The sequence below is a fragment of the Anabrus simplex genome, chromosome 3 (genome assembly GCF_040414725.1).
Source record: "Anabrus simplex isolate iqAnaSimp1 chromosome 3, ASM4041472v1, whole genome shotgun sequence".
NCBI lineage: Eukaryota > Metazoa > Arthropoda > Insecta > Orthoptera > Tettigoniidae > Anabrus > Anabrus simplex.
Genome location: NC_090267.1, coordinates 60,315,623 through 60,603,980, shown reverse-complemented (window position 1 = coordinate 60,603,980; position 288,358 = coordinate 60,315,623). Strand labels below are relative to the sequence as shown.

The 288,358-nt window shown below is 40.9% G+C and overlaps 1 protein-coding gene across 2 annotated transcripts; it reads left to right on the top strand.

Annotated features, from left to right (window-relative positions):
* Positions 1-53,369: 53,369 nt before the first annotated feature.
* Positions 53,370-284,453, top strand: LOC136867003 (organic cation transporter protein). 2 transcript variants are annotated; one of them, XM_068226994.1, is made up of 12 exons: positions 53,370-53,423; positions 141,539-141,641; positions 153,915-154,108; positions 171,733-171,825; positions 173,919-174,022; positions 175,980-176,134; positions 201,175-201,343; positions 205,910-206,235; positions 238,185-238,310; positions 241,119-241,309; positions 249,493-249,620; positions 284,252-284,453. In XM_068226994.1, exons 3-12 carry the CDS (start codon positions 153,920-153,922, stop codon positions 284,319-284,321), a joined length of 1,551 nt encoding a protein of 516 aa, XP_068083095.1. In that variant the 5' UTR covers positions 53,370-53,423; positions 141,539-141,641; positions 153,915-153,919; the 3' UTR covers positions 284,322-284,453. The 2 variants fall into 2 exon arrangements, with proteins under 2 accessions (XP_068083095.1, XP_067000202.2); XM_067144101.2 differs by lacking the exon at positions 141,539-141,641 and having other exon boundaries at positions 53,390-53,423.
* The last annotated feature ends 3,905 nt before the right edge of the window (positions 284,454-288,358 follow it).

The following is a 288,358-nucleotide window of genomic DNA, read 5'->3' as shown; positions in this document are numbered from 1 at the left end:
CGTCAGAACGGCGGTTTGTGTGCGTCATTTCGTAATTCAATGATTATTTTCTTTTTAAAATGCCTTAAAATGATGCCGATATATCAAACTTTGATCAATGCGAGTATATATAACAGCATATGAAAGATACTCCCTCCCCTCATTCATCAAGCGGAGCTCTCTCGCTTACATCAAGTTCAGCTTTTCTCAAGGTAAGTAGGTGTATACGAAAGAATATATATATTCATATTAAAAGCAAAATGAAATATAACATTTTATGATATTTTCTTTTTCTCAATATCATTATTATCAACATCATCATAATCAACAACAGTGTATTTATCTGCCGACCAGTCTCAACTGCAAACCTTGTGACTTGATTTCTGCATTTATCTGAATAGTAAGATAATGATAAATTTTGTATTAATGTTATTAATATTTTATTATGTTTTTGTTTTATTTTAGGTAAAAAGAAGACAGACATACATGAAGTCACAACGCTGTACGAGAACGCCAACAACAACATTATTAGTGAATCTGCCGTCCAATCTCATCTTTTTCAAATCTTGTGACATGATTTGATAGTTCTGTGTCCTCAACACATGAGTCGGTGACACACATTTTAATTATCTTTTTAAGGTATGTATTAATCTTTTTCTAAAAAAGACATATTGTTATTTCAATACGTTAATTATAGTAAATATTATTTTAGAATGGATACAATTAACAATCTCGGTCGATTCTCAGGAAACCGACAAGAAGACTTTCCGAGCTTCCTGTTAATCAACAGTTTAGTGTTATTTCAATTCAAAGAATATCTACAAGATTTGTTGAGAGAATTTTATGAATATGTGAAGATTTTAAAGTCTTCTTACCAAATAGATTCAATAAACTTTCCAATTCCGAACTTGAAAATGTAAACCAAATAACAATTTCAATGACATATCATGGTTTAAATAATAATACATGTATTATTAGTTTTATCGATATGGAATTGATTAATATAACACGTAAACTACATAACACACATATCTTGATTTGATTATGACTTAATTGCAATATTACATATCTTAAAATTTTATGAACTAACAGAAAGACTTTTTTATGACATGTCTTCTAATTACGAAACTATTAATACATGTTTTCCATTACGTATAACAAGTGGTATTATGAAAAATTCAATGAATATTTTAGATCCAAATTCGTTTTTAATATCGTGCTATGATGTGTTTAATGATAAAGTATCTTCTTTGCTATCTCCACATTCTGCACTTAAGCTAAATGCAGCATTAGCATGTTCATTTATTCTTTTTAAAGGTAATGATGAAATTCATGAAACTTTTTGAATAACATCGAAAATGACAAAACTCTTATGTTCTGATAACATTTCAGAATAGTTTCGTGAATACATTGTAGATGAATTGCTTACTAAATTTCAACATTTTGAAGAGGGTGTGAGCAGTAAAGCACTAAAAAGCATTTCTCATCTTCAGCTTAATGTCTGTAAGTTTGGGCAATTAATTTCAGGAAGACAATACATCCCACTTCCAAAAGCCATTGCAGATAAAAAAGCCGTTATCAATATACGGAATAGTGATGACTATTTTTAGGCGTGTTGCAATGGCATTGAAACCATTAGCACGTAATGCTTTAGCACAGGATAGAGGTGCGTGGAGAGCTACATCAAACCTGTCTGTGGGCTGATGACTCAAGTAACGACAATAATAAGAAGAAAAATAAGCTTCCGCCGATCTTCTCACACCCTTGTGTGGTTGCGGGTGTGAATTCTCTCACACTGGTGCACGTGGCCTAATTTTACGACCGGATGCCCTTTCTGACGCAACCGTACGTTGAGGTATGTATTCACAATTCTTTGTTTGGTTGCTAGTGACGTAACAATAATTATGTTACTGGTTTCAGCCGGCCCCGTGGTGTACGGGGTAGCGCGCCTGTCTCTAACCCGGAGACCTCGGGTTCAATTCCCGGACAGGTCAGGGATTTTTACCTGACTTGAGGGCTGGTTCGATGTCCACTCAGCCTACGTGATTAGAATTGAGGAGCTATCTGACGGTGAGATATCGGCCCCGGTCTAGGAAGCCAAGAATAACGGCCAAGAGAGTGTGCGTGCTGACCACACTACACCTCGTAATCTGCAGTCCTTCAGGCTGAGCAGCGGTCGCTTGGTAGGCAAGGCCTGTGAAGGGCTGTAGTACCATGGGTGGAGGGGTGTATAAGTTTCAAGCCCCACTAACAATTTTTGTTTTCAGAGACGCCGAGGTGCAGGAATTTTATCCCGCAGGAGTTCTTCTTTGAGCAGATTCTAATACCACCGGACTGAGTCACAATGGAACCTGCAAACTTGAATTCAGAAAGACAACGATCCACCACCTGCGTTAGTCACCCCTACATTTGATACCGTGATATGTTTTGTTTACATGGAAAGTTGTGTATTAAGACAATCACTTAGCCCCCCTGTCAGAGCAATCAACGGGACGTTACTTAAATCTCTGACCTGGCTTGCAATCAAACGCGGGACCTTCTGTACTGAAGACCGCTATCCTTACCATTCAGGCAAGGATTAGGACAAGAATAAGATGCATTATAAAGTGTTATTAATAAGAAGCAGAGGAATAAGGAATGAAACATTACAAAATAGTTGTCCTTAATTTCGGATCCTTCTAAAATTGCAGCTATTGAAAAACAAGAACGTAAAATCCTTAGGAAAATTTGAGGCCCCACACAAAGAAATGGATTTTGGATCAAAAGTCGAACTGCCGATCTCTGAAGTAACACAAACAGTTTCGTCATACTGTACTGTACGGAGGAGACGTTTGAATATTTTTGAACACATGATTAGGATGAAAAATAATAGGCACACAGCGAGGTTATTCAGTGCAATACGTTCTCAAAACAGGAGAAAATAAGAGAGGACATGACTGAATTGAACATCAGGGAAGACATCAGAAATAAACACACAGGACTGGTAGAAAATGGTCAGAAGGACGGAAGAGGCAACACAGTGAGTTCATGAAGAGATTTCGGAAGAATAGGAAGGCGAAAGTCATCAAGGCTCCCTAGGCCATCAGGGAAACGGGATGGCCTAGGGAGCGGTGATAAGGGAACAGGGAACTGGAAATCAAGTATGAATGACATAAAATTGTTAGTGTTGAACTGTAGAAGTATTGTAAGGAAAGGAATAGAATTAAGTAATTTAATAGATATATATTTACCAGATATTGTAATAGGAGTTGAATCATGGCTGAGAAATGATATAATGGATGCAGAAATTTTCTCACGGCACTGGAGTGTGTATCGTAGAGATAGGTTAGGAAGGGTGGGAGGGGGAGTGTTCATTCTGGTGAAAGAAGAATTTGTAAGCTACGAAAAAGTTAAAGATGAGACACATGAAATTCTAGGTGTAAGGCTCATTTCTAAAGATAATAGGCAACTTGATATATTTGGAGTGTACAGATCGGGCAAGGGTAGCACTGACGCGGATTCGGAATTATTTGATAGGATAGTCAGCTATGTGGGAAACGACATGGAAAGAAATGTGATTGTAGCGGGAGATCTGAATTTGCCAGATGTCAATTGGGAAGGAAATGCGAACGACAGGAAGCATGACCAACAAATTGCAAATAAGTTAATATGGGAAGGACAGCTGATTCAGAAAGTGATGGAACCAACCAGAGGGAAAAATATCCTGGATGTGGTGCTGATAAAACCAGATGAGCTCTATAGAAAAACTGAAGTAATAGATGGTATTAGTGATCATGAAGCTGTTTTTGTGGTAGTTAAAAATAAATGTGATAGAAAGGAAGGTCTTAAAAGTAGGACTGTTAGGCAGTACCATATGGCTGATAAAGCAAGCATGAGGCAGTTTCTAAAAAGTAGCTATGGTCGGTGGAAAACGGTAAATAAAAATGTAAACTGACTCTGGGATGGGTTTAAAGAAATTGTTGAGGAATGCGAAAACAGGTTTGTACCATTAAGGGTGCTAAGGAATGGTAAAGACCCACCTTATTATAATTGAGAAATAAAGAGACTAAGAAGGAGGTGCAGACTGGAAAGAAATAGAGTTAGAAACGGCTGTGGAAGTAAGGAGAAATTGAAGGAACTTACTAGAAAATTGAATCTAGCAAAGAAGGCAGCTAAGGATAGCATGATGGCAAACATAATTGGCAGTCATACGAATTTTAGTGAAAAATGGAAGGGTATGTATAGGTATTTTAAGTCAGAAACAGGTTCCAAGAAGGACATTCCAGGAATAATTAATGAACAAGGGGAGTGTGTATGTGATGATTTTCAAAAGGCAGAAGTATTCAGTCAGCAGTATGTAAAGATTGTTGGTTACAAGGATGATGTCGAGATAGAGGAGGAGACTAAGGCCAAAGAAGTAATAAAATTTACGTATGATAACAATGACATTTACAATAAGATACAAAAGTTGAAAACTAGAAAAGCGGCTGGAATTGATCAGATTTCTGGGGATATACTAAAGACAATGGGTTGGGATATAGTGTCATATCCGAAGTACTTATTTGATTATTGTTTGGACGGAGGAGCTATACCAGATGAATGGAGAGTTGCTATAGTAGCCCCAGTGTATAAAGGAAATGGTGATAGACATAAAGCTGAAAATTTCAGGCCAGTAAGTTTGACATGCATTGTATGTAAGCTTTGGGAAGGCATTCTTTCTGATTATATTAGACATGTTTGTGAAATTTATAACTGGCTCGATAGAAGGCAATTCGGTTTTAGGAAGGGTTATTCCACTGAAGTTCAACTTGTAGGATTCCAGCTAGATATAGCAGATATCTTGGATTCTGGAGGTCAAATGGTCTGTATCGCGATTGACCTGTCTAAAGCATTTGATAGGGTGGATCATGGGAGACTACTGGCAAAAATGAGTGCAATTGGACTAGACAAAAGAGTGACTGAATGGGTTGCTATATTTCTAGAAAATAGATCTCAGAGAATTAGAGTAGACAAAGCTTTATCTGACCCTGTAATAATTAAGAGGGGAATTCCTCAAGGCAGTATTATTGGACCTTTATGTTTTCTTATATATATAAATTATATGAGTAAAGGAGTGTAATCGGAGGTAAGGCTTTTTGCGGATGATGTTATTCTGTATAGAGTGATAAATAAGTTACAAGATTTTGAGCAACTGCAACGTGACCTCGAAAATGTTGTGAGATGGACAGCAGGCAATGGTATGTTGATAAACGTCTTTAAAAGTCAGGTTGTGAGTTTCACAAATAGGAAAAGTCCTCTCAGTTTTAATTACTGCGTTGATGGGGTGAAAGTTCCTTTTGGGGATCATTGTAAGTATCTAGGTGTTAATATAAGGAAAGATCTTCATTGGGGTAATCACATAAATGAGATTCTAAATAAAGGGTACCGATCTCTGCACATGGTTATGAGGGTGTTTAGGGGTTGTAGTAAGGATGTAAAGGAGAGGGCATATAAGTCTCTGGTAAGACCCCAACTAGAGTATGGTTCCAGTGTATGGGACCCTCACCAGGATTACCTGATTCAAGAACTGGACAAACTCCAAAGAAAAGCAGCTCGATTTGTTCTGGACGATTTCCGACAAAAGAGTAGCGTTACAAAAATGTTGCAATGTTTGGGTTGGGAAGAATTGAGAGAAAGAAGAAGAGCTGCTCGACTAAGTGGTATGTTCCGAGCTGTCAGCGGAGAGATGGCGTGGAATGACATTAGTAGACGAATAAGTTTGAATGGCGTTTATACAAGTAGGAAAGATCACAATATGAAGATAAAGTTGGAATTCAAGAGGACAAACTGGGGCAAATATTCATTTATAGGAAGGGGAGTTAGGGATTGGAATAACTTACCAAGGGAGATGTTCAATAAATTTCCAATTTCTTTGAAATCATTTAGGAAAAGGCTAGGAAAGCAACAGATAGGGAATCTGCCACCTGGGCGGCTGCCCTAAATGCAGATCAGTATTGATTAATTGAAGGCAATGAACAAGTTCCAACGCGCTCTATGAATGGGCATAACAGAAACAAGAATAATGATCAAAATAATAATAATATTAAGTTCGATTTTGGCCACTATTGACCACGGAGTAACAACTACGGTAACCTCGATCACCTTTTCCCTCCATTGGCTTTCATCTTCTGCCAATACAGCTTCATTCCTTGGCTTATCTCCTTCTTTCTTTGCTCTGAATAAATACTTTTCAACATATTTCCACATCTCTTCGAAAGCCTTTGAAGTCTGAAACTAACTGTCCGAAATAATCCTTGCTTTGAATGTCTGCCTGACTAATGCGCATTCTCTCCATTTCATTATGTATATACATAAACCAAAAAAGCAAAGCAAACCAATGTCATCTCCGTACAGGTCATGAAGGCCCTGGAAGTGGTGGAAGGTAAAGGCTTCCACTATTCGTAACCTCGGCACTTGATGGGAAAGAGTGGTTAGCTCTACGTCCGACCGCCTTTGCCCCCAGGAATTAACCTGGTACTCATTTCTGGTGTAGGATGAGTGAACCTCAGGGCCATATGCACCTCCGGAAGTGGAAATCTCATTTATTAAATTTTACGAATTCCTGATGGGGATTAGAACCTATCTACATAAATCAGCTGGTAATAACTTTTCCCTTCGAAATATGTAAGGAGTTTCCGAGTCAAACCTTGTCGATTCATACGTAGTAGATGATCATAAAACTGTCATAATAATAATAATAATAATAATAATAATAATAATAATAATAATAGTAATGCTTTCGCTGGCGATTTTTTTCACTTTCTGTCATAGTCTCATCCTTGGTTTTGACAATGTGTAAAAGTGAGTAAGGTATGAGCAATACTATTATAGCCATTTCTCATGTATCCCGTCCCTGCCCTGAATGGTGTGAAAATGTTGCTTATAATTCGGTTGGTGCATGCATTTCAGTAGGCTTGGCAGAATTATATCTAATAGCGGCTTCTAGCTCAGTGAGGAAAGCAATGGGAAAATACATAACTCCTCATTTCCCTAGTATGCCCCTTCAGTGATGTTGATGTTGGAGCCAGCCCGCGGGCTGAGGACTGAAAATAATTAGTATTATAATAAGTGAGGAAAGAAAATGACAATGACAACAGGCACTATGGCTCAGTGACAGTGTGCTTAGTTATGGTTAATGAGATACTGGATTGGACTGAAGACACATTTGTAGGGCATTTAATACCGGAAGTCAGTTTTTATGATTCCTTTTATCCTACAAAATACTTCACGTCGTACTTACACAGATAGATCTTATGGCGTATATGGGACAGGGAAAGGCTTGGAGTGGGAAAGAAGCGGTCGTGAAAATGGGTGTAAAAATGGGAAACCACGGGTAACCATCTCTCGGGCTTACGACAGTAGGTATCGAACTAACTATCTCCCGAATACTCGATACTGGCCGCAATTAAGCGACTGCAGCTTCAAGTTCGGTGTATATGACTCCTACGTTACCAGAAGATGAAGTTTCTATACATTTGTGCGTTAATTATACGTTCCTTTAATGCTCAAACATTCTGCACCGAATACAGCAGATGCAGTTCATCCTAGGAATGGCTGTTCACCGGTTTCAATAGCCACATTAGTTTTATCAAAACTAATCCCTTAATACCACACAGAATATTAGAAGATAAATTCATGGTTTTCTAATCTTCTTTTTCTCAGCCGCGTAACTCATGCGTGAGTATCGGGATCCCATGGTGATGTGCTATCACTCGCTGACGTGTTTCTGTGGGTTTTCTGATGGCTGTATAAGCCAATTTTGGAGCCGCAGATTCTGCCAAATTGTTGACATATGTCTGGTCGTCTGGGGGCTGGCTGTGTAGTGTGCCATTCCACTATTCCAGCAATCAAGCTCAATCGAATTAAGAAGAACGCGATTACTAGAAATGAAGTTAGACACAATGAATAAATTATATAAAATGTCTAGGAAATGAATATGATTGCGGTTGCAGTGACCAAGGCAAAATAGGTTTTCGAACTGTTAAGACAAACACCGTTTATAAAACACAAATGAAAGGCTAACTCAAGGGAGCAGACGTGTTCCGATCAAGAAGATCTATAAATAGCATAACATTCCTAAAACGGGAGAAGGAATTAAGAATGGAAAGCTATTTTTAGCGTATAAATGAGCATACAAGAGAAGAAGATATAAAATATTAATCAAATACGCGTGAAATAATAAAATACGCAACTTATAAATTGATTCGCAGCGGCATATGAAAAGTGCAACGACAAGGCCATGGCTGCAAGAGAGAATATTCAATAAATCGCAGTATAAACAATTAACAACTAGTAAAGCGGATCTGTACGAGAACAAACTGACATATTTGCAGACATATTGGAGATCTAATAGCAAATGATATTATACAAAGCAATATTAAGCGGAATCAAGAAGATAAATCATGTTAGAAGGCTTTGAAAATATGATTGTGTTACTGGTGATTTCATCATTGTATTTTGTATTTTCAATCGAGTTTCTGAAGGAAACCATGGCTTGCTAGAAGATTTGAAGTCGACTATCTGGATGATCCCGAGCTGGACCGACATGGCAGAGATGAGCCCTGGTTCCTGATGACATTACGATGACCGGCCAAGCAGAATGATCAGAATCCAGAGCTGCAGAGGATGACCAAATGATAGATATCATTAAGGAAATCGACGGAAAAAGATAGGTTTCTGTAGTAAATATATATAAATCGCTAAATACTAACAAGGCCAGCACGTTTGTAGTTGAAGCCTATATTAATAGACATGTGTTTAGAGTCTTCTGAATGACTTATATTTTATTAGATTCTCGCGAGATGATTTATGCTAATGATATAAGAGAATAGGCAGTCTTCATAAAAAATAAGACAAAACCCAACTAGGGAATGTAATAAAGTGATAATAATGTTCTAATGAAAGTAAGGAATCTCAATTAGCCATGTTATACCGTACCATATGGGAAGTGTTTATAAAAGGGATAATTTTAGGATCTTCGATACGCAATGCCAAATGATATTATGATATGTAGACGTACCGTAATAAATTAGGATACGTGTTAGATATGGACATAATGGCAGGCTGGAAACATGTTAATGTTATTTGAGGAGATATTGATCTGATACTACGAATATTTTGAAATAAGGTTATTTTAGCGTCAGATGAGATATATAGGTGAAATGTATGAAAGAATATGAAGAGAGCTAAGGTAAAATGAGTTATGATGAAATATGAGATATAAAAAAATTATTTTAAGAGTAAGGAAAGGAATGTTTTCGCACAGTAGGATCATATATGTTCATTAGGCAGTGACAGTGTATTGTGCGAGTATCCTTATTCTATGTTAATAGTGACGTCGTTATGCATACGTGAAATGTTGTAGATTAATAAAATCATAAAAATGAATTCTTATAAGTTTTATTGGTTATGTACTTGGATATTTTAACTTGATCCTTCTATTCTAAAATCGCATTTTTCCCAAATAATAATGCCATACGTAGGTTAACATGGATAATTATTACCATACTGTATAATAAATATAAATGAGAGTAGATATTACATAGTGTCTTCAGGAAATGATTTTCCCTAGGCAAGATACTTAGAATAACTCGCACATTAGGTCATTTATTGACATATTTGGCATATTTGAGAATCTTATTACGTTGTTATATATACCCAATGATGATTTGCGTTAAAATGAATTAACAAAAAATATGATGATGGTTAATATAATAATTTTAATTTAAATAGAAGCAGACTTGTGCTGTCGAGTGAGAAACTTATCTTTACAGAAGCTTATATTGAAATGCTACGAACCAAAATATGATCAGTGCAGAATTCAACCAGCCGACTTCCTCTTTCGTTCCTTTGTCCCAATCCAAATTCTCCTACTGTACTACCTTCTCTTCCTTGGCCTACCACTGCATTCCATTCTCCCATCACAATTAGATTCTCGTCACCTTTTACATATTGTATTAAATCATCTATTTCCTCATATATTCTTTCAATTTCTTCATCATCCGCTGAACTAGTAGGCATATAGACCTGCACTATTGTGGTGGGTATTGGTTTGGTGTCTATCTTGACGGCAATAATTGTTTCACTATGCTGGTCGTAGTAGCTTATCCGCTGCCCTATTTTCTTATTCATTATTAAACCAACTCCTGCATTTCCCCTGTTTGATTTCGTGTTGATAATTCGGTAGTCGCCTGACCAAAAACCCTGTTCTTCCTGCCAACGTACTTCACTTATACCAACTACATCTAACTTTAGCCTATCCATCTCCCTTTTCAGATTCTCTAACCTACCACAACGATTCAAACTTCTAACATTCCACGCTCCGACTCGCAGAATGTCAGTATCCATCTTCCTGATGATCGCCCCCTCTCGTGTAGTCCCCACCCGGAGATCCGAATGGGGGACTAGTTTACCTCCGGAATATTTTACCCGGGAAGAAGTCATCATCAGTACATCATTCATACAGAGAGAGCTGCATGTCCTCGGGAGGTAATTACGGCTGTAGATTCCCGTTGCTTTCAGCCGTGTAGCAGTATCAACACAGCTAAACCATGTTGAGTATTATTACAAGGCCGTATCAGTCAGTTATCTAGACTGCCGCCCTTGCAACTACCGAAAGGCTGCTACCCCCCTTTCGATGAACCATTCGTTAGTGTGGTCTCTCAACAGATACCCATCCGATATGGTTGCACCTGCGGTTCGGCTATCTGCATCATTGGGACACGCAAGCCTCCCCACCGCGGCAAGGTCACACGGTTCGCAGAGGAGGTTATATAACTTACATAACTTATAATGGATTATATCATTTACTACCCTTTACATTGTTACAGAATACATCACAGAAGGTAGGAAATCTCCGAAAGAGTACGATGGTAATAAATATAAGTAATGAGAATGGTAGTAACGGAAATACAAAATAATTTATAACATTATATAATCAGTCCAAGTATTCGCTGGTTAAAATATTAATATCTCGCCTCTTCAGTACCCTTACCAGGTTACTGTCTTCTTTAAACTCTTATTAGGATATTGTTCGGTCATGAAGCCAGCTAGTGTTTAGAAATAAATAGTGGAGATGGAATATGAGAGTATCCTGTCTTCGGAGTAAATGGATTGTTTTAATTTCGGCTCTTCAGCCGGCGCAACCCTCCTCCGCACGAACATCGTTTGTACTTTTAAAAACAAGTAGAAATCCGCTTGAGTAAGATCCGGACAACGCGGAGGACAAGGAAGGACAGGTATGTCACCGAGGGTGACTGATGTCCGGGGCGTGGAGGTTATGAAGTACCCAATTCTGTCCTTACTACAAATGAAGCTTCTTTCACCAGCATTGCAAGTATTCCGTTGAATACCAACATATGTCTCTTTACTGGCAGTTTGACTTTCAGGAATGAATTCGTAATGCACAAGTCACTGAATATCGAATAACACTTCAAGTGGTCAGCATAAAATCGTCCTGTCGTGATTTTCAACTCGATAACCGCCGATTGGATTGTTGATTGCATAAGAAACACCTGTTGTCACCCTGTGAAGACCTGGAAACTCGGTCATCTTGTAAATCCGTTCTCTGCTAAGATGTTACTACAAAAATGCAGCGGGAAAAACAGTTTTCAAACCATACCCTCCAAACTCACCTTAGTTCTCCAAATGGAATGACTGTCGCCGTTACGTCACTTCTATAATTCGAATCAGGTTCACTCACGGAAGTGTTTCAAGCCATCTCTACCGGCTAGGTTTCTTGAACTCGCCTTACTATTCCTCTGATCGCCAAGCAATCGCTGATCTAAACCACATCTTCTTCTCGTTTCAACTTTATTATGTGCAATCGATCAAGTTTCAAACTCCCACTTAACATACCGTGCTTTTCACCCTCTCCGCAACAGGAGGTGTATGAAGCAATTTGCAATTTTATAAAAGACACAGATTTAAGGTCTGCAATACTAAAATATCGGTAAAAAGTAACTTAATAGACATCAGTTGCAATGTTTTTATTTTTAACTTTATTTATCCTTCAGTGTACGTGTTAGTTCAGTATACCGTAAGAACCCAGAAACATTAAAACTATGAAATCCAAGTAATTTTCTTGGATATTTCATACGTGTGTATGAATTTCAAGTGTACATTTACTGTTTATCTTTTCTTTTGATTCAAATGTATTTGTAGCTGCCTGGTTGGTTTGTTACCTAAAGCCAATAAATTAATTAACAGCCTGTTGCAACTCTTCCCGTTGTTCATCGAATAGTGTTCTCGCAAGAACATTCTCGCACACGTTTTTACCTCTTCGAATCATTGTGGAGGATTGACAGTACAAAAGCACATTAACTCAAAACACGTTTCCAATATCATTGAAAGTCTGCGGTCTCATCCGAACTCTTGGCCAACTCTGGAGATTATTCCTTCCATTCTTTCTGAAGTAGGTTTCATACACGTGGATCATCGTCGATCAAAGTTGACCGTCAGTAAAATGCTTGTGCCAGTCATGTACTTGTGATCATGGCATTGTGTCTTCTCCATACGCTTGGCCTAATAGAATCAATGTCTCAGCAAATGTTATATCCAGTTTCAGACAGAATGTGAATGTTTACTCTCTGCACCTTCAGAAGCAGTTTACCTCGTACCCTCGAACCTACACTGGTACTACTTCACTGTACGAAGCAATCAGCAACACTCCGACTTTCTGCAATGGTAGTCACGCACAGTGTTGCCAACTTAGCGGATTTTCCGCTAAATTTGGCGGAATCAGAATACTGTCGGCGGAGAAATATATCATTTAGCGGGCAGCGGATTTTTTGGCGGAATTCTAGGTTTGTTATAGCGAAATTTAGTGTTTTATCCATTTTACGTTTTTAAAAAGTTTGTATTCCAGTCTGTGTCCAAGCTGTTCCGTATTTCTTATCAGGAGCTAGTAGTCACATGAGGAAAATATGTTATTTGGATTTGATGTTATGAGATCATGGTATCATAAATTTGTAATGCGTGAGGAAAGGGTACTTTTCTCTTAGTTGACGAATGACGACAGATAATGAAACTGTGAGAGAGTAGCATTTATATTTATGCTTTGAAGGAAGAACTGGCCTGTTTTGTCTGTGGCCCTTGAGGTAGGGTATTCACCTAGTTTGCACCCGGCACTAAAACGCCTACAAGTTTTAGCTCGCCGGCTCGCAGGCAGGGGGTTAATCCCATTAAAACTCACAGATCACGTGTGTGCAGATATTTATTATTATTATTATTATTATTATTATTATTATTATTATTATTATTATTATTATTATTATTATTATTATTATTATTATTATTATTATTATTATTATTATTATTATTATTATTATTATTGCTCATTAATTGAGATCACCGGGAGAGTTGGCCGTGCGCGTAGAGGCGCGCGGCTGTGAGCTTGCATCCGGGAGATAGTAGGTTCGAATCCCACTATCGGCAGCCCTGAAGATGGTTTTCCGTGGTTTCCCATTTTTACACCAGGCAAATGCTGGGGCTGTACCTTAATTAAGGCCACGGCCGCTTCCTTCCAACTCCTAGGCCTTTCGTATCCCATCGTCGCCATAAGACCGATCTGTGTCGGTGCGACGTAAAGCCAGAAGCAAAAAAAAAAATTAATTGAGATCGGATTTCTTGGCGGAATTTTAGCGGATTTTTTGTAGTATTTAGCGGATCTTGAAAATATAAGTTGGCAACACTGGTCACGCACCTACTCATGAGCAGCCAGTCTGTCATATGTCCTACGCCTGTGATCTCAGGCTATACTCCACGGAGGCAAGGCAAAGAACTTGCCTATATTGTAAGGCGGAGCCAGCTGAAGTTCGGTACTGGTCAAGGATCTGTAGTGAGTATATTCGCCCTCAAGCCGCTGTAAATATAATCATCAGTAACTCGCAAGAAATGCTGTCTTGTTGTATTTTACTGGAAATACTGGATCACCAAATTCTTGTTGCGAATACAGCCAGTTCTGTGGTGAGTTTAAAGTACGCGATAGTATTTAAGGTCAATAACTTATCGTGTGATGGAATTAAAGGGATAAATATTGTCCATTCACACGTTGTAATAATCCAATTATTACGTCTGTTGAACACATTACTCCTCTTCTTGAAGGCCACTAGATCGACAAGTAGAAGGACGACAACTAAGCTGTCAGTCAAGCAACTGCTGTGGCGGAACTCTTCGTACTAAGGGTTTTTCTATTAGTGGAAGGGAATTCAGGCGGCCCCGCGGTCTAAGGTTACTGTGCCTGCCTCTCACGCAGATGCCTCGAGTACCACTCCTGGTTTCTTCCTGGAACTGAGGCCTGGTTCAAGGTCCACTCAGCTCACGTGAGAATAACTGGAGAGTTATCTAACTGGAAGATAGCAGTTCCGATGTGGAAAGCTAAGAATAACGGCGGAGGGGATTCGTCCCACTAACCGCTTATCATCTCGTAACCGTCCGTCTCATTGGCTGAATGGTCAGCGTACTGGCCTTCGGTTCAGAAGGTCCCGGGTTCGATTCCCGGCCGGGTCGGATATTCTAACCTTCATTGTTTAATTCCAATGGCCCGTAGGTTGGGTGTTTGTGCTGTCCCAAAAATCCATGCAACTCACACATCACACATAACACTATCCTCCACCACAATAACATGCAGTTACCTACGCATGGCAAATGCCGCCCACCCTCATCGGAGGGTCTGCCTTACAAGGGCTGCACTCGGCTAGACATAGCCACACGAGATTATTATCTCGTAACCTACAGACTTTCTGGATGAGCAGCAGTTGTTTAGTAGACCAAGGCCTGTCGGGCAGTAGTGCCGTGGCGTTTCATTTTGTGGATTATTTCAATTATTTCTTTTCTTCTTTCTTTCTTTCTTTCTTTCTTTCTTTCTTTCTTTCTTAATCTGTTTACCGTCCAGGGTTAGATTCCCCTCGGACTCAGCGAGGGTTCCCACCTCTAACCTCTTAATGGCAGTGTCCTAGAGCGCGAGACTTTGGGTCGGGGGATACAATTGGGGAGGAGTACCAGTACCTCGCCGAGGCTGCCTCAGCTGCTATGTTGAATAGGGGCATTATGGGGTATGGAAAGATTGGAAGGAAGAGACAAGGATGAGGGAAGGAGACTGCCATGGACTTAATTTGTTACCATCGCGGCATTTGCCAGGAGGAGAAGTGGGACAACCACGGAAAAAGAATTCGAGGATGGCTGAGAGGGGAATCGAAGCCTCCTCTACTCATTTGACCCCCCGAGGCTGAGTGAACCACCTTCTAGTACCACGTTTAAAATTTCGTGGCAGAGCCGAGAATCGGACCCGGGCTTCTAGGTTTATCATCTAATGACAATACACCACAGAGGCGGACTATTTCAAATTATCCAGTGTTATAAATAAATAAATAAATAAATAAATAAATAAATAAATAAATAAATAAATAAATAAATAAATAAATAAATAAATAAATAAATACTGATGATCTTGCTAAGCAATTATGACAATGTCGTAGATTTCAAGTCGTTTGGGGACCTGAGCGGGTGTTGTTTTTAGTGTCGTTTTAATTACTTAATGACTTTCTAACACAGATTGATGGGCATGCCATTGTTATATTAACTAATTTATGATGATATAGTTCCATTCATAATGAAAATTAAGAGGCGAATACAATTTTTTAGTCATCTTCTAGGTAAGAATCAAGAAAAGTTGACATGAAAGCTTCTTACACACTTGATTATGGAGATATATGCCTATATAGAGAAAATGGGCGTTGTTCGGGAAGAAATTCAAGAAAGGATCCCCTCCCTATAATTTCTTTCAGACTTCATAGGCTTCAGAGGTGAAATAGAAAAGAAATCTTCAAAAGTGGAAAGAAAAAGAAAGAAATAAGCGATCGAATGAAGCTGTACTGGTAACCGATCAAAGCCAGTGGAGGGAAAGAATAGTCTAGGATACCATATTTGTTACTTCGTTGTACAAAGTGGCCAAAATCGAACAGAACAAGAACAACTCCTCTCTGTGGTGTAGTGTTTAGTGTGATTAGCTGCCACCCTCCGAGGGCCGGATCCGATTCCCGGCTTTTCCACGAAATTTGGAAAATGGTACACCGGGCGAGCTGCCCGTGCGCGTAGAGGCGCGCGGCTGTGAGTTTGCATCCGGGAGATAGTAGGTTTGAATCCCACTATCGGCAGCCCTGAATATGGTTTTCCGTGGTTTCTCATTTTCACACAAGCAAATGCTGGGGCTGTACCTTAATTAAGGCCACGACCGCTTCCTTCCCATTCCTAGGCCTTTCCTGTCCTATCGTAGCCATACGACTTATCTGTGTCGGTGCGACATTAGCAAAAAAAAAAATGGTGCGAGGGCTGTAACGGGATCCACTCAGTCTCTGGAGGACAGCTGAGTAGAGGGGTTTCCTATTCCCTCCTCAGCCATCCTCGAAGTGGTTTTCCACGGTTTCCCACTTCTCATCCTGACAAATGTCGGGTTGGTACCTAACTTGAAGCCACGCTTCATTCCCTCCCCTTTCCTTGTCTATCCCTTCCAATCTTCACCTCCCTCCCCCCCTACAAGGCCCGTGTTTTGCATAAGCAGGTGAGGCCGTTTGAGCAAGGTACTGATCCTCGTCCGTAGCACTTTCTCGCGACCCAAAGCTTCACGCTCGTGCACACTTCCCTTGAGGTGGTAGAGGCGGGATCCCTCGATGAGTTCGAATGGAGAAACCAAGTCTGGCCGGGAAACGGATCAAGGAAGAAAGAAAGAAAGAAAGAAACGAACAACACAAAAACGCATACATTTTGGGGATGCAGGCATTCGCAATGAATGACGCAAACATACGTATTAGCCAATGACGAAAGGTAACAAGTAACAATTTATACCCTGTAAATATAAAACGGCTGCTTGTAGCCCAATAATGAGGTTTCTTACTTTTCGTTTGTTTTACAATTTCCCTTCCATCGCACTGACACAGATAGGTCTTAGCAACGATGGCTTAGGAAAGGGCTAAGAGTGGGAAGGAATTGGTCGTGACCTTAATTAACTTTCCTCGTTTGAAAATGGGAAAACGCGGGAAAACACCTTGAGGACTGCCGATAGTGGGGGTCTAAACCACTCCCGAATGAAGGCTCATAGCAGGGCGACTCTAACCGCACGGCCAATTCACTCGGTAGTAAGGAAATAGGTTATGTACGTATATTATCATAGACCACATATTTTTCATGACTTTTCTTCACAATTCATGTTAAATGATCCCCATTCGCTGCACCATCGTACGATATGTTCTTCTTGTCATATCATTATTTCATACAGTTTTGTGTCATCTCAAGTGTAAAATTAGAAAACGCACGAGGAAGGAGATGACTCCAATATCTCTGCAGTTGAGGGAAGGTGAGAAATACTATCATAAAGAAAATTTCATAAATTTTACCCAGCCTTTCATTCAACGAGGCTATTGTTGAATTACGAACATCTGAATAGCATCGCGTTCTGATTGGCTGATTTCTTACGTTTCACATAAACTTAAGTACAGAAGCCTGAACCTTGAAGGGTTCTATGTTAACGTTTCATTTTTTATGTTCACTTGATGAACTGTGAACGGTTCTATTATATTACACAGTTTTTAGTTATTATGTGTATGTTAGGTATGCGTTTCGTTTTCGTTGAGAGTGAGGCCTATTTCACTTTGCGGTCAAGGCAATCGTTCGACATTTGACTTTCACACACCCTCTTCTGCCACCCCCATCGTCCAAGTGGCTTCGCGGTTTGGGTCACATAGCTATCAGCTTGCATTCGGATTCGAAACTCACTGTCGGCAGCCCTGAAGATAGTTTCCCATTTTTACGTCAGGTAAATGCTGAGGCTGTTACTTAATTAAGGTCAATGTTGCTTTATTACCACTGCTAGCCCTTTGCTGTCCCGTGGCAGCCATAAGACATAGCCTAGTACCTGGGTCGGTGAGACGTACAGCAAATTGTAAAAACAAAAACAACGGACAAAAAACACGACGAAATATCCTTTCCCCGCAAAGTACACAGAACCAATTTCTTGTTGTCATGCACAAAGTACCAATGCTACGGAAATTGGTTTCTATGCCATCTTCACTGAACACGGGAAATCTGGTTCAGTGATTGTGAGAAAGATGAGGAGAAGTATACCATTTCATGTAAACTTCGAAATATGTAAAAGCACAAAGAAAAATCAACAGTCTTTTAGGCAAGCAGCTCAATGTTGGAAATATCATAGGGATATGAGATACCAATTTTAGGTAAATAACGTATAATAAAATACGAAAATATATCCTTTATTTCTTCCTAAAAATTACAATCCTTTTCTGAATCATCTTTATCCCGTCGATTAAATTAGCAGTTTAACTATTTCTACCACTACAAGCACTAATGTGGGTCAATGCAGAGTTTCACTTAAGCCCTTATAACTGCATTCGGTGTGGGCATTTTTCAAAAAATCAGAAAACACCTGAGGGTATTGAACCAGAGAAAGCATTAAAGAACGTGTTACGTAAATAAGTTAATTTCGCTGGGGTTTGAATAAAAAGGAAAACGAGTAAAAACAAGCGATTTTAGGCTGATGTTGTGGAACTGCATTTAGGCAGGAAGTGATTTGCTTTGTTTAATTAAATAGAGCCATCCAAGACTCAAAATTTGAGACCTTCCCGGGAACTTTGGCCCTTCAACTTTCGGCACAGTTGAGGAAAGTGCTTAATTTTAAGTGTTTCGTTGTATGGGGACCCCCACTTTGTCTGCTAAGAAATGTTTTCAACATTGAAATGGGTACATCACTTTGCTTGTATCCTTTTTTTTAATTAAAAATGCTACTTTTTAGGGGAGTCGACCTATAGAGATCTTTTGCCCCTACTTGCACCATGTGAAATGAACTTGCGTGTAATTAGAATGGAGGAAGTGTTGAATGTTGAGGAGAGGAACGTTAAGGACGACACAAACACCCAGTCCCCAGGCCATGGATACTAATCATTTACAATTAAAACCCGCTACCCAGGCGGGAATCGAGCTCGGGGCCGTCGGGTGACAGGCGGACGCGTTGCCCCTACACCGCGGGACCGGACTTAATTGTACCTTAGAGTGAGGCTGTACTAATTCGCCGTCCAACAAAAAGTTTTGTGGCAATGATTGCAAATCAAAAATACATAACTTTTCTAAAAGTATGGATATTGTTAGTCGTTCGCTAATATTTTGAATGTTTAACTCCTGAAGAATACTTCTGGTTTCTTAGCTGAAAAGTCAGCGTATTTTTTTCTTTTTTTTCGATTCAAACGGTCTTGGATTCGATTCCTGGTCATGATTTTAACCACGTTTGATTAATTACTCTCACTCGAGATCTGGTTATCTATGATCACCTTAAAACACATTAATTTTCATTCAACATTCCGCAGTACTGACCACCTTGGAAACACATGATAGTGAACACATTTCTATGCATAGGGTGTGCGTTAGGAAATAAATCTGACCGTAATGCTAGATTAATCCACATTAGTGGAAAACTTACTCTGAAGATGTCACAAAACCTATATGATAAAAACAAATTGTATGCCAAGTAAAACATATCCTACAACGATGCAGTGAAAGGGCATGAACTTCCCATGGATTGAACGTAAAATACAATGATGTCAAAATTCCTTTCGAGAATATCAAATGATCATAAATGAGTCATTCGCACAGACACCTATCTCCTGAGCCTTGCTTCTGATAGCTGAGTCCATGTTCCGAATGAAACTAATGAACTAGTCATTTTCGAGATACATCTGTATGAAATACTAAGAAACAAGGAAAAAGATTACTCCTAAAATGCATGGCATTACTTAGAGAAATCCGGTTAATACAAAAAAAAATGCTTAGAGAAATTCATTGAAATTCTCGGGGGCAATGGTTTAGATTCTAGACCCCTCCTGTGGGTGTCTGCAGTAGAGTAATAACCACGATATCACCTGCCTGTCCTAAGAGGCGACTGAAAGGAGAGCCAGAGACTTTCAACCTGGGAGCGTGGGTTGGTCATCTTGGGGCCCTTAACTAAGTCCTGGCATTGCTTCCACTTACTTGTGCCAGGGTCCTATCGTATCCGACCTCCCTTGGTGAACTCTTGTTATTTTCTGACGCCCACGGTATTAGAGCACTCGAACCAAGGGAAACTTTCATTTCCACGCCCTTCGTGGCCCTTGCCTGCCTTTGGCCTGTACCTTTATTTTTCGGATTGTCGGATCCCTTGCATTTATTCTCTCTGATCAGTCTTATATAGAGGATGTGTGCTTAGTTGTATCTCCTTTAAAACAACAATCATCACCACCTCCACATTACGTTCCAGATAACATTTTAATGATTCTTAAGTGCGGTCTTGTGAGCCTCCGTGGCTGAGGCGGCAGCGCGCTGGCCTCTCACCGCTGGGTTCCGTGGTTCAAATCCCGGTCATTCCATGTGAGGTTTGTGCTGAACAAAGCGTAGGTGGACAGGTTTTTCTCCGGGTACTGCGGTTTTCCCTGTCATCTTTCAATCCAGAAACACTCTCCTATATCATTTCGTTTCCCCTGTCGGTCATTAATCATTGTCTCAGAGGGGAGCGACAGACTTCGGTAGCCTGCATAATTGTCATCCTCACCACTAGATGGGGCTTCATTCGTTCCACTCCTAATCTGGTTGAATGACTGGAAACGGACTGAGGATTTTTATTTTGTTTAAAGTGTGGTCTTAATTGGTACGATAGCACATAAGAATTGTCGTTAAAGCGATATGCGTTATGTTGCGACTACCCTGTGTTTATGTGTATTGTACCATTACGTTACATTAGCGGCCGTAAATGTCATGGAAACAGTGGACAAATATGGCGTACAATAGCTTCAGGCAATGTGCAAATGCACAGAGTAGAGATATAGTATATCGATATCGACCGGTCGCAAAGAAAAGAGTCTCAAGATTAAATAATGATGGACCATAAAATTTTTTTGAATGGAACCAATTCTTGACTACCTTGAGAAAAAGTTACGAGTTGAAGAGGATCAGCACAACCTACTGAAGGAGAAGAAAAATATTAGCGCAACGTTAAATATTAAAGTATTAATATGCAGACATCGTTGAGACTTCATCTGCAAAATATCGGCAGGAAAAGCGAAGATTTGAAGGAGAATATTTATTATTGCAACAGCCAAATTCAGAAGCAAAAAGAGACTACAGCCGAGTCGAACATTGCCGAAATCAATATTATAGCGGCAAAATTTATGCTAAGGAAGGCATAATTTATTGTTTCCAAGTGGGAAACAATATCTCTTTAGGCTAAAGAATTAACAAAAAGTAGGCCGAGTTAAAGAAATTATCAAATTAAGAAAGATATTTACGAACAATACAAGAATCACAAGGCAATTAATACATATTGAGTAACCTACCATTCACCAGTGAAATATGCATTCTACCATGTATTTGTTGTTTTATCATTTCATGAGAACTGGTGACAAGATGGAGTCAGCTTAAACAGATGGAATTGATCGCTCAAGATGAAATAGCTCAAGCCAAGATTCCCAGCCGGAGCCGCAGATGACGTAATCTTCGGACTGCAAGAGCTGCCTGTTCCAAGATGTCCTAGACCAGGAGAAATCCAGCAGCAAAATCCCGTTACGAGATAAGTATTATGAGTTGCATCGTATTGAATTTGAAATTAGTTGATGAAAAATATTTCGTATGAGTGCAGGAGTGCTAGAAGTAAGAGATTTAGTGCCAATGAACGGATACTAGAGTATAAATGCCAATTATTAACCGATGATATGTGCCAATTTCTGCAGTATAACTATGGTGCTTATGAGATAATTTTAGGTTAATGGAAACAAGATCAGATTGAGCACATGTGCATGTGTAGTGCTAATCTATACGAGCAGACCGTGAAACGTTAAACCAGTTGTGGTTGTAGAAAATGCATGCGAGATACGAGACGTAACCTAATATTTGAGGTCAATATGAGTTGCAGTCATGGCCAGTACGATAATTGTATTGTAAGGAAATGTTGAAATATTACGGAGTTGCAGTGTGTGAAAGAATATTCAGGCTATTAAGTATTTCTACCATAACACAGAGGTTATTTAAATGGAGTTAAATCAATATGTTTTTTTAAATATGGAGGTATATATAAAGGAAATGGAATATTAATGTGGCAAGATGTAGTTAGAATGAGGAGATATGTTTTCTGTTCGTGGCATGAATAAGGGATAGCTGATTGAATTGCGAATTCCTGTGTTACATATAATATTTATATTAGGATTAGCACTGCAAGTGAAGGATTCAGGCCATGTTAAGTTGAGTGTATGACTTGAGCCAAACATAATATGTTTCGTAGTGACTTTCAAGCTGAAGGTATTGATAGGTTACTTGTTTGTTATACGTTACGTAATATAAATATACAAGAATAAAATGGAGTCTCGCATATATAAATATTTGAAGTTCAGCGCGTCAACGCTAATATGAAGAACGGTTTTCTTTGACAAAATCTTGGCACAGCGAAGAGATATTTGAGAATAAGTAAATACATTGGCATATGATTAGGAATTCGTGGCACGATTTCCGCAGGTTAGACTGATTTACTATTATATCTATGGCACTCTGTAGTAAGGATATTTGGTTTATTATGTACATATGATGGTGTACAGTTTTAATTTACTCCATTTTTGGCTATGATAGGAATGTTAATAACTGCATTGGTGTTTTTGAACCCAGATTTAAACAACGTAATGCTTATCTCGTGACGTGATGAGTCAGAAGTGAGAATCCAAACAAGTATCCAATTAAATTCAGACAAATAGACCGAAAAGAAAGATGAAAACCCAAATAATGCCCCAAAGACAATCCCAAACAGTAATAACAGGAAGATATTCCACTCCCCCTTGATGAATAAAGTTTTGGTCCCTACCTTTTCCCATAAATCAACTTGAATACTGAAAATATGATATATTATTGAAGGTTAACGTAAATGTAAACAAATATAATGGTAATTTAAAGATTTTCAACTATGTTTATCTCAGAAGTCAAAAATTTAAGAATGATCTTTGTAATTTCATACGATTTTCTTTTCTTTATTGCTGATAGATGCATTGATATTCCATTTTATAATATATTAGCATGCTAATAAACTAGATATAGTATTAATATTGCGTTTCTATTCCTAAAGTAACTTATAGTACGTAGTAATAAGATAATATATGGATCAATTGAATTTGTTTATGCCGAATACTAAGCGTTGATCAGGCAATTTCCTAAATGTATGGAGACTGAATGACTGGTTGAGCATATAGCTACTCTTCAACGGAACCTACGACTTATCTAGAGTATATGGGAATATAATGAAAGTAATTTACCCTGAGAAACGAATATGCACCTTATTGTTAATGCTCGTGTTCATACATGATATCCCAGTTTTCATGTAAATTATCCGTAAATGATATAATACAGAGTCTAGGTATGATTCTTGACCCGAGGTTGTGAATTTCGTAGCCGGAGCAATGTTTAAACAGGTGTATATTGAATTAATGCTCCAACGCGGCGAAATAGAGGAAGTCACCGCGGGAACATTAATAAACCAAACGGTGCATTATATTTTATTCTCTCTTATGCTAAAACATCAGTTTCATAACGCAGTCGATATTGTGCCAGACAATTCCATTCATTACTTTCACGAGAGCCGTTTCATTTGGAGCATGGCCTCAGCTGTCAGAACCAAGGTTTAGGAGATGGGTGCCTGTGGGAGTGACTCATTTTTAAACAAATGTAATAAGAAAGACGATGACGAAGTAGAACTGTGAACTCACTTAAGGTGTAACTGAAAGACGGCCTTCAACAACATTTTGTGTCTCATAAGTATTGATCAGTTCAGGTTTGCCATTCAATCAACATTAATGTGTTCATCAACCACAGATGTTCAATGCATTCTTTGATTTTCAGTGCTCATTGTTCTGACTCACATGGATGAAGAATTCTTGGAAAGTTTAAGTACATAAATTAAATGATAGTCCCGTACGGAGTCATTACCACTTTCATCCACTGATGTGTCACACCGCAGATTCTCCAGCCTGGGCAGGAGGCGATGCAGGCGTGGACGCTGCAGAGGCTGCTGCTGTGTCGGCCATGGTCTCGATTAGTCTTCAGATTGCAGCCCGACTCTCCATCAAGGTAAAGAACTACCTCCCAGGGGAGAACAGTTCCCGGCAGGGCATTGGCGCGCCACTTAGGGCACATTACGTGAATTGTTTTCATCAAAGATAGCTTTTTGGATTTTTGTATATTATTATTCTTTGAAGTTTGCTCTTTCAGAATATATATGGTTTAAATACGTTAGCAATTTTTCTTTTTGCTCGAAATGTTAGTTTTAAAATGTCTGCACTAAGTATCCACGCCCCCTTTAAATATCAAACCCCTCGTGTGGGTACCAAAGAGCAAAGACTGAAGGTGAAGATTACTCTCCTAAACATTCATTGCCTTATGCTGTTATTAAAGTCATAAAAGCTGTTTATCGATACATTAGCGACAAAAAAATCTTGGAAAATGCATACATTAGCAAACACAGAATCCCAATGAGAGTTTCCATCACTGTATTTAGTAACGTGTGACAAAAGGGATATTTGTAGGTCTTACTTCACTAAATTTTTCTGTTTTGGATGCAGTTATCTGTTTCAATGAATGTGCAGCATCCAGGTGTTAAGTTTTAGATTCCTTAGGAATGTCTTCGTGGGAAAATGTGGTTTCAGCACTAACTGAAGGTCATCGTCGCAGGATAAGTAAGACTCATAAGAAGAAGATTGAAAGCTATAAAGAAACCAGAACAAAGAAGAGAAATAGGAAATGACAGCAGGAAGAGGAATGTGTAATGAGGAATGTTGTGTTGGAGTCATTGAGACTCTACAGGTTGGTGATGAACTTACATTTTTACTTTGAAGTGCTCTCCTGTAAAATTGTATTCTTTAGAATATTAATTCTACTATCTCTGTAACCGTTAATTATAGGCCAATAAAATTAGGCACACAGCTGTAATGTGCAGTTGTTTCAAAATTAGACTACAATCATGAGCGAAGCTCTTTTTATGTTAAGAATAGGCTATAAAATATGCAACAAGAATTATTAAAATTTTAATAAAATTTAGAACTTCCCCAACAAAATAACATTTCATCAAATCTCCTGATCGTAGTCTACTTTGTAGATACATGCTCTGAGTACATATTGTAAAAAGATAATTCATGTCACATGAGTAGTTTCTGCGTTTACCCTTCGGACAGCTTGAAGTATATTTGCAGTCTTAAAATTCATCGCAAGAATTAAACTTTCATAAACAACTAAGCATGAGGTGTAACCAGTGACTAAACATCTAACAGCAAACTACAATGTTCATTCATTGAACGTGATAATTTGTGTGCACCTAGAATAAGTTTATCTGTCAAAATCATGATGGTAAACATAGTTATTTTCACTACTTTACTATGGTCTTTACATATATGTGCCCTAGTAGGCGAATTACAGGTACTGTCTTGTGATATGAACTCAGGGTTAAAGTCTCTGGTCTTGATGGCACTATCTCACGCCGAGATCTACGGCCAGTTTCCCTGGGAAGAACATACATGGCACCACATCCTCCACCAGGGAAGATGGTTGCTATGGGAACAGTCAATCTTTACTAGCTATTAGAAGGCCTTGAATGAACACCATTTCTTTCAATTAAAAGTGGACTTCTGGGCTGCGTATCCCAAGTGGAAGAGCGCAGTTCTTCTATGTTCATCTTGTGAGTCTTAGACTAAACTAAAAAATCGAAAGTTACTTCCGGCCTAAATGCAGATCCGGAAAAGCGGCCTAATATCGCTTGTTTCTTTACTCGCTTTCTTTTTTTTCAAATGTTTTCCAAATTAACTTTCTTACATAAATCTCTCTGTAATGTGTTCCTTGGGTCAATACCCTCAGGTTTTTTGATTCTTTTGAAAAATGTCTACCCCGAATATAGTTATAAAGGCTTAAGTGAAACTCTGCATTGACTCACATAAGCGCTCGTAGTGGTGCTTAAGTGAAACAATGCATTTAGTCACATTAGCGCTCGTAGTGGTGCTTAAGTAAAACTCTGCATTGACTCACATTAGCGCTCGTAGTGCTGCTTAAGTGAAACTCTGCATTGACTCACATTAGCGCTCGTGGTGGTGCTTAAGTGAAACTCTGCATTGACTCACATTAGCGTTCGTAGTGGTGCTTAAGAGAAACAATGCATTGAGTCACATTAGCGCTCGTAGTGGTGCTTAAGTGAAACAATGCATTGAGTCACATTAGCGCTCGTAGTGGTGCTTAAGTAAAACTCTGCATTGACTCACATTAGCGCTCGTAGTGGTGCTTAAGTGAAACTCTGCATTGACTCACATTAGCGCTCGTGGTGGTGCTTAAGTGAAACTCTGCATTGACTCACATTAGCGCTCGCAGTGGTGCTTAAGTGAAACAATGCATTGAGTCACATTAGCGCTCGTAGTGGAGCTTAAGTAAAACTCTGCATTGACTCACATTAGCGCTCGTGGTGGTGCTTAAGTGAAACTCTGCATTGACTCACATTAGCGCTCGTAGTGGTGCTTAAGTGCAACAATGCATTGAGTCACATTAGCGCTCGTAGTGGTGCTTAAGTAAAACTCTGCATTGACTCACATTAGCGCTCGTAGTGGTGCTTAAGTGAAACAATGCATTGACTCACGTCAGCGCTCGTAGTGGTGCTTAAGTGAAACAATGCATTGACTCACGTCAGCGCTCGTAGTGCTAGAAAAAGTCAAACTGCTAATCTAAACGACCGTATAAGGGTGATGAAGGAAAGGATTGATATTTTGAGGAATAAAGAAAGTTTATACTATACTCTCATAGTTTGTTGTATTTTATTTGCCTAAAATTCGTAGCTCATATCAATAGGATGTTTTCAACATTGAGGTGCTTACCGGAAGGGCTGGAAATGTGGATTTTTCGTGAGTGTGTTTAGATTAATTTGTTTTCACCACACACTAATACAAGAGGAAAGCTATTTTCCTTCCAATTGACTCCATCTTGTTTATTTTCTGTTTTACTCCTTGGCCCCTATGCTTTACGTCCATGACATTACATACGTCGTTTTCCTCTTAGGGCAAGGGATACATTCTTTTATCTTGGAGCTATGGTATCGTTGTGTGGGCGGAATGCTTATTGTTGACGAATGCAACGAAATTATTTGAAGGATAGATGACCTCTGTTCTTTGAGGTTTTCGAAATTACGATTATAACACGTTGTGTATCACAAGAAAGGGCTTCTGCTGTGCAAGTTTTGACCTACGAGACGTTGTAAAAGAAGGAATTGATTTTCGTGACATAAAATCAAGGATCAGTGTATCATTTAGTGATGTTTCTGTTTTTATTATTGGCTCTGGTGAACTTTTGCTCCTGTCATCACATAATACACCACGTGACCCGTCACCGCTGTACTTTCTACGTGTAAGTGTCCCGCATACACTAGTGATGAATGGGAAGTCTAATAACTGATTTTCACAGGGGTAAGTGATGTCAGAATACAAAGAGATAACAAACGGACGGCCGCTCGTTGCATGTTCCTCAGCGCTACACGTCAAATGCACCCCCTTGCGTCAGTACACCTCGTTTATCGAACGCTAGGTAGTAGGCTAGTATTTGGTACAGTAGCACAACATTTGATGTCAACATATCGACAATGGCTGGAGTGTTCAGCAATCGACGAATACTCCGGCGTAATTATAATCTACGAAGGATCTGGTGGGAATGCAACCAAGCTCGCTGACCGTATGCACAGGAGTTTTCAAGTGGCCACGTGCCTTCTATACACGTATTTTGACGAACAGAATTGCATAGAGGCTAATGGATCTTTCAGGACACATACATGCAATTTTTTGGTGGAGTGGAATGTCTTTAAGTGTATACATTAATAAGTTGTTATACTTTATTTTGTGCATCTTTGGTGGGTTTCCAAATGCACCCTGTTACAAAAGGTGTGCAGTAAAATGACTGCTATTTTTTCATATCCAAAGTATAGCACGTTGTAGCGCTCCTTCGTAAATAGGAGACTAGGCATGCCGTTCATCATTAGTGCATGCGTCAGACTTATAAGTAGAAAGTACGGTGCTATGGGGTCACCTGGTATACATCACTTTTCACCCTACCATACTATTTTAAAAGATACTCTTTGTCTCCAATCTTGCTTTCAGTTTCATTAAACGACTCTATGTTCACTCTACTGTAACAAGCGCACTGAGGTACAAACAATCATTCTTGCGGCGGAGAGCTAACAGAATTACAGCACAGCTCTCTACTTCGCGCCTGGAACGTTAGGCAACAGCTGGGGCTTAATATCGGCTTGCGCTCTAGTTATGAATAGGAGGCAGAAATGCAAGAAATTAGCATCTAAAAATGAACAGCGTTTAGTACGAGTATAATAAATACTGACAGCTCAGTTATAGTCTACATCAGGGATGGCGAACCTTTTCCAACTAGCGTGCTATTTTAAGTCAGGTTTATTTTTCTCAACTGTATACTGTGCCACTTGCTGTTTTCTTTTGGAATGACTACAACCCCCGCCAACCCACCACCGATTTCCATCCCTAATTCCAAATTATGTTTCATAATACGTTATTACATATACACTTTGCCTTTGCTGGCAGGACTTAGTCTTTACAGTGCACTATGTCGTCTGGTGTGGGCTAGAGTAATTTTGTTACTTTCATTGATCTGTCTCTATCGTATACTTGGCTTTGACAAAATGAAAGTGACTGAGGTATGAGTGATGCTAGTAATGCCATTCCTTCTGCAGCCAGTCCCTGCTATGAATGGTGTGAAATGTTGCTCATATGGTCGGTTGGTGCATGCATTTCAGTGGGCTTGGGAGACTGATATGTAATAGCAACATCTGGTTCGGTGAGGAAAGCAACGGGAAACTACCTCACTCCTCATTTCCCTAGTATGCCTCTTCAGTGATGCCTAGGCAATCTATAACAGCTCATGGAGGAGCTGTTGAGGATCCAAACAGCCTTAGCGCTGTAGACTGAACATACACACACATATACACTGTAAAATAATACATTTTTTGCATGTTCCTTGGTGGTATTTTGCCAATACCGCAAAAATCCATTTCTAATATGTAAGTTTTAGAAAACCTAAGATTATTTTTTTAAAATATAGTAATCTTCTATTATAACACACTTCGTCAAAAATCAAATCAAAAATACTAATATTGCCAAAAAACTTTAAGTGAAATGTCGTTCTCAACTTTAGTGTGAAACTTGTTGCTGAATCTTAGTCGCCATGTAATTATTGTTAGGTTCTTACTTGTAGACTTTGATAACACGCATAAATCACTTAGGACTTAACTAACACGGTGAATACGTGTATACCGAGCGAGTTGACTGAACGGTTTGCGTCACGTAGTCGTGAGCTTCAATTTCGAAAACGTGGTTACCAACCCCATCGTTAGTAGCCCTATGATGTTTCTACTTTCTTTCCTATTTTCACCCCAGACAAATGTTGGGTCTGTACATTATTTAAAGCCACGGCCACTGTCTTCCCAACATTATCCCTTTCCCAGCCTAGCATCGCGGAAAATCGTAAGTGTTAGTGCAACCGTGAACCACCGAAAAGTACAACCACACGTACATACAGGATGTTCGGAAACAACGTAAACCGGATGTATCAGCATTAGAGAGTTGGTCATACTGATTAATAATTTGAAAAATATAATTCGATCTGTCACGTCGATGTCATAACACCTGCTCAAATTAGCCAATCAGGTCGCTTCACTAGCTAAATGGGCCATGCGAGGCGGTGTTGCAAAATCCCCACGTGACTAAATACTGACTTGAGAGCCGTGCCTGTTGCAATCTCAAAAGCAACATTGGGTGTGATCAGTACCCGGATGGGTAACCGACCAAGTCTTTTCGTTTTTGCTACGGGCTTTGCGTCGCACAGACACAGATAGGTCTTATGGCGACCAGGGGATAGGAAAGGCCTAGGAGTTGGAAGGAGCGGCCGTGGCCTTAATTAACATACAGCCCCAGCATTTGCCTGGTGTGAAAATAGGAAACCTCGGAAAACCATCTTCAGGGCTGCCGACAGTGGGATTCGAACCCACTATCTCCCGGATGCAAGCTCACAGCCGCGTGCCTCTACGCGCACGGCCAACTCGCCCACACCGACCAAGTCTACCACGTATCACATCACCTAAACCATGGCACGTGAGGAAAAGATCGAGGTCCTTGCCAGACTACATTAACTTTTTTTTTGCTAGGGGCTTTACGTCGCACCGACACAGATAGGTCTTATGGCGACGATCTACATTAACATTAAGCACTTAACAAAACTCTAAAATTTACACACCCCCCTCTCTCTCTCTTAGACTCTATTATTATCCAAACTTCTAAGACAAGCTTTATCCGTCAAACTCAACCCACAAACCGGCAGTGGAGCGCCACGAGCGCACCGGTATCGCTACTTCAAAAATCACTCATAAGAATAACCAGGGCGCCACAAAATCAGCGTCAAACACAAATACAACATGTGTTTCAGTCTGTCTCACCATACCGTACTTGCTAGGGCGCTATCCTGTCAGCTCGGAGGTCCGTATTCAAATCCCTCCACTGGCAATGATCCTTCCCTTAGTGTGAACAAGAAGGTCTTAAGCCACGTGCATATTAAGCAACACCGGCTCGCAAAGCAAATTTGACTTCACCGGCGGCTGGGATCTGATTGGCTAAATTCATCATCTAATAAAATGACAACGCTTTGTGATATCGAATTTTATGATTTATCAGCATTACCAACCGTTGTTACCGACCATCCTGTATAAACTGAACTGACGGTACCGAGGAATTGGCTGCGTGGTTTGTGTCACGTAGCTTGCATTCGGGAGATTGTGGGTTCTATCCCCACTGTCAATCAATCAATCAATCAATCAATCAATCAATCAATCAATCAATCAATCAATCAATCAATCAATCAATCAATCAATCAATCAATCAATCAATCAATCAATCAATCAATCAATCAATCAATCAATCAATCAATCAATCAATCAATCAATCAATCAATCAATCAATCAATCAATTCTGATCTGCATTTAGGGCAGTCGCCCAGCTGGAAGATTCCTGAACTGTTGTTTTCCAAGCCTTTTCTTAAATGACTGCAAAGAAATTTGAAATTTATTGAACATCTTCCTTGGTAAGTTATTCCAATCTCTAACTCCCCTTCCTCTAAACGAATATTTGCCCAATTTTGCCCTCTTTTATTCCAGATTTAACTTCATATTGTGATCTTTCGTACTTTTAAAAACACCACTCAAATTTATTCGTCTACTAATGTCATTCCACGCCATCTCTCCACCGACAGCTCGGAACATACCACTTAGTCGAGCAGCTCGTCTCCTTTCTCCCAAGTCTTCCCAACCCAAACTTTGCAACATGTTTGTAACGCTACTCTTTTGTCGGAAGTCACCCAGAAGAAATCAAGCTGATTTTCTTTGGATTTTTTCAGTTCCCTGAACATGGCTTCCCGTGGTTTCTCACTTTAAAACAAGGCAAATGCTGGGGTGTGTTCTTATTAATACCACGGTCGTATTCTTCCTACTCCTAGGCTTTTTCTCTCCTATCGTCGCCATAAGGCCTATTTGTATCGGTGCGACGTAAGGCAAACTGAAAAGGAAAATAGAACTGATGGTCTCTGAACTCTTTATACGGTATGGGGAGATTTATTAGTGAAATCAAATTATTATTTTCATAACGTGCAAATAACACTGAAAATTTATTTTATTTATAGAGTTGTAAGTGTATGTTTATTTCAACAATGTATCTATCATTATTATTTTCATTTAGAATTTCACGACCAGTGTAACTATTCATAATGTAATATTTTTGGGATTAAGCCGTGTAATCCCAAAAATATTGCATCATGAATAACTAACATTACTATCTGCTGCATGCGAAATACCACATATAAATCACTCATCCTGTGAAAAAAACAAGTAAATTAAGTCATTTTTTCGTTTTATTTCTTACTTTTTCAGTAACCCACTAAAGTCAATGCTTTCTATCCTTTGACACTAAGAAGCCAAATCATTTCATCCTAATTAAAAAATAGCGCAATTTACCTCCATATTATTCAAGAATTCAAAACAGTCCTCGGCAAGAACCAGATAAGTTGACTTATTTTTTTAATATCCTGAATATTGTTAATAAATGTAGAACCAGATAAGTCAGTTGTGTGTGGTATATTTTCTGTTGTTATTGTGGACGTGGATATTATTACCCTGTAAATTATTTATTGGTAGTGAGTTTACGCATATGACTTTGTTAAAGGGAACTGTTAAATCTTACTAGCTCATAACACACAAATGTGACTTACACGTTTTAGTATTGGTCCACATGAGGAAATACAGTGGAACTTGCATAATTCGGACCTCAAAGGAAAATTAAAAGTTTCGAATTATTCACGAATTGGAATTAAACAAGAAGTTATTAAAACACCTCCAGCATTAATTTTACAAAAAACTACGTCATAGACATTATTGGCGTATACAAAAATATTTTACAATCTACTTTATCTGTTTATCGATACAGTGCAGTATTTAGTCTGAACACATTAGGTAGGTAGTAAAAATACCGTACGTATGAGTCTTAACGCAGTTAGAAATCACATTTGCTGTTTGTTAAAAAGTAAGAGATCATACCTTGCTTTCTTGATTAAATTATCTCGCCCGCACCAAGAACAGATTTAGAAGAAATTTTGGGCCGTTCCTTGAAACCATCCAGCCATCCTGTGCTAGCTTTGAAATAATGTTTCCTTAATACAAGATCAAACTCTTCAGTCTTTCCTCGTAAAATAGTGCCACTGATCGGAATTTTCTTGTCTCGCGCTTTCTTGAACCATTTAAAAACACAGTTGTATACAACTGGGTTGTCCAGTTCTCTTGTCCTTTCCCGGACGTTACCACTGACAGTGCCACTGCTCAAAATATTGTCTTTATTTGGCAAATAAGTCGATATGTATTAGGTGGGATTGCGAACTCCTTAGCAAATTCAGATTTCTTCTTTAGACCCCTTTTTCATTTCCCTTATCACTCTACCTTTTAGACTAAAGTTAATGATCTATACGTCTTAACTTTTGACAAAAACATTGTCGTACGATCCACACACAACAAAATATCCAGCAGAGACCTCAAACAATACAGTCCCTCGTAACGGCGCCGTAATCACTAAGCATACTCGACCGCTTGACTCTGTGACGCAACCTTTTGCCCATTTCAACACAGTTTAGGCTACTGTTGAGAAAATACGAGCTGTGAAATGTGTTGTATCGTTGAGGTAAAAAATTCGAATTATCAAAATAAAATTCGAATTACCCATGACTTTTAACATTGTTTGCATACAAAAATGCTACGGACGAAGCAAGATATTCGAACTGAAGATGATTTCGAATTGTAGAAGCTCGTATTATCCAATTTCCACTGTAGTGCATGATCAATATAGCACAAGTCGCTTTCATTCACAAAGATAATTCATTGATATTTTGAATTGAACAAAATTCAACCAAAATCATTGTAAAAAATCTGTCTCATATAAATCAGAATGGTTTGATAAAATTTGGTGAATCGGTGATTTCCTGTCGTTTAAAAAATGCTACTCGTGAGTCTTTTTTTTACTGTCTTGTGAGTGAAATATTGGTTGCAAAAAGAATTCAGTATTGTGTGGCTAAGTGAAGGCTGGGGCAGTTTTCTTAGAATATGACTTAACACAATGTAAACTACTTTTGTAAAAGTACAACTTTGTTCGGAACACTCGTGTACGTATAATTTGTTCAGGTGTACTTCACTCGGCTTACTTGTACAATAACATTACTATTCTTCGTCAGCGCTCATGAACTCATTAGCACTAAGCTACCTCAAGGCGTAATCCTTGAAATGTCCTGCCTAGCTTGAATTTCACTTAATGATAAATAGCACTATGAAACAGTTTCCCGTTCTCCTCCCATATATGGTACAGAAAGCAACTGCAATGATATTGCACTAATAGACCGGCGTTAATTATAACCGTTATCCCAGAGTAATTGCTCTTTACGACTGTTGTTTTCGCAGAATAATTTTATTTTACAGTCAGTTGTAAGCATTCCCAAACTTTGAAAACTTCACGGATTTTTTCTTCGAAATTGTAGGAATAAATAATCTTTCTTTTCCTTACACAAAATTTTGCTCATTCTAGTAGGATCGCGGACACAGCATCACTGCCGAATACCCTTCCTGATTCCAAACCTACATGAGGGAATGCATTGATGTATGCAATCACTATTGCAAGATTCTACGGTGGTTGACAGTGTGAGCCGGGCGGAGTGGCTCAGGCGGTAGAGCACTGGCCTTCTCAGCCCAACTTGGCAGGTTCGATCCTGGCAAACGAGACGCGCAAATGTCAGTGTATTTGAAGGGGCACCGACTGCCAGTATAGAAGCCATGATTTTCAGACTGGGCATGTAACACTCACGCCCGATAATAACATTACAAAGCAAGTGTTTTACTCTGAGTTAACGGTGTTTGAGAGGTCAGAGGAAGTGATTTAAGGTTGTAATTAAGGCTAGTAGGAAGATGTACCACATTGATGTTAACAACGAGAAGACCTTAGCCCTCTACCGTTCATCCTGGATATCATTAATTCATCAAGGTACACTACTTTTTGAATAAAACCGTAGATGAATAGCGAACAATAAGAGGCAACGTAGGAAGGAAAAAGAGCGAAATAGGAGAACAGTGACTGCTCCACCAGCGATTACCTTCCAACTCTGCGGCAAATGTTATGCCTCTCATATTGGGCTGTAGAGTCATCTACGGGCTCACAGATGAAGAGGAGTTATGTTCGGAAGACCAAACTACTCCTTTTTGAGTGTTTGCTATTGTATCTGAAGGTGCTCAAATATGTCAGCCTCACGTCGGTAGGTTTACTGGCACATGAAGGAACTCCCGCGCGACAACATTCCAGGACCTCGGCGTCTCCAAAAACCGGCAGAAGTGGAACGTAAAATTGCTATATTATTAATAGTTTAGTGTATTATGTGCAGATGAAGAGTTCTATATTGAGACATACAAATCCACATTCCGAGTCGTAGGAACCAAAAATGTCCGATGTGTACAGAATTCGGACAGGAGACCCTCTGAAATGAGGGCCACGATGCTGTGTATCATCACGTGTGGCACTTGCTCATAACGTTTCTAAACATTATTGAACATATTGAGTAACATAGGACACACAAATGATGTAGGTGGGCCATCTGTGTTAAAAACTGATTCTTTTAACAAGCCCTAGATGTAGGCACCAAGGGCCCTTAGATCCAAAACGGGAATAGAGTGTCACGAATGATTAAGTAATCTCCAAAGTGACCTTGCAGACAAGCAAGAGACTGGCCCGCGCTGTGAGTGTTATAGCTCCGTCTTGATGCATCCGTTCTCGTTGGAGTTGGAGTTTTTCGAGCTTCTATTCCGGCGCAAATCCCGCACGAATGTCGTAATAATGAGGTATGTGTAGACCTTCTGGTGCACTCGTTGTGGACTCTGCGCGGCATCCTCGAAGAAAGAAGGACCCAGTACTCCATGACCGGACATGGCGCACCATATCGTAACCCATAAACTGTGTAATGGTTTCTGGTTTCTTTCCAATTTGTTTAGTCACATCATCATAGGCAGGCTTTATGGCGACGATGGGATAGGAAAGGGCTAAGAGTTAGAAGGAAGCTTTATATGATGTACAGCACCAGCAGTTTCCTGGTGTGAACACGGGAAGCAACGGGAACCATCTTCAGGGTTGCTGACAGTGGGGTTCGAATCAACTATCTCCAGAAAGCAAGCTGAGTTGCTTCCGTATAGCGGCACACTTAGACACGATCTGTTTGAGGGTGGATGTTGGTATCACGGTGAATATGACTTTCATCTAAAAATCATCATTCGTCATGATTCGTCATGGACAACACTCGGCTGCAATACTGTAATAAGGCTCATTATTCCCTTTCTATTAGACGTTGATCAACTTCAATGTGGTATGGAAATCCAGGCGGCTCTTTAAAACAAATGGCGCTAGGCTATCACTATTGTTACGGCCGAAGGGTTTTCAGGATTTCTTTTGCACTTTTTGCCGAATCCTTATCAAATCCTTCTTTTCAATTATCAATTTTCTTATTCTACACAACTGACCACGATGTATTCACAACGACACCTAATCCCAATTAAGCGCGCTATTCAACACAGCGCCATCTTGTAACAAAGTATGCGTGTGACGTCACATATTTAGCACAAATTTTGCCTTACTTTGAAGCGCTATTTCATGAAAAATATATTTCAGATTTTCATTTTTCTTTTTGCAACAGGTAGCCTTCTCTTCTATCTGTAAATTTCGACATTAAACATAATCGTACGTTAAATACTATCGGCGCTATACGCGTTTCTTTTTTTTTGCTAGTTGCTTTACGTCGCACCGACACAGATAGGTCTTATGGCGACGATGGGACAGGGAAGGGCTAGGAGTGGGAAGGAAGCGGCCGTGGCCTTAATTAATGTACAGCTCCAGCTTTTGCCTGGTGTGAAAATGGGAAACCACGGAAAACCATCTTCAGGGCTGTCGAGGAAAGTCTCCGTTAACATTGTGAAAGAGGTCTATCGTTCAACCGGTTCCTAGTAGACTACGCTTTGGTGGACTGTAACACTAGTTGGAGAAATCATCCCTCATTCTTGTTTGTTGTGACATTTATTTGGCGCCTTGTTGTCCTCTTTCGTTGAATTGATTCCGTATCGTGGAACTTCTCAACGACAGCTGACATTGTTCTTTTATTTGGTGCCTCCTTATTAATTCGCTCCCCGTACTGAAGCAAACTCGGCCCATTCTGACGCTCCAGGCTGTGTGACCGGAAATAATGTTCCACGATATACATCGTTGTGAGAACCATTATTGCAGAAATCGCCATAACACTGAATTCACAATATTTCAAACTGCTATATAATGGTGCGCAAAATGAAACTGGCCGTGAAAATATTTACAACGAGACTGACGCTGGATTGGCATCACCGAAGATGCTGAAAATGCCCACCGTTCATGTCGATGTAGCACTGTGATCGATTTATTAAACTGTGAAACACGCGTAGCAGCCTTTGCTCGAGGGAAGGGATAACAAGAATAGCGTTCTCAGTGTTCTGCTGTAGCTCTTACAGTGTATGAGGGTGATTGTAGTACATCTGACACTTTAATTTGTCCCTCATGTAAAAATCAGAGGGATAGAAATCAAGCGATCGAGGTGACCTCTGCTGATTGTCCTCTCCTCAGCGAACACCTCATGCACTCGTTACGAGATTGCCAAGGTGCTGTGTGCAGTTGCTCCGTCTTGCTGAAAATATCTATACCTTCGTTGATCCTCTACGAGTTCTGGACATACCAGCTAGCATTAAGAGTTTGGTATAAGAATCGTGTTATGACGCGGGTACCAGACATTGCACACCACACAGCAATGTTGAGATTATGTAAAGATTTTTGAGGTACCCATGGGCATTCCCTGGTGCATAATTGGGCGTGTTCTGTGAGTTCACATACCCTGTCAGGCTGAACCTGGCCTGATTTGAAGAGATGAACAACTGAGCATCCAAAAGTCCTGACTCCAATTCACTAAGAAACCACCAGCAGGACACAACACCCGAAGGTTCGTCTGGAAGTTGTAACTCATGCACAACAGTAAATTTGTAAGGGTACAGATCTTTTCTGATAACATTTCGACACGACGACCTCTTCATTCCCAGTTGCACAAATAAAAGACGTTATTTTATCGGACATTGTTCCAGGCTTTCCTTCACTCGAGCATTGTTTTCTGGTGTACGAACTGTTTTCAGATAGTAAAGGTTTTTATTCGCTGCAGAGCCCGTTTCGCGCAATGTTGCAGCTAACTTTTGCATTGCAAACTTTGATGGAAGTTTTGTCGAAACATTCCCAGTCTTAAACTCTTGCGTGAACAGTTCTGCACACGTTTTCCACGAATCGTGCTTCACATAACACTCAACAATGAGCACCCGCTGTTTCTCTGTGATTACTATTTAATGTTGCATTCAATCGGCCATTAAACACGCCTGTTCCTTTCACTCTCTCATGCGTAATGACACAGCGACGTACATTGGAGATGCGCAGGCGCAGACAGGTGCCAGCAACCGATTGGAGCATCGAAATCACGGTTTCCAGCATTTCCTGTGAAGGGTAATTCTCCTGTTCAATAACAAGGTTCAATTCTACGTCAGTCTTAAAATATATTCGGGGCCAGTTTAATTTTACCCACCCGGTCGGTAACATAACGTCATACAATTTGTATCTCTAATTTTGTGACGCAGATTTTCAGATGGCCTCCAGTCACGGGATATATTTATGTGAAAATGATTTTAGGAACATTTTGTAGGAAAAGATAATTAGTGAAAGTAAATATTAGGAATTAGTATCTACAGAAAATGAATTTAGCACATTAATTTCTAGTGGTTGAACATCGTACTAACACATCGGAGATTTTTCTTTGACGTAATGATAGGAAAGTGCTAGAATTTGGATGTTAGCGGCCGTGGCCTTAATTAATTTACAGCCACCGTAATTACATTTACTTCATGCTCATTGCGGGGTTCGAGGTCAAATGTATTACTGAAGATGTTTCAGAGCGCTATTGTGATGAATTTGTTTAATAACTAGAAAATGTTCCGGTGCTTCGCCACGGTATTCAACCTTGTATACGGAGTTCTACGTACAAGTTACTGCACACACAGTGAATAAGATTATATTTATACTTTCCTAGAAATAAAACGGGGAGGACTCCATGCGTTTTTTCCAATGTAGAGTGCACGTTGGGGAAATTTTTATGATAATGGCAGACCACATTTCCAACTGCCATTCGCAATCGAGTTCGGGAGTTTCTACAATAACGGCAGGCTCAATTGACATCTGCCATTCACAATAGAGATGGATAGTTTACGTTATAATGGCAGGCCCCCTTTCCTAATGCCAATCACAATTGAGTTATAATTATGATTACAATCGACAAATGGTGCGCTATCTAATGTATAAAGAACCGAGATACGACAATAAGGCATAGGACCAAAGTTGTAGATCTCTACAAATTGAGCAGCGATTCTATAATCTACTTGGTGAAATGACTTACCGTTTAGAAAGCAGTTGCAACGAAATGAAAGCCTGCATCGTCATTAAAATTGCCTCCATATTTCGATATACCCCGGCGTCTAAAAGTAATACATTTCAACAGTGGGGAATATTTCCTCAAAGGAAAGAGTGTCCAGTGACCAAGCGAAATTTTGTGCATAACGAAAGTTGTTTAATATGAAGCGAATTTTCATACATAGCTCACGGATTTTACAGAAAATCAATAGTATAAGAGAAAGTGGAAGAAGACTTTTGTGGTTTCTTTACAAATCCACATTCTATTCAGTAATTTTTAAATCATATGCATATCTAAACCTTCTCCTGCATGAGTATACTCTATATATGAAGTTTGCTCGAGATCTATTGTAGTCGAAATGGTCACATGTATGAATCCATCCCGATATTTCCCGAGCACATGTGTGTCGTCTTCACGATATGTTCTTTGGACCGCACGGTAATAGTGGGAAGTGATACATTTTTCCGCCCGACCTCTTTGGACAACATGCAGGGGACTAAAACGGACGCAGAGAAGAACTTGGTTCACTTTACATTCTGGAACACCGTCTTTACAACAGCGAAGTGTCCGTACCTTGTCAGTAGTTCTAAATCTTGAGAAAGTTAGAAATTAGGTAAGATTTAAATATGATTTCATGAACTTTACTTTGTTCGAAGCAGTAGTTTCTAACACGTCGAATTGGGTGCTTGGATTTTGAAAATTAACCCACACTAATGCGAGGATGCTAGCGCTATAGTGTATAAATGTGTTGGAGCATTTGCTAAATTGTCAAATTGAACAGTAATCTTGAAGTATGAGAGTAGATGCTCACGCCTATTTTTGGATAGAGAATCTTGGTATATTAATGAGAGTTATTTTGAAACGAACTGCCAAACGCAGAGAAAAAACATAAAATTAGTGAAAATAACCAGTCATTTTGTTAACAAAAATGTTCTTGTGTTTTACAAACTGTTACATGTGCACGTCAATCCTTGACATAGGGTCAGGCTACATTTTATTTTATGTTGTTCATCATGTTGAATGAGTGTGTTTTTAATGTTTATAATGCAAAGTGGAAAGCAGATATACATTATTATTTCAACGAAGAGGTTATCTTGTGAAAGTACAAAGTTTAGTTACAATCACCTTATGTTACCCATGGAGTTAGATATCGAACCAGTTCGATGTGATCGTTTCACAGAAGTGAAGTGCAAGTTCATTTCATCGTGGCACGAGTTCATCAGGGATAAGGCATCATATTATTATGACATGCAAGACCTCACAAAGACGTCCACATCCGTTTACACACGGATTCGGCATGTATAGGATTTCGATGACGACCAAACAAGCAGTAACCCTTTTCAATCCCAAGATGGAACCTCTAGTCATGGAGGAGAGCAAAAGAGCACACACATGTCGTAAAGGACTTCCGAAGTGGACAGCCATGAGGTACGAATCGTGGAGACCGCAGAAGATCTAATGTGAGTTGTTTATCCTACTTATTGTTTTCCTTTAAGTGAAATCACGCCGTAGCAAATTGCCGCAATTCCAGGATAGCATTTGTTTACATGATGACAGGGATGAGGTTATTTTTGTATGAGTATTTTGGATTCAAATGGAGATGTTGATCAAATTTATAATTTCAAGTTCAAGCGAGAACCAAACCATGTTTCAACCTTTATCATTTATTTATTTATTTATTTATTTATTATGCCTTTGTAGATGGCGAAGTTAGGGCTCTTGGCCCTCTCTTACACTTAACCACTGTAGTGATACAGTTTGAGTACATCATATTATACAGTAAATAATAACCTACACAAAAATACATTACACTTTTCTAACTCACATTCATTCGATCTTCCAGTCATACAAGTTAGTCAGCTGCATTTAGCAGGTAGTCTCGGCAAGCAGACTTGAATTTAGGTAATGAGGTGGAATTTCTGACACTGACTGGCAGGGAATTCCAAAGTCTAGAACCCGCCACAAAAAAGGAATTGTTGTACATAGAGGATCGGTGAACAGGAATAGAAAGGGAGGAACCAGAGCGGGTATTACTGCTGTGAAAGGAGGACAAATACTTAAGCTGGGAAGAAATGTATAGTGGTCTGTCTTCAGAGAGCAGTTTGTATATCTGTATCAGTATGTGATACGTTCGTCGTTTGTCAGGTTTCAGCCATGAAATAGCGTGATAGTATGGGGTGACATGCGTATCATAACTCAGTCTGTATATAAATCTAAGGCAACAATTAAGCGCTCGCTGAAGTTTCAAAGTCTGCTCTTTTGTTGCGTCTACCAGAATGACGTCACAGTAGTCGAGGACGGGAAGCACTAGCGTTTGCATGAGTTTGACTCTCACATTACAAGGTAGAATATCGCTGTTTCTTTTAACCGAATGGAGTATCGAAAATATTTTTTTACACACATTCTTAATATATTCAGTCCAATTTAATGTTTCGTTCATTGTCACTCCAAGATTTCTCACGGTTTGGCTGAATGGAATAACTCTACCATTCAGTATAACTGGAGGAGTAGTTTCGTACCGTAGTGTGGCCAACAATTTTTGAGAGCCAATAATGATTGCTTGTGTCTTGGAGGGGTTAAGAAGGAGGGAATTTTTCAAGGAGTATGAGTGTGAAGTATAGATTCAGAATTTTTCTAAAATTAATATGCACAGTTCTCAATGGGTGCACTTTGCTAAGAGTACATGTGAATTAATGCAAGCTTATTTTATTAGCATTTAAATATTTACTAATTACCTGGATGAGCGTGATATCTGTAATTTAAATACCTTTAACGTAATTTTCATAAGATGTCTAAGGAGTACTAAAAATGTGGTTTGAAGATATTTAAATCAAACAATAAAGTACATTCACGTGACTATGAGTGCTAATAAAGTGAAGAATTTAATAGTTTAATTATACCAGAAATGAAATGAAATGTCGTATGGCTTTTAGTGCCGGGATATCCCAGGACGGGTTCGGCTCGTCAGGTGCAGGTCTTTCTATTTGACTCCTGTAGGCGACCTGCGCGTCATTATGAGGATGAAATGATGATGAGGACAACACATACACCCAGCCCCCGTGCCATTGGAATTAACCAATTAAGGTTAAAATCGTCGACCCGGCCGGGAATCGAACCCGGGACCCTCTGAACCGAAGGCCAGTACGCTGACCGTTCAGCCAACTAGTCGGACATTATAACAGAAAAGGAAGTAAAGCCAAAGCTGATTATAAAGCTCATGTTCTGTTGTTCAGTTGACATACAATGTCAAGGGAAATTCTTAATCATTGATGATTATGCCATAGCACAATTTTTGTTTATCAGTAGTGTATATTGCAAACAAGAGAAGAGAGGGAAAAGTACAATGTGGAAGAGATGTCATTCTGTTTCAAATTTCTTAGTTTTATTTTTATTTTTGATGGACGTTTGCCTGAATTTGTCAGTTCTCTTATGACAGGCTGATATGCTATGTTTCGTATCAAGCTGGATGTGAGATATAATGTTATTTTCCAAATTTAGTCTTTCGTGATATGCATATATTCTTGGATGTTTTTTTTTTAATTCAACTATAACCTTCAATTTGTGAGTCTAGCCATTCCACAGCACGTTCTGTTCCATACTGACCCTTGTCGACCCGAGATTTCCATGCTCACCTATATCCCTAATTCCTTTTAGGGCACGCTATAAAGCCGTTTCGCCGTGATGGTGGAGCAGAGGGACAATCAGATAGACAGATAGACAAACAGACACGAAAGCCAAAAACCATTGATAAGGTCTTGAGTTGTCCGACTCGTTGGCTGAATGGTCAGCGTACTGGCCTTCACTTCAGAAGGTCCCGGGTTCGATTCCCGGCCGGGTCGGGGATTTTAACCTTCATTGGTTACTTCCAATGGCTCGGGGGCTGGGTGTTTGTGCTGTCCCCAACATCCCTGCAACTCACACACCACACATTACACTATCCTCCACCACAATAACACGCAGTTACCTACACATGGCAGATGCCGCCCACCCTCATCGGAGGGTCTGTCTTACAAGGGCTGCACTTGGCTAGAAATAGTCAAACGAAATTATATATTAGGTCTTGAGTTGATCTAAATCGAATAAATATCTGGAAAATTGGTAAAACGAATGAAATTACAGAGGGAGGACCCCCTAAAACCTCATTTAGATAGATAAGTGCATGTAGGTGCGATCAAATGGAAGTGATTGTACGAAAACAATAAAACTGTGCTGACATACAAAGCTTTATTGCTCCCTGATATCATTGCACTAGAGCAGACACAGGAATATCAGCTAAATAGTCAGTTGAAATAATTTCAAATCTGCCACAGGGTGAAGTGTGTTATAGTTTACAATTATTATATTATATTAGTTTTATTGCAGCCAAATGGCCATGTAAGTAAGTACATTAATTCTAACATTTCCAATCCACATAGGTCTCATTCTTCTGAACAGAATTTAGTCAATGATTTCCCTCTATTTGGACATGTTAAGACGTGGTATATATCACATTCACGATCGCACAATTTACACATGCATCCGAATTCAGGTTCATGAAATGTTTTGGTTTTGCAGAGCTTAAAGTGAAAGCCTTGAACAGCCAATCTAATTACAATATGTCTTAATTCGTAGTTCGCTTCCATCCATCCCCGCGTTGTCATAGCATCTGTTGCATAGAAATCTAACCAAATGTCTTCTCTTTTCTGCTTCAGTTCCGTAAGTAGTCGATCGTAATTTGTCGTGGATGGTAGTGACATCTTGAAGCGTAGCTCTTCGATCAGGAAAGATTCCCTCGTCAGAACATACACAAGTCGAGATAGTGTATACTTCGAAAGCCCCAGAGCTCTCTTTAAGTATGCGGCTTTGACTTTCTCTATTCGTCGTAGACTATTAATATTTAGGTATTCCCAGACGAGTTGTAGACCATAGGTGATTATAGGCACAACTTTAATATTGAAGAGCTATATCGCTGCTTTAACTGACATCTTACATAAATCTTTGATTTCATTCACTGCTTTAAATGCCAAGATTGTCCTATTTTCTATGTGTTTTGTGAAAACATCACCTCTGGTTTGGAATATGACTCCCAGATATTTGAAGTGACTAACCCTTGTTAGTTCTTTACCATTGTAATGGACTCTGTCAGTCACTGCTGGTCTTCCCCCTTTTCTGAAAATCATGTGAACAGTCTTTTGGTCATTTATGCTGAGATCAATTTCATGTGCCCATGCTGCCAGAAGATCAAAGGACTCTTGCAGGTCCTCCAGCCGTTCTGCAGTGAGAACCATATCATCTGCATATACATACAACTTTACACCATCTTTGATGCATCGCGTCACATCCGAAGTGATTATTGAGAACAGAAGAGGACTTAGAGGATCTCCTTGTAGTACACCATTGGTCTGTGCTATTGCATCTGATATTGATATGTTATCCTGTATAAATACTGTATTGTTGGAGATAATGTCTTTTATTATGACCTTCAGGTAGTGACTCTTACCAATTAATTGTTCCACCTTTGTTAGGAGTATGTTCCTATTGAGCATATCGAAGGCTTTAGAGAAGTCAACAAAGATTGCGTGGAGCTTTCCACCTGGTACTCTTAGTGCTTCCTCGATATCTTGTTTTAAACACTTCACCGCTTGCAGGGTCTGAAACCAGAAACTTTTGGCGAAACTTTTCATTATATTACCATTTTCACACTAAATTACTTCTTTTTACATTTTTTGTTAACGGCATCAAATGCGCCTTGAAATTCTATACATAACACGACATTCACCCATTTTAACCGATAACATTCTGATTTACGGATATTTGGCAAACCCGCTGTATTACAGTAGGACAGCGCTATGCGCAAAACATGTGAAAAGGAAAGAGACGGAATTATCCCATTACTGCTGTACTGCAATTTAAGGTTAGAACGCTCTATAGGTGCGAAAAAAAGGTTTAAGTTACAGAATTTAGAAGACAGAAAATGTTACAAAATCATTGTCACCTCGCAATCAAGTTGAGAGGAAACACAAGAGGGTATATCACTCCCTATTGCCTGATTTTGGTTAAATTCTTTCGGCTTGGATTAAACTTAGATTTAGAGTTTGAAATTAAAATTTTCAGAAATTAAGTTACATTACTGAAGATCTGAAACCTTCCCCTCCAGCTAGCTCTCAAAGACTATCAGATTTTAATCAGGATCTGCATTACCTTGGGATGGTGGACCTCTCGAAGATGGACGAGGCGCCCGATCTCCTTTATAAACACACTCTAGCTGGAGCGATCAATGAGACAAATTGATCAAAAAGTGCCAGCTTTTACAGTAGAGGGGAAAGTTCCAGAAAACTCTGTGCTAAGGCCCGACACACCCCAATTCTTATTGGATAATCAAATAAATACCAGTTAATTTTGGATGGGTGGAAAAATAAATGTACAACATTTTTCATTGGCCAACATCCTAAGTTGGTGGGAAGAGTAAATGTTAAAATTTTGAAAATGAAAAAAATTAAAACGAACTTTCTAGTTTAGGAAACTTTACATACAAAATGTATCTACAATGTTAATAGTTCATCTTCACACCAGAGGGCACAACATGAGTTTATAGTAGAGGCATATATTGAAAAATGTTCAAAATTTTGTAATAGTCGTCTTAAATTTGACTTTAAAGAGGGCCTTATCAAAGGCGCTTAATTTAAATAAACGGGGCATGTCTACCTCTGGGACAGACCTCCCATACTAAAAAGGCCTTCCTCTGGTGACATAGTTTAAAAAAATTGCTTTTTAGAAAAATTTGAAGTTGGAGTACGTAGTCGGAAAATTTCCTGATGATAGCTCATTTGTAAGTAATTATGTCGAAAACATGTCTTGAACTTTTCCTGAACCCGTAGAAGACCGTAAGGCACAGTTAAAGATTGACAGCAGGAGCAGCCACCACTCCCGATATCTGTATGGGGTCCCCCAGACACCCCAAGTAACTTAAGATACATCTCTCTTGCTACCTTGAGAAGGTTAGCCATTGTGATGGTCCCACCAGGTCATGATGATGTAGGTGGTAGTGTTACCGCACCTCAGCCCTTGAAGGTAAGGATGGTGCTCAAGTATGCCGTCATGAAGGAGACTGGGCCAGAGCGCGGTGGGCCCTTACCCCACGGCACCGTTACTCACCAGATGTTATAATTCGGACACAGATGGTAGAGAGAGAAATAAAACAGTAATTTACTTGGCGACAGAGACTGTTTTTATGGAAAACGAGAGTTTGTTTATTTTTAACCTGCAGTTTTACATGAGGCGGGCGGCATTGAGGATGAGTGGGTGGAAAGCAAACTAGGTTTTGGAGGTGGGGGAGATGTAATGGTAGACTGGCAACGGAGGAAAAGCGGAGGCAGAAGGCCTCCACTTTTCAACTATCAATTTTAAGATTGTGAGCTGTTAAGGAAAGAAATATAACTACTTCCTCACTGTCCTATACTGCAAACCCAGAGAATTATACAGGTTATATTTAAGAGAAATGGACTCTAAAAATATTTCAGTGGCTGGATTGCTTACCGATAGAGTGACCAGAGTTAAGAAATCCAAAATAATGCATAGCCCATGAAATCTGGGGGCAAGCTTGGCTGACGGTAAAAAATTCTTAACCATTACCCGATCTCAAAACTTTAGATTGGTGGGTCTCCAACCACGATTTCATCTCTCTCTAACATTCTAATGCGAAGATTTAAGGATACTTTTAGCTTTCTTCCGCAGGCCCCTAATGTTATCAGGATCTATTGTCTCTGACAATATCTCATTGATGGACCAACGATTTGACAATGGTTTGTTAGGTACAAACTTAAACATGAGAGATACAGGCGTAAACTTATGTGACTCGTGAACAGCTGAATTTAGTGCAAAAGCTAACCAATGCAAGGAAGCATGCCACCTAGAATGATCTTCATGGTGAAAGGCCATCAAAGCAGATCGAAGAATACGATTCAACTGCTCAGCTAGAGACGGTTGAGGGTCATAAGCAGGAGTAGTTACATGTGATAGGGACAAAGCAATACAGAAGTTCTGGAATAAGTTAAATGTGAAAGCGCTTGCATTATCGGAAACTATACATTGATAAGGGTCAGCCCCGTGGTGTAGGGGTAGCGTACCTGCATCACACCCGGAGGCACCGGGTTCGATTCCCGGCCAGGTCAGGGATGTTTACCTGGACCTGGGGGATGGTATGAGGTCCACTCAACCTACGTGATTAGAATTTAGGAGCTACCTGACGGTGAGATAGCGGCTCCGGTCTAGAGCACAAAGTATAACGGCCGAGAGGATTCGTCGTGCTGACCACACAACACCTCGTAATCTGCAGGTCTTCGGACAGAGCAGCGGTCGCTTGGTAAGCAAAATCCCTTCAAGGGCTGTAGTGCCATTGGGTTTGGTTTGGATTAATATATTGATAAGGACCAAAAAAGCAAAGATAGTATTAAGGCAAGTAATGGTCGACTGAGTGGTAGCCAGCTTAGTCGGAAATAACCATGAAAATCTAGCGAAGCCATCTACACAAACAAGGACGATCTTAATCTCTTCTGAAACCAAACTGTTGCTCTGGTATATATTGATCCACAAGTGTTGTTAGCCTGTCAGTGAGAATTTTGGTCATTACCTTAAAAAGAGTGCATTCGAGTGCGATACCTCTGTACGAGTCTGCATCTCTCATGTCCCCTTTACCCTTGTATAACATTTTGATGTAGGATCTCCTCCAGCTATCTGGTATTCTACCTCTCCTAAGACATTCGTTCATCAAATAAGACCACGTTTCATTCAAAATTGGAGTCACCGTCTTTAAATGTTCGTAGTAAATCTGATCAGGTCCGCAAGCCTTTCCATTTCCCATGTTGTGTATAGCGTCCTCGATATTCATTACTGTTATAGGCAAAAACTCAGTTACATCTTCTAATTGTGTCTGTAGCGGTCGAGTATCTTTAACCTGAAGCACTTGACACATATGTTTTTCCCAGGTTTCTATTGGTATGTCCCTAGGGAATTTTGGTTTCCTTGGGTTCGGTATTTTATAAGGATGTTGTTCAGCAACTTCTATCTTCTTTATATCTAGCATTTCTTGGTACTCTTTCTTCTTTTGTTTTATTAGTTGCTTATAGAGCCTGCGAGAGAGTGTGTATATTTCAAGGTTTTCTGGAGACGGAGAATTCAAGGTAATGTGTAATTTATTCAGCGTTTCTTTCCTAGCAACATAGCTGTCTGAGTCGAACCAGGGCTTTGCTTTCCGTTTGTATGGATCTGTATACTGTATAGCCTCCTGCATCTGGCGGTCTAATTCTAGAACAGCCTCGTCCAACATACCGTCCCTGATCAGTTCCTGTACTATTTCAAAATTTGATTCTTGTATTTTGGCAAAGTCAAGTGTCCTTGTGGGGTAGAGTGCTGGCATTTTCTTTTTTCCATCTTGCAATAAAATATTAAAGTTTGTTACTACTGTTAAATGTTTTCTAATAGCAATAGGGATGACCTGTTGGTGCGTTGGGTGGATGTTTTGCAAGTTCGTAAATACAAGATCTATTGTACTCCTCCCGTTATATGCTACGTATGTAAATTGATTTCTCTGGTTGATTAATTTTAAGCCTTCTTCTTCCAAATATTCCATCACACACGTAGTTTTAAAATCTGGCTTATCAATTCTACAATTCATATCACCAGCAAGTAATAATGGTTCATCTGGGTCCAACTTGTTTAAGATAGTACCTAATCCTTCTATTATATCATTCACTGGAGAGTGTGGTTGGTAGTATAGGCATGCTATGGAACATAATTTGGTTCTTATAAACAAGATGTGCTCTGAAGAGTGTATTACTTGAAAAGGCGAGAAATCGCATTTTAATAGGCACGTGATTCCACCTTTTGGTCTGCCTACATGCTCCTGGGAGGCGAAATTATGGATTGTATACATGCCTTTTGTGGACCATTCATATGTCAGCATTGTCTCAGTTAAGATAGCAATATCGTAAGTCATGAAGAAGTTATCAGGGAGCATATTGCTTGTATTTGTCAGGCCTTCTATATTCCAAAGTAATGTCCTAATTTGTATTTGTGTGGTGCATCTTGTGCATTCGCTTCCACTATTTGCAACATAATTACTGCTAGTCAAGTTTGATTCCCTCAGTTCTCCTACTCCGAAACCGATACTTTCTTACGAGCACACCTTTAGGCCAGAATGCGGGTGAGCTTGTTCGTTCTAGTTCATCGAACCGTATTCCAATTTTAAAAGCTTTAAAGTAGCCTTTACTTTGCAGCTCGGCACACTGTATTTCACCTGTTATACCTTGTTTCTGCATATGCCTTTTAAGTTTATCAGTTGTGGTATCCCGATGTAACTTTCCCACGTAAAGCCAGGCTCGTCTTTCTCCTGCTTGTAATTCTGTACTTGAAGGGTCCATGGTGCCCACAACGGCAATACTGTCCTTTCTGACTCCTTGTTGCCTTCTAGTTACCTCTTGGTATCCCTCTCTAAATTCCACTTTATATTTGTCATGAACTTGCTCTGTTGACGGATTTACACTACATTCTTCAATCTCATATTTTCCTGGATTGTTCTGCTCCTTGCCTAACGTATTTTCCCGCCTTTCTCTAATGATTGAGGAGTGAGAATTGTTGTGAGCTTCAAGACTTCTCTGCTCTAGGATTACGGATTCATTCGCAGTTTCCTTCACTGTCATCAGTAGCTCTGTTTGTTGTAACTGAGCTTCTAGAATAAGGGACATTTTCTGCATGAAAGTCTCAGCGACATCATTCATTTTTTCTTTCAGCTCCTTACAGGACTTTATGCTTTGTGTGATGGCTTCGGCATTTTCCGGAGATGTTTTACACAGCCCATAGTTGTGTAGTCTGTATCTGCAAGTGTCACACCTCCAGAGTAGATTGCCTTTTTTGGAATTGAATGCCTTGGCTTCTGTTACTCCCAATGGGGTACAGGTACTATGAAACCAAAGGGGGCATCCATCACAGCCCACAGTGTTGTCGTCCTTTGTGAAAGGGACGTTACATTTTGAACATTTTGCCGCTTCCATGCTATAACTGTTTAGTGTAATCAATCAATCAATACTGATCTGCATTTAGGGCAGTCGCCCAGGTGGCAGATTCCCTATTTGTTGTTTTCCTAGCCTTTTCCTAAATGATTTCAAAGAAATTGGAAATTTATTGAACATCTCTCTTGGTAAGTTATTCCAATCCCTAACTCCCCTTCCTATAAATGAATATTTGCCCCAGTTTGTCCTCTTGAATTCCAACTTTATCTCCATATTGTGATCTTTCCTACTTTTATGAACGCCATTCAAACTTATTCGTCTACTAATTTCATTCCACGCCATCTCTCCGCTGACAGCCCGGAACATACCACTTAGTCGAGCAGCTCTTCTTCTTTCTCTCAATTCTTCCCAACCCAAACATTACAAGTAAAATTGTATCTTGTTTAAACTTTCATTGTCGGTGCTGTGATGTAGTGGGAGCGTGCCTGCCACCTACTCCGAAGCCCCGGGTTTGATTCCCGAGCAGGTCAGAGATTTTTACCTGGATCTGAGGGCAGGTTCGACACCCACTCAGTCTGTGTGAGCCGGGCTGAGTGGTCAGACGATTGAGGCGCTGGCGTACTGACCCCAACTTGGCAGGCTCGATCCTGGCTCAGTCCAGTGGTATATGAAGGTGCTCAAATACGTCAGCCTCGTGTCGGTAGATTTAATAGCACGTAAAAGAACTCCTGCGGGACCAAATTCCGGCACCTCGGGGTCTCCGAAAACTGTAAAAGTAGTTAGTGGTACGTAAAGCAAATAACATAATTACAGTCTGCGTGATAACAATTGAGGAACTATCTGTCGGTGAGATGGTAGCCCCGGTCTAAGAACCCAAAAATATACGGCCAAGAGGAATCGTTGTGCTGAACACACGACACCTCATTATCTGCAGGCATCTGGCTGAGCAGCGGTCGCCATGGCCCTTCAGGGCTGTTACGCCATATTTATTTTAACATTCCGTTTTCTGGAGTATTGGAACAACGGTCTTCGAACGGCATAAAAATGGATTAAGTTACCCTTCTCATTACATTAGGAACCATTGCTATGCGTAGCGCGATCGTAGAAGGAAAGCATTAACTCAATGACTTGCCACCTTTCAGCGCCGAATTCCTTACTTAATGTTCGCCCCACTGCAAGATTTCCTAATGCTTATTTTTTTTCGCAGCATTTCCTGGTAGGACGTTGTTTACTGCAGAGTACTTCATTATTTGGAACGCGTGTTACTACGGTATTATGTCTCCCAAAAGAAAAAGACAAAGAAAAACATCATAAAAGACGCTAAGGGTAAAGTTTTACCTCACCCAAACTACTATAGGAGAAACATCAATGAGAAAGAAACAAGCGAAGATTGCAGTATTTTAAAGATAGACTAAGTGACCATAAGTGGTCAAATATGTTAAATGAAAGGGAGTCTTTGTAACGTCCCATGCCATGAGTGGTGTTGTAAAATATTAGTACAGGATTTAGGTGCTTTTCTTCTTCTTTGCGATGAGGCGTGCTAGGGACCACATGACAATTTCAATTCATCCTTCCTTGTTGTTCCTCTTCCGTTCTTTCTAGTATCCTTTATCATTCACTATGCTTTATTCTTCTCTCGTCAGACCACTTCGGACCGGGTTTCCTTTTCATTTTTCTTTCAAGTCCTTCCAGTTTCAAAACTTTCTTTTTAAAATCTACTCGTTCTAAAATTTTCTTTTCTCTCATTTTTCTAAATCCTTCTTCACCACTTGTGCCCAGCCCGTTGTCAACTTAATCTCCCACAAGTATTTGAATATCTGTTTTGTTAATATCTTATAATCCATTCTATAGATATATCCAAAAAATACCAATCTCATTTTTCTTATTGTTTCTCTTGATTAATTAGTCCAACTTCCCCCATGAGTAGGCTGCCATGGAGACAAAGTGTATCGACTACACAGTATTTTGTCATCTAAGTTATTGATCAGTTTGCTAGTGTGCCAGGTAGAAATAACAATCAGAAGGCTCAAGAATAAATTTGGAATGTGGAATGATGTACGGTTCTTCAAGTGTTGTATAGATGATTGCGGAGTATATTTATTGAACCTCGTATTGCGGCGAAGTCGTGTCCGGTTGAAACCGAGAAAATCCCATAGCTGTACAAGAAATTTAGGGATTATGCCTCGAGCTCCGATCATGAGACCATGGACGGAGATGTTGTTATTTGTCTTTTTAGTAGTTTACGGTTTTCTGGGAAATTGACTTCTTCTCGGCGTCTACCTCTTGGGCCTGCCCAATGTGCGACTCAAAGCGTATTGTGGGATCTAAGATTAGTCCTTGCTTGCTGGCTGGTTGAAAGGCTATTATGTCCATATGCCTGTTACTCCCATCGGTAGCTAGGTCAGAAACTTCGTGCACCGTGAAACCTTAATCCCTCAAGGAGTTCGCGATCATGTGTCGTATTGAATGATGGCAGAAATTTCTCAATACGTCCCCGTGAGGACAGTGTCGTGCTCTTTGTGGCACTCTATGTTCTCGTATATTTCCTTATTACTTCTTATTTTCCGCTGTTCTGTTGTTATCATTGGCCCTAAGATTTTTCGCATGATTCTTGTCTGTAATGTTACAAATAGTTTTACGAAAAATTTCATGTGAAATATTAATTATGGATGGCTTTATGCCATATTCAACTGACTAAGGAGCTGAACGACAGTCACCTTTCCAAAAATAATTCTGGAAATTGTTTATTGGTCTTCCACTAACTCAAATATAACCTGGGCAGCTGACCTGAAATGCAGGACATTAATGTCGTGATTTTATTCTGTTTGGGTAATAACATTCTTTCTCTCTCCTAGAAAGTAGTGAAAATTTACTTATTGCTTTTCAGTTCCAGCCGATGGAAATAATTTGTGAAAGAGGAAACCTCGGAAATAGTGGGGTTCGAACCCGGCACCTGTCTAGGGCAAACTCAAGGAATTACCTTGTGACGTTTAAGTGTCAAGTCTGTCGCGATAATGTAATGACGATAAGTTCTGCTGGTGGGAAATAAAGTTTTCTTGATCTGTGATTTTCAGTACTTTCCCCCTGAACAGAGCATTGTACACCCCTGAGTTTCAGTGCAGCCAACCTGATGAGAGGCGGAAGAAAGCGAAAGCAGTGAGTGTGGCGCGATAGAGGACCAACTTTCACCGGCCGCTGGGATGTGCTGAGTGTATCAGTGACTGCTGAAGAGAGCACCTCGGAGCAGCGCGCAGCCAGGTAAGGCCAGTGTCATGGAACAAGGTCATACTTCCCGTTCATCCATTATCTCTTAGTTAGACAGACCTCAATGGAACATGGGTCAATTATTAATTTGCATATCCTAAGTTTGATGATGATAATCATTTAGCCGTTTTTATCTGGAGGGATATATCCAAGTGTCAAACAGGGAGAAACCTGTCTTTGTACATTTGAGGAGCATTTTCTTCAAAACTCGGAATTTGCAGCAAACATCATTTTCCAGGTTTTTTTTTTATTTTCACTTCGAAGCATATACATGAAACATTTCAAATTTTCGTAGATATTAGTTCCAATGGAGACAAGCACGGTACTTGAATAGAACTTGTTAAAACTTATGGTGGATGAGGTAAGATTAGAAGATAATTTTCTCAAGTTTTTTCAAAAGTCGATATATGCAAATATTCTGGTAAATGAAATGTTGTATGGCTTTTAGTGCCGGGATATCCCAGGACGGGTTCGGCTAGCCAGGTGCAGGTCTTTCTATTTGACTCCCGTAGGCGACCTGCGTGTCGTGATGAGGATGAAATGATGATGAATACAACACATACACCCAGCCCCCGTGCCATAGGAATTAACCAATTAAGGTTAAAATCCCCGACCCGGCCGGGAATCGAACCCGGGACCCTCTGCACCGAAGGCCAGTACGATGACCGTTCAGCCAACGAGTCGGACAATATTATGGTAAAATGGAACTTCACATTAATACTCTAACTGAATGATACACATTTGTTTATGGAATTATTTATTTATTTTTATTTTTCTTATTTTGTGAATAATATTTTTTGAATTTTGAGCTCCATTGTCTGAAACAAAATAAGGTATGAACCTATATTATAAGTCCTATTGTAATGAATGAACACATTAATATCAAACAGGTTAAATTAAACTTAAGTCTTACAAAATAAAGTCCACTCAATTAATGTTTAAGAACTCATCAAAACAAACACATAGCCATAAGAAGCCTGTTACTTGTCTTCTAACACGACCGTGTGTAAGTCCACAACATCATCCGGTATTTTTTTTTAATTCAGCAGAGTTTGAACATCCTTCTCCTTTTCTTTGCTCACAATATTTTCTTTGATAAAGCAGAGGATTTTAGTTCGAAGACTATATCCTTTCAATAGCAGACTCCGGCGTTCCATTGTTCCACAGAGTAACACTTCCGATTATCTATGAGAATGCCAAGTGTTTAACAGTTAACTGCATTTATCGAGTTTTGCTTTAACATTGCTAGAGCATATATCGACTTGTGCAAAACCCTAGTGACTTCAACCACTTCTATACAAGGCAAATGTCGACTTATGCAAACAATGATTGCACAGGATGGTGAGAAAGGTCAAACAGATAACATTAGTATGCATAACTTAATTTGGAAAATTTTTGCATTTTTCGAGTTTTGATAAAACGCTCCTCATTTGTGAACAGTAGGAACAGTTCAACCATTTCACCCTATTTTGTCTAATGTAGTTTCCGTTGACTGTTTGAAAGTGTAATGCCTTGTTTACCTTTTTTAATTGTATGTATATTTTCTGCTATTATTTACGCATTAAAATTAATCAGTGGAAATAAAATTAAAATATAATTCCAATATGCTGTATTAGTAGTAAGGAGAACAATTTAATAGATGAAAGATGACATCTGAACTAAAGAAATTTTCGTATTACACAAAATCATTCTGGAAGTTTAGATAGGATTTCCGGGTCCCGTACTTGTTGTGTAGGAATAAATACTATAATGTGATGCAGATGTGTATTAAAAGCCTTATTTTAGAGGCAATTTTCGTCATTTTTAAATGTCTATCTTCATTACACTACTGCCTCTTTACTGAATTTGAAGTGCTTATTCGCTTGCCTATTTTAGCCAAAATAAATGCATGAACTTCTGGGCTCTACTGATGAGGATGTATGCACAGTAGAAATACACTGACAGTGCAGTAATTGTTATAGGTTGCTTTGCATCGCACCCACACAGATAGGTCTTATGGAAACGATGGGACAGAAAGAGCTAGGAGTGGGAAGGAAGCAAACGTGGCATTATTTAAGGTACAGCCCCAGAATTTGCCTGCTGTGGAAACGGGAAACCACGGAAAAACACATGCAGAGCTGCCGACAGTGAGCTCGAACCTACTATCTCCCGAATACTTGATACTGGCCGCACTTAAGCGACTGCAGCTATCGAGCTCGGTATATAGTGCAGTATTAAAGTTATAAGTCCGCCTCTGTGGTGTAGTGGTTAGCGTGATTAGCTGCCACCCCCGGAGGCCCGGATTCGATTCCCGGCTCTGCCACGAAATTTGAAAAGTGGTACGAGGGCTGGAACGGGGTCCACTCAGCCTCGGGAGGTCAACTGAGTAGAGGTAGGTTCGATTCCCACCTCAGCCATCCTGGAAGTGGTTTTCCGTGGTTTCCCAATTCTCCTCCAGGCGAATGCCGGGATGGTACCTAACTTAAGGCCACGGCCGCTTCCTTCCCTCTTCCTTGCCTATCCCTTCCAATCTTCCCATCCCTCCACAAGGCCCCTGTTCAGCATAGCAGGTGAGGCCGCCTGGGCGAGGTACTGGTCATACTCCCCAGTTGTATCCCCGACCAAGAGTCTGAAGCTCCAGGATACTGCCCTTGAGGCGGTAGAGGTGGGATCCCTCGCTGAGTCCGAGGGAAAAACCGAACCTGGAGGGTAAACAGACGATGATGATGATGATGATGATGATTTAAGTTATATAAAGCACTTATACTTTGTGTGATGAACGAAATTTCAAACTCTACGAACTCAATTTACTAACACGTACAATATATTAACGTTGTTGTTTGGTTCATCAGTCAATAGACTGATTTGATGCAGCCCACCATTCCGCCCTATCCTGTGCTAACCTTTTCATTACTTCGCAACTACTACATGCTACATCTATTCTAATCTGTTTGATATATTCATACATTGGCCTAACCCAACCCTTTTTACCGCCTACTCTTCCATCGAAAATTAACTGAACAAGACCTTGGTGTCTTAAGACGTGCCCTATCATCTCTTCTTCTGCTCCAATTTCGCCAATTCTATTCATTCGTAATTCGATCTATCCATCTCACCTTAAGTATTCTTCTATAATAAGACACTTAAAAAGCTTCTATTCTCTTTCTTTGTGAGCTGGTTATCATCCATATTTCACTTCCGTACAATGCCACGCTGCAGACGAAAGTCTTCAAAACTCTTTTTATAATTCCTATATCATCATCATCATCATCATCTGTTTACCCTCCAGGTTCGGTTTTCCCTCGGACTTAGCGAGGGATTCCACCTCTACCGGCTCAAGGGCAGTGTCCTGGAGCTTCACACTCTTGGTCGGGGGATACAACTGGGGAGTATGACCAGTACCTCGCCCAGGCTGCCTCACCTGCTATGCTGAACAGGGGCCTTGTGGACGGAGAGGAAGATTGGAAGGGATAGACAAGGAAGAGGGAAGGAAGCGGCCGTGGCCTTAAGTTAGGTACCATCCCGGCATTCGCCTGGAGGAGAAGTGGGAAACCACGGAAAACCACTTCCAGGATGGCTGAGGTGGGAATCGAACCCACCTCTACTCAGTTGACCTCCCGAGGCTGCGTGGACCCCATTCCAGCCCTCGTACCACTTTTTAAATTTCGTGGCAGAGCCAGGAATCGAACCCGGGCCTCCGGGGGTGGCAGCTAATCACGCTAACCACTACACCACAGAGGCGGACATCCATATTTCACTTCCGCACGAAAGTCTTCAAAACCATCTTTATAATTCCTTTATCAAAGTGAGCAAATTTCTTTTCTTAAGGAAGGCCTTCCTTGCCTGTGCAAGTCTGCATTTTATGTCCTCCTTACTTCTGCCATAATTAGTTATCCTACTACCCAAGTAACAATATTCATCTACTTCCTTTAAGACTTCACTTCCTAATGCAATCTTTCGTGCATCATCTCACTTCGTACGAGTGCACTCCTTTACTTTTGTTTTCGATTTCTTTATCTTCAGCTCGTACTCATTCTCCAAGACTGTACCCATACCATTCAGCAAGTTCTCCACATCTTCGGCAGACTTGGATAAAATATCATCGGAAAATCTCAGTTTTGATCTCCTCTCCGTGGACAGTGTTTACCTTTCCAAGTACAAATATATCAAAGTATTAATTTTACTAAGTCCGCCTCTGTGGTGTAGTTGTTAGCGTGATTAGCTGCCACCCCCGGAGGCCCGGGTTTGATTCCCGGCTCTGCCACGAAATTTGAAAAGTGGTACGAGGGCTGGAACGGGGTCCACTCAGCCTCGGGAGGTCAACTGAGTAGAGGTGGGTTCGATTCCCACCTCAGCCATCCTGGAAGTGGTTTTCCGTTGTTTCCCATTTCTCCTCCAGGCGAATGCCGGGATGATACCTAACTTAAGGCCACGGCCGCTTCCTTTCCAATCCCTTCCAATCTTCCCATCCCTCCACAAGGCCCCTGTTCAGCATAGCAGGTAAGGCCGCCTGGGCGAGGTACTGGTCATACTCCCCAGTTTTATCCCCCGACCAAGAGTCTGAAGCTCCAGGACACTGCCCTTGAGGCGGTAGAGGTGGGATCCCTCACTAAGTCCGAGGGAAAAACCTAACCTGGAGGGTAAACAGATGATGATGATGATGATGATGATGATTAATTTTACTATACAATAAAACTTGATTAACACGAACACTCGGTTAACAAGAAAAAACTGTGCTACCAGCAGGGTATATATTATTTAATATGGAAGGTTACCTTGGCTATTGTCCGACTCGTTGGCTGAATGATAAGCGTACTGGCCTTCGCATCATAGGGTCCGGGGTTCGATTCCCGGAAGGGTCGGGGATTTTAATCGCTTCTGATTAATTCTCCTGGCTCGGGGACTGGATGTTTTGTGTGTCTCTTTTCTTCATGTTCAGCCAACCTACCACACTACCAACCACCACAGAAACACGCAATAGTGATTACATCACTCCATATAGGGTGAGGACGCAGTTCACACCCAACGACCCCATTGGTGTGGGAAAAGCGGTAGAAGAAGAAGTTAAGAATGCAAGTTAATTTGATTTTTCAGGAAGTGTTGGCTAACCAGCACTTGCACACTCTAGCGACAGTAACATAAATTCTAGAGTTTCTGATAGGCCGTACAAAAAGCAAAAAGCAAAGTCATCTCCGTACAGGCCGTGAAGGCCCTTGGAGGTTTGGAAGGTAAAGGCTTCCATTATCCGTAACCCGGGAACTTGATGGGGTTGAGTGGTTAGCTCTACGCTCTACGCCCGGCCGCCTTTGCCCCCAGGAATTAACCTGGTACACATGTTTCCTGGGAGCGAGTTCGAGGCGATCGTTTCGCAAAAGTGAAGTGGGAATCTCGTTTCTCAAAATTTACGACTTCTTGACAGGGATTCGAACCCACGTCCTTCCGGGCGAACCGCAATAAGCTGATGTTTATGCAATACTCATAGCATCAACCCTGTGTTGGCTAAAGTATTCTTGTTATTTGCTTCACTAAATTTCCATTCTAACGTCTTACTGGCTAAAATTCCAGACTCTAGACATTATGTCTCACTTAAGGCGAAGCTGAAATAAAATCATAGTTTGTTTGGATGTTATGCTAAGTGTAAATGGGTTAACACTGACGTTTCTAGGGCTATATTATTTTACACAATATTATGGAGGCGATTGAAATACGTAAACATCCATATAATTTCAACCGCGATACAGGCTACAACCTCGGTGAACCATGGCTACCTGTTATCAGAACCATTAGAGAATGATGCTATGCTTTATTGTTCCCATCGATGTCCCTAGCATGGGGCTAAAATTGCGTCCTCTCTACATCTTAGGGCGATTGAAATACGTAAACACCCATATAATTTCAACCGCGATACAGGCTACAACCTCGGTGAACCAGGGCTATCTGTTATCAGAACCATTAGAGAATGATGCTATGCTTTATTGTTCCCATCGTTGTCCCTAGCATGGGGCTAAAATTGCGTCCGCTCTACATCTTAGGCCACGATTTTAAGATTCTTGCTGCTTTCTCCTAGCAACCTTTGATGCGTCATGTTTCATTTATCTGTTTCATTTCTCTGAAGAAAGGCAAGGTTCCGAGTGTTTATATAGTTCATTACACCGCATAAACCCAAAATATACATCATGAATAGTTATACGGGCCGTGAAAGTCTAAATGATAATAATAACAACAACAACAATAATAATAGCCATCTGCAAGTATAGTAGAAAGAACCGACTGGATGTCTTACACAGGTGCGCAAGGATCTAGCAGAAGTGGGTGTCGAGGAGAAAGAGATACAGGACACAACAACATTTAGGAAAAAGGCCGCGGGAGTGAAGTATCAATTACACCCAGAAAGCGACTGGCGAAGCCAAGGAACATTTAAGCGAAATAGCGAGGAAGGATAAGCTAAGGACTTAGGATCTTTGGTTAGAGTTCAAGGACAAGGGCATTAGTCTGCGTGACAGGACAGGTATGCCATGTAAACGTTGCCAACAGATGGCCGTATTTATAAAACGGTGAACTCGTGTCCTCATCCCGAGGTATGCAGCTCTTTTCAGACACACCCCTAATGGAGGTAAGCTTCATGTGCCACATACCAGCCCTCCTGGCATTCTTAAATTTCTGGCAGTACCCAGAATCGAACCCGGGCCCCCTAGGACGGCAGCTAATAACACCAACCGTTACGTCAGAAGTTAATGAACAAAAGAATTACGAAATATAGGCTACTGTACAAGGAAATATGCACTAAAAGTTACCTAAATGTGGCTTAAGCAACTTAGGGATATGTAGCAAGTATTATAGTATTACTAACATCAAACGTCTCAAAAAGTGATTAGTGATAAAACAGCAGACACTTTTAACCATGCAAATTAACAGAGTTATAGTAGGATCGTTAAAACTTCATAAATTCATTAAAACATTCATTAATTGTCCGACTCGTCGGCTGAATGGTCAGCGTACTGGCCTTCGGTTCAGAGGGTCCCGGGTTCGATTCCGGGCCTGGTCGAGGATTTTAACCTTCATTGGTTATTTCCAGTGGCTCGGGGCTGGGTGTTTGTGCTGTCCCCAACATTCCTGCAACTCACACACCACACATAACACTAACCTCCACCACAATAACACGCAGTTACCTAAACATGGCAGATACCGCCCACCCTCATCGGAGGTTCTGCTTTACAAGGGCTGTACTCGGCTATAAATAGCCACACAAAATTATTATTATTATTATTATTATTCATTAATTCATTCACTCATTTATTCATTCAGTATCATAGCCCTGAAATGCTGATCTCAGTCAGTTTCCCTAAAAACAAACTAAAGAAACCGAAGTATTAGCATGCTTCTTGTCGTATCTGTTGGCATAATGCACCCATATCCCGAAGTGAAAACGGTGCAATATATCCCTACCAGTATCTCTTTTATTTCGTTATCATATCTTCTTAATCTGCTACCCATCTGTTTCCGGAAAAGGAAGAAAATTCCACTACAGTATTTAGAAAATCATGTTTGAAACTCGACGCAGATAACGTACCTTGTTAAAAACAACGCCTCACTTGAAACAAATATATTCAACACATAACCAAATATGAGCATGTATCATTAAAATGAACAACGCAATAAAAATGGCCTGAATATGCATGTATATGCAGTATAAAATTCTTTTGAATGGGGTCAGGAACCCATCATTCATGTTGTTTTTCAGATATCTGGTAAAATGTGCTCAGGAAAGAAATATGATTTTCCTCAACATCCGAACATTAGTAATAATAATATGATCAGTTTGATGTTGTTATGCACAGGTAAATCCCCTTATCCGCAATTTCGCATATACGAGATTTTGGTTTTGAGTCTAGTGCTACCATTTGTTAACAGCGCGTGGAAGCTGCAATGGCTTAATGCGGGAACAGATCTGCCTGCCGAATCCTGTAACGTAGGTACACTACTTCGCGCACCAATGTTTTTTTTTTTTTTGCCAGTTGCTTTACGTCGCACCGACACAGATAGGTCTTATGGCGACGATATGACAGAGAAGGCCTAGGAATGGGAAGGAAGCGGCCGTGGCCTCAATTAAGGTACAGCCCCAGCATTTGCCTGGTGTGAAAATGGGAAACCACGGAAAACCATTTTCAGGGCTGCCGACAGTGGGGTTCGAACCTACTATCTCCCGAATACTGGATAATGGCCGCACTTAAGCGACTGCAGCTATCGAGCTCGGTTGCACCAATGTTAAACGGGGCAAACGTATCTCTCTACGCGCATCTTCTGCCGTGTTTGTCAAGACGTGAATCGTCAGGTCGTCCTGGTAGAGGTGTGAGGTTGCACTTGACAGGTTTCATATTTAAAACGCCGGGTAAGTGGAAAGGAAGTGTGCCTGTCGAAGGAAAGAAGCGTGTACCAAAGTCGTATTCGTTAGAAGCAAAGATTTTGGACCGCTATGAGAAAGGTGAGCGTATTGTTGACATTCAGCGTGCCCTAGGACTTAATGAATCCACTGTGGGAACTATTCGTGACAATGCGGGGTCAATTTAAAACACTCCTCAAACTTCTACTAACATAAAGTGTGCCTAGAGTGACCAAATCTCGTTGGAAAGAGATGGAAGGAATGGATTGAATTGTGCATCACAACCAAAAATACATACCTCTCTCTGGAGTTGATGTTCAAAGTAAAGCCAAGAATTTGTATGCAGATTTTATATTATTATTGTGCGTTTCAATGTTAAACTTTACATATCAAATGATTCCCGATTTACGCGAATTCGGAACGTATAACCAAGTCTACCTGTACATGTAACCAGTCGAGGTTATTTCCAAATAGTTGACAGGTGTCAACTAAGAGACAGGTATGGATCATAGCCTCATTGTCTGGCTCCATGGCTAAATGGTTAGCGTGCTGGCCTTTGGTCACAGGGGTCCCGGGTTCAATTCCTGGCAGGGTTGTGAATTTTAACTTTAATTTGTTAATTTCTCTGGCACGGGGACTAGGTGTGTGTGTGTGTGTGCGTGTGCGTGTGTGTGTCGTCTTCATCATCACTTCATCCTCATCACGACACGCAGGTCGCCTACGGAGATCATATCAAAAGACCTGCACCTGGCGAGCCGAACATTACCTCGGACTCTCCCGGCACTAAAAGCCATACGCCATTTCATTTCTTCGACTCATTTTAACGAGAAGTGACTGTACCGCATATTGCGCAATTGGATGGAGAGAAAGAAGATGCTGACGTTTTAAGTACCGTACTACAATAATGTGTGTCAGGGGAACGATGTTCTGTCCCGACCACAACTCTACAGGATCCTGCTGGGTTATTCTGACAGCAATGGTTTGTTGCACCACATTTCGCAGTTATTTCAATTAAGTGATTCACTATTACAAACTAGAATTTACTCTATGAATGGAATCTCCTTCTACTCCCATTATAAAGGAGAGTGAAAGTCTGTCTGTAGAAAATGATGTGGTGAGACACGCGATGTGAACTTAGAAAGTAGTGCCCTGCTCGCGCGCTTACGAAGCTATATTTTTTACGATTATTATCTGTATTTCAACGTATCCGTTAAAAATCTGATTTAATAAACTTCACTCTACAGAGCTCGATAGCTGCAGTCGCTTAAGTGCGGCCAGTATCCAGTAATCAGGAGATAATGGGTTCGAACCCCACTGTCGGCAGCCCTGAAGGTGGTTGTCCGTGGTTTCCCATTTTCACACCAGGAAAATGCTGGGGGTGTACCTTAATTAAGGCCACGGCCGCTTCCTTCCACTTCCTAGGCCAGGGATGGCGAACCTTTTCCAATTGGTGTGCCATTTTAAGTCTGATTTATTATTCTCAACTGTCTACTGTGCCACTTGTTATTTTCCTTTCGAATGGTTACAACCCGCGACCACCCATTCCCCGACTTCCATCCCTAATTCCAAGTTATGTTCCATAATATGTTTTTACATATGGATTTCTAGCTCAGTAAATTACATTGTAAAATACTACATTTGATTGCATGTTCCGTGGTCGTATTTTACCAATACCACAAATATACATGTTTAAATGTGTACGATTTAAGAATACCTAACATTATTTTAAAAAGTATATATTAAGTGTCCATTGTAACACACTTCGTCATCAAGTATTGTTATATATAGAAATCAAGATGACTAGTATTGCCAAAGCACTTTCAGTGAAATATCATTCTCAAATTTAGCGTGAAACTTGTTGCTGAATCTTAGTAGCGATGACATTTATGTTAGGTTCATAACTTCTTGTCTTCAATAACAAGCAAGAAGCACTTAGGTCTGAACCAAGATAGTTTCTAACTGTTCACAACGTTCATCGTAGAAAATAGTAGCTCGCAGGTGTATGGGTAAGTAGCGCTCAAGTTTCTTCATGGACGAGGCTGTTCCACTGTTCAAGTATTAAGTTCTCCGGTTTCTGGAGAGAGTATTCACCATCAAAAGCACACTCGATTTTCACCAATGCTTTACTAAGCTGTAAGAATTTGTTCACCCTTGACTGGTATCTTGAAATTCAGTCAGGTCCATTTCTAAACTGCCACTCAAAAAAAAACCTTAATATCACTCAAGTGTGCAATATCAGGCTTTGAAATAAAGTGCGATAGATTTTCCTAATCTCAAAATAGGGATAATCTCTTAGCAACTATTGGTCTTACGGAATTCAAAACGATAAACACTTATGCTAACACAAGCCAAACTTCAGTAATTGACTGATGTGGGTGAGCGAATTCATCTGACATTTATCTCTATCAGTGTTGCCATAATGCACGTCTGAATGGAACTTGAAATTAGATTTTCGGTACTTATTTTTTAAACCTGAAACATTATGAATATATGATGCATGAGGTATGTATAGTCTGTAGAACAAGACGTGCATACAAACGTTAATATGCGTGTGGTGTGCCACCGAAATCGTGTTCGCGTGTCACCTAGTGACACGCGTGGCATAGGTTCGCCATCCCTGTCCTAGGCCTTTCCTATCCCATCGTCGCCATAAGACATATCTTTGTGTCGGTGCGACGTAAAGCAAATAGCAAAAGAAAAATGGTTTTCCGTGGTTTCCTCATTTTCACACCAGGCAAATGCTAGGGCTGTACCTAATTAAGGCCACGGCCGCTTTCTTCCCACTCCTAGTCCTATCCTGTCCCATCGTCGCCATAAGACCTGTCTGGATCGGTGCGACCTAAAGAAACTTGCAAAAACAAAAATCACTCTCGGAACCTGCAGGCTTTCGGTCTGAGTAGCTGTCACGTGGGTACGCCAAGGCCCATCAGATCTGTACCGCCATGAGGTTTGTTTGTTTTGTGTATTCAACAGGAGACGAAAATAATGTAAAAAAGTTTGTTAAGAAACTCGTTCTATCCTACCAACCTTCCGGCTGAGTACTCAACAAAGATATAATACAAACTTACCCGCGGTGCTTTTTACATTTCTTACCGTATGGCTTTTAGTTGCAGGAGTGTCCGTGGACATTTTCAGCTTACTGTTGTGCACATCTTTCTATTTGACGCCCATTAGTTACTTGCACGACTGGATAAGAGGTCATAATGATGATGATGATAATGCAGTGGGGAGAGCGTGAAACCTTGCGCATTCTAATAAAGCTAATGCTTAACGTCTCCATCCGACGAACAAATTACAGTCAACAGGATTACACACTCCCTCCCTCCATATGAACACTGAAGAAGCGATCTATATTATTGCTCAGTATTTTCTGATCAATTGGTTATGGTAAACTACACAAATTCTAAATATTTGATTCAATTTCCCGCATTTGGTATTAGAGATGATGACTTTTTGGAGGATATTTAATAAAAATTACTGTTATTAAATTCAACTATTATTCCGAGGCTGCGCAGCTCTTTTCCGGCACAAAGCAACAGAGGTAAGCTGCATGTAACATTTTTAACCACATACCAACCCTCATGCCTTTGCTGGCGTGATCTAGTGTTTACAGTGCTCTACGTCTTCTGGTGTGGACTAGAACGATTTTGTTCTTTTCATTGATCTGTCTTAGTTTTATCCTTGGCTCTGACAATATGAAAGTGATTGAGGTATGAGTGATGCTAATAATACCATTCCTTATGCAGCCAGTTCCTGCTATGAATGGTGTGAAAATGTTGCTCATAGAGTCGGTTGGTGCATGCATTTCAGTGGGGTAATATCAAATATTGGGTTAGCGAGGAAAGCAACGGGAAACTGCATCACTCCTCATTTCCCTAGTACGCCTATTCAGTGATGTCTAGGCCTTCTATGACAGCTAATGGTGGCTAATGGAAGAGCTGTTGAGGATCTATTCCAGCTTTCGGGCTGAAGAATGGAGTGAAGTTAACCAGCCCTCCTGACAATATTACAGTCCTGGCGTTAGACGGGAACGGAACCCAGTTCTTCGCGGACGGCAACTACCAGTGCTAAAACTTATAGTACGGAGGTGAACATTGTGGGATAGGCCATAACATAATAATTAAACTGGGTAACAGAAATTGGTCAGTAAATCTAGATCTCGATTAATCTGTATAACTGTTCGTGAGTATGACCCGCAAAGAAATAGTCTTTCTGAATGCTGCCAATGTTTCTTTGCAAAAATCCTCAAACAAAGGTGAAGGAATTTTACTAATTACGTCACGTATGAGTATCTAAGAGACCTTTAGACTGTAACTTTGTTGCTGTATGTCTAGTACTTAACATAACCATAGATCTTCACAGTATTTGAAGAAGAATACCGTATCATGTTATCACTTATACCATTACGAGAATGCGGCACGTGCGTGACCTTGCTGTTACTCATAATCACTTGCAGTGGTGGTGGTGGTGGTAATTATTGTTTTAAGAGGAAGTGCAACTAGGCAACCAACCTCTGTATAACACTAATCAGAGAGAAACATGGAAGGAATCCGACACTTCGAAAAATGAAGGCATCGGCCAAAAAAAACAAGGGCTACGAAGGGCGTGAAAATGAATGACTCCCTAGCCCTCGGAAACATAATAGCTTCGGGGTCGGAAAAGAACACGAGTTGACCAAGAGGGGTCGGATAGGATGGATGAAAGTGAGGAGCAATTCCAGAACTCAGCTGAGAGCCCCGTGGTTGCCAACCCACGATCCCAAGTTAAGAGCCCCTAGTGCCCATTTTAGTCCCCTCTTACGATAGCAGGGGATACCGTGGTTGTTATTCTACCGCCCCACCGACAGGAGAGACTGAGCTAAGGGCCCCGTGGTTGCCAACCCACGCTCCAAACTTCAGAGCCCCTGGAGCCCCCTTTAGTCGCCTCACACGACAGGCAAGGCATACCGTGAGGGTTATTCTACTGCCCCCACTCACAGGGTATAATCAGTTGGAATCGGTTAAGATATTCCAGAAGAACTGATGACTTCCTTGTTTTGTCCGGTTAAAGAGCGCTCCCTACTAGCGTCCTCTAACGTTCTTGGATGCTTTTCTAGAATTAGATGCTCATTTCTGAAAGGTACGTCGTAGAATGACTTGCACTTTTAAGTATTTCACCTTCTGCATTGTGTTGATGCCATGGTCTATAAACAGTACTCGCACAAAGCCCACCTGAAGACACTGCACAAGCTCCCTGATTTATGACGGCAATACGACTTTCATTCTCTGTCATTAACCCAGGAAGAATATATGCAGTCTTAGTTAGTGTATAAATGAAATAATGGGTGAAGGGACTGTATTTAAGATAAAAGTGTAATGACCGACTGCTGCCCTCCTTGAAAATACGCTGGATGTCACATGGACAACCTACTCCCATCACGTCATAACCAAAGTGTCCATAAAGGCCACGCCAGATTGTTTTGTAATATCTGAGCCATTTCCTCATTTTTAAGTTTCTTTTTCTTTCGTAATCTGTTTACCCTACAGGGTTGATTTTTCCCTCGGACTCAGCGAGGGATCCCACCTCTACCGCCTCAAGGGCAGTGTCCTGGTGCTTCAGACTCTGGGTCGGGGGATACAACTAGGGAGGATGACCAGGACCTCGCCCAGCCGGCCTCACCTGCTATGCTGGACAGGGGCCTTGCGGGGGGATGGGATGATTGGAAGGGATATACCAGGAAGAGGGAAGGAAGCGGCCGTGACCTTAAGTTAGGTACCATCCCGGCATATTTGCCTGGAGGAGAAGTGGGAAACCACGTCCAGGATGGCTGAGGTGGGAATCGAACCCACCTCTACTGACCTCGCGAGGCTGGGTGGACCCCGTTCCAGCCCTCGTACCACTTTTCAAATTTCGTGGCAGAGCCGGGAATCGAACCCCGACCTCCGGGGGTGGCAGCTAATCACACTAACCACTACATCACAGAGTCGGATATTTTTAAGTTTCTGCTCAGTTAATTTATAACTGTTATGTTCTTTCGTCTGTCGAAACGAACTTAGAGTGATTACCTTTATGAGAAAACATATGGCAAGAGATTTACACCCGAGAAAGGAACAACTTAATTATAAAATGACTGTTTCGTTCTTGGAAGAATAACATCAGATTCTATCTGATTACACTCAAATAGTTATGTTTATTTAACCCTACGACTGGAATATTCGACACATTGGTCCCTGCTGTAGTGGCACAGTCGAATATTCTACAAGTTCGTATTTCTTCCAGTAATTTTCTCATGTCTTCAATAAATGTCATGACAGTCTACATCTTGTCGTTCTCGATGTCCACAGCAGCCGTGCGTTCAGTTTCATTCATATTTACAACCTCTTTGGGTGCAATTTCACAGAAAGAACTCAGCGCAGTTTTCCGACGATCTGTTTGAGCACCTTTTGTGTAGCGTTTTTAAACAGACCTTTACGGCTATGCTTTGCTATTCCATTTCATTTTATTTCATATTGTCCCATTCAGTGCTAGTTATTTCGTTCGTTCGTAATCTGTTTACCCTCCAGGGTCGGTTTTTCCCTCGGACACAGCGAGGGATACCACATCTACCGCTTCAAGGGCAGTGTCCTGGAGCTTCAGACTTGCGGGGGATGGGAAATTTGGAAGGGAAAAACAAGGAAGAGGGAAGGAAGCGGCCATGGCATTAAGTTAGGTACCATCCCGGCATTTGCATGGAGGAGAAGTGGAAAACAACGGAAAATCACTTCCAGGATGGCTGAGGAGGGAATCGAACCCCCCTCTACTCAGTTGACCTCCCGAGTCTGAGTGGACCCCGTTCCAGCCCTCGTACCACTTTTCAAATTTCGTGGCAGAGCCGAGAATCGAACCCGGGCCTTCGGGGATGGCAGCTAATCACGCTACTTATTTATTTCTGTATATATATCGTTATTTGATTGATCATATACATTTTAGTACAGTGTGTTTATATGGTATCTTCACTTTATTACGGAAAATTATTGATGAAGTATGGCGAAATATGTTGGAAGATGAAGGTAACACATCTGAGTGTGAGGTTGTTGAGAATGAACCGACAGATTCAGAGTCAGATTTGGAAGGTTTATCAGCCATTTCTTCGCATCATTGTCGGTAAATGAAAGCGATGACGAAACTCACATAACGCAACCTATCTTAACAACGTGTTTTAAGGTCACGCCTCGTAATGAATACACACCAATAAATTTTCCCTACTATTTTCAAGAATATACCTCTCAGAGTGATGAAACGTTTGCTAGTGCATCAAACACTATTGACAATCCGTATATCTCTCTTTGCTTGTGACATATTCCACATTTCTGTACATGTGATCGAAAATGTTATTACTATTATTTGGAATCTATATTCCTCCGTGGCTCAGGCGGTAGCGTGCCCGCCTCTCACAGCTGGATACCGTGGTTCAAATCTCGGTCAATCCACGTGAGGTTTTTGCTGGACAAAGCGGAGACAGGACAGGTTTTTCTCCGGGTACTCCGGTTTTACCTGCCGTCTTTTATTCCAGGAACACTCTCCAATAAAATTTTATTTCATCTGTCAGTCATTAATCATTGCCCCAGAGGAGTGTGACAGGCCTCGGCAGCCGGCACAATTCCTATCCTCGCCGCAAGATGGGGGCGTCATTCATTCCATCCCTGACCCGATCACTGACTGGAAAACAGGTTGTAGGTTTTCATTTACTTTGAATCTAGGAATTACACTTTTGGAACATACTGTACATTTTTCTAGTCAAAACTTTTGTGTAATTTCGCGTCGCCACGACGATCCTCAGTGTATTAGCTTTCTGTAGATATATAAAACTTCGCAAATTTATTTCATATCTTGCAGATATTTTGTATATATTTAAACAAGTAAAAGCTGCCAAAAATGGCTGCCACCACAAGATAACATTGCCAGTTCTAGGGTTAAGAACTTGAAATCTGAAACTAATACTAATAATGGCGTGTGGCCTCCTAAGGGGCCTGGTGCAGGTCGTTCGAGCTGGCACCCTATAGGTGATCTGTACGGCTGTGAGGATGGGGCCCTGTCTGTGATGAATTCTAATGCTGAAGACGTATCACACACCCAGTCCCCGAGCCATCGGAATTAACCAATGAAGGTTAAAATCCCCCCTGGCCGAGAAACGAACCCGTGACCTTCTGGACCAAAGGCCAGCATGCTAACCATTTAGACACAGAGACGGACATCTGAAACTTATCCTAATAATTTCCTCGTTTGTCCCTACTCAAGCCCTTTTGTCTAGATGACCTCTGAGGGCTCTTCAGTACGGACATTTCTAAAGTCAACATCCGTCGTAGGGATCGCCGCCATCCACAAAAGATAATATACATCGAAAAATAAGTATTTATGTGGTCCACTTGTCTCGGTAGATCATTATTACATAAGAGTTTAATTAAATCCATTGTAACAATATGTTAAGGAACAATGTGACCGCACGGTAAAACTAAATACACACAGTGTTATTCGGGGAACAAAGCTGCTGTAATTCAACTGAACAGAATTGTAAAGCAACTTTTCCAAGCGACCTTTCAACACAGGATGTGTATGGAGTCTACCCGACTTCCTTTCGTGCCTTCTATTCGACAATAACAAGAGCGGACGCCAACTGGAGTATGGTTTTCGTGTTTGGGACCCTCATTACTTGATTCGAGAACTGGAAATAATTCAAAGAAAAGCATCTCGATGAGTTCTGGGTGATTTCTGACAAAAGAATAGCATTACGAAAAGGTGGAAAAGGTTACGCTGCGAAGAGTTGGGAGAAAGGAGACAAGCTGCTCGACTAAGTAGTATATCCCAAGCTCTCAGTGAAGAGATGGCGTGGAATGACATTAGTAGACAAATAAGTTTGAGTACTGTATTTAAAAGAAGGAAAGATCACGATATTATTAAGATAAATTTGGAATTCAAAAGGACAAATTAGGCCAAATATTCGTTTATAGGAAGAGGAGAGATTGTAATAATTTACCAAGGGAGATGTTCACCAAATTCACAAATTCTTTGAAATTATTTAATAAAGTACTAGGTAAAAACAGGCAGGGAATCTGCCACCTGGGTGACAGATCAGTGGCGATTGATTGATTGATTGATTGATTGATTGATTGATTGATTGATTGATTGATTGATTGATTGATTGATTGATTGATTGATTGATTGATTGATTGATTGATTGATTGATTGATTGATTGATTGATTGATTGATTGATTGATTGATTGATTGATTTATAAGGTATATTGTAAAAGAAGTGATTATATAGTCCACTTGACTCGGTACATCATTCATATAAGAGTTTAATTAGACCCAGTGCATCAATATAATAGGAAACAATGTGACCGCGCGGTAAAACTGAAAATACGCAATATTATTTGAGGAACAAAGCTGCTGTAATGCAGCTGAACCGATCTGTAAGGCAACTTTTCCAAGTGATCTCTCAGGGCAGGTTGTGAATGAAGCCTAGAACACTTCCTTTTGTGCTTTCTATTCGACATTAACAAGAGCAACGAGAGACGTTCCTCTGCCTGGAAACTTATCATAAATACTGGCACATAGCCGAGTCGGTGACCAAGTAGCGCGGTTGACTATCACGCGGCAAGAGGGGATTTACTCGAGCTTCCCTGTCGGCGCTTCCGGTCGCCGTAATCAGGCGCCAAGTATGAAACGGCCCTTATTCTGGAGTATCCCTAGATGAGGTCTTCAAATAGGGACACATAGAGCTGAGTGGAACTTGGGCATCAGTAGGAGAGGCTACTTAGGCGATAGTGTCCAGGAATGTTCAGTTCACTTGAAAGGAATTGGATTCGATTTCCCGTCAAGACTTCAAAAAATGCAAATAAGAGATTACCACTTTGGAGAGGACGGACACCATGAGGTTCAATTATCCTACACCCAAAATGAGTCCCATGATAATTAAACTTCTGTCGTATTGCCCTCTGAATTATGAGAACCATGAACTACCAGGAGGGTAGACTATACTTTTATTCCTTCTGCATGATATTATCCAGGTCTCACTGGCATTAAGGTTGAAATGCGCCTGTACAACTTTACCCGCCCAGCGTTTAGTGTGCATTCGGAGTCCTTTTCTCTGTGATACTTCGAACGGCTACTAAATTTTCACGGTTGCTTCAATATGTCGAAGAATTATTTGTGTACGTATTGTTTAGAAACTAATCGCAATATAAGGTTCTTATAAATTCGAGTTATGTGATATACTGCCTATGAAATGTAACGCATTCTTGGCTAGCACAAAAAATATAAATATTCCTATGTTGTGGACTATTTCTATATTCAGTTTGAGATAAATTTGTTGTTCTTCCACATCTGGGATATTTGAACTTAACTGTTCCGCCTCTTTCTGATCGAGGTAAGGTATAGCTGAGATTATGGGTGTATCCCGGATGATATCCAGTTTGCCGGACTGAATGGTTCAGATAATTGAGGCACTGGCCTTCTGACACCAACTTGGTAGGTTCGATCCTGGCTCAGTCCGGTGGTATTTGAAAGTGCTCAAATATGTCAGCCTTGTGTCGGCGTAGATTTAATGGCACGTACAAGAACTCCTGCGGGACTAAATTCTGGTGCCTTGGCGTCTCCAAAAACCGTAAAAGTAGTTGGTGGGACGTTAAGTCAATACTACTATTATGATGTGAAATACAAAATTTAATATCTCAACTGTACCGGGCGGTACACCTCCACGCCGCTAATTCAAACTTTGCGCCAGTTGAAACTCCCCTACTGGAGGAAGTCTGAACCTTATCTAATGTGTTAATTTTCAAGTTTATCAGAAGATGTCACTACTTGGAAATTTTGAAGTTTTTGAACTGGGTCATTTTCGATGTATTTTTGTTTTACCTGTAGTAAGAAGTGTGAACTTTCTCTTCTAGAGGACACTACTAAAGAACTACAATGGTGCACCCTAGTGCGAAGTGAAAGAACTGTTTTTTGGAGAAATTTTTATTTCAAAAGTTTGTTCCTTGTTAAATTTCTTTCTGTTATTGTTTAAGTTGGCTGTATAACCCTTTCTTTCCCCTTGTTTTGAATTTAGCCAATCCCGAATTTCTTTAATTAATTTATGACCAATCAGGTGTATCTTCTCCAAAGAGGATATATTGCTTAACCCTAGGCAATAAAGTTTTTGTGGGAGGGTGTTCTCATTCCTGAAACGCCTCGAACTTTCCGCGAGAGTATATAAACTGCCGATTTTCGGGTCTCCGCGCCACTTCAGTAACATCTTTCAGTGTGTAAAGTACGTAGCAGGGGGCGGGAAGCGCCTCTTTCTTCGGGCAGCAGTTCATCCACAAGGTAATGGCCTTTTAATAACTTATTTTCTTGCTAGCTCAGCAGTTTAACTCTCGGGGCAGGTCCGAAGCCTTTTCCATGTAACTTTCCTTTAAAAATGTAAAGACACTCGGTGTCAATTCTTTCTGTTTTAACAACATATTGGGATAGAGAGTGCTTAACCCTCTCGAGCTCCCACTCATATTGTATTGAGGTGAACTTATTGTCTCAACCGGTTCTTCCTTAACGTAATGTAAATTGTTTCCTTCTAAAAGTCACCTCTTTAGTATGGGATTAGCCCTTGCATTAACGACCTAGTGCCAAGTAGGTTTTAAACAAATGTATTAGGAGTGCAGATCGCCTCCTCTCAAATTGGTATTTTAGAGGCCATGTAATTAACCTTTTCTCTCTTAATAGGCCTCAGTAGGTTGGGTATTTTACCCCTGTGTTTATGTCCTTAGAGGGCAGCTTGAAGGTGGAATTTGGTGTGGCCTTTGATAGGTTAGAACGTTGAGAGCTGGTTGCTCTTCCCAAATACAAATTGTGTTTTCTGCGCGCCTCGAGGAGGCTTTACTGTGTAATTGGGAGCAAGTGCTCCTGGGCATGATATGGGTCTTCTGCCCCTTTGTTGAATTCTGTATATCGTAAAATTGGGCTAATTGCTCAAGAATTGTGTGTTTGGCTCTCGGAGCCCAAATCCTGTAACTCTGTAATTGTACATTCTCGAATAGTGGCTTTGCTACTCTGTACCTGCCATTCTTGTTATTTCTTGATTTTGCAAAAGAAAATATAACCTTGTTAAATTTTAAATTAACTTTAATTTCGTAGCCTGAGACCTGTTCACCCCCGCACCTTCTTTCACCTCTGCTGTTCCACAGATAACCTCGGAACATCAAAAATTAGAAACTCTACGCACACAAACTTTTCTTTTCCAACGTATATCCATTTCCATTTATGAAATAAATTTCATATTAATCTGACGACTTCTATAAAATCAGCCTAGATACAATCAAACTCCACGTATGTATGGAAGAATTATTTAACATAAAACGCTATCCAAAATGCGTGGAATGGCATATACCTCTCTGTAAAATGTAGCCCTCCATAAGCATTTTAATATTATAGCTTATAGTAAAAGAAGGCAACCATAATACTATGTCTCTTTTTATGATATTAATCACGTAACCATTTTCGATAGTGCTCGGACATTAAGGCAGTAATTAGTTAGAATGTAAACGTAATGTAGGGAGAGTAATGTAATTTCTATGGGTTCTACTAGGCTGCACCCCTTACGTTTATGCAAATCTCATAGCAGAACTGTTGTGCAGGCTAATATATACTTGTTACTCGCTTTAGTAGCTTTTCACTCTAGCATACACCCGGGCTCTAAATATTAAAATAAACTCTTTGTTCACCTCAACATTCTTATTAGTTAAAAAAATCCTCTTACGGTATGTAATATTCATACAAGGCTTAAGAGTTATCGTCATTTTACTACTACTACGAATAATAATAATAATAAGAGGGAAGAGGGAGGGGTGGGCCTTCACCCTCCCCAGAGAAGTTAGGCTTGAGCATGTCTGCACGGGAAGAAAAAGGGGAGGGAAGATAGAGAGCTGACAATGAGCAGAGTAGCTGTGACGTACAAAGCGGAAGTGTGTGGCAGGCCATGTGTTAGGTCTGGTTTCCGCCAAGCTGGCTTGTCACACACGGTAGGGTAGGAATACATTGTCAGCAAGTGTAGGTGAGATATAAGATCAGTTCCTACGTGCTGAGGCTGGTAGCTGCGGTAAACGGGTTGGTGGGCATGTATTTCATACCAGGGCTGACGCAGCGACGAGTCTACTAAAGTTTTCTTTTTTAGGTTGTGGGTAGGAGTAGGGGAATAGGGTAGTTTGTAGTGCGGTGTTTCCTGCACGTATGCTGGCTATCCGCGTACGTATGGGAGGACACTGAGTAGATGTAGAGGTAGATAATTTAGTTAAGTAGTTTTAGGAGAGATATAGTGCCTATTGTTTGTTTGTTCTGTGTTTCGCTCTGTCTCTGTCTTTATTACCTGTAAACCGATGGTGTACACTAGGGTGGGTAATAAAGATATGTATGTATGTAATAAGTTGGAATGCAAACCAATTTGGCAAGTAAAAAAGAATATCATCTTGTCTACGAATGAAAATGAAAATATACACCGAGCTCGATAGATGCAGTCGCTTAAGTATCCAGTAATCGGGAGATAGTGGGTTCGAGCCCCACTGTCGGCAGCCCTGAAGATGGTTTTCCGTGGTTTCCCATTTTCACACCAGGCAAATGCCAGGGCTGTACCTTAATTAAGGCCACGTCCGCTTCCTTCCACGTCCTAGGCCTCTCCTGTCCCATCGTCGCCATAAGACCTATCTGTGTCAGTGCGACGTAAAGCAAACAGCGAAGAAGAAGAAAATATACAGTCTGTATTCAGTCATTCGATCGGGTCAGGAATGGAATGAATGAAGCTCCCATCTAGCGGCGAGGATAGGAACCGTGCCGGCTGCCGAAGCCTGTCGCTCTCCTCTGGGGCAATGATTAATGAATGACAGATGAAATGAAATGATGTTGGAGAGTGTTTCTGGAATGAAATATGACAGGGAAAACCGTAGTACCCGGAGAAAAACCTTTCCCGCCTCCACTTTGTCCAGCACAAATCTCACATGGAGTAACCGGGATTTGAACCACGGAACACAGCGGTGAGATGCCGGCGCGCTGCCGCCTGAGCGACGGAGGCTCATATCTTGTCTACGAATATGTATAGTCAATTGTGAATATTGATTAATATTTCCAGGCCACCGGATCCCAAGATAGCGGGGTTCAAACCCGGCAGAGGTAGTCGGATTTTTGAAGGGCGGGAAAAAGTCCGTTCGACACTCCATGTCGATCGATGTCGGCCTGTAAAACATCTCTGGTGACACCTTTGGTGTTTGTCGGACAAAATTCATTAAATCTCAGCCACAGACGCCCAAGAGAGTTACGGTTTACTCGGTCTGCCGTCTAGTAGACCTAGAGTAAAACAGAACGTCGAAATTGACGAGCAGACAGCCAGATTGAAATGTCTGCACACGATAGCTGAGGCCATACGATATTTATATTATTATTATTATTATTATTATTATTATTATTATTATTATTATTATTATTATTATTATTATTATTATTCCAGGCCACCAAACGATTATTTATAACTTTGTCTTTTGGTTAACACGGCCTCGTCAATTTATACAAACCGTATGCACCAAATGCAAACAAAGGATAAGGGTAGGCTTTAGGGAATTGTTATTAGAGGCGAAGGCAGGATGGGAGGGGATTACCGGTTTTAATGTCCCATTGAACGTTTGAAATTATCTTTTTTAATATTGAAAAAATCAATGAATAAAAAAATTATTACGCTCGAAATCGGTTATAAAGACCTCGAAATGACCGCCATTCAAGGTCTTTACAGCCGATAGTCGCATAAACGGTATTTTTTTCTTCCTAAAACTATATCTGCAAGTTTTACGTTTCACACTTACATGATTAATTAAGAGAATTAAGGTGAAATTTCAAAAACGTAACTGAAATACGTACGGTATTTGTGGAGTTGGACTGCGAAGAATTTTGCTGGCTTTCACTTGAAGAGTAGGTCCATTAAGGTAAGGGTTTTTCTGCCCGAAGGCAGGTCCGAACCTCCGCAGAGGTGTTCCTGAGCCGAAGTTTCCGTGCGGAAGGGTGCCCAGTTCCTTTCCGCTCCTCCATTCCCTTACCCCCTACCAACAGCGCGTGGTAACCCATCCAACTCCTGACCACGCCAAATGTTGCTTAACTTCGGAGATTTCACGGGATCCGGTGTTTCAACACGGCTACGGCCGTTGGCTAGTAGGTCCATTGATCGCACATTATTCGTTCCTTGCTGCTTAAATCATCTTAGCAATGATCCCTCAATATCTTCTTGCTCAGGTGATCTGGCTCGCTTAATTTTTTTTTTTTAATGTTTATCTTCGAAGAGAGACTTATTTTCTGTCTGCCCTTCCAGATTGTAGATATCGTGCATTGTGATGCACACAATTTCTTCGCAATGCTGACATTTGAATCCCCACTTTCTAATCCCCATATTATGTGTGACATCTCATCACTATTAAACACTTTCCTTTTGCTTTAGTGCCATCTTCACAGCAATGCTTGCCTTGACTATTTAACAAACTGATTTTAAATCTACAATAATAAGCGTTACATTGTTGTCAGCTACCCCTAAATACGTAACAAAAAAATCAACATTGGACGTTATAGCCGATATATTTATCCGAAAATTTGATCAAAACACGTCGTTTTATACGATATGCCGTAATAAACGACGTCGTAAAATGCAATTGTTTAAATAGTGTTTATGTAGGATTTAGACGGGACCGTTAGTTTTGGTCGTTATACAGAGTACGTCGTTAAAAGCGATGTCTCTGTAAACAGTTTCGTCTGTATTTGCATTCCATTGTAAATTTCTCACAATAAATTAACATCCACGGCCACAAATAATAACAGCCTAATAACGATAGGAACAGAACAAATAATAACAACAACAACAGTAGTAGTAATGGTAGTAGTAGTTGGAGTTGTTGGAAGCATAATCATTTTTACAGTCTGCCTAAAACTGAGCTGCCATTAAGACAGAGAATAACAAGTTGTGGTTTCAGCCCATAAAATATGGCTTCAAATATTATACCTAAGTTGATTTTCCATAAAGGTGATGATAAAGCAACAACAGATTACTTTATGCTGCATATCACGACATTGTCCCGTTGATTATTTTCCAGTGTGTACCGTTTACTCCACCAGCAATAAAAACTGGAATTGTACCTCTGGACTTAAAGAATAAGCCAGTGACTGAGTTTACTTAGATTATATTTGTCCAAGAAATATGACATCTTGGGTTCGTACATCCCTTTATTTTGTTTAACATTTCCTTGTGTTGCTTACCTGATATTTCTCTGCTTCATATTCTTCCAGGTAATCGAGATAATTTTGATCCTGCGATTAGTGACACTTTAGCAAGCCAGCGTATCTCTCACAATACCGGTAAATTGTATTTAGATAACTGAACTTAAAATTGAACCCCTGCCCGCCAACTCGTCAAAATTCTGCGTATGCCACCAATTGCTAATACAAGAAAAGGCATCGGACGAGTTGGCCGTGGGGTTAGGAGCGTGCAGTTGTGAGCTCGCATAAGGGAGATAGTGGGTTCGAACCCCACTGTCGGCAGCCCTGAAGATGTTTTTCCGTGGTTTCCCATTTTCACACCAGGCAAATGCTGGGGCTGTACCTTAATTAAGGCCACGGCCGCTTCCCTCACATTCCTAGGCATTTCCTGTCCCATCGTCGCCATAAGACCTATCTGTGTCGGTGCGACGTAAAGCAATTAGCAAGAAAAGGGGTTTGCACTAGGTGGGGCAATACGCGTTGTAACATTCCATTACCGACATAAACCACTATTAATTATTTCAGCAACATTCTATGCACTCCAATAACGATGAAAACAACTGTCGTCTGCAAAGAAATCTTATTGGACAATCCCCTTGAAATCAACATTGGTCCTGTGAGTAGCCTGGCCAGATCTTTAGAATTATATAAGAGAGGTCAGTCATTTTACCTCTTGCTTTAAGTGCAGGAAATGACTGTCTAACTCACCGCTATCAAAGAAAATTTTCGTTCCCCACCCAGAGGGGTGGAGCGGGCCACCTAGTGGGCAACGCCCTCCTTCTGACCAAGAGAAAAGCTGGTGTTGTGATGTAACGTAAGTGAGAAGGGAGAGAAATGTTATGGCGGAGGAGAAAGTTCCTTACAAGAATTGTTGCGTTTTTTATTTATTTTTTAAAATGCTATTTGTTCGGGGCGTCGACCTATAGAGATCTTTGGCTCCTACTTGCACCATATGATATGAACCTGCATATAATTGGCATTGCGGAAGTGTAGAGTGTTGAATGTGAGGAAAGGAACGTTAAGGACAACACAAACACCAAGTCCCCAGGCCAGGGATATTAATCATTTACATTTAAAAACCCCTGACCCGGCTGGGAATCAAACCCGGGATCGCAGGGTGACAGGTGGACGCGTTGCCCCCTACACTGCCGGACAGAATCACTGTAAATATAATATAAGGAAATATCTCCACTGTGGTAACCACCAAAACGGTATCGTAAATAAAGGGTACAGATCTCTGCACAAGGTTATGAGGGTATTTAGGGGTTAAATTAAGGATGGAAAAGAGTCCATTCAAGTCTCTGGTAGAACCCCAACTGGAGTATTGTTCCAGTGTATGGGACCCTCACCAGCATTAATTCATTCGAGAACTTGAAAAATCCAAAAAAAGCCGCTCGATTTGTTCTGCTTGATTTCCGACGAACCAGTAGCGTTAAGAAAATATTGTAAAGTTTGGGCTGGGAAGACTTGGGAGAAAGGTGACGAGCTACTCGACTAAGTGGTATGTTCGGAGCTGTCAGTGGAGAGATGGCGTGGAATGCCAGTAGAAACGAGTAAGTTTGAGAGGCATTTTTAAAAGTAGGAAATATCATAACATGAAGAAAAAGTTGGAATTCATAGGACAAATTGGAGCAAATATTCGTTTATACGAAGAGGAGTTAGGGATTGGAATAATTTTTCCAAGGCAGATGTTCAATGAATTTCCAAATTCTTGGCAATTATTTAAGAAAAGACAAGTTAATAAACAGATAGGGAATCTGCGACCTGGGCAACTGACCTAAATGGAGATCAGTGGTGATTGATAAGGGGGAGAGTATAAATATAGTGCTTTACGTTGTTCAGTGATGGACGGAGATGAGTACTTGACAAGGTGCATAGGCCTATGACTTGTGTTAGCAATGACTGTCTGATGTACCCGTGCTTCGCTACGGAATTCTACATTGCATACAGAATTTTAGCTTAGGTAGCTTACATGTTGTGAGCAAGATTGTATTAAATTGCATAGCTCTTAACGTTACTCTAGAAACACGACGGCGAAGTCACCAAACGTCTTTTCTCACATGAAGACTGGGTTAGGTAATTTTCATTGTAATGGTAGGTCACAATCAAGTTGGGTAGTTTTCATTATAATGGCAGACACTCATTCTCCACCTGACTTTTTAGATCCTCAGAAAGTCTGTCTTAGTGGTTTTCCCAACTGAAATGAACATAGGTCATCAGAATGAAGTCAGTAGGAATGGCGCGATTAAAAGTAAAGCTTCCCTATGAAATACTCGATCAAATGAAGAACCACACATTTTCTCACTTCTAACTGACCGAAATTCCAGAGGTGGATTGACCAAGCCGCAGACAGCCGTGATTCGTGAACACTCTTCGCCTTTTTCGACGGGTGGGTCGAATAGTGGAGAGTCCCAGGGCATAGTTTCCTAGCAGTACCCGGTGAATCGTAAAATCTCAATTCACTACACTGGCGGAGGAAAAACATATCTGGCTTAGAGGCAAATTTTTCCTCTAAGCCAGAGGAGAAGCCCCCTCTTAACTGCTAATTTGGAATAAAATGATTGTAGAATTTAATGAAAGTGAAGAGAAAGAAGCTTTTCTTAAGAAACGGCTCTTTTCAGGGATGAATTTTGAGTTATTTAGTGAATTGTGGTGTTATAATTTGGAATAGGCCTAATTGTAATTCTAGACCCAGTCATACTACTACTACTAAGTAAGCCTCTGCCTACAGTGTGCAAACTGCTCATTCTAAGTAGGGATCGAATAGCTGGAATACTATGATGAACCAGTGTGTTACGTACCGGCCATAACAGAAAATGTATGAACCAGAGGAATGGCATGCGAAAGAAGAAAGTTTTCTAAGTCCCCAGCTATACTTCCAGCCAATATCCAGTCAGGCTATTATACTCGGTAAGCAGCAGTAATCCCATCTATCCGTGTTGAGTGGCAGCATTAGAGATAAAGAATATCACAACAAACAATGGTCAATGTAATGTTATTGTTGATCAATGTGATGCGCTTTCGATATTGTAGGCCTTCACATTTAGTTTTCTTCCGACTCTCAAATACCACTCTTATCATAGTCGGTACGGTAAAAATAAATAAAACATAAATGATCGTAAATTGTATTTTCTATAATTTTGGTTATGTAGTACTTATCGATACGTCCAATAACATAGGTATTTAAAAATTAAATTTTAGGCGCATTCCCCTAAACTACAATTTTATCCATGGTGAATAAAATTGTTTCTAGCTTAGACTGAAGTTTCTTATTTCCCGACTCTATAAACCGATTTGCATTAAATTCCTTTAACCCATTTTCTCGTTGCTCGGCGTTGATATGGACTTAGCAACAAAAGTACAAATTGATAAAAATATATAAGACATAAATAATCGAAATTTAATTCTATATAACTTTAGTTACGTAGTTTTTATCGATAGGACCACTAATATTTGAGAATTAAATTTTAGGCCTTCCCCTAAACTACCATTTCACTCAGCGTGAATAAAATGATGTATAGCCTAGATTGTAGTGGCTTATCTCCCGACTTTACATGCTGATTTTTATTAAATTCTCTTCAGCCATTTACTTTTTTGCTAGGGGCTTTGCGTCGCACCGACACAGATAGGTCTTATGGCGACGATGGGATAGGAAAGGCTTAGGAGTTGGAAGGAAGCGGCCGTGGCTTTAATTAAGGTACAGCCCCAGCATTTGCCTGGTGTGAAAATGGGAAACCACGGAAAACCATTTTCAGGGCTGCCGATAGTGGGATTCGAACCTACTATCTCCCGGATGCAAGCTCACAGCCGCGCGCCTCTACGCGCACGGCCAACTCGCCCGGTCAGCCATTTACTCGTGATGCATGTACATACACACATATATACAGACAGACACAATCATAGACAGACAGACAGACAGACAAACATTACGGAAAAGTAAAAATTGCATTTCCTTGTTACTGTGGACATGACCGATACAGAAGTACCATTCTTTTCAAATTCTGAGCAATGTACAGACGAAACTCTTATTCTATATATATAGATGTGAGTCGGGGTGAGTGTAAGCCTCCTTGGCTCAGGCGGCAGCGCGCCGGCCTCTCACCGCTGGAAACCGTGCTTCAAATCCTGGTCACTCCATGTGAGATTTGTGTTGGACAATGCGGGGGCGGGACAGGTTTTTGTCCGGGTACTCCGGTTTTCCCTGTCATTTTTCATTCCAGCAACACTCTCCATTAATATTTCATTCCATCTGTCAGTCATTTATCATTGCCCGAGAGGAGTGCGACAGGCTTCGGCAGCCGGCACATTTCCTGTGCTCGCCCCTAGATGGGGCTTCATTCATTCCATTCCTGACCCGGTCGAGCGATTGGAAACAGACCGAGGATTTTCATTTTTCAGTCGGGGTCAGTGCGGGTGATTGTGATGGATGTGAAATGCCCATGGGCGAATGAGTGAATGGCTGACGATTGAAGAATCGCAGGATGATGGAATGTGGTAGATGATTGTTTGTAAAGTTATGTGGCTTGATGAAAGAGTGCGGGGATGAAAAGATGAAAGAATGAATGTGTGCAAACATTTTATATATGACGATGAAAATGTGTGGCTGTTGGAAGTGAGGGGATTAAACTAGAATGATGAATGTGTGTATGAATTGCTTTTCATTTTTTATTTTTTCCACCCACTAACCAGCAAAGCGCATGAGCGGAATCAGCTGAAATCATTCTTTCCCGTATGCGTCCCTCTCAATGCTGCCTTGTTTATCCTCTTAAGTAGATATATGAAGCATAACGCACCATCCAACCAGTGGGCAATTATTTAATTCAACTCTTAAGAGATTTATGTTTCTTATGAAGATAAAAACGCTTCAACTTCTTACTTCGTACGACCTACAAACAGTAACACTACTGTCTGTCACGTTTAAAATGTAGGGCATGAATTTATTTCCGCTGTCGTTAAATGTATTGTTAGTATAACCTTGACAATAGAAATGAAGTAAAACCTATGAATATTTCAAATTCATTACCAGAAATCGAGTTGAAAAGCGTGGAGTGAGAGGTAGTGTTCGGAGGTCATGAATCAGAGCTATTGTACTTAATTCATGTCGAAGACTAATTGAGTTCAATTTTAAGAGGCCAAGGATATATCATTTCTGGATACGTCTCTAACACCTCGATAATTCGTCATCTACCTGTACTCGCTTGTAAAGTGTGGACACCAACTAAATAGATCAGAAGATAAAACTTGACATACCGACGTAAAACACCGCAAAAAGTGTGGAAATTGCCCGCACTTTGAAAATAAATAAATAAATAAATAAATAAATAAATAAATAAATAAATAAATAAATAAATAAATAGAGCAGGGCTGAGTAGCTCTGATGCCCTATTTGACAAGTTTCTTTCTGGCTTGGTCCGGTGGTATTCGAAGTTTTTCAAATACGTCAGCCTCGTGTCAGTAGATTTACTGGCACGTTAAAGAACTCCTGCGGGGCAAACTTCCGGCACGCTGACGTCTCCAAAATGCATAAAAAATAGTAAGTGGGACGTAAAATTAATAACATTATTATTATCATCATCATTGTAGCATCCGTGGCTCAGGCGCTAGCGTGCTGGCCTCTCACCACTGGGTTCCGTGGTTCAAATCCCGGTCACTCGATGTGAGATTTGCGCTGGACAAAGCGGAGGCAGGGCAGGTTTTTCTTCGGTTACTCTTGTTTTTCCTGTCTTCTTTCATTCCAGCAACACACATCATTTCTTCTGTCAGTCATTGATAATTGCTTACGCAGTCGGCAAAATTCCTATTCTCGCCGCTAGATGAGGCTTCATTTATTCCATTCCTGACCTGGTGGAATGACTGGAAACAGGCTGAGGATTTTCATTATTATCATTGATTCCATCTCATTACCTCCTCTGATGAGGTGATGTGAGGACGTGATTAAAACTTTCACTTCTTACCACGCTCCGCAGAGAATCGGGACAAGGGTTGGACAGACACACTTGGTTCTTAAATCTGAGTTTACCGAGCTCGATAGCTGCAGTCTCTTAAGTGTGGCCAGTATCCAGTAATAGGGAGATAGTGGGTTCGAGCCCCACTGTCGGCAGCCCTGAAGAGGGTTTCCGTGGTTTCCCATTTTCACACAAGGCAAATGCCGGGGCTGTACCTTAATTAAGGCCACGGCCGCTTCCTTCCAATTCCTAGGCCTATCCTATCCCATCGTCGCCATAAGACCTATCTGTGTCGGTGCGACGTAAAGCAAATAGCAAAAAATAAAATAAAAAATCTCAGTTTTGCGATTACACGTAGCGGCGATTGAGATATAAAATAACACATTTCGCGCTCTGCAGAAAGCAGATGCTGAGTGATTGTCCCATCAAGGATGAGTTCAATGAGGACACACAGTCTGCTTCTTCAGTCCCGTTTCTTACACGGTAGTGGAGCTGCGGGTGCATAATGTACGTACATGTGGACTTGGCCCTGTTTGACGACCGGATGCTTTTCCTCACGCTACCCTATGAGGAGCAACGTACTCACCATTGCGTGTTCCTGCGGCAGCTGGTACAATAGTGCAGTGTATATGAATAGGGGTGCGTAGGGACAAACATAGGCACTTGATCCTCACGCAGAGAAATTAATTATTAACGATTAAAATCCCTCACCAGGCTGGGAACGGGACGTGGATCGCTCTACCCCAAAGGGTCAACATTCAGCCAAGAAGGCGGATACTTAGGATTTACAGGAATTTTCTTCATTCTTCTGCGAAGTTTGCGTATCGATTCTGTTAGTTATTCAATGCGCATATATGTCCAAATATTGCCCTTTTCTCTATGCTCGTAGCGCGTTTTTACAACCGGATGCCCTCCTATCGTCAACCTCATCAGAGGATGAATAAAGTTTTCACGACCCACCAAGTACTTTTCACGATTTTCGGAGACAATGAAGTGCAGGGGATTTTGTCCCTCAGGAGTCCTTTACGTGCCAGTAAATCTGCAGATACGAGGCTGACGTATTTGAGCACCTTCGAATACCACCGGACTGAGCCCGAATAGAAACTGCTAATTATGACGTGATAGGCCTATATAACATATAAGTGGGAAAGGATAGGGGAAAACCCGGTGCCGACACATAGCCTGCTTCTGTCAAATAGCAGCAAGAGGTCTGTTCAAAGTTGTACGTCCCTGTTCTGGTAGAGATTCAATAGTTAGAGAAAATCCGAGAAAGATCTTCAGGATGTCTACATCTAGCCAATGACTTTCTTCTTACATTCACAGAAACAGAGTAGGTAAATCACCCGGAACATGACTTTCGCCTTGTTTAAACACACGCGGCCACAACAAGAGAAAGCGAGTTTTTCTTAACCTTCCGGACTTAACAAATACTCTTGTCATTGCTGTACTCACCAGTTCACCTTCCTTCCAACTGAGAATTTAAATATTATATCACTGATATCACAGTATTTTAGTGTAGACAGATATCTCTATGAGTAACACATTTTATCCGTATGTCACGAACTTTATCATTTTCGGATAAATGAAATGAAATGGCGTATGGCTTTTAGTGCCGGGAGTGTCTGAGGACAAGTTCGCTCGCCAGATGCAGGTCTTTCTTATTTGACGCCCTTAGGTGATCTGTGCATGGTGATGATGATGATGAAGAAGAAATGATGATGGAGGCGGCACATACAACCAGCCCCCGTGTCACCGAAATTAAAAAAACTATGGTTAAAATGTCCGTCCCCGCCGGGAATCGTACCCGGGACTCCTGTGACCAAAGGCCAGTACACTAACCACTTACCCATGGACCAGGACATCATTTTCTGATGAGGATTGATGATGACTCTTGCTTTAAGGGGCCTAACATCTAGGTCATCGGCCTCGATCGGCTTTTTACTTCTTTTAAACGAATTATGCATCTCCCACCTTTATATTTCATGATTGTCAATCTAGCCCACTTCCTGTGATAATCAGCGTATAAAACTGTTACATTTTCCTTCCGTGAAGCATTACTTCGTGCCGCCTCTGTGGTGTAGTGGTTAGCGTGATTAGCTGCCACCCCCGGAGGTCCGGGTTCGATTCCCGGCTCTGCCACGAAATTTGAAAAGTGGTACGAGGGCTGGAACGGGGTCCACTCAGCCTCGGGAGGTCAACTGAGTAGAGGTGGGTTCGATTCCCACCTCAGCCATCCTCGAAGTGGTTTTCCGTGGTTTCCCACTTCACCTCCAGGCGAATGCCGGGATGGTACCTAACTTAAGGCCACGGCCGCTTCCTTCCCTCATCCTTGCCTATCCCTTCCAATCTTCCCATCCCCCTACTAGGCCCCTGTTCACCATAGCAGGTGAGGCCGCCTGGGCGAGGTACTGGTCATACTCCCCAGTTGTATCCCCCGACCAAGAGTCTGGAGCTCCAGGACACTGCCCTTGAGGCGGTAGAGGTGGGATCCCTCGCTGAGTCCGAGGGAAAAACCGAACCTGGAGGGTAAACAGATGATGATGATGATGATGAAGCATTACTTCAAGCAGTTCTTTATTTGTGTATACATATCATTTATTTACTTTTTCTAAATTTTAATATTGCCCATACTGGCGTTTTCCTGAAGTTATCGTCGAGTGATTGTGAGATTGCATTCGGGAGATTACGGGTTCGAATTCCATCATCTACATTCCTGAGGATGGTTTTCCACGGTTTCCCATTTTCACACTAGGAAGATGCTGGGGCTGTACGTTAATTAAGGCCACGGCTGATCAATCCTAGCCCTTTCTCATCCTCCCTTGGCCGAAAACCTTCGATGTGTTAGTGCGACGTTAAACCTCTAGCAAAAAAAAAAAAAAAAAAAAAAAAAAAACAAAAAAAAAAAAAAAACAAAAAAAAAAGAGACAGAGCTCGGTAGCTGCAGTCACTTAAGTGTGCCCAGTATTCCAAATTTGGAAGATAGTGGGTTCGAACTCCACTACTGGCAGCCCTGAAAATGGTTTTCCGTGATTTCCCATTTTCACACCAGGCAAATTCTGGAGGTGTACCTTAATTAAGACCATGGCCACTTTCTTCTCACACCTAGCCCCTTCCTATCCCATCGTCACCATGCGAACATAAGACCATAAGCCAACTGCAAAAATAAAATAATATATGTAGTCCCCACCGAGAGCCTCGGTGATTCAGGCGACAGCGCGCCGGCTCCTCACAGCTGGGTCCCGATCATATTTCATTCCGGCAACACTCTCCAATGTCATTTCATTTGTCATTCATTAATCATCGCCCCAGAGGAGTGCGACAGGCTTCGGCAGCCGGCACAATTCCTATCCTCGCCGCTAGATAGGGGCTTCATTCATTCCAAACCTGACCCGGTCGAATGACAGGCTGTGGATTTTCTTATGTAGTCTCCACCGAAGTCTCAGTCTAATATGTAGCTGTGAAAATATGGAAGCTGCATTGGGCAAATGTCTTCATTGCCGGGCTGAGTGGCTCAGACGGTTAAGGCGCTGGCCTTCTGACCCCAACTTGGCAGGTTCGATCCTGGCTCAGTCCGGTGGTACTTGAAGGTGCTCAAATACGTCAGCCTCGTGTCGGTAGATTTATTGGCACGTAAAAGAACTCCTGCGGGACTAAATTCCGGCCCCTCGGCGTCTCCGAAAACCGTAAAAGAGTAGTTAGTGGGACGTAAAACAAAAAACATTATTAAATGTCTTCATTAGATAGGAATCCTAATTTGGTTGGCGCCCACTGCATCCCTTGCACACATATTGAACTAGATGCCAGAGGGAATGGTGGAGAAAGCGAAACACAAATGCCAGTCTCAGGTTCAACACAATGCGCAGTTAAATCTGTCATGTCACTGCAAATGAATTTGTTACATACCACACGGGTTAATAGAACCATCGCAATTCAGCGTGTGCTGCAACTCTGCCATAAATCAGAAAGGAGCTATACCGTGTGTTGCCTCTTGCCAAGGTACTTTCTCTTTTATTTATTAGCCATTTGTGTGCACATTGTCGGATATAAGGGTGCACACTACTCACCGCAATGATCGCGAAATGGGTACAAGCGAGTACTTGGCCCTTGACTCAGTCGAGCATAAAGAAGACGTCAGAACTCCCTCTCCTTCAGTAAGCTTCCGTTCTACATAGAGGCAAGGTCTGTGGCAACAGCGTCCGGCTCCATGGCTAAATGGTTAGCGTGCTGGCCTTTGGTCACAGGGGTCCCGGGTTCGATTCCCGGCAGCGTCGAGAATTTTAACCATCATTGGTTAATTTCGCTGACACGGAGGCTGGGTGTATGTGTGGTCTTCATCATCATTTAATCCTCATCACGACGCGTAGGTCGCCTACGGGCATCAAATCAAAAGACCTGCACCTGGCGAGCCGAACTTGTCGTCGGACACTCCCGGCACTAAAAGCCATACGCCATTTCATTTCATTGTGGCAACAGCAGATTTACCCTCTCAATCTTGCTTGGTACTCCACAGTTTACAGTATTTGTTCATGTGTTTAGAATCATTTCCTAACAAGGAAGTCATCCATTTTCCCAGTTGTCGACTGAGGACACTTGTCTGTGAAGACCACAGTAAAATAGTGGAAAATCACCATATTTGCCATCATAATATAGACAGAAATAATTATTGCAGGTGGACAAAAATGATCACGCTCTGTGAATGAAGAATGAAGATTGTTATTAGCTTACTATGTATGTTCAGTCCGTCAGCGATTCCGCTGGTGGGATCCTCAACAGCTCTGCCATCAGATGGCATAGATGGCCTAGGCATCACTGAAGAGGCGTACTAGGGAAATGAGGAGTGAGGTAGTTTCCCGTTGCTTTCCTCAATTTAGCTTACTAGTTATTGGTTATATATCATGGTTAATTTTTTACGACAATTTATTATTTCACTATTTGACTGTGGTCTTCACAGACATGTGCCATTTTACAAATTATACTTTTCTGCGTCTGCAGAAAAAACAAAATTTACCACTAGACGTGTAACAAATGGACTTTTTTCTTTTTAACAATTTTCTTTACGTCGCACAGACGCGGATAGGTCTCACGGCGACGCTGGGAAAGGAAATGACTAGAATTGGAAAGGAAGCAGCCGTGGTCTTAATTAATGTAGATTCCCAGCATTAGCGTGATTGAAAATGGAGAAGCACGGAAAACGATCTTCATGGCTTCCGTCAGTGGAATTTGAACCCACTATCTCGCAACTGCGCGACCCTAACGCACGGCCAACTCGATCGGTTCTATAAGTTGTGTTATGACTCCTCCAAAAATGTTTCATTCAAGGACTAAATAGAAAGAAAATGCATGGAAACGTGAGAAAATAAACATTTATTTTTAATTTAAGGAGAAAATATTTATTGCCGAATATAGCGTAAAATATTAAGGAGCTTCATCGGTATTGTTTCACAGCCTGACACAATGTTACAACTTAATTATAGATAAAAATGCTGTTTATTGAATAGAATGTTTTTTAATCCGGAATGAAGGTGGTATTCCTTCAAACTTACCAAATCTGTACCGGTACCCTAAAATGTTTTCGATTTTACACATGCGATTTTATCACTTTCGAATAAGGCGACTTAATAACGTACATATCTTAAATATTAATGTTTATTTTAGTATTAAAAGACACTTTTATCCACTGAAATATCCATGTTCCGGTAAAAAAAATTATTTCAAAGTTAACAAAATAAAAATGCTCCTTATTTTGGAACTCCGCATGGCCGATTATGAAAGTAAGGTGAATAGTCCGACGCCCGGCTACATCGGCAAACCGCCAAACATTTCTGTGAACTAGTATTGCAAACTACAACCGAGTGTGAAAGATCCGGACGACACCGTTTATATTAGGCCCCTTTTGTCTGAGTCAGATCTGTCCACCAAAACAACCACAAACGGCAGAAACGACAGCACGGTCATACGATACGGACGGCGTTTGGTTTTTTGTTTTTTGTTTTTGTTTTTGTTTTTGTTTTTTGTTTCTGTTTTTGTTTTTGTTTTTCGTTTTCATTTTCTTTTTTGTTTTTGTTTTTGTTTTTGTTTTTGTTTTTGTTTTTGTTTTTTGTTTTTGTTTTTTGTTTTTTGTTTTTTGTTTTTTGTTTATTGTTTATTGTTTTTTGTTTTTGTTTATTGTTTTTTGTTTTTGTTTATTGTTTTTTGTTTTTGTTTTTGTTTATTGTTTTTGTTTTTTGTTTTTTGTTTTTTGTTTTTGTTTTTGTTTTTGTTTTTGTTTTTGTTTTTGTTTTTGTTTTTGTTTTTGTTTTTGTTTTTGTTTTTGTTTTTGTTTTTGTTTTTGTTTTTGTTTTTGTTTTTGTTTTTGTTTTTGTTTTTGTTTTTGTTTTTGTTTTTGTTTTTGTTTTTGTTTTTGTTTTTGTTTTTGTTTTTTTTTGTTACTGTAAGCTCCGTCTTTTGCTTTTCCTTGATGAGTGCAGTATTTTTGTTTTTCTCCTTTACCGCAGCAAAAGCATTGTAGTCATCTCCGTACAGACCATGAAGGCCCTAGGAGGAGTGGAAAGAAAGTCTTCCACTATCCGTAACCTCGGCACTTGTTGGGATAGAGTGGTTAGTTCTAATCCCGGCTGCCTTTATTCACCAAGAATTAACCTGGTACTCATTTTTGGTGTAGGCTGAGTGAACCTCAGGGCCATGTGTAGACCTACCACAGAATGTGGAAATCTCGCTTCGTAAATTATTCGGCTTCCTGACGGGAAACTGAACTCACGTATGGGTAAACCGAGCACTTCTTTAGCGCCTCGGCTAGGCAGCCCCACGCTTGGCACAGCCCTGAGAAAAATACAGCTTCCCAGTCGCAAGTCTCGTTTAAGATAGTGACTATGGAAGTTGTAACGTATGGGCGTGCTGAGTAATGACATTCAGAGCACGACTACGACTATGACCGGTTTGCTCAGTTTTATGCAAAATTTAATGTTGGCTCGTTATTCCACCTTTCTGTCGAAGATGTAATCACAGATTATTACACATACATGTGTTCAGAAACACACCATTACAACAACTTCTGATGGAAACACAGTGATGAATTGTGGCGGTCTGCCAGCGCAACTCTGCGTTGCCATCTGTTCAGAGCTACTCCGGAAATTTTCTGATCTGTACTTGTATAAAACAACTCAAATATACTGTTGATTAGGCTATTTCATGATCTAATAAATGAAAAGAAATTTTAACAGCCCATCCTAGACTCATATCAAATAACGTTCTTATTGATATCACCGATATTCCATTCTAAATAGAACACTTCCTTAATGCTGAACCGTTAAAAATCTTTCTACTGTCCTTCGACAATAAATAGATTTGGGATGTAATGGGACAAAAGTAACTACTTGTGACGATTGCTTTTTCAGTAATTTGTACTTGTAAACGTTACTTTTCACAAAACGTACTTGTAATTTACTTCTTGAAATAAAATCGATATACATCGCATCGAGAGTGGGACAGCACTCACAAGACATCATACCTAGGGCATAATGCCCAGGATGCGACGCGTACTCCATCATTTACTCGTAGATGGTTGTGGTTGCTGGTTGAGATTTAGATAATCGTGTACTGCATGCTCGGGAATGGAAGCGGGATAAACATGTGATGGTGCAGGGGTTGAGGAATTTCTATTGCCCTATTTGAATAAATATTTTGAGTTAGTTATCTTCAAAATATTGAAAATTTAAATGTGATAAGCAAATTTTGCTTGGGAGAAATTATTTTGAAATTGTGCTTAGTCTACTTAGTGATGATAGCCACTTAATGCTTCTATGCTAAAATGAACACACAATCATGGAGTTACGTCTTTTTACTTGCAAACTTTGGTATTACACCATCCCCATATGAAAATAAGTGTCAGTGATTTCCTAAGGACCCTCACTCTCTAATTTTACTAATTACTTGTTGTAAACATAATTAGTAATTGTAATTAAGTAAAATATTCTTCGGATACACGCTAGCACAAAAATGGTGTCCCGGTATAAACAAAGCATGGTATACCCCCACCTCCACGCTTAACGCATTGCTGCAGGAAAGCAGCCCGCTATCAGACGGTTGTAACTGAAACGGGCACAGTGGTGGATGTATAGCAATACACCTACTGTGTCTTCATCACTACCCCTTCACTCCCTCCCCTCCTTTTCGGTACTGGAGCGGCCTTCGACACTACCCCTTCACTCCCTCTCCTCCTTTTCTGTACTGGAGTGGGGCAATGTTGATTGTTTACGTCGGGACACCATTTCTGTGCTTGCATGTACCTGTAATTTACCCCAATTACTCTTATTTTGAACTCTTCCCATAACTGGCCATAATCCATCTTGGTCAGATCAAGTAATATCAGTCTGCCAGCGGGTCTTCGCTTCACTGCATACACTCAATAATTTCAAATTAATGAAAATACTATCTGAGGTACTTTTATTTTTCTAGTGGCTTTGCGTCGCACCGACACAGGTAGGTCTCATGGCAACGATCGGATAGGAAAGGCCTTGGAGTGTGAAGGAAGCGGCCGTGGCCTTAATTAAGGTACAGTCCCATTATTTACCTGGTGTGAAAATGGGAAACCACGGAAAACCATCTTCAGGGCTGCCGACAGTGGGATTCAAACCCCCTATCTCCCGGATGCAAACTCACAACCGCGCGAGATACTTATTTGACCAACGTTTGATTATTGTGTCGTTATTTTACCGATAATATCAGTATGTAAATGAGTTTAAAGCTGCAACGTGCACAAAATTACTGTGTTATTTTTATCTGTAAATTAAATTACATGGACGTTAAAATGAACTGCCAGCGCCTCAAGGTTGACGTAACCTTCACACTCGTATTCTACTGTATACTACGCCGCACGCTTGACTACGCTTCCCATCCTATCTTGTACGAACGAGTCCATAATCTCTCTGAATACAATTAAAAGAACACAACATACACCACTTTGGCGTCATTCCAAGACATAGATCTTGAACTTTCAACTCCTTCTCAATTACAGCCAGCTGGGAATGGAATCTTATCCCCCAGGTGGTCAGAGACAATACCGCGTGACGAGGTGTACGTGATATGATTGATTCATTCGTACAGAAGTCCGCTAATTTTCAGTTTCAGACCATGTACAGAGTCTGAATGTCTTAATTTGCATCATCAGGACGTGGTCAAGACTCCAGATTTTTAGGTACTCATATGCTAGAATGCAAAGTTATTGAAACGAGTAACAAGTATAGTCTACCCTGTAAAACGGTTATCGTTTGAGATTTGCATAGATATTAGGGGTACAGTCTATAGAACTCCTGTCATTTATGTTACCCTTGCTACACTATGGAAGGAAGGGTTGCAGGACATTTCCTACGAGCCAGATTACTTTGCATTCTAAACACTAGTACTACAATGACATTAGAAACTGGAATGAGAACGTTATCAGTATGCGAACAACCTTGTACAAGGAATTTAGAGATGTATTTTGGGTCATTTATTGTGTTCCTAGTAGTGACTGTTATCTGATAAAACAAACGCCAGGTGGCTAAATGAGTGAGAGTCGTCATCATTTATTGCTTCATGACATTACTGAGGTCGTAATTTGACAATCATAGTACAAGGAACTCAGTAGTCCCTAGTCCATGGTTAGCAGTTCTATGTTTTAATGTAGACACGTTTCTCGAGAAAGAAAACTTTTAAGACGCTTTTAGTGTTTGGGTAGATCAAGTATATTGCCGACAGTATTAAATTTACGATTATGTTTAATATCTCACTTGCCAGGTAAAAGAGGTAGATACCTGTTGCAAAAAAATTGAAAATATGAAACGTAGCTTTCATGAAATATAGCGCTTTAAAGTAAGGCCAAATGTGTGTGAAATACGTGACGTCACACGCGTACTCCCGCGCTCAGTTCGCTCTCGTTGTGCATACATCAGTTGTATAGAATAACAAATTTAATAATGGAAAAGACAATTTTTACTAGTATTCGGAAAAAACTTCCAAAAGAAATAGATGATACTAGAAACGTGAATGATGAAGGAATAAGAGAAATAAAACGATAATAGCGTAATAGGAGTTACTATAAGAAAACAATGTAATAATAAGTCTACGAAACTTTCAAATCAACAATAGTGACAGCCTACCAACATTTTCGTTTAGTCTCCTTACAGAAATGCGGATTTGGGACATTGCAAAGATAAAGGGCGTGAAAAGTGGGATGAAAATTCCATTATGACATGTAGCTAGAGAACTGTACTTAGGCCGCTGAGCATTATAAAACTTCGCACTCGTATATTTTCTCCCCTACACTGAAAAGCACAGAAACATGAGTATGATTTTGGGGATTAGAAGAGCGACTACATATCAACAATTCTATTCTCAAGGGTAAGAAGACAATGGGCTCGTCTAGCTGAGAGATCATCGCAAACAGGTCCTTGTTCCGATTCATCCAGTACTGTATAGAATTGGGAATCAATCAGAGGAAGGAGAGATTCCGCTCGATATTGTCCTTTTCTTCTACGTCGGTGTGACTAAGGTTTTCTGCAACACCGATGGCTGTGAGCGTGGCGAACAAACTTTCCGTTAAACGGATACACGTAATCTTCATCTCCATATAGAGGGCATGCTCGAGTTTCACTACAGTTCTGTTTCGTCCACCAATTTTACTCATAACCATCATTAATGGAGTGACGTGCTCGATCTTGAATGCGCGTGGTTCAACGAGGTAGATGCTTGGGAACGAAAGAGCTTCGGCGTGATCGTCGTACAACAAACTGTTCGGTTTCTGTGCAATATCCTCCCGGGACCCCAATTGGCCAAAGGCCAGCGCACTAACCGTTTAGCCATAGAGTCTTACAAATTAAGCATTCAAATAGTGGGAAAATTTGCTCATGTAACTAGTACGATCCTACTGGTACATTCCATGAATTTGTATTTCAGAAATATATTGTAACAGTATTTTTCTTCCGACTCGTTGGCTGAACGGTCAGCGTACTGGCCTTCGGTTCAGAGGGTCCCGGGTTCGAATCCCGGCCGGGTCTGGGATTTTAACCTTAATTGGTTAATTACTACGGCACGGGGGCTTGGTGTATGTGTTGTCTTCATCATCACTTCATCCTTATCACGATACGCAGGTCGCCTACGGGAGTCAAATGGAAAGTCCTGCATCTGGCGAGCCGAACCCGTCCTGGGATATCCCGGCACTAAAAGCCATACGACATTTCGTTTCACAGAATTTTTCAAATTTTCAGCCCTGATACCCATTTTAGGAATGCATTATAGTTTAAATGGAGTCAAATTTCCCTTTGGAAAAATCAAATCATCATACACATGTCCTTAATAAATTAAACACACATTAAAAAGGATCAATTTATTTGTATCTAACGAATCGTTTTCTGGAGACATCTGTGTGGAATTTGGAGTTGGCAAATGTAGGATTCAGTGCAACGAAATGGGGGCAAAGTGATTCAGGGCCAATGAAACTGCCACAACGAAATAATCAATTCTCTAGAGTTTGATGAGATGAGGCCTCTTTGAAAACAGAGCCTTCTATATATCTCTCAGTCATGGCCATCCATCAAAACTTTACATCCACGAACCTACTACGCAGGCGTAGCAGGGGGAGAGGTGATACTCCCGCGTGGCGCGTCCCAGGTTGCGGATAGGGGGTCCTAACCGGCTTGCCGACGGACTTGAGGGATATAAAATACCTCTCGCGGAACAAACACACTACCCCCTGTGGGTGCGGGACGCACATGTAGAATACACCCTCGGTATCCCCTGCCTGTCGTAAGAGGCGACTACAAGGGGCGACCGAGGGTTGAATGCATTAGAACCATGAAACTACTCTTGATTCGTACCATCATGCGGGGAACACCATGGGTTGCATGTACTTGCGAGTAGTATCACTAAATTGGTACGAAATAGGTTTGTGATTAGTTGCAGTAAAAAGCCTGGCCTGGTGGATTCCAGTACCCGTGCGTCGTACCCATGTGAGCAACACCGCGGGTCTGGACGTAGCCAGTTAGTTGTACCGCTATATGAGCGGCACCGTGGGTCAGCGTTGCCTGTAATTGGTACCCACTATGTGAGGAACATCACGGGAATACCGGCGCCCGTGACTAGTACACCTAGGTGAGGAACCTTACCGGTTTGCGTTGGCTCTGAGTGGCGCCATTGTGTGAGAAACACCATAGGTCTGCGTTCCCTGTACGAATTGCAATACTTGTGAGTAGTACCATCTTGTGTGAACCACCGTGAGTCTTCGCTACTTTTCATCACTACCCCAAAATGACAAATACCATGGTTCTACTTTACTCGCGACATGTACCATTCTGTGGGGCCTTAGACGTGAAATTAGCACTCCTTCAGACATCAAGCATCATTGTGCTTTATAAATGGTCCCTTGGTCAGTAATACTCTAATTAATTACCTTCTTTTTGAGTCTGATCAACAGTTTTTTTTTTAATTTGTAGGGATCCTGTCCATCCATTCACTCTTCATGACATTTTTTATTTTATTTTAGTCAGTGGATGAATTTGAATTTTTTGTTATTTCATTTCGTACCATTAGGGGCCGATGACCTCGATGTTAGGCCCCTTTAAACAACAAGCATCATCATCATCATACTTCACATCACAGCCTGCACAGTTGCTAGGTAACATCGCGTCACACATATTTTTCGCTAATTTCGTGAAGCAAATTTTCATATGGCCTCCAGTCATAGGACATATTTATATAAAAATCAGAAAAATCGCTTTAAGTTGGGAAATAGCTTTCATAATTCAGAGTAACGAAACAGGTATGTTTGCTCTTGTGCAAAGTTATCACTGGACTCTGTTTTTCTTATATGAGACAGTTTTAATATCATTGCCATGTCAAGCGAGTCACTCCATAACACTGTACAATGCTCAGCTTTCTATGTTCGCCATGTATGTGTCACGGCCGTGTTATATCTTATACGTGACCACGTCATTGTTAACAAAACAGTGCGGAAACTTGTACGTGAGCTGAGGAAGTGGGTTAAAGTCGGCAACAACAACAGGAAGTTAGGTTGCCGTCAGGGGCAAAATTATCTTCAAGGGCAGTGAGTGGATGCTAGAATCTTCAAATTTGTAATTTATCAAAGTGCATTCGGCATTGACGTTTTGGGTTTTTATAACCGCAGCAGGGATATGTGATATCTAGGGCCCGGATGTTTATGCAGTCATAGGTTAGAATGCAAACTTACTGAAGCGAGTAACAATTAGAGTCTACCTGCACGACGGTAATGTTATGAGGTTTGCATAAACATTAGGGTTCGGCTCATTATAACCCCTAATTATTATGCAAACCTCATAACATTACCGTCGTGCAGGTAGACTCTACTTGTTACTCGCTTCAGTAAGTTTGCATTCTAACCTATTACTGCATAAACATCCGGGCCCTAGTGATATCAGAAAAGATAGAGCTCACGTCTAATTAAAAACAGCTCCGTCTGGGTACTGGCATCCCAAGATCACGGGTTGAAACCCTGTAAATGTCGAGGGATTTTTCAAATGTGGAAAGAAGTTGATTCCACGGTGGATGTCGTAAAATGCCGGTATGAAAAATATTTCTGTTGACCCATTCGGTGTTCACCTGACAAAATTTGTTAAAAATCTATAATATATCTCCCATAAGAGATCCTATCCACTACCATCTAGTGTAGTAAAACTTCATACGATTGTTATTATTATTATTAATATTATTATTATTATTATTATTATTATTCATTCAATAATTTTTTCTATTCGGTTCCTCGTCCCGAGGTGGCTTCAAATTTTTCAGTCACACACCCAAATGGAGATGATATTCGTGTACTTATTTAATCATCTGCCAACTCTTCCGACCCTTCTAATCTGGAATTATTTTGTATGTTCGTCGATTCAGTGTTCCTTCACGCATTTCTCCTCGTTTCAAGACATGCTAATGACCAGGCTATTTTACAGCCTAGAAGGAGCAAAAAGGATAATAGCCACTAACCAATGCGAGTTAGTTTGTTACTGTGACGACTAAACAATATGACCACGTCGATGATTCTCAACCTTGATGGACGTAGCATTAACAATTCGTGAATATCTATTGCAGCTCTTACAGTGAAATGCATAGAAATGAAAGATTTGAAAATTAACCTTCTGTAATATTTCTTTCTTCCTCCTTTTAGATATAACTAATATTTCCGGAGGATTTTGGAAGTGGGTTCGAAAGGATTTAATCGTGAATATCTCCGCTATTATTTCTCGTATGATGAAGACACATGGACATATTTTGCAGAGTTAATTTGACATATCCTGCTATGGTTCTCTTCATATTGCTACGCCACTTTACCGCGTGCAACAGATACATACAGTTCAGTAAGATGGGTGATCTAAAGTATCAGGTGCTTCGAAGACGTGAATTTTCGGCGATGTATCCGAGTTACCTGTGCAGCGAGATATTCCATCTAAAAGTGAAAAATGAATTGAGTAAAGAACAGGAATCACAGATAGGGCCTTTTGTGGAAGACGTTATCCTATATAAAATAATAAATGACAGATTTATGAGTGACTTAAAGAAAGACCACGGCTATGTTGTAAGATGAACAGCAGACAATGGCATGATGATAAACGCGATGAAAACTTATTAATTGAATGCTCTTCTTGTGCACCAACTCTAATTTTGATGTCTGGAGGCGACTGGGTGGCTTCACCACACAGAGCAACAATGTGGACTGTACACTGCTGTATGGTAAGCTGCACAGCCTACTCTAGTTCTGTTTACAAGGTAAGTGACTCCTTAATTAAAGTTCATGTGGATGAAAATGAAGAGACATGATAAGAAATATGTGGGAAAGGAAATGACACTTCAATTGACTGAACTTTTGGAGTCACAGCCTGAATTATGGAATCGTTCAATATAAGAGCACTGGGATGGGAATATAAAAGATAGATCAACGAATGCTATTGCTGAATCACTGGAAGTTAAACCGGAGTAAGTAACTAGAAAACTGCTTGATCTTCATTGTCCAGTGAATTTGGAAGTGAGAAAGAGGAAACAACGCAAGACTGAGAATGCGACGTCAAAAAAGAGCACGTGAAATTGTTTCCAAAAAGTGTAAGATTTTAATGAATTCAGCAATAATAATAAATGGTGTCAAATCAGATTGTCCCGGTAGAGGTTTCGAATCAAGTATATCAGACGACTGTCTTCCATAGCTTTCGATGGCGACCTATTAGCGAATACGCCACCATCAGATATGTAACTGTTATAGACCACACCGCACAGGGCCTACAAAAGTTTCACACTAACCACATCCCTTGTATGTACGGACGGCAACATACATTCACGGTATCCCTTCCATGTCATAAGAGGTGTCTTAAAGAGGCTCACAACTTGACAGACTTCTTTTTTTTTTTTTTTTGCTAGGGGCTTTACGTCGCAACGACACAGATAGGTCTTATGGCGACGATGGGATAGGAAAGGCCTAGGAGTTGGAAGGAAGCGGCCGTGGCCTTAATTAAGGTACAGCCCCAGCATTCGCCTGGTGTGAAAATGGGAAACCACGGAAAACCATTTTCAGGGCTGCCGATAGTGGGATTCGAACCTACTATCTCCCGGATGCAAGCTCACAGCCGCGCGCCTCAACGCACACCGCTAACTCGCCCGGTGACAGACTTCTAGGGTGACCACGAGGCCTCTATATGAGTCTCACATTGCCAGCATCCCCACTTAAATCCCCCATGTGAAGGCCGCCTAGATGCCTATGCACTGAAAACATACAAGATGAAATAATCACATCACTCCTCTGTTAGTTGAGCGATCTACGGCCTACTTAGCGCTGCTCTAGCCGCACTACAACTCCACTCTACGGAGCGTCAAATGCCCCGCAGTTTACACACCTACCTAGAGAGGGAGCACAGTATAGATTATTTCTCCGCAGTGTACATACAGGCTCCTTTAGTTAGAAGAGACTGTCCCACTGCACAGCTGTTTGGACTGAGAGTACTTGTTGCTTTAGGGCATCCAACCTACTGAACACATGGGAGTTCCCCATTTAGTCACTTCTTATGGCAGGCAGCTGGGCGATTTTGGTAATTTAAGTTATTGCTTTGGGGGTGATATGTTATCTTATGGACTTATTTAAAGCGTACATGTATACTACCGACCCCACCCACAGGTGATGTGGTTAGTATGAAAGGTGGGTAAATGTAAGAAATGTGATATGATGACCTTCGGTTAGGAATTTTACGAGCCTTTCTTACCAGAGGATGAGAAGCCTCCAGTAGTTCCTGAATCGGGTAATTCATTTCGTTCATTCAGGAAGTTGGTTCTGATGACATCAATAGGGACTTCCTTCCGTATCGTTCCGGTTCATCACTACCGTTTTCCTTCCTTCTGCGAATGATTTAGATAGCATCGACTATATAACCATTTCAGGAAATATGACGTCTCAAATCTTAAAATCTCTGGATTAAGGAATATGGGAAACATTCAACGTTCATCCCATGTGCTGAGAGGTAACGCAGGTTCTTTTTATTATCGCCTCAAACATACCGTGTTCCTTCTTGAGCCATGCACTTAACAGAACTGAATGTAAATAATTTAACCTTGCAAGTTCCAGTAATTATAGTTATTGATATTATAAGAGAAAAGTAGCTATTAATTCACGATTGGAAAGTTGATTCAAGAATTTATTTCCACCCACGAGTACCTAAAGTGGTTTATAAACTTCCACAACAAAACTGGGAATTTTCTAAACAATTCTGCGTTTGAAAAGTAATCCTTGTCTAGTCACTATGAAACAAATTTGTTTCGATATACACTTCATCACATCACAGCCTTCACAATGTGCCTACATCTCGGAATTACTAATAATATTCTCTTCTGTTCCAACATAACAATAGGAAGCAGACATAAAAAACCATCATTCGTGACTCCTGTTAAACCCTTCACCCCTAAAAGTATTTCCTACACTTAATTTCTTAATACTCAATTTCCTCACTGCACTTAAATATTTACATACACTGCCCGCACATTTCCAGTCTTTCACAAGCCACCAAGTCATGTTTTGCTCATTACCAGACTGTCTTAACTTTTCTCTCAATCCTTTGGTTTCTTTACACTCAAATATTAGATGGTTATCGGCCCTCACTTCACCACATAAAATACGCACAATAGTATCTTTATTTTTTATCCACCCCTTATTCTTATACAAACCCATAAACCACCATAAGAAACCAATTCTCGCCAATCTGTCTTCATTACTAATTCTTGTTCTACTAACTAAACTAATCCAATTAAATATGTCTAGTGTCTGTCTTTTCCTACATACCTCCCTCCAAGTTTGCAGTTGTGTATCCCTAACCCTCCTTATAACAATCCTCCATAAGCCTCTCCCCCTCGTACTCCAGTCTTCATCCCACAAATGCCGTAATCCCAGACATTCCATAATCGTTTTAGCCCAGCATACACTATACCCATTTGAAATCTGATATTGGAATGCTGGTTGCAGCAGTAAGCCACCTTCCCCTCTCCTTAATGGCTATCAATATCTCAGTTCCTTATTCACAATTTCTACTTCCATATACTCACCGGAAATTACGAACGCCCCAGAACTAGTAGTGCAAAGCGGAACACGCATCACCGTTTTTCTAAGTCTACTGGCTATCTAATTTAACTTATCTGCATATTTTTCAAACCCGCACACCTCAGCACCATTGAGAACTCTGCTTAGGACCACCATTTTGTAAACCATCCTTTGGGTTTCATACCTTATTCCCGGGAATTTACTTTCCAAGTTTTTTTATGACTGACATAGCTGCTACTTCCGTCCACTTAGATCTTTTGATCTAGTCCTCCGATCATACATTTTTATTAATAAAGACCCCCAGATATTCCAACTTATTCACCTCCTCAATTATCTCGCCTTGCACAAGCCACTTCATTTTGCTCTTTCTAATTTTATTTTTCCTGGCCTACCAACATCTTTGTCTTGTTAAAATTTACTTTCAACGCCCAGTTATTAGCATATTCCGAGACAGCGCATTAAGGTTTTTTTGCAAACCTCCCCCCGATAACGTTAACAGTAAAACGTCGTCTGCAAAAATCAGACCTGGGTTCTGTAGCTCTCCGAGGACAGGGCAGACCCATTCATCCCCTCCATGTCCCTGCAAAATGTCGATTATAAATATTAAAAATAAAATACCGGATAATTTGCAATTCTGCTTCAAACCCATTTCAAATTCAATCCCCTCACTTACCACTCCTTCCTCGCACGTATAATTTTTCCTGAAACCACAACCATTCGTAATTTCTCAACCATCGCACTTCGACTCACTGTATTAAATGATTTTTAGAAATCAACAGCTGCTACGAACACTTTCCCTCTTTCCTTCTTCAGATATTTCTCAAGAATCATCCTAACTAACATTATATTGTCAGTCGTCCTTCTACCCTTTTTAAGCCCACCCTGAAAAATCGACAATATCCCAAGTTCCTCAACCGAATCTCTCAATATAATGTATTAGCCAAAATGTCTGTATAAATCTTACTCAACGAATCCAGCAGAGTTATTCCTCTACAGCTACTCCTTTCTTCTTATATATATATATTTGCTAGTTGCTTTACGTCGCACCGACACAGATAGGTCTTATGGCGACTTCTTATAAATTGGGCATATACGTCCCTTTTGGCATTCTCCTGGGAACATTCCATTCTCAAATAATTAAATACAGTATATCCTACCTCATCTGTCTGTTTTTCATTACTTATTTCCAGAATACGTTATTCATCCCGTTTCTATCTCCTGCTGACTTGTTCTTCATTTAACCTGCCACTTCCATTATTTCATCCCCTTTTATGCCTTTATCCACCTGATAAATCTCCACCACTAATCCCCTCTGCATGACCAATTTCCCTCTTGTTTCTCTCCCAGCTGACAATTTACGGAGATTATCCACCCAATCTTCGCAGTCTATCTTCGTTTTTACATACTCCCGTTGTTAGCTTTAATCACTCTTGAGGCAATTTTATCAGGTTGATTCATTTCATTCTCTATTTCTCGTCTCCATCTGCTCTCTCTGCCATGATTTCTTTCTCTCAACAATTTTCGCCTTATATTCTTTCCTTAATTCACAAAATTGCTTTCTTCTTTCGCTCCCTCCATATTTCCTGAACTTCTTTAGCGCTTTCGTAACTACTACCCTCAATTCCTTGCATTCATTATTAAACCAACCTCCTCCCCATTCCTTATTCCTGTTACTAACCTTTGCAATCCTAGCTACCCTTTTTATCGGGTACTCGATTAACTCAACTGACCGATCGACGTTACCTTCCTTTATCGCCACCACCCATCCTACCTTAACCATTTGCATGTCATTTTCTAGCAACATTTTTAGCCCCATTTTTATCTCATCCGATCATTTATATTTAGGATACCTCGAACTCCTACCCGAGACTCTCTTACTACCTCTTCTCCTTACCTATCCCTCATCACTTTTTAATCTGATATATACCGGACTATGATGAGGCTCAATCCATTTAACTACTTTAAGAGTCTTAATTCTATCAAGCATATCCGCCGTGCTGACTCCCCCTCTTGTGACGTAAAATATGCCATTCTCCCTTCCCTATCTTCATTCCACCAACCGTTTAGGATATACATATTACCTGCCCCACATAATTCAAGCAATTTTAAACCGTAACTATTGCAATCTTTATCTTCACTACACCTCGATCCCTTCATCTTCCCACACCCGTCTTTACTATAGGCAGGGCTACTCTTGCATTCCAATACCCAAGCAAAATCAGTCCATCTCCTTCGTATTTCTCCCGAATCACGTTTATTTACAATAAAAGATCCTCGAAAAAATCTTCTTTAGCATAGGGTGAATATTTTGGATGGTTGTACAAAATGGCCAAACATACGTTATTCTCTTTATTTTTCCCCCTCCCCCGAATTAAATCTTATCCAGATCACCTCCTCTATCTCATTTTCTATGTTTTCCATTCGCTCACTAACCTCTTCCTTTATCAAGACCACAATTGCTCCGGGGTTACTCCCCATTGCCCTCTCCTTTCTTTATATTTTATTCTTCACCACAAACCCCATCCATGTAAACACATACCGTTCACCTAGCCACGCCTCTAATAGGGCTACAATATCAAAACTTTCTACTAATTTAATCACTTCCTCGTTCCCCATCTTGCCCAACAAACCTTCCATATTTACAAAACCTATTTTTCATTCTAGCGTCCGGCTCCATGGCTAAATGGTTAGCCTGCTGGCCATTGGTCACAGGGGTCCCAGTTTGATTCCCGGCAGGGTCGGGAAGTTTAACCATAATTTGTTAATTACGCTGGCACTGGGCTGGGTGCATGTGTCGTCTTCATCACCATTTCATCCTCATCACGACGCGCAGGTCGCCTACGGGAGTCAAATCGAAAGACCTGCATCTGGCGAGCCGAGCTTATCCTCGGGCACACCCGGCACAAAACGCCATACGCCATTTCATTTTTTTCATTCCATTCTAGTTATGCATTTCTATCCCCTACCTACCCTCTTCCTTCCTTGTTCATATCCCTTTCGCTCACGTTACTTACCCTACTTCTTGCCAATATCGCACATTCTCTTCCCGCGTAAAAAACCATCATTCTTACTCATTTTTAACACTCTTTATTTACTTTCTCATCGTGATCTCACTTATTCTTCCCGACAGGTTCTTCAGACTCAAGGATCTTACCCTCCTCTGAACTTCACTTTTCTTTCACCTCGTTCCCAATCTCTTCTTTCAAGATACTCCTCACCGCCGACTCCGTTCCTTTCTTCATTTTTTCCCCTTCCACCTGGGCCTGGTGATCTCTGCTCTCTCCACTAGCGCCTTCACGTACCTTGGACTCGCTAACGCTGCTGATGCCTCCTCGATCATCGCAATTCGACCTCCCTGCAACTTCTTCACCTTTGTCTGACACCATGCACCCTTCCTGTTTATGAATATTATCCATTTCCTGCTGCTTGTTCACAGACCACGTTCTAAACCAACGTCCCTACCACCAAGTGTTGTTCCCTAACGAAAGCTCTGAGCCCTTGGTTCCTAGCTCTCATTAGGTGGTTATTTAAAATTCCAATGACTCTCCTTCCTTTCTCACCTTGTAGGTTTCCAGCATTTCTAACCACAATACCGCCATGAAAGTGGATAATAACTTCACTTTAATTGGCCTATGACCTTTCACATTACCTACTCTTTCCATATCGTTTATATCCACTACACTAAAATTAATTTTCATTTTGTTCTGTATCAAATCCACCACCTTGTACACTATATCTACTTTATTTTCTTTCACTCCTTCCTGTATACCGTAGATGAAGATATCTTTCCTCGTACGTTCCCGGCAGCTTATTGCCTCTTCTCTCTTCAGATTCTCCAGCTCCTCATCCAAAGTTTTCAATTTTCTTCTTAAAACCACTACTTCTTCAGCATTATCTTCCGTCCTCAGTCTCGACTTCTCCATTTTCTCCTCCAGTGACCTCCTAATATCCTTAATTTCCGTCGACTGCTCCTTCATTAGCTCCTTTATTAGCTCCTTTACTTGGTCGAGTGGACACGCCTCCTTCACAATCTCTTCAATAGTCTGAATTTACATCCAACCGATGTTTCCACTTGGACCGGGGGCTGGGTTCAATTGAATGGGTGCTCGCAAAAACGGGCTAACCAACATTTCGTCAGAACAGAGATTAATCAACTTTTGCAAATGTCAAAAAACAAAAATTATGCCATAAAAGTAATATTTGTTTCATTATTTTATCTTGATGTAGTACCTTTAAATTATCAATACCATATATTGGAACCGTATTAAAATTGAAAAGTGCTTGGAAAAATAAGAATATAAAAAATCTACGAAAATTGACTTCTGCGTTGACCTAGCTATAGTTAATAGTTTACCTTAGATTCGTAACCAAACTTTATTTTATGATCATACAATACAAGAAAGGTGTTTTATAAAGTAAATTAGACACAAAGATGCCGGCCCCCGTGGTATAGAGGTAGCGTGTCTGCCTCTAGCCCGGAGGCCCCGGGTTCGATTTCCGGCCAGGTCATGGATTTTTCTCTCGACCTGAGGGCTGATTCGAGGTCCATTCAGCCTACGTGATTAGAATTTAGGAGCTATCTGACGGTGAGATGGCGGCCCCGGGCTCGAAAACCCAGAATAACGGCCGAGAGGATGCGTCGTGCTGACCACACGACCCCTCGTAATCTGCAGGATTTCGGGCTGAGTAGCGTTCGCTGGGCAGGCCAGAGCCCTTCCAAGGGCATAAGTGCTGTGGGTTTTTTTAGACATAAAGATGCTTCAGACTTATTTTGAAATATAACATAACTTTCCCTCATGGGACAATCATCAATCACATGGGTCATATTCTAAGGCATTGGAAAATGATTCCTCAGTCACCTCTTGGCCACTGCCAGCTGTCAGTTCTCTGTAATACTGGTGATATATTGCAGGAACATATTCAAGTAGCTCAAGTAAGTCCTTAAGCTTTGCTGGCTTTATTGGCCTTGTAATACTGTACTTTGGTGACAGCTGAACACTAGCAAGTGATGGCCGACCACCATTATTGTTCCTATTATGAAGGTCAACACAATCATATTCCTCAACAATACCATATAAATATTTTTAAAATACTTAAATGGTACATCTTTCATAAATAGTATGCCTGAAACTTTACTAATTAGTACTCTTTGCTTATTTACAGATACCATTCTCTTGGTTAATTTTTCTAGCAAAGGTTGAGTGCTCACAAACTTACCACTTGTCATTTTTACTACTTGAAATGGCTTTCATACTCTAGCTCTTTTTACTAAATCCTTCCATTCATCTGGCACAAATACACAAGAAACACCCACAGCCTCTAGTATACATGGGGATAAGGTTTGCTAACCTACATATACAGAAACGCCATCTTTACGGCCTGCTCCGTAAACGTCTCTTAGCCCGATTTTGCAAGAACAAATTGGCCTAAATAGAATGGCATACAATTGAAAGCGTTGTATCTCATCACACAGGATTGCCTCATGTTAGCCCAACTCACAGAAGATACTTTGAACCTTCCGCAATTGATGGCAGCACATAACTCATTTTTTCCAAATTTGTTGGTTAGCCCGTTTTTGCGAGCACCCATTCAATTCCACGCCACCAATAATCAGTGATATTGCCACCACCACTGCCACCGATGCCACAACCATCCTTTTCTCCAGAAATACTTTGCTTATCGTTCTTCCTACCTTTAATACTCCTGTATATCTGCCAACCTTCAATAAGTGCTCGATATTGCGCCAAGGAGATCCCCATCTCTCCCACTAACTGCTCCGCACGTCCACCTTCCTTCGTTGCCTGCACTCGACTGGTAAAACGAAATGTCCCTCACTAAATTGTGATGATATGAGTTACGGATAAAAGAAGGCAGTAACAGAGGATAAATTTAGGCTTAGGGATTCTTAGCTAAGCAGATTAAAAGATAACTTATGGTGTTATTTCTTAAGCCTACAAAGGCAAGAATTTAAAGTGGAAAACAGAAAAATGCAGTAAAATGTATAGGAAATGCAATAAATACCTAACGTGCCTTCGCAAAAAAGAGTAAGAGTCATTCCACGAATTTTTACGCCAATCAAAAGCATTATATCAGACAGTGTTGGAGATGACCAGTCTTTGATTCTATATCTTCTAGTTGGAGGTGTTGCTTGTTGTTTCCATTTAGTTCCCTGAATTACTCTTTCACGGTGAATTATGTCAAAATTTATGTATGAAAGGTAGTAGAAAGTATTCTGTGGGCTCGGTCGCCATGTCAAAATATGAATGTAAAATTGGTCCTTGATTAATGTTATACAGGGTGATTTTATTCATCGTGTACAAACTCTAGGGAGTGATCGAAGAGAGGATACGAAACAGAAAAGGTCTAATGAATGTACAGTATGTCCGGAAATGCATGGTTTCTTTTTGCTAGTTGCTTTACGTCGCACCTACGCAGATAGGTCTTATGGCGACGATGGGACAGGGAAGGGCTAGAAGTGGGAAGGAAGCGTCCGTGGCCTTAATTAAGGTACAGCCCCAGAATTTGCATTGTGTGACAATGGGAAACCACGGAAAACCATTTTCAGGGCTGCCGACAGTGGGGTTCGAACCTACTATCTCCCGAATACTGGATACTGACCGCACTTAAGCGACTGCAGCTATCGAGCTCGGTAGGTTTGTTTGTTAGGTACCATTTCTTCAATCATCCTTTGTTACAGAGGCGGCGATCTAACACGCGCTGTACCATGCAGTCACAGTTACAGTATGTGTTGAGAATGGTTTCCTTGTGCCTCCACGCATGCGTTCTTTCTCACGCGTTCACATCGGCCAGGCTGCATCCGAACAGTGTCAAAGGCAGCATGAATACGCTGCTCCAGAGTCTCCTCATCTGGAATGGGCTCTGCATACACGATACTTTGAGATGGCCCCATAACCAGAAATCGCAAGGGTTGAGATCTGGTGAACGAGCAGGCCATGCAACTTGAACTCCTCGTCCCATCCATCGACCAGGGAAGACACGATTGTGATGCGCCCGGACGTTTACGGCGAAGTGGGCTTGAGCACCATCATGTAGCAACCACATAACCCTGCGAATCATGAATGGTACATCTTCCAGCAATGGAGGCAAAGACACCCGCAAGAAACACCGATAGTTCCGGCCTGTTAGGTGACGTGGAAGGAAGACTGGTCCCAAAACACGGTGGTCAATTATCCCGACCTACACATTCCGGCTGAACCGCTGTTGATAGTTCGCTGGCACCAAATCATTGGGTCCTGCATACAATCCCACAGATGACTGTTTTGAAAGTTGAAGATAGCACTCTACGTAAAGGTGGCCTCATCTGTGAATAGGATGGATGCCACAAATCCAGGAATCGTGGTTGCCTGGTGAATAAATTAGTGACAAACCCGCTCCCGAAGTGGAAAGTCTGTCGCTAGTAACCCCTGCATACGCTGTAAGTGATAAGGGTAGTAACAATTGTCATGGAGATGTTCCACACGGTCGTGTGGCTTACCCTGTACTGGCGGGCCAACAGCCTGGTACTGACACGGCGGCCGCCTTCCAGAGTGTAAATAACATTTTCCTCTACGTCTAGTGTCCAACCAGGGCGGATACGTCCTTCACGATTTCGTGCTTTCTTAAACGACCCTGTCTCAGACAAACGACGAAACACTGTTGCAAACATTGAATGCTGTGGTGGTTGTCGGCGTGGATAGGTCTCCCGATACAACCGTGCTGCCCGCCACCCGTTGCCATTTATCTTGCCTTAAGTATACACCATGTCGGCAAGCTCTCGAATCTAATATGGAACCATTGTATAACGCTGTAACACATCCACTACCCGGTGAGTCAGCACGAGAAGTGACTCGGACACAACGGTACCAATGACTATGGCAGAAGAGGGTGCTAGGGCATGACGTATGAGGAACAGTACCACCCTCTAGGAGAAAACCACGCATACTGTAACTCTGGCGGCATGGTACATAGCGTATTGGCTTACAGTCTCTGCAACAAAGTATGATTGAATACATGGTCGCTAGCATGGGCACCATGCATTTCCGGACATACGTTCGTTAGACCACTTTTTATTCCTCATCCTCTCCGCGATCAGTCCCTAGAGTTTGTACACGGTAGCCTCTCACAGCCAGACCTATAAGTGTCGTTTACTGCCATCTGTTGATGTTTTAAATACTACGCACGCCAGTGATGCCTGATCTCTGGCCGTTTAATATATTAAATTCCAGTCGTGGAAGACTTGTGGAATTTTTGGAATTAATATATTAAATTCTGCCCTCTAAGAGTTAACACGTAGGCCTACACACACAAGAAACATTTCTTGATAATGTTTGTTAAATAACAGAACACTTATAAGAAGTTCGGTCGGTTGGTATTACGTTATATAAAACTTTGAATGGACCAAACTATTTACGATTCTGAAGGTGATTGGGATCAGATACCGAGAACGAACAGATATCTACAATCTATATAAAATTCAGTCTGCTGTAATAAGAATCGAGGGCTTTGAAAAAGAAGCAGCAATTCAGAATGGAGCGAGGCAAGGCTGCAGTTTGTCCCCCCTCCTGTTCAATGTTTACATAGAACAGGCAGTAGAGGAAATCAAGGAGAAATTTGGAAAGGGAATCACAGTCCAAGGAGAAGAAATCAAAACTTTGAGATTTGCCGATGATATTGTTATTTTATCTGAGACTGCAGAAGATCTCGAGAAGCTGCTGAATGGTATGGACGAAGTCTTGGGTAAGGAGTACAAGATGACAATAAATAACTCCGAAATAAAAGTAATGGAGTGCAGTCGAAGAAAGGCAGGTGATGCAGGAAATATTAAATTAGGAAATGAAGTCTTAAAGGAAGTAATGAATATTGTTATTTGGGTAGTAAAATAACTAACGATGGCAGAAGTAAGGAGGACATAAAATGCAGACTAGCACAAGCAAGGAAGAGCTTTCTTAAGAAAAGAAATTTGCATTGATATTGGAATTAGAAAGATGTTTTTGAAGACTTTTGTGTGGAGCATGGCATTGTATGGAAGTGAAACATGGACAATAACTAGCTCAGAAAGAAAGAGAATAGAAGCTTTTGAAATGTAGTGTTACAGAAGGATGCTGAAGGTGAGATGGATATACCGGATCACGAATGAAGAGATACTGAATCGAATTGGCGAGAAGAGATCGATTTGGCTAAATTTGACGAGAAGAAGAGATGGAATGATAGGACACATCTTAAGACACCCAGGACTTGTTCAGCTGGTTTTTGAAGGAAGTGTTGGTGGTAAGAACGGTAGGGGTAGACCAAGGTATGAATATGACAAGCAAATTAGAGCAGATGTAGGATGCAGTAGTTACGTAGAAATGAAAAGGGTTAGTACAGGATAGGGTTGCATAGAGGGCTGCGTCAAAACAGTCTATGGACTGATGACTCAAACAACAACAACAACACTTTGAAACTTGTATTAAAACGTCAACTGGTTTACTTGAAAAAATCAGACACAGATGAAATGTTTCTTGCTACTGTTTGATATGTTTACGGTTTTTCTTTTTTGCTAGTTGCTTTACGTCGCACCGACACAGAGATAGGTCTTATGGCGACGATGGGACAGGAAATGCCTAGGAGTGGGAAGGAAGCGGCCGTGGCCTTAATTGAGGTACAGTTCCAGCATTTGCCTGGTGTGAAAGTGGGAAACCACGGAAAACCATTTTCAGGGCTACCGATAGTGGGGTTCGAACCTACTATCTCCCGTATACTGGATACTGGCCGCAATTAAGCTACTGCAGCTATCGAGCTCAGTATGTTTACGGTTGTAGCCCAGTTTAAGCATATTCAAATGCAAACTGATAAACTACCAGAATTAAGATCTTCACCTTGTTGTTGTTGTTAAAATTCTTCCAAGAATGAGCTGATACATCACTAAATTATTAGACTTCTTAAGATCTAAATGATTACATGTGGTCGAATGGAATCGTGCTATGTTGGTGTTGCGCTGGAATTTCGACAGAGCGGTTCGAACTTTCCGTCATGTCCTGTTCCAACAAAAACAAGGCAAAGATTTTAACTTTGCCAGTATATCATTTAACATTTTAATATGCTTAAAGTGGGCTACACCAGCAAATATAAACATAATAAAGAGTACCAAGAAAAAGTTTATTGTGTTTATATGTGTTAAAATAAGATTAAATATTGACGATGATTTATGCATAGCTGAATGATGTTAGATCTTAAGATATGGGGATCTTGAGATAGAAATCGCTGAAGAAAGGAGTGGGGGCTCTCGAAAAATGTACTAGTGGAATAATTGAACAAAATTACGAACTTGGTAATATATTGACAGGGTGGACTCATCCATCACCCGTAATATATTTATAACTACTAATTTATCAACCCATCGAGGTCACCTCCTTTTGTGATACGACTTACCGTTTAGCCACCGTGGAACTTCACTTATATTTTACTCACTTTCAAAGTTAAATAAACAGCATTTTATATAAATTTTTCCCAGTAGCAGCCATTGGGGGTGGCGAGGGGGGACAGTCCTGCCCCCCCTACACACACACGCTTTGTGGAGAAAACGTCACGTTCTTATTCCATTTTAGTAAGCCGAAACTATTATCAATAATAAAAAGCAACTTGTTCAAGCCCTGTTGTCTTATCATCTAATTCGTTCCTTTATTTTCTTTAAGTAGTAACAAAATTGTCCGCCTGTGTGGTGCAGTGGTTAGTGTGATTAGCTGCTCCACACCCCGGAGGCCCAGGTTCGATTCCCGGCTCTTTCACGAAGTCTGAAAAGTTATACGAGGGCTGGAACAGCATCCACTCAGCCTCGGAAGGTCAACAGATCAGAGGGGGGTTCGATTCCATCCTCAGTAATTTTCGAAGTATCTTTCCGTGGTTTCCCACTCCTCCTCCAGGCAAATGCCGGGATGGTACCTAACTTGAGGCCACGGCCACTTCCTTCCTTCTTCCTTGTCTATCCCTTCCAATCTCCCCATCCTCCTACAAGGTCTCTGTTCCGCATAGGAGGTGAGGCCGCCTGGGCGTGGTACTGGTCTTCCTCCCCAGTTGTATCCACGCACTCCAAAGTCTCACGCTCCAGGACACTGCCCTTGAGGCGGTAGAGGTGGGAACCCTCGCTGAGTTCCAGAGAAAAACCAACCTTGGAGGTTAAACGAATTGAGAAAGAGAGAAAGATTAACAAAATGTTTAGCGGAAATACGCACAAAGCGTCGTTGAACGCTGCTAACCGATTTGTACAACGCCACAGCAAGAAGTGGAGTCTTTATATGTGCTGTGAAGAAAGGTGGCTTGCCGCGCTCATTCGTCAGTCTGGCAGTATTTTTAGTATCTGTATGTGTCATAGTGTGTAGTCAAATAGACTGCTGAAATATTTTTAATTGTTTCATCATGCCGTATGCCGTACTTATAGTCTATTTAATTGTAATATATGTGTAATTATATTCTATTCGGTTCGTTGCGATCCCTGAGGATCAGGAGTGACTTGTTCGGCAAGTCTTCTTTCTTCCCAATACCTCTTCATTCTCTCACTCCTCTTCTTCTCGGCTTCCGTGATCTGAATCTGGATCCTGGTGTCTGTCCATCTGTGACCTTCCACGAGCTTAGTAAGCTGTACTGTCATCAGTGGATATTTTTCCTTCATGCCAATAGTCTCCCAATCTTCTCTGACTTCCTTCATCCACTTATTTCCAGTTAAGCAGGTTGCATTCCATATCTTCTTCGTCAGCCTACTGTCATCCATCCTCATGATATGTCCAACAAATCCTAACCTTCTCTTTCTTATCACACTCGAGATTGGTTCTATACTCGCATATAGTTCCTGCCTTGATCTGTGTACCCAGATTTCACCTTGCTTTTTGGTGCCCCATATATTTCTCAAAATTCTTCTTTCCTCCTTCTCCAATTGTACGCATGCTCTCTTGCCCAATGTCAGCGTTTTGGTTGCATATAATGCAGCATTCCTGATGGTTATCATGTAGTGTCGCAGTTTGGCGTTCCTCGAGAGGTTCTTCTTTCCATATGTAGTCATGGCTGTATATCGTAGTTTTAGCACCATTTGAGCTCTGTCTGTGGTATTGTTGCTTTTTAATTTACCCGTGATGTTCTCACCTAAGTATCGGAAGCTGTCGACTCTCTCTACCACTTGGCCTTTTACATTCAAATCGGTCTTCGTATTCAGTACCTTCGTCTTGTTGTAGGCTATTTTTAGACCAACCTTCGCTGCAGTCTCAGCTAGATTTGCTAGTGCCAACTTCGCGTCTTCTCCATTCTCATGTAACAACACCATATCATCTGCGAAGGCAAGGCAATCAACTATGACATTGTTTCTGATCTTTGCTGTATACAATTGAATCAAGAAAGAAACACAAAAAGCTAATATTTTCGCAGTTAAGTTGGTAAACTGTCAACTTTTACTCTCTGTCGAAATTCTCTCAGAGAGCATTAAAAACTTACAATTTTTTGCTTTTTCTATCAGTTTTGATGTATAGGCTACAGTACATCCTCCCCTCCCTCCGATCCCCTATATCCCACAAACCTGTGTACTTCTTGTTGTTTACACATTTTCTGCCCCCTCCCCCCACCAACTAATTCCCCGTCGCCGTTACATTCTTTCCAGTTCCAAGGCTCCAAGGCTGGCCTTTAGCATAAGGGGTCCCGGGTTCGATTATCGATCGGATAGGGGATTTTAACCTATAACGGTTGATTTCAGTGGCTCAGGGCTGGGTGAGTATGCCGTCTTCAGCGTTATAATCCATCATTCATCCCCACAGACACTCAGATCGCGTACATTGCGACAATTCGAAATATTACACCAGGCCTTTTTGGAGGCCACCCGCCATTATCATAAGTATTGCCCGAATCGTTGGCTGAACGGTCAGCGTAACTGGTTCAGAGGGCCGGGTCGGTGATTTGAACCTTAGTTGGTTAATTCCAATGACACGGGGGCTGGGTGTGTGCATTGTCTTCATAATCATTTCATCCTCATCACCACGCGCAGGACGCCCACGGGTGTCAAGTAGAAAGACCTGCACCTGGCGTGCCGAACCCGTCCTGCGATATCCCGGCACTAAAACCCATACGACATTTCATTTTTTTTATCATAAGTATTAATCCGGACACATATTGTTTTCTCTTCCTGAATATATACAAGCTCAACTACCCTCAAGCAAAATTTGATCGAAGTGATAGTGTAACACCTCCCATGTGAGTGCACCAGATAGTCAAAGAGGTAGTGAGAGGTTTTGAGTGGATACACAAACAAATATGGTAGTTTATTATCGTAGTGTTCATAATGTGCAATGCCGTCCTTTACCTGCTGTTAATAGCCAAGGCTATGAACACAGCTCCGACGTCTCATTATGAAAATCAGGTCTTTATAGCCCCGATGTAAATTTTATTGAGCAACAGAAGAAATTAAATTACAGTAATGGCTCCTTAGAAGAACGTAAAAGAGCCTCTGGCGCGCAGCATTCCGAAGCCGTGAAGAAGAGAGGAAGTGTTCATTTTAGAATCACGAAAATTGATTTCCTGGGGTCTCGGCGGATGTTAATTTCAAATATGCATCTATATTGATCATTCCTTGGAAATAAATATAGCGAGCTCGATAGTTGCAGTCGCTTAAGTGCGGCCAGTATCCAGTAATCGGGAGATAGTGGGTTCGAGCCCCACTGTCGACAGCCCTGAAGTTGGCTTTCCGTGGTTTCCCATTTTCACACCAGGCAAATGCCGGAGCTGTACCTTAATTAAGGGCACGGCCGCTTCCTTCCACTTCCTAGGCCTTTCCTATCACATCGTCGCCATAAGACATATCTGTGTCGGTGCGACGCAAAGCAAGTAGTAGTAGGAAATAAATAAATAAATATAAATATAAATATAAATCGCACAGAAATGGCGCAGGGCTGTTATTTACGTGTGATGAATGTTGTTTTGAAAATTCAATATAGGCGAATAATTATTTGTTGGGCCGGGCTGAGTGGCTCAGACGGTTAAGGCGCTGGCCTTCTGACCCCAACTTGACAGGTTCGATCCTGGCTCAGTCCGGTGGTATTTGAAGGTGCTCAAATACGACAGCCCCGTGTCGGTAGATTTACTGGCACGTAAAAGAACTCCTGCGGGACTAAATTCCGGCACCTCGGCGTCTCCGAAGACCTTAAAAAGTAGTTAGTGGGACGTAAAACAAATAACATTATTATTATTATTATTATTATTATTATTATTATTATTATTATTATTAATTATTTGTTGCAGTGCAAATGTATACCTTCATGAGAGATAATGTTATCCAGCTCTGGTTTGCTATTCGTATGCTGACTTGAAACATTTGAATATCTTCGGAATTTGTGTTGGATCCGCCATTTTAATATTTGGCAAAGAAGTATTTGCCAAGGAGTAATCGTAAGATATAAAACTCCGTTGACTATCTTAGAGTTCATAATTAACCGTAACAATTAACGACATCTATCAGCCATAAAGCGTAGCTTCAAGGATACGAGATCTTTTCCAACTGAAAGTACCCGAGACCAAGGAATATCCAACTAACTGGTATATTACTTGCAGATATATTATCTACGGGAGTGGACATTAGATTGTGGATTGAGAGTGACATTGAACTTTTCTTTGCGGATAGTAATAAGTCGCCATTTTGACATCTTGACAATGACAAGCAGCAAGGAGAATACAGAGTCAGGAGCGGAGCAGGTAACGACTGAGATGCAGCGTGACATCTGTAGGAAACCAGTGGGAGATGAAGACCACGCCATTGAATGTGAGAGTTGCAACAGATGGCAGCACCAGAAATGTACCGGCATGATCAGGGGTGAATATGATATGAAGAAAAGAAAGAACTGCAAGCTGACTTGGTTATGCAGTAGCTGCAAACCCCACGCGCTAAAATGGAATGACGACAGAGACCGGAAAATAAATAAATAAATGATACTGGTAGTTATGACAACGTATTTCGCCTTCCAGCTGCGGAGCAAGAAAGCTATGAGCATAAACCAATAGCAAATTAAATATTTTCTTCAAAGGAATGTTTCTGGTAAACATGCCCAAGTGTTACCGTAAATGTTATTGAAACAGTTCGGGAGTTTAAAGAAACCACTTCGTCCGGGATAGATACATTTGTGATTAATTAGGATTATGAGATTACTTCATTTTTTAATTTATTAACTTCAGTGGAGCCGTATCTTGAGAATTAGTTTAAGACCAAGTGACTAACTTGAAAACGTATTCTGGTAATCTTAGTTTTATTTGCTGGGAAATTTTAACTTATTAACGTAACGATTAGGGGGACATGTCCGATGGCAAGAAACTTTACTGTCACAAGTATTGTGAACGTTTGCTGTTGTTATTATTTTGATTTTTATTTGTTGAGCATCAGATGTTCTGTGGATTTATTAATATGGAAAACTTGGGCATCAACTACTTTAACTTAAATGTGTTCGGATTTCAGCTTAGAAGTTTGGATGCTCATGGGGTCATCAACCTCAATGGCTCTACTGCCATTTGCCAGTATAACATCATTTTTCTTGCGGTCATCATCCTCAATAACTTTAATGTAAATCACAAATTTAGATGTCGGTATATGACATAGTCGCAGGTCACATCGACTCGATTACGGGTCCATGCCTTAAAACCACTGTGTGATGGGACTGCCTTTGTTATGCTAAGAGTCCAGAGCTCGTGTTACGGGGGCTGGATCGTCACGAATTATTATGGTGGCACAGGCAGCCTCACATGGAAACCGATCTTAGGGTTCTCCAGATTTTCTTTATTTCATTCTTAAATTAAGACGGTAGTTTCTAGTAAGGGTGCCCCTCAGGCAATTGAGTTAAGGTCTCCAAAGCCAGCGTCGTCCTCATCCTTGTTTTTATTATTATTTTAAACGGACAGAATTGAGTTCGTTGATTAGGGGTTGTGAAAGGTCACAAGTTGACAATTTTCATCTCAAATGGTAAATAAAACATCCATTTCTTTTAACTTGAGTGAAATCATTGTAGATATTGGTTTAAAATACGGAAATCCACATCTTACCTAAGCAAGTGACAAAGAACCTATAGGCGACCCAAGAGAGAGGTCTCATGCTGATTTTGCTGATAGGTAAGGAAGGTAGGTATCCTTCGATGGGCCTTAAAGGGTTCAGTATTTATATATGTATGTATCTATGTATGTATGTATGTATGTATTTATTTTTTTGCTAGGGGCTTTACGTCGCACCGACACAGACAGGTCTTATGGCGACGATGTTATAGGAAAGGCCTAGGAGTTGGAAGGAAGCGGCCGTGGCCTTAATTAAGGTACAGCCCCAGCATTTGCCTGGTGTGAAAATGGGAAACCACGGAAAACCATCTTCAGGGCTGCCGATAGTGGGATTCGAACCTAATACTTCATCTTTTCAAGTTAGTCAACTAGAAACCGAAAAGTGTAGTAAGTTACAGTATATGTAAGTCACAGTACAACTATACTTCTTAAAATACACATGTGTGCAGCATCTGTCCCTCTTATTGAACCTACCCTTACGTCTCATATGTTTTCTTAGTGCTTATTTATTCACACAATGTGTGCTACAAGCAACCTTAAGGATATGTTCATAATTATTTTCACACTGAGCAAGTACTAAAGTTATATCAACTATAGTCACTTCCATCTTCCTCTTGTCCTATCGTAACTATAAGACTTAGATGAGATTTTAAGCAAATTGTGAAGCAAGTTGCGAAACAAGTATTGTTATTATTGTACCAAGGTTATACCTTCCCCAGCTACTTAAGCTGCACTTAAACAGCACGAACTTTTAAAAACGTTTCAGAAACTTTCTACTTCTGTGGTTAGATGCCTCTGCTATTTACTTTCTAGTGACATCTAATGGTTAAACACAAAGAAGTTGCCGAAGATATTTTTGTGGTTGTAGTTGGTTAATCTTTTTTTCTGAAGATTTTTTATGTACCGAAGTTTTCAGCACTTCACCTGGTTCCTCCTCTAGTGTAATCTAACTATCGCACGCCTCTATGCTCTCCAGCTATTCAAACCCGGGGGTGTGTATGGAAATTCAACCAATCAGCGCTTTGTATTTTAATTTAATCTGGAACTTTCCCCTACGGAACTACTTAAGGACATCACTTTAGCGCCATCTTGTCTGCTTCATTCCGGATACTGAGAGTGAGACTTGACGGAAGGAAGGAAGCATAGTGCGGCTGGCTTGAAGAAGATCCAGCGCTATATGGTGATGGCAGAATTTATCTGAACATGTGATTGTGCCTGCAGGTAGTTTGAGGGGAAGATTTCAGCAGTTTTCTCAATATCTAGCATGTAATATTTGCTTTTGGCACTAATATGTAGGACCTTCTACGTAGTCTTCGGACTCTATTTATATTCTCTACTGAGAAAATATTTAATGTAAGGAAGCACGAGTGGTGATCGTCGGATCTCTCCCCTTCCTGCTTTTGAGCTGGGTTGCTAAAGTTTTCAGCCTCTAAATTTTGGAAATCTTGTCTCTGTTTTAAAATTCACCCCGCTGTAGTCACCATTTTTAATATGGGATTAGCCTCTCCATCATTGGGCCTTAAGCTCACGTAGGTTCTCATCTCTTCCAGAATGTTCACTAAGGAGTGCTGGTGTTTCGCCTGCTTGCTTTTGTTAATGGCCTGTTGTGTGTAACCTTTCCTTTCTATTGTCAAGGCCTTGTAGCATGGGTAATTATGTCCCTGTATATTCGTTATGGTTCTTCGGGTAACCGTGTCTACGTTTCGGTTCCCTTAGGAACAGTGCTTGAAATTGATTGTGTAACTTCGTAATAGATAAGCCCACCACGGGCAATCGGTGTATGGACACTATGACTTGGGGTATCTCTAGGGGTTACTGAGTGTGACGGAGATAGTAAAAAGCAACTGATTGCTTGACTGAGGCTTGCCTCTACTATATCCTGGAGCTGATACTCCTATAATACTGTACCTGTTCGGGGCAACCACGCTCTTTCATGAAGTTGTACCTGTCAGGAGCATTATGCTCTTTCGTTCGTTAAGTTAATGACTGGGAGTTTCTTCATATTTTTTTTTGCTAGGGGCTTTACGTCGCACCGACACAGATAGGTCTTATGGCGACGATGGGATAGGAAAGGCCTAGGAGTTGGAAGGAAGCGCCCGTGGCCTTAATTAAGGTACAGCCCCAGCATTTGCCTGGTGTGAAAATGGGAAACCACGGAAAACCATCTTCAGGGCTGCCGATAGTGGGATTCGAACCTACTATCTCCCGGATGCAAGCTCACAGCCGTGCGCCTCTACGCGCATGGCCAACTCGCCCGGTATATTTATTTTGTGACTGACTTAGTACTTCTAAGTCCAATGCATTGTTGGAGCTGAAGAGCTCGTTCTTAATTTTTCAACTGCTCCTTGTTATGTCCTTGAATTACTCCTTCTGAATTTTAAGAAAGGAGAGAATTAAAATTTCCAAATTTTCTTAAAATAAATGTTTGCCCTAAGTAATCTCCTGTCCAGGCATTCAACCCAGGCGCTGCGGAATCGTGGTAACAATCATTATTATTTTATTATCAGCAAACACAAAAGAGAAGACATTATTTAGCTCAAGTGATATCCGTATGATTAGTATCATACTGCATAAAAAGAGTCTCTTCATGTCAAAAAAATCTGCCAACAAACCATGTGGAATTGTTTATAACCAATCACATAAGCTTTTTAGAGACATGGCGAGCTGCCTACCTAGCATAGTGCAGTATAACGTAACCTACGCACTGATATCTATTGCTATACTTCCTCCTATCTATATAAGTTACACGTTACCCTCACCTCTTTACCTTCTCGCCCAGTGCCAGTACCGAGATGACATGTAAAATCACAGAGACGGCTCCACCCTCTTACTCACTTCTTATTATTGAGCAAGGCATTCTAGGAATAACTAAGTCTGATGTTACAAACTCCTAATTAATGAAAACAAATTTAAAAGACATATTTGTTAATGATATGAAATGGCGTATGGCTTTTAGTGCCGGAAGTGTCCGAGGACAAGCTCGGCTCGCCGGATGCAGGTCTGTTTGTTTGACTCCCGTAGGCGTCCTACGCGTCATGATAAGAATGAAATGGTGATGAAGACGACACATGCACCCAGCCCCCGTATCAGCGAAATGAAACAATCATGGTTAAAATTCCCGACCCTGCCGGGAATCGAACCCTGGATGAGAGAGCAGGAAACAGATCGTTTTGATACAAAAAACACATCTTATAATTTTATACTTTACAGGGTGCAGCACGCACAGTAGAACACATGCATTACTAATATTAGTAATAATAAAAATAATAATAAATAACCAAATATGGAAATATCGCTCAAGTAGACAAATGTATCTAGGTGAAATTATTAAACCAGTAGGGTTAAATGTGCAAACTAACAAAGAAGAAATTGCAAAAATTCAAAGAGCATACACAATTACTTGGAACAGATACAACAAAAGAACCACATACAAAAGGCAAAATTACGACATTATAACACAGTAGTTAAAACAGAAGCACTTTATGCATCTGAAACGATTATATTGGTGGTAGATCTCGAATAAAGATGAACGAGAAACAAGAAATAAAAATAGTCAAGAAAATCTTAGGACCAAAATGCAAAAATGGAATTTGGATGGAAAAGAAATCACATGTATCTAGCAAGTTACAGACATATCACAGATACAATCATGAAATGACGATTACAATTTTATGGTCACTTATATAGAATGGATAATAACAGACTCACAAACTTTTAAACTTAGCCTTATCAATGAAAAATCACAACTGATTAGCTAGTTGGTGCGGCAGTGAAATGTGGCTTTATCTCAACAATAAAGGCTGTAATTACCGTGACCTTTATTAAAGATCACCACAACCAGCTGCAACTTAAAATAATCATGATGGAACAAAAGGAAAGAAATCCGCTACCCCAGACCCCAGTCAACGCACTGAACTTTCCTGGTCATCGGATTCTGGGGGATCAGGAACATCATGAGGAGAAGAGTCGGAGCTTCTCAAATTCTCTTCGCAAACACTACGTTGGCACTGTCAATGCAATCACTCTCTTCAAACTTGGAAAACTGAAACAACTCACAGACATGCTAGAAAAATTTCACATGAAAATTTTTGCCATTCAAGAAACGAGCTTCATAGATGAAAACCATTTCGACACAGAAAATTACAGGATTTACAAAGGTAACCCTACTGTCAGAAGAGGCACACCATTATTGTTTGGTACAGGATTTGCAGTACAAAATCAGTTGTGGATAACAAAATAGACTTCAATTTCACATCAGAACGTATCTGCACACTCTCCTTCAAATCAGGTAATAAAGTATACACAATTATCAATGCACATGCACCTACAAATGACCATAACGGAAAGAAGCCACAATAAATTGAAGAATCTGGGAAGACATGGAAGAAGTGGCCAACAACGTACCAGAAAGGCATGTGAAAATTTTGATGCGAGACTTCAATGCGTCATTAGGTAAGGGGAGAAAATACAGACAAATAACAGGACCGTACTCGGCACATATTCGCACAAACAAAAATGGGGAACACCTCATAAAATATTGTAATTTTTAAAATCTCAAAATCATGTCAACGCAATTTCAAAAGGCAATACGAAAACTTACATCATGGAAAGCACCCAACACACTGTGGGGAGAATTCCAGATTGATCATGTGGCCATTTACAAGAAAAACACGCAGGAAATTTTAAATGTCAGAACGCGTAAAGGATTCTTCGAGCCTGATCATTATTTACTGCAAGTTAAGATTAGGCGAATCCCAAGACAGATAAAGACAGCGCAAAACAAAATAGTAAGACCTGATCCGGAATACTTGAAGATAAACAGGGATAAAATCGTTGAAGAAATTCATAGGCATTCAACAGACACTTGGTCAGATCTTGCGAAGACAGTTCAGAAGGCAATGCGCTTGGGACAACCTCCTAGAAAACGAAAACATAGATGTTGTAACGTAATTTCTGATCAAGCCATTGACAGAAGAAAACAAGCATGGGAGAAGTTCAGCAGTAACAGGACATCATAAACATGGAAGAAACTTAAGTTAGTTCAGAAACAATCATCGAAGGAAATCAGAAGAGAAAAACGAGCATACGACTTTAAGAGGCTAAACGAAATTGAGGAAGATTTCAAGAGAAGTAACACAATAAATTTTACATAACTTTCAAAGAAAATATTAAGGGCTATCACTCTCTTAGCCTCTGCTTCCGAAGAACGTATGGATCCCTGGAAACAAACACGAAAGAAAACTGTAAAATTCTCAAACATTACTTTGATAAACTTAATTGCAAGAAACCCACAGAAAAAATTACATTCCAAAAAAACTACATACAACCCCGATTCTAATCCACAACAATAGAAGAGAGGAAATCATAAAACAAATGAAACATAAAAGAGCAGCAGGAGAGGATGGTATAATCGCCGAGATCTGGAAGAAGCTCCAAGATGAAAAAATGGAAACCTACAACCTGTTTTCCAGTCTTTGGCCGGGTCAGGGATGTAATGAATGAAGCAGATATAGGCTATTAGTACGATGGGGTCGCCACTCCCAAAGTGATTTATTAATGAATGATAGATGCTATGAAATGAGAATGGAGAGTGTTGCTGGAATGAAAGATGACAGGGAAAACCGGAGTACCCGGAGAAAAACCTGTCCCGCCTCCGCTTTGTCCAGCACAAATCTCACATGGAGTGACGGGGATTTGAACCACGGTGTCCAGCGGTGAGAGGTCGACGCGCTGCCATCTGAGCCACGGAGGAAATCATAAAACAAATGAAAAATAAAAGAGCAGCAGGAGAGGATGGTATAATCGCCGAGATCTGGAAGAAGCTCTAAGATGAAAACATTACCAAAAATCCATAAGATTATAACAGAAATTTGGGTCACAGAGAAAGTGTGAGACGAATGGAAATGTGCATTAATCCATCCATTACATGAAAAGGGTGATAAGTCAGATCCAAATAATTACAGAGGTATTTCGCTAGTACCAGTTTCTTACAAAATTTTCTCTAAAGTGCTATTAAACACGCTAGAACTACAAGCAGATCCACAAATAGGGGATACCAGGCAAGCTTCAGAAAACGGAGATCATGTATCAAACAGATCTGGAACTTGAGAACACTTTTGAAAGTCAGACAAACAAGAAAAACCAGAGCACTTGTACAACAGACGCTTACAGAAACCACCTCCAAGATCAAGTTCATGGGAGAAATTTCAGAACCCTTCCAGATTCGCACAGGTGTCTGACGAGGGCTCTCTCATCAATCTTGTTCAACATGGTTTTAGATAAAATTATCAAGCTGTGGGAGGAACAATTTAAAGGAATACAGCTGGAAAGAACACGTGAAACAAAGACAATACAAAATGTCCGGAATTTGCAGATGCCATAGCCATACTCAGCAATAATACACAAGAGGCAAAGGAATCACTGGAACGTTTGCATGAAATAGCTGCCAACACAGGTCTACAGACATCTTCCGAGAAGGCCCAATACATGGAACGACAGAACAACAATTTTCAAACCATGCATACTGTACATGGATCCGTAAAAAGAGTGGAAAAATTTAAATATTTATGGGAATACATACAAATAGGAGGATCAAACAATGCGTCTAATACAGAATGAATGGAAAAACTCCAGAAAGCATACAAACTCACATGATCATATTATAATAAGAAAAGCATGTCAAGACAGGCCAAACTTAGACACTGCAAAACATTCGTATTACCAGAAGCATTGTATGCGTAAAAAACAACCACAATTGGAGCATCAGATGTCATAGAGACCGAAAAAATAGAACGTAAAATTCTCAGGAAAATATTTGGGCCAATAGACAGAGGTGGCATATGGATGAAATGACCTACCGAAGAGCTGTACCAGCACACTGACAGACTCACAGACATGATCAGGAAACGCAGACTAACTTTCATGGGCATATACAGATAATGGACAGCAACATACTTGCAAAGAAAATCTTTGATGTAGTAAACAGTTCAGGCAAGAAAACAAATTGGTATCATAAAATAGAGGAAGACTTAAGGCAGGTGGGGATCAACAGGCAAATGATAGGAGACAGAAAAGAATACATACATACGTTATCATTATAGACTGTTATGTCTTTCAGCGTTCAGTCTGCAAGCCTCTGAGAATTTACTAAACGTCGCCACAATCCTCGATTTGCAACTAGTGTTGTGGTCTCTCCGAAACAAAAATAGGAATACAAAATTTATAGTAAATGAGAAGAAGAAGAAGAAGAAGAAGAAGAACAGGAACATTGTGGACAGAACAAAGGAAATAGGGGCACAGCAAAAAGATGAAGAGATTTTGGGAAGAGAAGAGGAAGCAGAGAAAGAACTGAAAATTGTGTCATCGTGAGATATTCGAGTTCAAACACTGACCATAAGGGCAAAAAGGTATGAATGAATAAGAATAAGAATAAGAATAGGAATAAGAATAAGAATAAGAATAAGAATAAGAATAAGAATAAGAATAAGAATAAGAATAAGAATAAGAATAAGAATAAGAATACCACACCCTTCTACAAGCCTCGAGTTAAATTCAAAGCTTGTTTGCCGTCTTCAAAGCATTGAAATCTAGGTCTGTAAGGTTAAGCCAGGCAGAGGCAGACAGGCAGGCAGGTTGGCAAGCTGGTTGGCAAGGCCACTATTTTTTCACATCACCCGCCAGAGCGTAGTAAACACACAGTCAGAACACATCACACATAATACGCCCACAAGGTTGAAACCCTTGTAAGTTTAAGCCTAGACGTAAGTTAGGTTAAGTCTGAACTCTTCTATGTATCTCTGTCAGGTTCGCAAGCCTTGTTCGGTTTCCCACAACTTATCAAACAAATTATACACACATATAAGTACATGAGGTTGATTATGCCTGTTACAAAGCTCTTAATGAATCAACAACGACTAAGAACGGTTCGTTAATGAGAGAGCACGAAACAAAAAAGTTCGTTTAGTTATTCTGGAATGGTGAAGGGCAGCCTTGTTGAGGAGAAGGAGCCACCAGAACTGCCACCATTAGTGCTGTACAAGCAATGTATAGCAGCCCCCTTGCCTAGCAAGACAGTGAAGTTAAACCTGGAGGCGAATCCAAGCCTGCAGTGTTAAGCATGCACACTCATAAGCATCGAACTTGGGTCCGTACGGTTGACACACACTCTGTCAGCTTGGTAATTCTTGTTCGGTTCCCGCGCTGTCGACACCCTAGCTTTAAAATAGTCCGCCAGATGGCAGTACTCACCATCACGTGGTGCAGCAGCTATTATTCACGGGCACGTCCACTTTTCAAACCTCCCGTGCTTGTGTCTTCACAGTCAAAGGTTGTATAAATGGTCAAGTGTTAACGACGGTGTCATTTGCGTAATATCTAGCCTAAGGTTTTTATTAGATTAGAATTATTCTTTAAGTTGGGACCATTGACAAAATCTACTCCTTGTTGTCACCTCCGCCGATCTCGGAACCTTTCATGTCAAAAAAGAATATTTTTCAATTTCATCTGGGCAGTTAGATATAGTTCATAGATACAGGGAAATATTAAAATATCAATGTTCTTCGTCGCAATTGACTTCCGAGTATGACTTAACTGTTACGTTATACAGTACATTGTTCCTGCAGCTGTTAAAATATTAAAATCGACTAGTGCTTCTAACAAATATTTGGATCCAATTTCGAATGTAAGGTTGTTACTAAACTCGGATACGTTTTCCGAAGAAGGTAGAACTTCTTCTGGAACACAGCCTGATTTCGAGAGAGATCAATGGTCGTTGAAAGACCTTCTTCAGTCCTGGAGAAAAGTCTGCAACTTCTTAAAATACTGGCGGTAAAGGTCCTATTGTGTCTATTTTACATGACACAATTATCATTTAGTATAGACCAGTTTTTGAGATGATTGATTGTTCTCACCGAATGTTTGAAGGTTTCTCGTATAAGGTAAAAATGTCTGGGTGTTGCTTCAGGTTGCATTGTTTATTGGTCAGTTGACAATAACATACGTCCAAGTCCTATTAACAGTCGGAAGCGTTCGGCCAATTCCTCGGGCTCAGGGACTGGGTAGTTGTGTTCTTCTTAATGATACGACTTCATTTACATTCACCACATCTCGTTACCAAACACAAGAGAGATAGTTATAGCAAATGAATCCCTACACATTAAATGGGACTCAGGAAGGATATCCCGCCGTAAAAATGTTCAGGTGTGCATGTAGCAGAGATCGCAAGAAACCTGGGAAAAAGTCAAGAAGAATAAGAGGAAGGTCAAATTGCTGCTTCTGTGCTCCATTCTTCTGTGAAGCAAGAAAGCATTAATATGTTTCCATCAATAAAATTGGAGTAAGTTTGTTTATCGAGCAAATGGCAGAGTGGTTAGGGTAACGCCGCTGTGAGTTTGCATTGGGAAGATGGTAAGATTTTCATGGTTGTCCATTTTTCCCATTTTTACCACGGTGGACCTTGAATTAAAGCCATCGCCTATCCTATCCGTATGTCACCGAGAAAATCTATGTGTGTGTGCCATTAAACCACTAGCAAAAACGTTTAAAAATAGGTAATGAATATAAAAGAACCACCATAGCAAATTTGATGAAATAAGAATTGGTAATTTCATATCAATCAATCAATCAATCAATCAATCAATCAATCAATCAATCAATCAATCAATCAATCAATCAATCAATCAATCAATCAATCAATCAATCAATCAATCAATCAATCAATCAATCAATCAATCAATCAATCAATCAATCAATCAATATTGATCTCTGCATTTAGGGCTCTCGCCCAGATAGCATATTTCCTCTCAGTTGTTTACCTAGCCTTTTCTTAAATGATTACAAAGTAGTTCAAAATTGATCAAAGATCTCTCCCTTGATACTTGATACTTGATACTTTATTATTATTTTTCTCTAGATCTACAGTAATAATACCCATTTCATCCTTTAAATGAGAAAAATAACATGTTCAGCCCATGCCAAAATTCACTCTTTCAAACTCTACATACTGTACAGAAAAAAAGAAAAGAAAAATAAAACACGCAGAGAACAAAAATGAGCAAACAAAACAATATTAATAAGAAAGAAAAAAATCAAACATACTCCATGGACATGCCATAAAATTCCTCAGATACTCCGGAAACGTAACCCCCAAAGTTAGGGTCACCACGGTAGTCATCCTCGGCCCTTTCATGCCACGTCCAACGTCTTTGCTGAATATTCCTGTTGTCTTCCCAGAATGTGTAGTTTAAATAAACATAATTTAAGAACATAATAAAGTTGAAATAAAATCTGCAGTATTAAGAATGTCAAAGACCTTCATGCCTCTCTTAACTAGACACGCAAACTCTTGCACATTCCATTCCTCCTACCTTATTTTACTTGACCCACTCTAGGTTGCTGAGTCCAGACTTACGTTACATTCTGCCATTGCGTATTCATGCTCACCTATGCTCACTTTGCAACTTTATCCATGTCAGCCATGCTTAATCAATTTAAATACCAAGCCATACTCCACCTGAAATTTGTCATCACGTCCACCAAACCAAAGTTAACAAACAAACACCAATTCTCAATTCTCATCCCTCTCAACACTTCAATTCTGCCATTACATATACCACCCTTTCTCCATCTGCACATTTCAGCAATAAATTACCGTCTCTACTGCAATTTTTCCAACACCACATTTCAACATGTACCACCTCTATTTCCAACACCACCTTTCATCTCTAGCACACACTCATCTACCATACTCAATTTACCATACACTCATACTCATCCTATTACCCATCATAACAAACCATAAACACACTTAATTGCCTACCGAAAACTCCATCTTCCACCAAACCAAAATTTACAAATAGCCAAATTACATTACTACATCTTCATACTTTTCCAACACCACATTTCAACATCTACAAATACCACCCACTCATATACCATCACATTAAATACAACTTACTCATGAGTGCACCACCACTTCTCCATACCTTTCCAACACCACATTTCAACATATACCACCTCTACTTCCAACACCACATTTCAGCCCTAGCACACACTCGTCTACCATCAAATAAATCTCCATCTACAAATACCACACACTCATACACCATCACAACCTTCAAAATATCACTTGATCTTCACCTACAAATACCAAACACTCATTCCTCAACACTACATTCTTACATCTAACAATCTTTATTTTCACTACTCCCTATACTATTGTTCTTTTTACTTCTAGTGACTACACCCTTCTCATTTCTCCCTGAATCCCACATGTCTGTGAGTTTGCTATACCTTCCTGTTTCTCTGCCACCTCTTTTGGCCGCTACTTCATCACCATCTTCACTCTGTTGTGTTCTTTTGCCTCCACCTTCAGCTCCCATCATCTCCGTTAATCTTCTGCCCTTGCCTCTTTCCCAACTCCTATTGAGACATCCTCCGGTTGCCTCTGACGTCACCTTTTTACCCGTCACTTCCCTTACTTCACTGCTTTCACTCCCCTGCCTTTCTTCTTCACTGCTTATGGTCACCCTTTCACATGTCGCCTTTTCCTGAACTTCTTCACTGTTAATGGTTACATTTTCACTTGTCGCCTCTCTCTGACCCTCTTCACACATTACACTGTTACTGTTATCAGTGTTATCGCACGTATCTTGTGTTTTCTGAGTATTTTCTCATTCCTAATAGCCTCCCATCCCACGTCTCTCTTGATCCATATTTTTTCTCTCTGCATGTTACTCGCATTGCCTATCACAGCATCAGCCATCAACGTAGAAAACAGTTCTACTTTGATAGGCCTGTTGCCCCTAGTTCTTCCCACTCTCTGTACGTCATCTATGTCCACTTCGCTAAAGTTAAGTTTCAATTTCCCCTGTATTAAGTCGACTACTTTTTAAATTGTACGTACTTTGTCTTCTCTCACCTCCTCAGGCACCCCATAAATAAATAAGCACTTCTTCCTGCGATTCAATGTATTGGCATTCACTTCCGCTTTCAATTTCAACGTCTCCTCTTCCAGTCGTCCTATTCTTTCTCTTAATATTGCCACTTCCTCGTCGTTCTTTCTCACTTGTGATGTTATATCGTCCGTCATTTCTCGCAGCCATAACTTCATTTTTCCAAACTCCCTAGTTTGTTCTTGGATCATATTCTTAATTTGCTCAAAGGGGCACACTTCTACCACCGTCTCTTTTAGCCATTTTTTGAAATCTTCTATGTCTTCCCATCCCTCATTTCCACTAGATGTCGGGCCTGGGTTCGGCTCTACACCTCCAATCAGTAGCAACATTATAACCACCGCCGCTGTTAACACTACTTCTCCTTTGATTACCAAATCCACTTTACACCCACCTGATTTTACTTCTTCTTTCTTGATTCTCCTCTGCCATCCTCCAATAGCCGCCCTGTATTGATCTACTCCAATCATTGTTGTCAAACTCCTCACAAGCTTCCTGCACTCAGCACTCAACCTTACTCCCACTCCCGAGCTCTCTACTCATGCGTCCGCTCTCCTTCGTGGCTTAGGCTGAACTGCTCCCTTGATAAATTATACCAGTCCCTAATTCCTCTTCATATAAACGAGTATTTTACCCTTTTTTCTCTAGAATTCCAACTTATTTTCATTTTATGATATTTCCCGGTTTCAAAATCTATACTCCAGCTTATTCGTCTACTTATGTCATTCCAAGCCATATATCCAATGACGGCTAGAAACCTTCTGCTCAGTCGAACTGTACATCTCCTTACTTCCAAGTCTTCCCAGCCCAAAGTTTGTACAATTTTCGTTCACTACTCTTTGGTCGGAAGTCACACAGATATTCAAACGTTTCTTTTCTTTTTTCTCAGACTGTTACTGTATATCTTTACTTACGTTCCTCTACATTAATGTAAGCCTGCGCAGTAAATATCTCAGGAGCAAATGACGTATACTCCAAGAGTATTTGAATTCTAAGGGAATTCGACGATCGATTATGAAATCCTTATAAAGCAAATGGAGAACCGCAATTGAGAATATATGTAGAAAAGTTCGTATCACACAGTTTCACACATCATTTTTGGTATTACTTTAAACATATGAACTTCCATGGGAATATACATATTAAAAAGTAGTAAGGTTATGTATAAAGTATTATAATTGTAGAGGGTTTCTTAGTTTTTAAGTTGTTTTGGCAGGTATCTACTCCTTGGTGATGTGTATCATAATTGTATGACTTCTGAAGCACATGCATATAGATGAGAAAGATATGATGTAGAGTAGTCCATCTACTGTCTAATGGAGAAAAATGTATTCATTTTTATTTCAACGTACCTCTTTAAACTAATTGGAAAATTTCATGCAGTTGTTCAATTTTAAAGTGAGTTTTTATGATAATTTTAATTTCAGTTAAATTACACCTTAAGTTAACTTTATATTATATTTACTTTTAATTTTAAGTACTTACAATACTCAATATATGGGTCTTGATATCAAAAGGAGCAATCTCCAATTTTCATCAAAATTGAGTTGTTGACACCATTGTATTGTACTACTAGCCCTCTACTAAACTATGTTGTTTTTTCTTTCTTTAATAAAAAAGAAATCCTATCGTTTAAAGGTATAAAAGTACAACTTTGCTTTCAAACAGAACAATCTCCGACATCTGTTGTAATCAAGTGGGACAATATCCATAACTACCAATCACATCTTTCCGTTCCGGTCATGTGAATGGAAATCTACCTGCCTTAATGAAAATTAATTCTAAAAGTTTTTTCTCATTTCGATAACAGGATTATTAAGGGAGATATCATTAACGGAGTTAGAAAGTGAGACTGCCCAGAAAATTTGTCGAATTTGTAGTTATCTCGTGGTGTTTTGAAACTATATGGAGGTGCGAGAACATACCTTATATCGTACATAAATAAAATAGTAAGTACCATGTGTCTGTACATTGACTATTTTGGCGAAATTTCCGTACAGTTATCCGTTTCAGGTGTAATAATGACCATCTGCATAATTTTTAGCTTTGGTGTCTGTTTATCTGTTTGTCTGTCCTTCTATAACTTGAAAACTACTGGATATATTTCCACCAAAATTCATATTTAGAATCCACCTGTCCTTGGGTATGTTTTAGGGCAAATATTGTTTCTAAATTCCTGAACTGACTGGGGGTTTATACGAAACCGAAACCGTGATTTTGCACTCCCTCAAAATATACACAACCAAACTTAATGGAAATCTACCTGGCTTAATGGAAATTAATTTCTAAACCTTGTTTTATCATGTGCATCATTTCGATACATGATTAATTAGGGATATATCATTAACGGACCGTGTTTCGGTACAAGTCACACCAGACTTAAAGCAAGAGCGGGTGCGTGTAAAGCGTATTTCTTACAACTTGAAAACTACTGAAGGTATTTGAACCAAACTTTATATTTAGCATCCACCTGTCCAAGGGTAGTTTTTAAGGTCAATAACATTTTATATTCCAGGAATGGACTGGCGTTTTATAGGGAACCGAAATGGTGATTTTACTCTCCCACAATATATAGAGTACAAGACCAACCTGACTGGAAATCGACCAAACATGATAGAAATCAATTTCTAATTTTTTTCTCATGTGCATTTCGTTGACAGGAGGATTAAAAAGGGTGATATCATGAAAGTACGATTTCTCAGGCTAATTCCAGCGGACATAGACCAAAAGGCGTTATACGTGAAGCAGATTCCTCTTCTATCTGTATAAATCAAATCGTAACGACCGTGAGTCTGTACATTAACTATTTTGATGAAATTTTCATACAGCTTTCCGTTTAAGGGATAAAGACCATCTGCATATTTTTAAGTATAATTTCCTGAAAGTCATACATTTTACCCCCTGGCCCATAAACAAGATTGCCTCACAATTTGCCATACGATCTGGAAAATTGAAATTAAGCAAAATTATACGTTTTAGCCAGTAACCTACGGAAAAGTTCCGAGATGTTTAAATTTTTCATTTTTTATGCCGAATACTATCGAAATTTGGAGGCAATTTAATGACGGTGCAGACCTTTGTTTCGAGGTATTTCACGGCTAAACGGTAAGTCCTATCACAAAACGGATGGCACAATCTTCGTTCAATTTGGAGTGATCTTCAACCTTGGTCTTATGACTTTTTGTCGTATCTGTATCCCTTATACTTTAGATTATCCCTATTTCTCGATTATAAGTTGTATCTATATCCCATATACGTTTGATTATCTCTATTTCTCGAATTTATGTAAATTTGGATTTTTTACATGCATAATTCATACTTTCAATCATTTACGGGAAAGATAGAATCATCAACCTCTACACGAACATTGGCCCACCCAGTGCCCATATGTGAGCCAAATGCTGTCACATAATTATCCGAAAAGTAATGCAATGTAAGATAATCTTACACAAATTTCACCCAAATCAACGTTTCTAACTCAGTCTGACCCATGAATAGATAAGATGTGAGAAAATGTCATAGGACCAGCCATTCAGACCGCTAAATACTGCGTCTTATGGTACAATCCTTTGTCGATATGACGTACAGTTTAGGAGCAGTCATTTTGTAAATGAAGGTCTGCAATATTTTAAACATGCATATACTTCCATATGTAGATCTATATATATATTCATTGATGTCTATTTTTAGCGATCGAGAAATGGTGTGTATGCTATTACAAACAGTACACCCCAAACCGACTTTGACTGGCAGTAGAAATGGGGTCCTTCTCCAACTCCTGTGTAACGGGCATTAGTAAGGAGTGCCTACCATTGTAATGAACAATTTTCCGCTCGATTTGAATTGCAGAAGGCAAGGGAGCATGTAGTTTTGTTCAAAACTTCCGTAGCCGATTTTGTTTGGCTGTAGCCAAGGGTGCCCGCCATTATAAACAAATGTACCCATCTAAAATGTGACTGGCATTAGGCATAGTGGCCTGTTATTTTAATGGAAACTAGCCAACTCTGTGTGACTGGCAGTAAGCTGGCTGGCAGAAGGAAAATGGGCCTGCCATTATAATGATAACTGTACAACTCAATTTAGACTGGTAGTAGGGAAGTTGCCTGCTATTATAATAAAAACTCCTCAACTGTAATTTGTCTGGAAGGAGGAAAGGGGGTCTGCGATTTTAACGAAAACTCCCCAAATCGATTGTGACCGTGCAGTAAGCAAGTGAGCCAGGCGTTATTATCACAACCCTGCAACCCACACTTTACATTGGAAACAACGCATGGCGACCTCCCCATGCTATTTCTCGGACAACGCTAAGAGACATGCAATTTTAAAACAATCTTATTTACTGCATGTACAGTATTTGCTTCGATATCCGTATACAATGTAGAAGACCGTAGCGAAGCACGGGTACATTTGCTAGTCATATTATAAAAACAAGCTATAACTTTCTTAGTAGTGTTCTGTGATTGATACGATGCTACAAAACTTCCTCCTAAAGCAATAATCACCACCACCACCATCACTACGAACATCAACACCACTCAACCTCAAAAGAGAGCAAATGGGCCCTGGATCAAAGGAAATACAAGTCAGTTGTTGCTAAAATCCTGAGGTAATAATAACCTGTGCAGAGGACAAAAGATGTAAAACATACTGGAAAGCGATTTCAAACTAAATTTTGTGTGCGGAACAGTAAAAGTACAAATGTACGTACGTCAGCAAGCTTTCCAGAACATCTTCACGTCTCCAGAAAGCGTGTTGATACTGTAGCTAAAACTTATGCACGAACCGGTAACCTCCCTATTGAAAATCGCAGGATTTATAAAAAGACATAAATATTCTGACCTAAAAAAGGAAAGCCTTGAGAAATTTATGTTTTTCTCAGTGTGTGTTAAATCACATTATTGTCGTAATAAGTCAAGACTGAGAACGTACTGGCCTTATGATTTACGCGTTCTTTTTCTGCGTAGATAATGCTCTCCGTCACTTCTGTAACAATATTCATAAAACTTACCTTATAGTGCCATTCTTGACCTTTCAGTTGAGTGTAAAGGAAAAAAGAATATAAATAAAATTTTAATGGCATTCATACTCAAATAAGAAGTGTAGGTATCAAAATTCTGTATGTTATTAACAGTAATATCAATCTTAATGCATGATGATATAAAAGAGCAATATCTATGAAAATCGTGGACAAAACCCAAAATTAAAAATATACAATAAACTATTAATCATATTATACTTGATTTTCTTCGCTTATTCACATACAACCCATTTTCTGCATAGATAAGGCCAAACCCATTCAGGTAGAGTGGACAGAAATGCATTGGATAAACAATGACTCCTACTGTAACATGCAGGAAGGTGGAGATTGCTCCTTGTTATACCAATAGCCTCATATTAAGTATATGCAAGTATATAATTATATGGTTTGGCATAATAGCATAATTCATAGCCTAAGCCCCACCATGTACACAAAGGCATTCATATATATATATATATATATATATATATATATGCTATAGCAATAAGGAATTTTTTTATTACCTGTATGGTATATATTTTCTCTTGGTATTGGAACAGAAGAGAATATTGTTAGTAATTCCGAGATGTAGGCACATTGTGAAGGCTGTGATGTGATGAAGTGTATATCGAAACAAATTTGTTTCATAGTGACTAGATAAGGATTATTTTTCAAACGCAGAATTGTTTAGAAAATTCCCAGTTTTTGTTGTGGTAGTTGATAAACCACTTTAGGCACTCGTGGGTGGAAATAAGTCCCTGAGTCAACTTTCCAATCGTGAATTAATAGCTACTTTTCTCTTACAATGTCAATAACTATAATTACTGGAACTTGCAAGGTTAAATTACTTACATTCACTTCTATTAAGTGCATGGCTCAAGAAGGAACACGGTATGTTTGAGGTGATAATAATAAAAAGAACCTGCGTTACCTCACAACACATGGGATGAACGTTGAATGCTTCCCATATTCCTTGATCCAGAGATTTTAAGATATGAGACGCCATATTTCCTGAAATGGTGGGAATCGAACCCAGCTATGCTCAGTTGTCCTCCCGAGGCTGAGTAGACCCCGTTCCAGCCTGGAAGTGGTTTTCCGTGGTTTCCCACTTCCCTTCCAGGCAAATGCCGGGATGGTACCTAACTTAATGCCACGGCCGCTTCCATCCCTCTTCCTTGTCATCACTTCCAAACTTCCCATCCCCCCACAAGTCTCTCCTTTTCAGCATAGCAGGTGAGGCCACCTGAAAGAGTTACTGATCATCCTCCCCATTTGTATCCCCCAACCCAGAGTCTGAAGCTCCAGGACACTGCTCTTGAGGCGGTTGAGGTGGGATACCTCGCTGAGTCCGAGGGAATAACAAACCCTGGAGGGTAAAGAAGTAGAAGTAGAAGAAGAAGGTCCGGTCCATGGAGCAATTTACAGTGATAACACGCAGGTAGGGGAGAGAGTTATTGACCATGAGGAGAAAGGTCACGTTATTTGGTGTTTATAAAAGCTAAATTATAAGGATCTTTCTGTTATGCGCGTTATTTGGGTTGCTGTCTCCGAAAAAATAAGGGGCTATATCTGCTATATCCCGCTGGGGCCCAAAGGAGACCAATTTCTCTGTTATATTGTTGAGTAAAACGAAAGTGGTTCGCCTCTGTGGTGTAGTGGTTAGTGTGATTACCTGCCACCCCCAGGTTCGATTCCCGGCTCTGACACGGAATTCGAGAAGTACGACGTCTGGAATAGAGTTTACTCAGTCTCGGGAGGTCAACCGATAAGATCGTTTTTCTAGTTTGATAGAGTTATCCTGAAATCATACATAATTTGAATCACTTCCGGGCCCTTTAGTCCTTCAGTTTTCGGCACAATTGAAGAAATTATTTCATTTTACGTTTTTCATGGTATGGGGTCCTCTAGTTCGTCTGCTGAGAAATGATTTCAACATTAAAGCAAACAGTGGTCGGTAAAGAGATTCATAAAGAAAGAAAGAAAGAAAGAAAGAAAGGAAGAAAAATGAAAGAAAAGCAAACCGATATGAAGGCTTTTCAAATGTCAAATAAAACTCCCTGAGCTCGGTAGACGAGTGATTTGACTGGGTTTTTAAGTTGAATCACAACCCAGAAAATGGATGGGTTTTCGGCCAAAAGAGCAAGTGAAGGCACCGACCGATAGACGGGAGCGTGAATTTGGGATAAGAATATTATCCTGGGCGTAAAACCAACGATAATTTTTCGACAAGCACGGTACGACAACTCTGATACCAAAAACACAAAACTTTTTCCACGATCGTTCTGACCTATTGCTAAGTTTTTTGAGTAAACAATGAATAGTTTACTAGACAGTTTTTGAAACGAAATCGTACGGCATGAACCGCCGAATAACTCATTTCGAACTTCAAAAATCCGATCCCCTCTGCCAGGTGTGAAACCACAAAAATAGGATTCAGAGATCAACATTCTACCATTAATAACGACGAAGAGGCTTGTTGCAGGTCTTTCGATTTGATTCCGCATAGGTGACCTGTACGTCAATGAGAATGGGGGCCTTACCTAGGATGAATTCTAATGCTGAAGACGGCACATACAACCCCCGAGCGATTGGAATTAATCAATGAAGATTAAAATCCCAAACCAGGCCAGAAATCGAATCCGGGACTTCCTGGGTCAAAGGCCAGCCCACTAACGATTTAGCCATGAAACTAGACATTCTAACACAGAGTTACAAAGGTAGGCTTACATTTCGTCTAAATTCTTCCCTGCCTGTGTCTTTATGCTTTGGAATACCGATCTATTGCAGACCTTCCTCTCGCCCATGGCACCATTTAAAACCGAGAAAGTTGGCAGGGTTGCGCAGCAGCACAGAAAAATGATAAGATGAATGAGGAGATAAGCATTCTTTTCCTAAATAATAAATGATGGCGTGTGGCCTCTGGGGAGGCCTAGTGCAGGTCTTTCAATTTGATGCCGTGTAGGCGACCTCCGTGTTTGTGACAATGGGGCCATACCTACCGCATGATGAATTCTTATGCTGAAGACGGCACAGATACCCAGCCCCCGAGCCACTGGAATTAACCTATTAAGGTTAAAATCCACGACTCGGCCGGGAATCGAACCTGGGACCCTCAGGACCAAAGGCCAGCACGCTAACCATTTAGCCATGGACCCGGACATTCTTTCCCTTACTTTACTTCAATTAAATATTTTGTGCATTCGTGTTTGAACCTGACTGTCGGCAGCCCTGAAGATGGTGTTCCATGGTGGACAATTTTCACTCCAGACAAATGCTGGAGATGACCTTAATTAAGGCCATGACCACTTCATATCCACTCCTAGCGCTTTCCTGTCCCATCGTCGACATAAAATCTATCTGTGACGGTACGACGTAAAGTGGATTGTTGGAACCAATTAAATAGTATTCCCTTTAGTTTTGTGAAATTACAGAATATCTCAGCCAGTCTGTCATTGATCAAACAGTCCAGCTCCATAGGCAAATGGTTAGTCTTTGGTCCAAGTGGTCGTCGGTTCGATTCCCGCCGGGTCGGTAGTTTAAAGTTACATTGTTTAAATCCTCTGGCTCGGGGACTGTGTATTTGTGCTGTGTTGTCACTACAATACATCTTAGTTAGATCACAGACGCGGAGGGCGTACCGCAGGCCTAGCCGGAAGCCGCGTTCCATTAAACTGATCAGAAGAAAACCGTACGCGTAGGACAGAAATATTTCCATCATAATTTATGGTCCTTCTCGTTATATGTTGTATAATAATTCTTCAGTAGTACCCGTCCCTCGCCGATGGTTCGCACTATCCTGCATTCTCATTTTATTTATTAGTTATTTAAGCCCACTAGGGAGCGCTCATGACTAGTTCTTTTTTTAAGCTATTTGTTCGGGGCGTCGATCCATGTGGATATTTTGCCCCTACTGGCACCATATTTAATGAACCTGCGTATAATTGGAATGGCGGTAATGTGGAATGTTTTGTGTGAGGAAAGGAAGATGAAAGACGTCACAAACACCCAGTCCCCAGGCCAGGGATATTAATCATTACAATTAAAAACACCTGACCCGTCCGGGAATCGAACCCGGGGGCGGCGGGTGACAGGCGGACGCATTTCCCCCAACACCGCGGGGCCGGACTGACTAGTTCTCTCTCTCTCTTAATCTGCGTACCCTCCAGGGTTGGTTTATCCCTTGGACTCAGCGAGGGATCCCACCTCTAATCCCTCAAGGGCATTGTCCTGGAGCGTGAGACATTGGGTCGGGGAATACAACTGGGGAGTACCTCACCCAGGCGGCCACACCTGCTATGCTGAACAGGGGCCTTGGCGGGGGATGGGAAGAGTGGAAGGGATAGACAAGGAAGAGAGAAGGAAGCTGCCGTGGCCTTAAGTTAGGTACCATCCCGGCATTTGCCTGGAGAAGTGGGAAACCACGTAAAACCACTTCTAGGAAGGCTGAGGTGGGAATCGAGCCCACCTCTACTCCGTTGACCTCCCTGGGCCGAGTGGAACCCGTTCCAGCCCACGTACCACTTTTCAAATTTCGTGGCAGAGTCGGGAATCGAACCCGGGCCTCCGGGGGTGGCAGCTAATCACACTAACCACTACACCATAGAGGCGGACCTGAATAGTTCTCAGTGTTGAAAACATTTCTTAGCAGACAAAGTAAAGGGGCCCGTAATATAAAAAACGTAAAATTAAGCAATTTCCTCAAATGTGCCGGAAGTTGAAGAGCAAAGGGGCCCTGAAAAGTTCGAAATTGTCAGTCTTGGATAGCTCTATCAAACTAAAAAAAAAAAAAAAAAAAAAAAAAAAAAAGCAAATTTCGAAAATCGCCTCCGGCCTAAATACAGTTCCGAAATACAGCCTTAAATCGCGTCTTTCTTTGCTCGTTTTCTATCTGATTCAAATACTATCCATATTAACATATTTACATAATTCTTTCTGTAATGTGTTCCTTGGTTCAATACCCTCAGGCATTTTTGATTTTTGAAATATATCCACACCGAATGTAGTTATAAGAGCTTAAGTGAAACTCTGCATTGACTCGCATTAGCTCTCGTAGTGCTAGAAAAAGAAAAACTGCTAATCTAATCGACCGGACAGAGATGATTAAGAAAAGGATTGCAATTTTTAGTAATATCTAAATCATATATTCTCACACCGAAATTTATTGTAATTCATTTACCTAAATTCGAAGCTCATATCCCTAGGATGATTTAAATATTAATTTTCGTGCCTGAAGGGCTACTACTGTGAATTTGTAAGCTCTTTTTCGTTCCCAATACCTCTTAAAAATTCTTTTCTTTCCTGTTAAAGAGGTTTGTAGATTTAACAACTTTTGGTAGAAGAGACCACGAATTTACCAATATACAAAATTTAGAGCGGTCTGAGGTATAAGTATCATACATCCCAGTGGAAGCAAAGTCTCCTTTTACTTCATGTAGCCAAATGCTTCCAGTCTTGTAGCTCTTGATGAGTGAGAAAATCTTCTTCGTAAGCCTGTCGTTGTCCATTCACAGAAGGTGCCCATAAATCTTCAGCCGCCTACGTCGCACGCTACTGTTAGCGGTGGACAACTACTAGTACAGGTCAGAGGTCGCTTTCAGTCGGTAGGTTCCACCCGAGAGCACTCCTGGCTCAAGAATTTTCCGGAGAGTACGTCTTTCGACTTTTTCCAGGCCTTCCATGGTGCACATCCTGTTCATCAGTAAGGCTACGACCACAGTGCAGGCGGCGAGCGGAGCGTTGCCGCTATCGAAAAGTTGAAGAGTGGGGAGGAGAGAGCGGCTGTGTGGACATCTAGCAAGAGTCAGTCAGTGGCGCGGCGTCTACCCTGCACGTAGTGATTAGATGATGGCAGTTTCAATTTTCTCGTTTGTCTCTGCTTTTAGAAATGTTTTATCTAAACTGAAGAATTCGACGTAGGACTAGGAGAGAATTTCGTGGTCATCCAGTAAATAAATTACGTGAAATGCATGGAGAATTTCATCATTTATATGGAGAACTGAATTGATTTCCTGCTAAGATGTTTCAAATAAACGTCTATGTCCATTCAAACTTTTGACGTCTTTCTAAAACTTAAGGCGCGACTGCAGAAGCAAGTCACCAAATGACGAACACAAGTTTTCATATCGGCAATATACGACAAAGGATAATAATATTAATTAAACAATAATAATAGGGCGTAAAATAATAATAATAATAATAATAATAATAATAATAATAATAATAATAATAATAATAATATGTTGGATTAAATACAATATTGTTTATGTCCATAACCGTGATTGATTTTTAACTGAATTTATCTCGTATATTTAAGATCGTTTCAATCTCTTTCCAGGCTTCCCATGTCACTAATAGGTTTTCGAAATTCTCTCTGTCGTTCCATAGGAAAGTTCAGGTTTAAACTTCAGAAATTAGCACTTTCATCTCCTCCCTTATTAATTCACTAACATTCATTGCGAGCGGCGCAGCTGAAATCTCAAACAGGAGTGAGCGGCTAGCGGCATGCAGCGTTGTTCTTGAGCCAACTTCCCCTCCAAAATGACGCGCCGCTGGCACTATGGCCACATGCATTTGCTAACGCAGGTTTGAGTCTCATCTTTGCCGCCACACAACGCAACGCTCCGCTCGCCGCCTGCACTGTGGCCGAAGCCTAACGTTTCCACAACAGCTTTTTTATTTGCCCGACTTTATTTTTTATCGTATTTCTGTCTAATGAATACAGAAGTAGATTAAAAATTTGTTGGCCAATCCCACAAATGAATTTGGAATTATAACACGTGTTGATCACCTGAAGAACTCAGTTTTGTTTTTGGTTTCTAAACTTTATCCCATCGTTACACAACATTCGCTTTCGTGCTTACACATACTGTGCAGTATTTAACATCCATTAACCGATCTAGTAATTCAAGGTTACCTGCAAATTTCATCTTTTTCTGTTTGTTCCAGGAAAATTATTTACATCAGAAGCTTCGAGGTCTTAAAATACGCGAAGCCATAATAACATACCAGCAGTAACTCTTCAACGCGCACCTCTAGACACTACTGAGAGGTAAGGCTGTGGATGTTGCTACATTCTGATTTTATATTTGGAAAATGAAAGAAATATATTGAGAGGTCCTTATAGACACAGAAAACTCACTAGGATGTAAGTATCTGTAGAAGCGTATTCAATATAGGAATAGTGTATATACCATATTTCAAATTTCTTTGCTTACATCAACAGGAGCATTGGCCCATAATTAGGATGAAATGTCCACTATTTCACGTAAATTGTTACATGATTGATGGATAAAATATTTAATAACGATGAAAATCGATTTCGTATGAAACTCATGATGCAGGTGGTTTTAATTCTAAAACCATATGACTGAAGTAAAAATAATCGAGACGGTCACATCTTCCTATTTTATTACAAATAATCCTTGTGCAGGCTCTAACATTTTGATGAGTCAACTTTGACGAAACCTACCTCCTGATAAGACAGTAAAGAATTATCAGCAGGGTACTTCATTTGTAAATATTGTGTGACATTTCTAGTTGCTCTAATAAAATGTATAATATGAAACAAACATAAGGCCAAGTGACTCTTACAATAGCTGTGGATCAGTGGTAGAGTGTCGGTCTCCGGATCCCAAGATAGCGGCTTCAAATCGGTCAGAGGCAGTTGGATATTTGAAGGGTGGTAAAAAGTCTATTCGACACTCCATGTCGTACGATGTCGGCTTGTAAAATATCTGTGGTGGCACATTTGGTGTTTACCCCACAATATTCATTAAACCTCAGCCATAGACACCCAAAAGAGTTTCGATTTACTCGGTCTGCCATCTAGTGAACCTAGAGTAAAACGGGACGTCGAAATTGACGAGCAGACAGCCAGATGGCGTCAAATTGAAATGTCTGCACACGGTAGCTGAGGCCATACGATTATTTTTATTTTTATTACTCTTACAATCTTAAAACCTACATTTTGAATTCCATCAAAGGGAAATTTTAATCTCATCAGTAGTGTATCCCCGTAATATAGCACACATAATATTGTAAATATCTAGATATAGAAATAGATATAAAACTTGCTCACTTCGAACATTGACACGTAATTAGAAATATGTTTTTGAAGACTTTCGTCCGGAGCGTGGCATCGTATAGAAGTGAAGCGTAGATGATAACATTTTTTGTTTTGCTATTTGCTTTACGTCGCAACGACACAGATAGGTCTTATGGCGACGATGGGTTAGAAAAGGCCTAGGAAGTTGGAAGGAAGTGGCTGTGGCCTTAATTAAGGTATTTGCCTGGTGTGAAAATGGGAAACCACGGAAAACCATCTTCAGGGCTGCTGACAGTGGGGCTCGAACCCCCTATCTCCCGATTACTGGATACTGGTCACACTTAAGCGACTACAGCTATCGAGCTCGGTAGGTGATAACTAGCCTGGAAAGAAAGAGAATAGAAGATTGAAAGTGTGGTGTTACAGAAGAATGCTAAAGTTGTGATGGGAAGGGCGAATCACGAATAAAGGGTTCATGAATCGAATTGGTGAAAGGGGATAGATTTGGCTAAATGTCAGGAGAACAAGGGATAGGACACATCTTAAGATACCCAGGACTTTTACAGCTCTTGTTTTTGAGGAAATAGTCGACGGTAATAACGGAAGGGGTACCAAGAAATGAAAAGATTAGCACAGGATGAGGTGGCATACAGAGCTGCATCAAACCATTCTATGGACGGATAACACAAACAGCAGCAAAAACGTATGATGTAGCCTATATTAATATATAATTAGTCTGGTTGTCCTTCTATTATACATAAACAAGTCGCTCCTTGTACCAAACGATTCAGCAAATTTCACTTTCTTCTTTACACTTACAACGTGCAGGTAAATTAAAGTGATAATTTTAGACACCTCTAACAGTTAGCAAGGAAAGAATCTCGATTCACCGGGCTGAGTGGCTCAGACGGTTGAGGCGCTCTACTTCTGACTTCAACTTGGCAGGTTCGAACCTGGCTCAGTCCGGTGGTATTTGAAGGTCCTCAAATACGCCAGTCTCATGTCGGTAGATTTACTGGCATGTAAGAGAACTCCTTCGGGACACAATTCCGGCACCTCGGCGTCTCCGAAAACCAAAAATCTAGTTAGTGGTACGTAAAGTGAATAACATTATTGTTACTAATTTCCATTGGAATGAAATATGCTTGCTTTATAACGACAACATTGAAAGGAGAATTCAATGTTTTACTGAATTAGTGCGCATAATATAAAAAATTACATATCAGGATTTTTCCTGTGTTATAACTTTACGTCTTCTGAAAATGTCTGAAAATGTCTAGGATAAAAATAAATTTTAAGAATAAAAATGGCTGAAAGTATTTATGTGCAGAAAAATGAGATAAAGTTCATCTGTGAACAAGAGCACAATGCCTCAAATCAGGTTACAGAACACTCCAGCCGGCGGGTTCGATCCCGACTCAGTTCGGTGGTCAGCATCGTGTCAGTAGATTTACTTTTACGTAAATGAACTCGTACAGGACGAAATTCCGGCACTCGGGGTCTCTTAAAGTCTTAAAGTAGTTAGTGAGACGCAAACCCAATAACATTGTTACTATCTTTCACATTGAGTTGCAGTATACCGTACTGCTCTACATAAACGTTTGGTGGTTTGTCTACACAGCCAGGTGTCTTCCTCTCACTCGGTCAATAAATTAAAATTCACAACTATTTCCAGTCATTCAACTGAGTCAGGAATGGAATGAAGACCCCATCTAGCGGCAAGGATAGGAATTGTGCCTGCTGCCGAAGCCTGTCGCACTCCTCTGGGGCAAAGATTAATGACTGACAGACGAAATGAAGTTATACTGGACAGTGTTGCTGGAATGATAGATGACAGAGAAATCCGGAGTACTCGGAGTAAAACCTTTCCCGCCTCCGCATTGTTCAGCACAAATCTCATATGGAGTGACCGGGATGTGAACCACAGAACCCAGCGGTGAGAGGCTGGAACGTTGCCATCTGAGCCACAGAGGCTCAGACTCGGTCAATCAGGCCATTCATTTAGAATATTATTTTATTACACTGCTAGGCAGCTTCACTACGATCCCCATTACGATCCCCTCAACAATTCTCACTTTCTGTTACGTAGTGTCACGCCGCTATTGAGCACATAGACAAAATGTATTTCAGTCCTGTCTGAAGTCGTTTAGAAATACGATTGCAAGGATAAATAGCTCAGGCGGTAGATTTCTGTCCTTCTGAGCTCAAGTTTGTGGGTCCGATACAGGCACACTTCGGTATTATTGGAAGGTTCCTTATATACGTCTGCCTCTTGTTGGTAGATCTACTGGCGCATAAAAGAACTCGTGTAGGAAAAAAATTATGGCGCCTCGGGAACCCATCAAAGTAGTCAATGTGACGCAAAATGATGATGATTATTATTATTATTATTAATATTATTATTATTATTATTATTATTATTATTATTATTATTATTATTATTATTATTATTATTATTATTATTATTATTATTATTATTTATTACTTCGTAAGACCAATATTTCATATCAAATATCACAAAATCGTCGGTGGAGAAACAATATCCCGTATATGACATCATTTTCCTATCCAATATTCTCCTTAAGACCGGTCACGCCTCCTAGCCACATATGAATATGCAGTACATAAGAACAATGTTCGCTGTATTTATTTTTCTATGCGGAGATGTAAAGGAAAATTAACCTTAAGTACATTATAATGTAGAAGTGCCTAAATATGTCATGCGAAAATACATTTCTACAGTACGCTGAACTTCTTTCGCCTTTCTTTAGAAGAACAGGATGAGAACTGTGACTCAGGGCTATGAAGCTGAATGAATGAATAATATTTTAATTTACCTACAGCAGCTCTGTCAGTTTGTGTGATTAAATGTGTCTGCTGTATTATCGCTAATAACTATAATCTGGCGTCACTGCAATGTAGTGACGGTTCTTTTTCTACTTCAGAGGAATACTGCAATTATGTCAGAGAACAAGTGCATGTGTATCCTTGAGATGGGCCGCGTAATGCTAAAACAACATTAACAAATCGCATTCGTATATCCACTTCTTCTCTTAAACATTTTACGTGAAACGTCCTTGCAATTAGTCAGGGATCTTCGGCGAAAACCGGGCGAGTTGACCGTGCGGTTAGGGTCGTGCAACCGTGAGCTTGCATTCGGGGGATAGTGGTTTCGAACCTTATTATCGGCAGCCCTGAAATGGTTTTCCGTAGTTTCTAATTTTTACATCAGGCGAATGCTGGTGCTGTATCTTATTTAAGCTCGCGGTCGCTTCCCTCCCACTCCTAGGCCTGTCCTATTGTACCCGGATGAGATGGCCCATAGGTATCATGATTTGATATTATAAAATAAATTCAGGCATATGAGAATATTGAAATATACACATTGTCAGTAGGGTGTGGACGGAACGATTTCAACATTGTCAGGTGTGCTCGCGACATGCTGTCGCCAAGACTTAAGCCTGTCATAATGGGTGATGTAATTCCTTGTCGAAAGCTAAGAGGATTAAATCGAGCATTCAGAACAGTGCTGATTGCTACAAGGAAATTAGTGAGCGTTTATTCCTGAACAAGAGTGCAGACCGTGCGTCACAAATACGGAGAAAATGGCGCAATAAAGTTTCCCGTACCTCCAGGCATATTGTTGTTAAGTTGTCAGGGGGAGATATTTAAACTAACCGCTGCAGTGTAAGCCAATGATAACATTTCTAAAGGGCTCACAGATGCGCCAACATGACAGAATACAATATGAACTCCAGTTATCTTTCCAGATAATAATAATTAAAATATTCCAACTACCCATTTGAACAGATGGGACGTTTTAGATGTCATCCCCATGTTGATTAATTGTAAATTTGATGAATTAAAATATAGAATTCTAGGAAATAAACCCACGCTGTATTGCTATTGGTCAGGAAGATCACACCAGCATAGAAGCCGACTTAGCGCGCGAAAAACTGGAAGACAGAAATCAAGTAATATCTTCGTGATCTCCGAACGATATGAGATCAGAATACGACACGTGAATGTGTATCGCCAGTTTATTAAGTGGGATAAGTTAAGAGATCTAAATCCACCTGCAAGTGCCGATTTAGAATAACCAAACCCCCCTCCCTCTGGTATGACCGCGGATGAACCAGGCGGGAAACCATATCGTCCAAAAATACCAGGGAGTGAAACCTCACATCGTCACTCGTTTGAAATAGTTTGATACTCTGACACGATGACGCTGCAAGTCAGTACCGCGGGACGCTTCTAAGTCAGTTAGAGCTGAAAGTACGTGAGTCGTTATGAAAGAGAAAACGAACAGTGAGATTATTCGTAGTACCGAGTGTTAATAATCAGTATAACTGTACGTTGAAGTTAATACATTTATGAAGCTTTCATGTGTTTGAAAACAAATATTTAACGGAACGCCGATGGTAGCTTTTGAAGGCAGTGTGCGGAGCCTGGAGTAATAATTTCAAGATAGACGGTGAAACAATTATCTGTAGCAGGGAACTGTAGGAGCGTGGCGATCACTAGACGGCCTAGAAATACTTCAGGAAGTGCCGGTTGACTACCGCGATACGCGCCGGGTCGAATAAAACGAGACATCGTCGTAAAGTGTCACAGTTTGTGGTTCCGGGCGCAAATGAAGAAAAGAATTGTGAAAGTGTCATGGGTCTTTAGGCACCTATAAGTGTTATTGTGTAAATCATTGTAAATTCATAATTAAGGTATTAGCATGGGTAAAAGTCCAGAAGTGTTTTTTTGTTAGTATTAAAAAGTTCCACAAGATGAACGAGTAAACCAATATGGGGCCATGAGGCTTGTCAATCGCCACGAGACAATGGAATTCTACACAGGAATTAGTACATAACTTTGATATATTTGGGGATGTTATCGCGATAAAACGAAATGAGTGTAAATGAATCATGGTTACTTAACGTAACGCATGGATCGCTTCCTGAATCCATGATATATTTAAGATAGACGGACGAACTAATTTACATTAACGTAATTATGGGTTAGACTAATTAATTTATTATTTGTTTGTTGTATACAATGTAAATATGGGTTATATCTTTCAATTAATGCATGCTGTTTGTAAATACTTTGATTGAAGTTAATTTCAAGTGTCAGGTTTTTCTTTTATGCTAACCCAGTTTATTTTGATTTCTCAGTCACTGCGGTGATTATTTGTATGTTAGTTAGGCATATTTGTTACCAGACCTCCAGGTATATGAAAATGCCAGTGTGTTTAATTTACGTGTTTGCGTACGGAAGGTCATGAGGTATGATAATAATAATAATAATAATAATAATAATAATAATAATAATAATAATAATAATAATAATAATAACAATGCTTTGTGAGTTCGCAAATTAAGATATAATAATAATAATAATAATAATAATAATAATAATAATAATAATCATAGTAATAGTGCTTTGTGAGCTTGCAAGTTAAAGTGAAGGAAATAATAATAATGCTTTGAGAGTTCGCTGGTGAAAGTAATAATCAATGTGGAGATAACATGTGGCGCAAAAGACTTTAATTCGGGCAGTAAATTCGATTTTTATGTAAATTGTTGATTTCACGTTTTTGGACACTATAATGATCATTAAAATTTGTTTAGAAGTGACGGAGGCACGTGTATAGGATGGTCACGATATGTTGAAAGCCCAGAGTGGTTTGAGCCCATTTTTTATGTTGGAAGTCGTGCGGGTCAAAAATCCGGCATGAGGTAAAAATTGAACCGTACTGTTTTTGATGATGAAATAGATAAATCTCGAGGCATAAGACGATATAATATGCCGATTCCGGTGTTATGAGTGGCAGAATCCACGCACCGAGGATTAATTAGTGAATTAAATGTTTGAAGAGTTCCAGTGGAATAAATGGACTTCAAATGAAAAGGAAGGAATAGTTTAGCAATCGCATGTATTGGGTATAATTTTACCAGATGCAAGTTGCCAAGGGATTTGAGATGTGTCTTGGGAGGACATGGTGTCCCCATAAAATTAACGGCAGTACAAAAATGAAGGTTGCGGTTCCGAATACCGTAGTGTCCCGCCCAATGTAAGTCGGATCTTGGTGGCTCATAATGGGACATAACATATGTGACAAAATTCTAAAGACTGGAAATTAAAATATAAGACTTTCAATTTAATACTAATAATAATCCAAGTAAATCTTGTCTAAATTGATTGTTTAGTGCCAAACTAGACCGAAATTGTAAAAGCTTATGCATAAACCATAATTATCGCTAACGGTAGTGTTACATGTGAAATTAAGTTATCATAATAATGACAAGAATTTGAAGAGGAATAATAGGTAGAATTTATTAGATTATTTTGAGAAGAATAATAATGGTGAAATAAATTTAAAATATTAAATCCATGATGAATAAGTCTACAATAGTGATAATCTCCACGGATGAAAATAATAATAATGATAATAATAATATTATTATTATTATTATTATTATTATTATTATTATTAAAAAGTTGAAGAAGAAGAAGAAGAAGAACTTGCAATATTATTTCTGAGAATAATAATGATGAAAGGAAATTAAATTATTTAATGGACGATGATTCACTGTTACGAATATGACAATCTCTAATAATAATAATAATAATAATAATAATAATAATAATAATAATAATAATAATAAAAATAATAATAATTTATATTGAAACTAATCATTAATTTGAGCGGATTAATTACGAGGAAGAACGACTCTTCGTTTGAAACATCGCGAAAATTTAGCATATAAGCATCCCAGATGATAAATGATAATAATCAAATATATGATGATAATTGAAATGATTATAATAAAATAATTAATGGTAATCACAAAATATGATAATGATCAGATAAATAACGATAATGTTAATTATATAATAATCATAGGAACATACGATAGGGACAGTCGTCTTATGTCGAATTGGTCGGAACCAAACATTGGTTTTACATATGGGAGATTGTTGGCGGTATGTGCGAGATAACCCACGGGAGGCACGTGCTTTAATTGTGGGAGTATAAATAGGAACCTTTCGGTACGTCTTGTCGTATTGACAAATGTAAATATTGAGATAAGCTTTGAGTTGACGGGCTGCCTCTGGCATGTTTGTAAATATGGTAATATAGGCTAGAGTTTGTCCGTACAGTTAGCTCCCGTTTTAGATACGATAATATTTCCACAGTGGGAATCCGGCCTACTACAATGTAAATAACGGTAGTGACTCATATCTGACGGAACGTAGAGATGACGATAAATCAGTTACTCTCATGCCCACGTCTCCGAAAGAAGATATCCAACGGTGATACGTCCACTCATACGGACGTGGATTCGATCCCCAGTGACCAATTGGGCGAATTCACCAAATATTTCACATTACCAGAGTAGTGAGGTGAATCCAAATTTATGTATTCTTTTTCAGGATGGAAATTTCCAAGTGTAATAATTGTCATCACTTGCAGTTTGCGAATGAAGTAAATAAGTTGCTCCTTACTGCAAATTCAATAGGAAACAGTTTTCATGTCTTTTTATTGTAGTTAGTCCAGTATGCCCATGGGATTTAAGTTAATACTTCCCAGTCCTTTTGTGGAGTCCTATAATTAGTATCTATGAATGAGCCGTCCACCTTTTCCTGAATTTGCATGCCCCGATCATCCCTGTGTTCATTCGTGCGCCTATATATTTTTTATTTTATTGATTAACATTTTTTTAACATTTTTTACGAACTGATCACCCCTGAGATTAAGGCTAGTCTGGAACTCAGGAGGTGAGCGGGTGCACTAACCCATCATGGATGTAAGGTTATCTGTATCGTTGCCACGTAAAGGAAATTGTAAAAACAAATCTTCGGCAAAAGTTCGTTGTGGTACTTTTCCCGTAAAAGTGGCAAAAAAGGCACTGAAATTTTTGATCATATGCTGTCCATGTTTCCCTAGCAACTAAGTTTTATTTATTTGCTAATGGTTTAACGTTGCACTAACCCGTTGAAGGTTTTTGGCGACTCAAGGATAGAAAAGTCGCGGTCATCGTCTTAATTAAGGTACAGCCCCAGTATTTGCCCAGTATCGAAATGGAAACTATGGAAAACCATCTTCAGGGTTGCCGACAGTGGAATTCCAACCCAATAGAAGCTCACACCTTTGTCACCCTAACTCGCTCTGCCCTAGCAGCAATAGCTTTCTTGTGTGAGAAATGAAAATGAAAATCTTCGGCCTATTTCCAGCCACTCGACCGGGTCGGGAATGGAATGAACGAAGTCCCCATCTAGCGGCGAGGATGGGAACTGTGCCCCCTGCCGAAGTCTGTCGCACTCCTATGGGGTTATGATTAATAACTGACAGATGAAATGAAGTTATACTGGATAGTGTTGTTGGAATGACAGATGACTGGGAGATCGTAAGTACGCGAAGGAAAATCTCCCCCTCCCCACTCCACTTTATCCAGCTCAAATCTCACATGGAGTGGCCGGGGTTTGAACCACGGAGGCTCTATTTATTGTGTGTAATAGTGTGACATACTGTGAATTCCGTGTTGTGTTGATTTCTGCAATTATTGTTCTCACCGAGGTTCGGTTAAAGAAAAGTCGTATTTATTTCCTGAGCTCATGTTACTCGAAATCTGAGAAACAACTGTGAATTATTGGTCCCTGAACACATTTAACCCGCGAGGAGTCGCGTCACTGTCTTTTAGACCGCGTGGATAAATTTTTATTCTTTCGAAATATTCTCACTGTATAAAGCTTCCTCCTTTCCTGTACCTTTCAACAGACTCGTCCACTAGATGTGTTGATGTTCGTTGTTCCCCCTTCCATAACCAGTCAGTCAGTGAAAAGCTTTACCTGTAAGCTTGGTCGGTACCATCGTGCGCGACTCCTACCGTTCACCGTCTGCGTTCTTGAATAGAAGTGTTTTGCAAGTTTCATGGATACATTTTCTTCAATAATACGATGTGGTTTGCTACATAAACCGGTATTTTGTTTCATCGATATGCTTTTCTTTAGTAATACAATGAGTTTTGCAATAAAAACTGGCATTTTGTTTCATGGATATGCTTTTCTTTAAAATTACAATGCGTTTTGCTACAAAAACTAGTATTTTATACTCCCCGATCAAATCAACCGTGCCCGAGCCATCACGCAACACTTTTGACGCGACACCTCGCGGGTTAAAGCAATTTAATGTTGCATATAAATGCCTATTTAATCCATTGGTCATATCTTGGCCATTTCGGTGATATAAGGCCATACTTGGTTATGTTTTGAGCTTTTTTGTTTAAATTGAGGCATGGTTTTTAACAATGTAAATTTTATTAGAGTCGAGTTTCAAACAAAGGATTTCAAAATACTGCAGTAGATGTATTTTTCTTTATTTTCGTCCGAAACAGACAGGTAGCAGGTTTTATAACATGTGATTCCGAAAGGTACCAAGAAGTATGCCATTACTTCATTTTCTTTTTGTCCTTCTTTAGAAGAAGAGAATGAGAACAGCGCCTCAGGGCTGCGATACTGAATCAATGTACAAAGTGTTAATTTATCTACTGCACCTCCGTCAGTCTCCATATGTCTGCTGTATTGTCAGTAATCACTATTTGGGACCTTCAATGTCAGTAATATTTATTTATTTATTTATTTATTTATTTATTTATTTATTTATTTATTTATTTATTTATTTATTTATTTATTTATTTTATGCCTTTGTATGTGGCGAAGTTAGGGCTCACGGCCCTCTCTTACACTTAACCACTACGTACAGTACATAATCACATACTTTAGTAAAATAACATTAGCAGACCCTAGGAGCTACTTAAATTTATGGAGTAATATTATAACAGATTATAATTGTTATTTTTAATTATTAATATTATCTAGCCTATCTACATCTACATCACCTAACAATAGTTCTAAATCATAATTGCACTCATACACACTAACATTCATACAAGCTGGTCACGTATTTAAGAGGAAATCTCGACAAGACCGTTTAAATGAGACTGTTGAAGTGCTATTACGTATACTGACAGGGAGTGTGTTCCATAGCCTTGCCCCAGACACTTGGAAAGAGTGGCTGTAATACTGTAATACTAGTTACCTATCCCAAAAATGCTTAAGATATCTTACTTTTTAGGTCATATTTATCCTGTTTATGCTTGCATATTTTATGCTTCTTTAGGTCATAAACATCCGAACCCTAGCTCTCACAACAGAGGAGAAGATGTATATTGTGGAACATTAATTTCCGGTCATAGGAGTGTGGCGTCAGAACGGGCCGAGTTTTCTTCACGTTAAAAAAACAGTACGAGAAAGTGATTTAATAGAGAGCCACCAAATCACGGAACAATGTTAGCTGCAGTCCGCAAAAATCGTAAAAATCAATTTTTGAGGGATTTGCACAGTTTATCTTGCGCCGTCCTACGACAATGGATACAGCAACACGGGAGCAGTAGCATACACCGCGGGCGTGTCACACTTGGGCTTTTGAGGTCATCTAATTTTACGTGGAACACTCTTATTCCCATACCCTTCGTCAAGGATTGCAAGGCTGCTGGTGCCTACAGAAGGGGTATTTTGAAACAGTGTCCAAGATAAAGGACACCCCTCCAAATATTTCCGATTAATGCAAGATGATAACGCCTTTTTTTGTGTACTCGTAGCAACCTTCATTCATCATATTGTTCAATAATAATTATTATAATGTTGTTGAAAACTTTCGTCTGGAGTGTGGCATTGTGTTGAAGTGAAACATAGACGATAACTAGCTGAGAAAGAAAGAGAATAGGAGCTTTTAAAATGTCGTGTTACAGAAGGATGGTGAAGGTGAGATGGGTAGATCTAATCACGAATGAAGATATATTGCGTCGAATTGGTGGAAGGAGAATGACTATCATAAATTTTCCGAGAAGAACAGGGAATGATAGCACACATCTTAAGACACCCAAGAGTTGTTCGGTTAGCCTTTGAAGGAAGTGTAGGTAGTAAGAACGGTAAGCATAGTCCAAGGCATGAAAAAGTCAAACGGATTAGAGCAAATGTAAGATGTAGTAGTTACGTGAAAATAAAAAGCTGAGAACAGACCGGGAGGGATGCAGGGTTGCATCCCGGCAGTCTAAGAACTGATGACCCAAACAATAAAAATCAGCTTTAAGTTTTATTTACGTTGAGATCACTAATACCTCTGTTTACGAGGAGAGGTGCTAATAATGATTGTGAGTACTGTTTATTTATTAATTCTAAAGTTGTTTATTTAATTTATTCATGTATTTATTTATTTTTCAGATACGATGGGAGGAGACGTGCTACACGACAGTGTGGGGAACTTTGGCCGATGGCAGGCCATCCTCAGTGTACTGATGGCACTTCTCAAGCTCCCCATCGCTTGGTTCCAGCTCAGTATCCTCGTCCTGGAAGCTCAACCCGACAGCTTCTGGTGTGTCCGGACAGAAAATAATACCATTGTCAATTCAGACCAGGTCAGTGAATTTATTAATTTACGTCCCACTAATATTTCACCGAGTGATTTATAACTGGAAATGTGAATTTGGGCCCGACTTAAAACTGTAAAGACCCAGAAATTTCCGAGAAGACTCGTTAGATACACAAAGAAAGCGAAGAAGAGCAAATAAAAGCACAAAAATTCTTAAATGGGCTTTTTAAACAAGATAAATCTTTGTCCAAAACGAAGCAGCCCTGAAGCGGGTTTCCATTTTTTCCGATGTTCACACCAAACGAATGTTGGGGCTTTGCCCCAATTAAGGCGACAGTCGCTTCCTTGCCACTCCTTGTTTTTCTAATCCCATCGTCGCCATAAGAACTATCTGTGTTGGTGCGACGTAAGGCAGATTGTAAAAAGAAGAAACCGAAGCAACGCACATTGCACCTTCCTTAACACAGCCCTTATTGATTGATTGATTGATTGATTGATTGATTGATTGATTGATTGATTGATTGATTGATTGATTGATTGATTGATTGATTGATTGATTGATTGATTGATTGATTGATTGATTGATTGATTGATTGATTGATTGATTGATTGATTGATTGATTGATTGATTGATTGATTGATTGATTGATTGATTGATTGATTGATTGATTGATTGATTGATTGATTGATTGATTGATTGATTGATTGATTGATTGATTGATTGATTGATTGATTGATTGATTGATTGATTGATTGATTGATTGATTGATTGATTGATTGATTGATTGATTGATTTATACAATTTTACTTTACGTTGTGGCGATAACGATAGGTCTTATGACGAAGATTGGGTAGGAAATGGCTAGGAGAGGGAAGGAAGGTACAGTCCCAGCATATCCTGGTGTGAAAATCGGAAACCACAGAAAACAGGGCGGCTGACAGTGGGATTCGAACAATACGGGGAAAAAAACGCACTTAGTCAAGCAATGAACTGCAAATTGGGATGTGTTTCAAATGGTATCGGTCTACACAGTGAACTACACTTCGCACCAACCCTCGCACTGCAACAGCAATTTGATCATCAAAATGCTTACTTTACCTTGAGAACTTGACCGCTGAAAAACAATTAGTAAGTTAATTAATGTTGTCTACGATGTAATATTCATCTTCCTGGCCTTTATTCAAATTTTCTGAGGTCGACTTTAATACGGATTATCCCAAACTTGATGGCCCTTATTATGCCCAACCTATGTAGATATTCCATACTCTAAGTATTTTTTTAAGGAAAAATCATCAATATCTCGAAATGTCTTTTTTACAATAGAAATTTACCACGTAATAGAATAATTAGGACTTTCGGAGCTTTGATATTGATTTCACAGTATAGTAACGTGGTGTCAAATGGGTTCGTTAACATTTGAACGACAACTGCAACTACTTCTTTTATTTAAATCATTAGTGCCTAATAATTACTGACAGTGGTAATTAAAATAAAAAAATTCGATATATTTAAATAATAAAAATATTAAAGTAGTACGTAGTAGTTTGAATACTACTGTATATTAAAAGTTTGAGTGTTTTGTTTTAGGATACGTTATCCCTTTACAACCTGACCCGCATGATCGTGGAGGTTAGTTGAAAGAAATTCCGTGCGCTACCAAGTCATATTTTCCGCATCAACACGGACTGCATGATTGTGCGGGTTTTAGAGATTGTGTTGTTCTTGATTCTCTTGCTGTTATAGCAACTGCCTGCCCTACCTACAACTTGCTGATTTAAAAGTAAAATCAAACCGCGCTATGTATAATGTAATATCTACCTGCGCTCTCTATGAATAACTGTTTTAAAATGTTCCATACTATGCGTAACAACTTGCTCGACACATATTAAATGCTACATTTGAATTAATCTTTTTCATATAAGTTGCTGCAATTATGTTAAGAATTGTCAGCAGTATAATTTTTTGTCATTACTTGCTATTCTCTCCAGAAAATAATTATATAGGGAGTAATTTAACACATTTTATTGTAATTTTATTCTTTCATGTGAAACAAATTGGAAAACTTGTTCAATGAACACCTAACCAGGAACAATGTGCTAGTACCTGTCCGAAACACGGACAGCAGAAAAAATGTTTCAGCGTTTATTCTTTTATAAGAACATATCGTCGTTGCCGGGACGAAACCTATGTGAAATTTTTTAGTTTAGAACTTTGGCCGGTAATGTTCTGACATCTAAGGTGCAATATTGTATGACGGGTGTCAAGGCATTCTCGCTCTTCATCATGTATGTGCTGCGGGTCAGTATATCTCCAAAAATATTGATGATGATGATGATGCTTGTTGTTTAAAGGGGCCTAACATCGAAGGTCATCGGCCCCATCCAAAAATATTAACTCATAAGAGGTTTCGTCCCGGCAACGACAATATGTTCTTCCCAAAAATGTATTTTTGACGACATAATATAACTAAATCTTTTACAAATGGAATGGTAATAACTGATATATCTAGAAATATATTTCGTTTATGCTCCTGAATATTTCAGACTTTAGTAAAATATTATCTGTTTCACTAAATGTTATTTTACTGGAGTATATGTTCGTACTTCTTCATTAATTTTGATATTAGTTATATCACTACATTTGAATTTCACGCGGGAAATGTTATATCACAAGAAAGTCACGTTAGGAAAAGTAATTCATAGTTCATCGTTGTGCTTCGAAACACCGTTATGTGATAATATTGAGGAGATAAATACTGATCCGCAGCACGAGGATCACTTAGATAGAAAATAGTTTGATACACTTCACGCAATACTGAACCTTAGTTGACAGAACCTTTCTGGTCAGAGTCCTAAGCTGAAATATTGTCACATAGCAGTTTCTCTAGGAGCAACGAAGATACACGTCTCACTTGCAGACATGCTATAATATATTCTACGCCTATGCATTCCTCGATAGAAAGGCAGTAATGACTTCTGGTTCGTTGGTATTTTTAAAGGTTTAATATCCACACATTTATAAACTTTATGCAGACCATCATCAAAAGATTTATCGATTGTTATGTTAGAGGAATTTCTGTTGTGACGGAGAAACCAGGAACCTGCGTTTCCTGATGACACTTCCCTTATGGCTGAAAGTGAAGTGACCTGATTAGAAGGGTGAAGAATATTAGCCTTGGTTATGGTTAGAGATAAACATGAAAAAGACCAAACTAATGATAATTTATCCATAAAATCTATTACAACTTACAGGATATTTAAAGGACGTAGATGTACTCAGGTGTTTCGTATACCTGTAATCAGTTATCACTGATAGGCCTATGAGAAACTTTTTAAGAAAAGGATTAAAAAGCTTAATACCCTCGACCGAGCTGCAATGCTTAAACTCGCTATGATCTGGCAGAAGCGGACAATGTCAAAATCTTCAGAGATGGGTTTGGTTGAATCACTGATATTCTCCATCATTTTGTATGGCCGTGAGACGTGGACGAGAAATACAATGACAAAAATCAAACTGATGCCTTCGAGACGTTGTGTTGGCGAAGAATGCTCCGTTATCGTCGATCGAAAGACGAACAAAAGATTACGTTATAGATGAGCTGAGCATCAAGAAACGTCTATCTTCCCCTGTAAGTGTATGTAACCTTGTGTTCCTTACCCACATTTTCAGGAGAGAAAAAAATTGCAAAACACCGTTTTGTAAGGAAAAGTTAAATATCGTCGCTGCCGGGGCAAAACCTCCTATGTGAAATATTTTTGCTTAGAACTTTGGCCGGTAAGGTTCTGTCCTCTAAGGTGCAATATTGTGTGAACTTCGTCAAGGCATTCTCGCTCTTCATAATGTATGTGCTGCGGATCAGTATATCTCCAAAAATATTATCACATAGGAGGTTTGGTCCCGGCAACGACGATATGCTAGTTTAGACCAGGAGGAAGAACACCAAGTAGATGATTATCAAACGATCATCAGATTATGTTAAAAAGAGCTGAAAACTGCTTTGGGTGGAGACATCTCGTGAGGGATGCAATTAGTGTTGCACGGTGTTCCTTATTTGAATATCTGAAGCAGCGTCCCGTTTTAATAGCATACGGGACGAACTTTTCCTCCATATTTAAACAATTCAATTCTGCCACGGTTAAAACTATCTATTTACAGTAGCATTTACAGATCCTGCATGTCATGCCATTATTCTTCATCTAACAATTCTGCACTATGATCGAAACGTGTATTTGGCGAGTGAAGCGTTGGCTCCGAGCCCTAGAGCGGGACCCGTACGAGCAAGACACAGAGTATCTGGTTTAAGTGAGCGCAACAAATAACTAAACCCTACATTCTTTCATTTTCAAATGCTTCCAGCAGAAGTTAATAAATTTGGGAGTTTGTGCTGTGCTGTGGTGGGATGAGAGTAAGAGAGTTCATACTAATGTTGTGAGATTCAGCGTTATAGGAAAAGGCACAAAGTGAAGACAAATACGGGTTTTAAACTTTTTACGTCGAAAACGAAGCAGCAAAATACTGAAATAAAGTTTGTGGATACAAGGTACAGTAAATTATATCTCAGTGTTTCCTTGCCAAATATGGTTAAGTCATTTTGATATGACCCGTCCCTTATTGGAATTTTAAAAATCTGGCAACCCTTGACAGCAGTGATTACGGGATGAGAAAGGGAGCGGGGGGGGGGGGGACAATACCCCCACCCCCACTTTGTGAAGAAAATATTACATTTTTTATTGCATTTTACCTAGCTCAAACAAGGAATTACAACAATTATTAAAACAAGAAATTTGTACAAGGACTTTTATGAGCTAATCATTTCCTTCATTTTCTTTAATTAAGGAAACTATTAGAGGATATACATAAAAATATCGTTCGTCCCGGCTAACCGACTTCTGTAGCGCCACTGCAAGTATAGACACTTTGCATATTCTATGAGGAAGGGTAGAATGGGTACAAGTTTTGCAAAGGTCATGAACACTGAGCTACGATTCGCCCGCTTGCCGCGCGCATTCCTCAGTCTGGCAGTCACTTTTGTTTCTATTAGTCTTTTAGCGCGTAGTCAAATAATAAATCATTTTTAATTGTATTATCATGCTGTATTTATACTTAATTGTAACATGTGTGTAATATTGTTCCGTTGGTGAAAGATATATTGTGTAGTATTGAATCAGTCCATAGACTGGTTTGATGCAGCCCTGAATGCCAGCCTATCCTGTCCTAACATTTTCATTTTTACGTAACTATTGCGTCCTACATCTGCTCTAATCTACTTGTCATATTCACACATCGGTCTAACCCTACCGTTCTTACTGCCTATACTTTCTTCAAAAACCATCTGAACAAGTCCTGGGTGTCTTCTTCTCGTCAAATTTATCAAAACCTATCTCATCTCACCAATTCGATTCAGTATCTCTTCATTCCTGATTCGGTCTATCCATCTCACCTTCAGCATTCTTCTGTAACACAATATTTCAAAATCTTTTATTCTCTTTCTTTCTGAGCTAGTAATCGTCCATGTTTCACTTCCATACAATGCCACGCTCCACATGAAAGTCCTCAGAAACATCTTCCTGATTCCTATATCAATGTTTCAAGTGAGAAAATTTCTTGTCTTAAGAAACCTCTTCCTTGCTTGTGATAGTCTTAATTTTATGTCCTGCTTATTTCTGCCATCGTTAGTTATTTTACTACCTAAGTAACAATGCTCATCTACTTCCTTTAAGACTTCATTTCCTGATCTAATATTTCCTACATCACTTGCCTTCGTTCGACTGTACTCCATTTTGTTTTGGACTTATTTATGCTCATTTTGTACTCGTTAACCAAGACTTCGTCCATACCATTCAGCAACTTCTCGAGATCTTCTGCAAACTCAGATAAAATAACAATATCATCGGAAAATATCTCAGTGTTTTGATTTTCTCTCCTTGGATTGTAATTCCCTTTCCAAATTCTTCTTTGATTTCCTTTACTGTCTGTTCGGTGTAAAGACCGAATATGAGGGGGGGCAGACTGAATCCTTTCCCCACTCCTCTCTGAATTTTTGGTTTCTTTAAAGCCCTCCATTCTTATCACTGCAGACGGATTTTATACAGATTTTAGATAATTCTTCGTTCACGGTATCTGACCACAATCACCTTGAGAATCTTAAATAGCTTGGGCCAATCAACATTATCGAATGCCTTTTCCAAATCTACGAATGCCATGTACTTAGGCTTGTCTTTCTTAATTCGATCCTCTAAGAGCAGACGTAAAGTCAGGATTGTCTCACGTGTTCCTACATTTCTTCTGAAACCAGGATGATCTTCTCCCAACTCAGATTCAAATTGTCTCCATTTTTCTGTATATAATACGTGTTAAAATTTTGCAGGCATGAGATACTAAACCAATTGTGTGGCATTTTTTACACTTTTCAGCACCGGCTTTCTTGGGAATAGGTATAACAACATTCTGCCAAAAATCGGATTGCAATTCTCTTGTCTCTTACATATTACACACTAAATGGAATAACCTTGCCATGCTGGTTTCTCCTAAGGCAGTCAGTAATTCAGAGGGAATTCGAGGTGCCTTGTTGCTATTTAGGTCTCCCACAGTTCTGTCAAACTCTGATCTCAAAACTGGGTCTCCCATTTCATAAGCATCAACAGCCTCTTCTTGTTTCAGAACCAAAACAACTACATCATTACATTGATACAACTGTTGGATACGTTCATGCCATCATTCTGCTTTATTTTCTTTCCCTAAAAGTGGCTTTCCATCTGAGCTCTTTATATTCATACGCGTAGATTTACATAATCCGAAGGTTTCCTTGATTTTCCTGTATGCAGCGTCTATCTTTCCTAGGACCATACAACATTCGACATCCTTGCACTTCTCCTTCAGCTATTCTTCCTTAGGTACCTTGCAGTTTCTGTCCGCTTCATTCTTTAATCGCCCGTATTCTTTTCTGCCCGTTTCATTTCTAGTATTCTTGCATTTTCGCCGTTCATCAATGAGCTCTAGTACCTCCTGAGTTATCTACTGATTCTTAGTTGATCTTTTCCTCCTTCCTAACATTATTTCAGCAGCCCTACTGACTTCACTTTTCATGCCTGTCCACTCTTCCTTTATTGTGTTTCCTTCAGCCTTTTCATTTAGTCCTTGTGCAACATTTTTCTGGAAACAACCCCTCACACTTCTTTAACTTGTCTACATCTCGTTGCATTCTTTCCTTTCTTCAATTTCCTCAACTTCAGACTTCATGACCAACAAGTTGTGGTTATAGTCCACGTCTGCTCCAGGGAAAGTATTACAATCCAAAATCTGATTTCAGAAACTCTGCCTACTCATAATGCAGTCTATTTGATACCTTCCAGTGTCTACAGGTCTCGTCCACATATAAATCCGTCGTTTGTGGTGTTTGAACCAAGTATTAGCAAAGACTAAATTATGATCAGTGCAGAATTCAACCAGTCGCCTACCTCTTTCGTTCCTTTGTCCCAATCCGAATTCTCCCGCTGTATTACCTTCTCTTCCTTGGTCTACCACTGCATTCCAGTCACTCTTCATAATTAGATTCTCGTCACCTTTTACATATTCTATTGTATTAAATCTTCTATCTGTTCATATATTCTATCGATTTCCTCATCATCTGCTGAGCTAGTAGGCATATAGGCCTACACTATTGTGGTTGGCATTGGTTTGGTGTCTATCGTGACGATAATAATTCTTTCACTATTATGGTCGTAGTAGCTTGCCCGCTCCCCTATTTTCTTCTTCATTATTAAACCAACTCCTGCACTTCCCCTGTTTGATTTTGTGTTGATAATTCTGCAGTCATCTGACCACAAATCCTGTTCTTACAGGCAACGTACTCCACTTATACCAACTACATCTAACCTTCGTCTATCCATCTCCCTTTTTAGATACTCTAACCTACCACAACGATTCAGACTTATACCATTCCACGCTCGGACTCGTAGAATGTCAGTATCCATCTTCGTGATGATCGCCCCCTCTTGTGTTGTCTCCAACCGGAGATCCGAATGGGTGACTATTTTACTTCCGGAGTATTTTGCTCGAGAAGAAGCCATCTTCAGTACATAATTCATACAGAGAGAGCTCCATGTCCTAAGGAGTTAGTTACCACTGTAGTTTCCCGTTGCTTTCAGCCGTGTAGCAGTATTGACCCAGCTAAGCCATGATGAGTGTTATTACAAGGCCATATCAGTCAATCATTTAGACTGTCGCCCTTGAACTTTCGAAAGGCTGCTTCCCCACTGTCGATGAACCATTCGTTAGTCTGGTCTCTCAACAGATACCCTTCCGATATGATTGCACCTGCGGATCAGCTACCTGCTTCATTGGGAGGCGCAAGCCTTCCCACCGCGGCAAGGTCACATGGTTCACAGGGGAGGCAAAAACTATTATTACAGCACATAAGTTGGAAAGGCGTCAACCTTTACATCCCCGTCGAAATTCTCAGAGAAGATACAGAAAGGGTCTCGAACCACAATTGCCGACGGCTGTTCCGTGGCCCAACAGCTCTGCATTTTGACCGGCCAAACGAGCAGAGGAGGGGTGGCCACGGCTGTACCGTGGCTCTACGCCTCCGCATTCGGGAGACGGTACAGAGCTGCTGGACCTCACGGCTGGCCCCAACCGTCGGCTGTTCTCAGAATGGTTTTCCGTAGTTTTCTATTCTCCTGCACTAAGGTGAATCCCAGGACAGTTCCTAGCATAGGCCACGGCCACCAAACCCTCACCTTCTCCGAGCATCACATTCACCGTAACAAATCTCCCGGCCTGAGAGATGGCGTTAGCGTCTAAGAGGCCCGCCTCCCCCTTCAGGAGAAGAAGGAAAACGTTTTAGTTGTAGCAGAAGTAGTAGTAGTAGTAGTAGTAGTCTCAGAGAGCATGACAAATTACCGCTTTTTAGCTTTCTTAATTTTCAGTTTTGAAGTATACCCCCTCCCCCCTACGCTATATCCCGCAAAACCGGGTCATTTTTGTTGTGTGTAAGGCTTTTTGCCCCCTCCCCCAATTCTAATTCTCAATCGCCACTACTGACCCTAGATGCAATACTAAAGTGATTTTAATGATGGTGATGATTATTATGATGATTATACACAAATGTGTATGCACTGGGCACTAATGGGTTAATATTCACATTCTGAAGTCAAGGTCTTTCTGTCCTTCGGTTGTGAGACTAAAGTGGAGAGACCTTGATCTGATACGTGTCCCCTCGTCAACTTTCTTCCAGGCTGTACGTGGAGGTATTCATGCACCTGTAAGTAAACAAAACACAATATATTCTTGAATGTTATTTTCATTGTTCCGTCTATTGTAATTTTATCTCTAGTTTGCATCAATGTTTTCCGCCCTTGTGCCGGAAGCTGCAGTGCTCGACATTTTGAAATAGGTGCATAGAATTGCATCATCTATACTTTTATGCCCCAATTGACAATATTCTGCATAGCTTATCCCATGAAGGTCTAACTTACTTTCCACTGTTTTCAACACAATATTTTTTTACGTCGCACCGACACAGATACGTCTTATGGAGACCATGGAAGCAACTGTGGCCTTAATTAAGGTACAGCCCCACGATTTGCCTGGTGTGAAAGTGCACAATTACGGAAAGCCATCTGCTGAACTGCTGACAGTGGAGTTCGAACCAATTATCTCCCAAACGCAAGCTCACAGCTGCGCGACCCTAAAGCCCTTAATAACTAATTTAGGCTCGGAGTTGTAAATATAACGAAATGTATTAAAATATTATAATATGGCGATCATAGCCAGTAAAATTCTACTTCAACTTGGATTCAAACCAGACGGAAGAGACTTTTCATATGAAGCGTCGCATATGCATCATTAAGGAATTCGAACCACGGTCAGACTGGAGAGGAGCCCATTGAATTATAGCGCGCGCGCACACATACACACACACACAAAATGTACGACTCAATGGCTGAATGGGCAGTGTCTTGGTCTTCAAAGCTCGAAGATCCAGGTTCGATTCTTGGCTAAATCGTGAGATTTTAAACTTTCGGTTCTGATGTTGTCTCCCCACATAAGGATGATGACTACTCTGCATGTTCCATACCAGCGTTGCCGTATAGTGAATATCAAACATACTTAATCGTCTTGAGTTGTTTCGCACAGTGCAGTGAGCTCGCAGCTGCAATTAAATTGATTTTGTAAGAACGAAGTCAGCTTCCGACCGAAACCAAATATACACCCGTTTGCTTTCAGTTCGACTTATTTGTACGGGAGTGAAATCTTTGTGGGCATACGTTAAAAGAAAGAGGCATGCAACTAGCGACTAAGGCTAAGGTAGGAATGAACTCGAAGGATGAAGCTGTACATATGAATACGTTTCGGGGGTGGGAACATGTGAGGCGAATGGAGGAGAATAGATAATAATAGAGAAAAATGGACTCGGACATGGAGGGAAAGACAAGTAGAGGAAGATCAGACAACGATGATTAGAATTTAATCTCTAATTATTTAAAGACAAGCCGTGTTGAAACACCGGATCCCGTGAGATCTCCGAAGTTAAGCAGCACTGGGCGTGGTCAAGATTTGGATGGATTGCCACGCGCTGTTGGAGGCGGGTGAGGGAATAGAGGAACGGAAAGGAACTGGCCACACTACCGTACGTAAACTCCGGCTCAGCCACACCTCTGCGGAGATTCGGACCTGCCTTCGTGCAGATACACCCTTACTAACCATTTAAAGACAAGAGATTCCAAATACCAGTTTTCACGTCTGTAAAATGATACATTCTTACATATACTCTTGGTTTACTCATTAAAAAAATTTACCCCCTTTTCACTCCTGTTCACCCCCCGTTAAGTGGATTTTCCGAAAACAAAATAATACGTGTTCCTTTATTTTTAAGGAGATTCCAAATACCAATTTTCATGTATGTAATATCTTGAGTTTCTGAGGTGTAAGTGTCCTAATAAAAGGTATTCAACCCCATTAACACCACTTTACCCTCCACACCCCCTCCGAAAGAAATTTTCTGAGAACCAAAAAATATGTATTTCTTTTTTTTTTTTAGTAGATTCCAAATACTAAATTTAACGTCTGTAAACTGTTAAATTTTTGAGATATATATATACCCTCATTTAAAATTCACCCCTTTAGATATGCAATATCCAAAAATACTCCCTTAGTGAGCACCTACACTGTAAAATAAATGTATCCCAAAAATTTTATTCCTTAAAGTCGACTAGTTTTGGTTGAGCGTTGATTAGCCTTTTATGTAGAGAGATATAAGGGGTGTGGAATTATACGAAGTCTTAGTATCGAGTAGCAAACGAGTGCCAGAGTTGTGAGTGACTGCAGTAGGACCTAGACCATGTTGTGACAATGGTATGATGGCAAGCGGAATGAAATGTCTGGTTGTACGTGTCACCAAGTGAAAAAGTCCTTTTAGTTTTAATTACTGTATTGAACGAGTGATAGTACCTCCTGGAGATCACTGTAAGTACCTAGGTATTAATATAACGAATGATCTTCACTGGGTAATCGTATTAACGAGGTTGTTAAGGAAGGTTGCAGATATCTTCACATGGTTATGCGGGTATATAAGCTTGTAGTAAGGATGTAACGGAGAGGGCATATAAGTCTCTGATAGGACCCCAATTAGAGTATGGTTCCAGTGTATGGGACCCTCATCAGGTCGACATCACTCGAGGAATGGAAAGGTTCCTAAGGAAAGCAGCTGCTCGACTATGTGGTATGTTCCGAGATGTCAGTGGAGAGTTGACGTGAAATGATATTAGTAGATGAATAAGCTTCAGCGGCTTTTTTTAAAATAGGAACACTCATAATATGAAGATAAAGTTGGAATTCAAGGGGACAAACTGATGCAAATATTCATTTACACGAGAGAGAGTAAGGGATTGGAATAACGTACTAAGGGACATATTCGACTGATTTCCAGGTGACCTATTGATAGAAGAACCTGCCACCTGGTCGACAGCTCCATATGGCATTGATGATTCCGTAGAGCTAGTTACAAGTAGAGAATTGTGAAGGCGTTTAGTCATCTCAATGAGGCTTGCAGACTGAAAGGCATAGCAGTATATTGTCGTTGCCGGGACAAAACCTCCTACGTGATTATATTTTTGGAGGTATACTGATCCGCAGAACATACATTATGAAGAGCGAGAATGCCTTGGCAATATTCACACAGTATTGCACCTTAGATGACAGAACCTTACCGGCCAAAGTTCTAAGCTAAAATATTTAACACAGGAGTTGTCCCGGAAGCGACGATATAATGATGATTCTTGTACATAGCATCTATGGCGAGTGCTCATGGCAAGGTAAAAAGTATGCTTTGATCACTTTATGAACTATAATAATGATCAGTATGTGCATAGCCAAGTAATAGAGTATCTGCAATGTTGTTCTAATTTTCTTTAGCTTCGTTCTATGGCGTTGTGTGGTAGGTTTCAGCGATATCGGATTGCGCTGTTGCGACGTAAAAATGTCCGTGCCAATCTCTGTTTGCACCAAGGAAGAACTGCGTTTCTTGAGGTCTGAGGGTGTACCAGAATCGGAAATTCATAGAAGACTTTCAGCACAATAAGGGGACAAGTTTTGCTGCAGCGAAGTGTTTACCAGTGGACTGAACAGTACAAAGGGGGTCGCACGAGCGTGAAGGATGAGGACGGCCATCTGCAGCCGTCACTGATGCCAATACTGTAGCGATATGATCCTGAATAACAGACGAGTGACTGTTCTATGAATTTCCGCTCCTGGTACACCCTCAGACCACACAAAACGTATTACAGAACGCTGTTCATTCTTAGTGAAAAACAGAGAGTGGTGCGGCCATATTTACGTCGCAACAGCGCAAGCTGAAACCTACCACCGACGTAGACAACGGTGCCATCTAGCGGCTGGTGAGCACACAACGCCACAGTGCCAACCTAAAGGCAATTAGAGCAAAATTGCAGATTCTTATTGACTTGCCCTCGTGTTAAGTAACTCATATTTCCAATACACTGATGAGCTATTGAACTAGAGATTGCTGCCTTTTTGGCGTAAGGAGAATATGTTCAGGCCGGCGAATGTAATAGTACAGCAGGGAACGTGACTACGATGTCGTCAGACCTTGTCCTGACCGTGTGAAAAAGAGTCGACCGCAGGATGGGTAGGGAATGGCATTTCAGCACATTTGATTGAAACCAGATTATCAGTGCTAGTCGTACGGTTCGTTCCAATTCGGAGGTCGTTCAGGCACAGCCACAGAGTGAACCGTGAATATGTGGATTCAGGCAAAACCATTGCCGCCACGGCCAACTATTTTGACCCAAATACTTAGTAAACATCCTCCTGAATGATCGGCGGGGGGGGTGGTCATGTAGGTAGTGCGGGAGGTCTGCTTAGCGAGCACTCTCCCTTCCCGGTTCTCTATCTCTTAACTCGTTTGTTGACATGTGGTGTTCAGCCACAGTACTTAGCACGATGTGTTCACGAAGACTGGGTAACGATGGGGAGTGGTATATGATGCAGGCACCCTCGATTGCCCCTCCCCACATGCGCGGCCGATTTCCGCGCAGGACGTTTAGTAAGTATTTGGACTATAGACACGACACATCATTTCTTTTTGCTAGTTGCTTTACGTCGCACAGGCACAGATAGGTCTTATGGCGATGATGGGATACGGAAGGGTTAGGACTAGGAAGGAAGCATCCGTAGCCTTAATTAAGGTACAGCCCCAGCATTTGCCTGGTGTGAAAATTGGGAAACCACGGAAAACCATCTTCAGGGCTGTCGACAGTGGGACTCGAACCCACTACCTCCCGGATGCAAGCTCACAGCTGTGCACCCCTAACCGCACAGCCAACTCGCCCGGTGACACAACATTCGAGGCACTAGCAGACTCGACTTCAGGGCAGGCTGACCGCTGATCGCCTGTCCGACTTATACAGGTGAGGTCAGCGACTCGAGATTGTTCCAGAAAAGGGATTCATTTGGAACGATCTCCGTTCTGCCCTTTAGAAACTTCTAGGATGACGTCAGAAGGAGACCGGAACTCCCACTTCTGGCTCCTTCCTGAGCGGTACAGAGTGCGAATAACGGAAAAATAGTTTGGCTCACAGGCAGAGCCAAACTAACTCACTGCACCCACTTCAAAAACGAAATGGTCGACATCCCACGACAATGTTAAATGTGAGAAACTTACAATACCATGCAATCATTCTTTTCATTGATTGACTAAAAGTTAATTATGCAAACTTTTGTTTAGATCTTATTTGTAGTTGCTGAGCTACAAGAATTTTGAACGTGCTCCTGTCGGGGTTAAGATGAGGCCACACACACAACGCTACGCACGCTACTTACGAGATGTATCTATACTACGTTCGCTACCCCACGTGGCCACACTGAAAGCTATGTTTTCTAAGAGACGTCTCAGTCTTGGCCGAGATGTTGAATGACAGTGTACCGGGCGAGAGCTTGCATCCGGGAGATAGTAGGTTCGAATCCCACTATCGGCAGCCCTGAAGATGGTTTTCCGTGGTTTCCCATTTTCGCACCAGGCAAATGCTGGGGCTGTACCTTAATTAAGGCCACGGCCGCTTCCTTCCAACTCCTAGGCCTTTCCTATCCCATCGTCGCCATAAGACCTATCTGTGTCGGTGCGACGTAAAGCCCCTAGCAAAAAAAAAAAAAAGAATGACAGTGTCTCATACGTAAACAGCGATGAGTCCGACGACGAGCTATTGTTGTTGTTTTCCGCATGTAAGCGTAAAAGGAAGTGGGTACTTATTTATCGTATTCATTTTAGTGCCGGGAGTGTCCCAGGGCAAGTTCGGCTCACCTGGTTGAGGTATTTTCTATTTGACTCCCATAGCCGACCTGCGCGTCTGGATTTGGGATGGAAGATCATGAGGTAGGGAGAGAGTGAAACCAGGTGTCGGCACGTAGCTTACTCCTGTCGAATAACCCCAAGGGGTGTCCGACTCGTTGGCTGAATGGTCAGCGTACTGGCCTTCGGTTCAGAGGGACCCGGGTTCGATTCCCGGCCGGGTCGAGGATTTTAACCTTAACTGGTTAATTCCAATGGCCCGGGGGCTGGGTGTTTGTGCTGTACCCAACATCCCTGCAACTCACACACCACACAACACTATCCTCCACCACAATAACACGCAGTTACCTACAAATGGCAGATGGCGCCCACCCTCATCGGAGGGTCTGCCTCACAAGGGCTGCACTCGGCTAGAAATAGCCACACGAAATTATTATTATTACCCCAAGGGGTCTGCTCATAGCTTTACGTCTCCATCCGACGAACGAGCCACTATCAACAGCATCAGATGCCCTCAATCCATATGAGCACTGCGGAGAGGTTTGCAATTTAGTCATGGCTTTTGGCACGTAATTTATAATTAGAAATTATGTACCACCACCTCTCCCAGCCTGCCGGCGCAATGTGTTGAATCTACTTTCGACCAACGGTATACGAACCGGCTAACGACCGTGTCAGACTTCAACGCCTTAACGATCATGGCCACCAGGCGGGCTAGGAAGTTGGTGCATGGCGTGAATTTCCAGAGAACAAAGTTTGCCGAATTTCATCATTTGATATAACAGTTACAAAATGTGAAAGTTAAATTTAAATAATCACTTAAAGAGCCATTTTTAAATAAGGGAATACTGCGCTGAATGAGAGGTATTAAGACGAGTTTCAAGTGGAGTGAAAAATGATTGACGAGTAACAGGCGCGCAATGACCCTCGCAGCTATATAGACCAGTGCGCATGCCCATCCAGTGAGACGTTTTCCAAATATGGGCGAGAATCACAGACTCCGTGAGGCTGCTAAATTAGCGAATAGAACTAACGTAGCGTACGCGAATTTGTGTGCCCGTAACATTGTCAAGACAGGAAGCCTGTGCGCATAGCGACCGTCTCTTACGTAACATTCTGTGTGGTCGCACCTTACGACCGCACCTTTGGACGTACAATAGATACCATGTGATAGTTATAGGAACGGACAAAAGATAAATCCCCATTTCTACCATACAGAGAGACAGAACATTGATGAAATGAAATGGCGTATGGCTTTTGGTGCCGGGAGTGTCCGAGGACATGTTCGGCTCGCCAGGTGCAGGGCTTTTGATTTGACTCCCGTAGGCGACCTGCGCGTCGTGATGAGGATGAAATGATGATGAAGACGACACATACACCCAGCTCCCATGCCAGCGAAATTAACCAATTATGGTTAAAATTCCAGACCCTGCTGGGAATCGAACCCGGAACCCCTGTGACCAAAGGCCAGCAGGCTAACTATTTAGCCATGAAACGTGACAGAACATTGCTAGATGCACCGGAACTTCTCCATCATCACCATGGTGGTCATTATCCACATCCATGAATTCGAAACCAATTCCTACCTTGGGAGCAGAGGTTCCAGTACTGTAGTGCGAAAATCGTCTCGTGACTCTTGGCCGCCTTAACTATGAGACGCTGCAAATAAAAGTTTCTACGCCCAGTGTTCGTGATGTTGGAATGTTTGGAATATTGACAATCCCTCTATCTAGAGTAAACATTCGATAATTTTGAAGCCATTTATTATTCCTATGTCGTTATATCTGACAATTTTCTCAAATATTAACTATTTGATTTGATTTTGACTGTATTCTTGTACAACTCACCAAGATAATTCAAACGACACCTCACAAGACGTGTTACCTGACCCGCGTCAAGAGCTACAAGAGCTGACAAAAGTGTCATTGTTTAGGAAGCCTTTCTCGTGGACAGTCGTGATTTCTTCTGAGGACGCAGAGCACAGTTTTCTGCGAAACGTTAAGAATTTCACCTTGTTTTCTTGACACGGCATAAGCCCAAAAGCCTACACAGTATCATGTCTAAAAGCAGTACTATTTGTTCCGGGTGATTTCCGACAAAAGTGAAGTATTACGAAAATGTTGCAATCTTTGGACTTGAAAGTAAAAAACGAGTTAGCGACTAAGTGATATGTTCCGAAATTATCGGTAGAGAGATGGCTGTGAATGCAGATTTAATTGAGTTTCTAAAAGTTATGTTGGAATTCAGGAGAATAAGTTTGGAGAAGCGCCCGTTGTTAGGACAAAAAATCAAGAATTGTAATAATTACCAAGGGAGATATTTGATAAATGTCCAACTTCTTTGAATTTATTTTATAAAAAATCAGGTAAACGAAAGAGAATGTCCCACCTGAGCGACAGTCCTAAATGCAGATCATTGATGACTCCCTGTTTGATGACAGAAGTCAGTTTCATGTTAAACTGATCCTTACCCTTTGCAGTGATTACTGAAGACTTTGGTCATAAGCATCCTTCGATTTTACAAGTGTTTCTGTACCGCTCACTGGCCCGATTTTGGTTCCGAAACAACTGACGTATTCTACATCAAAATTTACATTGTATTAAATTTAAGCTACCTAAAGATGTGCTATAAAAAATCAGGATGATTATTCAGTAACTTTTTTTTTGCTATTGGCTTTACGTCGCACCGACACAAGTAGGCCTTATGGCGACGAAGGGACAGGGGTTCGGACCCACTATCTCCCGAATACTGGATACTGATCGCACTTAAGCGACTGCAGCCATCGAGGTCGGTGTAACTTTTTATATTATTCAATTTTGTATCACTAACTAAGTTTAATATCATATTTATGTTTGTGCAGGATGCTTGCTATCCAACAGTGGACAACCAAACTGTTCCCTGTCAGTCCTGGGAATTCAATCATAGTATCTTCACCAGTACCATCGTTGATGAGGTAAGTAACCTTACGTTGTTCATTAAATTGTTATGCGCTGTTTAACTCTGTACTACACAATCGTGGATACATGTTTTGCTGCTTTCTTCACAATACAGTAACTCCTGCATCCATCAGAGCGCAGTGTTGTACAGTGATCTAATGCCATTCATTTGAAGATCTCATTTAGAAAACCCGTTATTGGATTGTAAAAATTGAGATATATGTGGCTTTTTGGCTGGAAATTTGTTTATCAGTAACTAGCAGTTTCCCACAGGTTCCTCCAGCAACGTATCACCTTGTTCATTATGTCCTGGATGTACTTGCAAACGTAACGGACACATGTACAGTACTTGAAATATTGTGGCAATAGAATGAAATATTATATCGCGTAGAGGAATGGAAAAATATTGTACATACTGTTACGAATAATGTCCGCCTGTCTTCTTCTTCTCCTTCTTCTTACTCTGTTTACCCTCCAGTGTCGGTTTTTCCCTCGGACTCAACGAGGGATCCCACATCTACCGCCTCAAGGGCAGTATCCTAGAGCTTCAGACTTTGAGTCGGGGAATACAACTGGGGAGTATGACCAGTATCTATGCTGAACAGGGGCCTTTTGGAGGGGTAGGAAGATTGGATGGGACAGGCAAGGAAGAGGTCTGCACCGTCGTTAAAATTGCATCCATATTTCGATAATTTCCTCAAAGAAAAGAGTGTCCAGCTTTCGGGATTAGCACTCACATACATACGGAGTAATTAAGGAAGAAAGTAATACAGATGAGAAAGTTGAAATTAATAGAAAATATTATTATAACTGAGGACAGCGGTATGAGTACAAATATGTAAATTCCAAGTGAATGTATTGGAAAATAAAAATGCCCCTCAATAAATAATGCTGGTATGAGTTAGGAATATAAGAGAGCGGTAACAGAGGAGAAATTTAGGCGCAGGGATTCTTAGGTAAACAGATAAGAACATGACTAATGGTGTTATTACTTAAGCTATTCGAGGACGGTTATAACCTCCAACGATATTCGCCAATATCCCGCAGAATGGTAGATCGACGCAATCTTGCCTTCTACCCAAGGAACAACCACGAATTTAAAGGCATTATGAGGAAAATGGATATACGTTACTTGCCTGCTGGCATGCAGTCAGAGACGTTGCTATGCTAACTTGTAGGTTCGTTGTCGTTCTGTCTGTCACTCAATGTAGAGCATGATACCCGCAGAAAATAGTAAATTACTCCGTCATTTGAAGAGTAAGGTAAATTATGAATATAACGAAAGTTGATTATAATAAAGATTCGTTTCACATACGGTCCACGGAGTTTACAGAAAATCAATAGTATAAGATAAAATGGAGGAAAACCGTTCTGGATTTCCTATAAATCCCCCGTCCATTTAAAGATTTTAAAATTATATACAGATCAAAACCTTTCCCTGGATGAGTATAATCTAAATACGAAGTTTGGTTGAGATCTATCCATCCGTTTCGCCGTGATGGTGGAACAAACAGAAAAACAGACACGAAAAATAAAAACTACCGATTCGGTCTTGAATTGACCTAAAACGGAAAAATATCTGAAAAATTGGCAAAACAAAAGAAATTACAGACATCGGACTCCCTACAACTTTATTTACATAGATACTAAAAGTGCTCTCGGCTAAAAAAACTCCCTTCATCTTATAAATAGAATCGCAATGATTACTCAATGCTTTATCAGATGTTTCTGAGCTGCAGTCTTCCTTATGATCAAGGAGAAATTGGAAAATACTTTCCTCTTCTTCGCTGTTACAAGGTATCTCGCCTACTTTATTATTATCATAACCATCATCATAATCATCATCATAATCATCCAAAAATTGTCATACCGGATGAGAAAAGTGCGTTACACGAAAGAATTACTCAATTTTATAGAGCAACTTATACGTTGGAAAAATGGTGTTCTTGAAAAGCATTAATCTAAAAAATTCACAAGCGAAATAAACCATTGATCACGGTAATGAATAACCTATTTAAATAAACTTGATGGTTTTTTTTCACAATAGTAATGCACTTTTAAACAAAGGTTGTGAAACAGTGTCCTATTAACCAGTGATATCTGTTGGCAGTGGCACCTGGTGTGTGACCGGTCGTGGTTCATTCCACTCACCCAGGCTACCTTCATGCTGGGTGTCCTCCTAGGGAACGTGCTCTTCGGAATGGCTGCTGATAGGTGAGTATGAAGTAAGCTAGAAATATTTTGGTTTTTACCTGACAATTAATATTGCGATCATTAATCACGGGTCTACCACTTCTGAGTGAACTCAGAAAAGGACAAGGTCTGGACCTAAACCCAAACAATCTCGGTGTGAAGCCAGTGACGTTGAAACTCAGCTATCATGCCCACTGATACTGAAAGTATCCGTGATTTGTTAAAAGTGCATGAGTCACTATTTTGGTCATCTTCAAGTTATGAGTATTTGGAAACTTCAGGTCAGTTGGGTGGAATATATTAAGATGTTTGCCTCTGGTCGGTGACTTGGTCTTCAAGGCAGATTTTGCTGAAAGCCCTCAGTTCAGTATCTTGGGGCTTGAAAATATAGCTTGCATTCATGAGAGAGTGAGTTCGGACCCCTCTATCGGCATCCCTAAAGATAGTTTTTCCATAGTTTCCTACTTTCACACCAGGCAAATATTGAGGATAAGCCTTCATTAAGACCACCAAGACCGCTTGGTGGCCATCATCGTTAAGGCGTTGAAGCCTATACGGTCTGAGAGCGTGGTTAGCCGGTTCGAGTCCCGCTGGTCGAAAATTTTCAGTCAGAATGTTGGCCGGCAAGGTAACAATGGTGGTAGTGTACAATTTCAGATTACGAGATTGCGTGCCAAAAACCTGGATTTAATTCATATGAAGTGAATGCTTATGACGCTGTTGATGGTGACTCGTTCGTCAGATGGCTACGTTAAGCCTTGAGCAGGCACCGGTTTCACCCTCTTCCTTCCTACTATAATACATCACGTCATTCACTTCATTTCATTGACTCCTTTGTTCGGATCCATGGCTGAATGGTTAGCGTGCTGGCCTTTCGTCACTGGGGTCCCGGGTTTGATTCCCGGCAGTGGGGGGGGGGGATTTTAACCAGCATTGGTTAATTTCGCTGGCACGGGGACTGGGTGTGTATGTGTCGTCTTCATCATCATGTCATCCTCATCCCAGCGCGCAGGTCGCCTACGGGAGTCAAATAAAAAGACCTGCACCTGGAGAGCCCAACATGTCCTCGGACACTCCCGGCACTAAAAGCCATAAGCCATTTCATCTCATTGACTCCTCTGATAAGGTTGACATCAGAGAGGGCATGCGGTCATAAAACTCTCTACGAAGATTCATCTCACTTCACCCTCGACCCCGTAGAGAATCAGGACAAGGGTTGGACGTACATATATCAAGGCCAAGGCCGCTTCTTGCTCTGTCCTACACCATTGTCACCATGAGGCCTGTCTGCGTCGGTGCGACGTAGGAACAAAACCACGAGGAAAGTTTGACGGAAAATATGATAAGAAAATTAGCATTTTCAGGGGTAGCATTATGTCAGGCGGTGGTGGTGATTATTGTTTTAAGAGGAAGTACAACTAGGCAACCATCCTCTATATAACATTAATCAGAGAGTAAAAATGGAAGGGATCCGACACTTCGAAAAATGAAGGTCTCAGCCAAAGACAGATAAGGGTCACGAAGGGCGTGAAAATGGACGACTTCCTAGGCCTCGAATGCTCTAATGCCGTCGGCGTCGGAAAAGAACAAGGTAGGTCGGATGGGACAGATGAAAGTGAGGAGCCCGGCGCAAGTAAGTCGAAACAATGCCAGGACTCAGCTGAGGGCCCCGTAGTTGCCAAGTTAAGAGCCCCTAGGGCCAATTTTAGTCGCCTCTTACGACAGGCAGGGGATACCACGGGTGTTATACTACCATACCCAGCCACAGAGGGAAAGTGTAGTAGTGTGAAGAACCTAAGAGGATTGAACGTCACACAGGGAATACGAAACAGGAACAAGTGGACCATTTCAAGTATTTAGGATGTGTTTTATCATTTTCCCCATAATTTACTTCTTATGACTCACGTACTTTTAAGAAATCACGATTCATTTGAAGTATTGTTAACAACAAGAAATTAATGACCCCCTTTTTTTGCAGGTATGGTCGGAAACCACCCCTGCTGCTTGGCATCGCAGTGCAGGGAATTGTGGGAGTAGCAGCGGCGTTCGTTCCCTGGTTCCCGGTCTTCCTGGTGCTGCGCTTCGTGCTGGCTCTAGCAACTGGAGGAACCATGTTGACCAGTTTCGTCATTGGTATGTACTTTCCTCAATCCTATCAGCCTAGCAGGCTGGAATTTGAGGGGAGCTGAGTCACCGTTTTTTATTTTTCCCTTAAGTTGTTACTTTTGAAACCTTTTCTTTGCATGTGACAAATAGAACCTCAAAAGTAGAAGGCCAAAAATCATGATGATACGTAAACACATCAAGACAGGTCAAGACAGCTCTAGGAAGTAAGCAGTGGCGGCTTACGAGTTTTGAGACTAGGGGTTCAATCAAACGTAACAAAATATGTTACTCCGGTTTTGTTCAAACTTATTTTTTCTTTTTTTGCCTTACCGCAAAGTAAGACGGATTGAAGTACAGTCTATTCCTTATACTACAGCCCAAAATTCATAATTTTCTCTCATATACATGGCACTACTTATGGATATACGCATATCATTGGTGAAGAAGCAATACTTCGTATGTTACAATTCTCTTCGCATCCATTATTTTCCTTAAGAGTGGTCACGCCTCCCAGCCACATATGGATATGCAGTCCATCAGAACAATTTTCATTGTGTTCATTTTCCTATGCAGATGTGTAAAGGAAAATGAACCCTAAATACTTTAGAACTGCGCAAATACGTCATGCATACATCCGTGGGTTCACACGGTAAGGTTCATTTTCCTTTACACCCACGCATAGGAAAATTAACACAACGAAATCAATCAATACTGATCTGCATTTAGGGCAGTCGCCCAGGTGGCAGATTCCCTATCTGTTGTTTTCCTAGCCTTTTCCTAAATGATTTCAAAGAAAGTGGAAATTTTTCGAACGTTTCCCTTGGTTATTCCAATCCCTAACTCCCCTCCTATATATGAATATTTGCCCCAATTTGTCCTCTTGAATTCCAACTCTATCTTCATATTGTGATCTTTCCTACTTTTATACACGCCACTCAAACTTATTCGTCTACTAATGTCATTCCACGCCATCTCTCTGCTGACAGCTCGGAACATACCACTTAGTCGAGCAGCTCTTCTTCTTTCTCTCAATTCATCCCAACCCAAACTTTGCAACATTTTTGTAACGTTACTCTTTTGTCGGAAATCACCCAGAACAAATCGAGCTGCTTTTCTTTGGATTTTTTCCAGTTCTTGAATCAGGTAATCCTGGTGAGGGTCCCATACACTGGAACCATACTATAGTTGGGGTCTTACCAGGGACTTACATGCCCTCTCCTTTACATCCTTGATGGACTGCATATCAATATGTGACTCGGAGGCGTGACTAGCCTTAAAGAAAATAATGGAGAGGATGAGCATTGTGAGATATGAGGTACTGCTTCTTAACCCGCAATATACTCTTTCCAATTAACAGACTGCTTCTGGGGTACGGACAGTTGGGGTTTTGGCCGACCTAACTGTTTTATTTTGCACCGAACCTCCAGAAAAAGTTTAGTTAATTCCGTATACAGAAGAAACCTCATGCTGTTTTTATAAAGATAAGTCACTTACCAGAAACACAATACTCACACCTACACTACAAAATAATTCAGTACAATTATATTCACTCAGTAGATTAGAATCCACGAACCTACTACGCTGGCGTAGCAGGGGGAGAGGTGATACTCCCACGTGGCGCGTCCCAGGTGGCGGATAGGGGGGTCCTAACCGGCTTGCCGGCGGACTTGAGAGAAATAAAATACCTCTCGCGGACCAAACACACTACCCCTTGCGGATGGGGGATGGGCATGTAGAATACACCCGCGGTATCCCCTGCGTGTCGTAAGAGGCGACTAAAAGGGGCGACAAAGGGATGCTGGTATTAGAACCATGAAACTACCATTGATTAGTACCATCACGCGGGGTACACCATGGGTCGCCTTTACTTACGAGTAGTACCACTATATTTGGTACACAATAGGTTTGTGATTAGTACCATTGTGCGAAACACCACGGGTCTGGGCGTTGCCTGTGAGTTGTACCACTAAATGAGCGACACCGTGGGTCTGCGTTGCCTGTGATTAGTACCCCCTATGTGAGGAACACCACGGGGCCCGTGGGACCGGCACCCGTGACTAGTACACCAAGGTGAGGAAACTCATCGGTTTGCGTTGGCTATGAGTGCGCCATTGTGTGAGAAACACCATAGGTCTGCGTTTCCTGTACGAAGTACTATACTTGTGATTAGTACCATCTTGTGTGGAACACCGTGAGTCTTCGCTACCCCAACATGACAAATAGCATGGTTCTACTTTACTTGCGACATGTACCATTCTGTGGGGCCTTAGACGTGGATTTTGCACGCCTTTAAACATCAAGCAACCTCGATTCAGGATTCTGTTTTATGAGTGGTCCCTTGGTCAGTAATAAATTATATATGATCCTTTTTTGAGTTGAATCCACTAATTTTTTGTTTGCTCGTTTTTGGTTGGTTTTTTCCTTGCTTCATGTCCGTCCATTCCTTCTTCATGATGATTGTTTTCTTTTGGTCAGTGGATTATTTTGAATTTTTTGTTATCATTTCATTTCGTACCATTAGGGGCCGATGACTTCGATGTTAGGACACTTTAAACAACAAGCATCATCATCATAATCATCAGTAGATTAGAATATCACGTCATGGTATGGTGAACTATCGTAATGTCCCCTTTAACTGCTGATGGACCGGGTCCGGTTGTGAGTCAGACACTGCTTTCTCTAGTTTCAATTTTGGTGAAAAGAACGCCTTCGATCTATTCCTTCCCCTTTCCTCTCTACCTTAACTCACCTTCAGTTCGCCACTTACTTGTGTTCAGAAAAGAGGCACACAATTAACGCATTCCATTCTAAATATTTAAAGAGGGGATGGGAAGGGATATGCATTTTACTCCATCTTGGACCCTATAAATAAAATTCCAATGTTACTCTCATAAGGGGTTCAGTCAACCCGGGAACAAATACGTCGAGCCACGCCTGGAAGTAAACCATCTTAATTACCTTGAAACCCTGATCATTCACGACAACAGAAGCAAATCTGATGTAATCTGATGTAATGGCAAAGGGTACATTTGAAGACAAGAAAAACTTGCTGACCAAAGGGCACATAATCATAGAAACAAGGAAGACCTCTGTAAATACTTTTGTTTGAAGTGCTTCTGTACTGGAATGAAGGCTGGAAGTTAGGAACATAATCGGAGGAAAGGATGGAGGAAACAAAAATGGGGGCATGGAGGAAAATTAATCGGACGAAATAGACAGACCCGAAAGGCTATAATAAAGTAATGAGTAAGCTAGATAATTAGAGGACTTTAATTAGGATTTTTGAGTGGCTACCTGGCCGAGGCTGTAAAAGCGTGCTCGGTTCACCTGGAAGGGCGTGGGCTGGATTCCCCACCAGGAAGTGGAAAAAATTAAGGAACGTGATTTCCACTGCCGGAGGTGTATATAGTCCTGAGGTTCATTCAGCGTATACGAAAATGAGCACCAGGTTAATTCCTGGGGACAAAGGCGGTCGGGCGTGGAGGTAACCACTGTACTCCACCAAGTGTCGTGATTACGGATAGTTTAAACCTTTACCTTCCACTCCTCCAAGGGCCTTCAAGGCCTGTAAGGAGATAATATTAGGATTTTTGAGAAAATAAAATAACTTCCTTTGTAACATTCTTGAAGGAAGAGAAGAAGAGGGCGTTCGAGAGAGTTCTATTTCATGAAATTATTAAAAGCCATGAACTACAAGTGTTGCGCAAAGTTGAAATGACTAGCTCAGGACAGAATCCTATGGCTTCAGCGACAAGGCGTGGACGGTTTCTGATGGCACAAGGAAGGGAAAGACTAAGATTCGAATGGTTAATATCCGTGGTCTTAATGTGGCAATGTGAATCCACACAAAGAAGAAAATTCTGTGATAGCGACGGTGGGGTCCGAACCCACATCTCCCGCATACAGGTTCAGAGCTATGTCACGTTGAAGCACACAGGAAACTCACCTGATAATTCTAAAATAATTTAGGCGATATTTAAGTATGTCTTGATAAGAGAAAGTCGAAGGCAGAACGTTCATAAACAATTGAAAGTATGAGAAATACACGCCGCAAGGTTCATTTTTGTAATTTAGAGAAAGCGGAGATTGAACTTTGTAATAATTTAAACCATGCTATGTTGGTTTTCCATGTAACATATTTATGTGGACTGTGAAATTACGTACATGATGACAATCTTCCTCGTCAGGATTTTATATTGGGATTCGGGTCGCTTTGACGAACCCTCCTGGGGCAATGATCGTTAAGGCGTGAACTCTGCATGATCTGATACAAATTTCACCAGGAGAATAATAGCCGGGAGCTTAGGAGAGGTGATGGTATGCAATTTCTAATCAAAATATTGTGAGCCAAAATCCTGGATTCAGTTCCAAACATCTCCATAGTGATCATATGAAGTGAGGGCGTATGACGCTGTTGATGCCGATTCGTCCGTCGGGTGGTGACGTTAAGCCCTGAGCGGACCGTTTGTATTTATTGGACAGGAGTATGCTATCTGCCGGCACCAGGTTTTATCCTCTCCCTTCCCACTATCATATATTACGTCATTCATTTCATCTCATTAGCTGTTCAGAAGATGGATGACGTCGGGAGGGCATCCCGTCGTAAAAACACGCTACAAAATTTCATCTCATTTCATACCCGACCCTGTACAGAATCGCGACAAGGGTTGATATGCATACATTCGGGTCACTTTGGTGTGAGCCCCTCAGTTGATAAGAGAAAGGATATAGGTATTTTAGACCCGAAATGTTACACCTTTCCTAGCTTTTGGTCACAGCTTTGCGTCTGGAGAAATTAATTTTTTGACTATTTGTAGAACTAATTAGCACTAGAAACCGTATCAAAATCCGTTCAATAATTTTATAACTTATTTAAGTTCGAACCAGTTGGCTTCCCTCTTGCAAATGGCATGGTCCACTAGTAAATCTTGAGGGCAAAAGAACCAAGTGCCATAATTTTTCAGTTCTCTTATATTGTCTTACAGCATTCTGCAAGAGAACGGAGTTTTCATGCCTGAGTTTCATCTGGTTTGGGGGAATAACCTGCGGCCTTTGGGCTTCTATTTTAGAGTATACATACGTCGGCAGTATATCAGTGATGAATTTTGTTTGCAATAAACAAATGGTATCAACAGGGACACTGGCTATCAATTAAGCCATTAAGGATTTACGTAGGTACGTACACATGTTATGTGACCCTCTTAGACTGATAACGGCCGACTTGATGCCTCGCTCTAGCTAGCTGCAGCGAGGGATCGAGTTGGCCGTGGACTGATTCTGATGGTTCGGTCAGCTTCCGCTTCGAACACTAGCGCTGTGCACGTCCGGGAGCCATCTGGTGACGAATGAACGTACCACTTCCACTTCTATTATAACGTCTAAATATCAAAAAGTCGTCGTTTAAGAAGCCTTTCTCGTGGAGAGTCGAGATTTTCTTCTGATGCCGCAGAGCACAGTTCTCTGCAAACCGTAAAGAATTTCACCTTACTTTCTTGACACGGCATAAGCCCAAAAGCCTATACAGTATCATTTCTAAATGGTATAATCTGTTATAAAATAGCTTGTAGGGGTCATAAAACACCACGATTAGCAAGAATGGCCGGTAGTAAAATGCTCCAAGTGGTACAAAGTAACATGTCAGGTACTTCCGATTGCATTATTTTCCACTTAACGAGTTACAGTTGAAAGTGAATCTGGTTCAACACTAAAACTGAAGTCTCAAAACAGTATGTGTGGGGTAGATTGCTCTCGGACACGCGTGTAAGGAAATAAAATTCAAAGACCTCAGTGAAGCAGCTTTCAAAGAAAGTCGCTTAAGTGTGGCCAGTATCCAGTATTCGGGATATAGTGGGTTCGAACCCCTCTGTCGGCAGCCCTGAAGATGATTTTGCGTGGTTTCCCATTTTCATACAAAGCAAATGCTGGGGGTGTTCTTTAATGCCACGGTCGCTTCCTTCCCACTCCTATGCCATCTTCGCCATAAGACCTATCTGTAAAGGTCTTGTAAAGCAACGTGTAAAAAAACAGTCGTATACCGCGCGGCGGTTTGGGGTCAGTCATTTACCCTAGTAACAAGTATTGGTCCTAACTCTCTCATACCCCGGCTGAGCAGCTGGGACGGTAGAGCGCTGCCCTCCTGAGCCCCCTTGACAGGTTCGATCCAGGCTCAGTGCCGTGGTATTTGAAGGTAGTCAAATACGTCAGCCTCGTATCGGTAGATTAACTGGCATATAAAATAACTCCTTCGGGATAAAACTCCAGCACCTCGCCGTCTCCGAAAACCATAAAAGTGTAGTTAGTGGGACATAAAGCAAATAATATTAGCATTTACTCTCTCATGGGCCTAAGATTGTTTCATTTATTTTAAGCGATGTTGACATTTGTCTATAACAAAAATTCTGTGGGATGACCAAAATAAGAGCATCAAGTGCCAGCTCATTGCTTGCGTTATTGCTATTGTTGGATTTAAATGTGTAGCTGGGACAGCCAGTCGCCGGCCCCACGGTGTAGGCGTAGCTTGCCTGCCTCTTACCCGGAGGCACCGGGTTCGATTTCCGGCCAGGCCATTGATTTTTACTTGGATCTGAGGGCTGGTTCGAGGTCCACTCATCCTACGTGATAATAATTGAAGAGCTATCAGACGGTGAGATGGTGGCTCCGGTCTAGAAAGCCAACAATAACGACCGAGATGATTCGTCGTGCTGACCACACGGCACCTCTTAATCTCCACACCTTTAGGCTGAGCAGCGGTCGCTTGTTAAAACATGTCCCTCAAAGGTGATACAACTGGAGAGGAAGGCGAGTACCTCGCCCAGTCGGCCTCAGTTGCTATGCTGAACAGAGACCCTGTAGGGGATAGAATGATTGGAAGGGATAAGCAAGGAAGAGGGAAGGAAGCAGCCGTGGCCTTAAGTTAGGTACCATCTCGGCATTTGCCTTGAGAAGAAATGAGGGGATCACGGAAAGCTACTTCGAGGATAGACGAGATGGGAATCGATGCCCCGTTACTCAGGTGACGTCGTTCCAGTCCTCGTTCCACTTTTAAAGTTCCGTAGCAGAAACGCGAATCGAATCCGGGCCTCAGGGGGTGACAGCTAATCACACTAACCACTACACCACAGTGGCAGACGTAATTATTTTTATCCCAGGATGGTAGGTAGTATAGTAAGTGAGACTGAATCAAAGTGAATGAGTGAGCTCTCAGTTGCTATCCACAGTTTTCTGTAAGAAAGAAATCTATCTTAGCACCGATCGGTTTTCAGACCAACAATGTTGTACGGAAGTGGGGGCTGGGTGGACTCTTAGGATATCTCATTCGTAAGTTAGTAGTAACAGACATGAAAGTAGCGAGGATATATAGTAATTTCGTGTGGCTATTTCTAGCCGAGTGCAGTCCTTGTAAGGCAGACCCTCCGATGAGGGTGGGCGGCATCTGCCATCTGTAGGTAACTGCGTGTTATTGTGGTAGAGAATAGTGTTATGTGTGGTGTATGAGTTGCAGGAATGTTGGGGACAGCACAAATTCCCAGTCCCCGGGTCATTGGAATTAAGCAATAAAGGGTGGAATCCCCGATCCGGCCGGGAATCGAACCCGGGACCCTCTGAACCGAAGGCCAGTACGCTGACCATTCAGCCAACGAGTCGGACAGTAGCGAGGATGATCGCTGATACAAACAGATGGGAACAATGACCGGAGGGCAGTCCGAACGAGGTGATAAAGACTAAATTAGAAATGAACTCTATTGATGAAAATCTGCGCATAAACCAGCTTCGGTGTTGGAGCCATGTGAGGCGAATAGAAAATAGGGACCTGGTCTTGGAGAGTAGGAGAAGTAGAGTTAGACTCAGTTTCTAATGATTTAAATACGAAACGTATGGATCTAAACGAGGCCACATAACTTGTTTCAAATATAGGATTGTGAAGGAGGTCAGTAAATTTGTTGCATTTCATTCACTATGCACTAACAAAGAACTGCATCGAAAAAGGCTCGACCCTGGTCACGTCATTTCGAGGACGCAGTATCTCATACGAACATGTAAGAATGAGTGAAGGCTACCGCAATGCTGCGTGCAACCCTTCACCTACACCTTCACCTTGGCCCACATGTTCCAGTGCCAAGGTCTGACAAGGGGGTGATACTCGAACACGTCACCTTGTGGTCATTCAGAAAACTACGTGATTTTCAAGATTGCTCGAACTAATTTTATACCTGTAAATGACTTGGCAACTTCTGTCGATCATACAACTCCTAATAAATTACACTCTTATTATCCTTCCTCAGCAACAGTTATTTATGCAACATGTGCATAAAGTGGACTGCTTTCTTCACGACTGCAATTTTCTGAAATTATACGAGTGCAAAAATATTGCATATATAATTTCACCGGTTACCATAACAAACAATCCAGAAAGGAGTGAGAGAAGGCCGTAGTTTGTCCCCATCCTTTTCAATGTTTATATAGAACAGGCGCTAAAAGAAATCAAAGAGGAATTTGGAAACGGAATCATAATTCAAGGAAAGGAAATCGGAACCCTGAGATTTGCCGATTATGTTATTATTTATCTGAGACTGCAGAAAATCTGGATAAATTGCTGAATGCTATGGACAGAAAACTGGAGAAGTAGCACATGATAAAAATAAGTAAGTCCAAAACAAAAGTAATGGAGTGCAGTCGAACGAAGTCAGATGATGCTGAAAATGTTATATTAGGAAATGAAGTCTTAAAGGGAGTAGATTAATATTGTTACTAATACCGAGCGAGTTGGCTGTGAGCTGTGAGCTTGCTTCCCGGGGATAGTGGGTTCGAATCCCACTATCGGCAGCCCTGAAGATGGTTTTTCTCGGTTTCCCATTTTCACACCATGGAAATGATGGGACTATCCCATTATTGCTATAAGACCGACCTGTGTCGATGCGGTTCGACGTAAAGCAAATTGTAAAAAAATAGAGGATGGCAAAAGTAGGGAGGGCACACAATGCAGAACAACACAAGCGAGGAAAGCTTTTCTGATAAAAAACGAACATAAATTTGTTCACTACGAACATTAATATAGGAATTAAAAATATGTTTTTCAAGACTTTCGTCTGGAGCGTGCCATTGTATGGAAGTGAAACATAAACGATAACTAGCTCAGAAAGAAGGAGAGTAGAAGTTTTTGAAATGTGGTGCTGAAATGTGGTGAATGCTGAAGGTGAGATGGGTAGATTGAATCACGAATGAAGAGAGATACCGTATCAAATTGGTGAGGGGAGATCGATTTGGCTAAATTTGACGAGAAGAGGAGACCAAGGTATTAATATGACATGTAGATTAGAGCAGATGTAGATGTAGTAATTATAATTGCCTCAAATCAATTTGGCACTTGTAAGAGAAAGCAGAACCTGCTGGCGGACCTATCTCATGTTCGTTACTTCTGATGACTGACTGGCGACATCCGTCTAGGATATTAGCAAATGACTCAGGCAACGTGCTAACGTAAATAAGGAGACTTTCTATTCAGCTTCTTAGGAGACTCGTTCATGGGCCTATTAGTTTTGAGGCATCAATACGTAGAAATAAATAGATTAGCACAGGATAGGATGGCATGGAGGGCCGCATCAAACCAGTCTATGAAGTGATTACTCAAACAAAACCACCCTGACACAATTGTCAAGAAACGTATTAAAAAGAAGAAAGGTGATATATAGCGAGGGGCTGCCTAGGCGAGGCACTGAAGGTGGACCCCGTTTACCCGGAACAATGTGGGTTCAAATCCTCATCAGGAAATCGAAAAATTTAAGAAATCAGATTTCCACTTCTAGAATTACACTAAAAGTGAGTTCCAAGTTAATCCCTAGGGGTCAAGAGCACAGAGCTTACTACTCTACCCACTTAGTGCCGAGTTTACGGTTAGTGGAAAACTGTAACTTCCAATCCTCCAAGGGCCTTCATGGTCTGCATACATATCAGAACAGTTGGGATTTATCTGCTTGCGTCATTTCAAGAAATAATATGGATTCGTTGGTGTTGTCTGTCACAACTGTGTGTCCTTTGAAGTGGTGGTGGTGGTGGTGATTATTGTTTTAAGAGGAAGTACAACTAGGCAACCATCCTCTATATAACACTAAACAGAGGGAAAAAATGGAAGGGATCCGACACTTCGAAAAATGAAGATATCGGCCAACGGAAGACAAGGGCCACGAAGGGCGTGAAAATTAAAGACTCCCTAGCCCTAGAAAGGCCAATAGCGTCGGTGTCGGAAAAGAACAATAGCTGAACAAGAGAGGTCGGATAGGATAGATCAAGGTGAGGAGCACAAGTAAGTGGAAGCAATGTCCGGACTCAGCTCAGGGCCCCATGGTCGCCAAGCCATGCTCCAAAGTTCAGAGCCCTTGGGGCCTATAGCAGGCCATGAACCCTCCAGGGAAACAGAATAGTTGTTTACGTTACAATAGCCGAAAGCCAGATTTTACGTATGAACTGAGATGTTTATGGCTCAATTGTGAAGACGGTGATGTATTATACACCCGTATATTAAAATAAGCGTTCTCACAGATAGGGCTGGAGGGAAGAGAATTGCACGGTGTGGTCACATTCCTGTATTATTTTCTCCTTCCCTTTGCTTCAGCATCACTTGTTCGTTCGTTCTGAGCGCTGTATTTTGTTGTACGTAACTAAGAAGTGAGAAGTTTGGCAACTCCAAGTAACACGAGCCGGCCAGCAGGCTCATCTCCATGACAACCGCGGTGGGTCCGCCCACGTTTCCATGGCAACCATACCCCCTAGTCACTTTTTCCCACCCAGGCAGGCAGTAACCCGACCTTCCTCTAAGAACCGTCAGAACACACCATTCGAGATTATGACTATAGAAGGCCACGAAGTGAGCGTTAAAATAACTTTGTTACACAGTGTCTAAATAAAGGCCAAATTTTCAAACACAAAACTGATTAGAAAACTTCTCCTTTTTTGTTATGGTAGTAGGTAAAATAAATTACACTGCACTCTAAAGTCAATGCGTTGAGAACGGTCGGTTTTGAAGCGCATGAAGAGGTCGTTGATCTTAGTGCTGGGCGCAAGGCACCGTATGAAAATAATAATCTACACCAAAACTTTCAGGTGCGGGTCACTATTCAGCTACGAATTCATTGCTCCGAAAATGTACATACTTTTAGGACAATTGCATGGCCATAGATTCAAAACAAAGATCAGAATATTCGTGGTATTTTGAGTCGGCTGTTGCAGAGTAGGCTTCGGCCTATAAGTGGCCACGGCAGGTTTGTGGTCCGACAGCTCTGTTTACCGACCGTCCAGCTGAGTAGGGGAGGGGTGGCAACGGCTCTACCGTAGTTCTACGTCCCTGCATTCGGGAGATGGAGAGGGGCTGTCCTTATAAAGGTTTTCTGTGGTTTTCCCTTCTCCTGCACTGAGGCGAATGCCGGGACAGTTTCTCGTACAGGTCACGCTCACCTGCCCTCTCACCTTCTCCTATACAAATCTCCTGGCATGGCAAAAGGCTTCACCGCCTAGGAGGCCCGCTTCCCCACCTTCAGGGGAGGAATTAAAGCATTCATTAGTAGCAGTCTTCGTGGTAGGTAAGGGTTGTTTGAAACGGAGTGTTCCCAAAAAATATAGGACGTCATAGGGACATGGAAAGTATACCCCAGAACAACACAAAATATTTTTATGAACTTACTCCCTTTTGTCGATGGTTGACAGGTTGCAGTATTGGAATTACTGATAATAATCCTATCTGGTATATCCTACTTCGTGTAGCTGGTTATTTTTTTTTACAGGAAATGGTCAAAATCTGTCAGAAATTTGATGGCATTTCGGCTACTGAAAAGCTAATTTTCCAATGTTGTTGGACGTCGTGCAATTTTGTGTTATTTCGGCCATAGAGGAAGAATAGACATTATCAACCTCGTAATGATTAGAAGGTAAATGAAATGATATGAGACCATAGAACAGAATTCCTAGCTCCAGAATTAATAATAGCTATCTCCTCCATTCCTGGTGATAACATAAACAGCCATCTCTCGTAAATGATTGACCATAGGACTTATATCCTTAGGGACGGTTTGTGCTATTTTCGGCCGTACTAGTTATACCCGTAATATTAATTGAAGCATTTTGACAGATATAAATGGAGAATGGAGCATTGCACGTATCATTGCTCCGTGTTGTCATATTCCTACATTCGTTTCTTCTGTCCTTCGTTTCCGGCTCACTTGTTCGTTTCATCAGACCGCTGTGTTCTGTTGTACATAGCTCAGAAGTTAGAGGTATATGTAAATCCAAGCAACACGACCCTATCAGCAGGCTTATCTCCACGGCAACTGCAGTAGTTCCGCCCTCGTTTCCATGGCAACCATTCTCCTCGCTCCCTTCTCCCCGCCCAGGTAGCCAGAACTGTTAATACTACGACTCGACATGCCGTTTACTTCCCCCATTTTTGGGCACACACTGTATATTGGGACCTTTCCCACCGTCCCCCATGACTCATGGGACCATGTGACAACAAACCAACCCTTTCGGGTCACGAACACATGGGACCATGCTCCACGGAAGTCGATAGTCAAGGGATCTTTTTGGTCTGTGCCGATTTCTCCTCATTGGGATTGTATACTTAATCCACTCACATGAGAAGTTATCAGCCATACGACTCAGCTAGATCACAGCTACTCTCCCGTTCCTGAGGTCTGAACACGGACTCCTCAGGGCCGAAGAACGTTCGCGGCATATAGAGGCTATCAAACATAAGCTATCTTAAAGGCCTACAATGAACGGAAGAGGATTCTGGATGCATGTTTTTCGGTATAGATAGGCATGAAATCGTTTAGAACAATTTACTATTCACTCGGTGAAATATACAAAATTTACATACACTCTTGATCCTTTTTACACAGTTGATATCAGCAATCACTTATTTTAGCAGCGGAAAAATCCGGGCTGCCATTGACATCAGATGTTACCTCCACATTCCACAGGCCAAAATCTATGTGGACGGCAACGTTAACTGGTACTCTCTTTAATCCAATTAAATTTCCCTTTTGACACAGACGTAAATATCCATATCCCTCTCTACCAAGACAGAGAATTACCGAGAGGTTATTAATATGATCTCACCTTTTCACATACTATCACTTTGAATTGCCTGTGTCCTATATTGCTTACATAACTATTACATTAGTTTGGATGTATGCTACACAAATTGTTTTGTGTATTATCGCGATTGTTTTGTGCGTTCCATCCCCCGGTTACCATAAACCACTTGAGTACGACATACACAGTAAAATGACCCTATCATATTCACAAAAACAAAACCAGCCATGTTCCCCCCAATGCGAGTATTCCATGGGACTGAATCCCGTATTACACATTAGACTCTATTTACACAAAAGAAAAATGTCCGCTTTTGAATGGTCGGCTAACTTAAGGGATCAATGAAGTAAATATAAAAACATAATTAATCCGAACATTCTGACCATATCAGAAATCCGTCACTAAAACACGGAGAAGGAAAATAAAAACAATGGACTCAAGTCTTCCATATAAAATTAAACAGACTTGAACAACGAATTATCATTTGCAATCACTACCAGTGGACTTTCACGAAGTCTAGATTCAAGTCGACATCGATTATAAGTAAACAAAACACTTCCTGGAAAAGAAATGTATCAAACACATGTATCAATAAAGACAATAGCTGTAATTAACCCGTTGTAACCCGCTGTCTTAGCGAGCTGTTGATCACTGCTGTGCCCACACGAGGTTCGAACCTGAGACTCTGGTCGTCTCCATCCAGGGTACTGTAATCAAGCCCTAATTAATCTAATCATGTATCGAACAGTCATAACAAAAATAAACATCTATATTGCTCTGTGGGTCATGGTCTACGGTGTGGCAATTAACGAACTCGCTGTCTTTATTCACAAAAGAAAACAGAATGTTGGCCGGACCAACCTTTCTGCCAGTATTCATTACTCCCTGTTCCAGACGCTCCCCCTTCTCTCAGCCGTAATTTATGACTGACACTTGTCCCCATGGTCCGGAGACTCAAAACACTATTCAACCTGCTTCACGCTAGGATTTTTCTCTCTGTGTCCATCAAATTAATTCATTAGAAACTGGCGCATTTTATTCAATGCTCGGACCAGCCCACATACATTCAGTACACGAGAATCATTTCTCGAATTCGACCGTTAATTCACATTTCATTCTCTCATATCTCTGGGGGTCTGGAGTTCGACTCGTATCTTCTCTCCTTCCAAAAGTCCACCATCCGTTAGCCACTGACCACAGCAATACTCCTATTTCTCCGCCTCTGAGGCGAGAGTGTGTACCTATCAGTTACTACCCTATGGCTCGAAACCTATCGGTATAAATCATCAATCAAAATACCTTCGATAAAATAATAATAATAATAATAATAATAATAATAATAATAATAATAATAATAATAATAATCCTCTAACCTTTTGCTTAAAATGTATCGGCATCCAAACACTGATCAAGTTACATTATGAAAATAATAATAATAATAATAATAATAATAATAATAATAATAATAATAATGAAATTCAAATTAATTTAAATTATTAAATCCTTCCAAACCACTAACAGACCTTCTACATCTAACCTCAATAGTGTAGTGGAGGACAGGGGTTCAAACCTCGGCACTTCATTTCTTGACCATCTTCAGTTGCAGCCAAAACTTATATTATCATGCAAGAAACTCTACCATTACGAACATAGTGCTGATTCTAGCCCAAGCCTTTTCTCTCATACGGGCACTCGTTGATGACTCTGTCACCTCGCTAGTCCCTGTCTAACTTACGCAATAGCTCAGATGAGATCTACATTATTAATCTACATAGCACTCTACTCCTTTTCCCCTCAATACCTTCTCAGCACTAAATAAACAAAATATGATAACATGCAAATATATCCACTAAAAGGGGTCCCATATTCTATACACTAACACAGGATCACTCCCTTCCCATATCTAATTAATTAATTGAAACAAAAATGAATAAAAGGATTCCCGACCATTCTTGGGCGGATTAAACCTATTTATATACGTTATTTTAACCCTATACTTCATGACTATTATTTACAAAGGGAAATACTAGCATTGGAGAAGAAAACATAACTTTGTACTCAACGGTTGCTGTCATCGGCCTGGTCCGGAGGTTCCGGAGGCCTACCCATGTTGGATTACTCCATGGCGTTGGATCCTGGAGTCCTGGAGTTCAGAAGTTCCATATCTTGTCTCGCGTAATCCATTTTAATAGCACACGGATCACTGAAATTAGATTGTAATTTACACAATTTATCAATTTCTTGCACACGTGTTACCATTCACTCCTATTACTTCTTTGGTTACATGGAGATGAATATACCGGCTACTTTCAGCTAGTCTACCCGAATTGCACTGTTAAGCCGGACATTCCCAGCATCCGTATGATGCAGAACTCTTTACCCCTATCTTCTGTATGGTTTACTAGTTCAAGAACACTCCTCACTAGATGTTAATCAGTTAATAATCTGACCTGCGCTTTGTTCAGAAACAGCGTGGATTTATACAGTTTTTTTTGTTCTCCTACAGAAATTCTGCGTACTATCCAGTAGTTGTTATACAAAATCCTACTTCATATTTCACGCAGTCTTAGTCTATTTTGCAACCGATATCTTAAGTACATCTCATTACCGTAATCGTCTGTTGCCTATCACAAATTATAAGCGAAAAAACTGAAAATTTTCACACCCGCTTTGTTTACACAGTATACAATGGAGCGGTAATTCGATAGCGAAACGACCGTCGTTTCCCGTCGAAAGCTCCTCAACGACTGCTGAAGCTCCCTGGAAGTGCGAAAAACTTATACTGGCCCCGGTGGTAGGGGCGGTTTAGTGACTTCATCCCCACTCTTATTTCGACTGCTCCTGGATAAACCAGCCTGTCGAAATTAGCAATACGCTAGACTGTGTGACTTGGTTATGCACAAGTACGCTATGATATGCGGAATTGGATATGTTCGGCGGATCTGCAGTAATTAATTAATCCGCTCGGAGGGGAAGTAGGGAGTCCCCGAAGGCATCTGGTTTTTCACTAGGCGTACGTACGCCACCGGAGTTATATAAGTTGTTTACCAACGCCTTTCGCTTGGAGAGTATTTTCTACCAGAACTCCTGACTTTATAATTCCACCAAAATTCAGCACACTACTCTAACGGGTGCAGTTTTGTTAATCAAGCGTTATTTACGCCAATAATGCATTAAATTTAGCCCGATCGCTTTGGCATCGCTGTACACTGGCATATGTTTTCCAATATGGAGTCGCTAAATAGTGTTCTTCTCCTGCTTCTTCTATGACGTGTGCCTAGTTCGGGGATTCTTTAAGCCACCCAGTGGGCGGGTGAAGGCGCCTCTCTGGCGGGCTTCGTAATGCACAACCTGATGATACTCCCAACATCTACACAAAGAGAGCTTGCTGCCTGCTTCCTTACCAAGCATATCACCTTGAATTAACTATTAATTGTGCCGATACGGTCACAATATGTATGTGATGTAATCATTGAGAGCAATTAACAAACTATTTAAATGACACTCATATTTTAAATTTATTTTTCTTCATAGAAAGTACCTTACCTGTGACATGTTGTTTGAAGCTCTTGCAAATTTTAAGGAACGGACTTGGCCATTCACGTTTGCAAGGGTTAGAGGGAGGAGCTATGGCAAAGTGTGTACTGGAGTGGGCTTTTTTAAGCGAAGACAGCGGGGAAAGTTTTACATTAAGATTTAAAGGGCGTTAAGGGAAGGTATCAAACACGACGGAATATCAACACGCTTAGTGACATGGCGTTATTAATGAGAGGGTCTTGCGTTATTTTGTCCATAGAAGTAGAGAGACAACACAGGAGCCATACATATAAGTAAAAGGCGTATAAGAACACATACAAAAATGTAGCAATGACATCAATGTTTGCAAATCCACATACTGTGCCGTTACACTGACGCTAAAAGTACACAGTAAAAATATGATAGTTATGCAGGAAATAGTGACAAAATTTACCAGCTGATAAGACTGTAAACTTATAATCAATTAATGGTTCTATGTGAACTAGATGGATATTTTAGCACATGTTTCAACATATAAGGCGTGATCAAAAAGTTTCAGTTTGAGGGCGTTGCTGAACTGGACATGCAACGCGGCGTGGTATGTAAGCATGGACGTGTGGGCAAAGGGATTAGTGAGGCAATCGTGTCATGCCGAGGTGCGTGCGTGCGTTAAATGCGACCATGTGAACTATAGCGACGTTATTACCAAATGCGTCCAAACAGGACCAACGTGTTATTTTATTCTTGGCTGTGGACATTCATCGCAGAATGAAGACTGTGTGTGGGGCAGCATGTTTGTCGAAAACCACCGTTGTGGAATGGTGCACCAAGTTCTATGCGGGTCGCGTTTCAACACAAGACGGCGGTCTATTTGGGAAGGCAGCCTTATCCATTACGGACAACAACAAGCGTGCGCTGGTCGAGAAATTGAAGGAACTTACTAGAAAATTGAATCTAGCAAAGAAGGCAGCTAAGGATAACATGATGGCAAGCATAATTGGCAGTCATACAAATTTTAGTGAAAAATGGAAGGGTATGTATAGGTATTTTAAGACAGAAACAGGTTCCAAGAAGGACATTCCAGGAATAATTAATGAACAAGGGGAGTGTGTATGTGAGGATCTTCAAAAGGCAGAAGTATTCAGTCAGCAGTATGTAAAGATTGTTGGTTTCAAGGATAATGTCGAGATAGAGGAGGAGACTAAGGCCAAAGAAGTAATAAAATTTACATATGATAACAATGACATTTACAATAAGATACAAAAGTTGAAAACTAGAAAAGCGGCAGGAATTGATCAGATTTCTGGGGATATACTAAAGACAATGGGTTGGGATATAGTACCATATCTGAAGTACTTATTTGATTATTGTTTGGTCGGAGGAGCTATACCAGATGAATGGAGAGTTGCTATAGTAGCTCCTGTGTATAAAGGAAAGGGTGATAGACATAAAGCTGAAAATTACAGGCCAGTAAGTTTGACATGCATTGTATGTAAGCTTTGGGAAGGCATTCTTTCTGATTATATTAGACATGTTTGTGAAATTAATAACTGGTTCGATAGAAGGCAATTCGGTTTTAGGAAAGATTATTCCACTGAAGCTCAACCTGTAGGATTCCAGCAAGATATAGCAGATATCTTGGATTCTGGAGGTCAAATGGACTGTATCGCGATTGACATGTCTAAAGCATTTGATAGGGTGGATCATGGGAGTTCCTCAGGGCAGTGTTATCGGACCTTTATGTTTTCTTATATATATATAAATGATATGAGTAAAGGAGTGGAATCAGAGGTAAGGCTTTTTGAGGATGATGTTATTCTCTATAGAGTGCTAAATAAGTTACAAGATTGTGAGCAACTGCAACGTGACCTCGATAATGTTGTGAGATGGACAGCAGGCAATGGTATGTTGATAAACGGGGTTAAAAGTCAGGTTGTGAGTTTCACAAATAGGAAAAGTCCTCTCAGTTTTAATTACTGCGTTGATGGGGTGAAAGTTCCTTTTGGGGATCATTGTAAGTATCTAGGTGTTAATATAAGAAAGATCTTCATTGGGGCAATCATATAAATGGGATTGTAAATAAAGGGTACCGATCTCTGCACATGGTTATGAGGGTGTTTAGGGGTTGTAGTAAGGATGTAAAGGAGAGGGCATATAAGTCTCTGGTAAGACCCCAACTAGAGTATGGTTCCTGTGTATGGGACCCTCACCAGGATTACCTGATTCAAGAACTGGAAAAAATCCAAAGAAAAGCAGCTCGATTTGTTCTGAGTGATTTCCGACAAAAGAGTAGCGTTACAAAAATGTTGCAATGTTTGGGTTGGGAAGAATTGAGAGAAAGAAGAAGATCTGCTCGACTAAGTGGTATGTTCCGAGCTGTCAGCGGAGAGATGGCGTGGAATGACATTAGTAGACGAATAAGTTTGAATGGCGTTTATAAAAGTAGGAATGATCACAATATGAAGATAAAGTTGGAATTCAAGAGGACAAACTGGGGCAAATATTCATTTATAGGAAGGGGTGTTAGGGATTGGAATAACTTACCAAGGGAGATGTTCAATAAATTTCCAATTTCTTTGAAATCATTTCGGAAAAGGCTAGGAAAGCAACAGATAGGGAATCTGCCACCTGGGCGACTGCCCTAAATGCAGATCAGTATTGATTGATTGAGGCCTGTAGTCCTGATCTCTCCTCGTGAGATTATCACGCCTTCGGTCCCTTCAAAAAGCCTTGAAGGGGTCAACGCTTCCTGTCGGATGATGATGTGCAGCAGGCGGTTACGGACGTCTTCACGCAGCGGGACGCGGTGTTTTATCACACAGTGAGCTTCACCTGGTGTGTCGGTAGGGTGAGTGCCTCATTGCTCACGGCGATTGTGTCCAATTTTTATCAGAATTGTATGAACGTCGAACGAAAACTGTGTTTTATCGGCCCCTTTGCTGAATTAATTTGTTTCAATTTGTTATATAGGATTTTATTTTACACGTTGCTTTACGTCGCACCGACACAGATAGGTGTTATGGCGACGATGGGACAGAAAAGGGCTACGAGTGGTAAGGAAGCATCCGTGGCCTTAATTAGGGTATATCCCCAGTATTTTCCTGGTGTGAAAATGGGAAAGCACGGAAAACCATCTTCACGGCTGCCGACAGTGGGGTTCGAACCCACTATCTCCCGAATGCTGGATACTGGCCTATAGAATTTTACAGGTTCGGATTCTAAATATTTATGTGCAATGCTATTTCATACATTTGTCCAATACGGTCATTGCCAGTTTAACAACATCCCTTCCATGATAGCAGAAGCAGAAGAAACCAAACCTAATTGCATATTCATATTTAGTGTTATGTTGAATCTATTAGTTTGATATGGTCAACATTCACCAAGAAAAAGTTCCCAGGCCAGTATAATCGGTCCCACAAGCCCGCTCGAGTAGGTCACTGAACAGGCAGTGGCTGTTAACGATGAAAAGAAAGCAATATATCGTATGACCCAACAACGTTATACTTTAGGTGAAGTATGCGTGTAATCAGCCTCCTTATTGGTTTACAAAGAAATTCAAGAAGTTTTGCCACATCCACGGATTACCTACGACGTTTAGAGATAATATAGTCACTATCGTCACTATTGTCCTTAAGAGCTCATGTTTGATTTTCATTTTACCATCTAAATGCTCATTCACAAGCAACTGTCATGACTCACATATTTTAGACTTTCCTGTAACATCATTATAGACAAATATACTAATTCCTTCGAGCTACCACTGTTGAGAGGCAATAATATAATTTTTTTAAATCAAGACAATCGTATTGTGTAGGTTCGTGTAAGGAAATGATGATGGTACTTGTCACTTTGTGGGAAAAGCATTGGGAATAACACTGCGGAATAATTAAAGAGCAAATGTGGAAATGGTAAGAGAAAAGTGGGAGTAATAGTGCCTACTAGACAGGGACAAAATAAGAGTAGGAGTAGTCGACAGAAAAGGAAAATACAGAATTATATTGGAATCTTGAAATACCTTAGAACAGTCATAGGTGAGAGGGAAGGTTGTGAAAAGGGTGTAAGAAAACGGACGAAAGTTGGATATACGGAATAGGAAAATGATTCGGGAACTGTAAGAGATAGGAAATGCCTTCTAAACTACAGTAAAAAACATACAAAACAAATAATAAGACTGATTGGAAGTATGGAGAAGGATTCTGCGATTTTGGAAAAGGGAACAGAAAATGTTGGAGAGAACTGAAAGGAAAACATTGCTGTGGATGATACGTGAGTCACTTAGAGAGAGATTCCGAAATGAAGAAATTGGACAAAGCGCAGAAGTGCAGTCGTCACAGAGAAAGAAAAGTACACTTATGTGAATGGAATTACATACGAGAAAGGAGGAGACAGAGTCTGCAAAACGAGCATAGTCAAAGGGAAGAGGTCCAGATATAGATAAAGTTTGCAGTAGAATGATAGGAATTCTTCAATGCGTCGCCTAAATGAAGGGAAATGACATAAGAAAAAGAAAGGGTTCTTCAAAATCTAATACCATTGTGGTTGATCATGGAAGGTCGGGCAAGAGGAATTGAAAAAGAAAGCCTGGAACTATTAGACTCAGCTGAGATCAAGTATCGTCATTCTGCAAGGCAAGGGCGGCCTTGTGTGTTACCCGACATGGTGTGCCATCGCGCTTCTCAACCAGATGTAAGAAGCAGATTGATTAAGTCTTATTTTTTAATGTTGAAAACACTTCTTATCAGACAAAGTAAAAAAACGTAAAATTAAGCAATTTCCGAAATTGTGCCAAAGGTTGAAGGGTTAAAGGACCCGAAATAGTTTCAAATTGTGATTCTTGGATAGCTCTATAAAAATATAAAAATACATTTCTAAAATCACATGCGGCCTAAATGCAGTTCGAGAAAAACAGCCTAAATTGCTTGTTTTCTGTTGTGATTCAAATCCTAGCCAAATTAACTTATTTACATAATTCTTTCTGTAAAGTGTTCCCTGGTTCAATACCCTGAGGTATTTTTGAATTTTTTTAAATGTCCACACCCAGTGTAGTTAAGAGGCCTTAAGTGAAACTATGCATTGTCTCACATAGGCGATCGTAGTGGTAGGAAAAGGTAAACTGCTAATCTACTCGACCGACTAACAATGATGATGTAAAGGATTCTAATTTTTAGGAATAAATAAAGAATATATTCTCATACTTTATTATATTTGATTCACATAAACTTCGTAGCTTGTATCTCTAGGATGTTTGCAAGAATGAGTTGCTTGCCTGAAGGGCTAAAAGTGTGATATTTTTAGTAAAGCACGCAAATAAAGTTCCTTTGATTTAGATCAGACTTTTCACCAACCGATAATTTTATTTTTTCAGCTTCAACTCTGCATACGTCCTGCATGCCTGTTTTTATTTGTTTTTTAAATGAAGTGACAATTTTGTTTCATATGACTCTGTACAACAGTTGTGTATGAAATATAAAACCTTACAATACTAACTTTCTTCTTCCTGGCCGTCGAGATTGATGGCGGAATAGCTTTCCTGACGACTACCTCAGGTGGCGGGATGTATACACCGTTGTGTGTTCCTCTGATGGTTTGTAATATAATGTGCTGTTTAAAAACGAAGATGTACATGAAGACGAGCAAAACCTCCGAGCCTCCAAGCCAGAAGAACCAGACGCCTCGTCCTGAGACTGTACGTTTTACTTTCCACCTGAGATCGTTTGCTAACCTTCCTTCGTGTAAGACAGATTCAATAGGTCGTTTCTAAGTCATCTGGCAAGATTAAGGCCTTCAGGCCTTCTCTTCCATCTAACCAAGCACTGAAATATATATATTACAGCATTTTATTACGTTACAATAGTTAGATTAAGTACAAATTTAATTAATAATAACAAAATTATGAATGACATGAAATTAACTTGAAATAAATTAAATAAAGGGAATAATTATTAAAACTAATATCCTCCATGTGAAAAAGAGGTAGTGGATAATATTTAACAAAATCTGAAAAATAAAACGATTAATAATTTTAAACTATCCTTCTGCCGGAGCATCTATGACAATAAAAATGGTTGTTAACAGCAGCATCAAGTTTACAGTTGATACATACTGGTGCGTAAAATGTCTCCAACGTGCTTTCTTGAAAGTGCGAATAGCCATTAAGCCTATGATACATTCGGGAAGGAGGTTACACTCATGTAAGGCAATTACTGTTAATGGATTATCATAAATGTTATTTCTATGGGTAGGTAAAGCAAGGATGCAATTTTTTTTTTTTGCTAGAGGCTTTACGTTGCACCGACACAGATAGGTCTGATGGCGACGAAATGATGCAATTATTAATAGATCTAATGTTAAGTCTGTGATAGGATGAGAGGTACTAGAAATATGAATTAAGGTCAAATGTCTGTAAAGGGTGAAGAATTTTATGGAGATGGCATCGCGTATGCACAGTGCGACGGATTTCTAGTCGGGGCAAAGATAGGTGTTTATATGAAGGAGTTACATGGTCATAGTACCATAGGTTACGGACGTATCTCACGCATGCATTTTGAGCATGTTGCAAGTTTTAAACAAAACTGTAAACCAAAATTTATATTTACTAGGATAGAGACTTATACTTAAATCACAGGGGTAGGATTTTAAATAATTAACCATTAAGTATCGCTTAAGAAAGAAAATTAACGCAATATAAAATACAAATGAATTTATTATACAACAAAAATGAGATGAATCGGAAAAGTTCCTTAAAGCGTGGAGGGATTTAGAATTTACTTTACTGAATTTACTAATTGCTTCCTTTGTCTAATAGAAGCTCACCAATTGCAGCTTTCGTTGAAGTCATCGGGTTTCCGTGGTTACTCGTTCTCTTCTTTTCGATGTAGAATTGGTTCCATGGACATCCTTCCTTCCTTCTCTGATATGGTACGGGCTATCTGGACTAGCACTCCCTAACTGCCTAGTCTTTAAATTAGACATTGGCCCTATAGTTGTAAAAACTGCTCAGCGTTGATCATATGAGGAGAAAATTCAGAGATATGAATTTGTCCATATTAGTAGAAATCTCAATCCAACTGAGCTATAATATTTATACGGTACAGACTTGTACCACATTCCGTAGACTTGAACTAAACATAGTTCTTCGTCCAGAAGATTTACTGAATATAACACAAGCCGTAAGCTTGTTTCGTCTCACGCAGATCCGATAACATAACCGCATTTAAGTACTGTATCGAAGCGATAACACATTGTACAAAAATAACTATGTCTCGGAGAGACCACACACTGTTTCAAGAATCAATAACGTCGTTCAAAGTAGATGTTCTAATAGTAGATAGGTTCACAGCAGAATTAGTAGTTAGGACGATCTCGTGGTGAGAATCTCTATATATCCGGGCTCACCCCCACTCTTGGTAACAGTTCAATCTCAAAACTCATATACAACGAAGTATCTGATTCGATAGATCGAATTATCAACTCCCCTTCTCTTCTTTCTTGACAAGTCCAGTAGGCGTGGCGATGATGTAGCTGACCAGCTTGCAAGCCTCGCGCGCGGGTCGCTGTTTACTAGCTTTGGCTCATGAGTTAAACCCATGAGTCATGTAATTTTCCACGCTCAAGAATAACCTTCTCCGTATACACAAATATGAGATGAAATGACAACAACTATATTTCAACATATTAACCAAAATCCAATACATAATAAATTCCTATCTTTCATAAAATAAAACAATAAATAATAAATGATATTATAATATATACAATATGATTGCAAAAACCTTATTTACAAATGCTTGACGTAGAATAAATATATTATTACGAATAATTGCCGATGGCGGATAAACTTGATATCAAATGATATCGCGTAAAATGATATTATATTAAATTAGTAGGTCTGAAGAAGCCTGGACGGTTACAACATGGCATCATCGAAAGTAACGCCTATGACTTCTACTGATGTCATGAATGGTATCATAGTATTACGTAATTATTATAGATAAAATCACTGGTCGATTGTTCCTCGCGAATAATTTTTTGCTGGGTTAAGACCACATCTCAAAGACCAAGAAGGAAACGATGTTAGATCCCGATTAATTCTTTCTATGGTTGGAATTTTTTATTCTGGAGTTGGGTGGAGGTGAATTTGTATTTTATTCCTATACACGATTACTCGATGTCGAAGGCACGATGGACGAGGTGGGATTCATGTCGCCTTTTTACATGACCAGGCCAGCTTAGATCCCGATTAATTCTTTCTATGGTTGGAATTATTTATTCTGGAGTTGGGTGGAGGTGAATTTGTATTTTATTCCTATACACGATTACTCGATTTCGAAGGCACGATGGACGAGGTGGGATTCATGTCGCCTTTTTACATGACCAGGCCAGCGGTACTCGCCATCCAACTTCATATTCCTACATTTCTGGGTATAAACAAATACAGCATAATTAAATAACTTGTCTGTTTACAGTAATGGAGATCGTCGGCGGGTCATGGCGCCCTACTGTGTCCATCCTCTACCAGATACCCTTCTCTCTCGGCATCGTATTCATGGCCGGAGTAGCGTTCGTATTGCGAGACTGGAGACACTTCCAGCTGGCTCTGGGCTGTGTTTCCATGACCTTCGTGCTCTATTGGTGGTAAGTATGTATCGTATTACATCTTCCTCTACATAGTCAGATAAACACGGTTAAATACCACTTTAGGAAGAGACCGTTTAGAGTCCGTATTTTTATGCAGTTATAGATTATAATGCACATTCACTGAAGTGAGTAACAAGCATATTGAAGCCTGTACAACTGTCATGCATGTTCACGGTTTGGCCGCTAGAGGCCAGGTTTCTGTTCTGTTCTTGCCGGATTTTAACATTGTCATGACCGGAGTAATTGTGATGCTGTGTTGACCGTGTGCAATTTCTTGTAAGTATTTTTTTCTGTCGGTGAGTGTCTGCGACTGTGTGCACTGTTGTGTACTTCTATGTACTTCGGATACCGCTAAAAAGTTAGAAAATATGACGTTCCGTAATTTCCCTTCGGGGTGCGATTTAAGGGAGAAATGCAGGCAAGCTATTTCTAGTCAAGGTGATTAAATAGGATCTCTCTGGATACCTAACAATTCGTCCCGATCGTGTAGTGTGCATTGTTATACATCAGATTTCAGTGTAAGCTCATCAATCAAACGAATTCTTCACAAAAACTTCCTTCTGCTTTTAGTGAATATTCTTCACAAACAGAAAAGTGCCAAACGCAGAAAGGATCCAGCTCCTAGAAATGACATATTGCCATCAAAATTTAGTAAAATGTTCTGTTTAGATAACGATAAACAAGTCATATCTTCAGTAAATAACTGTTCTACGTCAGCTACAAAGGAAAAAGGAGTACAAGTCACGCTTCTGCGTCAAGGAAAGGCTAGGAGTAGCCCTGTTTAATGTAAATATCTACTGACAGAAAATCAAATGTCTGGTTAAGAAAAACAATTTTTAAATTGAGAAGTAGGACACGGGTAATGAAATCGGAACTTTTTAAGGTGTCTGAACTTCACCAAAAAGTAAAAAAATTGAAGAGAAGGGAAAAATAGTCATTTAGGAACTTGTCTCCCAGGCAATGGTAGTTGGCTGTTTGGTGGGAATGGCTGAGGAGCATACACACTGTGAATCCTGCGTAAAGGGAATATCATCAGCCATCAGAGATAGTCCTCTAACGTACCTAATTACAGTAAAATGCGGTATACATGAAGAACGTTTGTGTATTCCCTAAGAAATATTTTAAAATTCACATGCTAATCTTTGCGTTACAAGGAAAAAACTAAGCTCATAAACAAGCAAATTGTCTGTGTTGTGCCCAAGTTCTTTCCATGCTTTCACTGCATTGGTTCTTGTGACCAGGAAAGACTAAGCAACAAAGTTTATAAAACTGATTGTGAATAATCACGCCAAGGAAATTTCCGAAACCTCTGAAGCGCAAAGTGCTGAAATTCTGAGAGCCTCTTGCAATTCAGGTAATCTAATCTTGTGTACCGGTACGATACACAATGTATGCAATACCGATATTTGTATGAGATGAGATGAAATGAAGTGGTTCTTGTGAACATTAATGCTGCTGATATATTTGTTATAATTTATCCCAAAGTTTTCGTGAATTCCTTATTTCGTGTTAGCATAGTGTAAGAAATACGTTGTAGAAAGTGATACAATTGCACCTGTTCTACTTTGTATCTCATACCTGTTTAGTGTCTTCTGAAATTACTAGTTTTAATGAATTATTGTAGTCTTTTTGTATTCGAATGTGTGGCAATGAGCGGACGAGACAGCTCAGTAACGAGAACTGCTATGGCGGTAGTCGGAGGTATCTCGAGGCCGATTCTAGGGTACTGTATTTCAGGGCCTTTAATATCTCATAGGCACCGGCTAGACGAAGCATCTTAATAAGAAAATTACTGTATAAAAATCTGGGCTCTATTTATTAAGAATGGCGGAAAGACCATTAAACGGGTTTTACATTTCGAGTATCCAGACTAACGAAAAAATGGAATATACAGTGTGTACTTGAAAATGGTTCCAATACTTGAGGAGGCAGCACGCAACAACAACAACAACAACAACAAAAAAGGGGGAAAAATGGTTCTATAAACATAGGTCGTAAACACAGTAACTTCGGAGTTATGGTCCGCTACCATTCCTATCAATGATCGCGATGTTCCAATAATTTATGGAGAGTCGTTTGTAACAAAAGACAGAAATATGTTTCTCCCTAATCATTGGTCGTTGAACGACTGCAAATGTTATACACGAATGATGGGGCATCGTAGTGTTAGGCGACACCTAACACGGGTCATCCATGAGCGATGGGTTGTTCGAGGACGGACAACATCTTGCGCCTTTCCGTTCGCCTGAATTTAACCCTTTAGATTTTTGGCTTTGGGCACATGTAAATCCATGGTGTATGCGATTCATATATATATGATATGAATACACCACGAGAATGCGTGTTGCATTGCAATGGATGGCCATCACATGGCGCACATGGTGATAATTGCTGGTGGTGGTAGCGGACCATAACTCTGAAGATATTGGGTTTACCACCAATGTTTATAGGACCTACCTTCGTTTGTTGAATGCTGCCTGCTCTGTAATTATTAGAACTTTTTTGAAGGACGTCCTGTATATGTAGAAATTTAAAGTATAATCGACGTTGCAACAGGGTACTTGTAAAATTAGAACATGTTTTATCCAACCAGACACATACTTCGAACATCTTGGCGTATCTGTGCTATCGTCAAAGGCAGGGTCCCTGCCTGTCTCAACTTAAGCACTATCCAAGTGCTTGGGAAACTAAAACTCAGAACTCTTTCTGCTCGGAGGAAAGTAGGCGACCTAAAGCTACTATACACAGCAGGAAATGGTTTATTTAGGTCTCCAGATTTAATTTCTTTGTTCCCCCTCCACGTCCCATCCCGTAGTACCAGAATGAAGAGCCCAGTCCATATTACTTACACCCGGCTTTCTCTCACCCAAAGGTCCTTTTCTGTACGTATTCCAGCAATGTTTAATACACTTTCTATCAATAAGAACCTAGATATCTTCGTATGGCTTCCTTCCTTCTGTCATGATATTTCTCATATAACTTAATTTTCCTCCTTGTGCTTTCCTGTTTCCTCCCCTGTATTTACTGTAAAAATATTTCCCTTTGTTATTGTCGTTATTTATGTAAATATAGTATTATATAGGATTGTACAGTTTTCATTGTGTGTATTTGTGTCCTTTGTAAATGTTTATATATCTTTCATTTTACATTAATGTCTTTTGTACATAGCTCGGATATTTGTGATTCGGCGTTAAGCTGTTGCTGCTCCTGCATAAACAGATAAATAAATAACATTTCATAGGAGCTCTTATGTGGTGTTGATAACTAGAATTCAAAAGTTTCGTCAGTTGCAAATATTGCAGAATATTCAAGATCCATGAGTACACCGCTTTTCCAGGTAGGAGACACTTCATCGTTCCGGAAAATCACCCACCAAAACGCTGGAAGGTAGCTTATGTCGATCATATCTTAAGGTATGACAAATAATGCAGCATTGAAGGCTGAGTGATTAGAAAACGTGCTCCTGAATGGTGAAGGATACCGTGGACACAAAAACCTACGACAGTAATCAATCAATCAATCAATCAATCAATCAATCAATCAATCAATCAATCAATCAATCAATCAATCAATCAATCAATCAATCAATCAATCAATCAATCAATCAATCAATCAATCAATCAATCAATCGATGAAATTAAATGGCGTGTGGCTTTTAATGCCGGGATGTGTCCGAGGACTTCGGCTCGCCAGGTGCAGGTCTTTCGATTTGACTCCCGCAGGTGACCTGCGCGTCGTAATAAGGTTGAAATGATGATGAAGAAGACACACCCAGTCCCCGTGCCAGGTGAATTAACGAATTATGGTTAAAATTACCGACCCTGCCGGGAATCGAACCCGGGACCATTGTGACCAAAGGCCAGCACGCTAACCATTTAGCCATGGAATCAATCAATCAATCAATCAATCAATCAATCAATCAATCAATCAATCAATCAATCAATCAATCAATCAATCAATCACTACCGATCTGCATTTAGGACAGTCGCTCAGTTGGTAGATTCCTTATCTGTTTATCAAACATTTTTGATACATAGGCCAAAGGCAAGCGAATAATTTAGTTCAATAAAGCAGTCGATGTTGTAGGATTCGTAACAGAATGTAAACAAAACCTTGTTGTCGAATTATTTCTAAAAAAAAAGCAAATTCATCTCCGTACAGGCCGTGAAGGCACTGGGATGGGTGGAATGTAAAGGCTTCCACTATCCGTAATATCGGCACTTGATCGGTAGAGTGGTTAGCTCTTCGCCCGGCCGTTTTCGCCCCCCAGGAATTAACCTGATGCTCATTCTAGGGGTAGGCTGAGTGAATCTCACCTCCATGTGCACCTACGGAAGTGGAAATCTTGTTTCTTAAATTTTTCAAAAATCTGGTGGAGATTCGAACCCAGGTCCTTCCAGGTGAACCGAGCACCTTTTACGCCTCAGCTACTGCATTCTACGGACCCCACCCACAAGGGGTACTGAACAGGAGGAAAGAAGACAACGATGAAGTAAATGAAATACGAAATGTTGGTTGTAGCCCAATTTGCTCCCTTATTTATGAACCGCCTTGTTCTTTCAGGTTCGTTCCTGAGTCTCCTCGGTGGCTGCTGGCTGTCGGGCGCCACAAGAAGGCCGCTCAGATCCTGGAGCGGGCCGCCATTCAGAACGGACGTGACCCCGAGCTGGTGAAGCGCGCAATCGAGGAGCACAGGAAGAAGCAACTCGAGGAGGAGGTGAAACACACAGAACACGCCGGTATTCTGGACCTGCTGCGCACTCCGCGACTGCGCACCACCACGCTAGCTCTCTTCTTCAACTGGTTCGTGGCCGGGCTCGCCTTCTTCGGCATGTCGCAGAACGTGGGTGCACTGGGTGGCGATCTCTTCATCAACATCACAGTGGCAGGTATGAGTAGTGTTGCCGAGTGTCCCGTATAACACGAGATTTCCCGTATTTCAAGTACTGTCCCGTTTTAACAGCATAAGGGACGTCCTTTTTCCCCATATTTGAACAACTCACTTCTGCCACGGTTAAAATGATCTATTTACAGTAGCTGTTAGTGAAGCAATACTTGAGCTTTTTTTTTTTTGTTAGGGGCTTTACGTCGCACCGACACAGATAGGTCTTATGGCGACGATGGGATGGGAAAGGTCTAGGAGTGGAAGGAAGCGGCCGTGGCCTTAATTAAGGTACAGCCCCAGCATTTGCCTGGTGTGAAAATGGGAAACCACGGAAAACCATCTTCAGGGCTGCCGATAGTGGGATTCGAACCTACTATCCCTCGGATGCAAGCTCACAGCCGCGCGCCTCTACGCGCACGGCCAACTCGCCCGGTACTTGAGCTTTTAAAACAACTTACCATTGTTGACACTTATGATGTGTATGTATGTTGGGTATTCAACCCGAAGACTGGTTTGATCCTCCACAGCTCTGCCAAGAGCTGTCATAAATAGCCTAGGCGTCACTGAAGAGACGATCTAGGGAAATGAAGAGTAGTGCAGTTTCCCGTTGCTTTCCTCGCCTACCAAGAAGTTGCTATTATAGATCAGTCTGTCAAGGCCACTGAAATGCATGCACCAACCGACCGTATGAGCGATATTTTCACACCATTCATAAAAGGGACTGGCTGCATAAGGAATTGTATTACTAGCATCACTCATACCTCAGTCACTTTCATATTGTCAAAGCCAAGGATGAGACAGAGACAGGTCAACAAAAGCAACAAATTCATTCTAGCCCATGCCAGAAGACATAGTTCACTGTAAACACTACATCTCGTCAGCAAAGGCATGCGACTTATGATAAAATGTCAGAATTGACGTTCAAGTCTTTCTAAGAAAGATTTTCGGTGGAGAAGTTAAATCGGGGAAGGGGGAGATCCAGCTTAAAAGAGGAGCACAATGTCAATATTCATTCGATTGTTGAATATGCTGCAATTGTTGTTGAGAAACGCTATACATATCCCTGAAATGGTATGCTCCTTGGCAACCAGGAGCAACTTCCATGAAGGCAAAATTCTAATTATAAGAGTTTTTATAAAATTTTAAAAATTTCCCCGTTTTTAACCATGAATCACGGTTGCCATTCCAAATCCCAAGTTTATATGAATTTTTCTACTTTTCTTTTACTTTTCCTTTTGTAGGTGTGTATTAAATCTCAGCGTACAAAATTACTTTCAATCACTATCATTCACTGTAAATTTAGTACTTTTATTGCATTTTTATTCTAGCAGATGGAAATATTTATTGTTTGAAGAATAAACACATCCTACCGATCTGAATGAGGTACAGGTTGTAGTACAATATTACATGAGGAAATCCTGAAAAAATCATCATTATCGGTGAAATAGTAAGAGACTTATGATGGAAATCGTATTAAAAATTATTATTTTTGTGAAAACAGCAATAAATATTTTTGAATATAAAGAATACAACTTCCACACCCCTCAACTTTCAAAACTGTCCTAGGCCATAGTCACTCCTTCATTCTCTTGTTTCTTTCCTTTATCGTGAAATTTGAGCCTCTTTCTGCATCTTCTGGCTTCCCTTTTGAACTCACGTGCTTTCATCTCAGCTGACTGAATTCCTTTCACATCATTCTGATTCAGGCCTTGAATGCAGAAAGTTCCTGGTTCCAGTCCCATTTGTTTCAAATCCTTCACTCGTTCATTCACCCCACCATTGAATGTGATAGCTGCATGTTTTGCTGCCAAGGACACAGGTTTTTTTTTTTTTTTTTTTTTGCCACAGAATCCTGTTTTGGGGCATATTTTCCAAATTTTGCCATTATAGATCTGCGTATGACTATCCACACACCGCTTCGTTAGATCTCTAGAAGACAAATCTTTGCTATGATTACTCTCCTTGACTTCAGAGGCTGCCCTCCGGTAACTACACCAAGAATCAGAACGAAAGTGCACCAGAGGAATGGGGCGTAACCAGTCACAATTTTATGCATATATCTGGAACCAGAGCATATATTCCAATAATCCTTCCCGCAAAGTAAACCTAAAACTTAGCTTAACAAAATAAATATGTTTTTAAAAATGCTACTTTTTGACCTGGGAAGCTGGATCTCAACCCATACATCATCTCCTTCCAAACCATCAGAATGATTGATGTGAAATTTAACACAAATAGTTTTTAAAATGCTGCAAGAAATTATATGGAAAAAATTTGTGATTTCAGCGATCTTTAAGAAACTAGAAACTTTACAATTGAAAGATGTTACATTTTTCTCGTTTTAAGGAAATGATTGAAATTTACTATAATTTGTCCAGCTTTTAATTTGGATAGCTTTTATGAAGAACTTTCTTCCCATAACATTGAATTACGAGGTGTAGGAGCTAGATATACCTGTACTGATACTGATAGTGACCAGAATTGTAAATGAATTCAAAATGACCGAGCTGGATAGCTGCAGTCACTTAAGTGCGGCCAGTATTCAGTATTCGAGAGATAGTGGGTTCGAACCACACTGTCGGCAGCCCTGAAGATGGTTATCCGTGGTTTCCCATTTTCACACCAGGCAAATGCTGGGACTGTACCTTAATTAAAGCCATGGCCGCTTCCTTCCCATTCCTAGCCCTTTCCTGTCCCATCGTCGCCAAAAGACCTATCTGTGTAGGTGCGACGTAAAGCAACTTGCGAACTCAAAATGGGTGAACTTTTAATGTTAAAAACGTTTCTTAGCGGCCAAAGTAAGGATCCCCATACTACGAGAAAGGTAAAATTAAACAATTTCCTCTGTTGATCTGAAATTTGAAAGGCTAAACGGCCTGGAAAGGTTTCAAATTGTGAGTCTCGGATAGCTTTATCAAACTAAGAACCTAAATTCCGATAATCACTTCCGGCCTAAATGCAGTTCCGGAAAAACAGCCTAAACTCTCTTGTTCCTTTACTCCTTTACTGTCCGACTCGTTGGCTGAATGGTCAGGTACTGGGCTTCGGTTCAGAGGGTCCCGGGTTCGATTCCCGGCCGGGTCGGGGATTTTAACCTTCATTGGTTAATTCCAGTGGCCCGGGGGCTGGGTGTTTGTGCTGTCCCCAACATCCCTGCAACTCACACTCCACACATAACACTATCCTCCACTACAATAACACCCAGTTACCTACACATGGCAGATGCCGCCCACGCTCATCGGAGGGTCTGCCTTACAAGGGCTGCACTCGGCTAGTAATAGCCACACGAAATAATAACTCCTTTACTTTTTGGTTCAAATCCTAGCCATAATTCTTTCTGTAATGCGTTCTTTGCTTCTATGTCCTCAGTGGTTTTTCGAATTTTGATAAATATCCACACCGAATATAGTTATAAGGGCTTAAGCGAAACTATGCATTGACTCACATGAGCGCTCGTAGTGGTGCTTATGTGAAACAATGCTTTGACTCACATTAGCGCTCGTTGTGGTGCTTAAGTGAAACAATGGATTGACTCACATTAGCGCTCGTAGTGGTGCTTAAGTGAAACAATGCTTTGACTCATATTAGCGCTCGTAGTGGTGCTTAAGTGAAACAGTGCATTGACTCACATTAGCGCTCATAGTGGCGCTTAAGTGAAACAACGCTTTGACTCACATTAGCGCTCGTAGTGGTGCTTAAGTGAAACAATGCTTTGACTCATACTAGCGCTCGTAGTGGTGCTTAAGTGAAACAATGCTTTGACTCATATTAGCGCTCGTAGTGGTGCTTAAGTGAAACAATGCATTGACTCATATTAGCGCTCATAGTGGTGCTTAAGTGAAACAACGCTTTGACTCGCATTAGCGCTCGCAGTGCAAGAAAGACAAACTGATAATGTAATCGATTTTTCTGTACATAATTGATATAAGGAGATATAGGCCTATCGTACTTAGGTTTGTGTAAATTTTACGTTCTAAAATTTTGGACTACTTGAAAAAATTCTGCAATCAAATATTCCATAGGCAGGGTTCTTAATATAGCTGTGATACGTATACCATACAAATTTTGAATATTGAATTTTCAGGACCGCATTGTAATCGAAACAGACTTTCAGCGTATTAGGTCGTGTTACGTACATGTAGTACGTGTTGAAGAGATGTTAAGTCATCATCATCATCATCATCTGTTTACCCTCCAGGTTCGGTTTTTCCCTCGGACTTAGCGAGGGATCCCACCTCTACCGCCTCAAAGGCAGTGTCCTGGAGCGTCAGACTCTTGGTCGGGGGATACAACTGGGGAGGATGACCAGTACCTAGCCCAGGCGGCCTCACCTGCTATACTGAACAGGGGCCTTGTGGAGGGATGGGAAGATTGGAAGGGATAGGCAAGGAAGAGGGAAGGAAGCGGCCGTGGCCTTATGTTAGGTACCATCCCGGCATTCGCCTGGAGGAGAAGTGGGAAACCACGGAAAACCACTTCCAGGATGGCTGAGGTGGGAATCGAACCCACCTCTACTCAGTTGACCTCCCGAGGCTGAGTGGACCCCGTTCCAGCCCTCGTACCACTTTTCAAATTTCGTGGCAGAGCCGGGAATCGAACCCGGGCCTCCGGGGGTGGCAGCTAATCACGCTAACCACTACACCACAGAGGCGGACGAAGAGATGTTAAGTACAGAACAAAAATGGCCAGCCGGACACCAGTGGGAGCCGAACCCACAACCTCCCGATTTCGCGTCGGTTGCTCTACCAATTGAGCTATGGTGGGCTAGGCCATCTTTGTTCTGTTTGAAAGGATCTGAGCTACAGGTCTGGCACTGCTGCTAGCACACTGTAGACTGCATACAAATTTTGTTAAATTTGGCAAAATATTATGGGATAAAAATGGGATTTAAGTGTAAATTTACAATTGGTAAACACAACATTATTACAACGCTAAATAGTTTTAATTCAGCGGGGAAACTTCGTGACAAGGAAAAGGAAACTGATTTTTGTGAATTTCAGTCATAAATAAATGTCACCAAAATTACCAATATATCGATTTTTATATCCGGAGTGTCGCCTTAAGGTGATGATACAGCCCTTTTGAGGATTTAGGCCTAGGACAACAGCATATCGTTAGCCTATTTAACGCAGCGTCCAAAATGTGGTATGATTATCACTATTTAAGATAAATAGTGAAATACTAGGAAGAATAAACAGATTCAAGGACATCGCGCAAACACCAAGCGTCCAAATATGCTCCGTATCTCTTCACCCGACAACCGATAGTAGATTCATATCACCTATCTTGCAGTTTTTCGTTTAGATAAAAGCTAATGCGTCCTTTCCTGAATGATTCCGTTTCTTCATAGATGCCCATTTGAAATGACCAACAGAGTCATTGCATAGAAAAAGCGTAAAGCCGCGTATACACTTGAGCACTCGCCCGAATGAGCATGCGTTGCCGATGCGCGAGCGCACAAGCACGACCCGCATGCCAATCTGTTGAGCAAGTTTCCACTGTGTTCGGACCTCGTGCGGACCGAGAACACCGTCTGTGTTTAGGTGTAGTGTAGTGTTTTGTCTGACCTGAGGCTACAATGGTGAATCAAAAATAATCGTCGCATTGTTTCACTTAAGCACCACTACAAGCGCTAATATGACTCAAAGCATTGTTTCACTTAAGCACCACTACGAGCGCTAATGTAAGTCAAAGCATTGTTTCACTTAAGCACCACTACAAGCGCTAATATGAGTCAAAGCATTGTTTCACTTAAGCACCACTACGAGCGCTAATGTGAGTCAAAGCATTGTTTCACTTATGCACCACTACGAGCGCTAATATGAGTCAAAGCATTGTTTCACTTAAGCACCACTACGAGCGCTAATGTGAGTCAAAGCATTGTTTCACTTAAGCACCACTACGAGCGCTAATATGAGTCAAAGCATTGTTTCACTTAAGCACCACTACGAGCGCTAATGTGAGTCAAAGCTTTGTTTCACTTATGCACCACTACGAGCGCTAATATGAGTCAAAGCATTGTTTCACTTAAGCACCACTACGAGCGCTAATGTGAGTCAATGCATTGTTTCACAAGCGGTGATGGCAAAGAAAACTATGAAGAGAGACGCAATGCTCAATTGTTAAAAACGATCGGATATGAAACAAATTACAATTTTAAATTCTTTACGAGAATGTCATCTGAAGATTTTGAATGTATATTGCATTGTATCAGGGCTACGATTGAGAGAGAGGACAATACATAGGAAAGCCATATCTGCCGAGGAAAGCCTAGCTGTGACACTGCGATTTCTGGCTACAGTAGATTCTTACACGAGTTTGCAGTACCTCTTCAAAATTTCGAAACAAGCCATTGGCAGAATCATACCTGAAGTGCGTCAAGCCATCGTAAAGGATTATGTGAGGGTAAGCAAAATAATGATTAAATAAAAAAAAAATAGATCATGAAGAAGAATTTTATTATAGCAAATACGGAGAAGTCCGCCTCTGTGGTGTAGTGGTTAGCGTGATTAGCTGCCACCCCCGGAGGCCCGGGTTCGATTCCCGGCTCTGCCACGAAATTTGAAAAGTGGTATGAGGGCTGGAACGGGGTCCACTCAGCCTCGGGAGGTCAACTGAGTAGAGGTGGGTTCGATTCCCACCTCAGCCATCCTGGAAGTGGTTTTCCGTGGTTTCCCACTTCTCCTCCAGGCGAATGCCGGGATGGTACCTAACATAAGGCCACGGCCGCTTCCTTCCCTCTTCCTTGCATATCCCTTCCAATCTTCCCATCCCTCCACAAGGCCCCTGTTCAGCATAGCAGGTGAGGCCGCCTGGGCGAGGTACTGGTCATTCTCCCCAGTTGTATCCCCGACCAAGAGTCTGAAGCTCCAGGACACTGCCCTTGAGGCGTTAGAGGTGGGATCCCTCGCTGTGTCCGAGGGAAAAGCCGACCCTGGAGGGTAAACAGATGATGATGATGATGATGATGATGATGATGAAATACAGAGAAAAAATAGTTAAGTATTAATGAAACTGCAGGAGTTTACATCTTTATATTCTTGCGGCACTCATCTGTTAGAAATTGCATGAGGGCATCGATTTCACTTCAAGCATCGTCTTTTTCTAAGGTATTGTAATAGAACTCGCCCTTGGGGTTCCACAGAACGGGATACTTGTGGCAGTACCCCAGCAGGATAAGATAATTATCCTGGGACAATTCCATTTCAACTTGAAATTATCTTCCACACATACTTCCTTCACTTCACTTGCACGAGCGAGATCGCATATGCATAGCGGAAGCACTCGGTTCATACTGTTCGGGCTACCCCTCTCGTCACCAACCGCCCACAGAGCACGTGCTCACTTTGAGGTACCGACAACATTCGGATCGGGCTGAGACATGCGGATCCATTCGGTTCGCCCTGTACTCATCTGAGCAAAACTGGGCAAACGCATGCTCATTCGGGGCGAATGCTCAAGTGTATACGCGGCTTAACACTTGAAATTATCTTTCGATAATGAATCACGAGTTTAGTTGCCGTATTTATCCAAACCAAATACCTTGACTCAATAGCCCCGAAGGGCCTTGGCCTTCCAAGCGAACGCTGCTTAGTCCGAAGAACTGTAGATTACGAGGTATCGTGTGGTCGGCACGACGCATCTTCTCGGCCATTATTCTAGGTTTTCCTCAAATTGTAATCACGTAGACTGAGTGGACTTCGAACCAGCCCTGAGATTCTGGTAAAAATCCTTGACCTGCCAAGGAATCTAACTTGGGGCATCCGGGTATGAGACAGGCAAGCTACCCCTACACCGCTCGGCTGGCTGTCCTACTTATGTTACAGAATCCGAACCCCATGGCACAACAGCCCCGAAGGGCCTTGGCCTACCAAACCACTGCTGCTCAGCCCGAAGGCCTGTAGATTATGAGGTGGCATGTGGTTAGCACGATGAATCCTCTCGGCCCTTATTCTTGGCTTTCTGAACCGGGGCTGCTATCTCACCGTCAGATAGCTCTTGAATTGTAATCACGTAGGGGGAGTGGACCTCGAACCACCCCTCAGATCCACGTAAAAAATTCTTGACCTGGCCAGGAATCGAACCCGGGGCCTCCAGGTAAGAGGAAGGCATGCCATACCAATACCGCGAGGTTGACGAACATCTTTTCACATAACCGAAATTTGTACTAACTAGCATTGAAACGCAATATATGATAATGATTCTTCGGGAAAATGCTTGAGAGTTTTCTGTTATATTAGACATAATTTATTATCAGCCTCATTATGGGCTTTGAATGTTGTTTCATGATGTCATCTTCTTACCGGTGCTTGATGTACTGGTAGGTGGTGGCAGCTTTCCTTCGAATCGTGACTGGGCAGGATATGCCCTGTGCCCCGAAGGGCAGTTGAAGGAAAGAGGAAAAGAAGAAAGGAAAATGTTGTCAGGACGAAATGGGAGAAGGTGTTAGTAGGGGACAGAGTGATGAGTCGGCAGGGCAGGTAAGGGGCAGGATTGTCTTCTTGTGGTCACCCATCCATATGATGACCACGGCCGATGTTGCTGCACTTCTCGTAGCATACGCTAGTGTTTAGTGCTTCATACTTGGGGGGGGGGAGTACTTGGGGGGATGAACTTGGTGCAGTTGGCTTGGTGAGGAGTGTAACTGGGTGGGGGAAAGTTGCTGGAGTACTTGAGGGGGCTAATTAATTAATAGTTGTCTGGCTGGCATGGATGGCTCGTTGAGGGACGTGAGTAAGTTGAAGAGCAGTAGGTTGAGTAGTGGGGGGGGTTGTCTTGGCTTGGTTGGACGGTCTGGTCTTGAGTGAAAGGTCCTGGGTTCGAGGGATGTGGGATTTTGAGACTTAGGAGGGGGAGGGTGTGAGTGTGTGTGTAGATGTTGTGAGCGTCTGCAGTGTGCTTTTATTGCCTTTTTAGGCTTGGAGCCTCTTAAAGAAGTTGGGGAGATCACCTCACATTCCACAGCCCAAATCTGCTGTATCACCTGATCAAGTTGTCAAACGGATTGCTGGATTGTCTAAATTGAAACCCAAGAAAGAACTCAATCGGTTAATAAGAAAAGAACTAACCTTCATGAAAAGACATAATATTGGTTCATCAAATATTTTTGCCCCTTTCACCGAAGAAGAGCTCCTGTCTGCTCTGAAGACAACAAAAAACCGCAATACACCTGGTTTTGATGGCATTCATCCTGAATTCCTCAAGCATTGTGGGAAGAACACAAGGAAATGGTCGTTACGGTTTTTCTCAAATATTCTGATTACAGGCAAACTTCCTCCAGAGTTCAAACGAACCAAGATTCTGGCTATTCTGAAACCAGGTAAACATTCCGATTGTCCTAAAAGTTATCGTCCAATTGCTCTAATGAGTGTGTGTTACAAACTTCTGGAAGGACTCATCTACAATAGAATAAGCCCTCTAATTTTACGATCGCTCCCAGCAGAACAAGCCGGTTTTAGACCTAACCGTATTTGTGAAGACCAAGTTCTTGCGTTAACAACCCACATTGAAGCAGGTTTTGAAAAACGACTGAAGAGTGGTGCAGTGTTCATAGACTTTACAGCCGCTTATGATACGGTTTGGAGAGAGGGAGTTGTGTATAAGTTTTTTAAACTTGTTGGATGCAGAGGATTGTCACAACTCATAAACAACATGCTATCAGATAGATTGATCCAGGTAGTTATGGATAACAAACATAGTAAAGTTAAAAAGCTCAACAATGGTCTCCCTCAAGGATCTGTGCTCTCTCTATTGCTGTTTAAAATGTACATTGCCGATATACCCCGTACTACATCACGCCAATTCGCTTACGCGGATGACCTAGCAATAGTTACTCAGCATTCCAATGTGAATGAAATAGAAGCAATTCTGAACAGAGACCTTGACATTTTGAGCGAGTACTTTGATAAGTGGTGTTTGATACCTAGCACTTGCAAAACGGAAACCTGTCTCTTTCACCTTTATAATAGGCAGGCAAACATTACTTTGAATGTTTTCCTCGACAACTCTCCCCTACCACACAATTCTAACCCCAAGTACCTTGGAGTAACTTTGATCGGACACTATCCTTCAGGAAACATTTAATGAATACCAATGCTAAACTAAAGACCAGGAACAATATCATTCAGAAACTTGCAGGTTCTACATGGGGAGCATCAGCATCCACTCTTAGGTCGTCAGCACTGGGACTGGTATACTCTACAGCCGAGTATTGTTCTTCTGCTTGGCTGAATAGCCCTTATGTTAAGAATATTGATGTTGTTCTGAATCAGACGATGCGCATTGTCAGCGGCGCAGTCAGATCTACTCCTCTTTTCTGGTTTCCAGTCTTGAGCCACATAACACCTCCAAGGATTCGCAGACAAAATAACCTAATTCGCGAGTTCAGGAAGATAACAATGAACCCAAGTCTTCCCATTCATGAAGACATGGTTGTTACGTACGGACGTCTGAAGTCAAGATCTCCGCCCATTCAGACTGCATGGGAACTCATCAATAGGAACTTTAACGTTTTGTGATGAATGGCAGTTGGAGTGGACCAACTCAGCTCCAGATGAATGGCAGACCCTCTTTAGTCGCCGCACCCACCTCCTGGTTTTAATCTCCCCAGAAGAACTTGGGTTCTTCTCAACAGAGTCCATACCAATCCTGGACGATGTGGGTCATTGTTACATATGTGGGGTATGCGCTCCTCCCCTGAGTGCGACTGTGGTGAGAAGAATCAGACCATCCGTCATATTGTCACCGAATGTCCTAGGAGGTCATACTCCGGTCAGCTGAAGGAGTTTGTGTGTGCTTCTGACGGGGTTGTACAATGGTTGGACAGCTTGGATTTAAGTTTATGAACTGTTTTAGAGATTGGTTGATTGTTTAAGGTGTTACATTGTTTGTTATTTTTTTTGAATATTTGTATATAGAGTTATGTACTAGCCATAAGCTAAATAAATAATAAATTGCATTTTTCAAGAAGGGACAGCCAGGATAGGAGGCTGCATGACTGCCTTCGCAGTTCGCGCACCTCGCCTGTTCCCTTGGTACCGTGCATACAGAGTGGCGGTGGGGACCACCACATCTGTTACAGCGGGTATCATTATGGCAAGAAGCCGCTGAATGATTGAGCTTGAGGCAATTATAGCACTGTGTAACAAGGGTGGGTTGGGTGGAGGGGCGGGTTCGAGTCACTGAGTTGGAGGTGTGGTGTGTTGGTGAAGGAGGAAACTTGGGAGCAGGCTTGCGATGCCTGCTCCTAGTTTGAGTGTACTTGGTTTGAGTAGCCTTGCTCGGTAGCGAGGTTGAAGAGGTCTTGCTTCCGAGCTCAGGACTTGCATGTATGGGGATGGGGGGAGTATCTGTGTTGGATGAAATTGTGATGGTGGTTTGTGTTTCCTGTGGTGTTAAGAGTGGGGGAGGAGAGGTGAGAGAACAGACGGAGGCTATGGATTGGGTGGATTTTGAGATCTTGATGGGGGGGGATCGAGAGGTTTGGATGGATTTATCTTTAGGATTCTTGATAGGATGAGTCTGGGTTTCGGCATTGACAGTGATTGGAGTGGGATGAGTTTCAGAATAAGAGGTGGGAGGGGAGGTTTGCGTGACTATATCGCCAGTTCCGACATCATCCGCACAGATTTTGTAGAACACATTATGTAGTTCTAGATGGTCTCTAATCTTCTCATAGCTGAGTGAATCACGTGCGAAGATAATGATGTAACCGTTGTCAATTTCCTGGAGGAGCTGGATATGGTGTTGAATGGATGAGGTAGCTGTGGAAATAAGTTTACGGTGGTCATGGAGGGCTTGGAGTTGTTGGAGGGCATCTAGTTTCGGAGAAGAAGAGAAGGGTACGATGAATGGAGTGAATCCGGAGTCAGGTAGATTGGTGCGGTGCAGAAGTGGAGAGTGGTGCGAGGAGTCCGGTAGAAGGAGCTCAGAATACGAGGAGAACGAAGAATCAGAATCAGAGGACATGGCTGGCTGGGAGTGCCGGGGTCCTGGCTACTCAATCCACTAGGGGGGACTCGACAAAGGTGGGGGCGTAGGGGGGGGGGTGGTGAAGCACTAAACGGTCAGACTCCGAATAGGACCAGCGTAGGGGTACACGGCGGGCACCAGTCGTACCAGGTGTAGTTTTGTCGGATCGCGCCGAGACAAGGCACGAACAGGTACCCACAGAGTGCAGACAAAATTGCTCTTTTCCTCGAAAAAGTTCTTCACCGTGCAGGGCTGGTCATGTAGCTGGTCGAAGAGCCGGTGGTAATATAGCAGACCGCACACACATATTACTGTTTGGACACCCCCTAGGGGGTGCCGGTTGCGGTGCCAGTACCGGTGCGCTATGCCGCGCTCCTCACCTGGCCTGTTTGTGAAAATAAGTATAAAAAGAATAAAAAAATATATAAAAGTTGATAATAGTAATAATAATAATAATAATAATAATAATAATAATAAAAATGGTGAAAGTTATTACTGTTAAGTGGGTGCTGTTGTGTGGAAATATGGTGAAACGTGACATTATTCATTGCGTGCCATGGCTGGATGTTAAGTAAATCTCTAAATTTGCCTTTGAGCCAGCGGCAAGGGCAAATCTGGGTGGTCACCCATCCATGTTTTGACCACGCCCGGTGTTGCTGTGGTTGACCGGGCCTTGCCGCTGGATTGTTCGCTGGAATATGTGTATATTCCCGTGTATCCGTTGTTTTTGATACTAGTGAATTTAGAAAATACAGCATGTGGTTTTGCAGCTTTTAGTTATTTCCGCCTCGGCTACCGGTGTTTCCAGTGCTTCGTTAATTGAGGTGATTCTGATTTATTGTGGATGTATGAGCTGGCTATTGGGAAGGCTAGGCCGTTGCATTAGGAAGTGAGGCATGGTTATTGGTTTCTTACACTGTACTTGGCTGGGCGGGTTCTGGGGTACTTGGGTTCGAGGGTCCTGGTATGAGTTGTGCTTGTGTGAGGTGGGTCTGGAGTAGTTTCAGTAATGACAGTAATAGTGTATTTGTGTCTGTGGTAGGCAGGTTGGATGAGGTAGTGACTGGTCTTGGGTTCGGTTGCGGGGGCTGTAGAGGTGGTAGGCTGAGTAGTGGTGTTGGTTTTGCTTGTAAGTGTCGTGACTGCTTGTAGTGTGCTTTAATTGCTTTTTTGATGAAAGGGCAGCCAGGAAACGAAGCGGCATGACTGCCTTGGCAGTTGGCACACTTCGCCTGGTCCCGTGGTACCTTACAATCTGTGTGGCGGTGATCACCACCACACCTATTGCAGCGGGTATCTGCAGTGCATGTAGCTGCTACGTGATTTAATTTTAAGCAATTAAAGCACTGTGTGATGAGGGATGTGCGTGTGAGTGCCTGGGTTCGGTTCTGTGAGTGTGTTTTAAGGGCAGGTTTTTTACGCCTGCTCACTGTCTGTGCGTGAGAGTCGGTGGTAGTTGCTGGCTGGTTGGTTTGTGAGTAGGTGGACTTGGCAGGTGGTGGTGGGAGTGGAGGTGGTGGTGGAGGGGGGAGTGGGTTGGTTTGTGCTTCTGTTGATTCGGTGGGTGGCGGTGGATTGGTTTGAGTTTCGGTGGTTCTGGATGATGGTGGAGGGTTGATTTTGGTAGGTGCTGGCTCGGAAGATGGTGGCTAGTTTGTGGTGCTGTTAAGTGGATTGATTACAATTGGAGAGGGTATTCCGGAACTTGAAAGGCGGTTTAGGATGGTATTGAGGAATATGTTCTTGAGTGGGGTTATGATTAGCAGGTTGTTGTGTGTTTCTTCTATTATTGCAATATGGCGGTGGATGATTGGTTTGATGGATTCTATGACTAGGCGGCGAGTGATAGGGACTGGTCCTGGGTTGAAGAGTGGAAGGATGATAGATTTACATTTAGGAGAGATCGGGAAAGGGTAATCAAACTGTTGGTAGTGGTACGGATTTTCGTAGTTTTCTTCTTTTTCTTCTTCAGTGGATGCAGTATGGTGAGTGGATTCGGTATAGTGAGGGGATCTGTATGGGTCCTGGCTACTCGATCCACCAGGATTGTCCATACTCGCTTGGGATGGTGGGGTTCTGGGTTCGGTACCAAGTGAACTTGCTAGTTCGCACAGGGCTTGGTAGGTGTCGTAACCTGAAGGAAAGAGGTTCATGTTACTGGGGTTGCTTGGTTCTGGGGTGTTGTGAAGCACTGGAAACGGTCAAACTCTATTGAGGACCTGCGTCTTACTTGGCGTACTCAGTGGGGACTAGTCGCACCAGGTGTAGTTTTTAATTGGATCGCGCCAGAACAAGGCGCGAACTAAGTACCACACTGAGTACTAGACAAATTGCTCGTGTGCCCGCACAAGGTTTGGCAGGCTGGCTGGTATGGCTAGCAGTGTAGGCAGTATGGAGTGCTGCCTATTCTTGGCCGACAGTTGTCGATTGTTGCTTTTGAATAGGCTGGTGCTGGTAGCCTATTCTCTTGATGCAGGGGCTCGTTGGTGGTTGAGCGCTGCTTGGCTGGCACGGAGTACCTCGTATTCGCAGATAGCGGCTGTGTGACTAGTGTTCTAGGTGCTAGTCTCTTGATGGCCGGAGCTTGGTGCTATCAGGTCTGCTCTGCACGAGCGCTGGGCTGCGAATGTGTGTTGTGTTCAGCAGACCGCAGAAAGTATGCTCCCAGAGTATATCTGGGAGGACCGACCGCGCTGGAAACGTGGTAGGCTCGACGCTGATTGGCTGGCTGTGGAGGGCGAGCGGGGGCTCGCGCCGATGGCAGAGCGAGTGGGTAAGGCTGGCTCTTGGAGGGCGACGGTAGCTTGGCTAGCGGACGACGACGGTGAGCTGGCGGTTGACAGAATGCTAGCTCGGACTAGGCTGTCTGACTTCTGCTCAGGTCAGGTGGTGAAATGGTGGTGTGAATGGCGGTATTATTTCGATAATTGGTTCAATCAATCAATCAATACTGATCTGCATTTAGGGCACTCGCCCAGGTGGCAGATTCCCTATCTGTTGCTTTCCTAGCCTTTTCCGAAATGATTTCAAAGGAATTGGAAATTTATTGAACATCTCCCTTGGTAAGTTATTCCAATCCCTAACTCCCCTTCCTATAAATGAATATTTGCCCCAGTTTGTCCTCTTGAATTCCAACTTTATCTTCATATTGTGATCTTTCCTACTTTTATAAACGCCATTCAAACTTATTCGTCTACTAATGTCATTCCACGCCATCTCACCGCTGACAGCTCGGAACATAGAACTAAGTCGAGCAGCTCTTCTTCTTTCTCTCAATTCTTCCCAACCCAAACATTGCAACATTTTTGTAACGCTACTCTTTTGCCGGAAATCACTCAGAACAAATCGAGCTGCTTTTCTTTGGATTTTTTCCTGTTCTTGAATCAGGTAATCCTGGTGAGGGTCCCATACACTGGAACCATACTCTAGTTGGGGTCTTACCAGAGACTTATATGCACTCTCCTTTACATCCTTACTAGAACCCCTAGACACCCTCATAACCATGTGCAGAGATCGGTACCCTTCATTTACAATCCCATTTATGTGATTACCCCAGTGAAGATCTTTCCTTATATTAACACCTAGATACTTACAATGATTCCCAAAAGGAACTTTCACCCCATCAACGCAGTAATTAAACCTGAGAGGACTTTTCCTATTTGTGAAACTCACAACCTGACTTTTAGCCCCGTTTATCAACATACCATTGCCTGCTGTCCATCTCACAACATTTTCGAGGTCACGTTGCAGTTGCTCACAATCTTGTAACTTACTTACCACTCTATAGAGAGTAACATCATCCGCAAAAAGCCTTACCTCCGATTTCACTCCTTTACTCATATCATTTATATATATAAGAAAACCTAAAGGTCCGATAACACTGCCCTGAGGAACTCACCTCTCAACTATTACAGGGTCAGACAAAGCTTCACCTACTCTAACTCTCTGAGATCGATTTTCTAGAAATATAGCAACCCATTCAGTCACTCTTTTGTCTAGTCCAATTGCACTCATTTTTGCCAGTAGTCTCCCATGGTCCACCCTATCAAATGCTTTAGACATGTCAACCGCGATACAGTCCATTTGACCTCCAGAATCCAAGATATCTGCTATATCTTGCTGGAATCCTACAAGTTGAGCTTCGGTGGAATAACCTTTCCTAAAACCGAATTGCCTTCTATCGAACCAGTTATTAATTTCACAAACATGTCTAATATAATCAGAAAGAATGCCTTCCCAAAGCTTACATACAATGCATGTCAAACTTACTGGCCTGTAATTTTCAGCTTTATGTCTATCACCCTTTCCTTTATACACAGGGGCTACTATAGCAACTCTCCATTCATCTGGTATAGCTCCTTCGACCAAACAATAATCAAATAAGTACTTCAGATATGTTACTATATCCCAACCCATTGTCTTTAGTATATCCCCAGAAATCTGATCAATTCCAGCCGCTTTTCTAGTTTTCAACTTTTGTATCTTATTGTAAATGTCATTGTTATCATATGTAAATTTTATTACTTCTTTGGCCTTAGTCTCCTCCTCTATCTGGACATTATCCTTGTAACCAACAATCTTTACATACTGCTGACTGAATTCTTCTGCCTTTTGAAGATCCTCACATACACACTCCCCTTGTTCATTAATGATTCCTGGAATGTCCTTCTTGGAACCTGTTTCTGCCTTAAAATACCTATACATACCCTTCCCTTTTTCACTAAAATTTGCATGACTGCCAATTATGCTTGCCATCATGTTATCCTTAGCTGCCTTCTTTGCTAGATTCAATTTTCTAGTAAGTTTTTCACTAAAATTTGCATGACTGCCAATTATGCTTGCCATCATGTTATCCTTAGCTGCCTTCTTTGCTAGATTCAATTTTCTAGTAAGTTCCTTCAATTTCTCCTTACTTCCACAGCCATTTCTAACTCTATTTCTTTCCAGTCTGCACCTCCTTCTTAGTCTCTTTATTTCTCTATTATAATAAGGTGGGTCTTTACCATTCCTTACCACCCTTAAAGGTACAAACCTGTTTTCGCATTCCTCAACAATTTCTTTAAACCCATCCCAGAGTCTGTTTACATTTTTATTTGCCGTTTTCCACCGATCTCAGTTACTTTTTAGAAACTGCCTCATGCCTGCTTTATCAGCCATATGGTACTGCCTAACAGTCCTACTTTTAAGACCTTCCTTTCTATCACATTTATTTTTAACTATCACAAAAACAGCTTCATGATCACTAATACCATCTATTACTTCAGTTTCCCTATAGAGCTCATCTGGTTTTATCAGCACGACATCCAGGATATTTTTCCCTCTGGTTGGTTCCATCACTTTCTGAATCAGCTGTCCTTCCCATATTAACTTATTTGCCATTTGTTGGTCATGCTTCCTGTCGTTCGCATTTCCTTCCCAATTGACATCTGGCAAATTCAGATCTCCCGCTACAATCACATTTCTTTCCATGTCGTATCCCACATAGCTATCCTATCAAATAATTCGGAATCCGCGCCAGTGCTACCCTTTCCCGATCTGTACACTCCAAATATATCAAGTTGCCTATTATCTTTAGAAATGAGCCTTACACCTAGAATTTCATGTGTCTCATCTTTAACTTTTTCGTAGCTTACAAATTCTTCTTTCACCAGAATGAACACTCCGCCTCCCACCCTTCCTATCCTATCTGTACGATACACACTCCAGTGCCGTGAGAAAATTTCTGCATCCATTATATCATTTCTCAGCCATGATTCAACTCCTATTACAATATCTGGTAAATATATATCTATTAAATTACTTAATTCTATTCCTTTCTTTACAATACTCCTACAGTTCAACACTAACAATTTTATGTCATCCCTACTTGATTTCCAGCTCCCTGTTCCCTTATCACCGCTCCCTAGGCCATCCCGTTTCCCTGAATGTACCTCACTATTACCCTTCCAAACAAATTTCCTAACTTATACGTACCACTGCGGTTTAAATGAAGGCCATCCGAGCGCAGATCCCTATCTCCTACCCACCCATTAGGATCTAGAAATTTCACTCCCAGTTTCCCACATACCAACTCCATAGTCTCATTTAAATCCCCAATCACCCTCCAGTCAGTATCCCTCCTACACAGTATTCCACTAATAACAATCTCCGCTTTCTTAAACTTCACCCGTGCTGCATTTACCAGATCCCACACATCTCCAACTATGTTGGTACTTATATCAGCTTGCCTTACGTTGTTGGTACCAACGTGAAACACTACCACCTTTTCCTTCCCCTCCTCCCTCTCTTCTACTTTCCTCAACATCTGCCTCAACCTAATTCCTGGATAACATTCTACCCTGGTACCCTTTCCTCCACACACTTTCCCCACGTGTCTAACGATGGAATCCCCCATGACCAGAGCCTCAACCCTACCCACCTCATTTGATCCCCTCCCCTCCTGGTCAGCCCTATCTTTCCTGATAGCTGCAGAAGCTACTTCCTCCTCCCATTTCTCCCTCCCATGACCCTGTTCCACCTGTCTTTTCCTATCCTCCACTCTACATTTCCCTTTCCTACCTTTTCCCTTCCTGCTGCTTCCACGCATCTCACCAACAGTTCCCTGTCCCTCATCTTCCCTCTGTTGTTCTACCTGGAGTGACTCGTACCGATTTCGCACAGACACCTGTCCTGAATTCTGATCCTGAGTAGAGCCCTTAGCCTTCAATCTCCTTCCCCTTAGAACATTAGACCACCTGTCTTCTACAACTCCTCCCTTTCCTTCCCCTCCCTCTTGTACACCTACTGTAACCTGTACATTGTTTGAGGGAGTCCTATCTTCCTTCCTGTCTTCTGTGAGAATCCTAATTATCTCCCTCAAACTCTCCAACTCCTCCCTCATACCCCTCAATGCCTCGCCACACCCACAGCTCGTACACTCGCGCTCCTTAGCCATTCTTTACGGGGAAAAAAAATTAAAAAATAAAATAACTTATTTGCAAAAAAAAATTGAACGGAGGGATATATTGTCTGGGATAGTACACAACAATAAGGTAATTAGTATACGACTACACTACAATACTACTTAGTCGTGCTCTATTTTTTTTTATCCTACAACCCCTAACAGGATAAAAACTGCTGTTAATTACTGAATATCAAAGTAATACACAAGAACTACACAATTCCAAACTGCAATTAAGCCTATCCTAATTACAACAATATTTTAGTAAGAGTTTCTATGGATACCTCTACTACACCAGTACTACACAAATATTTTACAATAATAAAATAAGCACACTAAATTCTAATAGGATATTACTCGTATACTACTGTACAGTACACTACAGTAATTTTTAAACTACTTTCAGACGTATCCTAATTACGATACCGGTACCGTACCGTATGTCACTACTAAGCACAACAGAAATGAAATTTGCAAGAACTATTGTACTCAAAGATTACCAACGAAGCTAAATGCTTAGACAAATTATTATTAGTATTACGGTCTAATAGATACACACGAAAGATAACACACGAATATAGCAGGCAAGATACGGCACTACCTAAATTTACTGTATCTATTACTACAATGTACCTACACTACACTACACTACACTGCGTTTGGTTAAATGCTTAAGTATCAAAAGGATTGCCGTACACGAAGAAAAACACGAATATAACTGGCAAGTAGGGATGGCAACGATTTATCGGTTTTTATGAAATACCGATATTTTCCTTTCGATTTATCGATATATCGATATCGAAATTTTGATTCGATTTATCGAATAATATATCGGTTTTTCCATTAATATATCGTTTTTCTTTGAATTATTATTTTCATTAACAACATCCGCACTAGAGAACGCCGATAATTCTGCAAGAGATGGTGCTAGTGAAGGTGGAATTGCAACCTGGAAATATCCAATCTAATCAATACCTTGCTCTGAGCCTCTGGTAGGCCGGACTATAATTCGAATACAAACGGTGGAATATGTAACACAGTTGCCTCCGCATGGCAGTTTACACAGCGCGAAATACGTTCTAGTTCCAGAGTCACCGCTAGACTTCGTGTTAGCCCTCCACCATTTAACAACACAGACTATATGGAAACTGTGAAGGAAAAAGGTAAATTTAGGTGAGATAAGCCTTAAAATTCATTATAAAAGGCGTTGATTTGTGTATTCAGCTTGTGATGAGTATAAGGTTTATATTTAAACGTAAAGTTATGAAAATAGAAGCCTCCGCGAGTCAGGTGGCAGCGCGCCAACTTCTCACCGCTGGGTTTCGTGGTTCAAAACCCGGTCACTCCATATGAGATTTGTGCTGGACCGGTTTTTCTCCGGGTACTCCGGTTTTCCCTGCCATCTTTCATTCCAGCAACACTCTCAAATATCATTTCATTTGTCAGTCATTAATCATTGCCCCAGAGGAATGCGACAGGCTTCGGCAGCCGAGAAATTTCCTATTCTCGCCGCTAGATGGGGCTTAATTCGTTCCATTGCTGACCCGGTCAAATGACTCTAAACAGGCTGTGGATTTATATTAAGAAAATGTTTTGTGCATATTGATAAATATACAAGAGCCGAGAGAGTATTTATTGTAAACATTCTATTCACAAGATGTTTATTGCGCGTGATAAACAATGGTTTATTGCTGTGCACCATTCTGCAAAAGTAAACTTCAGAAAGGTAGTGGCATTTATTTCCACGAGCAAATGTGGAACTACGAGAAAAATGGGTCTTAATTATGTCATGTCGCGGTGACGAGAAAAATAGCATGTGGCAACCTTCCTCGAAGTCTGTAGTATGTAGTGAACATTTTGAAAGCACGTGTTTTAGCATTTCTACTAAAACTAGTCGCAATCAATGCCAACACTTTTTTTCAGGGTATTTGCATGGCAAGACTAGGTTACGTACTAATACTAAAATGTTTTAATTCCTCCCCTGAAGGAGGAGGCGGGCCTCTTAGATGGTGACGCCGTCTGTGAGGCCGGGAGATTTGTTACGGCGAAGGAGATGCTCGGAGATGGTGAGGGGGTTGGCGGCCGTGGCCTATACTAGGAACCCTCCCAGCATTTGCCTTATTGCAAGAGAATGGAAAACCACGTAAAACCATTCTCAGGAAAACCGACAGTGGAGACCAGCCGTGAGGTCCAGCCCTGTCCAGTCTCAAGAATACAGAGACGAAGAGCCACCCTTCCTCTGCTCGGTTGGCCGGTCGGAGTGCAGAGCTGTTGGACCACGGACCTGCCGTGGCCACTTGTGGGCCGAGACCCACTCTGCATTCATCGACGAAGGCTCTGTGAATACTGCAGTGTTTTAAAATATACTATGAAGTATTTTCATTTTTATTAGGATGTGTACTTTCCGGTTGCAATTATACTACCTGATTCGTATGAGCTCATCTTGAATTACTTGGTGATACATTTATTTTTCTTCATTAAAAGTCATAGAAATATCACTTTTCTACTCAAAACGCAATGTTTTATATTTGTAATGTGCTTTTATGTGCAAGTTATTATCGTAATGCCAATTGGAATCGTGCTGAGGAATGGAGGGAAAACCTCACATCCAGCGGCGATATTTGAACTGCTGCTACTTTGTCAATTTAGTACTTGAAGAGACCGTGCATGTTGAGGCCTTTACTTATCTCGTAGGCATCGATAACACCTAGGGACGTTCCGATATAATAAATATCGATATTTCATTCGATATCGACATGCCGATATTATCCTACTATCAAAACAAAATAGCGATATATCTCGATATAAAATTATTTCTTTTCCAAAATACAAGGATTTGAAATTATATTGAAGTTCTATAAATCGGGGATCTATTAACAATATGCAACTTGTTTGAAGCCATCAAGAAATATTTAATTTGTTTGTATCTATCTGTACATAATACTGAATGATTAAAAAATTTAATTTGTTTGTATATAATTCCGAATTTGATTGATTCCTTACTTTATAAGGTAAGGCGGCAGCTAAGAATTTAAGTCCGTTAAAATGTGCAGCATGCTTGAAGCCATCAACAATGTTTTGATTTGTTCGAATCTGCTTCTATGTATTACTAAATGATTGGAAAATTTCATTTGATTTTATGTCATTCTGAATCTGGTTTGCACGTAAATTTGAATGTTTCAACAAAACAGTTAACCAAGAGACGTAAGCGTGGTAAGACCTCTGTAGTGTAGTGGTTAGTGTGGTTAGCTGCCACCCCCGGAGGCCCGGGTTCGATTCCCGGCTCTGCCACGAAATTTCAAAAGTGGTACGAGGGCTGGAACGGGGTCCACTCAGCCTCGGGAGTTCAAATGAGTAGATGTGGGTTCGATTCCCACCTCAGCCATCCTCGAAGTGGTTTTCCGTGGTTTCCCACTTCTCCTCCAGTCGAATGCCGGAATGGTACCTAACTTAAGGCCACGGCCGCTTCCTTTCCTCTTCCTTGTTTATCCTATCAATGCAATGATAAAACCATAAATACTTGCACGGTAGATGCTGCATCATATTCTTAACTATTTTCAGCCATTTCTACTAGGTTTATATGAACATCAAGCATTACTGACACTACTTCTTTCACTCTAAAAAAAGCTATTTATTCAGGATCTATGCCTCGACTGCTGTCTTGTGGCTGCGGGTGAATGAAAATTTGTGTTATGGAAGTATAACCCTAGCAACCGTGCAGGCTAGTGGTCATCTGAAATTAGCAGCCGTTGATGGATAATTTCCATGGATAATTAAACCGCGAATTCCAGTAGCAAGATAAACTCAACCAACCAGTCGCGTGCACAGGCAGAATAAACCAATATTGATATATATGCATTGAGATCTGGTGATGATATTGTAGTTACTCTTGGGTTACGATATATCGATATCGCTTGAATATACCGATATTTTATGTGCAATAAATATCGATTATCGAAAATAAGTTTTCAATATATCGAAATATCGATATATCGGTATTTTTTTAAAAACTGCCATCCCTACTGGCAAGGTACTATCTAATATATTATACCTTATCTTCACTATAATTCTACTGAAATGTGGTTATGTGATTATTACGGCTGGTGGATTACTATTATTTTCCCTATTCCACGGGCCGGAGAAAGAAAAGTGTCCTTAATTAGGCCTACTGAAAAATACGAGGTTGTCTACAATAATTTCTCAAATATTTCTATCAAAACTACTACTGTAGTTACTCTTAGAAATGTTTACTTCTATTGAATTTAGAAGCATTTGGAAAAATAAATAAGTGGAAACAGGATTTAGCATTTTCCAGGTAGCTTTTTAATTTTTCTTATTTTCATTGGTTTCTGGGGAATGAAAATTATAAGAAAATGATTGAACAGATTTCAGTGAGCGACCCCTCATTTTAAAGTGAAGAATCTGAAGGCTATGAAGAAACTAGAATTTTTGTATAAGATTATCATTTTCTAATTTTCGTACTTCTCCATGTAGTTCTAAGAAATTCCACAAAGTACCTTGGGATGATTCTATGCACCGTCGCGTAGTCCCATGTTCCGTGCAACATACAGTACAGACATCTAGCGTTGTTACAAGGCCCTCTGCTTCTTAACGTGCAGCAACTACACTACTAGCGCCATAGCGGGAGAATCACCCGCTTCAAGCAATAGCATGTTATCCTACTGTTAAGAAACTACAGTATTAAATTCCTATGTGTTGTTGCTTGAAAAGCTTTCTTGTTACGGTCTTACGCACTTCCCTTCGTTATAAAAAACTTAACATGCAAATCAATATACTGTCGTGTCTGCAGAAACTCACCTGTGAGAAAGAGAATCCGGAGAGTTTGAACGTCAAGAACTAGATTGCGAGGTTCGAGACTACAGCTTTGTCCGGGGTACCGTGGATTTGTGATCTTTTTATTTATTATTTCGAAGAATTTACTGGGAGATGAACGCAAAATGATCCTTCTAAGGTAAATGAATTCGTATATTTTATAAACAACACTGTACGTTACAGAAAATGACACATATGCTCAGGTGCACATTTTAACTTTTACTGAAAAGGTTCTTTGGAATTTTATACCGTAAATACAGTCCGCCTCTGTGATGTAGTGGTTAGTGTAATTAGCCACTCCCGGAGGCCCGGGTTCGATTCCCGGTTCTGCTACGAATTTTGAAAAATGGTACTAGGGTTGGAACGGGATCCAGTAGCCCGGGTAATCAACTGAGTAGAAGTGGTTTATCGTGGTTTCCCACTTCTCCTCCAGGCAAATGCCGAGATGTAACTAACTTGAGGCTACGGCCGCTTCCTTCCCTCTTCCTTGTCTAATCCTTCCGATCGTTCAGTCCGCCCCCTCCCCCCACCACAGACACAAGGCCCCTTTAGAGCATAACAGATGAGGCCGCCTGAGCGAGGTACTGGTCCTCCTCCTCCTGCTCCACATTTGTAGCCCGCCGGCCCAAGAAAAAGACACGCTCCACGACACTGCCCTTGAAGCGGTAGAGATGGGATCCCTCGCTGATTCCGAGGGTAAAACGAACCCAGGAAGGTAAACAGATTAAAAAAGAAAGAAAGAGAAAGAAAGAAAGAAAGAAATACAGCACAGAATATACCCACATACAAATTTAATTCACGGGATCATTTTCCCCGAGTTCTGGGGTAATATGATCCTCTCCCTTTTTCTAAGATAGTTCACCCTCGTTATTCCCTGCCTGTCGTGAAAGGCGACTAAAAGGGGCCCGAGGGGCTTTTAACTTGGGAGCGTTTGTAAGCGGCCACGGGGATCTTAGCTGATTCCAGATTTTGTTTAACTGCGAGGCTCCTCACTTTTTCATCTATCCTATCCAACCCTTGGTCAACTCTTGTTCTTTTCCTACTCCGACGGTCTTAGGTGTCGAGGGCTAGGGAGTATTTCATTTTCACGCACTCCATGGCCGTTGTCTTTCTTTGGCCGATACCTTCATTTTTCGGTGTCGGATCCCTTCAATATTTTCTCTCTGATTAGTGTTATATAGAGGATGGTTGCCTAGTTGTACTACCTCTTAAAACAATAATCACCACTACATTTCTGATAGTTCAATTTATTTGTACTTGATTTAAAATTTACTGCAACGATTTATCCTCTTTGCGTCCGGCTCCATGGCTCCATGTTTAGCGTGCTGGCCTTTGGTCCATGTGGTCCCGAGTTCGATTCCCGGCTGGGTCGGGGATTTTAACCTTAATTGGTTAATTCCAGTGTTTCGAGGGCTGGGTGACGTATTCAGCATTAGAAATCATCCAAGGTAGGGCCCTCATCTTCACAGACAAGCAGGTCACCTAATATGCCGTCTACGAGGAAAAGACCCACACCAGGCCTCCCCGAAGTCCATACGCCATTATTATTATTATCCTCTTTGCCACATGCTTGGAACAATTTATTAAATATCTGGGAGTGGAAGTGGAAGATAAATGTATACAATTAATTAAATAACTCAGGAACTGGTTTATCAATTTACTAGCTGATGTACCCGTGCTTCGCTACGGGATTCTCAGAAAGACTGACTTTGTGGTTTTCCTAACTGAAATCAACATAGGTCATTACAAAAACGTAAGTATGAATGTAGCAATTAAAAGCAATGCTATCATATAAAATACTCGATCAAATGGAAAGCCGCACGTTTTATCACTTTTAACGAACAGTGCTGCGGTTAGATTGCGGTGCCAATCTAATAGTCCAAAGTTCCAGAGCTGGGATGACCAGATCGCAGTTTGCCATGAACACTCATCTGCCATTATTCCGCTAAATATGCACATTGTTCATTCCAATCAGTGCCTCAGAGTAGGGATTGAATAGCCCGAATGCTATGATGATCCAGTGTGTTACGTACCAGTAGTATCAGAAAATTTATAAACCAGGGGAATGGCATGCTAAAGAAGAAAGTTATCTAACTCCCCAGCTACTTCCCATCAATATTCAGGGAGGCTGTTACACTATGTACGACTGGGCGAGTTGACCGTGTGGTTAGCGGTGCACAGCTGTGAGCTTGCATCCGAGAGATAGTGGATTCGAACCCCATTGTCGGCAGCGCTGAAGATGGTATTCCGTGGTTTCCCACTGTCACACCAGTCAAATGCCGGGTCTGTACCTTAATTAAGGCCTAACGCACTCCTAGCCCTTTCCTATCCCATCGTCGCCATAAAACCTATCTATGTCGGTGCGACGTAAATCAAATAAAAAATACTCTGTACGCAACAGTAATCCTATCTAACGGAGATGAGGGGCAACAGAAGACACAAAGCACATCACGACAAACAATGGTCAATGTAATGTTATTGTTGATCAATGTTATGAGCTTTCTATAGTGTAGGCCTACACATTTGCTTTTCTTTCGACTCTGTGATTTGTAAAATATTTTATACCGTAAACTGTAGTTTCGTATTCTCCGACTTTACATACCGATTTTCATTAAATACTGTTTACCCATTTTCTCGTTACTCGGCGCTGATATGGACTTACAGTAGTAACAAAAATCCAAATTTATGAATATCTTTGTGATCATAGCCAGAACGGTAACAATGTATAAGACATGAATAATAGGAAATTTAATACTATATAACCTTAGTTATGTAGCATTCATCGATTACACCTCTAATATGAAATATTTGTGAATTACATTTTAGGCCTTCCCCTAAACTACCATTTTACTCAGCGTGAATAAAATAATTTACAGCCTAGACTATAGCGACTTATTTCCTGACTTTGCATACCGATTTTCATCAAGATGGGACTACTAATAACAACAATATTTGAGAATTAAATTTTAGGCATTCCCCTAAACTACCATTTTTCTCAGCGTGAATACAATTATTGACAGCCTAGGTGGTAGCAATTTATTCCCCAACTTTGCATCCCTATTTTCACCACTAATAACATAAATAGTTGAGAATTCTATTTTAGGTCTTCCCCTAAACTACCATTTCACTCAGCGTGAGTAAAATGATTTACAGCCTAGATTGTAAAGGGTCATACCCCGACTTCACATACCGATTTTCATTAGACCACTAATAACATAAATAGTTGAGAATTCAATTTCAGGCCTTCCCCTAAACTACCATTTCACTCAGCGTGAGTAAAATGATTTATAGCCTAGATTGTAGAGGCTCATCCCCCGACTTCACATACCGATTTTCATTAAATTCTCTTCAACCGTTTTCTCGTGATGCGTGTACAGACAGACAGACAGACAGACATTACGGAAAAGTAAAAAGTGCATTTTCTTGTTACTATGGACATGACCGATACAGAAATACCATTATTTTCAAATTCTGAGCAATGTACAGACAAAACTCTTATTTTATATATATAGATATTCATCACAAAGTGCCAAAAGTAAAATGTTAAAATGGTGTTTTCAAGAACACATAAAATAATGAAAACAGACTCCGGCTGCATGGCTAAATGATTAGCGTGCTGGCCTTTGGTCACAATGATCACGGGTTCGATTCCCTGCAGAATCGGGAATTTTAACCATAATTGGTTATTTCCGCTGGCACGGGGAGTGGGTGTATGCACCGTATGTATCATCATTTGATCCTCATCGCGACGCGCAGGTCGCCCATGGGGGTCAAATCAAAAGACCTATACCAGGCCTCTTTGGAAGCCACACTCCATTATATAAAACAGAAGGATGACTTTACACATTTAATTTCCTACGTCTTAGTGGGAATCCTTTCCTCTTTGGCCTACAGTTAGGTCTATTACAAATGACCTCATCACCTTCATTATCATCATAATCATCATTATCTACTCGAGCACATTGTTCATGAGCCAGTTGTTTTCACATTTGACACACACAGATCGTAAAACGGTAACATAGCAATAAATGCATTATGGATTAGGGCCTATCATTATCATCATCTTTATCGGAACTCTCATTCCTAGATGACTGCTTCGTCTTTTTTAATATTTATTTTCGTAACTGATCCAACACTTTTGTTCCCTCTGTTTTGTTTCTTCTCAGCCTGCTTTTTCTCCTTCTCATTACTCTTTATTTCCTTCCACTGAAGAATTTTTATAAGGGCTACAGATCAAAACTGCTGCAACAACCCTTTTTATTTTTATTATACGTCGTGGTCCCTTTATTTTAGGAATGGCCCTAATGTTAGCTGTTGATACTGAACGAAATGATGTTTTATCAGACATAGGCTCTGTGCTTAGACTTTCCACTCAATCCTGGTTGGGGTGAATCGTGATCTGGAAAGTGAGATGCCTCATATAAGTTCTAGTTGGCAATGCAGGCCTTGCCGAACCAACAAACGTGGCATTTCCCCTCGAAAATCTCAAATGCAGTAATCAAGAATCGAACTCGATCCGTCTTGGTGACAGACGAAGCAGCTTGAACTCTGTGCCATCACGCACTGATCCCGGACATTTTAATAATGGGGCATTATGATCCCCTTCACTGATCGTTTTTCCCCATTTCTTCCTACCACAGGAAACACAACGCAACCACTACATGCCATCTAGTGAGGACGAAATGAAGTGTCAGGAAGTATGTGCGTTTAATGCTCAAGACACATCCGTTTACCCTCCATCTCTACGGCCTCAAGAGCAGTGTCCTGGAGTGTGAGACGTCTGGTCGGGATAGCAGTGGATAGGAGGACCAGTACCTCGAACAGGTGGCCTCACCTGTTTTACTGAACAGCGTCCTTGTAAGCGGATGAGAAGATTTGAAGGGATAGATAAGGAAAAGGAAAGGAAGCGACCGTGGGCTTAACTTAGGTACAATCCCAGCATTTGTCTGGAGGAGAAGTGGGAAGCCACGAAAAAGCTCTTCTAGGATATCCGAGGAGGGAATCGAATCCCCTTTACTCAGTTGACCACCGAAGGCTGAGTCGTTCCAGTCCTCGTACCACTTTTCAAATTTCGTGGCAGAGCCAGGAATTGAACCTGGGCCTCCAGCCGTGGAAGCTATTCACACTAACCACTACAGCACAGAGGCGGACAAGACACATACTCGTCAGTAAATCCAGTTATTCACTGTGGGACAAAAAAAAAACCGTCAGAAAAACAGTCACTTACCTTAGATCAACGTTTTCATGTAAGCCTATAACATTTTCAAAAATAAATCCCAGTGAATCCAACTCACAAGACAGATTGACCTTATCTGAAGACTTAGCCTTCGGATTCTCCACACGATGGTACAACCAATCGAGCTGATATTAACGATGATCTTTTTGCCCCGGGGAATCTTTTTGCCCTTTTAATGGCCTATTTCTGTGGTGCACTCATGTACCTTATTGACATTCGATGTTTCAACGTCTTCCTTACGTTGTATGAAGGTTAACGAACTGGCCTAACGTTGCACAAACATATTCAACGTTTTCGGCTACGCAGGAATGGAATATGGGAAGATATTCGCCGTCACCTCAATTACGGTACAGCCCCAGCATTTCCGTCCGCCTCTGTGGTGTAGTGGTTAGTGTGATTAGCTGCCACCCCCGGAGGCCCGGGTTCGATTCCCGGCTCTGCCACGAAATTTGAAAAGTGGTACGAGGGGCTGGAACGGGGTCACCTCGACCTCGGGAGGTCAACTGAGTAAGGTGGGTTCTATTCCCACCTCAGCCATCCTGGAAGTGGTTTTCCGTGGTTTCCCACTTCTCCTCCAGGCAAATGCCGGGATAGTACCTAACTTAAGGCCACGGCCGCTTCCTTTCCTCTTCCTTGTCTATCCCTTCCAAACTTCCCATCCCCCACCAAGGCCCCTGTTCAGCATAGCAGGTGAGGCCGCCTGGGCGAGGTACTGGTCATCCTCCCCAGTTGTATCCCCCGACCCAGAGTCTGAAGCTCCAGGACACTGCCCTTGAGGCGGTAGAGGTGGGATCCTTCGCTGAGTCCGAGGGAAAAGCCAACCCTGGAGGGTAAGCAGATTAAGAAAGAAAGAAGAAAATATAAAACCACGCAAAACCATCTTCAGGGCTGCCGACGGTGGGATTCGAACCCAGTATCTCCCGAGTGCAAACTCAAAGCTGCATGACTCTAAATACACGGCCAGCTCTCCCTGTAATAAGGTTGATGTATGGTATTTGTTCAAAGAGAAAACACAGACAACGTAGTCATTTTATTGGTTTCATGTCCCAAAACCCAAACCCCATGGCTCAACACCTTCCGAAGGATCATGGCCTATCAAGCGACCGCTGCTCAACCCGAAGGCTTGCAGATTATGAGCTGTCATGTGGTCAGCACGACAGATCCTCTCAGCAGTTTTTCTTGGCTTTCTAGACCGGGGCCGCTATCTCAGCGTCAGATATCTCTTCAATTGCAATCACGTAGGCTGAGAAGATCTTGAACCAGCCCGCACTTCCAGGTAAAAATCAGTGACCTGACCAGGAATCGAACCTGGAGCGTCCGGGTAAGTGGCAGGCTCGCTACCTCTACACCGCGGGGCCGGTGCAGCTTCATGTCCCACAAGATATTATTATTATTATTATTATTATTATTATTATTATTATTATTATTATTATTATTATTATTATTATTATAGTTCACAGAGAGGCTCACTTGCCAGAATTATTTTCCCACCCGGAGTTCTTTTATGCGGCTGTTACTTCGGTGTGATGACCAGCGCATCGGTGTTCGGTTCAGAGTGTCACTGGTTCGAGTCCCGGATGGTTCATGGACTTAAGCTGTGTCTGGTAATTCCTCTGACTCACGGACGGGATCTTTGTGATAAAATTACCCTTTCAAACGCACATCATAATGCAAATCACAGCAGAAACCAGCAACTTGAATTCATACTTTCGCATAAAGCTAGTGCCAAGAACAGCATCAGCCCTTAAGATAGCAGCATCAACCCTTAAGATAGCACCAAGTCCCAATCAGAGTTCATGGAAGTGGAGCAGGTAGGGAAATATGAGTTCTGTTACGTACTATAGCTCATTCCACGTTAAGAATACAGTATTGCTCTTACGGACCTACAAGGAGTGAACACACCCCCTCTGAGACACCCATAATTCCTCGTGATTAAGGGACATTATACTGTGCTTTGTAATGTATTCTACATAACATACAAAAAGGACGAGTCATATTTGCCCTTAAGTTATTAAAATAACTACATAACAGTTTCTTTTTCATAAATATATTTGTAGGGAGGAAGCACAATGACAGGAACAGCCATCGCTTCGTTTCCTTCCTTCATTTCCCTTCTTCTGTGTTGCTGTGGTACAAGTATCGTGTAGTCCCTCACTCTTTGAACCGCCGGCAGCTCACTTCTGTAGTGAAGTCATCTACAATATTGTTTGTAGGCTTTAAATCAGTGCGTAGTTGTCTTGTGTTGAGTGAGAGTTAGTTGCATATTGAAGAGTATTTGTGTGTGTTCTATTATTTTTGTACTGTACAGAAGTTGTTACTGGCATTTTTGGTGTTGTGTTGTGCAGCGATACGTCATGGCATAATTAGTACAGATAAAAAAGTACCGTTTGTTTTATTTGTGCTTGATTTTTTTGTTACTTAGCTGTTCTTCCTTAAGCGCATTTTAATTTTACCAATTCATTTAATTTTTACTATTGTTTTTGTGAGTGATACGACAGCACAAATAGTACCCTGTGTTGCCTGGGGATATTTATTAAATGCAATTAAATGCATCCCTCATCCCTCGAGCCCATAAAAGATATTTTTTCTATTTTCTGTCCCAATTTGTCTTACACTTCAATACTGAGTCTTTCATGTGCCGTAATGTACCTCTGATCCCGTACAAACCAAAAATTGCCCCTGTAAATCCCCCACCCCTTTAGTTCATAAAAGTAAATTGCCGCTTAGTTTCTTCTGCTTTTTATCTCCTGCCTAAATACTGATTTTCACAAATTTATGTGATGGTGTTGAGCAGAGCCGTTCGATATGGCAACCCTTTCTCATTTGAGCAATACTGTATTCTTAACATGGAATGAACTATAGCACGGGACTAGCGTATTAGAGAACCCGCCACCTTGGTTTAAAACTGCCTACCTCGCAACCCCGTGTAATGTATCAAGGCCTAAGAAATAATAAACTGATGTTGTATTTTTAGGTCTCATAGGTGTCCCTGGCATATTGGGTGCCATCTATGTGGTGCGTATAGGACGGCGGAAGAGTATTCTCCTGTCACAGCTGATCGCTGGAGCTGCCTGTCTCTTGCTGCTTACCTGTCCCAAAGGTACGTGTCCATTTGAGTGGCTTCTATTGCAACATGTACACTTCTTTTTTTTCAGAAATAATAATAATACTAATGTACAAACATACGAGTGAGAGGTAAGACTGTATCCTGAAGTAAGTCGAGATAAGGGGCGATCAAAAAGTTCCCGTTCGATGGCCGTACAGTCCTCAATCGGGATGCCAATCAGGCAAAATCGCCGAGAGGACTGATGTACTTATCCCACCGATGCACCAGGTTGAAGATCCCCGTGTGATGAAACACCATGTCTTGCTGCGTGATGAAGTCCGTAACCGCCTGCTGCACATCCTCGCCGACAGGAAGCGTCGACCCTTCAAGGCCTTTATCAGGGGACAGAAAGCGTAATAATCGTATGGTACTCGCCAGTCCACCCTAATCACCTCATTCACCGCCCGCTTGTTGTTGTCCGTAATGGGTGAGGCTGGCCTCCCAGATCGACCAGCGTCTTGTGCCGAAACGCGACCCGCACGGAACTTGGTGCACCATTCCATAACAGTGGTTTTCGATAGACATGCTGCCCCATACACAGTCTTCATTCTTCGGTGTTTGACCATCAGCAGCCAAGAACAGCACGTTGGTCCTGTTTGGACTCATATGCTAATAACGTCGCCATAGTTCACGTGGCCGCATTTAACGCACGCACCTCAACATGACACGAGAGGTCACTCTAACCCTTTACCTGCATATCCGTACGTATATACCCTTATCGGAGTCTCGCTACGTTGCATGTCCACTTCAGCAACGCCCTCAAACGCAAACTTTTTGATCACGCCTTGTAATTAATTGAAGTAAAAGTCATCATATTTGGAAAAAATTATAACTGTTAGGTTCTACTGTCTGCCCAATTTTTTTTGAATAAATACATTTTTAAATTACCAGGAAAATAAGACTTGTGGACTTAATAATAAAATTATGCCTGATAAAAGCAACTTAGTTAAATAAAACATTAATATATATGCATTTTTAAATATATTTGAGTGTGATTTGATAGAATCTGATTATGTTCCTTCAAGAATGAACCACGTCATTCCATGTTAATTAAGTTGTTTCTTCTTCTTCTCCTTCTACAGGTATATTTTTGCCTTATGTTTTCCTTTCCCCATAGTTAATAAATGTATTTAATCAAAATTAGTCCTAACAGTTATAAGTTAACTGACAGTGAATCCGAACTGAAAATAAATGCCTTCAGCTATTACATGAAATGTAAAAGTCACTAATCACACATTATGTATGGATAGAAGAAAACTCACTCAGATCTGGCTGAACATCAAGCCACAGGTTTCTCAAACTTCTATAAGGTTGTACCCTCACTCATCACTACAAGTTCAATGTACCCGGCAAAGAAATGCTTAAATGACAGGTTTAAAAGATACGAGTACCTAGCTATTATTAAGAATATTTTAATTGTTTAAAAACCGTTCTTAATAATGTTGTTGTTGTTGTTGTTGTTGTTTGAGTCATCAGACCATAGACTCGCTTAATGCAGTTCTCCATGCCACCATAGGCTGTGTTAACCTTTTCCCGTCTACCTAACTGCTGCATCCTACATCTGCTCTAATCTGCTTGTCATATTCGTACCTTCGTCTATCCCAAATGCTTTTACCGCCTACACTTCCCTCCAAAACCAACTGAACAAATCCTGAGTGTCTTATAATGTATCCACTCATTCTATATCTTCTTCTCGTCAAATTTGTCCATGTCGATTTCCTTCCTCCAATTCGATTCAGTATCTCTTCATTCGTAACTCGATCTATCCATCTCACCTTCAGCATTCTTCTGTAATTCCACGTTTCAAAAACTTTTATTCTCTTTCTTTCTGAACTAGTTATCGTCCATGTTTCACTTCCATGCAATACACGCTCCAGACGAAAGTCTTCAGAATGTCTTTCTAATTCCTAAATCAATGTTCGAAGTGAGAACATTTATTTTATTAAAACAAGCTGCCCCCCCACCATTGTTCTTTTAAATACACATCGTAAATAAGACACGATCGTGAAATTAAATACATCTCTTACAACACACCACAAGAAATTTAAAATTTAAGACTTTATGTCTTTATCAAGCATTATACAAGGATAATAAAATAGGTGGCATAGCTTTTCTTGTTTTTATTAAAGTTTCGAAAAACGCTATATATGTTAGCCTCAATATTAAAACAATAACTATGAATGAATAATTGTTTATCCTAATTCTGGAATTGAGATTAGGAATATTCAAACTTCGGATGGAATGGGGGGGGGGGGAGTGACGCAGTTTTCATTTGTATGGTACTCCAGCTGAAAATTTCAAGCGAGGCATGGCTTTAAATTTAGCTCACTGTGGCACCTAAATTTATTTTAGGTACACCATGGGTGCAAACTCGCTCTTGCGTAGTTACGTTGTTGAAAACCGGATGATTAACTTGTTGGCATGGTCAGCGTTATGATTTTTGAAGTAAGGAATCACCACTGAGAACCACTCACCAAGCGACTTCGGAAGATAGTGGTTTCGAATCCTACTATCAGCAGCCCTCAAAATTGTTTTCCGTGGTTTCCCATTTTCACACTAGGCAAATGCTGCGCCTGTACCTTAATTAAGACCACGGACGCTACCTTCCCAACCCTAGCCCTTGCGTCGCTGAAAATGATGAGTTAGTGCGACGTTAAAATCATGACAAGTGGAGTAATATGAATTTAGGACGCAGAGAAAACAGAGGAATTTGAAAAGTTATTAAACAATGTATAGATAATGATGAAAAAATGAAAACTTAGTCATCATAACAAAGCTCATGGTTTTTTCTTTTGTTTCCAGGTATGTTTGCTGGTGATTGGCCAAGACTCGGATTGTCAGCCATATCTTTCATCACCTTGTCGCTGTACATGCCAGCTCTCTACCTGTTCTCCGGGGAGCTTCTACCTACAGTCGTACGGAACGCTGGTATGGGAGCAGCCGGTATGTGCAGCCGACTGGGTTCGGTGCTGGCACCCTTCGTCAAGTCTATGGTAAACCGCTGTCACTCACATATCTACCATTAAATATGTATTCCAGTAATTCAGTGTCAACTAAAACAGCGCCGACCACCATGGAGACAAACGAATGTTTATGGTGTTAATTTCAGTAACATTAAAACAATATGATGTTAACCGTGATTATTATGACCCTAAAACACATTTGGTTGACGGAAAACAGTGTACGAATTTTGTCAAATCAAAATTATGAATAACGAATTTTATAGATGAATGTATGCCTCCGTGGCTCAGCCGGCAGCACGCCTCTCACCGCTTCATTCCGCGGTTCAGATCCCGGTAACTCCATGTGAGCTTTGTGCTGGACAAAGTGGAGGCGGGACATTTTCTTCCGGGTACTCTGGTTTTCCCTGTCATCTTTCTTCCAGCAACACTCTTCAATATGATTTCATTTCATCTGTTAGTCATTAATCATTTCCTCAGAGGATTGCGGCAGGCTTCGGCAGCCGGGACAATTCCACTCCTCGCCGCTAGATGGGGCTTCCTTTATTCCATCCCTGACCCGGTCGAATGACCGGAAACAGGCTGAGGATTTCCATTTCATATGCAAATGTCGATATACCTATTATTAAACGTTAATGAAATTTGATAGGGAAAGGGTTTTTCTTTTTCACCTTTAAGTATAATGCTGTATACGAATCATTCTCTTCTTGAAATTAGTAAATATTGTGTATATAGAAATCCAAAAATTTTAAATATGCATATGCCACTACTTATTAAGTGCTGGAAATGGTATCTTTGGGTAAAAATAAATATTGGCCTTTATATTTAAAAATATTGGTGGACTATTACTTCATCGTAGGTGTATAGCAATTCAGAAATTACTGGGGTACCAATTGTATTTAATTTACTTGATGACAGTCTACGAATCGTTTACATTTATTATATCCATTTATCATGTATCAATATTACAATGTGTCGCATTTTTGTCTTAGTAGAAGATGTGCCTCCTGCTGATTTCCTTTCCTTAAAATAAATGGGCATAGGGTTATGTCAGCATAAATAAAATTTAAGCTATGAAAATCTGTAAGTTATACATTTCTTTATAATCTCCGAACCTCTATCAGAAAACAGGACCTACACACATTGATTTCCTTCTAAAGTTTTTTCAAATTTTATAATATGAGAATAATAAGCGAATTGTGGCATCTGCAATATCTGAGATAAAATGTTTTAACTCTCAGTTGGTCGCACGTCGGTCCCTTCACCCAGTTATAACACTGTTTAAAGTCTCCTACAGTGTTGTTTCCCATTGTAGGTTCTCTTTCTCTGTTAGACTATAATTTATGGTCAATATCATTTTTCCTTTGTTTTTGATTGAATTTTTGATAAACACGGAGTCGGTCGTTTAGACCGTGGCGCGCCTTAAAGGAAGGTGAAAGTTTAGCAGTTGAGTGTTTTCATTCTGTAATTCCGAGTTATACATTGTACAGTTTCATTATAGTTGGCGTCCTCGCTCGGTTCTATGAACCCTTAACTATAAGGAAGAAATTAGTGGGTATGAAGGGAGGGAAGAAGATATTTTGTAAGAATGTGATCATAACACGGACACCGAGTATGAATTTTCCGATGAGGAAACTAACGCTGGGAGTGATTTATCAGATACTGGTGGGACTGTCGTTCTAGGAAAGGATAATACAACAATCTGGACAAATTTACCGCACAACTGTTTTATCATCATGTTCTAGTTCACTACGCGCAAAGGAGGAGGGGGCAATACCAATCCTAAGAGAAAGAAAAAGTCATGGCATTGTTTGTGTTACGGAGTTTTTCCGTGGTAGGTAGAGGTGAAAGAAGGTGCGGGTGTGAATAGGTCTCCAGCTACGAAAGCAAAATTAATTTAAAATTTAACAAGGTTATATTTTCTTTTTTAAAACAAAGAAATAACAAGCATGGCAGGTACAAAGTAGCAAATCAAAAAGGGTAGTTACAATATTTACAGGATTTGGGCTTCGCGCCCTGATTTTACACTGCTTGGGCAATCAGCTCAATTTTACCCCAAACACGAGTTTTAACAGAGGGGCAGAAAACCCCATTCATACCTAGGAGTCCTTGCTCCAAATTACACAGAAAAGCCTCCACGAGGCATACAACACCTTTTTTTTCAAAAGAGCCACTCGCTCTCAAAATATAAGCCTCTCCCAAGCCACACCAAACTCCACCTTCAAGTTGTCCTCAACGGACATAAACACAGGGGTAAAATACCCAATCTACTGAGGTCTATTAAATGAAAAGCAGGTTAATTAAATGACCTCTAAAATAACAATTTGAGAGGAGGCGAACTTGCACTCCTAATACACTTGTTTTTAAAACCCTAATCTGGCTCTAGGCCACTAATGCAAGGGCTAATCCCATACTACCGAGGTGACTTTAGAAAATAGCAATTTGTTTTACATTAACGAAGAATAGGTTGAGAAAATAAGTTCACCTCAAGACAATGTGAGTGGGAGCTCGAGAGGGTTAGCACTCTCTATCCCAATATGCAGCTTAAAAGAGAATAGAAGAAAAGATCGTTACATTTTAGGAAAAGGTTACATGAAGGAACGCTTCGCACCCGCCCCGAGAGTTAAACTGCTGAGCTAGCAAAGAAAGAATTTATTAATCGGCCATTACCTTATTGATGACCGCTGCCGAGGAAAGAGGCGCTTCCCGCCTCCTGCTATGTACTTTATACACTGAAAGATGGAACATAAGTGGCCCGGAGACCCTAAAATCAGCAGTTTATATCCTCTCGCGGAAGGTTCTAGGCGTTAGGGGAATGAAAACACCCTCCCACAAACTTTTTATTGGCTCGGGTACAGAAACATATCCAAGTTGGGGGAAGATACATCGGATTGGTCGGAAATAACTCAAAGAAATTCAGGATTGGTTAAATGCAAAACAAGGGGAAAGAGAGGGGTATACAGCCAACTTAAACAATAACTAAAAAAAATTAGCAAAGACAAACATTTGAAATAAAAATTTCTCCAAAAAAATAGTTCTTTGACTTCGCACTAGGTTGCACTATTGTTGATCTTCAGTAGTGTCCTCTAGAAGAGAAAGTTCACACTTCTTACTTCAAGCGAAACAAAACCACATCAAAAATGACACAGTTCAAAAACTCAAAATTTTCCACGTGGTGACATCTGAGAAAGTAGAGAATTAATAGCGTAGATAAAGTTCAGACTTCCTCCAGCAGAGGAGTTTCAACAGGCGCACATTTTAAATTAGCGGAGTGGAGGTGTACCGCCCGGTACAGTTTGAAACAATTTTTACTTCATTACTATACTCACTATAACTTCCAGGCTCCATTAAACATATAACGATAAATTGTCATTTCGACACAAGAACCAAGGGCGGTGAAACGACCGACATCCGACCACTAGCATTAAATAATTAAACGCGCCTCACTACGGGTTAAGTCCGACTCGTTGGCTGAATGGTCAGCGTACTGGCCTTCGGTTCAGAGGGCCCCGGGTTGGATTTTCGGCCGGGTCGGGGATTTTAACCTTAATTGGTTAATTCCAATGGATCGGGGGCTGAGTTTGTGTGGTGTATTCAACATTAGAAATCATCCTAGGTAGGGCCCTCATCGTCACAGACATGCAGGTCGCCTAATAGGCCGTCTACTGGAAAAATACCTGCACCAGGCCTCTCCGGAAGCCATACGCCATTATTATTACGGGTTAAATTATAAATGATTGCGTCAGAAGGATCTATTGATGTTATTGAGCTAATATATTGCCATTGGTGTTATATAACACATTCTTATTATGGAGGACAATTTTTGACATTAAAAATGGTTTGCTGAAGGTTGTGCCTAGGTTTCTTCTATTTGATAGTTATTTCCATTGTATGTTCCAATTCCTTTAATGGTATTGATTTGAGATGTGTACACTTCGAGAGAAGTAATATTGATGGGCTTCTAAATATCACTTTTACTTTAGTGGATATTGTGCCATTTCACAGTTCTTTATATGGGCTGATCGGAACAAAAATGAAGTTCAAGTTACTAAAACGTCAATGTTAAAACAGCAAGCGTCAATACGAGCTGGAATGGTAATCTTCTCATCAGGCATTTACCGAAGGAACCGTACATAAAAGGCGATGGAAAAAGAATGGCGAATAGAGATTATTTGAAGCTATTATTAAAATGAAGGTTTTCTTCTGACATCCATTCTTTCAACTGACCTACAGGAAGCAAGTCGCAGTCGACTACGGGAAGAGAATTCATCTTATTTGGTGTAAACAACGAAGATTGACAAGAATTTTAATTCGCGGCAACACGCAACAACATTAGCTGCATAAGTTAAATCGCTGCGCGAAATTAAACTACCTGTGAAAATAGTTATCAAGATTACTACAGTGATACGTCACAACAGTCCTTAGACGACGTATATTTGGCCGATACTGCCTATTTCAAACAGTTGAGAGGTTATCCAGCTGACAAGAACATTTAAAACAAGGAAAACATAGAGAAATCATTTTTTTGCATTCTAGTCAAGAAAAATTGTTACTACCTATCCCAGCTTATTTGAGACAACCTTACCGAAATAAATTGTCCCAGAGCAACACGTAGATATTGTAGGCATATTGAAACAGATTTCAACCAGAAGATGACGACATTGAATATTTTTTTTAATTAATATGTTCCAAATGCACAAGCCTCCACCATGATGCTGTAAAAGGAAAAGGCGAAACTACTAGGATGATGGCAGTGCGATGCGATGTTGACTGTCCAGGATGACTAGGAATCAGCTGAGAGGAACAAATATGTACCCAAATACCTAAGAGAGAACCATGGAGCGATTTCCGCATATCAACGACCAGATGCGAGATGGCAGCAGGATTCCTTAAGCAAAGATAAGTCCCCTATAAGTCGCAATTGTAAGTAAGAAATTTTTCTTACTTTTTGGCTATGTGTTGTCATAATTTATGACAGTGCGAGTATTTGCGTAAGTGGTTATCAAAGTGAGGTTACAGGATGTAGGTATTCTTCTACCTTTAATGTCAAGTCCACATGTAGGCGTAGTCAGCCAGTGATAACCGTTCGTAATGTCAATGCGAAGTGAGAGAAGGTAATTCGTATTTCGCTCGTTGTCAGTGAAGTGCACAGAGTGTGGAATAAAAGTTAATGACACATGTGTGGTAATTCTACCAGGCTAATATCATAAGAGATCGTATATAGGAAATGTTTACGGTAAAGATATGAAATAGTACATCTCAAAATTATGATACGTTTTTGACACTATGACAGTAGGAATAATTTTGTAATATGAGGAGATTGTGATACATATACGTCGAGATTAATGAAATAATGTGTTTATTGTGTAATGAAATGTTTTTACGTGAAGTATGGAATGATGGTTGATGAATAAGAGTAATGATATAGGATGGTGATGTTTAGTGATGGTGATAATTACTATTCTTCGAGAGGTTGATTATAGTAGTCTTATTTGAGATGATGTTATTTCCAATTTATGCATTCTGAGGTAGATATTGAAATAGTGCTACTTTCAGTCGATGACTTTAACCCAAAGTATATTCGAGGTAGCTTAGGATACGATCTCAGCACTATTAGAGCAGTGTTATTATAAATATTAGGGATCATCAAACGAACCATGATGTGAGCGATGACAATAATTTAGCCTTCACTAACATATTTCTAACGATTATAGAGAACTTTCTCACATGACAAGCTAATTTCAGATTTTATTTAGACACTCTGAAATATCACTGGTGACTTAGTTACACATATGAGGATTATTAGTTGAAGAGTCTTCTGACAAGATAGATTTTCTACTTGTGATATGTTTTGGTAGAAATATAGCAAGATACGTTCATTACTGCAATTTTAGCTAAAATACGCACTTGAATTAATTGATAACCTTGAAATAAGATAATAATTTCGTAGAATTTGCCACATGTCATATGATTATGCTATTTTAAGATAAATTTCGACTTAAAGCGTAAATAGATTTCCTTATACTAAGATAAAACACCAAGAAACAAGAAGTTTGAATACCATGAAACCTAAAGATGAAAACGATTTTCCATGTTATTTTCAGTTGTGTATGGACACAAAACGTAAAGTGCAGCACAGGATAACGTTTTTCGTTAATCAAGTATGAGTTAAATAATAGCTGACAGAAATTTTAGTTAATTTATGGAGCAATTTCGTTCAAGAGGAGGTGATTCCAACTCTTAAAGAAATATTTACCGAATATTTTAAACTGCATTCTACATTCTCATAGACGACCTCGATCTGAAATGATGTACATAGTAATTGATGTAATTTTCTTTTCATTTTTACTTTGTTAGATGCATCTAATGTTTTCATTGTCATTTAGTATGTTTTTAATCGTTTAATACTCCACTTTTTAGCTGATTTTCCAAATACTATTTAATATTTTACGTAATTATCAAAAGATTTCAAGTGGCCAATAATTTAATGGACTGATATAATTATGGCCTAGGACTTTATTACTTGTTATTAATTTCACGAACTTAACTTTTCTTTTACTCCAATTTGACAGTATTAGACTAGTGTACTTTAAATTAAAGATCGATGGAGATCGAGAAAACATTTTCAAGCGATTTTGACTAGATAAAAAGGAATTCCATGAATACGACGAGGTACATTACTCAATGCTACATGATTTAATGATGGATTAGGGAAACATTTCTTCATTCTTTGAACTGAGTGGTCAATAAATGATGTATTATGAAACCTCATAATTCTTTAAATGTCTTTCTAGGATAGTTATTAGTTGTAAGACTGTAATTTTTTTTAATTTTTACTTGCGATTTCTCTGGTGATATATGTGGAATCTAACTAATAGCGTGTAGGAGACGTCCTTCGACGTAAGTTAGGATTTACCACGAAGTATCCGGCGTGCTTTCTCTAGCGGAATTCATAGCCCACAACTTTGAACAGCGAGTACCATTTGTAATTAGAGTTAGTCTGGATCTTGTGCGCCCTTACCTGGACGCGGGAACGGCGCAACATAGGTATGTTAAACATGTGAAGTATTAGGAAATTAGCATCTTTCAATTCATTTAGTGCATTGAAACAAATTTGGTTCTTAATACGCGTGTTAGGCAATGGACGCCATTTCACCTTTCTCCACAAAATCTGTCCAAAAGTGAACCATTCACATCTTTTCAATGAGTTACCACAAGCACCAGATATTCTAAAAGCTTCATTTGAAAAAGAAATTATTTGCATGAACATTAATTTGATGTAACTTATATTCCTTCTTCTGTATATTTGGAATTATTTTCAATGCAGTAGATGTCGAATGAATTGATGTATATGTTTGTTTACAAATTACTGCCTTCTGCTATCGGTAACTCAAGAAGACGAAGATTTATCATGTGTCTGGAGGGATAACACCTGCCAAAAGTTCAGAATTATCTCGCTAAAAAGTGGACAACTTGGAAATCACTGAATACGGTGACATCACCTAGAGGAAGGTGTAAGTTAGACGTCGTATGACGGTGCTTCATTAATGTGGGTTAGGTTAAGTGTGAACATGGAACATGTTAGACGATAAAACTCACTGCCTATTGTCTTCATCTTTATGCACATAAAACCAACTACTTGCTTTCAAATTTTGTGTCCAGGCATCATTTCCTTAGAGTATTTTAACAATGATTCGGTCTACCTCAACTGTTGGGTTTCATTTCATCTACAAATATTCAAGGGTATACTGCAACTGACTGGCAGGGCAGTTCAGGATGTGGTTCATATCTGTAACTTAGCCAAATTCAAACAGAATGTTATATTTGTCCTTAAAATCCTATATTGTCTGGTTGGTCTTCACTTGTATTACTTCTGTTCAGAAATGGTTGAGTGTTCGCCACATCTTCCAGTCCAGCTCTACACCTTTAGCCTCGTCCTCTTTGAGTGAATACCAGATCGGAGGTCTATGCTTACTGTACAGTACTTCTTACCAGGAACATGTATTGATTTCAACCTTCTAGATCTGTCGAAGGTGTATTTTGCCTCAAATATAACGTGTCTTTCATCAAAGGATTGCTTGAACTTTTTACTGTAAACATAAATATGAATAAACAACTCGACGAAAGTAATACAAACACATTCGTAAACATTCGTACCTGATTTTGTAACCGTTTCTTCTTCTTACGTTTTAACATAAGAATGTCTTCTTCCTTAGGACGAGCCGTGGCCTTACATAATCCTGGGTGTTGCCCCGTTGTTGGGAGCATTGTTTCTCAGTTTTCTGCCCGAAACTCAAGGATGTCCACTACCAGACACCTTGGAAGACGGCGAGGCATTCGGCAAGTGAGTATTTTCAATTAATCAAATCTAGGATAAGTTATTATCAAAACTGAACATTCTTCATCACTTATTACTAATTATTTGAGGTGTTTTATGGTGAAATGTTACACATTTTAGATGATCTATTTTATAGGCTCGAAGTAGTGACATTTGTCAGGAGTAAATATAGAGAAGCCTGCCGGAAATGAACACTCAGAAAGTTTTGAAACATTTTTAGTATGATACAGATTGTTAAGTAATATTCGATACAATTTTGAAGAAATTTGAACTTAGACATCCAAGCATTTTACATGTAAATAATAATAATAATCTCATCATCATCTATGAAAGGCAATGCCTTGTCGTTGTAGCCACATATGACGATCTTCTGCTAGCCTCTTCATGTTTCTATATGAACCACATGCCACTTCACCGATGGAGATCCTGAAGATGACATTCTTGCTCGTCCCCTGGGTCTCTTTCCCAGTAATTTAACTTCAGTGATGGTTTGGAGAAGAGAGTCATGTCTCAGAACGTGTCGCAGGAACTCTGTTTTTCCTCTTCTCTTTTCGTCTTTTACGTTCTTTAAAACAAGATTGTTTTTATCCATCCAACTTGTTTTTTGTAATTCTTCTCCAAAACCATATTTCAGCAGCCTCAAGTTTTGTTGTTTACTGTTTCCCTAAAGACCAGATTTCGCTCCCATGCAGTAGTACACTCCAAACAAAGGTCTTGATAAATGATTTTCTGGTCTCCAAACTGAGATGGTGGTTTAGCAATAAGATTTTCTTATTTTGGAAGGCTTATTTTTCTACCACTATTCTTTCTTTATTTCTGAAAGGGATCTGTTATCAGAAGTAATTACACTACCCAAATAGGAGAATTCTGTTACTTGTTCTATGAGTGTGTTATTTAATTTTAAGTGTTTCTGCCTGTCGGCTTCTTTTTGTCTACTTTCATGAATTTAGTTTTCTTTATATTACTTTTAGTTTAAATGTTTCTAAGGATTTGTTGAGTGTTCCTAGCATATCCTTTTCAGAATTATCTAATATAGCGATATCATCCGCAAAGTGGATATTTTGAACCTGAATACCATTAAAATTCACCCCTTTAGTATGCTCTTTCATTTCTCTTATTGCATTTTCTAAGAACAAGTTAAAGAAATATAGTGACAATGCGCAACTTTGTCGCACCCCTCTTCCAATTTTTGCTTCTCTTTCAGTACCATTAATATTAACTTCCGTCGTTTGAACTTTATAGAGATTCAGAATATAGGGCGCCTGTCTTTCCAGACAAGTCCCATATTCCTCATTACTTGAAAGAGTAATTTCCACTCAACATAATCAAAGACTTTTTCCAAGTCAATAAATGCTACATAAGTTTTCCTGTTGACTTCTATCCTTCTTTCCAGAATGTGACGTAATGCTAATATAACTCCCTAGTTCCTTTCTGTGTTCTAAAGCCCTATTGACCGTTATCCAATTGTTGTTCTATTTTCCTTCTAATTCTGTCTTTAATGATGATAAGTAAAATATTAGAAATGTGAGAAAGGATCGCTAATGTTCTATAATTCGAACAATCGCATCAATTTCCATTTTGGGGGAGTGTAATTGTTTTACTTTTAATAAAATCAGTCGCTAAGGTTCCTTGTTCGTAGCATTCAAACATACCGTTTTTATGGTACAATCACAGTTTTTCAAGAGTTATGCTGGAATGACATCCACACCAGTAGCTTTGTTCTGTTTTAGTTTAGACAGTGCTGCATCGAACTCTGCTGTAGTGATGGGTGGTCCTGTGTCGACTTCTTGAACTGATTCCACGCCCTACAAATATTATTCAGTATTGACAATATCTTCTTTATCACATAAGTCTTCAAGGTATTCTTTCCATGGATCACTAATATCTTCGATTTAAAAGATCAGTTCTCCATTTTTATTTTTTATCACATTGCTTTTAGTTCTTTTCTTGTAGCCCAGAGATTTTATCTTGAAGTAAGTTTTATCAGAATACCCATTCTGCAAAGCATTTTCGATTTCTCCTCTTACTTCCTTTCATCCAGATGTCTTTTTCTAGTCGGCATTTCAATGTTATCAAGATTTTTGATTCTTTGTGTTATTTAAATTGCATTTTCCTTAATCTGTTCCTTTCTTCATTGAGATTTAGAATTTCTGAGGTCATCCATGGTTCCATTGGTTCTAATTTTGCTCTACTGAGGAATTCTGTGGCAGATATCTCTGAGCCACTTTATATATTATCCCACCCCGAGTTACTTTTCTTCACTTTGGTATCATTCTTGAATGTTTGTAATACACTAAAATCTTGAAGTTTATTTAGGACCCACTTCTTCTGTCTGAGTGTTTGTAACTTCTTGAACCTGGCATCAGATTTTGGTGCAACAAGAATGTGATCACTGTCGATTTCAGCACCTGGATAACTATGACTGGATTTCACTTGATTTCTGTACCTCTATTTAACTACTATAAAGCCAGTCTGGTATGTTCTTGTGTCTCCAGGGGCCTTACGAGTATAACGTCCTCTTTTGGGAACCTCAAAGCATGTGTTTGATATACTTAACCAACTCGTACTGCTCAAATAATTCTAACAGTCTTCTGCTCTTTGAATTTATTTCTCCCAGGCCAAATTTACCACTGTATTGAACATATTCATTTGAACCTGCAGAAGCATTAAAATCAGCGATCAAAATCACATTGGAGTTCTTGTCCACGATTTCAACTAGTACTTCGTTTTCATATATCTCATCTACATCGTCATGCTTACTGTTGGTAGTAGGGAAATACACTTGTATTAAGACCAAGTCCACTGCTCTGGCTTTTACTGTCACCATTAGGATTATGTTATTAATATAAGTGTACTCAAAATTGTGGAGCAATTTGCCTATCAATACGACTGTCACTCCACTACTTGCGGTTCTATTGTTGCCACTAATAATTATTCGAAAGTCCTCAGATCTGAAATTACCACTGCCAGCCCATCTTGTACCACATACACCTAGAACATCTAATCTGTTCTTCACCACTGAATATTTTAGTTTCTCCAATCTTCCCAGTTTAAGCAATGTTCTTACATTCCATGTGCCAGTTATAAAAAGATAACTGTTTTCCTTGCGAGGATTTCGCGGGATGACGATCGGAGAGGTCTCGTTTCTGTTCCTACTCCAACCAGATCTTGGCTCCCAATGTCCATGATCAGTAGAATCATCACTGTCATCAGAACTCAGCATGGCTACTGTACGTGGGATATCTTTACGATCTCTAATGTAGTAGTTTCCCGTTGCTTTCTACATCTTCATGCCGTTGACCTAGAGATTCTTCCGCTTTTAGGGACGGTTTCCCTACCCAAGGGCAACAGATTGCCCCGAACCTTCACCTGCACATCCGCCTTCCTAAGAGGCCGTTAGCGTGGTGGAAGAGGACTCCTTATCGCGGGAGTTACTCGGCTTTCCCTTTCAGTCGTCTTCTACGACTGGCAGAGGTTACCGTGGGTGAATTCTAATCCGCAATCCACACCGACAAAGAGCCACAACGGGCGTGAAAATGAAAGACTCCGTAGACCTCATACCGTCGGGATCGGAAAAGAACAAGAGCTGTCCAAGGGAGGTCGTACAGGGCAGATGAAAGTAAGGAGCCTGGCTCAAGTAAGTGGAAGCAATGCTGGGACTCCACTAAGGGCGCTGTGGTTGACAGCCCACGCTCCCAAGTTCAGAGACCCTGGGCCCCTTTTAGAAGCATCTCACGACAAGCAGGAGATACCATGGGTGTATTCTCCATCTGCGACCCCAAACCAAGGGGCAAATAATAATAATAATAATAATAATAATAATAATAATAATAATAATAATAATAATAATAATAATTAAACAAGAAATCTATATCCATCAGTGAGCAATCATACACTACAACATGGTGGTCAAACCAGAGTGCATCCGGACGTAAAAGGGGGCTATGGCCGCACATGATCAAAATTTAACCCAATTATCCTAATTTAAAATTAGTATTATTGACGATTTAAGCCCATTAAGAAGTGTTTATGACTAATTCTTTTGGGATGCTTGTTTTCGTTCCCAATATCTTTTGAGTCCTGTTATTAATTTTTCCTTTCTTTCCTGTGAAAGAGGTTTGCGAGATAAGAAGCTTTGGTACAGGTCACCACGATTTAACTAATTTACAACAGTAAGGGTGATATGAGACATCAGCATCAGAAATAATGACTTACATTAATTTCCACTGAATTAATATGCACTCTAAGTAATAATAGTAACAATAATACCTAACAAACATGGAGTTCAATTCTGAGCTCTCAATGAGTATATACGAAGACAAAATGTGAGCAAAATTTATGTATTTTGTGCAGTAAAGATATGGAAGTGGCACACATGCTAGAAGCCATTATTGAAACAAGAAATTTCAGATTGAAATATATAGTTGGGAAGGAGATAGGAAAAATCTAAAATGTCCCTGAACTTCACACTCTTGTTAAGTTATTAAACAGAGAATGGAAGACACCAAGGAGAACAGAAAAAATATACAATTTATAAGAGAAAAAGAAATCTAAAGAGAAAATGAAAACAATTTTATATAATCACTAATTAAAGATACGTCTAGGTACAAATTCTGGCACTTAATGTTTATATAAAAGTATTTTTTTCTGTGTGCTGTAGTGGTTAGTGTGATTAGCTGTCATCCCCGGAGGCATGGGTTCAATGCCCGGCTCTGTCATGAAATTTGAAACGTGATACGCGGGCTGGAACGGGGTGCACTGAACCTCAGGAGGTCAAATGAATAGAGGCTGTTCGATTCCCACGTCAGCCATCCTGGAAGTGGTTTTCTGTGGTTTCCCACTTTCCTCCAGACAAATGTCAGGATGGTACCTAACTTAAGGCCACGGCCGCTTCCTTTCCCTCTTCCTTGCCTTTCCCTTCCAATCTACCCATCTCCCCCAAAGTCCCTGTTCAGCATAGCAAGTGAGGCTGCCTGGGCGAGGTACTGGTCGTCCTCCCCATTCTCACGCTCCAGGGCACTGCCCTTGAGGCGGTACAGGTGGGATACTTCGCTGAGTTCGAGGGAAAGCCGAATATGGAGGATTATATAAATATATAAATATGAATATTTAATATAAACATTAATTTAAATATTAATAACTACCCTAAAATTAATCTTACCCTAAAATTCCTTTAACCGAGCTCGATAGCTGCAGTCGTTTAAGTGCGGCCAGTATCCAGTATTCGGGAGATAGTGGGTTCGAATCCCACTGTCGGCAGTCCTGAAGATGGTTTTCCGTGGTTTCCCATTTTCACACCAGGCAAATGCTGGGCTGTACCGTACTTAAGGCCACGGCCGCTTCCTTCCCACTCCTAACCCTTTCCTGTCCCATCGTCGCCGTAAGACCTATCTGTGCCGGTGCGACGTAAAGCAAATTGTAAAAAAATATAAAGAATTCCTCTAATTGGTAAAACGAATTACCCTAGACTGCGGTAATTACAATGCTGTTACCAACATTTATCTGATATTCAGGTTTACCATTCGAAGGAGTGTAGACGAATGAACATTGAACTCCCACAGTGCCATCTCTTGTAGCTTTCGAGAAGCATTTGATGCCCTTATGTACTACAGCTCTTTACTTCGTTGTGATTGCGGAAATCCAATGAGATGTCAGCACTGTCTAGATGGCGGCGCAAGTAGTTCAGACATTTGCCAACGACGGCGTTAATCGTCACTACCTTATGTCACCAGATAGCAGCACAACACATAGTCGTTACTCTACGTGCTACTAGAGTGCAAGAATGTCCAGTGAACACATTCCTCTTGTTGAGGCGTAATATCCCTTTCTATGCCTACATAGAGACAATGACGAAACATTACTGGAGAACTGGAGGGTTGAGTTTTCAATGCCCTGTCAAAAAACGTCAACCTAAAGAGCTGTAGCTATTGCGTGAAAGTAGCTGTAAAATATCCTTATTACTTCTTTCTTTCTTAATCCGTTTACTCTCCAGGGTTGGTTTTTCCCTCGGGGTCGGTAGATGCAGAGTGGGTTTCGTCCCTTGCCCGTGGTCCAACAGCTCTGTACTCCGACCGGATACCGAGCAGAGGATAGGTGGCCACGGCTCTACCGTGGCTCCACGCCTCTGCATTCGGGAGACGGGACAGGGGCACAGGGCTGGACTTCACACCTGGCCCCAACCGTCGGCTGTCCTGAGAATGGTTTTCCGTGGTTTTCCATTCTCCTGCACTAAGGCCAATGCCGGGACAGTTTGTATTGTAGGCCACGGCCGCCTACCCCTTCACCTTCTCCGCACATCTCCTTCACCGTAACAAATCTCCCGGCCTTAGAGACGGTGTCACCGTCTAAGAGGCCCGCCCCCACCTTCAGGGGAGGAATGAAAACGTTTAGTAGTAGTTGTTGTTTCCCTCGGAGTCAGAGGGGGATCCCACCTCTACCGCCTCAAGGCCAGTGTTCTGGGCCTTGCGACGTTGGATCGGGGTGGTACAGATGGGGAAGAGTACCAAAACCTCGCCCAGGCGGCCTCACCTGCTATGCTGAACAGGGGCCTTGTTGGCGGATGGGAAGATCTGAAGGGATAGAAAAGGAAGAGGGAAGGAAGCGTCTGTGGCCTTAAGTTAGGTACCATCCCGGCATTTGCCCGGAGGGAAGTGGGAAACGACAGAAAACCATTTCGAGGATGGCTGAGGTGGGAATCGAACGCCCTCTCTGCTGAGTTGACCCCCTGAGACTGAATTGACCCGGTTCCAGCTCTCGTACCACTTTTCAAATTTCGTGGCAGAGCTGGGAATCGAACCTGGGCTTCCGGGGTGGCAATTAATAACACTACACCACACAAGCGGGCCTTCTTCTTCTTCTTCTTCTTCTTATTCTTCTTCTTCTTATTATTATTATTCTTGTGGACAAATGAAAGTCATTCGGTACATAGTGGGTTCGACCCTCCACTGTCGGCAGTCTTAAAGACCGTTTTCGTGGTTTTCCCAGGCAAATGCTGGGGCTGTAACTTAATTAACGCCACGGCTGCTTCCTTCCCACTCCTAGCCCTTTCATACCCCATCGTCACCATAAGACCTACCTGTGTCGGTGCGACGTAAAGGCAATTATAAAAAATGGAGGTATTTGTAGGATGCAGTATTTAAGTAGATATAAAGAGGCTAGCACAGGATACGCTGGCATAGAGGTTTGCATGAAACCAATCTATGAACAGATGACTAGGAAATTACAAAAAGCGTTATTATTATTATTATTATTATTATTATTATTATTATTATTATTATTATTATTATTATTATTATTATTATTATTATTATTATTATTATTATTATTATTATTATTATTCCGCCTCTGTGGTGTAGTGATTAGTGTGATTAGAAGCCAACCCTGAAGGACTGGGTTCGATTTCCGGCTCTGCCACGATATTTGAAACGTGGTACGAGGGCTTGAACGAGGTCCACTCAGCCTCGGGAGGTCGGCTGAGTAGAGAAGGGTTGCATTTCCAACGAGCCATGCTGGAAGTCGTTTCCCGTGGTTTTCCAATACTCCTGAAGCAAATGCAGGAATGGTACCTAACTTAAGGCCATGGCCGCTTCCTTTCCTCTTCCTTCTCTGCCTCTTCTAATCTTCACATCCTCTAAAAGGCCACTGTTCAGCACAGCACGTGAGGCCGCCTGGGCGAGGTACTGGTTCTTCTCCTCAGTTGTAACCCCGACTCAAAGTCTCACACTCTACGACACTGCCCTTGAGGTGGTAGAGGTAGGATCCCTCACTTAGTACGAGGGAAAACCAGCCCTGGACAGTAAACGGAATAAGAAATAAAGAAATTATTATTATTATTATTATTATTATTATTATTATTATTATTATTATTATTATTATTATTATTATTATTATACATCTTCATTATAAACTGTTATGCCTTTCAGCGCACAGTCTGCAAGCCTCCGTCACCATCTTTTGCTTGTAACTAGTTTTGTGACCTCATTTAGTACTGTACCTGTTAATATAAAATCATTAAAAAGTGGTCTAACCATCACCATCTTAGTCTCCCTCTACTTCTCTTACCCGCCGCAACTGAGTCCATTGTTTTCCTAAGTTACCTATCCTCCTCTATCTGCTTCACATGAACCCACCACCGAAGCCGGTTTATGCGTACAGCTTCATCCATCGAGTTCATTTCTAATTTACCCCTATCTCCTTTTTCCGAGTACCCTCCTCCTATTGTTCCCACCTGCTTGCATCAGAAATCATTCTCACTACCGTACTTTTTAAGTCTGTTACTTGTAGGTTATGAATAAGATATCCTAAGTCCACCCAGCTTTCACTCCCGTAAAGTAAAGTTGGTCTGAAAACAGACTGGTGTAAATGTAGATGTCACTGCATTATCTCTGCTACACCTTGGTACAATCTCACTTACCACCATCCGGGGAGAATACAATCCGAAATAATTGACCTTCTCTAAGTGTTCCAGCTTTGCATCCCCAAGATGAAATTCAATTCCCTTAGGTTATTTACCTACTGAAACACTTTAGTCTCAGATTTTCATATGGTACTCATGCACCTATTTTCGTGTTCCAAAATATTCTACTTCAGGATTTAGCACAATCTGCGATTAAGGCCAAGTCGTCAGCATAGGTCGACGTGATTACTACATTGTCACGTGCAGAATTCCTCCCCGCTGGTACGGTACGGTACGGTACCTCTCAGTAGATGATCCATATAAGCTACTACACCCTTCCGGGCCTCGAATGGAAGACCCGCACCTAACTGGGTAAACACCCACGGACGAGACTAGTGTAAGGAGCGGCTCGACTTCCCTAACGGGCTTCGAACCGGTCCCCTTCCTACTTTCTGTGCTGGCCGCGGCAGCTCGAGCAGCTCGAGCACTTGGGGGGTGGTTACGTTCGAAAGAAAGGAAAAATAAAACAACAAATATGTAAGATGGAGCCTTATGTAATCTGAAAGTAGGATTCTCTGGGTTCAACTGTCTAATGGATACTGCTTAGCACTGCTACAAATGACAAGAGGCATATAATTGAGGGTTTACAAAGACTAATTTATTCAAAATATGGCATAATAAAAAAATAGATACAACCCTATACAATGAATTCTCCGCATACAGGAGCAAAAGAAATTGTTAACACTTTAAAATTCGACTCGCCTATGGGTATCGTCTGCACAAAGGTATGACTGAGGTATTGCGACCACTACCGTCTATCTTTCCCTCATTAGTTCATACCTTTGTTGAATATTTTTTAATATTCTGTCGATCACACCATGGGATGAGCTGATGTCCCTGACTTACTAATTTCTGTTCTTAGCACGTAATTAACCGGTTCCTGCGCTACATGATTACCATATTAAAAGATATATTTACATAATACATAGACAAAACACACATACCATTAGCTAAAATCCCCCCGGACTTCCCCGATCTGTCACCAAGACAATACAACGTTGAACATAGGTTCTGTTTGAACTCAAAATGAATGCACATTAAATATTACACACACACACACACACACACACACACACACACACACACACACACACACACACAGTTATATACACGTAATGCATAAAGGAGGCTATTCCTGTAAGGAAAACATAGTTATCAGTATCTTCTGCCTCCCGGCGCAAGCTTAATGGAAGCTTGCCCAAGGTGTCCCCTGCCGATCCCGGGGCTCGAACTGGATGAATCCCGACTGAGAGGTGCATTCCTGAAAGCGAAATCCCTAACTAGCTACGGTCTCATATCACCGGATATTGGGGGGAGATCCATATTCATTTATTAATTACCTTTTATATTACCGTGATATTATCATTCACAGAAGTGTCTTAGCTGAACTAGTTAAAAACAACGAGCAATTACGGGGGAGATCCATAGCCTCAAGCCTTGACTATAATAGCCCAGCGGGGCCGCTCTGTCGCGAGGGCGAAATGCGAACACTCACAAAAAAAAGAAGGGGACGGTCATTCACTGTCCTGCAACCATCACTCATTCATTAGCTACGCCGGATTCTTGACTCCTCTCAATTACAATAGCCAGCCCTCCTTTTCGGAGACACATATCTCTGGCCTACTTCATTTGTTTATTTTTTTGCTAGGGGCTTTACGTCGCACCGACACAGATAGGTCTTATGGCGACGATGGGATAGGAAAGGCCTAGGAGTTGGAAGGAAGCGACCGTGGCCTTAATTAAGGTACAGCCCCAGCATTTGCCTGGTGTGAAAATGGGAAACCACGGAAAACCATCTTCAGGGCTGCCGATAGTGGGACTCGAACCTACTATCTCCCGGATGCAAGCTCACAGCCGCGCGTCTCTACGCACACGGCCAACTCGCCCGGTCATTTGTTTATTCATCTTACCGCAGAATTCCCAAGAAATACTCATTTATTCCATACATTCTCATTCTCCTCGTAGAGCTATCACTTCCGAATCATCTCATCATAAAACTATCTGGGCATTCGGTCCTCTCATTACGTCTCATATCGCGTATCTCGTTTCCTTGGGCATAGGACTCTCATGATTCCTCACTTCAACGCTTCCTCTTCGCTCACCGCTCAAGGTTATGCATATATTTATATTTTTACCATCCATAAGACTCTGGCTTCTCTGGATCTCAGCCGGTTGCATATAAAAAATTCCATACATTTCTGGTTAACTAATCAAGAATCATGAGAATGTTATTATACCTAATTAACATATTTTTATGCACCTCTCTTCGTCAGGATTTCTTCTCTCTTGTTGTACATGCACTTATTATATGTGTAAATTACGCATGCATCGTCTGATTGACCCATGAGTTTCCCCAGCAAATACGAATGCCATGTTGGACATTAACTAGCACCTTTGGACATAGTTTTCCCTGCTCAATTATTATTGTTCCAGCCACACTTAGGGGAACTCAAATATTCTCCTATCCTTGTCTCCCTTACTTGCTAGGATATTCTACATATTACTAAGAATAACCCCTCACGATAAACTAATAATTAAGAAGAAAACAAATGGGTTGTCCGGGGAGTTAGCTTCCTTTGAATCTTAAGTTAACATGATCAAGAATAATACATTTTCATATTGGGACATGCATTATTTTACAACATTTAGGTATTACAGGGGAAAGCTCATCCTATTACCGGTTCTACATTAACGTGCTAAGAGATTTTATATTATGACATCACTCATCTGTTTGGTGGCCGTGGTTTTTACCTTCCACGGGAGACCCATGGCGGAGTTTACTGCTGCATGACCTCGGCACTGGAAACGGGCGTGCTGTCCATCACTCCTGGTCCATACAAGTGTGATATCCTGAAGATCTCGTTCACAGCTGAAATCTCAGAGTAATCCACATGTGTAACACTTCATCACTCGTCGTACGCCTTCTGTTTTCCGCGACACGAACACAGAGTTTACACCACGAACAAGCAGGTCATGCTAATCACAGCGAGCGCGTTCACAGCATGAATCGGTTAGCTCACAACACTTGCGCACCCTGACTTAGAGTAGCAATTTGGGTGATACCAATTTACTAATATAACGGACTCATTTAGGCCGGAATTGTATATAGCCAAAACCCGCTACTCGTTTATAAATTATGCTCGCAGCTTATTTAATGACACGCGGCACAGAGACATTCGCCTAGGCTCGCTTGGCTTCCCGTCCGCACTTCACAAATGCTTCGTATTTCACGGCCGCGACGGACACAATAGCACTGTCTTAGTATGCGGTCGGACGGTAAAAGTGGGGCACAACGTGACACAATGTCCCCTCTCAACGACCCGCTAGGAAGTGTCTTCAGCGAGGGTCAGCTCAGCTTTCATGGTATACGCACCGGAAGATAATGGGCGTAAACGATTCACGGTTCGTTAAGGACAGCAGCTCCTTTGATCCCAGGAATTCAGAACATTTAAACGGTGCATATTGTAACCCTCTCTTTACTCTCTTATTTGAACCAGTCATGTTCTCCCGACGATCGGCAGATTCTCCGTAATTCGCTTCCCGCTTTTAATTATTCCATGAGCGTCATCTGGGGGATGGAGTCAATTTTGAGCACGACTCTTAGTTTGCGGGACGCTTTCTCGTTCACATGTGTTTGCCATCTGTTAAATCTGGACATCTGGTGACCTCCTTTCTTCCCCTGAATAAAGTATTGCATATCTTTAGTCTGGGATATGCAGAAAATTCAGCTCTATTCATTGGTGTGTCTCACATAATTTTCCCATGACTGGATCAAAACATCTTATTTTCTTTACGCGCCAAAATTAGACGTTGGCACTCTTGAAACGTGCATAAAAACCGGAAGTTTCTTCTGTTACTTTGGATCCCTGGCAGAATAAGCCACACCTCAGGGCGTGTTTGACTACTCCAGCATCGCGTCATCTCTCCAACTCTCTCTGCAAGTTGAGAGGGTCTTTTCGTGAGGGCTTGGCTCCTGCTCAGTCTTCCCTTTGTTTTCCAGGCGCTCTTTCGCGGGTACCGTTCTGGCCGGACGCCGCTCGATCCCCATCGCCCATACTACTACCAATGACGCGACCATTAGAAGTGATTTTAATGAGGTAGAAAGACACCTATAATTCCAATGAGCTGTACAGGACACTGTACGGTTTCACTACGTAAGTATCTTGAAGGAAGAACTCAGTCTATCACCAATTCTCAGTAAAGCCCAATTGTCAATATAAACGCTTTGACAATTTTAATAATCTACCCTTAAATTCGTAAGTATCCATTAAGACGTGACTAGTAAGATATTTCTTCTGTGCTTCCCACACGATCTTCCTCCTAAATCTCACTATGTCCCAGACATATTTCGTTCGCCCTTCTGAAATCCTGGTGTACTGTACTTCTTGAAACCACAGAGAGGTTGCGACCTGTATTTCTCCTGGAGGATGAGAATTTCGTTCACCAGCCTGGTGGCCGCTTTTCTTTCGATGCGTTCGCAGAACGTGTCTTCTCTTTGTCATAATGATATATACCTGATCTAACTTTTCGTAGAGCTTCTTGTTTGGCGTCTGATGGCATATGAATTCATCTCCGAGAATTCTCTCATACTCTAGAATTCTTAAGAACTTCCTTTTTCTTTACTCCATCTCCGAAATTCTCATTCTAGCTGAGGTTTCTGCTGTAGATAGGCATTCCGGCTAGAATACTCTATGATAATGTCTGGACTTAACCTGATACGAACAGAAGAGTGATCTGGATTTAAATGTTTTGAAGCAGAGCCTGAATCGGTCGCCATTTTCTCGCCTTCTTCTTCATCTTCTTCTTCATCCTCTTCTTACTCTTCTTATTGTCCTCCTCTGTGGTATAGCGGCTAGTGTGATTAACTGCCATTCCCGGAGGCTCGGGTTCGATTCCCACTCTGTCACGAAAATTGAAAGGTGGTACGAGGACTGGAATGGAGTCTACTGAGCCTGGGGAGCTCAACTCGGTAGAGAGGGGGTTCGATTCCCACCTCAGCCATCCTGGAAGTGGTTTTCCGTCGTTCCCCACTTCTTCTCCAGGCAAATGCCAGGTTGGTACCTAACTTGAGACCACAGCTGCTTCTCTCCGTCTTTTTGTCTCTCCTTTTGTCTATGCCCCAAGAAAGCCCCAGTTAGCATAGCAGATGCGGCCGCCTGGGCGAGGTTCTGGTACTCTTTCCAGTTGTATCTCTCCGACCTCGAAGGTGTTCAACATAGCAGGTCAGGCCACCTCGGGGAGGTATTGGTCCTTCACCCCAGTTTAATCCCCGTCCAAATCTCACGCTGCAGGAAACTGCCCTTGAGCCGATAAAGGTGGGACCTCCCGCTGAGTCCAAGGAAAAACAACCCTGGACGATAAAAGGATTAAATAAAAATAAATAAATAGATTATTGTTATTATTATTATTTTATTATTATTATTTCCGCGATTCTGTCGCTCACAGAGGAATAGAAAGCACCTGGGTTGAATGACTGTACGGGGGATCAATTAGAGCTAACATTTACTTTAACGAAATTGAAAATTTCACTTTATTCCTTTCTTTAAATTCAGAGAGGGTAATTTAATAACAAGGAACAGATGAAAAATAGTTTGGGCATATACATTACAAACGAGGTCGTCAGCTCGAACAATGCTTTGAACTAAGAAGTCCTAAATCCGGTACATAATTAATGGGGAGAAACCCCATTCGTTAACTTACATGCGAAAGAAAATTTCTCCTGGCAGATACAATCTTATGAAAGAGCATAGTTGCTCCGAGTTGCTCTTTTCTTTCATATATTCAGCAAACGATGGCTAAGGAGTGCAAGTGTAGAAACTGAGGGTGTGGCCAGGCATTAAGGAGTATGAGAGACCAGTTGGAGAATTTGAGGGAGATAATTAGGATTCTCTCAGAAGACGGGAAGGAAAGTAGGCCTCCTTCAAACAATGTACAGGATACAGTAGCTGTAAAAGAGGGATGTCATGTAAATGGGGGAATTGTAGAAGACAGGTGGTGTAATGTTTTAAGGGGAAGGAGACTACAGGCTAAGGACACCATTCAGGATCAAAATTCAACACAGGTGTCTGCGAGAAATCGGTACGAGTCACTGCAGGTAGAACAACCGAGGCAAGATGAGGAACAGGGAACTGTTGCTGAGAACTGTTGCTGAGAAGTGTGGAAGTACGAGAAAAGGAAAAGATAGCAAAGGGAAATCTGTAGTAGTGGATAGGAAAAGACAGGAGGAATAGGGCCATGGGATGGAGAAAAGGGAGGAGGAAGTAGCTTCGGCAGCTGTCAGGAAAGATAGGACTGACCAGGAAGGGAGGGGACCAAATGAGGTGGGTAGGGTTGAGGCTCTGGTTATGGGATATTCCATTGTTAGACATGTCGGTAAAGTGTGTGGGGGAAAGAGTACCAGGGTAGAGTGTTATCCAGGAATTAAGTTACGGCAGATGTTGAGGAAAGTAGAAGAGAAGGAGGAGGGAACGCAGAAAGTGGTAGTGTTTCATGTTGGTACTAACAACGTAAGACAAGCAGGTATAAGTACCGTACGAACATAGTTGGGGACGTGTAGGATCTGGTAAATGCAGCACGGGTGGAGTTTAAGGAAGCGGAGACTGTTATCATTGGAATACTGTGTAGGGGGATACTGGCTGGAAGGTGATTGGAGATTTAAATGAGACTATGGAGTGGGTATGTGGGAAACTGTGAGTAAGATTTCTAGATCCTAATGGGTGGGTAGGAGATATTGATCTGCGCTCTGATGGCCTTCACTTAAACCGCAGTGGTACATATAAGATAGGAAATTTGTTTAGAAGGATTATAGGGACGTACATTCAGGGAAAGAGGGTGGCCTAGGGAGCGGTGTTAAGGGAACAGTGAACTGGAAATCAAGTAGCGATGACATAAAACTGTTAGTGCTGAACTGTAGAAGTATTGTAAAGAAAAGAATAGAATTAAGTAATTTAGTAGATATATACTTACCAGATAATGTAATAGGAGTTGAATCATGGCTGAGAAATGATATAATGGATGCAATTTTTTTTCACGGAACTGGAGTGTGTGTCGTAGAAATAGGATGGGAGGGGGAGTATTCAATCTGGTGAAAGAAGAATCTGTAAGCTACGAAAAAGTTAAACATGACAGACATGAAATTATAGGTGTAAGGCTCATCTCTAAAGATAATAGGCAACTTGATGTCTTTGGAGTGTACAGACCGGGAAATGGTAGCGTAGACGCTGATTGAATTATTTGATATAAGATAATTAGCTATGCGGGAAGCGATAAGGAAAGGAACGTGATCGTAGCGGGTGATCTCAATTTACCAAATGTCAGTTGGGAAGGTAATGTAAACTACAGGAAGCATAACAAACATATGGCAAATAAGTTAATATGGGAAGGGAATCTGATTCAGAAAGTGATGGAACCAACTAGAGGGATGTGGTGCTAGTAAAACCAGATGAGCTCTATAGAGAAACCGAAGTAAGAGATGGTATTCCTGATCACAGCGCTGTTGCTACAGTAGCCCCTGTGTATAAAGGAAAAGGGTGATAGACATAAAGATGAAAATTACAGGCCAGTCAATTTGACATGCATTGCACGTAAGCTTTGGGAAGGCATTTTTTTATATTAGACATGTTTGTGAAATTAATAACTGGCTTGATAGAAATCAGTTGCGAATTAGGAAAGGCTATTCCACTGAAGCTCAACTTGTAGCATTCCAGCAGGATATAACAGATATGCTGGATTCAGGAGGTCAATTGGACTGTATCGCGATTGACCTATCTAAGGCATTTGATAGAGTAGATACTGTAATGGGAGACTACTGGAACCCGGGTCCCCTGTGGCCAAAGACCCTCATGCTAACTATTCAGTCATGGAGTCGCAGAAGTAGTGGAAGATAACACAACATAGTGCATTAACACCGACTACAGAGAGAAATTCCTGTCTTTTCTTTCTTTTGTTAATCACTTTAACCTCCAGGGTTGATTTTTTCTCGGACTCAGCGTGAGACTGTGGGTCTGGGGATAAAACGGAGGAGAAGAACCAGTACCCCGCCCAGGAAATACTCATCTACTGTACCGATCAGGGGCCTTGTGGAGGGGGATGGGAAGGTTGGAGCGATAGGCAAGGAAGAGGAAAGGAAGCGGTCGTGGCCTTAAGATAGGTACCATCCCGGCATTTGTCTGGAGGAGATTCGTCGGCCGACCACACGACACCTCGTACTCTGCAGACTTTCAGGCTGAATAGCGGTCGCTTGGTAGGCCATGGACCTTCGGGGCTGTTGTACCGTGGGGTTTGGTTTGGTTTTTATTAGACCCTATTATTCATTCATTCAACTTCCCTAAATCGGCCAACTAGGGACCACGATAAGACTCACTTTACTTTCTGGTTTTGTTCATTTTTCGCTTGATCCCCATCATATTCATTACCTCACTATGTTTAAAACGACGTTCTTCTGTCCATTTTACACCAGTTGGCCGTTTTTCTTCCCGGAAAGTCCCAAAAGTCTTGATGGCTGCTCTGAAAACATTTAGGTCTTGTGCATCTTCTGCTTGTATGCCCAGTTTTTTAAGATCTTTCTTGACATTAACGTACCGTTATATTGCCTTTTTTGGTTTTGAGTCAAATATACTGAAGATACGTTTCGTCCATCGAGAGTTAATCATCCGTCGTATATGACCGTAGAAGCGAACTCTGCCTTTACGCATTGTGTTCGTGATGTTCTCTGTCTCAGAGTATACTTCTTGCCTTATTATTATTATTATTATTATTATTATTATTATTATTATCATTATTATTATTCGAAAAACCTTTTTGAGGGTAGGATAAATCAACTTTGGTTACTACTTTTCTTTGCATTCAACTTTCTTCGTTTCCACACTTCCTTCATTTTCTGAGAATTTGTTCCTGTTCCTCTTAAGTCAATTTTCTTCCAGGTGTTAATTTCTTTCTCTCCTGAAGTCCTGTCTTTCGTGTTACTTCCTTGAAAAATTATTCTGTTTTTTATCGTATCTATTTTAATTTCAGGGTTTTTAATACCCTTTTCAATTTCAATGAACCAAATTGGCTTGGATTTGTAACTGTTCAATAGGTTAAAGGTTTGTTTAGTTAATCTATTGTCATCTATCACCTATATCTATAAAATAAGAGTTTTGTCTGCGCATTGCTCAGAATTTGAAAATGGTATTTCTGTATCGGCCATGTCCACAGTAACAAATAAATGCACTTTTTACTGTTCCGTAATGTCTGTCAGTCAGTCTGTCTGTGTGTCTGTCTGTCTGTCCGCCTCTATGTATCTATCTATGTATGTTCACGCATCACGAAAAAATGGCTCAAAAGAATTTAATGAAAATCGGTATGTAAAGTCGGGGGATGATCCACTACAATATAGGCTATAAATCATTTTATTCACGCTGAATGAAATATTAGTTTCGGGGAAGACCTACAAATTAATTCTCAAGTATTTGTGTTATTAGTGGTCCTATCGATAAATACTACATAACTAACGTTATATAGAATTTAATTTCCGATCATTTATATTTTGTACATTTCTACCGTACCGGCTATGATAACACAGATATTCATGAATTTGTATTTTTGTTGCTAAGTCCATTTCACGCGAGCCACGAGAAAATGGGTTAACAGAATTTATTGAAAATGTATATACAGAGTGTTAGGAGTATACCTGCAGATATTTCTTCTAGCAATGGAAAAAATGTGACGAACCACTATATATCACTATATATTTTCGAGAGCAAAGAGATACGATGTTTTTAGAATAGGTAGTATGCCTTGTTCTTGTGAATGAATAGCTTCCCTTTGAAAACAGGCGAGTCACGCGCCATCCGTGCCAAACCGCTTTCTGTTTATAGTTTACGAGCAAATGTACTACCGTAACAGCTGAACGCTACCCATGCAATGCACGAGATGTTACGTAACATACTTGTCAAACTGGTTTTATGTTTAAGAGCAACAGAACTACGATAACAGCTGAAGGCGGCTTCTACAGTAGTGTATGCCATATTACGCTACATTCTCGCCAGACTGGTTTTGTTGTTGTTGGCATTTAGTTTCCGTCTTAGGGGCTTCAGACAACCCTGGTCATCGGTTTCGTACCCTGAGATGTTCCGAATTCTCAGTGTTAATACTGGTTTGTTTGCTGTTACGTCCTTTAGGGGATTGGGATATCTGTGGTCATCAGCCCCGTGGTCTAGTGAGTATGGAAATGACCTGAAAACCTGAATCGGTGCGGGATCTGTACGAGCGTGTGATGTAATTATTGGTTGGAATAGGCATGCCAGGACTTTAAATACGGTAGATCCTCATTGTGAATTGCGTAAAGGTAGAAGAAAGATGGCAGTTCCTTACGCCAACGAAAGCGGTCATGGGATGTCCAAATGAGTAGCATCGGAACTGAATTATCGAAACACATCGAACGCTTAGTTTCAAAGGAATAATGGACATGTTATACAACTAAATAAATTAAACGTACCTATATTTCGTGCCTCCTTTCGGGCTGAGTGGCTCAGACGGTTGAGGTGGAGGCCTTTTGAGTCCAACTTCACAAGTTCGAAACTGGCCCAGTCCAGTGGTATTTGGAGGTGCTCAATTACTGTACGTCAGCCTCGTATCGGTAGATTTTCTGATACATAAAAAGACCTCGTGCGGGACTAAATTCGGGCACCTCAGCGTCTCAGAAAACCGTAGAAGTAGTTGTAAAGAACTTAACGTTATTATTATTATTATTATTATTATTATTATTATTATTATCAGGTCATTAAAAGCTGAAATACATGGAAGAAAATAGTAATATATGCGTGGTATAAGAGGAAACAAGATGAAATGTACGTCACGTGAGGCAGCATCGGTCGCAGTGGTTACCTACTGAGTACTATGCGTAAGACGAGAACCAGGTCAAGATCGTGGGGATGAGTCAGCTGTAATCTTGTGTTGTGTATAAACATCAAACATAAACATCAACAAATCTAAGAAACATAAGCAAGGTTACACGTTAGAGACATGTAGCTATTAACCTGAACGCCAGGCCGACGGTCGCTTTCATGAGTACAGATGAGTTATCAAATTATACACAATTCACAGACGTCGAACGTATCTAATAAGATTCCGCCACAACTACATCTTACATTTTACTATGAAGGTGCTAATAACAAATCGCAGCAGCTATTGGGTTTACGTCGCACCTACACAGATAGACCTTATGGCGACGATGGGTCAGGAAAAGGCTAGGACTGGGTAGGAAGCGGCCGTGGCCTGAATCAAGGTACAGACCCAGAATTTGCCTGGTGTGAAAATGGGAAACCACGGAAAATCATCTTGTGGGCTGCCGACAGTGGGGTTCGAACCCACTATCTCCCGAATACTGGATACTGGCCGCACTGAAATGAAATGTCGTATGGCTTTTAGTGCCGGGAGTGCCCGAGGACAAGTTCGGCTCGCCAGATGCAGGTATTTGGATTTGACACTCTTAGGCGACCTGCGCGTCGTGATGAGGATGAAATGATGATGAAGACGGCACATACATCCAGTCCCCGTGCCAGCAAAATTAACCAATTAAGGTAAAAATTCTCGACTCTGCCGGGAATCGAACCCCGGACCCCTGTGACCAAAGGCCAGCACGCTAACCATTTAGCCATGTAGACGCACTTACGCGGCAGCAGCTATCGAGCACAGTAAATTGCAGCAGATTACGCTACTGCGTATTAAGATGATTTCTGTAGAATACAGTATACCTGTTAAGACATAAGGCTGCAGTAGAAGAAGAGGAACAAGAAGATAACGAGAGCCACATAATCAAGCAGAACAGAACCGAACAAGGCGCACATTAGTGACACAGACATAAGAGTGGCGTGGTCGTAGGAACTACAGTCGCATTAGTAACACTCTGTTGTAGAAAAGAATGAACTAACATACAGTAGGGGCTCCGTAATTCCAGGTGGACGGTAACAAGATTATCTCGAGTAGAAAAGCACGGATTTACGAACATACACGAAAACGCCTGTGAACAAAAAATGTACCTATGTTAAACATTACAGTACAACAGTTCAGAAAACAAAAACATACAGTTTGCCTTACACTAAAAGAAATTTGAAACTTTCTTTTGTAAATTAACAAAACACTCTAGGCAACCTTCTTAAGTTAAATGTTAACTTATAGTTCCTATTTCAATAATGATGAATATAAAACCATCATTTTGTTGAATTTTTATACTTGATGATGATGATGATGATGATGATGATGATGATTGCTGCTTTAAGGTCATCGGCCCTTAAAAACGCAAAGTGTCTTCTGTTTTAACTAGTAGTGAATAAGAAACAAAATGTAAATTGCTCGAAGCCTTTCCCGATAGATTCATGGAGGGCGACCTGTGTTCTGTTCTGCCACACCATACACTAGCAGCATATCATGGTATTCGTGGTATTCATGCACTGGCATTATTCAAATACTACTACTGATGCTACCACTACGAAGTAACTCGCGTACTAGTACGGACAATAATTCTCATCTCTGACAGCTGTTATTCAGGTCAAGGTCAGACAGACAGCTCATACCTGTAGTCCGGTTTCATGTAGGGGACGGGGAACCCGTCCAGCCACATCCCCGTCGCTAGGAGGAACAGCAGACAATCGAACCGGCACGTGACAGGTCTAGAGCTTTTGTCGAACTGCTTACGTGGAATATTCTCCCACAGTGCGATTTCAATATCATGGTTTTTTGGGAGCCCAACTCGGCGTATGCAGAAAAACCCGTGTTGACGTGTACGTAAATAAAGTTTATTACGTCAACGAAAGAATGCATGGGATAGGATTTCCAAGTGAGTAATATCGGAATTGAAATCTCAAAACACATCGAACGTTTTGCTTCATACCAATAAGGGACATGTTGTAAAAATAAATAAATTAAATGTACCTTCCTTTCGTACTTCCAAACGAAAAGAACATGTTTAATGGTAATGAAAGCATTCTAGCTTACTGCTGATTTTGCAGTGCCTATTAAACGTATCAAAATAAACGTTGCCAGGCTGAGTGGCTGAGTCCGCTGGTGTTTGAAGGTGCTCAAATACGACCGCTTCTGATCGGTAGATTTACAGGCACGTTAAAGAATACCTGTGGGCAATATTCCGACATCGCGCGTCTCCATTGGGACGTTAAGATTTATTATTATTATTATTATTATTATTATTATTATTATTATTATTATTATTATTATTATTATACTGCGCGAGTGGGCCGTGCGATTAGGAGTGCGCGGCTGTCAGCTTGCATCCATCGAAAACCCACTAACAATATTATTATAATAACTGTGTTAGTCTATTATTACTAACTATTATGAAAATAAACGTTAATCGCCCCACTCAAACTTCGTACCTCGTAATCTCTCAGAAAACACTAAAGAAAATAGTGAACTTTTCACAAGTCCGAATTATTATTAATATTATAATATTATAATGTCTCCAAAATTACCGAAACATGTACTTACAAATTGTTTTACGTCGCACCGACACAAATAGGTCTTACGGCGATGATGGGAGAGAATGGGGATACAAGTGGGAAGGAACGTTCGAGGTCTTAATAAAGGTACAGTCCCAGCATTTCCCTGATGTAAAAAAGGGAAAATACGGAAAACCATCTTCCCGGCTGCCGATACTGGAGTTCGAACCCACTATCACCAGAATGCAACCTCACAGCTGCGCACCCCTAACCGCACGACCAACTTACTATAAGCTCCAATGCCGGTCTGAGTGGCTCGGACGATAGAGCGCTGGTCTTCTGATCCCACCTTGGCAGGTTCGATGGCGGCTCAGTTCGGTAGTATTTGAAGGTGCTCAAATACGCCAGTCTCGTGTCTGTTGATTTACTTGCATTTAAAAAATACTGCAGTACAACATTCTTGCACTTCAGCGTCTCCGAAAACCGTGAAGATTAGTTAGTGGAAAGTAAAGATATTAGTAGTAGTAGTAGTAACATTATTATTACGGAAGTTTTAATTAAACGGGTCCGTTACATTACCTATCGCCACTTACTGTCGAGTAATTAGCCTTATGTCCGCCTCTGTGGTGTAGTTGTTAGTGTGATTAGCTGCCACCCCCGGAGGCCCGGGTTTGATTCCCGGCTCTGCCACGAAATTTGAAAAGTGGTACGATGGGTGGAACGGGGTCCACTAAGCCTCGGGAGGTCAAATGAATAGAGGTGGTTCGATTCCCACCTCCGCCATCCTGAAAGTGGTTTCCTGTAGTTTCCCACTTCTCCAGGCAAATGCCGGGATGGTTCCTACTTAAGGCCACGGCCGCTCGCTTCCCTCCTCCTTGTCTATACCTTCCAATATTCCCACCCCCCGCAAGGCCCCCGCTAGGCCCCTGTTCAGCATAGCAGGTGAGGCCGCCTGGGCGATGTACTGGTCATTCTCCCCAGTTGTATCCTCCGACCCAATGTCTCACGCTCCAGGACCCGGCCCTTGAGGCGTAGAGGTGGGATCCCTCGCTGAGTCCGAGGGAAAACCAACCTTGGAGGGTAAACAGATTAGGAAAAAGAAGAATAAACCTTCTATTAGAAATGCTCGACGGCAATTCCACAGTAGCCCTTTTTCCTTCGAGCAATGTTCACCCATGGTTGCAACTACGGTTTTTGAAATCTGTCTCATTAATAACAATTTGACTGAATACTTATAGCCTTTTCTTTCAGTGTCCACTGTCCTTTCATTGACTGAAAAGTGTATGAATAAGCAGAGACAACTCGCATTGTCTATTGTCAGAAATTCATCGTAGACTGCCGCAATAACAGCACAGAAATGTTGCGCTCATTTTTCATTTACTTATTGACTATTTCCTTTCATTTTGTCAGCTTGGATCACTGAGTAATGCCATTGACGTCTTATAAATCACACACAACTACATAATACTTGATTCGCATGTATGTGCTGGTACGGATCTTCGAGGTCACTGTAAGGATTCTGTGCACATTTCACACAGAGTACCTTAGACCGAGTACAGCAAGTGGCCTGGCACGTGAGTCATCTTCTCCTACCTGCCAAGCCTTTAGGGGAAGTGCACAACAACATGTGTTGGCCTGCGATAAGAAACAGGTTCAACAAGTCCTATACTCTGCTACTGTACTTCCACTACGCGTGGACAGAATGACGTAATCGGCATATCCTGCTACGGCCGTTCAAAACACATTACGTCCTGAAATATTTGGCTCAGTTATTGGCAAACTAATAGGACAAGGTTAAAAGTACACAGCATATATTGTGATATGTATTTTTATTTGCCGACTACCTTAGTATCTGCACGTATACCCCTAACACCGTGTATATAAAATAAGAGTTTTGTCTGTACATTGCTCAGAATTTGAAGAGAATGGTATTTCTGTATCGGTAATGTCCACAGTAACCAGGAAATGCACTTTTTACTTTTCCGTAATTTCTGTCTGTCTGTCTGTCTGTCTGTCTGTCTGTCTGTCTGTCTGTCTGTCTGTCTGTCTGTCTGTCTGTCTGTCTGTCTGTCTGTCTGTCTGTCTGTCTGTCTGTCTGTCTGTCTGTCTGTCTGTCTGTCTGTCTGTACACGCATCACTGGAAAACGGCCAAAGAGAATTTAATGAAAATCGGTATGCAAAGTCGGAGAATAATTCGCTACAATTTAGGCCATAAATATTTTTATTCGCGCTGATAAAATGGTAGTTTAGGGGAAGGCCTTAAATTTAATATAAATATTGACCTTATTTGGGGTCCTATTTCATTGAAAATCTGTATGCAAAGTCGAAAAATGAGCCACTACAATTTAATCTCTAAGTAATTTTATTTACGCTGGGTGAAATTGTAGTTTAGGGGAAGGCCTAAATATAATTCTCAAATATTTATATTATTGGTTGTCGTATCGATAAATACTACATATAGAGAATTAAATTTCCAACAATTTATGTCTTATACATTTTTACCGTACCGGCTTTGATAGCACAGATATTCATGAATTTGTATTTTTGTTGCTAAGTCCATATCAACGCCGAGCCACGAGAAAATGGGTAAACAGAATTTAATGAAAATCAATACATAGAGTAGGGGAATAAGAAACTACAGTCTAAGCTATAAACAATTTTATTCATCCTGGATGAAATTGTAGTTTAGGGGAAGGGGCCTAAAATGTAATTTTTAAATATTAATGTTATTGGTCCTATCTAAAAGTACTATATAAAAAAGTTATAGAAATTACAATTTCCGATCCTTTATCTTTTATTCAGTTTTACCGTAGGGACTATGATAAGAGTGGTATTTCAGAGTCGGAAGAAAACGAAATGTGAACGCCTATAATATCGAAAGTGCGTAACATTGATCAACAATAACATTACATTGACCATTGTTTATTGTGATGTTCTTTGTGTCTTATGCTGCCTCTGAACTCCGATAGTTGGGATTACTGCTGCGTACCGAGTATAACAGCCTGACGTAATATTGGCGGGAAATAGCCGGGGAGTTAGAAAACTTTCTTCTTTAGCATGCCATTCCTCTGGTTCATACATTTTATGATACAGCTGGTACGTAACACACTGGATCATCATAGTATTTCAGCTATTCGATCCCTACCCTGATGAGCAGTGTGCATACTTAAGGCAGAGCCTGACTTAGTGGTGGTGGTAGTAGTAGCAGTAGTAGTAGTAGTAGTAGTAGAATAACAATTTAGGCCTTTTCCAAATTATAGCACCATAATGTTCACTAAATAACTCAAAATTCAACTCTGAAAAGATCCGTTCCTTAAGAAAAGCTTCTTTCTCTTCACTTTTATTAAATTCTACATTCAATTTATTCCAAACTAGCAGTGAGGGGGTTTCCCTTCTGGCTTGGAGGAAAAATTTGCCTTCAAGTCAGATAGATTTTTCCGCCGCCAGTGTAGTGAATTGATATTTTCCGGCTCATCGGGTACTCCTAGGAAACAGAATAGTGATTGGGCATAGTTTTTGCCCGGGGAGTCTCCACTATTCGACCCTCTCCCCGCTGTAGAGTGTTCACGGATTACGGCTGTCTGCAGTTTGGTCATTCCAGTTCGGGATCTTTGGACTGTTAGATAAGCAGCGTAGTCCTGTTCGTTAAACGTGAGAAAATGTGTGGTGTTTCATTTGAACGAGTATTTCGTAATATGAAAGCACTGCTTTTAATCGCGCCATTCCTATTGACGTCATTCTGTGTTCATTTCGGTTGGGAAAACCACTAAGACAGTCTTTCTGAGGATGTAAAAAGGCCTTATAATGAAAACATCTCAACCTGATTGTACTGATAGTATGAAATCGGGTCTACCATTAGAGTGAAAATTCCTTCAGCCTTCATATGAAACGATGTTTGGTGACCTCCCGACGCGTTTCTAGGGTAACGTTTAGAGCTATACAATTTAAGACAATCGTGCTCACAACTTGTACACTACATAACCTAGAAGTCTGTATGCAATGTAGAATTCCGTAGCGAAGCACGGGTACATCAGCTAGTCGATATATAAATCCGGGGAATAAGAAACTACAGTCTAAGCTATAAACAATTCTATTCACCCCGGATGAAATTGTAGTTTAGGGGAAGGCGCTTAAAATTTAATTTTTAAATACCTATGTTATTGGTCCTATCGAAAAGTACTACATAACAAAAGCTATAGAGAATATACACTGACTGATAGAGCAAATGCAACACCAAGAAGGAGTGGTCAGAACTTTATGCCAATTGCAGGGTAGACTGATGTCACTGAGGTATGCTCATGATGTGAAATGCGCCGCTGTCCTGCGCACGTAGCGAACGATAAATGGGACACGGCGTTGGCGAATGGCCCACTTCGTACCGTGATTTCTCAGCCGACAGTCATTGTAGAACGTGTTGTCGTGTGCCACAGGACACGTGTATAGCTAAGAATGCCAGGCCGCCGTCAACGGAGGCATTTCCAGCAGACAGACGACTTTACGAGGGGTATGGTGATCGGGCTGAGAAGGGTAGGTTGGTCGCTTCGTCAAATCGCAGCCGATACCCATAGGGATGTGTCCACGGTGCAGCGCCTGTGGCGAAGATGGTTGGCGTAGGGACATGTGGCACGTTCGAGGGGTCCAGGCGCAGCCCGAGTGACGTCAGCACGCGAGGATCGGCGCATCCGCCGCCAAGCGGTGGCAGCCCCGCACGCCACGTCAACCGCCATTCTTCAGCATGTGCAAGACACCCTGGCTGTTCCAATATCGACCAGAACAATTTCCCGTCGATTGGTTGAAGGAGGCCTGCACTCCCGGCGTCCGCTCAGAAGACTACCGTTGACTCCACAGCATAGACATGCACGCCTGGCATGGTGCCGGGCTAGAGCGACTTGGATGAGGGAATGGCAGAACGTCGTGTTCTCCGATGAGTCACGCTTCTGTTCTGTCAGTGATAGTCACCGCAGACGCGTGTGGCGTTGGCGTGGAGAAAGGTCAAATCCGGCCGTAACTGTGGAGCGCCCTACCGCTAGACAACGCGGCATCATGGTTTGGGGCGCTATTGCGTATGATTCCACGTCACCTCTAGTGCGTATTCAAGGCACGTTAAATGCCCACCGCTACGTGCAGCATGTGCTGCGGCCGGTGGAACTCCCGTACCTTCAGGGGCTGCCCAATGCTCTGTTTCAGCAGGATAATGCCCGCCCACACACTGCTCGCATCTCCCAACAGGCTCTACGAGGTGTACAGATGCTTCCGTGGCCAGAGTACTCTCCGGATCTCTCACCAATCGAACACGTGTGGGATCTCATTGGACGCCGTTTGCAAACTCTGCCCCAGCCTCGTACGGACGACCAACTGTGGCAAATGGTTGACAGAGAATGGAGAACCATCCCTCAGGACTCCACCCGCACTCTTATTGACTCTGTACGTCGACGTGTTTCTGCGTGCATCGCCGCTCGCGGTAGTCCTACATCCTACTGAGTCGATGCCGTGCGCATTGTGTAACCTGCATATCGGTTTGAAATAAACATCAAACATTCGTCCGTGCCGTCTCTGTTTTTTCCCCAACTTTCATCCCTTTCGAACCACTCCTCCTTGGTGTTGCATTTGCTCTGTCAGTCAGTGTAATTTCCAATAATTTATGTTTTATTCAGTTTTACCGTACCGACTGTGATAAGAGTGGTATTACACAGTCGGAAGAAAACTAAATTTGAAGGCTTAAAGTATCGAAAACGCATAACATTGACCAACAATAACATTACATTGAGCATTGTTTGTTGTGATGTTCCTTGTCTCTTATGCTGCCACTGAACTCCGATAGATAGGATTACTGCTGCGTACCAAGAAAAACAGCCTGACTGAATATAGCGGGAAATAGCCGGGGAGTTAGAAAACGTTTTTCTTTAGCATGCCATTCCTCTGTTTCATACATTTCCTGATACTGCTGGTACGTAACACACTGGTTCATCATAGCATTCCAGCTATTGGATCCCTACTCTGACACGCTGTTTTGAATGAGCAGTGTGCAAATTTAAGGTAGTGGCTCACTTAGTAGTAGCAGTAGTAGTAGGACCTGGTCAAGAATTACAATTTAAGCCTATTCCAAATTATTACACCACAATTAACTAAATAACTCAAACTTCAACCCTGAAAAGAGCCGTTTCTTAAGAAAAACTTCTTCTGCGGCTGCTGTCTGCGGCTTCGTCATTCCAGCTCTGGAACTTGGGACTGTTACATCGGCAGCGTAGCACTGTTCGTTAAAAGTGAGAAAATGTGTGGTTTTTCATTTGATCGAATACTTCGTATGAACATCTTACTTTTAATTCCGCCATTCCTACCGACGTCATTGTAATGATCTGTATTTTTCAGTTGGGAAAAAAACTGAGACAGTCTTTCTGAGGATGTAAAACAGGTAGGTGGAGAGTGGGTGTCTGCCATTATAATGAAAACTCCCCAACCTGATTGTGACTGATGGTAGGCAAGCGGGCCAACCACTACAATGAAATTCTTTTACCCATTCTTCATATGAGAAAAGACGTTTGGTGACTTCTCCGTCGCGTTTCTAGAGTAACGTTAAGAGCTATGCAATTTTATACAATCTTGCTCACAACATAACACTTCCTAACCTAAAATTCTGTATACAGTGTAGAATTCCGTAGCGAAGCACGGGTATATCAGCTAGTTCAGTCTACAAATGTGTCCAAAAAACTGGAGTCTACTTTTCCTCATTACAGTTGTCAGTTTTTCGACTTTTAAATATAGTTCTCTGTTTGATCGTAGTCTAAATTGGGCATTGTTGTTTGTTACAGGTGCCAGTATTTTTCTCAAAATTCTTCTTTTCCACATTTGCTAATGTTTCAAGATACCCAATTCTTGTGATTTTAAGAGTTTCTGCTGCATACAAAATTTCTGGCTGAGCCATTGTTTGATAATGTCCTAATTTCAAGTTCTATGATAGAGATTCCTTATTATGTATTTTTTGTCGTATGAAACATCCTTTTCATCTTGTTTACTATTAAATCTATAACTACGTTTTCTTTTGTGTTGTTTGTTATGCTTTCTCCCTGTCGTACACCTGATCTTATTTCAAATGGTTTTGAGAGTTCTCCCAAAAAATATACTTTGGATGTTGTATTTGTTAATGTTGCTTTAATTATTTCAATTGTTTTATTATCAAGTCCAAATGCCTTTAAAATATCAAATATCTGGACGAGATATTATGTTATATTAAATTGTGATTGTTCGTCATGAACTTCATTTAAAAAATAATATTTGCAATCTTATTTTGGTCATGTGTTCCTGTAATTCGCGTATTTGTCCTTGAGCAGTATCTAATGAGTCCCTATTTACCATGTCATCTGCGAAAGCTAAACAATCTCTAATGATTTTATTTGGATTTCTTCCCAGTTGAACACCTTTAGTATTGATAGCTTTCCTCCATTCTCGGACTACCTTCTGTAATGCACAATTGAAGTGTGGAGGTGACAAACCTTCTCCCTGTCGTACACCTGATCTTATTTCAAATGGTTTTGAGAGTTCTCCCAAAAAATATACTTTGGATGCTGTATTTGTTAATGTTGCTTTAATTATTTCAATTGTTTTAGTATCAAGTCCAAATGCCTTTACAATATCAAATAGAGTATTTCTATAAATTCAACCAAAAGGCCTTTTTAAATTCTACAAAAGTAGTTACAAATTTAGAGTTTCTAATCTTCCGCATTGCTATTATGTTCTTTAGATTTAAAATTTGAACATGACCTTCCTTTTCTAAATCATGCTTGATACTCTCATAATCGTGGGTCTTGTATTTCTTCAGCTCGCTTTAAGAGTGTCTTGGACAAAGTTAGTAATTAGTAAAAGGAAAACTCCCCTATAATTGTTAGGGTCTGATTTATTCCCCTTTTTGTGTAGCGGATGTATTGATGTTGATATCCATCCTGCTGGTAGAGTGCCTGTTGTCCAGATTTCTATGATGGTTTATGTTAGGCATTGTACCATATTGTCAGTAGGGTATTTCCATAATTGAACAACTATATTATCTTCCCCAGGTGCTTTATTATTTTTAAGTTTCTTTATGATTTCTTTGATTTTCTCATTTGTTGGTGGTTTTGAGTCTGGTTGTATTGGAGTTGTATTATCAAAATTAAATTTCTCTTCTTATGGATTGCTGTTATATAGTTCTTTGAAGTATTCTGCAAGTATCCTACAATTTTCTGTGTTATTATAACCAATTTACTGTGTTTTTGGATCTCTGAAATGTAAACTCGGTAGTGTGTATTTCCTTACGATGTTTTTAAATGCTTTGTAATAGTTTCTTGAGTTGTTCTGTTTGAAGTTCAATTTCATTGCTGTTAGTTGGTCTTTCATTTTTATGTTGTATTTTGATCTTTTTGAGGCATTTTGATGCAAGATTCCTGGCTTCTATGAAGTTGCTTCTATTTTTATAATATTTCTGTGCATTCCATTTGTTCCAAGCTCGTTGTCTTTTTAAAATTAATTGATCACACCCATCATTCAGCAAGCATATTTTATTTTATTTTTATGAATAATAGTTTCTTCTGCTGTCTGTAAAGCGTCTTTTTGATGTTGTACCCATGTTTTAGGTGTCCTTTTCTCCAAGAGTATTTTGAAAGTATTCTCTTTGGCTGGTTTCTGTAACGTGAAACTTCTTAGGTTGATATTGATTCTATTTTCTATTTATTGGTTTAATTTTGAATTTAGTGAATGACACATAGCGGTCTGAATCCAAACGGGGCACTCTTTGCAATCTTTGCATTAAGTATCTATGGTCCAGGCGAGTTGGCCGTGCGGTTAGGGGCGCACAGCTGTGAGCTCGCATTCGGGAGATAGTGGGTTCGAATCCCACTGTCGGCATCCCTGAAGATAGTTATCCTTGGTTTCCCATTAATTAAGGCCACGGCCGCTTCCTTCCCATTCCTAGGCCTTTCCCGTCTCATCATGGCCATAAAAACCTATCTGTGTCGATGCGACGTAAAGCAAATAGCAAAAAAAGTGTATCTCTGGTACAGACTGTCTACTTATTGCAACATGGTCAAGTTGTTTCTCACCACGGATTGGATTTGGGGAGACCCATTTGGAATGTAGATTTTAGGACTATAATGTGTTCTCTGCATAGACTAATGAGTCTTTCTACATTAGCATTTGTTCGTCGATGAGCAGAGAATTTACCTACTATAGATAGATGACAACGTTCTTTGCCAATTTGAGCAATAAAATCTCCAAGCAATATTATTGTGTTTTTGGCTGCAATTTTTTCCAAGGTGTTTGAAAATTATTGCAAAAGTGTTTCTGTTTGTTCTTTCTGGCTTTTATTTTTCATCTGTAGGTGCATGTAAATTTACAACAGGGTAGTGTTTATTATTACTATGTATTATTATTATTTAGAAAATCCGTATTACCGTTGTGTTTCTATATGATAAAGCATTCTGTATCGTGATACGCTTTACTTTGTCCATTGTGACAACCCGTAATTGCGGGAAGTGGTTGATTCTTTCGATAAACATAATATATATTATTATCTATAATAAAAAAATTGTGCTAGAATAATTAGCTATTTTCTCTAAGTCGATGGACTTACCGTATTTTCAAAGAAAATTTTTCATAAAATGAAGAAGAGGATTCCCATAATATTCCTTTGAATCTGTTTGAGTCCACTGAAACATATTTAAATAGTCTTGCTGGGACGGAGTGAATTTTGCATGACAATTTCAACAAGTTATTTTTCTGGTCTTTTCTCTTTTTGTGTCCAATCCCAAGTGATCTTTCCGGCAACGCTCACAGCTTATAGCATGCATAAGAATGAAGTGTTGGTGCCTCCCAGAGCGGCTCGGCCTTTCTGCTTCTGCATATTACTGAGAAGAACACGGGAGCCTGCGCTAGAATATGACGTGAACGGGAACAGGATGAGTGTGAATTTTACAGACGCCAGGTGACGACAGGCGACCAACAATTTGAATTATACTGTAGTTCAGGGCCTTTCAGGGTGCATGCGCGTGGTGCATGCACTGTGCACGGTGCAAAAGACGACTTGGCTTGGTTGACCAGAGTGCAGACTCCCCACTCCTCGATTTGGAGCAATAGCGCTTACTCTCTCTTTCCTCACGCCTGTCTCCCTCTGCCCCACTTGCGCCGTAGCGCTTCAAATCCTGGCTGACTTGAGCCGAGTATAGGCGAGTTGAGCCGAGCTTAGCCGAGTAGCCCAGATACGAAGCGTTGATCCGAGCCATGCCGAGCGGCAGCGATGCACAGTGCACGGAGCTCTTGCGCCTCTATCTGCACGCGTGAGATTTTGGGCGTTTGAGAGGCCCTGCTGTAGTTTCTTCAGATTAATTACAGTGGACAGTAGAGGTTACTCATTAGTTTACGTTCGTCATACTTTGTTCGGATGTTCGAAATCGTAGCCTCTGGTGGGCCGACCGATATTTTTACAGGGCACGGTAGCTTTTATCCTTGCCGTTCATCGCATCACATTCACCGTACCAAACCTCCTTGCCGGAGAGAAGATGTCTTCCTCTAAGAGTGGGACCACACTTGCGTGCTATCACAGATTATTAGTGTGTTGTATATTGGAAGTAACAAAGCATCGCCATTTTTCTGCAAATGGAGGGAATCCCATTAAATAATAACGCCGTTGCTGCGTTATGTGCTGCATTGCTTGTTTTTACTGCCGTCATCGTCGTCGTTAAAGTCAAAAAACATACTGGATCGTCCGTTAGTAAGTTAACACATTGTTGTCCGGGCGCGCGCTACTCCATTCTTTCCTGTGGACCGGCAACAGAAGCACACCCAGCATGAGAAGTACGATGAAATATATATACATGTAACTTTTAAATGACATGAAATAAATCATTGAAACTTAGTGAGAGCACTTACCAGTGATTCTAGTACTTGCTTTTAGTGCGGTATTGCGTGAAGCAGCTGAAACAAGTCATCGCCTAGGAAACGATCTACTACCTCCGGGATACTCGCGGAATTACCGGCCATATAATTGAGGTCTGTAAAACCTGTAAATGGTTGTAGGACTCTGTTTTGATCCTTATTTGTCCATCCATCAACCACACTGTCACTACTATCACTGGCATCTTCACTCGTATTATTGTCGCCGTCAGCAGACTCGTCTGAAATGAATGTCGCACTTTCACTTTCGCGCGTATATTTTGATGTTTACAGACACACATCTTCACAATCACTAATACTTTCGCAATCACTACGGACATCAGGTAAACTATCAGCATGCGATTCTCCAAATATTTCATCATCGTTCAAGCTGTCTTTTCTACGGCGCGCCATGCTAACACTTGACAGTACGCTCGATCACGCGGTACTGAGTGTTATGAAACCTCACTTCCTGTGCCGAAAGTATTGTCAAGGAAAGAATATATCTAAATTCCGAACAACAAAGACTTTAGCTTGTAAACAACACGAAATATTTCGATTAATAAACGGCGGAGAGGATAAAATGACACGAGAATGAAGCAATGTGAGAAAACGTTAATTCACGTAGCCCGTCATTAATGTGTTAAGTGACAGGTCGTCAATGGACAATTCGTGCTCCTACACAATAAAGCAAAACACAACTAAGAGACATTTTTTGAGTATTACAGAATGTCCGAGACGTCATTTGAAATGCTTGTTGTGTGTGTTGAAAAATGCTGTCAGGAAAATAAGCACAACGTTTCTCCTAACACAGAGCTCGTTACTGATAATCACGCATATCTCTTCACGCCTGTGATTTTTAACTCTTAGTCCTCTGTATTCTTAAGGCACGGGTACTTTTGTTCCTCCAAAATGATTAATTGACTGTCTAATTCCATTCTGTGAAGTGAAAGTACAAAACGAAAGCAGATGGACCACGCGCAACATTCAAACAAGAGAGCACAATACCGCAGCGTCTTCTTCCCGCAAGTGCGTTCAGGCACGAACAGGAAAACACGCAAATACTGTATATAATGGACCTTGGCCAATTCTCGAGTGGGCGACCTTGAAGACGCGCCCTGTCTTGTGCGCTGCGGCGGGAAATCACGTTTTGTGAGGCCGGTCCCGTCCAAATATTAGTGTTGTGCATTTTTGACCCGTGATTTCACGCAGTAACGCAACGTGAAATCACGCAATTGTGGCCCCAGACTAAGAGACCCTTCATTCCCCTACAGAATGTGGAATGAAAACTTATATAACTTACTTGTAATATTGAAAGATGCTTTTTACAGTTCTTAGATAGAGGTCCGTTTATTGCCTGCCTGGGGCGGAGAGAAGAGAGCGGGGGGCATGGTTGCCATGGAAACGTGGGCGGACCCACTGTGATTGCCCTGGAGATAAACCTGTTGGCCGGCTCGTGTTGCTTGCTGTTGCCAAACCTCTCACTTCTGAGTTACGATGATCCGTGATTGGAAGAGCAGAGTATTTTCTTCATTCATTCAATGCTCCTCCCTCGAGATCTATCTGTTAAAATGCTTCTTTTAATATTACGGGTATAATAGGTAGATAGGTAGGTAAGTAAGTAAGTAAGTAAGTAAGTAAGTAAGTAAGTAAGTAAGTAAGTAAGTAAGTAAGTAAGGAGAATGTCCGATAAAGTACAGTGCAGGGCATCGCCGTTGAAGGTGATGGAAGGGCTGTCTCGTTGCAGTTTAATGGCTGTTGGTAAACAACTTTTCTTTTGTTAGCGTTAAGTTGTAAGCCTATAGTAGAAAATGTAGTAGACTGATCTCCACGGTGGATTATCTTTGTTTCAGGCGATCAACTGAAGATCGACAGAACTGCAACTACCTCCAAGTTCCTCAAAAAGAGAGTGATGCAAGGTGACTACACTGAGGGAGTGATGCGGTGTTGTGTGAACGTGCCATTCATTGTTGTGTTTGTCGCTGATGAGACTTTTTTATGAATTGTGAATTGAGAAATACATGCGCCTTTTATTACTACTACTTCAATCTCATTTAACCGGTGGTGGTGGAGGCGATTTTTTTAAAGAGGAAGTACAACTAGGCAACCATCCTCTGTATAACACTAATCACATAGAAATAATGGAAGGGAGCCGACATTTCGAAAAATGAAGGTATCGGTCAAAGAATGACAAGGGCCACAAAGGGCGTGAAAATTAAAGAATCCCTCGGCCTCGAGTGCTCTAATACTGTCGGGGTCAGAAAAAAAAAGAGTTGACCAATGGAGGTAGGATAGGATACATGAAACTCAAGAGTCCGGCACAAGTAAGTGGAAGCAATGCCAGGACTCAGCTAAGGGCCCCGTGGTCGCCAATTCACGCTCCCAAGTTGAGAGCCCCTGCGGCTCTTTTAAGTCACCCCTTACGACGTGGGTGTAATTCTACCGCCCCCACTCACAGGGGGTTCTCATTTAACCCTTTCAGTCTGAATTTTTCCGCACAGGTAGGAAAAAAATATTTTCTATTGATATTTGTCTCGTGGTGGAGTGCAAAATGGGTACCATTCCTAAAGAAAATACTTCGTACCTGCGCTAACAATATTTCATACCCCACAGTGCTCTTCCTATTAGTGATGGGATATTCGATTCATTGATTCCGTTCACGTTATTGAATCGATACAATGAGCGAATTCACGGCTCATTGCGGTTGTGTAGTGTGTAGGCCTACTGATAAGAAAGCAGCAACAACATTCAATGATTGCTGCTGCCATCTGGTCTTCATTCTATGAACTGCCTTCCAATGTGTCATAATCTTAATTTTCAGATTTAGTACTATACTCGCTTATTCACGGTCGACTTGATGCGTCGCTGCGCTCCGCACCGTAATCGAAGTAGTTTCATAGCTGGACAGGTGGCGCTGGCGACCTAAATTTTTGAGGTAGAAATACATACTTCTCTATGGAAGAGATATTGACTTTCATTGCAAATTTATCGTAAATTAGACGTATGGAGAATGTTACATAGGTTAATACTATTAAATTGATTAATACTAAAGGTTACTTTCCTTGATATTTGTCAAAATAATGTTGTGAAATGAAACTGCGGAGAGTTGGAATAGTCCAACTGACGTTCCTTAACTGTGAGGAATAATAGTAACCACTTTTATTATCCATAGCATTTAGGTACATAGCAGAACTTACCACAATACTTTTGTCTTCTGATGTTAATCTTGATATTGAGAGTCGTTGTTCAATTACAGTTTTAAAATTCTTCAAGTGCTGCTGTCGGAAAGGGGGCTGGACAAAACATAAAAGTCTTACTTTTTTCTATATTCAGTGTATGGATAACAAATATTTTACCTCAAATATATTTAAATTCAAATTTCAATATATATAGTTTCAAATCACATTTCAATCATACCTTGCATTACAATTTTTAACCCTGGAACCGGCAATCGTCGCGATCGCGACTCATTTCCCTGTTACTCTACCGGCAGAGTCGCTATCGAGATGCATTACGCCAGCACTGACTAATTTTGAGATAGCGCCTTGAAACTCAACATCTTTATGACATATCTTGCATAATACTGAAGAGGAAACTCTACTCTATAAATACACCACACTCTAAAGTAGTTTAGTGTGACAGAGTGTGCGGTATACACGTGGAAAAACGAGAACGCTTTGCAGACGGTCATTCTGTTGTGCTTGCTGTGATTGTCCGATGTGCATTAGCTTTCGTGGCGCAAAATGAATGAATTTTCAGAGAAGTAGTGAAATTCGTAATTGTTTGTTTGATCTGGACGGCGAAGGTGATAGTGACGTACTTTTAGAATGAATTGAGGATGATGTTGACAATAATTCGTCAGGTAGTGGCAAGTTATATGAGCCTGGGCTAAGTGATTTCGACACTGTTATTGACGATGATGTGGAACACAATGAACCAGCCACTGATGATAATAATGATAATGACAGTAATGCAGTTGACAAAACAGAACCGAAGTGGACAAGAGTTTATCCTCCAGAGCCAGAAATAAAAGTGGAAGAGAAGTTCAAGGTTAGAAATGCAGGTATATGAAATTGCCCTCCCAGGAGCAGTCCTCCTCTAACATATTTCTATTTGTTTTCTCCAATGCTATCCGGAATCTTTTAGTGACTGAAACTAATAAATACATACGCACAGGAAATTATACGAAAAACGAATTCCGGAAATAGGGTCCGTATTCACGTCTGCAAAGATGGATTGACGTTACAGTATAAGAAATGAAAAAAATCATTTCTCTACTTATAAATATGGGTCTGAACCCTAATAACAACATTGAAAAACAGTGGTACACTTCAAAATCGCAAATAACTTATTTCTATTTTTTTCTAACGTCATGTCACTAAAACGTTTCGACTGGAAATATTCTATAACCTGTTGGTAATGGTAATTTTTGATGCCTATAAACTCTATAGTTCGAACACCGACAAACCCCTTGAACAGGAGGAATTTATGGTTAGTATTGTCGAAGGTCTTGTAGATGAAGAAACTCTTCAAAACCTTCCACCTGGACCTTCAGGAGAAAAGGGACATCAGCTGGTACGCCTCCCAGGAAAGAAACTGCGGTTGTGCCCTGTCTGTTCGACTGCAGAAAAACAGTCAAGCACCCACTTCTTGTGCCCAGGATGTAATTGTAATGTCCATCAACAGTACTACCATAAATTAGAACATTTTTGGAGGCCTATGAAAGCAGGAAGAAAGATGAGCCACTTCGAAGGTAGCGAGGATGAATCTGAGTAGACTCACGTCTTGGTGCGATGTGCCTGTGTTACTTCAGTTCTATTTTACTTTACAATACTTCAATGTAGTGAAACCTTTTGCACATATTTTTAATCAGCATAAAATTGTGCAAATTTTGTATATAGTAAAATTGTCACATAATATTACTTTTTACGTACACGTAGCCCATAACTTTCGGATTATTTTGGAATACTTAGTGTGTGTTGGATACTTCGTCCATACTGCTTCAGGATACAAAATTGGTAAGTTTAATTTCCTACTATAGTATTCTTCGTCCTTTTCTGAATAAAATGACATGTTGTACGTAAAAATATATTGAAAAACAACATTTTTATGAATTTTTTAAAAGTTGCTTGCAAAACTCGCCTAAATGCTTGCCGCTTGAAGGTGAACTGCTTGCCGGTTCCAGGGTTAATACCGCGCGAGTTGGCCGTGAGGTTAGGAGCACGCAGCTGTGAGTTTGCATACGGGAGATAGTGGGTTCGAACCCCACTGTCGGCAGCCGTGAAGATGGTTTTCTGTGGTTTCCCACTTTCACACCAGGCTGTCTGTACCTTAATTAAGGTGACGGCCGATTCCTTCCCACTCCTAGCCCTTTCCTATCCCACCGCCGCCAAGACCTATCTGTGTCGTGCAATGTGAAACAAATAGAAAAAAAAGGGAAAGAGTTTTAAATAATTCAGTGAGAGAAAAGTATTTTGAGTGAATACATTGTAAACTGTCCATTGCACAGGTATCACTTCACTTCATACGTTGGCCTTACTGTCATAAAAATAATGGTTCCTACTTGTCAGTGTTAATGATAAAGTTCAGATTATCTTGGATAAAATTAAAATTTGGGTATTAAATACCCGATTAGCGTGATTAGCTGCCAGCCCAGGAAGCGCGGGTTAGATTCCTGGCTCTGCCACGAAATTTGAAAAGTGGTACGAGAGCTGGAACGGGGTCCACTCAGCCTCGAGAGATCAGCTGAGTAGAGGTGGGTTCGATTCCAACCTCAGCCGTCTTGGAAGTGGTTTTCCGTGGTTTCCCACTTCTCTTACAGGCAAATGCGGCGGTGGTACTTAACTTAAGGCCACGGCCGCTTCCTTCCCTGTTCCTTGTCTATCTCTTCCAATATTCCCATTCCCAACACAAGGCCCCTGTTCAGAAAGCAGTTGCGGCCGCCTGGGCGCAAGGTACCG

Bases quoted from the DNA above. Each gene is read 5' to 3' on its own strand.
- LOC136867003 (XM_068226994.1), top strand. From the start codon at position 153,920: ATGGGAGGAGACGTGCTACACGACAGTGTGGGGAACTTTGGCCGATGG. The intron at 174,023-175,979 runs GTGAGTATGAAG...CTTTTTTTGCAG, and splicing joins TTCGGAATGGCTGCTGATAG to GTATGGTCGGAAACCACCCC. The intron at 241,310-249,492 runs GTAAACCGCTGT...CTTCTTCCTTAG, and splicing joins CACCCTTCGTCAAGTCTATG to GACGAGCCGTGGCCTTACAT.